Below are 288,358 nucleotides of genomic sequence, written 5' to 3' on the forward strand. Positions count from 1 at the left end.
TTGTTCAGAATGTTTTTTTCTTCCTGTGCTTTTGAGAGGTTTTCCTTAAAACGTATTCACCAATTTTGGCTGTGAACTGTTTACTTACAAGTGTAATGTGGACTGGACCATTATACTTAGTAGCATTCAGGTAGTAAAGGTTTGTTTTTTAAAGTGGTCCAGAATATCCGTACATTATGGGAAATTGCACAAAATAACAGATGAGAATAAGATTGAAATTCATGGAGAGAAATGTGGCTAACCTTGTATTTTTATTTTGAAGTTAAACCATTCACAAAAACATTTTGGCAAACCGATAAGATAATGTGGCGTGGTGATGAGTTACCAGGATTTTCTTTCATATCTGGATGTATGACTTCTAAAAGTTGACTTCTAAAAGTCAGGTTCAGTTGACTTTATGGCCCAATTTGTTTTTTTTTCCCCAAGCTGCTTGGATACATGTTAAGTAATACAAATTACAAGGAGTTGGCTTTTAAATTTTTATTTTATTCACTCAGAACTGAAGTTACTTAATGATCAGCTGTTTACCAAGTGAAGGTAATAGCGAGATTTGAGGTAGGCATATTATGGAGTGACCCAGAGCCAGAAGTTGTAAAACTGCACTGTAGCTTTCCTGCCCTTTGGCTCTGTAAGCAGGAGCTCCAAATACCCCTCCATAACAATTCTTCCCGACCCTGGACAAGGTTTGCCACTGAATGAAAGATAAAAATTAGGGGAAATAACTTTGGGGCAGGTAATCACAATTTAGAGTCCATAGAGAAAACTTGAACAAACCCTAAAGACCATAAAATGTAAGTTTTGGAAATGGCTGTTACTTGGTCTCAGTTTAACAATTTTAAAACAAAAAAACCCACTTTTTAGAATTTCTTGTGATTTGAAAAGTTGAACTTCAGGTTACCATGGTTACAGTACACTGCCTGTATTCTCAGTCTATTCCATAGACCAGTACCGTAACTGCTCAAATGAAAATAGCATTTTTTCATCTTCCATTTATTTGGTTTCAGTACAAATTACCATCTTTCCAGTTATTCCAGTGGTTTTCTCTTTCTTTTCCTATTTACTGCAACACTGATGAACTTGTAGAATAGCTTCCAAAAGTGACCAGTTTCCAATTTAACAGGAAGAGGTGACTCATTCGAAAGACGCTCAAGCAAAGTCAGCTAAAAAACTAGGGGAGCTGAGTAGGTGTGGTCAATTGATAATGAGCTGACAGCTGATTGTCACTATCTTCTAGAAACTGGAGCTTTCATTTATAAAAAGAAGTGGCCGGAAAATTTGTCCTCTCAATAATTTTACAGTTACATTGGCATGGAATTTGTAGAAACTGGTGTTTCAGGACTTCAGATGGACTATGTTTTTTCTTTTAGGATTAATTTTTTTTTTTACTTAGAATACATTTTTCCGTGGAAAGTCTCGATAAATGCTTCATGGTAGAGGTGGACATAATTCAGTCCTTCAAAGACCCTGAGATCATAGGGTAGATTTTGAAATATTCTAGCACTATCTAGGAATAATGGATTAAATGATTAATAAATCGGTGACTAAAGAAAGAATTGGTTTTATGTGTCAAAGTGTTAGTGAATTGTGAATATTGTAGACCTGGTATTCCAAAAATTCTGTATTCAGTATAGAGCTAAGTATGCCCAACATCGGATTAGTTTTTGAAAGATGGATTCAAATCTGGATCTGAATGGATGTAGCTTTTTTTTTTTTTTAATATGCCAATAGGAGGTTGGGCCATGATTTCCTGAAATCACACCTACCCCCCATCCAGGAATTTTTTTTTTTTTTGATGGACTAATTTTTATATAATATTGGCTGTGGTAAGCAACGAAAAGATTGATTTTGACAATAAGGGAAGGCATTGAAATGTTTGAAAATCTAAAAACTGTTGAGTCTGGATAATTTATAATTGCCTAATATCTTTTATATTGCTTATTAAGTAGATTGTATGCGGAGGTATCGTGGTTTTATATTGAGTAGGAACAAAAAGGTGATTTTAAATTATGGCAGTTAAAAATTGTTTCAGAAATACCTTATTAGTGATAGGTCATCTAGTAACATGGGAGATGGGAAATTTCTGATAATTCTTTTTTTTGCCTTATACAATTTAAATCTAGACCAGTGTGAGGTAAGGTCCAGCCATCTTGAAGTTTAAAGAAGTAGAGGCACTGCCCCCCCCCACAATGATTTATATAATTTTTAGTAGCCTGAAAATGTTTCGAAGTAATATTCACTCTGAACATGTCTTTCCTGCAGCGGAGCGTGCTTTGGACACCATGAATTTTGATGTTATAAAGGGCAAGCCAGTACGCATCATGTGGTCTCAGCGTGATCCATCACTTCGCAAAAGTGGAGTGGGCAACATATTCATTAAAAATTTGGACAAATCCATTGATAATAAAGCACTGTATGATACATTTTCTGCTTTTGGTAACATCCTTTCATGTAAGGTAAGCCAAACTGACAGGTAAACATTTACAGTGTTTTAGCTTCTCGTAGTTTATTCCTTAAAATTGCAACCATACTACATAGGTAGCTTTATTTCCCAAATAACCCGGGCTAGGAGGCTGACAAGTTCTCTCTGAACACTGGGGGAAAAAATGCTAAATCAATAGCAAGTAATGAAAAATTGGTATCCGTTTTTCCCTAGGTGGTTTGTGATGAAAATGGTTCCAAAGGTTATGGATTTGTACATTTTGAGACACAGGAAGCAGCTGAAAGAGCTATTGAAAAAATGAATGGGATGCTTCTAAATGATCGCAAAGTGTAAGTATAAATAGTTAATCATATTTCAAATCTGTTTTTAATAGTTCAGTTCATCTTACAAGTTAGTATGTTTGTGTTCTTAAAGAGCTAGAGCTGGAGTGAAAGTTAATAAACCACATCTTGGTAGGTTTTGTAATTCTCTTTTCTGATTTGTTGTAACATACAAATAACGGTGAATTAATGTGATTGGTCAGCATTCAAGCCAAAAAGAAAATGAAGATAGGTATACTGAGATAAGAAACTTTTTCAGAATAAGTGCATAGTGAAAAAACTAGGAATCCAAACAGAAAATCATAATTCCTGAGGTGATCATTGACCCATTTTACATTTGAGGAAACTGAGGCTGAAATAATTTGCCTGTGTTAACCTGCTGGTTTGACAGATGAGCTGGGATACAAACCCAGTGGTCTAAATTCAGAGCTTAAGTTGGCTCTTTACTTGGCCTTACTACTACAATTTATTGATGAAGTTTAAAGGTTTGGGTTTTGGGGGGCTTTTTGGTTTGTTTTTTTTAACCTTGTGACCCCCCCCACCCATCTAAAGTGGAATTAAACCAGAAATCTTCATAACTAATCATTCCTGAAAATAAACTTGTTTTTAAAAGTTGCTAACTTTTTATACAATGGCACTGATAAAACCTCTGAGACTATTTTTGCTGCAGGTTAAAATTGCAGATTTTGTGAGCCCAAAGAAATTACATCTTAAATTTTTTATCTTCAACGCCAGTCGATTTTGTTTAATTATCCAGGCAAATTCAACTGTAAGGCCATACTGTAAATGATCTGAGTTCACATTGCTGTGTAAACTGCAGTGATAGCATGCATATTGGGTCTGGTTGTTCTTAGAACACCTTAAACTGCATCACTCTTAAAATGTGGTCACCTCGTCAAGTGGTATGGTCAGTCTGTACATGAAGGGATCATGCACGTGATGCACATGGTGTTACCTATTTGAATTTTGTGTCCCTGCATGATTAAGGAAAGACTTTGTAAGGTGTAAAGAACCCGTATAAGTCTAAGAAACCAGCAGTTGCTCGATATGAACAATTTACAAAGGCTAACTCTTAGAAGTAGTGCATCATTATTTATTTTTGAAGTAGAACATCTTTAAATGAGAGAAATATTTAGCATCATTAGTATTGGAAGATAAAAATCTTACAGTTTGTCCACATGCTTGGGGGGGGTGGGAAGAAGAATGTCCAGCATCGGTGGGGGTCTAGATTCAATAATTTATTGCTCTTTTGAGTGTGAAGTAATCCTTTTGGAAAACCGTTTGTGTATGTAAACTTAAGGTCACTTATAGGCTTTTTGAACTACTGCAATTGCTGCAAATCTATCCTAAGAAATAACAGTGAGGCTCATTAAGTTCCAGCATTGTTTACAAAAGCAGAAAGTTGTGATGTCCTCAGTGGAGTATTATGCTCCTGTTGGGAGTGTTTGTAAAACTGATAGCAAGGAGAAGCACTGCCGAATGAGTGGGGTGGGGAAGGTTAAGGAACAAAGTCACAGGTATGTCCATTAAAACAAAAGGACTTAGGGACTAAGTCATGATTTGGGTGGTATTAATGGGAGATGGCTTTTTACTTCGGTGTCTATTACAATATTCTTTAAGGACATGCCCTACTTTTAGGGAAAACTAAAATTTTAAAACATTCAGTCGATAATGCTGCAAAGAAAATTTGCAAAGGTGTTAGGTGTTAAGAGTACAAAATTCAGAAGTATAAATTTTCCATTTTAGGAGATTACAAAAAATGCGCAGGAGCCACTTGGAAATAGCATTGACGAAAGGTTTTAGGTCTTTTCCTTGGTGTGGTGCATGTGTTACCCCCCACTCCTTTATATTGCTAGGCATGATCTCTTTAACCCTGGGTTAGCTAGAAGGAAGGGAGAGGAGTGTGTATGAAGAAAAATGCTTCTTTTTTTATTGTAGTTAAGAGGTTTGTTCTTTTATGCTTCCATTTTTTTTTCACTTAAGGCACTTCTTGTTTTATCGTGTGCTCTTTATTAGAGATTCTGAAATTATCAGTAACAATTACAAAATCAACCATCAGGCTTAATTAATCTGAACTTAATAAAATAGAACCTAATTTTATAGTCCTTACATATTTTATTAGATTTGTTGGACGATTTAAGTCTCGTAAAGAACGAGAAGCAGAACTCGGAGCTAGGGCAAAAGAGTTCACCAATGTTTACATCAAGAATTTTGGAGAAGATATGGATGATGAGCGCCTTAAGGATCTCTTTGGCAAGTTTGGTAATGTGTCTGAATTAAATTTTTACACTCAAAGTTCTGAGTAATTGCTCAACATTAGTTTTGGCTAATACTTTATACTAAAGTAAATGAAATGAAACTTAATATGGTACTTAAAAATAACTGTCATTATGTGGATCAAACTACTGATAGTCCATTATACTACAAGGTAGTATATATAAATAAAGGTTAATAGTGTTGTTATTAGCACAGTAAGGTGTGACTGCATAATTGGAACAGAGTTTAAAAGGTTATGCTACAGTAAGAAGTTGTGCTGGATTTATGCACGTACAGATCCCATCTCATCAGAGGCATGCACACGACACAGCCAACTTAGGTCAGAATGCAGTCCTTAGTTAGGGGACAGGAAAGCTGGCCAGCTTTAGGGTATTTGGCCAGTCTTAAAAGCCTCGTGTTTGAGCAATTTGAAACCATGACATTCAAAGACAAAGCCAGAGATCCTGATTTTCCCGTGATATCTCCTTGGGATGGCCTTCTGAATCCATGGGATCTTAAACTATTTGTTCCTTGCATTTCAAAATTAACTTCATTAAATTTTAAGTCAGCGAAGTGTAACCAGCCTCACTTTAGATAGTTGTGTGACTGATCAGAGGATGGACTTTAAATTGAATGCTTTTGCAGGTGATTTGCTTTTCCTTATCATTTGTTGAACTTATTAAATAGGTGGCTTTTTTTTTTTGAGCACCTCAAATGATACAGAATTAGGAAATGTAATTTTTTATTGCCGATCTAGCATACCACATTGAACCCACTGCTCCTTTGAGCAAAAAACTTGTCCTTTTGCACAAAGGTAAATTGTGTCTTGCATCTTTAAATTCTCTTTAGTGAATGGTTTTGTATGTTTCATCTGTCTTTTTTAATTAGAAGCTGTTTCTTAAGTTGGATATTATTAACCAGTTATGCCAAATTAATGTGAGGTGACCACCAATACGTAAATTTGTCAAATAATTTTCTTGGCTATTTCTCAAAGCAGAGATTGGAAGTACAGCATTAGGACCAGAGGTACCTTAAAGGAAACAATCTACCTGTGCCCGTAGCTGTTCCATATTCTCTGTAATCAGATGTGATTTTAAACCTTTTTTTGGCCCCATCTCCCAGGCTGAGATAACACCCACCTCAGTTAAGTGTCTTTCACTTGGGCGGACGGGGGCCATGTGTCATCAAAAATGTGCCACCTTCTCCCAAGTGATTTCTGTCTTTCCAAAGGTTCCTGTATTCCCTCCACTCCCAGTTGAAAGTCAAGTGGGCCAAGGGTTGAGAAAAACCAGTTGTTGGCTTAAAAAAAAAAAAAAGCAAATCTGTTTTGAACAAAATAAAATCTCTCTCATTTACAATTGCCTAAAACATAACCTCCTTAAATGGAAGGAGGAATGAGTGTTTCAGGGACTAGAGTACTTAGCTTCTTAGTACAAATAAAAGGTCTTTGAAGAGACTTTTTTTTTTTTAATTTTTATTTTTTTCATGGCTTTGTTTTTGTGTGTTGAAATTTGAAATGTATAAATGTGTGAAATACCTTTGAATCATCTAAAAACTTTTTTTAGGACCTGCCTTAAGTGTGAAAGTAATGACTGATGAAAGTGGAAAATCCAAAGGTTTTGGATTTGTAAGCTTCGAAAGGCATGAAGATGCACAGAAAGTAAGACTCAAATATACTAACTAAAGACAGTGTGGGTTTCCCGTATTTTGTAGTAAGAAGGGAGATGACACGTTTCCTTGCTCTGCTGCTGAAATTTACATGCGTTCTGGTGGCTATTTTACATGTATTGTTTTCAGTTACTTGTATTTGATTAGTTTTGAGGGTATAAATTGGGAACTGATATTTCCCCAAACAAAACTTAGTTTTTGTGACAGATCCATCCACCTTTAGCTTTCATAACCTGACATTTTCCGTATTGTTAAACAACTTCTTTCTCCGTCGCAAGTTAGTAATTAAAGTTTTTGTGATTTCTGTAAGGCTGTGGATGAGATGAACGGGAAGGAGCTCAATGGAAAACAAATTTACGTTGGTCGAGCTCAGAAAAAAGTGGAACGGCAGACGGAACTTAAGCGCAAATTTGAACAGATGAAGCAAGATAGGATCACCAGATACCAGGTTCATTTTTAATTGACAAGCAAAATAAGACAGGGATGAGCAAACCTAGTTTACGTTCATGTCAGTTACTGCCAGGTAACTGGAGGGTTTGAGAGGGGGGAAGGGAGAAGAAACGTGGGATAAAATAGTAGGAAGTGTGCTTCAGTACCACTGTGGTTTTCTTTTTTCTTTTCCTTCAGTTCTCTTTTCTTTTTTTTAGGGTGTTAACCTTTATGTGAAAAATCTTGATGATGGTATTGATGATGAACGTCTCCGGAAAGAGTTTTCTCCTTTTGGTACAATCACTAGTGCAAAGGTAAAGCATAGGGATACTTTTTTACCATTTAGGGAAAATCCATGCATGTGGATATGTATGTATAAATTTCACATTAATACACCTACTGGAATTTTTATCTTACTTTGTAAATGAATAGTCAAATAGGGGGTTTTTTTCTTCCAAAAAAAAACAGGCTTTCATTTTTCTGGAAATCAGGTTTCTGTCTCATTGCTTCAAAAATATATTCAAATTTGAAGTAGATGTAGCCTTGATGGTTTATTTTTTGCAGGTGGTGAGTTCTGAATGCTTCCTGGGGAAGGCTACATTTGTTGACCATAGTTCATGATTGATCCTCACATAATTAATGCATGTAGTTTATATACTCTGTTCAACTCGTTATTTTCCTGGTTAAAGAAGGCAGTTTAGGGGCACCGGGACCTTTGTGGCTCAGTCGGTTAAGCGCCTGACTCTTGATTTCTGCTCAGGTTGTGATTTCATGGTTCACGGGGTTGAGCCCCCTCACCACGCTCCACACTGACAGCACGGAGCCTGCCTAGGACTCTCTCTCCCTTCCTCTGCACACATGCCTTCTCAGTCTCTAAATATCTTTTTAAAAGCAATTTATCAGGAAACTATAATTGTTACAGGGGAAATATGTATTCATTAACACTTCATTCTGGGGAGTCCAGTTTCAAGCCCCCAAGCAGTAAAGATTGATGTACTTGAACTCAGAAATTAAGAATTACAGCAATATGTAATATGTGGTTTTAATCTAAATTCCGGGATTTTAAGAACCTCTGCTCCAGGTGTTTTTTTTCTGATGTCCAGTGATCCAAGAATTCCTCCGTGTGTAAAGTTCTGTGCATCTGTATTTTGGGATATAGGAGGAGTGTCAAAAACTTAGATTGGTTGTCTTTTGATTTAGAGAGAATTTTATGTCAGTTTTGGTTTATAGTGCAAATATTCTCTCCAGTCTTTCACTTAGGACTTTGGGTTTTTTGTCATCTTGTTTTCCCTATAGTTTACATTTTATGTTCAGAATCTGGCAATTTGATTTTTCAGTGTGACATGAATTAAGAGTTGTGACTTAACTCTTCTCATTTCTCTCAATGTACCACGTATTGAATAACGCAAGGTCCATTTTTTCATTATTTTAAAATGTTAATCTTAACACACTAAATTCCCATAATTGCATGGATAGGTTTCAGGATCTTGTTTTAGGTAGAATTGACATATATTAAGTATACAACATAATGACGATGTTTGTGTATGTTGTGAAACGGTCATAATAAATCTAGTTAATATTTGTCACTATACATAATTCTTTTTCCTCTCATGATGAGAACTTTTGAGATCTACTCTCAGGAACTTTCAAATGTGTAACATAGAACTATTGACTATAGTCCCCCATGCTGTACATTAATTGCATCCCCTGGACTTATTTTATAGCTGGGAATTTATACTTTTTAAAACCTCTTCGTTTCATTTCCTCTACCCCCACCTCTCTGCTTCCAGCAGCCATGAGCTCAGTTTTTTTGTTTGTTTCTTGGTGTTTTGCTTTTTATTCCCCTTACGTGTGAGATCCTTGGACTGTGTTCCTACGCTACCCCATACTGCTCAATGTAGTTGTAGAACGTGTTTATTGCTGGGCTAAGGAGGAGTTCTTTGCGTCTCCTCGTTGCTCCTTTAAATGATCTTTGCAGTGTTTGGAAGCTTTCTTCTAGCCAATATTTATGGCCCTTTTGGTCTTGAATGTGAAATTTTTATTTGAAATTGTGAATTGTGGCTATTTCTAAGATTCAGCTGCTTCTCCACCCCACCCAAAGAATAGTAAAGCATGTTGTCCCTTGAATTGCTGAGTCAAATGTTAATGATGCTAGAGTTAAATTTAGCAGGCCCTGAATGTATTACTCAGATATTTAAACCTTAATATTTAAGGTCTAATACTTAATTGACTATCTAAAATCCTACCGCATTTGCTGTCCTACCTCCACCTCTTTATTTCCTGTTTTGTTTGGCTGAGGTGTGCCACGCGTGTAGCTTGCCCTGAATATTTAGGTATTAAGGAAACATTGTAGAAAACAAAGCATTAACAGTGTTTACTTGAGTCAGTAGCTGTAATTGACAAGTTAGTAATAATGCTTTTTTCTTAGCGTCCTGTTCTATCCTTGAATTAACTTTTTCTTAAATCTTTTTGTCTTCTAATAGGTCATGATGGAGGGTGGTCGCAGCAAAGGGTTTGGTTTTGTATGTTTCTCCTCCCCAGAAGAAGCCACAAAAGCAGTTACAGAAATGAATGGTAGAATTGTGGCCACCAAGCCATTGTATGTAGCTTTAGCTCAGCGCAAAGAAGAGCGCCAGGCTCACCTCACTAACCAGTATATGCAGAGAATGGCAAGTGTCCGAGCTGTGCCCAATCCTGTAATCAACCCCTACCAGCCAGCACCTCCTTCAGGTTACTTCATGGCAGCTATCCCACAGGTAAGTTTCAGAAGAGAACAAAAACCTAATGCAGGTTTTCATATTTGGTCACGTTTAGTGTCTTTGCCCTAAATAAAGGCATGTGAATTACGATTACGTTTGAAAAAAAATGCTTAGAGCGTAAGGACTTGCTGACTGTTTATTATAGAGTGTCGAGCTCGCTGCGTCACTTGCTCGCTTCTTTACCGGACGCGTGTGTTTGCTTTCTGCAGACTCAGAACCGTGCTGCGTACTACCCTCCTAGCCAGATTGCTCAACTCAGACCAAGTCCTCGCTGGACTGCTCAGGGTGCCAGACCTCATCGTAAGCCTTTTGTTTTTAAGTATGGTGGTGAATTGTTTGGACTAAAAATGTGAGACAAATAAGCTGTTCTGTTTCAATGGTATATTGACTTTTTTTATAATTTAGGGTTATGGGTGTTCATTTTGGGGATCCTAGCGTTTTTTGTTTCTTGTTTTTTTAAGCAAAATCCTAAAATGCCTCCCCCTTCCTGTCTTACGGAGGCAGTAAATTCTGTGCTGATTTGATTTTCCTTTATGACAAGTTTGGGAATGGATCCAACTCTTAATTTCACATTTGGTTAGGCAGTAATTTTAAAAGACCTTGTTCCAATGTGCGAGGATCAGCGTCCTGGCATTTTGAGCCTTGCCCTGTGGACCAGGGCTGCATCGCAGGAGCACTTGGAACCAGGTTTGTGTATCGTGTTCAGGTAGTAATAAGTACTTATTCTTACACGAATGAATTTTTTTATGGACTCATTCTCCGGGCAAGTGGCAGGTGAGAGACTAAGTTTTAAAACATGGTAGCTCTGTTTAGTCATTTTTATCCTTTTGTTCAAACCTCAACTCTAAAAAAGTGTGAGTTTTTTAATGTTTTCGGTGAGTTTTTTCCCAGTTAACGTGTGTCTGTATCTTCAAATGCAGCATTCCAAAATATGCCCGGTGCTATCCGCCCAGCCGCTCCTAGACCACCATTTAGTACTATGAGACCAGCTTCTTCACAGGTTCCACGAGTCATGTCCACACAGCGTGTTGGTAAGTCGGAACACTTCCTGTAAAAATGGATTTCTGCTTTGAAAGCACGGTCAAAGTGCAGACCCGCATGTTCATTTTTTAGCTAACACGTCAACACAGACGATGGGTCCACGTCCTGCAGCTGCTGCCGCTGCAGCCACTCCTGCGGTCCGCACCGTTCCACAGTATAAGTACGCCGCCGGGGTCCGCAATCCGCAGCAGCATCTGAATGCACAGCCGCAAGTTACCATGCAGCAGGTGGGTCTTCGAGTTCTTCCCGAGAGGACGGGCCTTGGTTGCAGTTAAAGAAATATGACAGCTGGATCATGAGAGCTTGAGGTGTCCAGAATGTCTTGTTAATTGGTGTCCCGTTAATTGGCCGTGTGAAAAAACGCCTTATTTGCCCTATACTGTGGGAGTTAGACAAGCATTCAGCATCCCTTATCCTGACCCGCTTGTGTGGTTTGAGAGCTTTGTTAGGCATAGTCCTAAGGGAGAAAAGGCGAAATAAAGATTGGTCTGTGAGATTTGGCTCACCCCCTTTTTTCGACCCTGAGACAAAAATTGTCAACTGTCATTGAGTGTAACAGAAACAGAGCTCAAAAGAATATTCCAGGTAGAGAAGGAAGTATCCTGTGTGGTTATAATACTTGGGCTGTATTGCTGATTCACTCAGCCTCTCCTATTCATGTTTAGAATGCAGTCTTCATCATCTTGGGAGTTTCTGGTGATCAGTGTTTTTATGTGCCATCACTTCTGTACTTTAAAGTTCGGAATTTTCCTGTTTTTCTAGCCTGCTGTCCATGTACAAGGTCAGGAGCCTTTGACTGCTTCCATGTTGGCATCTGCCCCTCCTCAAGAGCAAAAGCAAATGTTGGGTAAGTGCCTTTGTCCCACTTAGTCAGTGACAGAAAGACTGGCCAGAAAAGAGGAGGGAGATACTCAGAGCCCTGCTTTGCACCTAAAAATGGCAGTGAAGGTGGTGGGATTGGTTTGACTTGGTGTGTCTACCAAACTTCTTGATAGCTTTCCAGGCTTTTAATTAAGTATTTTGCTTTTGATGAATAGGATAATAGGGTGCTACTTGCCATGGATCCCATGACATTTTGGGAACAGGGAATTTGAACTATATGGAAAAAAAACTGAGCACACATTTAACAACTTAATTGCCTTGGGGTAGAGCTTGATCTGTTTGATAACAGTATCAAAATGGTGGATTTGGGGTTAGCATTTATTTGCTGTATCCAAAAGTAAGGTTCTTCAACCCAGTTTTAATATTGGCAGATGGCTTTATTCTTCTGATGAAAGGAATTTATGTTTTTGTTCCTAGGTGAGCGGCTCTTTCCTCTAATTCAAGCCATGCACCCTACTCTTGCTGGTAAAATCACTGGCATGTTGTTGGAGATTGATAATTCAGAACTTCTTCATATGCTTGAGTCTCCAGAGTCTCTCCGTTCTAAAGTAATTTAAATTCATCATTTATCTAGCAGCTTCTTATACAGTGTATTCTAGGGCTTTTTATAGAAACTTGAACATTAATAATAAGTGCTTTATACAAGCCACGCATAGTTCTAAGTTTTATTACAAATGTAAATCCTGATAACCACCCGTGGTTCCGTCATCCCCATTTTTACTGTACATGGGGAAACAGTTTGGAAACTCTGCCCTTTGTTCACACAGCTAGTCCATGGCAGAGCTTGGTTTCACATCCAGCATCCATGCTCTCTTGGCTGTGCTGTTTTCTTAGTGAAGAAAGACATGTTTGCCAATGTTTCTCAACTTTGGGGGAGTTTTGGTGAGGAGAGCGTGAGAAGCGCAAGAGGGTTCATGATTCCAGGACGGTGGTGGATTGTAACCCCACAGGATACGGATACAGTTGAAATGTGTTCTGGAAAGCAGTTCCTTCCACTTTCCTCTGAGGAAGAGTTTGGTTTGCCTTTGGACATTTACATGTTGTGAATTGGAACTTCTTCCAGTGACTCCTTCACAGAGCCAATTTGTTCTTTAGGTTGATGAAGCTGTAGCCGTACTACAAGCCCACCAAGCGAAAGAGGCTGCCCAGAAAGCAGTTAACAGTGCCACTGGTGTTCCAACTGTTTAAAGTGAGCATTACTCCCTGGGGAGTTTCATACTGATTTCCTTATCTCTTACCAGTTTGAGTAGGTTTTGAAAAGTCGCAAAAATTTGTTTTTACCAGTATTCCAAACCTATTGCTGACTTTTTAAAGAGAAGTAGAAATAGAAACTAAAGGAGATTTTAGTTTACTTGTTAGCCTGGTATTGACTTGAATTTTTTCAAACACTCTCAGACATTGTGTATTTGAATTACTGATTGAATGGGCTGGGCTTTCTGTGTACTTCCTCGCAGAGGACTTTTCATAGCTTACATCTTTTCTTGAGTTGCAGCAAGGACAGTTGCCCCCGGCCTCTACTAGTGCCCTTCTTTACTTTAAGAAACAGGGTGATGTAGCTGTGTAGCCCAGACCGGAGATTGACAGGACGTTTTCCTGTAAAGGACCAGAAAGGAAGGAAATATTTTAGGCCTTGTGGGCCGTGTTGTCTGTTGCAGTTACTCTGTTACAGTGTTAATGTGAAAGAGCTCCTAGACCTGATGTAAACAGATAGTTGCAGCTGTGTTCCAATAAGACTTTACAGAAACAGGCTGCACACTGAAGTTGGCCATGGGCTTTCAATTTGCTGTTGACAGGTACCAGTATTGGTTATCTTCTTTTGTTGCTGGTATTTGCCATTCGCATGCTGTGTACTTGAAATTTGCACAGCGCTACATTTGGTACATTTGCATACTGGAATATAATCGCAATAACTAGCAGCTATTATCACTTTATAAGGATTGTTTACTTTTATTTTAGCAACTGGAATCATTAAATACTAGCTTGGCAAGTCTGATGATCATAATTTTTTTTTCCCTGCATTCACAGATTGATCAGGGACCACGAAAAGAAACTCGTGCTTCACCGAAGAAAAATATCTAAACATCGAAAAACTTAAACATTATGGAAAAAAAACATTGCAAAATAGAAAATAAATAAAAAAAGGAAAGGAAACTTTGAACCTTATGTACCGAGCAAATGCCAGGTCTAGCAAACATAATGCTAGTCCTAGATTACTTATTGATTTAAAAACAACAACAAAAAAAAAAACACAAAAAAATAGTAAAATATAAAAACAAATTAATGTTTTATAGACCCTGGGAAAAAGAATTTTCAGCAAAGTACAAAAATTTAAAGCATTCCTTTCTTTAATTTTGTAATTCTTTACTGTGGAATAGCTCAGAATGTCACTTCTGTTTTAAATAACAGAATTGATAACTGAGCAAGGAAACGTAATTTGGATTATAAAATTCTTGCTTTAATAAAAATTCCTTAAACAGTGCACAGTGGTGTTATGCTATTTTATTTCTTTGTAATTGGCTTGCGCAAATAGGTGATAAGCTGGGATTGACAGAAGAACCTCTTCCGTGAACCTCTTAACCCATGCTGTTAAGTTCAAGGGTATCCTAGTTTTACGAGAAAGAGCCAGAAGAATATCCCTAATGTGTTTTTACGTTTCCATGTGAATTCTTGAGCCAACGTATGTCTGTCATTAAATGAACATTTTTTGAGATGATGCCAGTTTATGACTAGTAAGGTGTCTAAGCTGGAAAGATAATTAGCTTAAACCCTCATTTATATGGTGTAAAACAGCAACAGCAGTGACAAAGTGAGGGTAACTTTGTTAAGTTGCTGATGGTGACTTCATGCCTTAGACTCTTGTCACCTAAAGTACTTGTGGAAAATCAGTATTTGGGGGTTCTACCTCTGGGGGATGGGTTTAGAAGATGGGGGCCAGGACCCCGGGTCAACCTGCATAAAAAAAAGACCCTGGCAGTTTAAATACACTTTTGAGAATGGTATAGTTTTAATCTCTGTTCCATTCTCTACACATACTTCTGCCAAAGTTCGCTTTCTAAGTTGCACATCTGACGATCTGAATCTCAACACCAGCTCTTTAGGAGCAAATAAATGAATCCAAATAAAAACCATGGTTACGACAGTGTCTTTTGCATGATGAAGCTTTGAAGGCTTTTCACCTCAGCTGCTTTTGAAACTCGATACACACATTAACCCCTGCCTACTCCCATGGCTTAAATACACCCAGTAGGCATTCTCCTTATTCTATTTTGCCTGACCATACACTTACCTCTAAGAGGCTGGATAGTTCATTTAGATTCCGAGTTGCCACGAAAGCTGTTCTCAAAGCTTTAGGAAGAGAGAAATACATACCTTTGTTAAATTTGAATACAGAATGGTCAAGTTTTGAGATTTAAAAGAGCAGACTTTAGAGACACCTTAGAAGTTGTATCTATAAAAATCTCACACTTCCCATTCCAAAATCTAAAGTAGCAGATATTTGCATAGACCGTAGCTTGCTTTCTATATTGCGTAGTTGGAATTTCTTGTGTGATAAGATATCCCCGTCTGTTTTTGAAAGGTCTCAGATGTCCTGACTGGAGACAGAAACCAACAAAAGTGTAGACATTTTTGATCTGCTTGTAGGAATTAGGAAAAAATAATAGTTGATTATTCTGTTAGGTATTTATTTGCAAATATGTACTAACGGTTACTTGTAGCCCAAAAAATCAACTCCTGTGCTTTCAGTCATTTGCCGACATGGCCATGAAAATTCTTTGAGTTATCTGAAACATATTCCCAGCTGAGGTTGAGTAAGCCTTCTAACTTTTTATCAACTTTCATACCATAGACAGGTCTGCTTTTTGAGGTCTATTTAGTGCCCGGTTACTGACACTTCTGTGCTCATTGGTGATTTTGCTATTTAAATGGCCCCTAAGCATAGTGGTGAGGTGCTGTCTGGTGTCCTTAAGTACAGGAAGGTAGGTAAGCTCTATGAGTTACAGAGCCATTCGCTGTGAGTTCAAGGTTAACTATATAGTGAATGAAGTGTCTTAAAGCAGGAACACATAACAAGGATCTATTGATTGTTGAAAATGCGGCCGGCTTACAGGTGCCTATCTCCCCTAGGAGCACTGATTCAGTATTTGCTAATACACTGTTAGTGACACTTTATAGAACCTCCTAACTGCCACAATTAACGAAGGTTAGTTGCATCTGACAAAGGTATAGCTTATAATTGACAATAGTCTATTTTAAAGGACCTACTTTCATGTAGGATTTGAAGTGAAGCAGAAGAAGATGGCTGACTGCTGTATGGCTTTCTAAGACGTGTGGCTGCTGCTTTGGAAATTTTAAGACCAATTGATACGTGACATTTTTCTGTGGATACTTCGATGTACAATTTAGGCTTCTTTGAAAACTTTTTAGCCTGCAATCCTTTCCTTTTCTCCATCTCCCCATGAATTATATGTTTATGATCTAGAATGAGGTAACGAATTGTATGCTAAGACTTGCATGGGTAAATAAGCTAGAGTGATGGATCTTGTTTTTACAGTTCATCATCTGTGATTGTAACTCCTTCCTTCCCACCAAACTGATGGAGCCCAAGGGAGTGACGTGGAGACTACTTTGAAATTTTCTTAGTCTTTTGATATAAAACCATGGTCCCAGATTATTTGTTTGCTGTGAGCCAATGACTTTGAAGAAGACCTGGTTACTTGGGTTTAATGAGTACATTCTCCCTATTGAACAGTTCTTGTCCAACGAGGTGAATCAGAAGTTTGGTTCAAGTTGAAGCAAAACGGGTGGAGCTAGATTAATACCCTGGCCAGTACAATCAAGCCAGAATAGTCGCGGGCCCACTGCTGTTCTAGGAGACCAAAGGGTCACGAGGACATCCTGGAGTTTCTTGTTCAGGATAGCCACACCTTTGGACAATGCCAAAGCCATACCGAATTTCTCTTTTCCTAGCCTTCATACAGACTCTTCTGTAAATATAACCTATCTTCAGTTAGACAATCTAATTGGTTAGATTTAAGGGTTCTTAGTTACCATTTTGATAAATTTCCGATGTCGCTGAGTCTTTACATCCGCCTAGTTGCAAGTGTTAAGTATATACATGGCAGAAATAGAGTAGCCCAATTTCACATTTTAGGTGTTAGCTTTTTATCCATCACAATCATGGCAAATTTGTGGGGTGGGGAGATTGTCTTATCCACAAAGGTAGAAAAACACAATTAACTTTGTTACGGGCATTATTCCCAGAAAACTTGAAACAACATGGTATATTTATTAGCCTAAACTAACATTCTTTCTAGAGACAAAAAGGTCTTTGCATTAGAAAGCCAGATTTTGTATTTTGGGGGACAATCCCACAAATTACGTAATGACTGTTGATAGGTATATATGAGCAGATGGGTTTATGGTTGATAATGGGTTGTTTTTTTTTTTTCGGTGTACCCCCCCCACCAAGTAAAAAGTAATTGGATAAGTATAGAATATAGAATGAGTTGAAGATAAATTGTATGCTAAAACACATGTCCTTTCAATTTTTAAACTTGAGAGTCATATTTTTTAGAATTAAAGTTGGTGACTTATTTACATTACCAACCGTGTTGCCCTGATAATTCGGTGATGCCATAATTATGCTTGACAATGAAAATGGTGAACTAATACTGAGGAATGGCATTCATGCACTAAGAGGTATAGTAGTGTGATTCTTAAAGGCAGGGGCATGAGAAATCAGAGAATCTTTTTTTTTTTTTTTAACAATGAAAGATGCCTGCCTTTGAATCAGTAATTATAACTGCTAATATTGAACATGTACAGCGTGTTTATCAAGTGAATTCTTTACGCGCACTATCGATTCTTATAACCACCCTGTGGGATTGGTTCAGTAATATGTTCCCATCTTACAGTAGAGGAAACTGAAGCTTCAACAAGTTTAATGACTTGCCCAGAAGTACATAGTAAGTGGTGGTGAAGCTGGAATTTGAATCCAGACCCACAGGCTCTACATAGTTCATGCTGCCTATAAACTACAAAAAAAGTGAAGTTCCAAAAAATCAGGTACTTGGGGTTACTACCTTCAGCCTAGGGGGTGAGAGGTGGGATGACACAGGTCTATCAAAGCACATGCTAAGAAGCCAAAGCATAGAAACTGCTTTTCTCTTACCATTTTAGGGCAGAAAAAAAAAACCCAAAAAAGCAAAACTAAGGAAAGAGTCATTATTTAGAAGAAAAAGGTCTTTAAAACAAGGCTGAGCTTAAAATTCTAAATCAGAATATTTTCCTTCTGAGCATCTTGAACTGCCTGGGAATATCAAACATTCCCTTTAGCAACCCTGTGATCGTTTTTCTGAGCTTGTTCATGTGTCCATTCTAGGTTCTCTTGGAATTGGTAAATGGATTTAATCAAAACCTTTTAATTATCATGAGTTTTTATAAAACGTGTGAAATTAACCTTCTGACTCCTGTATTGCATTTCTGTGCCAATTAGGAAGGTATCAACATTTTCTCAACAGTTACTAAGAAATGCATTTGATATAATGCCAAGTGCTGCTGCTAAAGAAGAAATTTCCAGCAAATTAGGTATGTTTTAAGTAACACATACCGCTAGTAAGTGGCAAAGCCAAATCTCGAACTCTAGGAGCTGAGTCTGTGCAATTAGCTTTTACTTTAATTTGGCTTTTATTTCTCTTGCTAATCCTATATCCGGAAAAAGTTCAACACATAGGAATTCTGTGTATTTTCCTTATCAATATATTAATAGATAATAACTTTTTAAAGACAGAATTTTTTTCCTCTTGTCATTTAAACTTAGCTTTTGTCTGGTCTCAGGGGTGAGCAAAGTGACATCAGAATCATGGCAATGTTAAGTCATTACTCTTTTCTCTCCCCTTTTAGGACAACTAGACATCCATAACTTAGCAAAAGTGTCTCCGCAGGTTTCCTTAAGGGACACGCAAGCCCACCTGTGCACCCAAAAATAAACAGGTCCTTAGTAAGGGCTACAGATGCAAGTGATTTGGTGAACCTCCTCCATCTTCCACGATGAGGCATAAAAAGCCTGGAGAATGCAAAACTGAGCAGATCCCAACTGACCCAACTCCTGGGAAGTCCAGTCTGCCGGAGGGGAAATGTCAGCATGCCACCTGAACCTGAACGGGACAAAGTTTGGATACAGAGAAGAGGGAGGAACTCACCAGGGCAGCCCCCGCCTCCACGGGGTGACACCGCAAGGGGCTGGGCTTTCAGCAACCTCTGCGGCAGAGGAGATGGAAAGTCAAAGTGGTGAGTGAATGCCTGGCTACCTCCGTTGTGCGAGAAAACCCAGTTTCTCTCCCAGCGGCACCCAGATTTCTGAGGAAGGACTTCCACAACTTGGGTGGGTGGCTGGGAGGAAGCGAAAAGGGAAGGAGGCAGATAAGAATATCAAAGGGCATTAACATTATCTGGTGTTTTGTCAGGACTTCGGCAGGAAGTCTGCCCACCGACCTCTGGGAATACCCTGCTCCCGGGTCCTCCTCCACCCGGCGTGGGCACCTTCAGTGCCCCAAGTACCAAACCCATACCTCCTCCAACTTTGCTGCCGGCTCCTTGTGTGCACTTTCAAGTGCATCCCAAGAGCCAGCTCCAGTGAACACAGAGGGTGCCCGGATAATAGGCCAAGCTCAGAGGGCGAGGGAAAAACCACAAACGTGAGCTAACAGAACCACAATCTGGAAGATGAAAGAAAGGTTGCTAATAGCCAGCCTGTTGAAACGTAAGAACCGAAGAGGAGATGATACTCTAGTTAAGAAAGCACTTGCTACTTCAAATGCGAAAGCAGAAATGCATACCTACAAATTCCATCGAGGGAATATGGTAGCCCAAAAAGAATTCTCCATCAGCTGAATGAATGCCAAGGCACAGAATAGTATGATCTAACTGATAAAGAATTCACGATAGCTTTTATGAGGAAATCAACAAGCTCCAAAAAAAAAAAAACTCAGACAATTCAATGAACTCAGGAATAAAATTAACGAACAGGAGTTCTTTTCCAAAGAGATTAAAATTTTAAGAACACTACATTCTAGAGCTAAAGAATTCAATGTGTGAATGGAAGAACGTACTGGTCAGCATCAGTAACAAGGCAGACCAGATGGAAAAGAGAATAAGTGACTTGAACGGGAGTATGGAAATAATTCAAGAGGAGAGCTAGGATCTAAAAGGAATGAAGAAACACTACTGGAGCTATTGGATTCAATCAAGAAGGCAAACATCAGAAAAACTGGTGTAGCAGAAGGAGAAGAGAGGGAAAAGAGGGCAAAGAGATTATTTAAAGAAATAACAGCTGAGGCGGTACCTGGGTGGCTCAGTTGATTAAGTGTCCAACTCTTGATTTTGGCTCAGGTCATGATCTCACAGTTTGTGGGATCAAGCCCCCCCATCGGGCTCTGCACTGACAGTGTGGATTCTCTCTCTCCCTCTCCTGCCCCGTCCCCTGCTTAAACACACACACACACACACACACACACACACACATTCTCTCTCTCTCTCAAAATAAATAAACATTAAATTAAAAAAAGAAAGAAAAAAAGAACAGCTGAGAACTTCCCAAACCCAGGGAAGGGCTTGGACATAAACATCTGCAAAGCTAACAACACCCTATTATTTCAATGCAAAAAACTTTCCCCAAGACACAGTATAATGAAACTCAAAAATCAATGATAAAGAATCTTAAATGCAGGCAGGGAGAAAAAGAACGTGATCTACAAAGCAACCACATTAGGCTATCAGATTTCCCCGCAGAAACGCTACAAGCCAGGGGAGAGTGGAAGGACATATTCCAAGGGTTAAAAGATAAAAAATGCAATCCAAGAATACCTTATATCTGAAGAATAAGTTTGCCTGATGAAGAAGAAATAACGGCTTTCCCACACAAAAGTTGAGAGAGTTCACCACCACTAGACCTGCCTGGTAAGAAATGCTGAAAGAAATTCCTAAAGCTGAGGGGCGCCTGGGTGGCTCAGTCGGTTAAGCGGCCGACTTCCGCTCAGGTCATGATTTCGCGGTCTGTGAGTTCGAGCCCCGCGTCGGGCTCTGTGCTGACAGCTCAGAGCCTGGAGCCTGTTTCAGATTCTGTGCCCCCCTCTTTCTGACCCTCCCCTGTTCATGCTCTGACTCTCTCTGTCTCGAAAATAAATAAATAAACGTTAAAAAAAATTAAAAAATAAAATTCCTAAAGCTGAGATGAAACTATGCTAATCAAAGACCTGAAAAACCTCTGAACGTACACAACAGTCTGGTAAAGGTGAAAAATAGAATTAGAAAACTTAACTCTATCTTAGAATAGTGAGTTAGCCACTTAACTATAGGATACAAATTAAAGGAAAAAGCATTAAAAATAAGTATAACTAGTATGATTTGTTAATGTATACACAGCATAAAAGTGTGACACCAAAAATATAAAAGAGGAGGAGTAAAGGTGTGGAGCCTTCTAGGCAAATGAAGGTAAGTTACTATCAGCATAAAATAAACCATTTTATCTATGACATGTTATATGTAAACCTCACAAGGTAACCACAAAGCACAAGTCGAGAGATTTATGAAACCAAAAAAAAAAAAAAAAAAAAAAAAACGGAAGCATTGGGGAAAAGAGCATACCACCATGGAGAAACCACCAATTTACAAAGAAACAGAAACAGAAGGAAAAAGAAACAGTGGAGATTCAAAACAACCAGAAGTCGTTAGTTGGCCTTCATGATCTTTACATATCAGAAGTCACTCAGTGTCAATGCACAATGGTTGGATAGATAAAACAAGAAGCCTCAAACATATGCTGGGTAAAGGAGAGTCCTCTCGGCCCTAAAGACACACGTAGGTTCAAACTGAAGGGAAAGAAACTATTCCAGGCAAGTGGAAACGAAAACAAGGTAGGACAGATCTATTCATATCAGACAAGTAGGCTTGAAGCCAAAAATGGTAACAAGACAAAGAAGGTCATATAATGATAAAGGGGTCAATACAATAAGATAGAACAATCACAAGTGTATATGAACTCAACATTGGGGCACCCAAATATATTAAGCAGATATTAACAGATCTGAAGGAAGAAAGAGACGTACGATAACAGGGGACTTTAATGTTGGGGACTTAGCAATTGATCATCCACACAAAAAATTAACAGGGAAATATTGGCATCTAACCATACTTTGGACCAATTGACTTAATGGACAGGTGGAACATTCCATCCAACAGCAGAATATACATTCTTCTCAAGTACACATGGTACATTCTCCAGGATAGATCATACGATAGGACACAAAACCAGTCTTAGCAAATTTAAGAAGATGGAAATCATATCAACTATCTTTTGGGACCACAATGGTATGGAACTAGAGATAAATAAGAACAAAGCTGGAAAATGAACAAACCTGGAAACTAAAGAACACATTTCTCAACAACCAGTGGGTCAAAGATAAAATACAAAGGGAAATAAACTTAAAAAAGTTATTTATTTTGAGAGAGAGCATGAGCAGGGGAGGGGCAGAGAGAGAGAATCCCAAGCAGGCTCCACACTGTCAGCACAGAGCCTGATGCAGGACTAGAACCCATGAACCGTGAGATCATGACCTGAGCCAAAACCAGGAGTCCAGACACTCAACCAACTGAGCCACCCAGGCACCCCAGGAAATAAATTCTTTTAAAACAAATGAAAATTGAAACACAATATAATCAAATTCCATGGAATGGTGCTTGGAGAAGTTTAAAGCAATGAGTATTTTAAGAAATTAGAAAGATCTTCAATAAACAATCCAACTTTATACCTCAAGGAAGTAGTAAAAGAACAAATTAAACTCATAGCAGAAGGAAAAAAAAAAAACAAGAAAGATTAGAATGGAAATAAGTAAAACAGAGACCAGAAAAACAATAGAATGGATCAACAAAATTAAGAGCTGGCTTTTCAAAATGGTAAACAAAATTAACAAACCTTAGGCTAGACCAAGAAAAAAAAAAAAAAGAGAGACAAGACTCAAAATTAAAAAGGAAAGAGGAAGCATTACAACTGATACTAGAGAAATACATAGGATCGCAAGAACCTACCATGAACAATTCTATGCCAACAAATTAAATTACCTAGAAGAAGTGTGTAAATTCCTAGAAACACACAACCTACCAAGACTGAATCAGGAAGACCTGGAAAATCTGAACATAATAACTAAAGAAATTGAATCAGTGATAAAAAACCTCCCAACACAGAAAACCCCAGAACCAGACAGCTTCACTGGCAAATTATACCAAACATTTAAAAAAGAATTAATGCCAATCCTTTTCAAATTCTTCCAAAATATTGAGGAGGAGGAAACACTTTCACACTCATTCTATGATGCCATCATTATCCTCATACCAAAGCCAGTTAAGGGCAGTATAAGAAAACAAAACAAAAATATCAGTCAATATCCCTGAGGAATATAGATGTAAAAATTCTCAAAAAATGTTAGCAAACCAAATTCAAAAGCACACTAAAAGGATAATTCAACATGGTCTTTATATATCCAAAATATATAAAGAATCTATAGTAACTCAAAGCCCAAAAAACCAAATAATCCAATTAAAAATGGGTAGAAGACATAAATAGACATTTATCCAAAGACGACATCCAGATGGCCAACAGGCACATGAAAAGATGGTTCAACATCATTAATCATCAGGGAAATGCAAATTAAAACCACAATGAGATATCACCTTATACCTGTCAGAATGGCTAAAATCAAAAACACAAGAAACAACAAGTGTTCGCATGGATGTGGGAGAAAAAGGAATCCTCGTGCACTGTTAGGAATGCAGATTGGTGCAGCCACTGTGGAAAAGAATCTAGAATTCTGTTCCGCAAATGAAAATTACCATATAATCTAGTAATTCCATTACTATGTGTTTACCCAAGAAAATGAAAATGCTAATTTGAAGAGCTATATGCACCTCTGTGTTTACTGTAGCATTATTTATAATAGCCAAGATATGGAAGCAACCCACGTGTCCACTATAGATGAATGGATAAAGAAGGTATCTATATCTATATCTATATCTATATCTATATCTATATCTATATCTATATCTATATCTATACCTATACCTATACCTATAGCCAGCCCGTTGAAATGTAAGAACCAAAGAGTAGATAATGCTTTAGTTACGAAAGTACTTGCTACTTCAAATGCGAAAGCAGAAATGCATACCTACCAATACTATCAAGGGAATATAGTAGCACAAAACGATTCTCCATCAGCTGACTGCCTATATCTATCTATCCATAGATATAGATTTATAGGTATAGATATTGCCATTTGCAACTAATGGAAGCACCTAGAGGCTATAATGTTAAGTGAAATAAGTCAGTCAGGGAAAGACAAATAGGATATGATCTTACTCATATATGGAATTTAAGAAGCAAAATGAATTAACAAAGAAAACCCAAAAAACCACCCCAGGCCCTTAGATATAGAGAACAAACTGGTGGTAACCAGAGGGGAGGTGGGTAGAGGCTTGGGTGAAATAGGTAAAGGGGATTAAGAGTATACTTATTTTCGGGGCGCCTGGGTGGCTCAGTCGGTTGAGCGTCCGACTTCGGCTCAGGTCACGATCTCACGGTCCGTGAGTTCGAGCCCGCGTCAGGCTCTGGGCTGATGGCTCAGAGCCTGGAGCCTGCTTCCGATTCTGTGTCTCCCTCTCTCTCTGACCCTCCCCCGTTCATGCTCTGTCTCTGTCTCAAAAATAAATAAACATTAAAAAAATTAAAAAAAAAAAAAGAGTATACTTATTTTCATGAGCACTGAGAGAGTGAATATAGAATTTTTTAAGCACTATGTTGTACATCTAAAACTAATAGAACACTGTATGTTACTTATACTTGAATTTAAACAAAAAAGAAAACAAGATGAACAAGTGGGATTAATCACGAAGATGAAAGGATGGTGCAATATATGCCAATAAATGGCACACATTACACTAATAGAATGAAAGATAAAAATCACATGGTTATCAAAGTAGATGCACACAAGCACTTAACAAAATACAACATCCCTTCATGATAAAAACCCTCAACAACAAAATACAACATCCCTTCATGACAAAAACCCTCAACAGATTGAGTATAGAAGGAGCATATCTCAACATAATGAAGGCCATGTATGAAAAGCTCACAGCTAACATCATATTCAACAGGGAAAGATTGAAAACATCCTCTAAGATTGGAAATAAGACGAATATGCCCACTCTCACCACTCTCATTTGATAAAATACTAGAAGTCCTAGCTGGATCAATTAGGCATGGGGTTAGAGCCCCATGTTGGATGTAGAGATTACTTTTAAATAAATAAAATTTAAAAAAAGAAAAAGAAAAGGAAGAGGTAAAATGATCATTGTTTTAGATGATACGATTTCATGTATAGAAAATCCAAAAGACTCAACTAAAAAATTGGTGGAACTAATCAATGAATTCAGTAAAGTTGCAGATATAAAATCAACCTACAGAAATCAGTTGCATTTCTATATACTAATCATGAAATATTTGAAAAAATAAAACTGTCCCATTCACAATAGAATCAAAAACAACAAAATACCTAGGAATAAATTTAACCAAGGGAGTGAAAGATCTGTACAGCAACTACTAGACTTTTTAAAAGAAACCAGAAAGACACATAGATATCCTGTGTTTATGGATCCGAAGAATTAATATCGTTAAAATGTCCATACTACCCAAAGCCATCTATAGAGTCATCATGATTCCTATCAAAATTCCAATGGCATATTTCACAGAAATAGAACAAACAACCCTAAGATTTGTATGGAACCACAAAAAACCTTAACCAGCCAAAGCAGTCTTGAGAAAGAAGAACAAAGCTATAAGCCAATACTTCCTGATTTTGAACTATACTACAAACCTATTATAATCAAATGGTATTGGTATAAAACTAGATATACAGGCCAATGGAACAAAATAGCAAGTGTAGGATTAACTCCTGCATAAACAGTCAACTAATGTTTGACAAGGGAGCCAAGAACACCCAATAGAGAAAGTATAGTGTCTTCAACAAATGGTGCTGGGAAAACTGGATAATATATGAAGAAAAGTGAAATCGGGCTTATCTTACACCACGCACAAAAATTAACTTGAAAAATGGGGCACCTGGGTGGCTCAGTCAGTTGAGCATCCGACTTCAGCTCAGGTCATGATCTCACAGTTCATGAGTTCAAGCCCCGCGTTGGGCTCTGTGCTGACAGCTCAGAGTCTGGAGCCTGCTTTGGATTCTGTGTCTCCCTCTCGCTCTCTGCCCCTCTCCCACTTGCACTCTGACTCTCAAAAATAAATAAACATTAAAAAAATAGAAAAAATAACTTGAAATAGATCAAATTAAACAGACATTTAAAAAACTTAAAAGAGACTTATGTATTTTCAGAGACAGAGACAGAGCACAACCAGGGGAGGGGCAGAGAGAGAGGGAGACACAGAATTTGAAGCAGGCTCCAGGCTCCAAGCTGTCAGCACAGAGTCCGATGATCCAATGTAGGGCTTGAACTCATGAACGGCAAGATCATGACCTGAGTTGAATTTGGAAACTTAACCGACTGAGCCACCCAGGTGCCCCAAACATAAGTCTTGATAATATAAAACCCCTAGAAGAAAACCTAAGGAAGAACTCTTCAACAATGATCTTGGCAATAACTTTTTGATAGGACCCCAAAAGCAAAAATCAACCAATGTGACTACATGAATCTTAAAATCTTCTTCACAGCAAAAGAAACAATCAAAAAATGAAAAGGCCACCTACAAAATATGAGAAAATATTTGCAAACTATATATCAGGAATTAATATCCAAACTATATAAGGAACTCATAAAAACAAAACAAACAATCCAATTAAAAATGGGCAGAGGAACTAAATAGACATTTTTCCAAAGAAGACATCCAGATGGCCAACAGGTACATGAAAAGATGCTCAACATCACTAGTTATCAGGGAAATGGAAATACAAACCACAATAAGATTATCACCTGACACTTTACAGAATGGCTATTATCAAGAAGACAAGAGATAACAAATGTTGGTGAGTATGTGGAGAAAAGGGAACCATTGTGCACTGTTGGTGGGAATGAGATTACTTTAGCCACTATGGAAAACAATATGGGCTTTCCTCAAAAGATTAAAAATAGATCTACCTGATTCAGCAACTACACTTCTGGGTATATACCCAAAGGAAATAAAAATTGGGTATCAACATACCTCGAGATCATAAAAGTCATACACGAAAGACCCAACGTTAATATTATCCTCAATGGGGAAAAACTGAGAGCTTTCTCCCTAAGGTCAGGAACAAGACAGGGATGTCCACTCTTGCCACTGTTATTCAACATAGTGTTGGAAGTCTTAGCCTCTGCAATCAGACAACACAAAGAAATAAAAGGCATCCAAATCAGCCAGGAGGAGGTCAAACTTTCACTCTCCGCAGATGACATGATACTCTACATGAAAAACCCAAAAGATTCCACCAAAAAACTGCTAGAACTTATTCATGAATTCAGCTAAGTTGCAGGATATAAAATTAACGCACAGAAATCGGTTGCGTTCCTATACACCAACGATGAAGCAACAAAAGCGAAATCAAGGAATGATCCCATTTACAATTGCACCAAAAACCGTAAAATACCTAGGAATAAATCTAACCAAAGAGGTGAAAAATCTATACACTGAAAACTATAGAAAGCTTATGAAAGAAATTGAAGAAGACACACACACACAAAAAAAAAAAAAAAATGGGAAAAGATTCCATGCTCCTGGATAGAAAGAACAAATATTGTTAAAATGTCAATGCTACCCAAAGCAATCTACCTATTCAATGCAATCCCTATCAAAATAACACCAGCATTCTTCACAGAGCTAGAACAAATAATCCTAAAATTTGTATGGAACCAGAAAAGACCCCGAATAGCCAAAGCAATCTTGAAAAAGAAAAACAAAGCAGAAGACATCACAATCCCAGACTTCAAGTTATAGTACAAAGCTGTAATAATCAAGACAGTATGGTACTGGCACACGAACAGACACTCAGATCAATGGAATAGAATAGAGAACCCAGAAATGGACCCACAAACGTATGGCCAACTAATCTTTGACAAAGCAGGAAAGAATCTCCAATGGAATAAAGACAGTCTCTTCAGCAAGTGGTGCTGGGAAAACTGGACAGCGACATGCAGAAGAATGAACCTGGACCACTTTCTTACACCATACACAAAAATAAACTCAAAATGGATGCAAGACCTAAATGTAAGACAGGAAGCCATCAAAATCCTCGAGGAGAAAGCAGGCAAAAAAACATCTTTGATCTTGGCCGCAGCAATTTCTTACTCAACACGTCTCTGGAGGCAAGGGAAACAAAAGCAAATATGAACTACTGGGACCTCATCAAAATAAAAAGCTTCTGCACAGCGAAGGAAACAATCAGCAAAACTAAAAGGCAACCAACAGAATGGGAGAAGATGTTTGCAAACGACCTATCAGATAAAGGGTTAGTATCCAAAATCTATAAAGAACTTACCAAACTCAACACCCAAAAAACAAATAATCCAGTGAAGAAATGGGCAAAAGACATGAATAGACCCTTCTCCAAAGAAGACATCCAGATGGCCAACTGACGTATGAAAAAATGCTCAACATCGCTCATCATCAGGGAAACACAAATCAAAACCACCATGAGATGGCTAACATTAACAACTCAGGCAACAACAGATGTTGGCGAGGATGCGGAGAAAGAGGATCTCTGTTGCACTGCTGGTGGGAATGCAAGCTGGTGCAGTCACTCTGGAAAACAGTATGGAGGTTCCTCAAAAAATTAAAAATAGAACTACCCTATGACCCAGCAATTGCACTACTAGGTATTTAGGTAATGGAATGGATAAAAAACAATATCCAGCTATATGCTGCCTACCAGAGACTGAAAGACACATGCAGACCCAAAGTGAAGGGATGGAGATACATTTATCATGCAAACTGAAGTGAAAAGAAAGAGTAGCAATATTTATAGTAGACAAAATAGATGTTAAAACAAAGGCTCTAATAAGATTCAAAGTACACTATGTAATAATAAAGGTGGCAATCCAACGAGAAGATAAAACAGTTGTAAATATTTATGCACTCAATATGGTAGTATCCAAATAAATAAAGCAGCCCATAACAAACATAAAGAAAATAACCTATAATAGTAGTAGGAGACTTTAATATCCCACTGGTATCAATGGATAAATCATCCAAGCAGAAAATCAACAAGGAAACAGTGGCTTTGAATGACACATCGGACCAGATGGATCTAACAGATATATTCAGAAGATTCCATCCTAAAACAGCAGAATATACTTTTTCAAGTGCACATGGAACATTCTCCACAATAGATCATATATTAGGCCACAAAACAAGTCTCAACAAATTCAAAAAGACTGAAACTATACTATGCATCTTTTCTGGCACAATGCTGTGAAACTAGAAATCAACCACAAGAAAAAAACCTGAAAAGCCCACAAATACACGGAGGTTAAAAATAACATGCTACTAAACAATGAATGGGTCAACCAAGAAATCAAAGACAAAATTAAAAAAAAATACACGGAGGGGTGCCTGGGTAGTTCAGTCAGTTGAGGGTCCAACTTTGGATCAGGTTATGATCTTGCAGTCTTTGAGTTCGAGCCCCGCATCGAGCTATATGCTGACAGCTCAGAGCCTGGAACCTGTTTCAGATTCTGTGTCTCCCTCTCTCTCTGCCCCTCCCCTGCTCATGCTCTGTCTTTCTCTGTCAAAAAATAAATAAACATAAAAAAAAATTTTTTTAAATACATGGAGACAAATGAAAATGAAAACACAATCGTCCAAAATATTTGGGATACAGCAAAGCTGTATTTGTGAGGGACATTTATAGCAATACAAGCCTACCTCAAGAAGAAAAAGAAAGAAAGAAAGAAAGAAAGAAAGAAAGAAAGAAAGAAAGAAAGAAAGGGAGAAAGAAAGAAAGAAAGAAAGAAGAAAAAAAAAAAGAAAGAAAGAAGAAAAAAATCTCAAGTAAACAACCTAACCTTTAATCTAAAGCAACTAGCAAAAGAACAACAAAACCCCAAACCAGCAGAAAGAAAGAAATAATAAAGATTAGGACAGAAATAAACAAAATAGAAACTAAAAAAACAATAGAATACATCAATGAAACCAGGAGCTGGTTTTCTAAAAAGATCAACAAAATCAATGACCCTTTAGCCAGAATCATCAAAACAGAGAGAGCAGGAGAGAGGACTCAAATAAAATCAGAAATGAAAGGAAAGAAATAACAGACAACAGAGATACAAAAGATTGTAAGAGAATATTATAAGATATTACATGCCAACAAATTAGATGACCTAGAAAAAATAGATAAATTTCTGGAAACCTAGAACCTCCCAAAACTGAACCAGGAAGAAATATATAATTTGAACAGACTGATTATCAGCCATGAAATTGAATCAGTAATCAAAAAAACTCCAGCAAACCAAAATCCAGTGCCATATGATTTCACAGGCAAATTCTACATAATGTTTAAAGGAGACTTGATACTTGTTTTCTCAAACTCTTCAAAAAAAAAAAAAATAGAAGAGGAAGGAAGACTTTCTAATTCATTCAGCAGTACCCTGATGCCAAAACCAGACAACATCACTGCAAAAAAGAACTACAGACCAATATCTCTGAGAAACATAGATGCAAAAATCCTCAACAAAAATAGTAGCAAACTGAATCCAACAATACATTAAAAATATCATTCACCATGATCAAGTGGGATTTATCCCTGAGATACAAGGATGGTTTGGTATTCACAAGTCAATCAATGTGATATATCACATCAAGAAGAGAAAGAATAAGAACCATATGATCATTTCAATAGATGCAGAAAAAGGATCTGACAAGGTACAACATCCATTCATGATAAAAACCCTCAAGAAAGTAGGATTAGAGGAAACATACCTCAACCTCACTGAAGACCTTGTATGAAAACCCCACAGCTAACATCATACTCAATGGTGAAAAATTGAGAATGTTTCTCAATTTTCTTGATCCTAAGGTCAGGAACAAGACAGGGATATCTATTCTCACCACTATTATTTAACCTAGTACTGGAAGTCCTAACCTCAACAATCAGACAAGAAGAAGGAATAAAAGCCATCCAAATTGGTAAGGAAGAAGGGAGACTTTCACTATTTGCAGATGACATGATACTATATATAGAAAACCCTAAAGACTCTGTCAAACTATTATTTAGAACTGATAAATGAATTCAGTAAGGTTGCAGGATACAAAATCAATGTTCAGAAATCTGTTGCAGTTTTATATACTAATAATGAATCAACAGGAGAGACATTAAGAAAGCAGTCCCATTTACAATTGCACCAAAAAATAATAAAATACCCAGGAATAAACTTAACTAAGGAGATGAAAGACCTGTGCTCTGAAAACTGTAAAACACTGATGAAAGACATTGAAGACCTCATAAACAAATACAAGGATATCCCATGCTCATGGATTGGAAGAAAATATATTGTTAAAATACCCATACTACCTGAAGCAATCTACAGATTTAGTGCAATCCCCATCAAAATGCCAATAATGTTTTTCATAGAACTAGAACAATCCCAAAATTTGTATGGAACCACAGAAGACCCTGAATAGCCAAAGCAATCTCGAAAAAGAGCAAAACTGGAGACATCACAATTCCAGATTTCAAGTTATACTACAAAGGTGTAGTGATGAAAACAGTATGACTTTGGCCCCAAAACAGGCACACGGATCAATGGGACAGAATAGAAAGCCCAGAAATAAAGCCATGTTTATATGGTCAATTAATCTTTGACACAGGAGGAAAGCATATGCAATGGGGTAAAGATAGTGTCTTCAACAAATGTTGGGAAAACAGGACAGCAGCATGCAAAAGAATGACACCATGTTACACTATACACAAAAATAATCTCAGAATGGATTAAAGACCTAAATGTGACATAAAAATCCTAGAAGAAAACACAGGTAGTAATTTCCCTGACATTGACTGTAGCAACTTTTTTTTTCTAGATATGTCTCCTAAGGGGAAAAAAAGCAAAAAACTATTGGTACTACATCAAAATAAAAAGCTTCTACCCAGTGAAGGAAACAATCAATAAAACTAAAAGGCAACCTACTCAAGGGGAAAAGATATTTACAAATGGCATATCCAATAAAGGGTTAGTACCCAAAATATATAAAGAATTGATACAACTCAACACCCAAAAAATAAATAATCCCATTAAAAAATGGGCAGAAGGCCTAAATGGGCCTCTCTCCAAAGAAGATAGTCAGATGGTCAATACACACATGAAAAGGTGCTCAATATCAGTGATCATCAGGGAAATGCAAATCAAAACTACAATGAGATATCACCTCACACCTGTGAGAATGGCTAAAATCAACAACACAAGAAACAACAAATGTTGGAGAGGATACAGAGGATTAGGAACCCCCTTGCACTGTTGGTGGGAGTGAAAACTAGTGTAGCCACTGTGAAAAACAGTGTGGAGGTTACTCAAAAAGTTAAAATGGAACTACTCTACGATCTAGTAATTGCACCATTGGGTGTTTACCCAAAAAGTACAAAAATATTAATTCAAGGGCATACATGCCCCTCTATGTTCATTGCAGCATTATTTATAATAGCCAAACTATGGAAACAGCCCAAGTGTCCATTGAGAGATGAACGGATAAAGGAGAAGCATACATACCATGGGATATTATTCAGCCATAAAAAAGAATGAAATCCTGCCATTTGCAACATGTCTGGAGCTAGAGAGTATAATGCTAAGCAAAATAAACCAGAGATTGACAAATGCTGTACGATTTTACTTATATGTGGAAATTAAGAAACAAAACAAACTAGCAAAGGAAAAGAGAGAGAGGGAGGGAGGGAGGGAAGGATGGGGGGAGAGAGAGTGAGAAAGAGAGAGAGAGAAAGAGAGAGAGAGAGAGAGAGAGAGAGAGAGAGAGAGAGAGAGAAACCAAGAAACAGGCTCTTAACTGTAACAAACTGATGGTTACCAGAGGGGAGGTCGGTGGGGGGATGGGTAAAATAGTGATTAAAGAGTGCACTTATCATGATGGGCACGGAGTAATGTATAGAATTGTTGAAACACTATATCATACACCTGAAACCGATATAACACTGTATGTAAACTATACTAGAATTGAAAAAAATTTAGTAAAAAGAAAAAATACCTAGGAGTAAATTTAACCAAGGAGGCAAAAGACCTGCACACTGAAAATTATAAGACATTGATGGAAGAAAGGGAAGACAATAAATGGAAAGATACTCTGAACTCCTGTATTGGGAGATTTTATATCATTAAAATATTCACACTACCCAAGCCATCTACAAATTCAAAGCAGTCACTGTATCACAATTCCAATGGCATTTTTCACAGCAACAGAACAAACAATTCTAAAATTTGTATGGAACCAGAAATGACCCCAAATAGCCAAGGCAAGCCTGAGAAAGAAGAACAAAGCCAGAGGCATCACACTCTGATTTCAAACCACAGTTGGCCCTGAATAGCATGGGAGTTAGGCTCTGAGCCACCCATGTAGAAAAAATTTACATATAACTTTGACCCCCCCCCCAATTTAATTATGAATAGTGTACTATCAACTGGAAGTCTTATTTCAATAACAGTTGATTCACACATATTTTGAATGTTATATGTATTATATACTGTATTCTTACAATAAAGTAAGCTAAAAAATGTTAAGAAAATTGTAAAAAAGAGCAAATATTTTTATACTCCTGTATTTATTTTTAAAAATCCACAATTGGGGCACCTGGGTGGCTCAGTCAGGTAAGTGTCCGACTTTGGCTCAGGTCATGATCTCATGGTTCGTGAGTTCAAGCCCAGCAGTGGGCTCTGTGCTTACAGCTCGGAGCTTGGAGACTGCTTTGGATTCTGTGTCTCCTCCTCTCTCTGCCCCTCCCGACTCATGTTTTCTCTCTCTCAAAAATAAATAAACATTAATAATAATAATAATAATAATAATAATAATAATGATAATCCCCAATTAAGTAGATGCATGCAGTTCAATCCTGTGTGGTTCCAAAGTCAGCTATATATATTACAAAGCTCTGTAATAAAAATAGTATGGTTTTGGGGCGCCTGGGTGGCGCAGTCGGTTAAGCGTCCGACTTCAACCAGGTCACGATCTCACGGTCTGTGAGTTCGAGCCCCGCGTCGGGCTCTGGGCTGATGGCTCAGAGCCTGGAGCCTGTTTCCGATTCTGTGTCTCCCTCTCTCTCTGCCCCTCGCCCGTTCATGCTCTGTCTCTCTCTGTCCCAAAAATAAATAAACGTTGAAAAAAAAAAATTTAAAATAAAAAAAAAATAGTATGGTTTTAGCATAAAAATGACTCATAGATCAGTGAAACAGAATAAATAGAAATAAACCCAGTCATACATGATCGATTCATTTATGACAAAGGAATTAAGAATATATAGTGGAGAAAGGATAGTCTCTTTAATAAAAGGTGTTATAACTGGACAGCCACATGCAAAAGAATGAAACTGGACCCCTATCTTACATCACAAACTAAAATTAACTCAAGATAGATTAAAGATTTGAATGCAAAACTTGAAACCATAAAACTCATAGAAGAAAACATAGGCAGTCAGTTCCTTGACATCAGTCTAGGCGATTACTTTTTGGATTTGACACCAACAGCAAAGCAAAAACAAAAAACTGGGACTACATCCAACTGAAAAGCTTCTTTCAGCCAATAAAATCATCAATGAAATGAAAAGGCAACCTATGAAATGGGAGAAAATGTTTACAAATCACATATCTGATAAGGGCTTAATATCCAAAATATGTAACTCAATGGCAAAAACAAAACAAAACCTAAAACCCCCACAAATAATCAAACCCAAAAATGGGCAGACTCCCTGAATAGACATTTTCCCAAAGGTGGCATATGATGGCTGACAGCTACATGACAAGATGTTCAACATCACCATCAGGGAAATGCAAATCAAAACCACGGTGAGATTTCGCCTCCCGCCTGTTAGAATGGCTATTATCAAAAAGATAAGAAATGACAAGCAAATGCTGGTGAGGATGTGGAGAAAATGGAACCCCTGCACACTGTTGGTGGGGGTAGAAGTTGGTGTAGCCACTATGGAAAACAGCATGGAATTTCCTCAGAAAACTGAAAATAGACCTACCGTCTAATCCAGCAGAACCGCTTCTGGGTATGAGAAAATGAAACATCTCAAAGAGATATTTGCATCTCCAAGTTTATTGCAGCATTATTTATAATAGCCAAGATGTGGAAACAAATTAAGTGTCCATTGGTGGATGAATGGAGAAAGGAAATGTGAGACACACACACACACACACACACACACACACACACACACACACACACACTGGAATATTATTCATCCATAAAAAAGTAGGAAATCCTTCCATTTGTGACAACATAGATGGACCTTGAGGGCATTATGCCAAGTGAAATTAGTTTAAGCTTAATTTAAGTAAGGCCCTAATTCTCTTCAATTCTTTAAAAAAATTTTTTTACATCTATTTATTTTTGAGAGACAGAGCACAAGTGGGGGAGAGGCAGAGAGAGAAGGAGACACAGAGTCCGAAGCAGGCTCCAGGCTCTGAGCTATCAGCACAGAGCCCGACGTGGGGCTCAAACCCACAAACCGTGAGATCATGACCTGAGCCAAACTCGGACGCTTAACCAACTGAGCCACCCAGGCACCTCCAACTCTCTTCAATTCTATGAAGGCTGACAGAGGTGAGGAAGCTGACGAAAAGTGTGAAGCTAGCAGAGGTTGATTCGGGAGATTTAAGGAAAGAAGCCATCTCCGCAGAATAAAAGTGCAAGGTGAAGCAGCAAGTGTTGATGTAGAAGCTGCAGCAAGTTCTCCAGAAGATCTAAGACACTTTATTATGGCAGCTACACGAAACAACCAATTTTCAATGTAGAAAACCTGGAAACAGCTACCAGCCCTGACAGCTTGCGCCCAAAGACCTGTCTCGTGAGAAGTACAGAAACCACCAACTTGGATGTTACTGGATAGTTTCAGCCCAATATTCCTACCAGTTTAGAGAGGACCGCCACCAGCTCTGTTTACTATTTAACATCCTTGTGACAAATACCCAGGACTTTCCCGTTTGTTGTCATTTTATGGGACAGCATCTTTTCTTTCTTTTTTTTTAATTTTTTTTTTCAACGTTTATTTATTTTGGGGACAGAGAGAGACAGAGCATGAACGGGGGAGGGGCAGAGAGAGAGGGAGACACAGAATCGGAAACAGGCTCCAGGCTCTGAGCCATCAGCCCAGAGCCTGACGCGGGGCTCGAACTCACGGACCGTGAGATCGTGACCTGGCTGAAGTCGGACGCTTAACCGACTGCGCTACCCAGGCGCCCCGCATCTTTTCTTTCCTTGAGTTTGGTTATCCTCTCTGGACGACTTGAACTTCTTCCAACACAGTTTTTAATAAGAGAGAGAGAGAGAAAGAGAGAAAGAAAAGGAAAGAAAAGAAAAAGAGAGGGAACCCCCCCCCCCCACAAAAACTGACAACCCAACATACTAGACACAACGTTTGACTTTGCGCACAGCCCTTCCACAATAAAGCCTGCGGCCACGACTGCACTTTTACAAGGACTGAGCAAACGCTGGCTGATCCACCTCCCTCACTGGATACACCAAAAGCAACACTATCATTTTCTTAGACAAACATCCTGGGCACTTTGGCTTCTTTTACTTTGTCATGAACACAACCGGTTTTGCGGAGTCCCTTAGGAGACCTTGAAAAGACCAGTGTTATTTTAACCTCCTCACTGGCTTATCCCTTCGGTTTATAAGGCTAACATATTTGCCCATGGCTTCCCGGTACCAATGAAAGAAATACCTAAGGAAAAAAAATGCTCTTTATCTTCTTAAAGAGATTCGTGTTTCCAGGACATGATGGGAAAAGACTGAAGGAACACGCGGGTGTGTGGGCGTTGTTTGTGTTTACGTAAAACCAGGACTAAGCCTTCCTGGGGGACATACTTCAGCTCCTGTTGCCACTTCCCAGTTTGGTCGAAGCTGCTGGAATGAATTCCTCTGCCCTTTTAACCTCTGATTTGAGCTGGAACCAGAAGGACACCTGGTTGGCCACCTCAGGGACCAGGAAAGTAAGTGAGAAGGGTAATAGTACCCCTACGGGTGTGTGCCTAGGACAGCGAACTTGATCATCGGAATTCTCACTCAGGGTCCTCCTGAAGACGCAGGATTGTGTTCCTTGGTATCTGGCCTGGTGACACTCTGGTGATTAATGGTGACTAAGTGTGGCACTTAACTGCCAGTAGTTCATGGAGGCCAGAGACTGGCCCCTCCCTGTGATCACAGGGGGCTGTGATAGCTATGGTTGGGGTCTGTAGGGCAGTTTTCCATTATTCTTTTCCTGGCAATAGTAGCCCCTCTCCTTCAGGAAATGTCTCCCCCCACCAGGCGAATCTAGCGGGTTTGACGAGCCACAGTGCCGAGCCTGTCTAGGGGTGAGATTATGATCGAACCGGGCCAGGCTTAGCCCTGCACCCCTCTGGACGTTGTTGAGCAAGCTAGGGAGCTGGAGGACATCCTCGACACCAATCTGTCCTCTACCTGCCCCGCTCAAGCTGTCAAGGCCTGCCAATTATACCTTCCGGATTTCTTTCCCGTCCATCTCTCCCATCACCCCCATCCCAGCTGTGAGCATCTCTCACCTGAACAGTTGCACAGCCTCCTGAGCGATGTTCTCGAGCCCGCCCCCGGCTGCCTCCGCCTCGCCTGCTGCAGCTGGAGTCATCCTTTCAGAGGACAGATAGGATCGTGTCACCCTACACCTTCCCCGTGTCTCTCCTGGCTTCGTGCAGGCTTAGGACAAAGGTGAAATTCCTTAACGTGGCCCACAAGGCGCTGCATGGAGGGTTCCCTCCCCGCTTCTCTAGTCTCACAGGCAGTGCTCTCTGCTGGGTATTTTCATTCTAACTGCGCCGGCCTTCTTGTAGCCCCAGGCTCTGATGTTACCAGGCTGCTCTCCCCACCCTGCCTGCCTGCCCTAACTCTTCCCCCTGCGTTACTCATCCTTTTGATCCTAGCTCAAACGTCTCTTACTTAGGAATGCTTTCCCTGACCTCCAAGGTCAAATCCTCATGCACACCCTCACAGCACCATCTACCTTTTCCTCCGTGCGCTTGCCACGGCGCCATTTTGTACTTGTTGGCTGGTGGATTGATGTTTCATTTCCTCCACTGATCATGAGCTCCATTAGCCTAAGTATGGTGTCATTTTGCTCACAATATCTGTTGAGTGACTGACAACGAATGAATTGATCCACGCGTGCGCGGCGGGCACCCAATAGGTGAGGCCCACTGTAGCCTTGCCTCAGAATTTCCCAAGTTAAGGGTGGAGGAGAATCGCCTTCTTTTCCCTTGGACTCATTAACTACCAGGGGTCAGGCTCTGGATTGCAGATGACCGTCTTCTCTGCCTTAAGGCGCTCACGTGTCTACCAAATGAGACTTGGCAAGTGGAAAGAAGAGAAGGTCCTGCCAGAGTGGCCTCCCTCTTCCATCCCCCATGCCCCGGAGCTCAGGAGCTCTTCTCTCAGTTCTTCTGTGCTCCCCAAGCTGTCCCCAGCTGCATAAGCCAGTAAACCCCCAGTTTATGTAAGCTGGTCTGAGCTGTGGTATTGTCACCTGCAACAGACAGATCCTTGGCGAAGGCAGGTTAAGTGGGTGGTGTGGGCCAAGAGATCTAGGACTAGAGAGACATCGGGTCGGGGCTTTCACAAAACAAAAGGCAACTTAGAATTGTATTTGATGCAGCAACACTTTGCCCCACTACCATGAGAGTACGCAGGTCCCCATCGCCATCTGCCATACGAATAGTGGCTCTAACCCACCGGCGAACATTTGGGGTAGAAGTCCAAGTATTTCAAGGCTGAGTTCGTCTCTGCAGCAGCAAGCAGCTACCATGCTAACTGCTATCCGTTCCTGCAACAAACATGTGTCGTGCACCTACGATGTGCATCGCAGGGAACACAGAGTGAATAAAGATCCAGTCCCTGCGGGAAGCTGACCCTCCAGTTTGTTGGGGGGGGGGGGTGGCATAGACACAAATAACAAGATAGAAAGTGCTCCGAATGGCTCTCAGGTAGCTCACTTCTGAAGGCTGCATGAGGGAGAGGGCAGCATGCCATTAAGAGCCAGAAAAACCTGGCTGTGAATGTTGGCTCTTCTGCCCACTGACACGGAGACTTAGGTAGTTTCCTCTGCTGTTCGTGGGGCTAATAACACCCTTGCGGGTTATGAAGGGAATGAAAACAGATGAAATATATGAAGTGCGACGCAGAAAGGCTTCCAGAAAATTGGCGTTAATGTTTTTATGTGCCCAGATGGTACGTTGAGAGCCACCTGCAAAGTGCCCCTGCCCCAAATTATCCCCTCGCCCATCAGCCGAGAGCACTCGAATTCCTGGCATTAGGGATTCGGGTTTGGGGTTTATGGGTTATGGGTTATGGGCTATGCTAGAAGATCCCCGTTAAAACGCAAACATGTTACTTAAAAATGCCAACACAGAGAGTCATTAGAAGATGTGAACACTTAGCAAGGAGGGATTAAATGACTGCAAGACAGAACAGGCCATGGAGAATAAGGCAAACGATAATATGATCTAGCTCCGCGTCAGGCACCGTGGCCACGTGCGCTGCGTGCCCAGCTGATCTCGGGCAACTGACCTAAGCCCTCGGTGCTCAGTTTCCTCATCCGAAGACCCTAATAATAACAGTATCACTCTCCTAGGATTGTTCTGATACTGATGATAATGCAGGAAAAGCGCAAGCCCCAGAGCATGGACAAGCTATAATTAGAGCACGGGCCTGAGTGATGAGGAAGTCGTTAGGAAGCACTTGGAGCCCCAGACCATCTAGTAAGAAGAGGGGGCAGCAAAAGGAGGAGGTATTCAGGTTCATCTATCACCCGCAGCAGTTAAGGATGCTGTAAACGTGACTACGCCGTATTGTCCCCGCGACTGATTTCATTTCCTTCAGATATATCAGCAGGAGTGAGATGATCGGTTCATATAGTGGCTCTATTTTTTTTTTTTTTAATTTTTTTTTTCAACGTTTTTTTAATTTATTTTTGGGACAGAGAGAGACAGAGCATGAACGGGGGAGGGGCAGAGAGAGAGGGAGATACAGAATCGGAAACAGGCTCCAGGCTCCGAGCCATCAGCCCAGAGCCTGACGCGGGGCTCGAACTCCCGGACCGCGAGATCGTGACCTGGCTGAAGCCGGACGCTTAACCGACTGCGCCACCCAGGCGCCCCTAGTGGCTCTATTTTTAATTTTTTGAGGAACATCCGTGTAGTTTTCCATAATGGCTGTACCAGTTTACAGTTCCATCAAGAGTGGATAAGGATTCCCTTTTCTCCCCCATCCTTCACCAAGATCGGTTATCACCACCTCAAAATAGCCGCTGCAAATGAACGAGTGGATGGAGCCAGATCCTTTCATGGTGGAAACCCAAAAGCGAAAGAGTGATCAGATCTCACTTTTCTTGAGGAAGTTTGTTCCTGAACTTCCCCCGATTCTGCAAATACCAACTTTTAAGGCGTTTTCTCCCTTCTTGTACTTTCCAAAGCCTAAGATGTACCCTGCATCTAATATTCTAAGACAGACGGAAGGACGAGAAAATGATGCAGACAGGCAAGAACGCAGCGGTATTTGGATAAAGATATAAAAGCACTGTAAACACGGAGACTTTTTGTTGCAATAGTCCTCCGGGGTCTCTACATGTCAATTCACAATTTGTGGGATTTCCCGTTTCATCACGAGACACTTGAACACAAACAACTCCTACACACAAATGACAATTTTGTTATTACCTTAATGGGGATCCTTTCTGGTCTTTATGAATTCATACTCCTCTTCTGATTGGAATGCAAGGGTTGATTTTTTTTTCTAAAGGGTCAAAGGCAACAAAAGCAAAAACAAGCAAGTGGGACTCCACCAAAGTAAAAAGTTTCTGCACAACAAAGGAAACCAACAAAATGAAAAAGGCAACCTACCAAATGGGAAAAAATATTTGAAATCATATCTGATAGGGGGTTAATAGCCCAAGATACATAAAGAACCAGAATAACTCAATAGCAAGAAAACCCCAACATTTTGAGTTAAAAAAAATGGGCAGAGGATCTGAATAGACCTTTTTCCAAAGAAGACAACAGCTACATGAAAAAGTGCTCAACCTCGCTAACCATCAAGGACATGCAAAGCAAAACTTCAATGAGGTCCCAGTCACAATCAGATTCACAGTAGGCAATCACAACTCAGATTTTGTGGAATCTGAAAAACAAAACAAAAAGCTGAGCCCATGCACACAGAGAACAGACTGGTGGTTGCCAAAGGTGGGGATTGGGGGGGGGGGGGGCGGGAAGGGGGTGATTGGGAAAAATGGGTGAAGGGGGTTAAAAAGGTGCAGACTTCCAGCTATAAAATACGTCCTGGGGATATAATGTACAGCATGGTGACTAGAGTTAATACTGTGTTGTGTATTTCAAAGTTGTCAAGAGGGTAGATCTTAAAAGTACTCTCACAGGAAAAAAAATATATAGCTACATAGGGTGATGGATATTAACTAGACTTACTGTGGTGATCGTTTCACGATATACACAAATATAGAATCATTATGTTGTACAACTGAAACTAATACAAGACATATGCCAACGGCCTCTCAATAAAAACTATATTATTAACTTAAAAAAAAGAAAAAAAGCCACTCAACCTGAGCTTTGTAAAGAACCACGAGTTTGCTGGAGATTCCCAAACACTGGGCAGCCGGCCAGTTGCACCAGATCACCTGGGGAGTTTTTTTTAATGTTTATTTTAAAAGAGCTAGCATGCTCACGCACACGGGTGGGGGAGGGGCAGAGAGAGACTCCCAAGCAGGCTCCAAGTTATCAGAGTAGAGCCCAACCCAGGGCTCAATCCTACAAACCATGAGATCATGACCTGAGCCAAAATCAAGAGTCAGAAGCTTAAGTGACTGAGCCACCGAGGCGCCCCCACTGGGGAGCTTTGACACACTCAGTTCTCTGCCCCTTGGAGAACCTGATTCAAGCAATAGGTCTGGGGTACGAGGGGAGAGAAAGGGGGTGGTAGAGACTTCCTTTCTTTTTGTTAACAGCTTTGTCAAGATATAATTCACATACTGTACAACTTACCCATTTAAAGTATACAATCCAATGGTTTTGAGTATATTCATAGTTATGCAACAATATCCACAATTTTAGAATATTTTCATCATTCCCCTCTCCCCCACCCCCCCCCAAAAAACAAACCTGTGCCCATCAGCCATCACTCCCTCATCTTCCTATCACCCCAGCCCTAGGCAACCACTAAGCTATTTTCTGTCTCTCTGGATTTACCTATTCTGGACATTTTATAAAAATGGAATCATATAATTTACATTCTTTATGTCTGGTTTCTTTCACCTAGTATACGGTCTTCAGGGTTCATCTATGTTGGATCAATTATTCTAATTGTTTTTACGGCCAAATAATATTCCATTGTATGGCTATACCATATTTTCTTTATCCTTTCATCATTTGATGGATGTTTGGTTTGTTTCCAGTGTTACACTGTTATGAATAATGCTGTGCACACTCGTGTGTTCGTGTAGACGAGACTTTTTTTTAAACTGAATCAGGTCGGTGGTTCTCAAACAGGGGTGATTTTGCCCCCTTCCTGCCACCCCGAGGAAATTTGGCAATGCGGGGAGACTGTTTTGGTGGTCACATCTGGAGGATACGTGCTGCTGGCATCAACTAGATAGAGGCCAGGGATGCTACTAAACATCCTACCATGTACAGGGCAGCCCCACAAGGAAGAATCATCCCACTGAAAGGGTCAACAGTGACCAGCTTGAGAACTCCCTGCCTGACGTAACAAGCACAGCCAAGAAGGTTGGGAAGCACTGAGGATTCTCCTCCTTTCTTCCAGTTGAACCACATCTGGGCCATTTCAAACTTCTAAAACCCCAGCTTTATTTTTAAAAACCCCTCAAAAGAAAGAGGACTCATGTTCCTTCAGAATGGCCTGAAATTTCTGGTCTATACCAGGGGAGCTTAACTTGGCATCTGGGGCTGTGGGGGTTCATACAGACTAGTTGGTCTACAAAATTGTGTGCACAGGTTAATTTATCTGGAGACAGGGTCACAATTCTAAGTGGGCCCATGAGCCAGATCTTAATGTCTTCTAAACCAATTTCCTCCTATTTAGTTTGGTGTTGCAATACCTCCTAGGCAGAAAATTCTGTTATCTAACAGTCAGTTAATCAAGGCTTAGAGATGAAAATGAGCTCCTGTGCAGATAAGATGGGAGGTAAGCTGTTTGTTCAAGGTCACTCTGTCAAGCCTAGACCTTTCCTCTCTCCGTGCCTCACAGGGAAAAGAAGCTTTTATAAAATAATCTAGCAAAGTGGTTAAGAGCCTGGGCCTTGGAGCCAGCTGGCCTGGCCTGGATTTCCTGCTCTCCACCTTGGGTCGTAAGATCTTAGGGAAGACCCTTAACCTTTTTGTGCGTCACCTTCTTACCCGAAAAATGAAGGTAGTAACAGTTACTAACTCACATGGTCAGAATTAAAGAGTTAAAGAGCTTAGCATAATGCCTAGTGGGTAGTAAGCACTTAGTGTTTGTTATTTACATAGTGCTGCTATTTTAAACATAAGAATAATCAATGTTAAAAATGTAAAATAATCAACAGCCAGAACCATTCTAAATGTAAATAATCTTCCTTTGACATCTGAGTTTTGTTTTTGTTTTGGTTTTTCTTGCTGCCCTTGAAGGTACTTTTTGTGCCCCAAATTAAAAATATATATATTTATTTAATGTAATATTCAATATCTAATCTGTTGGATGGTGGGAAGCACGATGAAGAAAAATGAAGCAGGGCAAGGAGGACAGTGAGTGAAAGGGTGGGAAGAGGGCATGGAGGGTTTTGCACAGGATGGTCAGGAAAGACATCTCTGAGAAGGTGACACCTTAGCAGAAGAAAGCAAGGGATGAGCCAGGTGGCCATCCTGGAAAAGAGCCCTTCCAGGAAAAGGAACAGCCAAGTGCGAAGGCCTAGAAAGGGGGTACTTGGCTCGGCCACAAACCCAGAGTAAGAAAAGGAGAGAGCAGTGGGTGGGAGTCAGGGTCCTGAGAAAGGAAGCTGCTGGATGAAGTTTGGAGGAGTGACAGGACATGGCTTACAGGAGAGGGGCAGGTAGAAGCAGGGGGACCAGTTTGGAGACTTCCTTCCTTCCTTCCTTCCTTCCTTCCTTCCTTCCTTCCTTCCTTCCTTCCTATATAATTTATTGTCAAATTGGTTTCCATACAACACCCAGTGCTCATCCCCACAGGGGCCCTCCTCAATGCCCATCACCGATTTGCCCCTCTCCCCCACCCGGAGACTACATATTTTAAATCCAGGTGAGAGGGGATGGTGGTTAGACTAGGGTAGAAGTAGTAGAGAAGGTGAGAAGGGGTAGGATTCTGGATAGATTTTAAAGGAAGAGCCAACAGGCTTTGTCAATGGATCAGAAATGGGATGTGAGAGAATTGAGACTACGTCCAAAGTAAACACCAGCCCCTTCTACAACTTAGTTCTAATTCCTGTAAGTGCCTTAAGCTTTGCATATACGTTTCATATAATCAATTTTAAGCATTTCAAAAGCTGGACTAATGAGCATAACCTTCCCTAACACGCAAACAACTATAGAAAATCTAATGAGTTAAATGAGTAATGGCAGTGATTTGCCACTTATCTTAAACATTGCAGTATTGTTTATAAACTTGGGTACATTCTACTATACTTTTCAACTTAAAATCTAAAGTCTACAACTGATTATTCATTTATGACATTTTATGTTAGAATTCAAAAGACTAATATGTTGGACGCCTTACAATACCAAATCCTTTCAAACCTTCCAAATATCGTAGGTACCAATTGATATATATTACATAAGCCATTTCTAAATTTAATACAGAAATATTAATGCAATATACTTAACACTTCATCATCTCCAAAATTAAGCCCCAGACTTTCCAAGAATCAAGTTGCACACCCAGTAAGGCAACAGTTATCACCCCAAGTGAACTGGGGAGGGGATATCTTTTTCACTGACTGGGCTGAGACTGCTAATCAATTAGATAGTGTTGGCCAGGACACAAGTTCTGATGATGCAGAGATCCAGGGAGAGTTGTGTGCGTAAGTGTTTAAAAATAAGAAAGAGCAAGTTTAGCTTACATCGAAGGACTCCTTGCCCTCCCGCTAGGTTGTGATAGGATGAGAGTCTAATGTCCCATATCCCCTCGACTCAAGTTACTCATTCCAAATTCCTTTGTAATCTCGTCTATTTTATCTCCAGATTGATGAGACAATCTTAGAACCTCCACCCTAGTTTCTTCACCACTTGATCAGATTCAACTATGGGTGCGGTTCTCAAACTTGGCTGCACAGCCGAATCAACTGTAGAGCTTTATCAGCACCGAGGCCAGTGTCCAAGGCAGAGACCCCGATTTAACTGCTCTGGCATGAAGCCCGGGCAACCAAGTTTTAATAGCTCCCAGGTGACAGCACTGTGCAGCCAGCATTGAGATCTGTTGTTGGAAGGTGTGGTACTTCTCAAAGGTGGGTGGTATTAGCCACAACTTCCCAAATCTTCTAATCTTGTAATGATTCAAAAACTCTTTAAAGTCGTGGAGTGCTCAGGGACCAGGGTGGGAATGCTCAGCAGCATCATTCATTCCTCCAGTGTTTGTTGGCCTGCTTACCTTATGCAAATCATTCCTCTAGGCCCTGGAGGTACAGTGGTGGTCAGTGGTCTTACATTCCAAAAAAGAGACAGTTGATAGTCAAAGAACAAAACAGATCAACAACAATGTGGAGAGCAGCCACATAACATAGTGGTTAATGCGGTCTTGAGCTGGCTAGAGTCTAAATCCTCGCTCTGTGGGACTCTGGGCAAGTTACTTGACCTCTCTCGCCTCAGTTTACTCCCACATAAAACAGGGGTGATAATAGCAAACTCAATACCAAATCATAGGTTGTTAGAATAAAGAGAGTTAATCCACGTAAAACGCTTAGACCAGTTTCAGATGAACAGCAACTATTCAATAAGAATTGGCAATTATTTAACATCAGATACTGATAATATTGTGAAGACAAATCCCACTGGGTTAGGGGATGGAAGAGGTGGGAGTGAGAGAACAAAGGGCTGGGAAGGAAGAGAGAGGATTGTCATTTCAGTTGAGGTAGTCAGGAAAGGCCTCTCCAAGAAGGGGACATTGGTATAGAGACCTGAATGAAGAGAGGGACAGATTTGCCAAATAGCTGGGTTTGAGACAACAGCAAAAAAAAAACAAGGTCCTGTGGCAGAAGACTGCTGGATAGGTCTGGGAAGAATAAAAGGGCTGACATGCATGCATGGATCAAGGGGGGAGAAACAGCACACTGGGTCTCTCATCTGTTTACGGACTGTGATCTCTCACTAGACTATGAGTTGCAAGTCTTTATGTTACTGTATGTCCCAGGCCGTGGAACATGTTCTATAAATGTTTATTGAATAAAGACCTTAATTATTAACCCTGTATTGCCCTCCATCAGCAAACTAGAATATCAGGATTCTAGGCTCAATTTTCACTCCCTAGTTCCATGCAAAACCCAACTGGGAGATGTGACATTTATGGCGATTTAAGGCTTTGTTTTATAAGACATTTAGTCAGCAGCCCATGAGAAGGAACACCAGATGGGCCACCAGTTGATAAGAACAATGTAAGTCCTTGGTTCTTATGAGTGGATACAATTCCCTAGAGTGCCATTATTACATACAGCTGCTTATATGCAGTCAAGGGTTACCAAAATTAGGGCTTTGCTAGTGTTTCCTAGGGACTCATTTGACATTCAACTGATGAGCCTGGCTGCCAAACCGTGTTCTTAAGTGTTGCCACTTCCCAGTGTGTATACACAGCATTGCTGGAATTCCTGCCAATTTTAGGTGGAAGCTTTGTTAGTATTGCATCATCAGTGTTGTTTACAGCGGATAGTGGTTCTTTCTTCCAGTTTTTCTCGCGTTGTAATGATAACTTTCAGTATCTCTCCATCCTCAGCAGTGCGGTTTGTTTCGTAAGCCTGGTAGTACAAAATGGTTCACCAACATTTTTCCATCACTTACATTTTAAGTTGTGTATTTATGTGTTTAAGTGATGTTCTTGTGGGTAGGTGTTGCTTTAGCCGGTCTAGCTTTCCTTCCACTTTCATTTAGTAACAGCACTCCACTTTTACTGTAGGGGACTACCCCTCCCCCAACTCCATTAGCCCTAGTAGTGCTGTGTAACTTGGAGTCTTGTCTCCCCTGCCTCCCTCCTTGTCCCTGCCCCCAAGGGCGCTCACCTAACGAGGCTAGCCCAGAAGAACACTTCCTTCCATTAGTCACAGTGAGCCCCGAGTTCAGGGATGGGTCCTGACCCATATTAGACCATTAGGGTCCTTACTATCAGTTGGCAAATCAGTGCTCATTAGGAAGGAGCAGGCTGCTCTCTTCCTCTTTCTCTGTGGTTGTTAAAATCAATACTTCTTTTTATAAGCAACTATTTTGTTATTATCCTTTTAATATACCAAAAGGAAATTCAGATAATGCCTATGTCATTTAGAAAAGTCAACGATGCCCTAACTCTGATACAAGAGTTATACAAAGAGAAATAAAAATGGCTCATAGAATAAAATAAAAATAGTTTATCACAAAATAATAATGCATAAATCTGCAAGCTCAAGTGTGTGCCTACACTAGAAGACAGGATAATCAGATGTTTGCCACAAACGTGTAGAATCACTTTGAGTGTGATAGTGACAGATGGAGATGTGTGCAGGTAAGCTGTATGGAACCTCCAATACCATTAGTGACATAACCATTGGTGATTTCTGAAACAGTGAGCAGTACTTGGCAACACTGCAAACAAAAGAAAGCACAACTTTCCCTCCCTGTACAATGGTAGTGGTCACGGACAAGTCAGCGTGTATTAAAACTACGCAACCCACGTAGGGACCTGCTGAGATGCTCTCTGGGGACAGAGGACAGTGGATGTCATCTTTGGGTTCCCTTCCTCTGCCTCCTTCCAGGTCACCAGTATCTCCAGTATACAAGGAACACCCCAGTTTTTGCAGCTGCAATCAAAGGGACACCTATACCACCTGGCTCTGGTGGTCAGTGGGACTTATGCTCGTAGGTCCCACAGGGCTGTAAAAAAATGAAGAACGTGCTCTTAACCTGCTACCACCGCAGGGAGACCAGAGCAGCCATGAGGCATCAGACTGAGGAGCCAGTTGTGAAAGAGGACTACTCACAGCTGTGACCTGAGGGACAGGCTTGTAATTAAAACACACATCTAAGGCCATGTGTGATCCTCACCAATGACCTCCGAGGATAGGTGCCATCTTCACATTCTCTGATATATATATATATATATCTGGTGCTCTGATTTTTGTAGCTGCCACCCAGGGGATATCCTTTGATTTCCTGTCTCTGGTGGCCAGTGGGGCTTATGTTCAGAATTTCAATGGGATGTTAGCAAAGAAAGAAAAAGTTCTTAACTGGCGATCACCACAGGGTTCAGCAGAGAGGGAATAGCCAGAAATGCCCAACTCCCAGCCTTCCCCTGGAAGATATATATTTGCATACTTTAAAAGCTACTGCCTGAAGGTCTGGCTTCCAATCAGCCTGAATCAAGGTGAACAAAATCCTCCCCTTTGGCACAATGACAGGTCTTGGCATTCCTTCGCCTATTGAGAGCCACTGAAAATAACTTAGGCTGCTGGGACAATTACAAAGGTTTAAGAGACAACCAGGAACCAGGGTAGTGTTGAACCATAAGGCTCATCTTCAACATGAGGCCACTCCTTCAAGACTGGGAAAGGTGGCTGTTTTATCTAATGCATAGAAACCAACACAGAGTCAAAGAAAGTGAAATAGAAATATGTTCCAACATAAAGAACACGATAAAACCTCAGAAAAAAAGACTTTAATGAAATGGAGAGAAGTGATTTACCGGATAAAGAAATCAAAATAATTATCATAAAGGTACTCACCAAACCCAGCAAAGAATGGATGAACAAAGTGAGAATTTCAACAAAAAGATAGAAAATGCAAGAAAGTACCAAATAGGACTTATAAAGCTGAAGAATACAGTAGATGAACTGAAAAATACACTAGAGGGATTTGACAGCAGAGTATGTAAAATAGAAGAAAGAATCAGTAAACTCAAGGACAGGGCGGTGGGATTCATCCAACAAGAGTAGCAAAAAGAAAAAAGAATGAGAAAATATCAAGGTAGCTCGGGGGACTTGTAGGACAATATCAGACTAATATTCAGATTATAGGGGGTTCCAAAGAAGAAGAAAGATAAAAGGACAGAAAAGTTATTTTAAGAAATAATGGCTGAAAACATGTCACACCTGGGGAACAAAACAGACATTCAGATTCAGAAAGCTCATAGTTCCAAAGAAGATGAACTCAAAGAGCCCAACATCAAGACACATTATAATTGAAGTGTCAAAAGATAAAGGCAAGAGAGAATCTTAAAAACAGAAAGAGAAAAACAACTTATTATATACAAAGGAACCCCCATAAGACTATAAGCAGGTCTTTTAGCAGAAACTTTATGGGCTAAAGGGAGTGGCACCATACTTTCAAAATGCTGAAAGAAAAAAAACCTGTCAACCAAGAATATTCTTCCTGGTAGAGTGGTCATTGAAAATTGAAGGAGATATAAAGAATTCTCCAGAAAAGCAGAAATTAAAAGAGTTTATCATCACTAAACCAGACTTAAAAGATATGTTAAAGAGACTTGTTTTTGTTTTTTTTTTTCAACGTATTTATTTATTTTTGGGACAGAGAGAGACAGAGCATGAGCGGGGGAGGGGCAGAGAGAGGGAGACACAGAATCGGAAACAGGCTCCAGGCTCTGAGCCATCAGCCCAGAGCCTGACGCGGGGCTCGAAGTCACGGACCGCGAGATCGTGACCTGGCTGAAGTCGGACGCTTAACCGACTGCGCCACCCAGGCGCCCCAAGAGACTTGTTTTTAATCATAGTTTATGTGTATTTATTTTGAGAGAGAGTGAGCAAGCAAGCAGGTGAGGGGCAGAGAGAGATGGAGAGAGAACCCCGAGCAGACCCTGCACTGTCAGCACTGAGCCTGACTTGGAGCTTGAACCCACGAACCATGAGATCATGACCTGAGCCGAAAACCAAAATTTGGATGCTCAGCTGGCTGAGTCACCCAGATGCCCTGTTAAAGAGACTTCTTTAAGCTAAAACCAAAGGATGCTGAAACATCCTTGTAAAAGAAAACGTATGAACCATAAATCTCACTGGTAAAGGTAAATGTATAATAAAATTCAGAATAATCTAATGTTGTAAATGTGGTGGGTTAACCACTTAAAAAGCTAGTATGAAGGGGCACCTGTGTGGCTCAGTCAACTAGTTAAGTGTCAGACTCTTAGTTTCAGCTCAGGTCATGACCTCATGGTTAGTGAGACTGAGGCCCGTCCGTATCAGGCTCAGCGCTGACAGTGTGGAGCCTGCTTGGGATTCTCTCTCCCTCTCTCTCTCTCTCTCTCTGTTCCCCTCCCCACACACACCCCGCCCCCCAACCCCCACATATGTGCACTCTTTAAAAGTAAATTTTGTTAAAAAAAGAAGTAGTGAAAATAACTATAAGTCCAATAATTTGCTAAGGGATATGCAAGATAAAAAGATTAAATTGTGACATCAAAACACAAAACACTGTTGGGAGTAAAAATGTGGAGCTTAGAAGGTGTTCATACTTACGTTGCTATCAACTTAAAGTAGACTGTTTATAAGTCGTTTTATGTAACCATCATGGTAACCACAAAGCAAAAACTATAGTAAATATACAAAAGGTAAGGAAAAAGCAATCTAAGCATACCACTACAGAAAAATCATGATATCACAAAGGCAGAAAGCAAGAGAAGAAAGGAACACAAGTCTTAAGAGACAGCAGGCAAACAATTCACAATAGGTGAGCAGTGAATACCTATCAATAAGTACCTTAAATGTAAATTGGCTAAATTCTCCACTTAGTCTCCAGAGTGTTGAATAGATTAAAAAAAAAAGACTTACTATATGCTGAATACAAGAGACTTCAGATGTGAGTACACAGACTGAAAATGAAGGCATTAAGATATTTCATATCAGACACAATAGACTTTAAGACAAAGAAAGTGTTTACATAATGATAAAAGGGTCCATCCTACAAGAGGATATAATATTTGTGAATATTTATGCACCTAACATAGCAGCATTGAAATATAGAACAAATCTTAAGTGACCTGAAGGAACAAATACAGTAACAGTAAGGGACTTTAATGCCCCACTTTCATCAATGGAAAGATCATCCAGACAGAATATCAAAATGGCCACAAAGGACATGTTAAACCAGATGGACTTAACAGACATATACATAACATTCCATCCCCAAACAACAACATACACATTCCTTTCAAGTGCACGTGGAACATCCTCCAGGATCCATCATATATAAGGCCACAAAACAAGTGTTAATAAATTTAAGAAGACTGAAATCATATCAACCATCTTTTGCAAGCACAATGGTATTCAAACTCAAAATCAATTATAAGAAGAAAATTGGAAAATCCACAAAATGTGAAAGTTAAGCAATATGTCCCTGAAGAATCAGCAGGTTAAAGAAGAAATAAAAAAAACCTGGAGACAAATGAAAATGGAAATACAACCTACCAAAACTTACGGGATGCAGCAAAAGCAGTTCTAAGAGGCAAGTTCATGATGATAAATACCTACGTCAAGAAACAAGGAAAATCTCAAACGACCTAAACTTACACCTCAAGGAACCAGAAAAAGAACAAAGTCCAAAGTTAGTAAAAAGAGGGAAACCACAAAAATCAGAGCAGAAATAGAGACAAAAAGGACAACAGAAAAATCAATGGAACTAAGAACTGGTTTTCTGAAAGAAAAACAAAACTAACAAAACCTTAGCTAGATTCATCAAAAAACAAAACAAACAAAGGAAAACAGCAACAAAAAAAAGAGGGGTGGCCTGGGTGGCTCGGTCGATTAAGCCTCCAACTTCAGCTCAGGTCATGATCTCCTCATTCACGAGTTTGAACCCTGCATTGGGCTCTGTGCGGACAGCTTACAGCCTGGATTCTGTGTCTCCCTCTCTCTGCCCCCCCCCCCCCCCGCTCGTGGTGGTCTGACTGTCTCTCTCTCAAAAATAATTATATGCCAACAAATTGGACAATGTAGGAAAAAAATGGATACATTCCTAGAAACATAAAACTTACCAAGACAAAATCATTCAATAGTAAATCTGAAAAGACAAATAGCAGTAAGAATACTAACTCAGTAATCAAAATCCACCCAACAAACAAAAGTCTAGAACCGGATGACTTCACTAGTGGATTCTACAAAACATTTAAAGAAGAACTAATACCAAGCCTTCTCAAGCCCTTCCAAAACCAAAAAAGGAGGGAACTCTTCCAAATTCATTTTGTAGAGGCCAGCCTTACTGTGATACCAAAACCAGACAAAGATGCCCTAAGACAAGAAAATTACAGGTCAATACCCTGATGAACATACCTGCAAAAACCCTCAACAAAATATTAGCAAACCGAATTCAGTAATGTATTAAAAGGGTCATATACCATGACCAAGTGGGATTTATTCCAGGGATCCAAGTATTCTTTACTATCCACACAATCAACATGATATCACATTAACAAAATAAGGGATAAAAATAGGATTTTTCTCAACAGACACAGAAAACACACTTGAAAAATATAGCACCCGTTTATGATTTAAAAAAAAAAAAAAATCTAAAAAAAGTGGGTTTAGGGGAAACACACCTCAACAAAATAAGGGCAATATATAGAAAGCTCACAGCTAACATCATACCGATAGTGAAAAGCTAAAAGCTTTCCTCTAAGATCAGGAATACATGAGGATGCCCATTCGCCCCACTTTTATTCAATGTAACATTGGAAATCCTCGTCAAAGCAATTAGGCAAGAAAAAGAAATTAAAGGCATCCAAATCAGAAAGGAAGAAGTAAAACTGTCATTATATGCGGATAACATATTATGTATAGAAAATCCTAAAGACACCAAACATTGTTAGAATAAAAAATTCAGTGAAGTTGCAGAATACAAAAATCAACATACAAAAATCTTGTGTTTCTATACCTAATAGCAAACTATTAGAGATTATGGAAACACTCCTGTTTACAATTGCATCATGAAGAATAAAATGCTTATGAATAAATTTAGCTAAGTAGGTGAAAGATGTGTATACCAAAAACTATCAGACATTGATGAAAGAAATTGAAAAAACACAAATAAGTGGAAAGATATCTCTTTCAAAATCCCGATGGCATTTTTCATAGAAATAGAAAAAAAAAAAACAATCCTAAAATTTGTATGGAACCACAAAGACCCTGAATAACCAAAACAATCCTGAGAATGAAGAAAAAAGCTGGAGGGATCACATGCTCAGATTTCAAACTATATTTGAACTAAACTACATATATTTGGTTTGTTTTTGTTTTTTTAATTTTTTTTTTTTCAGCGTTTATTCATTTTTGGGACAGAGAGAGACAGAGCATGAATGGGGGAGGGGCAGAGAGAGAGGGAGACACAGAATCGGAAACAGGGTCCAGGCTCTGAGTCATCAGCCCAGAGCCCGACGCGGGGCTCGAACTCACGGACCGCGAGATCGTGACCTGGCTGAAGTCGGACGCTTAACCAACTGCGCCACCCAGGCGCCCCTAAACTACATATATTTGAAGTGACAGCACTCAAAACATTATGGTATTGGTATAAAAACAGACAAAGAGATAAGTAGAACAGATAGAGAGCCCAGAAATATACCCACACATACATGGTCAATTAACCTATGACAAAAGGAGCCAAAAATATACTATGGGGAAATGACAGTTTCTTCAAAAAATGGTGTTGAGAAAACTGGACAGCCACGTGCAAAACAATCACGCTGGCCCCCTATCTTACACCATACACAAAAAATCAACTCAAAATGGGTTAAAGACTTGAATATAAAACCGGAAATCATGAAACTCTTAGAAGAAAACATAGGCAGTAAGGTCATTGGTCTCAGTGATAATTTTTTGGATTGGACACCACAAGAAAGGCAAAAAAAAGCAACAGTAAGTGGGACAACACCAAACTAAAAAGGACTGCACAACAAAGAAAATCATCAACAAAATGAAAAGGCAACCTTACTGAATGAGAGAAAAAACCCGTAAGTCACATATCTGATAAAATATATAAATGCTTCACATAACCCAACAGCCAGAAACAAACTAACTGATTAGAAAATGGGCAGAGGATTTTTTTTTTTCCAAAGAAGACATACAGAGGGCCGACTGATGGTACCTGAAACATTCTCAATGTCACTAGTCATCAGGGAAGTGGAAATCAAAACCACAATGAGATATCACCTTACACCTGTTAGAATGGTTATTATCAAAAAGACAAGAGGGGCGCCTGGGTGGCGCAGTCGGTTAAGCGTCCGACTTCAGCCAGGTCACGATCTCGCACTCCGTGAGTTCGAGCCCCGCGTCGGGCTCTGGGCTGATGGCTCAGAGCCTGGAGCCTGTTTCCGATTCTGTGTCTCCCTCTCTCTCTGCCCCTCCCCCGTTCATGCTCTGTCTCTCTCTGTCGCAAAAATAAATAAACGTTGAAAAAAAAAAAAAAAAAGACAAGAAATAACAAGTGCTGATGAGGATGTAGAGGAAAGGGAACGCTTGTCCACTGTTGATGGGAATATAAATTGGTGCAGCCACTATGGAGAATGAAATGGAGAGTCCTAAAAAGCTAAAAATAGAACTATGTTATGATCCAGCAATTTCATTTCTGAGGATCCAAAGGAAGAACACGAACTCAGAAAGATACACCCACTGCCATGTTGCAGCATTATTTACAAAAGCCATAGAAGCAACCTAAGTGTCCGTGATGGATAAATGGATAAAGAGGATGTGTGTGTGTGTGTGTGTGTGTGTGTGTGTGTGTATACACATACATACAATGGAATATAATTCAGCCATAAAAAAGAAATCTTGCCATTTATGGCAACAATGACGAACAGACCTTGGTACATTATGCCAAGTGAAATGAGTCAGACAGAGAAAGGCAAATACTGCAGGATCTCATTTGTACGTGATATCCAAAGCAACAAAAAAACGAAACTCCTAGATATAAGGAAGAGAATAGTGATTGCCAGAGGCAGGGGGTGAAAGGAGTGGGTGAAATTGTGAAGGTCTCGAAACATACAGTCTTCCAGTTATGAAACGAATAAGTCCTGGGATGTAACATACAGCATGGTGACTATAGTTAATAATACTATGTTGTGTATTTGAAAGATGCTAAGTGTGTACCTCTTAAAAGCACTCCTAAGACAAAAATGTGTAACTGTGTTGTCATGGATGTTAACTAGACTTATTGTGGTTGATAATTTCACAATATATACAAGCATTGATCATTATGTTGTACCCCTGAAACGAATGTTTTCTTTAAAAAATTTTTTTTTAATGTTTATTTTTGAGAGAGAGACAGAGAGACAGAGACAGAGTGCAAGCAGGGGAGGGGCAGAGAGAGCAGGAGGCACGGAATCCCAAGCAGGCTCCAGGCTCCGAGCTGACAGCAGAGAGCCTGACACAGGGCTCGAACTCACAAACTGTGAGGACGTGACCTGAGCTGAAGTCAGATGTTTAATCGACTGAGCCACCCAGGTGCCCCCAAACTAATAATGTTTTCTGTAAATTTTATCTTAGTGTAAAAAAAAAACCTGCAAGAAGGACTTTGTATATAAAAGAGGATTACATCTAGTCTTAATTGCAAATAGCCTCTACACCTCCATGAATGCCCATTGGGACATCAGAAATTTGTGTGACACGTGAGGTAATTCCTCCTTGTATAGGAGTGTCCCTCGCTTGGCAGGGTATCTAAGCATTAAATTCTAACATCATTGTGACCATCATTGTGACCATCTGAATGTTTCCACAGATTTCCAAGAAACCCTCTAGGGGGCGCTGCTGCCATCCCACGCCCTACATTGAGAGGCGCTGTGCTGGCTTAAGTTCCAAGCTAGTGCTGCCTGCAGTCACCTGTCTCTCCCAGCTTCCTGGAAACAGCCACGGGTAGAACACACGAATGAAGCTGACGTCAAGAGGAAGGGAGAACTGAGAGGGGGCAAGAGAGAAAGAGCCCTGAAGATATTGCTTGAGCTCCTGGATCCATGTGTGCCTGAAGTCAGAAAATGTGGATTTTCCAGTTTACATGAGCATTAGATTTCCTTTTTGTGTTACATTCAGTTTGGTTTACTGACACATGCAGCCCCCAGCCCCCCGCAAAAATTCAGTTTAAGACACAGTTCAAAATAAAAGACAGTTGTAGATATGATAATAATTATTATTATTTTGGCTTGTTCAATGATACTTTACCATTACTACTGACTTTTTTATTCTGCAAGTATAAGTAGAAAGGGCAAGTGAACTCCAGAGTATTATGTCCCGGTAGGTCAGACTTAGTAAGGTCTTGAGCAAATGACTACCTTTTCTTTTTATTGTGGAACTGATCTACACACACACACACACACACACACACACACACACACACACACAAGCCCTAGCAGGCATATTTGAATACCACGACCACATTCTCTGGGCGTGCTGATTGGTTCAGAGATGAACCAGTCCAATTCTGTTTCCCAGGAATTTCAACCCAGGTCCCAGGGGACTGAATCAATCTATCTATCTATCTATCTATCTATCTATCTATCTATCTATCTATCTATCTACCTACCTACCTACCTACCTACCTACCTATCTATCTCCCACCTCCCTCCCTCCCTCTCTGGTTGGAACAGTTACAGGTACCATGAACATTAAGGTGGGAGAAGGGGAGAGCTGTACCAGGTGACTTAGGGAAAGAGCAAAAATTAATTAGCACATGTAAAAAAAAAAAAGGTCCAAAAAAGTTTCATCCTTCCCAAGATCCAACTATATCCTGCCCTTGGGTATTCCAAGAACCCCTGTGTCTTTAAGTCAATTCCTTTTTGGTTATATCCCCAGGGTGCTTCTTTACCTGCCTTTGAAGAATTCTAACTGAATACTTTATTCCCTAGGTGTTCTAAATTCCCTCCTCACATCAAGTCAGATCGCCAGGAAATCATAGGGCTTGGTGAGGGTGGGCGTTGGGTCACGCCCTACAGAACCACCTCCAGGGGGCTGGGAGTGGGGACACGGGGAGGTAACAGGTTTCCTTTGGGTTTAATAAAACATCAACACGAGAAACAACCACTGGCTTTTGTATTCAAACCCAGGCTCTGACCCTCAGGCCAGGAGTCACTCTCTGAATCTCAGTCGATCTCTAAGATGGGCATGTTTTTTAAGGGCTTATAGGAATAAAGCAGGATGACATGGCCGAATGTGCATGAAGAGGAGTCTTGATGGTCAGTTTCAGCTACAAAACCCCCGACACATTAGCTCACTTCTCAGAGCCTCATCACCCCCGTTAGCAAAGGGGGCCCCATGGCCCAGTGCCCCCCACCCCAACCCCCATGGCTCCTGCTCTTCCATTCCAGCTCAATGGCCGTGTTTCTTTCTCTAAGAAAACCTGAGCTTTCTCACATTTGCTATTTTTCTGCTTTAAACACTCCTCTTTCTAACCCTCTCCACAGGCTCTTCATCTGACTAACCCAACTCACATTTCAGGTCTCACATAAGCCTTCTGTGTGCCCCTGATTCAGGGCTGCTCCCCTCAACCCCGCGCATGCTCCACGCTCTATGCTTGTAGACCCGATCACACCTGGAGCATATTCCAGTTGTGTTCTTCTTGCTGAACGTTTGGCTTTCCCATGAGACTGTAGGAGCACAGGGACAGCTGTCATGTCCACCGAGGTAGCCACAGACCGGGAACTGGGCCAGACGCACAGTAGATATCCACTCCACATTCTGTCCCCTTTTGACGGAACACCGGTCCACCTGGCTTGACCAGCTCACTGCTGGAACCAGCAGCTCAACCTTGTTCCTACAACTCCCTGACTAGAGATGCAGAAAAACCAGTTGTCTTCAAGTTCAGGTTTGTTGAACCGAAATCAAAGTCTGATAGCTGAATAGTAAGACAGCCTCGGCAGGTGGGACATACCCAGGCAAGGTGTCCTGGCGTGGCTGGTAATGACCTTCCTTTATTCCCAGCCATGGAGACATGCCTCTCATTTCTGTTGAAGGAACACCATCTTCTTCATATGAACCATTAGACAATAGGGTTTCAAATGGCAGAGAGAACCCTGTTCTGTTTCAGAGCTGTGGGGCATCGCTGTAATTCACCCGCCATCCTCGCAACAGAGGAAGAGGAGCCAGAAAGAATCAAAAGCAAAAACAAAACCACTTTTCTGAAAGGGCATTCCGCGGAAGCCCCATGCACGAAGAAAAGGGCTGGTTGGGTCATTTCCAGTTGTGCTGTCGAGAAAAGAGCTGTTTCTCTTTAACTCTCAACTATAAAGATATTACTCCATGACTATCATAGGTTTATGATTTTCACTCAGTTTTAAAGCAAATTATTCTTTAAAAATCTAGGCCAACTGTGTTATATTTGATTGTTGGAACAGAGAGGTCCAGTGTTGAAGAAATTCATACCTAGAAATGTTCTCCATTCAATGAACAGCTGAGACAGATGTTCTAAGGGGGTTTAACAGGTGGTAGGACAGTTTAGATGGGACATGATGGCACTTATTAAGAGCTTGGGTACCACAAATACCAGGTACAACCACCATAGGAGCACCTGGGTGGCTCAGTCAGTTAAGTGATCAACTCTTGATTTCAGCTCAGGTCATTCATTATCCCAGAGTCAGGAGATCGAGCCCCATGTCAGGCTCCACATTGCCAGTGCAGTGCCTGCTTGGGATTCTCTCTCCCCCTTTCTCTCTGCCCACACACACCCTGCTCATGCACAGGTGCTCTCTCAAAATAATTATACTTTTTTTTAAATTTTTTTTTCAACTTTGATTTATTTTTGGGACAGAGAGAGACAGAGCATGAACAGGGGAGGGGCAGAGAGAGAGAGGGAGACACAGAATCGGAAACAGGCTCCAGGCTCTGAGCCATCAGCCCAGGGCCCGACGCGGGGCTCGAACTCACGGACCGCGAGATCGTGACCTGGCTGAAGTCGGACGCTTAACCGACTGCGCCACCCAGGCGCCCCATCAAAATAATTATACTTTAAAACAAAAAAACAAGGTACAACCACCATCTCCCCACCCCGGCCAGTGACAAGCATCGCTAAGTGATGGTGGCAGTTTAGCAATGACAGTTAAGAATGTGGGCTCTGGAATCACACTGGCTTTGAATCCATTTAACAGCTGGATGACTCTGGGTAAGTTACTCAGTCGTCCAGTGCTTCACTTAGCTCACTGATAAAAGGGGAGAAGAATATCTATCTCATGTCATGGGGTTGACTGAAGGACTAAAATGATTTTATAAATATAAAGCACTTGGGAGAATGTCTGGCCCAAAGCCAGCACTCAAGAAATATTAAGTTCTTGAGCCAAAACCCGGACATAACCCAAGTGCCCATCAACAAGCAAATAGATAAATTAAGGTATATATACACAATGGAATACTACTCAGCAATGAAAAGTGTAAAAAAAAAAAAAAAACTATTAACATGCACAACAACCTGGTTGGATCTCAAAATAATTATGCTGAGCAAAAGTAGACCAAAAAGGTATACAGTATGATTCCATTTACACACAACTCTTGAAAATGCAAACCAACCTATAGCGACAGAAAGCGCATCAGTGGTTACTTGGGAACGGCAAGGCAGGGAAAGGTGGGTGGGACGGACCACAAAGGGTCAGGGGCAAACTGTTGTGGGTTATGGATACATTCACTGTGTTGTGATGATGGTTTCATAAATGTGCACATAGGTCAAAAGTCAAATTGTACAGGTTTTTTTTTTTTTAATTTCAAAGAGAGAACATGAGCAGGGGAGGGGCAGAGGGAAAGAGAGAGAATCTCAAGGAGGCTCCACTCTCAGCACAGAGCCCGATCCCACGACCCTGGGATAATGACCCGAGCAGAAATCACAAGTTGGATACTCAACCGACTGAGCCACCCGGGTGCCCCAAAATTGCACGCTTTAAATGTATGTGATTTGTCGTAGGTCAATTCTGTCTCAATAAAGCTGTTTAAGGAAAAATACTAGCTGTTTCTATTTCCCACTTACCCCGTCCCTGTTAACACCTCGCCCCGTGTGGTCACTGCTGGATGGATCAGTCAACACTCCGTTCGAGTCTTATTGGCCATCCCTGGTTTAGATGAACTTTTTTATTCTTTCCCATTTATGAGAGCATCGTAGAAGTTATAGAATCAGGACTTACTAATCTTTTGACCTAAGTCACTGAAGCTCAGTGTTTTCATCAGTGATACGGAAATTATAGTAACTACCTGCCTTTCTGGATGTCGCGAAGGCTGAATGTAGAAATGTTCATCAGACTACTCCAAAACACTGCACGGGGTTGGGCAAACGTAAGAGGAGGATACATGCTGTATTCATTTGAATATTTCATGTGTTTGCTAGGACTTAGTCTGCCAGTAGAACTTGGTGTATCTTTCAAAGCAGCCCTTTAGCAAATATGATTTGGATTTATGAACAGCATGTTTTTATGGTTAATCATCAGGATCTGTGGAGAAGAGGGATTCAGAGATGTCACAGTCTGAGGGACTCCGGCCAGGCCTCTTGGAGAGGCTTGGCCAGCATCAGCAGGAATTGTGTATAGAATGCCCCAGGCTGACAGTCTGCCACCTAAAGAAAATTCTAGAGTCTGCCACCTAAAGAAAACCCAGAGTAAAAAAGACAGGAGGGGCGCGTGGGTGGCTTGGTCAGTTGGGCGTCCGACTTCGGCTCAGGTCATGATCTCACAGTCCGTGAGTTCGAGCCCCGCGTCGGGCTCTGTGCTGACAGCTCGGAGCCTGGAGCCTGTTTCGGATTCTGTGTCTCCCTCTCTCTCTGCCCCTCCCCTGTTCATGCTCTGTCTCTGTCTCAAAAATTAAAAAAAAAAAAAAAAAAAAAAAGACAGGAAACAGCAAATGTTAAAAGACCTCATTTGGGGGGATGGGAAGGAATTATAAACCCAGAGTAAAAAAAGACTGGAACGATACAAACTAAATAAAATAGTACCAAATGCGTGCCAAAAGGTACAAATCAAAACATTAACAGTAGTTACTTTTTAGTCTTGGGGTCAGGGAAGTTTCTACTTTCTTATCTGTGTTTTGGGTGGTGATCACTTTTGCAAGAAGAAAACCAAATGAAAGAAAAAAAGTCACAAAGTATTTCTGGAATTGCTACCTTTGCTCAGAAAAGCAAGAAACATTCTGGCTACCTCGAATCAATAAAGATAGCCATCAGCCATAAACAAACAAAAATAATTTTTAAATGCCTCAAGCCTATGCATGTTCTGGCCAGCTCGGGCGCCTGACCCTGAGAACTGTACCACATGGGACTCTTTTCCGGGAAAGTCCTGCTGTGTCCCTTGATAACACCCAAATGAAAAGGACGGTGAGGTTCCCCCCAGCCTCCTTATGTCCTTTATTGTTACGTCTTACTCTGTAATCTACACAGAAATCTACGTTCTTGAGTCGAACATGTTTTCTGCCTGTAGAACTCAGCTTGAAATTAACTGTATTGGGGCGCCTGGGTGGCTCAGTCGGTTAAGCGTCCGACTTCAGCTCAGATCACGATCTCACGGTCCGTGAGTTCGAGCCCCGCGTCGGGCTCTGGGCTGATGGCTCAGAGCCTGGAGCCTGTTTCCGATTCTGTGTCTCCCTCTCTCTCTGCCCCTCCCCCGTTCATGCTCTGTCTCTCTCTGTCCCAAAAATAAATAAACGTTAAAAAAAAAAAAAAAAAGAAATTAACTGTATTGTATCCTAAATTCCCCCAGACCTACCAGCCAGTGGGGTTAGAGCAGGTCCCACCAAGAGTGATGGAACAGTGCTCACCGGTTCACAGCCTTCACGGTCAACCAAGACCTGGACAAAGAACCTTTTTAGGAGTGTAGGCTCCCAGAGGCAGCTCATGTGTGCTCACGCAAAGTTCACTCCGGCCACCCTTGTCCCGCTGTCTCCCTCGTGGAGTCTGCGGTGTCCTTCTGTCCTACATTTCCCTGTAGAGCCCAAACAATTGGGTTGCACATCCCGCTGTTGAGGACCATCAGCTATGTAACCTTGGGCGAGAGACTTCTCTGCATCTCAGTTTTTCAGTCAAACGGGCACAGAAGTTATCTCTTTCATAGGGTTTTTGTGAGGCTGAAATGCGTACTGCGGAGTGCCCTGAGTTGTGCCTGGCACACAGTAAGTACTCACTACGTGTTAACTAGTGTTGCTATATTGGCCAATGCCTCTAGAGCTTTCTGGCACCCACTCGCTCTTTCTGTAGGTTCCTGGCAGCACGTGAAAGAATCTTCATTCTACAAATGGTCACCATTTGAAAAAGACTTTGAATAAAAACCCCAGGCTTCAGTTTGGTCCCCGCGAGCTGCTTGGATGAAGTTCTTAACGCGGCTTCCCAGGGAGGCATTTTTCCGGGGGGGCTCGATCTCATCTACTCAGAGCGAGCTGGGGCCAAAGTCAACCTTCAGAATCCTAAGAGCTGGGAGGGGCTCTGACCAGGTTATGCACTCTCCAGTAGCTTTCACACCTGGGGCGTTGTCAAAGCCTCATGCCCCAGCCCAACCCTAAACCAGCTAAATCGGGATCTCTGGAGAGGAGGACCCAGGAATTAGTAGTGCTTATTTAAAAGCTCCCCAGGTGATACCAATAGGCAGTCAAGGCCGAGATGTGCTGCCACAGGAGTAACGGATCACAGGTGGCAGCATACGGCCACATCTAAAGATACAAGCAGATGGGGACCCTGGGGTGGCACAGTCGGGTAAGCGTCCAGCTCTTAATCTTGGCTCAGGCCGTGAGCTCAGTTTGTGAGTTCAAGCCCTGCATGGGGCTCGGTGTTGACATCAGCGTGGATTGGGCTTGGGATTCTGGCTCTCCTCTCTGCCCCTCCCCAGCTTGTGCTCTCTCTCTCTCTCTCTCTCTCCCCTCTCCAAGAAGAGCAACTTTAAAAAAGATTTAAAAATAAAGACACCAGCAGACGTTCATGAACCGACAAGATTGGGAGCCCACGAATGGGGTCGTTGTGATGTCAAACCCCGTGGTATTTTCTCACCTTTTTGAAAGGCTTAGTTTGAGGGACTTTCGTGTAAGTACTGCTTATGTCTTAGGTGGAGTTGGAGGAGGAGTTCCTTTTGTGAGCACCCCCCCCACCCTCAGTTAGAACTCCCTGTAGGGGTCCAGAGGTAGGGCTGGGCAAAGGGAAACCTGAGCCCCCAGCTTGAGAGTAGCCCTGCCCTGGAGGCCTGCGGTCTCTCCGTGGAGCCCATGTGGAGTGTGGGGCGAGAAGCTGTACCTCGAAGCACCGGGAAGGGGACTCTGGAGAGTTTCTGAAGAGGCTGGGGGAAGCCCAGCAAGGCCACTAGGGAGAGACCACAGGTATATCCTTGGGGAGGATCCTCAACTGCATTGTGCTTCTGATTCTTAAATGTCAAAAGGACAGTAGTACCTACGTCAGAGTCACTGTGAAGACGGAGCTAGCACAGAAGTAGGTAATGCCTGGCATGGAGAAAACCCTTAGCTGTCCTCGTCAGTATCATTGGTGCCCACGTCACTGGACAGCAATGGTATTCGACTCTTCTCTAACCCGGGAAGAATCTGCCTTGATAATATTCCCATCACCTTTGAGAGGCAGCAAACCCCTTCCCGTCGTCGCTTTTGGGTAATGCTTTGGGTGGTCCTTCGAGCTCCGCTGTTCAAGGTCTGTGTGTTATAACAGCGTGTTTCCACTTTATATTGCATTTCTCTAAGAAAGGCGTTTGTCCTTCTCGTTAAAACCAACTAGCTTCCCCCCTCCCCCCCCAAAAAAGTTGGGCCACCCTTAGGGATAGTTGCCCAAGTAGGACTTGTGACCTGCCCACTCTACACATCATGGCAAGTGGCTCCTGGGGCCACCACGGGCCTGCCAGGGTACCCAGAAGTGGTCAGGCTCAGCAAGGACGGAAGAACCAGGCTCACAGGACATCACTATCCTGGCCAGGCTCCGATTTATTGAAATACCAGGGGGAGGGTACTTCTTGGTGACAGGATACTGCCGTCCGGGCTCTCCGGAGCACCATCCCCATACTGGCATCCCCCCCCAAACCCAAATTACTAATCGGAGGGCTGTTGATGGATGAGCCTCAGGTCAACGCAGAGGAAATTCGATGGTCACGAGTGGGACCTCGTTCCAGCCGCACGAAAGCCCAGTGAACATTCCCTACCCTACAACTCTAGTGATTAGTATCTCCAAAGCGAGGAGGTATAGACTTCACTTCGTCCTCTGGACACAGCTTGGAGGAAGGGCAGGGGGAGAAGCCCCGGCCTCCTGACAGTGCTTTCCCAGGTATTCTACCAATAGGTGGCTGTGAGGGGTCCACATCCTTTTTCAGACCGTCAGTGGATGGTAAAATTGGCTAGGTTACAGCTCTGATTTCATTCATTCCAGAGAAAGTCTTCTAAGTCACTTTGACCACACCAGACAGGTTTTTTACTAAAATTCCAAAGTATGAGCCCACTTCTCTCCTTACCTTCCCGTGCCTTTGTCAGGGGACTACATCCCCTCCTATGACAGTGACCCCCACCTGTATCCCTGTGATTCCCAGTCACAGTTTCATCCTCCACCCCGGCCTGGATATGTGAACCCTCCCACTGGCTCTCCATCTACCACACCCAGCTTGTGACATCCAAACTCCATTTGGGCTCCCCCATCCCCTACTTGCTACTTCCCCGCATGGTGGCCCGATTGGCCATCAAGACGTTCCAACCCAAGCCCTGAGGCAGCCTTGGGTCTCTCTTACCTTCTTTTCTTCACCCCCAGGCCAGTCAGTCTGAGTCCCGCATAACTTTGCCTCCTAGAACTTTTGTGAACACTTTAACAGAATATTTGTCGCAAGGGAGGATCTACAGGGACATGCCGTCCTGTTGTCTGCACGAGCTTTGTTAGGGAGAAAAGCAACTGTTGATATGTTTGCCCTTGCTCCTTTATGTCTTCAAAATTTAATCCCTAGTTCATGTTTTCCATACAACCTAGCTGCCAGCCCAGGACAGAGCAGGGTCAGTCACATCAGTGAACCCCAACCTCCTTGGCCCCGTGACGGCGGCCTTCAGAATCTCGGCTGCCTCCCGCTGCAGCCCCATCATGTAGTTCTTCAGGCCTCGATTTTCCTTTAACAAACTCATTTTAGTTTTGTTTGAATGTTTTTTTTAACGTTTATTTTATTTTTGGGACAGAGAGAGACAGAGCATGAACGGGGGAGGGGCAGAGAGAGAGGGAGACACAGAATCGGAAACAGGCTCCAGGCTCTGAGCCATCAGCCCAGAGCCTGACGCGGGGCTCGAACTCACAGACCGCGAGATCGTGACCTGGCTGAAGTCGGACGCTTAACCGACTGCGCCACCCAGGCGCCCCTGTTTGAATGTTTTTTTAAGTCATCGTAGGCCTTCACTGGCCTAGCTTCCTGGAAGGCTCTTCCCAGTTTACCTCTACTCATCTAGAAAGATCCCTGTCGCAGCCCATCTTCTGCAGAAAGCTTCTGTGCCTTCCCCCCACTTTCCACGCTGGCTGGCTCACTCCCTCCTCTGTGCTAATTCCCTGCACGCTGTGGTTGCAATCCTGGCTGGCCCAGTGTCCAGCCGTTTTTGTGTCTGCCTGGCCCCAGCAGGCCGGAAGTCCAGCCATCTTTCAATTCCCACCCCTGAGGTGGTGCCTGCACAGAAGGGAGCCTCCCAGCAGCATACCAACCGCCCCCCTCTGAAGGGGTCGCTTCTGTAACACCCAGTTGCCAGCCGTATCACTTCCCTAGTGTCATTTCCTCCAGACATCAGTGCCCAGCTCTGGGGCCCTTGATTTTTGAGAGTTCCTCCCATTAACAGTTATGAACCGAAACGTTATTTGTGTTTGAAGAAGCGAGTAGGAGTCCAGAGTCAAAGTTTGAATGCTGACTCCCAGCATACAAGCTGTGTGACTCTGGACCAGTGTTAAGCTCTGTCTACCTCAGTTTGGTCTCCCATCAACGGGGATGACATTGCTTTGAGCTCCTACCGTTGTTACGAGGGCTCAAGGAGTTTGTATATGTGAGCACACACAGTGGGGCCTGTGGTGAGCACTGGGTCAGCCAGTCCTGTGACCATCTTCAGGACACTGTCATTCAGATCCCAGGTCCCCTTTCCTCTTGGCTGCCCTCACCCGGTTTCATCTCCTCGGAGGTATGTGTGTGCACGGGGACATGCACCCACATGGCCCCGGGGGGGCATAGCCCTTTGTGCTCTGGCACAGGGCTGATTGTGGCCACAGGGCCGGTGTAGGAGTTTCCTGGGGCCTCTGCCACAAAGTACCACAAACTTGGTCGCTTACAACCTCAGAAATGGCTTCTCAGTTCTGGAGGCCAGAAGTCTGGAAAATCAAGGTATCAGCAGAGCCCTGTTCCCTGTTCCCTCTGAAGCCTCTAGGGGAGAATCCTTCCTTGGCTTCTCTTCTGTGTCTGTATGTCTTTGCTGTGCCTTGTAAGGTACTCACTGGATTTAGAGCCATCCCAATCCAGAAGAAGCTCATCTCCATTTTTATCTTAATTGGAAATAGGGCCTTTGCAGATGTAATTAAGGCTATATTCTGAGGTTCCAGGTATACATGAGTATCTGGAGGAAACTATCCAACTGACCATAGTCAATCTCTGAGTATAGATGTTCTAGACTAGAAAGTTACCCAAGAGCCCCAGACATTCCAGAACTACCTATGACTAGTATAAGTTATTTTTATTTTTTACATTTTATTTATTTTTGATAGAGAGACAGAGCACAAGTGGGGGAGGGGCAGAGAGAGACGGACACACAGAATCCAAAGCACGTTCCAGGCTCCGAGCTGTCAGCACAGAGCCCGACGTGGGGCTCAAGCTCACAAACTGCAAGATTGTGACCTGAGCCAAAGTCGGACGCTTAACCGACTGAGCCACCCAGGCGCCTCTGACTAGTATAAGTTTGCAGCTCTCTCAGGTTTCCTATAATTGATGTTCTCTCCAGTTCCAAAGGGCTCTAAAGCATTCAACATAGCCTAACAGGTAGAATCAAGACCAAGAAAGACATACAGCTCAAGCTCTCTGGTCTTACCTTTCCAACTCAACCATCTGAAACTCAAGAGAATAAAGAGAATGCTGACAAATGAAGCAAGATACATAGGGTGGGAGGACTTAACTCCCCATCTCTCACCACTCTTACACCTTCAGCCTTTGCTCGAAAAAGCTACCTGTGGACAGGAAACTTGCACATGTTTGTTCCAGTCTTTTTGTTCGTATAGTCCATGGCTTTGACTATTGACTCCCGAAGACTGGGCTAGGAGAGGAGCCAAAGGCACCTATGTGCATACCAGATGAACCCCTGTAGTGTATACGTAAGGGCGCCAACCATTAGAAACCACCCTGCTGGCTCTCTAGTAGACCTACTATGCTGCCTGTCCCAGAGGCCCAAGTATATGAAGGACTCTGAAGAAGTGGAAAGCCCCACAGTCAAGACAGAGCCATACTTCACCATCCATAGCGCCAAAGACTGTGTGGGTCCCAGATATGAAAAGACCAAAGGTTACACAAAGTAGATGAGAGGCTACGTGCAAATAACATTTAAAAGGCTTAAGCAGTAAACAGTGTTCTCGTTTGGTCATAGCACAGATTCCATTATAAAAACAGCCTCTTATCTGTAATCTAGGCTGTGGATTCTGTGAGGTTAAGAGACTGTATCTGTCCCACTGCAGTACCCAACCCCTAAGAGGCACTCAATAAATACTCCTTGAATGAGGAAACGTTAAGCTTTTAATGAATGCCCACCATGTGTCAGGCACAGAGTAAATTAAAATAACCCTCGGAAACCATACAGAATTGATTCAGACATGGAACACCATAAAAATGGAGTTATTTAAAACTGCATTTAGAGTTAGGACTATAAATGGCAGGATTGTAAAGTAATGGTACAAATTTCATAAGCCATCCTTGGAAAGCAACCTAATTGAGCATGGTCCGCAGGTGCAGACCGCCTGCCTGCCTTATACCCCAGCTTCACCACCTATTAATTCTGTCATGTGGAACAAGTTTCTTAACTTCTGTGCCTCAGTTCCCCAACTGTGTATGATCGTAACATCAGTACCTACTTCAGGTGGCTGTTATGAGAATGAGTTTATTCATGTAAAGTGTCCAGACTACCACCGGACAAGAGAAGTTCTCTTGAAGTGTTAGCAATGATTAGGATACTCCTCTCTTGGGCATGTGTGAGCACTTCGCCTTGCACAGTGCAGAGTACATGGAAGTGGTCAGTAATATTCACTGATTCACTGTTAAACATCCGATTTCAGCCAAGGTCATGATCTGACAGTTCATTTGTTTGAGCCCTGCTGTCTTCGTCTCTCTCTGCCCCTCTCCTGCTCATGCTGTCTCTCAAAAACTAAATGTTAAAAAAAAATTAAAAAACAAACAAAAACAATGAGGGCACCCGGGTGGCTCAGTTGGTTAAGTGTCTGATTTTAGCTGAGGTCATGATCTCGCAGTTCATGGGTTCAAGCCCCATGTGGGGCTCTGTGCTGATAGCTCAGAACCTGCAGCCTGCGTCAGATGCTGTGTCTCCCTTTCTCTCTGCCCCTCCCCCACTCGTGCAAGGTCTCTCAAAAATGAACATTAAAAAATTTTTAAATAAGTAAAAAAAAAAAATAGCAACACTAAGTCCTTACCTATCAATAATTACTATAAATGTGAATTAAATTATCTGATTAAAAGAATGGTTGAATGAAAAAAAAATAAAAATAAGAAGCCCAAACACTAGATCTGGTAAGACTCATTTTTGCTCGAAGCTCACACAGGCTAAAAGTGAAGGTATGAAAAAAAGATATTCTAGTAACTACTAACCAAAAGAGCAGGGTAGTTTTACTTTTATCATAAAAAGGTAAAGTTTATGCTAAAAATGTTCACAAGTGGCAAGGAAGGTCATTGTATAATGACAAAGGGATCAATTCATCAGGGAGTTATAATAATTGTAAATTTTACGAATCCAACATTAGAGCACTGAAATATATAAGGCAAATACTGAGAGAACTAAAAAGACAAACAGCAATACAAATGGTAGGCAACTTTAATAACACACTTTCAACCATGATTAGATCACCCAGACAGAATCTAGAAGAACACAGTGGATTTCAACAACACTATAGACTAAAGGGACTTATTAGACCTACATAACATTCCATCCAACAACAACAAAATACACATTCTTTTCAAGTGGAGATACAAAAATCTTTAGGAGAGACATGTTAGGCTACAAAGCAAGTCTCAAATTATTTCAAGGATTTTTTCCCAACCACAATGGTATGAAACTAGGAATCGAGAACAGAAGGAAAATTCACAAACACATGGAAATTCAACAACACAGTATTGAATAACCAATGTATCAAAGCAATCAAATGGCATATCAAAAAATATCTTGAGACAAATGGAAACTGAAACACAACATACCAAAACTTAAAGGATGCAGCAAAAGCAGTTCTAGGAGGAAAATTTATAGCTACAAAGGCCTTCTTTAAGTGGGGGGGGGGGGGGCGTGAAGAGCCCAAATAAACAACATAACATTATACATCAAGGAACTAGAAAAAGAACTTAACCCAAAGTTAGCTGAAGTAAATAAGATTAGAGAAGAAATAAATGAAGTAGAGAACAGGAAAAAAATAGGCAAGATAAACAAAATAAGAACTGGTTCTTTAAGATAAAAAAAAAAACAAAACCTGACAAACATTTAGGTAGACTCACCAATAAAAAAAGATGACTCAATCAGAAGTGAAAAAGGAACTATTTCAACTGATACCATAGAAATAAATACAAAGGATCAGAGACCCCTATGAACAATCATACACCAAAAAACTGGACAACCTAGAAAAAGTGAATAAATTCATAACATACGATCATCTAACAGAATAAAGAAGAAATAGAAGACCTAAGCAAACCAATAACGAGTAAGGAGATGAAGCAGTAATAAAAAACCTCCCAACAAACAAAAGTCCAAGACCAGATGGTTTCATTGTTGAATTCTACCAAACATTCAGAGAAAAATTACCAATCCTTCTCAAACTTGCAAAACATTGAAAAGAAACATTCTGAAACTAATTGTAAAGGCCAGTATTACAGTGATAGCAAAGTCAGATAAAAATACAAGAAAAGGAAACTATAAATCAATATCCCTGATGAGTATAGATGTAAAAATTCTCAGCAAAATATTAGTTGAGTTCAACAATACATTACAATGATCACAATGACTAAGTGAGATACATCACAGAAATGTAAGGATGGTTCAACATACTGAAATCATTAAGTGTGATCAATTTATATTAATAGAACAAAAAATAAAATCATCTCAGTGGATGTAGAAAAAGCATTTCATAAAATTCAATATTTGTGCATGATAAAAAGTCTCAACAAATAGAGAAGGAACTTACCTCACACAAAAAAGGGCATATATGATGGGGTGTCTGGGTGGCTCAGTGGGTTAAGCATCCAACTCTTAATTTTGGCTCAGGTTATGATCTCACGGTTGTGGGATTGAGCCCCATGTTGGGCTCTATGCTGAGCACGCAGTTTGCTTAAGATTCTCTAGGGGCGCCTGGGTGGCTCAGTTGGTTAAGTGGCCGACTTCAGCTCAGGTCATGATCTCGCGGTCCATGAGTTCAAGCCCCGCGCCGGGCTCTGTGCTGACAGCTCGGAGCCTGGAGCCTGCTTCTGTTTCTGTGTCTCTCTCTCTCTCTGCCCCTCCCCCATTCGCGCTCTCTCTCTCTGCCTTTCAAAAATGAATAAATGTTAAAAAAAAAAAATTAAAAACAAAAGATTCTCCTCATCCCTCCTCCTCTCTCTGCCCCTCCCCAAGAAAGAGAGAGAGACAAAAGAGAGACACACAGAGACACACACACATACACACAGACACACACCGAGAGAGACACAGAGAGACACAGAGAGAGAGACACAGAGAGAGAGACACAGAGAGAGACAGAGAGAGACAGAGAGAGACAGAGAGAGACAGAGAGAGACAGAGAGAGACAGAGAGAGACAGAGAGACACAGAGACATACAGTAAAACTTTGGATTGTGAATAACTTGTTCTGCAAGTGTTCCGTAAGACAAGCAAACATTTCTAATCAATTTTAACTTGATAAATAAGCAATGTCTTACGATACAAGTAGTATATGATGCCGAATGTCACATGATCACAACTGAGCCAATGGTTCTTCTCCATCTCTCTGCTCTCTCTCTGCTCACTGCAGGATTGTGGGTGATCATCTCCTATGCTCCGATGCTTCGTCTCAGGCCTCCCGTGTTTGGCAGAAATCAATAATCTTTCAGAACGTTGGAACAATTGGCACTAGTGTGTTTTTGTCACTTCAGAGCACCTATGGACAGTCCTTTGCTTTTCCAGACAAGAGTAACCTTAGGAATGCTTTGCTTCATTCTACGTCATTGGATAGGTTCCTTGTTAAAGTTGCACGAAGAGAAAAAGATTCCATTGAGCCAACAGATGGCAGGGATTCTGTAAGGGATAGTCAAAGTCCTTTTACACGATAACCCTCCTCTCTCTGGTCTCCTTCACATCAGCCACGAAGGTTTTCAAAGGTACGTGCAGGTTAATTCATTCATTTTTCTTTATACTTTGTATTTTATTTATTTTTATTATATTGCAGTATTATAATCTTTTTTACATGAATATTTTTGGGTTGTAGAACAAATCATGTGAGTTTCCATTATTTCTTATGGGGAGATTCACTCTGATACACAAATGCTTTGGATTAGAAGCATGTTTGTGAAACGAATTATGCTTGCGAACCAAGGTTTTACTGTACAGGAAAGGCCCACAGCTAACATCATACCCAAGAGTGAAAGATTGAAAACTTTTCCTCAGAGATCAGCAACTGGACAAGGATATCCACTCTTACCACATCTATTTAACATAGTACTAGAAGTCCTAGCTTGAACAATTAGGAAAAAAAATAAAGGGCATCCAAATAAGAAAGGAAGAGGTCATCTGCAAATAGTGACAACTTTACAGGACATAATTTATAGAAAAATCCTAGAGACTTTATAAGAATACTGTTAGAATAAATGATTCTACTGTTAGAATAAATCAATGATTCTGCTTTGCTGAATTCAATGCACAAAAATCGGTTGCATTTCTGTATACTAGCAACGAACTGAATAAAGAAAACAATTCCATTTACAGTAGCAACAAAATATTTAAGAATAAATTTAACCAGGGAAGTGAAAGATCTGTACACTGAAAACCATAAAATGTGGATAAAAGGAACTGAAGACACAGATAAATGGAATATTATCCCATGCTCATGGATTGGAAGAATTAATCTTGTTGAAACATCCTTTCTTCCAAAGCCATCTATAGATTCAATGAAATCACTATCAAAATTCCAATGGCATTTTTCATAAAATAGAGAAAACAATCCTAAAATTCATATGGAACTACAAAAGGCTCTGAGAAAGAACAAACCTGGAGGCATAACACTTCCTTCCAAATATATTACAAAAGTATAGTGATCAAAATAGTATGGTACTGGCATAAACACAGACTTCTAGATTAATGGAACAGAATGGAGATCCCAGAAATAAAGTTCTGCATATATGGTTGCTAATACTGGATGAAGGAGCTAAGAATACTCAGTGAGAAAAAATAGGGTCTCCAACCAATTGAGGTGGGAAAACTGGATATCCACGTGCAAAAGAATGAAACTGGACCCTATTTTACACCACTCACAAAAATTCACTCAAAATGAATTAAAGGCTTAAATTAAAGACCTGAAATCATGAAACACATAGTGAACACATAAGGAAAAAGCTACTTGATGTTGGTCTTGGCAATCATTTTTTTCTAAGTTTATTTATTGTCAGAGAGAGAGAAAGAGAGAGACAACAAGCAGGGGAGGGGCAGAGAGAGGGAGGGGAAGAGAGAATCCCAAGCTCTGTGCAGACAGGACAGAGCCTGTCACAAGGCTTGATCCCACACACGAGGAGATCACAGCCTGAGCTGAAATCAAGAGTTGGACACTCAACTGACTGAGCCTCACAGGTACCCTGGCAATCAATTTTTGTATAGGGCATTAGAAACACAACAAAATAAATAAGTGGGCCTCCATCAAACTAAAAACCTGCTCAGGAAAAGAAATAACCAACAAAGTGAAAAGGCAACTTAGGAAACATGAGAAAATATTTGAAAGCCATGTATATGATAAAGGATTAATATGAAAAACACAGAAGATAATCATGTAATGTAATAGCAAAAAAGCAATTATCTGACTAAAAAAATGTGCAAAGACAAAACCAGCCTTACTTTAGAAGACCGAAATCCTAGTACCCATCATCTCTAATCGTAGTGGTATAAAACTAGAGATCAATTACAAGAGGACAACTGGAGAATTCACAAATATGTGGAGATTAAACAATATGCTACTGAATCAACAATAGATCAAAACAGATACTAAAAAAATATCTTAAGATGACTAAAAATGGAAATACAACATACCAAAACTTATGGGATGCAGCAAAAACAGTTCTAAGAGGCAAATTCATAATGATAAATACCTACATCAAGAGAAAAGGAAAATCTCAAACAACCTAACTTGACACCTCAAATTAGAAAAAGAACAAAGTCCAAAGTTAGTAAAAAGGAAATAACAAAGATCAAGAGGAAATAAACCAAACAGAGACTAAAAGGGCAATAGAAAAAAAAAAAAAAAAAGACAAATGACTAAGATCTGAGGGTTTTTTTTTAATAAAAATATCCAAAACTTTAGCTAGACACACACACACACACACACACACACACACACACACACAAAATCAAACAATATCAGAAATGAAGGAGACATTACAACCAATAATACAGAAATACAAAGGATCATAAGCATACTATACCAATTGTACACCAACAAATCAGACAATGTAGAAGTGATTAAATTGCTATAAACATACAACCTACCATGGACATACTGAAGAATAAAAAAATAGAACATCTGAAAAGACAGAGTATCAGTAAGGAGATGGAGTCAGCACTAAGGTCCAGGACTAGATGGCCTCACTGGTGAATTCTATGAAACATTTAAAAAAGAATACCACTTTGTAATACAGCTCGAAAACTAGAATTGTGATACACAGTATGGTTCTGGCACAAAAACAGACACATAGATCAATGGAACAGAGCAGAGAACCCAGAAATGGACCCACAAATGTATGGCCAACTAATCTTCAATAAAGCAGGAAAGAATATCCAGAGGAAAAAAAGACAGTCTCTTCAACAAATGGTGCTGGGAAAACTGGATGGTGACATGAAGAATGAACCTGGACCACTTTCTTACATACATAAATTCAAAATGGATGGGTTAATATCCAAAATCTGTAAAGAACTTATCAAACTTAATACCCCAAAACCAAAAACCTAGTTAAGAAATGGGCAAAAGAAAGAAATAGGCACTTTTCCAGAGAAGACATCCAGATGGCTAACAGACCAATGAAAAGATGCTCATCATTTATCAGAGAAATACAAATCCAAACCAAAATGAGACACCACCTCACACCTATCTGAATGGCTAAAATTAACAACTCAGGAACCAACAGATGTTGGTGAGGATGCAGAGAAAGATGAACACTTTTGCTCTGTTGGTGGGAATGTAAACTGATACAGCCACTCTGGTAAATAGTATGGAGGTTCCTCAAAAAATTAAAACTAGTTTTCTATGACCTAGCAATTACACTACTAGGTATGTATCCAAAGGATACAAAAATGCTGATTCAGAGGGGCACATGCACCCCAATGTTTATAGCGGTGCTACCAACAGTAGCCAAATTATGGAAAGAGCCCGAATGTCCATTGACTGATGAATGGATAAAGATGTGGTGTGTATACACACACACACACACACACACACACACACACACACACACACACACACAAAATGGAATTTACTTGGCAAGGAGAAAGAATGAAATCTTGCCATGTACAACCATGTAGATGGAACTGGAGAGTATTATGCTAAGTGGAGTAAGTCAGTCAGAGAAAGGTATCATAGGATTTCACTCATATATAAAATTTGAGAAACTTAACAGATGAACGTAGGGGAAGGGAAGGAAAAATAAGATAACAGCAGAGGAGGCGGCACACCATAAGAGACTTGTAAATACAGAACAAACTGAGGGTTGCTGGAGGGGTGGTGGGAGGGGGATGGGCTAAATGGGTGAAATGGCATTAAGGAGAGCACTTTTTGAGATGACCACTGGGTGTCATATGTAAATGATGAATCACTGGATTCTACTCCTGAAACCAGTAGTATGCTGTATGTTAACTAGCTTGAATTAAAATTAACAAAAAATATTAAGCCTTCTCAAACTTCCAAAGATAGAATAGGAGGCAACACCTCTAAATTCATTTTATGAGGCCAGCACTATCCTCATGCCAAAACCAGACAAGGATGCCCAAAAAAGATAATTACAGGCCAATATCCCCGATGAACACAGATGCAAAAATCCTCAACCAAATATCAGCAAACCAAATTTAACACATTCAAAGGATCACACCATGATCAAGGGAGATCTATTCCCGGGATGCAAGGATGGTTCAATACCTGCAAATCAATCAATGTGCCCATTAATAAAATAAAGGACAAAACTTGTATCTCAAGAGGCAGGAAAAGCATTTGACAAAATTCAGTATGTAGTTATGATAAAGAAAAAAGAATCTCAACATGTAGGGTATAAGGTGATGTACATAAACGTAATAAAGTCTATATAAGAGAAGCCCACAACTATTATCACATGCAATGGTGAAAGCTTTCAGCTTTTCTCCTAAGAACAGGAACAGGACAAGGATGCCTACTCTCTCCACTTTTATTCAACATATTATTGGAAGTCTAGCCAGAGCAATTAGGCAAGAAAAATAAAAAGTATCCAAGCTGGAAAGGAAGAAGTAAAACAGTCACTATTTGCAGATGACATTATATATACAGAAAACCCTAAAAAGACTCCAGAAAAAAAACTGGTAGAATAAACAAATCTAGTAAAGTTTCAGGATACAAAAATCAATATATAAAATCTGTTATACTTCTGTACACTAATGACAAGCTATCATAAAAATTAAGAAAACAATCATAAATTGTCTCCTAAAGAATAAAATATGTAGGAAGAAGTTTAACCAAGGAGGTGAAAGACTGGTCATTGGACAATATCAGACACTGATGAAAGAAACTGAAGAAGACACAAATAAATGGGAAGATATTCTGTGCTCATGGATTGGAAGAATTACTGTTGTTACAATGTCCACAGTACCTAAAGCAATCTACAGATTAAATGCAATCTCAATAAAAAAAATTCCAACGTAATCTTTCACAGAAATAGAACAATCCTAAAATGTGTGTGGAACCATAAAAGACCCTAAATAGCCAAAGCAATCTTGAGAAAGAAGAACAAAGCCAGTGACATCATGATCTGGGATTTCAAACTGTACTAAAAAGCAATAGTAATCAAAACGGTATGGTATTGGAATAGAACAGACACACAGATCGATGGAACAGAATAGACAATTCAGAAATAAGCCCATGAGGCAGGAATGTATAATAAGGAAAGGACATTCTCTTCAATAAATATCCAGTTGGAAAAACTGGATAGCCACATGCAAAAGAATGAAACTGGATCACTACCTTATGCCATAAAAAAAAAAGTTAACTGAAAATGTGTTAACGAGTTGAATGTAAGACCTGAAACCATAAAAGTCCTAGAAGAAAACAGGCAGTAAGCTGCTTGACATCAGTCTTGGAGGTGGTTTTTTGGATTTGAGGCCAATAGCAAAGGCAACAAAAGCAAAAACAACTGGGACTACATGAAACTAAAAAGCTCTCACAGCACAGTAAACCATCAACAAAATGAAAGGGCATCAATGAGATACTGGCAAACTGAATCCAACAATACATTAAAAAAAAAAAAAGTCAGTCATCACAATCAAAGGAGAGTTATTCCAGGGATGTAAGGGTGGTTCAATATTTACAAATCAACATCGTACCTGAAATCAACAAAAGAAATGATAAAGAAAAAAAACATGCAATCATCTTAACAGATGCAGAAAAAGCATTTTACAAAGTGTAACATCCATCTATGATAAATACTCTAAAAAAAAAAACTAGGCTTAGAGGGAATGTACCTCAACATAAAAAAAGGCCATGTATAAAGACACCCACATCTAGTATCATACTTAATGGTGTAAAATTGGCTTTTTAGATGAGGAACAAGACAAGGATGTCCACTCTCACCACTTCTATTCAACATGGGTCAGGAAATCCTAGCTGCAGCAATCAGGCAAGAAAAAGAAGGCATCTAAATTGAGAAGGAAGCAGTCAAACTTTCACTATTTGCAGACGACAGAATACTGTATATGGAAACCCTGAAGACTCCAGCAAAAAGCTATTAGAACTGATAAATGAGTTCAGTAAAGTTGCAGAATACAAAATTAATATACAGAAATCTGCTGCATTTCCAGACACTAATAATGAAGTAGCAGAAAGAGAAATGACAAAAACAATCCCATTTATAATTACACCAAAATATAAAAAATACCTAAGCATAAACTTAACCAAGTAGGAGAAAGTCCTGTACTGTGAAAACATTAATAAAGCATTGATGAAAGAAATTAAAAGTGACACGAGCAAATGGAAAGATATTCCATGCTTATGGATTAGACGAACCAATATTGTTAAAACAGCCATACTACCCCAAGTAGTCTACAGATTTCATGCAATCCCTATCAAAATACAACAACATTGGTCACAGAACTAGAACAAATAATACAAAAACTTGTGTGGAACCACACAAGACCCTAAATAGCCAAAGCAATCTGGAGAAAGAAAAACAAAGCTGGAGGTATCACAATCTGAGATTTCAAGATACTTATAAAGCTATAGTCATCAACACAGTATGGCACTGGCACAAAAATAGACCCACAGATCAACAGAGTGGCCAGAAAATAAACCCATGCCCATGTAGTTAATTAATCTGTGACAAAGGAGAAAAGAATACATGATCGGTTAAAGACAGTCTCTTCAACAAATGGTGCTGGGAAATCTAGACAGCTACATGCAAAAGAATGAAACTGGACAATTTTCTTATGTCATACACAAAATAAACTCAGAATGGATTAAAGACCTAAGTGTGAGACTTGAAACCACAAAAATAAGCCGTCATTTCTTTTATACCAGCCATAGAGGCATTTTCCTAGAGGCCTCCTGAGGGAAAGGAAACAAAAGCAAAATTAAACTATTGGGACTACACTATCCAATAAGGAAATAATATACAAAACCTATAAAGAACTTCTAACACTCAACACCCAAAGCACAAATAATCCAATTACAATGGGCAGAGGACCTGAATAGACATTTTTCCAAGGAAGACATCAAGATGGCCAACAGACACCTGAAAAGATGCTCAACATCATTCGTCGTCAGAGAAATGCAAATCAAAACCACGATGAGATACCACCTCACATCTGTTAGAAAGGGGAAAATTAAAAAGACAAGAAATAACAAGCATTGGTGAGGATGGGAAGAAAAAAAAAAAGCCCCTCATGCACTATTTGTGGAAATGCAAATTGGTATAGTTACTGTGGAAAAAAGTATGGAAGTTCCTTAAAGAATTGAAAATGGAATTACCATATGATCCACTAATTCCACTTCCGGGTATTTACCCAAAGAAAACAAAACATTAACTTGAAAAGATACACATATTCTCAGGTTTATTGCAGCCATTTACAATAGCAAGATGTGTTAGCAATCCAACTGTCTATATCCATAGATGGTTAAAAAAAATGTGGCAGGTACACACACACACACACACACACACACACACACACACACACACAATGGAGTAATATATAGCCATAAACAATGAGATCTTGACATTTCCAGCAACATGGATGGTCCTAGAGGATATAAAACTAAGTAAAATAAATCAGAGAAAGACAAATACCATGATTTCATTCATATGTGGAACTTAAGAAATTAAACACAGGCACAAAATAAAAAGAGATAAACCAAAACTTTACAGAACAAATCTTTTCGGGGGAAAGTGGATGGGGGGCGGGGTGGAGATAGGTGAAACAGACGAAAGGGATTCACAGTACACTTATCATGAGGAGCACTGAGTAACGTACGGAAATGCTGAATCGTAATATTATACACCTGAAACTACTGTAACACTGCAGGTTGATTATATTTCAATATTAAAAAGGTTAAATGGCCAAAAAAAAAAGGCAGCCTTCTGAATGGACAAAAAATATTTGCAAAATATGTATCTGATACAGGGTTAATATACAAGATATATAAAGAACTACCACTCAATAGCTAAAAGACAATTCAAAACTGTGCAGAGGATCTGAATAGACATTTTTCTAAAGACAACATAGAGATGGTCAACAAGTACATGAAAAGATTGTCAACATCACTGTCAAAAATGCAAATCAAAACCACAATGAGCTATCACCTTACACATGTCAGAATAACGACTATTATCGAAAAGACAGTAACGAATATTGTCAAGGATGTAGAGAAAAGGGACAGGACCTCGCATGCACTGTTTGTGAGAGTGTAAAATGGCACAGCCACTATAAAAAACAGTGTGAAGTTTCCTCAAAATGTTAAAAATAGAACTCCCGGGGCGCCTGGGTGGCGCAGTCGGTTAAGCGTCCGACTTCAGCCAGGTCACGATCTCCCGGTCTGTGAGTTCGAGCCCCGTCGGGCTCTGGGCTGATGGCTCGGAGCCTGGAGCCTGTTTCTGATTCTGTGTCTCCCTCTCTCTCTGCCCCTCCCCCGTTCATGCTCTGTCTCTCTCTCTGTCCCAAATAAATAAATAAACGTTGAAAAAAAAAATTTGAAAAAAAAATAAAAATAGAACTCCCTTAGGATCTAGCAGTTCCACTTCTGTGTATTTATCTGGAGGAAATGAAAATATTCACTCAGAAAGGTATACACTCCCCCCATGGTCGTTACAGCATTATTTACAACAGCCAAGATAATGGAAGCAACCTAAGTGTCCTTCAATGGGGGAATGAATAAAGAAAATGTGGTGTGTGTATATGTATTATAGAATGGAACATTTAGCCATAAAAAAGAAGGAAACCTTGTCACGTGAGACAACATGGATGGGCCTTGAGGCCATGAGGTTAAGTGACATAAGTCAGAGAAAGGCAAATACCATAGCATCTCACTTACTGTGTGGAATCTAAAAAACACAACCCGGGGCGCCTGGGTGGCGCAGTCGGTTAAGCGTCCGACTTCAGCCAGGTCACGATCTCGCGGTCCGTGAGTTCGAGCCCCGCATCAGGCTCTGGGCTGATGGCTCGGAGCCTGGAGCCTGTTTCCGATTCTGTGTCTCCCTCTCTCTCTGCCCCTCCCCCGTTCATGCTCTGTCTCTCTCTGTCCCAAAAATAAATAAAAAACGTTGAAAAAAAAATTAAAAAAAAAAATAAAAAACACAACACAACACAACAAGAAAAACAAAACCAGAAGAACTCTGAATTCATAGACACAGAACAGAACAGTGGTTAACAGAGCCGGGGTGGAGGAAAGTTAGAGGGGGCATGGAATGTGAGAAGGTAGTCAAAAAGTACAAACTTCCAGTTATAAAACAAATTCTGGGTATACAATGCACAGCATGGGGACTATAGTTAATAATACTGTATTGCATAATTATTAGGGGTGCCTGGGTGGCTCAGTAGGTTAAGCAGCCGACTTTGGCTCAGGTCATCGTCTCAAGGTTCATGGGTTCGAGCCCCACATCGGGCTCTGTGCTGACAGCTCAGAGCCTGGAGCCTGCTTCGGATTCTGCGTCTCCCACTCTCTCTGCCCCTCCTCTGTTCATGCACAGTCTCTTTCTCTCCAAGATAAATAAACATTAAAACATTTTTAAAAATTCAAGAATACTGTATTGCATATTTGAAATTTGTTAAGAAGGTCTTAAAATTTCTCATCACAAGGAAAAAAATTTTAAGTGTATGTGGTAATGGATGTTAACTGACCTTACTGTGATGATCATTTCATAATATTTACTAATATTGAATCATTATATACCTGAAACAAACATGTTTTATTTAGGTCATTTATCTTAATTTTTAAAAAATGGGCAAAGGACCTGAACAGGTATTTTTCTCAAGGTTTACTAATTTTCTAAAGGCCAACAGGTACATAAAAAGGTGCTCAACATCACTAACCATCAGGGAAGTACAAATCAAAACCACAAGGAGAGATCACCTCACACTGTTAGAATGGCTGTTATCAAAAACAAAAGAGAGAAGTGTTGGCCAAAGTGTGGAGAAAAGGGAGCCCTTGTTTACTGTTGGTGGGAATCGAAGTTGGTGCAGCCACTGTGGAAAACAGTATGGAGGTTCCTGAAAATATTAAAAATAGGACTACCATATGATCCAGCAGTCTCACTTCTAGGTATCAGGAAAAGAAATCATACCTCAAAGAGGTATTTGCACCTTCCTGTTCATTGCAGCATTGTCCATGAATGAAGTGTCCATGAATGCATGAATTGATAAAGAAAATATGACACAGAGACACAGGATTATTATTCACACACACAGCAATATTGTTTGGCCATAAAAAAGAAGGAAATCCAGATATTTGCAATAGTATAGGTGGACCCTGAGGGCATTATGCTAAATAAAATCAGATAGAGAAAGACAAATATACTATCTCACTTATATGTGGAATCTAAAATAACTGAATTCATACAAAATAGATTGGTGGTTGCTAGGGGCAGAGGAATAGAGGTCAAAGGATATCAACTTCCAGTTATGAGATGAATAAAGTCCAGGGATCTTATGTACAGCATGGTGAATATAGTTAATACTATAGTATATGTTTGAAAGTTGCTAAGAGTTTATTTTAAATGTTCTCACTACAAAAAAAAAAAAAAAAATCCCAAAACAAATGGTAACTATGTGAGGCGATAAATGTATTACCATAATTATTTCTCTGTATACACGTGTGTCAAATCATCACACCGTATGTACCTCTCAAGCTTAAACAAGGTTATATGTCAATTATATCTCGGGGCACTCGGGTGGCTCAGTCGATTTAAGCATCTGATTTCGGCTCAGGTCATGATCTCACGGTTTGGGGGTTCTAGCCCGAGTCGGGCTTTGTGCCGACAGCTCAGAGACTAGATCCTGCTTCCCGGATTCTGGGTCTCCCTCTCTCTCCGCCCCTCCCCTGCTTGAGCGCCCCTCCCCTGCTTGAGCGCCCCTCCCCTGCTTGAGCGCCCCTCCCCTGCTTGAGCGCCCCTCCCCTGCTTGAGCGCCCCTCCCCTGCTTGAGCGCCGTCGCTCTCTTGCTCTCAAAAATAAACAAACAAAAAAATTCAATTATATCTCAATAAAGTTGGAAAAAAGATATAATACTCTAGCAAAAAAATGTTAACTGAATGAGCGAATGAGAGCTGATGGTCAGGAGCAGAGGTTGGAGGTAGAAGACAGGGACTTGCACAGAGGTTAGTCCTGCCCAGTTCAGCTTCAGGGGTAGCCTTGGTGGGAGGAAGGAAATGGCCCTTCGGCTTATGCTGGACGTGGAGCCAGGCCCCAAACAGGTTGAAGCAAAGTCCCAGGAAGATAGGCTCCACTTCCCTGTCCTGAAGACTGGGCCAGATCCCAGAGCCAACCTCATGAGCCTGTACCCCAGGGGACACTCAGGGACACCTGTAGTCTTGGTGTAGTGTGGCCCTCCCGTTCAGAGATGGCCCACCGGCAGGGGAAAAACCCTAAGGCCCATCTACCCTGGACTGAAAGTCCTTGAATACGGTTATTAACACAATTTCCTAAAGAGAAAAAATTCGATGTAAGGGTCCATTAACTTGTCCAAGGCCCTTAAGTAGAAGCCACGGAGCTGGGATAGGAATTCCATTTGCAGTCTCTTCGTCTCTACATTATATTGCCTCCCTAACTTAATGGCAGCAAGTTTCCTTTTCCATAAGGCCTCCCACCAATGGTTCCTAGCTCACTGTGCCTGGGGAAGTTAAACGGTGCCATGTACGTGAGAGCCTGGCACACGTCAAGCATGCAGGAAAGAACGGGTGTTGGGCAAGTGTGGGGTCTCCCTCCCCGGTTTCAGATTCCCCCTTTGGGCACTCAGCTCTCCTCCAGTGAGGACTTGCCTCTTAAAGGGCTTTCAGTGGTATCCACGGAGTCCTAGAAAAAAACCAATCAGACCTATGGGGAAAACTAGTGGAAAAGTTACTGCACTCTCTGGGCCTTTTCTGTCATTGGAAAGGATGTTGCTCTTGATGTTAACCCCCTAGAGCTAGGAGAGCTACGAACAGGAGGAACCATGGAGGCAACCCAGCACCTACCCAGTGACAGGCACACAGGTGCCTGGAGCATCCCTCCGCCCCAGTGACCGTGGCAGGAAGGGGGAGGGGAGAAATTCTATCCTCATTTCATTAAAATAAGGGAATTAGGAGGATTGCTTTACACAGCAACTAAAGGTGAAAGATTGTTGAAAGAACTTGGGATGGTTAGTCCAGAGAACACAGCGTTTATAGAAACCCAGCTAACTGGGTGCTGGCACCTATTTAAAGCCGGGGCTTCCCGGGGACCAGGAGAGGCGCAAGCCACGCCCATGTGATAAGGTTTCCGGTAGATTAAGGAAACACAATGGTTGAGGTTTCTGGTACTTTAGTGGGAAAAGTATTTCTTTTCTTTTTCTTTCTTTTTTTTTTTTTTTAAGTTCTATGGGGTTTTTTTTGAGGGAGAGAAAGTCAGGAGGGGCAGCGACAGAGGAGACAGAATCTCAAGCAGGCTCCTGTGGTCAGTACAGAGCTGGATGCCTGGCTGGAACCCAGGAAACGTGAGATCAGGACCTGAGCCAAAGCCAAGACTCCCACGGACGCCTAACCCACTGAGCCACAGAGGCGCCCCGATTTAACAAATTGTTAACACAACAAATGAAGGTTAATGTAACTACGCTAGTCATAGATCTACTGCTAGATTTAAGGATTTCTTGAGAATCTTAATTCGCAGTGCACTGCATTCGGGCATTGTCAACAGGTAGTGAGACACGAGCTTTTTTTTTTTTTTTTTTTTTAATCCTGGTGGGGGGGCACCTACTTGGAGAAAATGTCAACATTTTGAGTTTGAGGGCGCGTCTGCACGGGATCGGTCGGTCGCTCCGTCACTCCCCCTCACAGGACAGGCCCAGGGAAGGGGGATGGGACCTCCGACCAGCCAAGGAAGTCAGAATGGGGTCCTGGAGTGGACACTTGGAGAGAGCGACTCCTCCTCGCTGTACATTCCCCTACCGCCCCTCCCCCCCCCCCCCCGGCCTCCTTCTCTCCCTCCCCCGGTGTTGGGGGCGGGGCAGGGGAGTCGTTACTTGCTTGGCACTGGACAGGACATCTATGTGGCTGGAGCAACGATTTTAAGCTTTTGTGGGTTCTGATGAAAGTCTGAAGACCACCTAGGACCTTCTCCCCAGAAGGCTTCTAGCGATCCACCCGCCCACGCACGATTTTCCCGCCAAGGAGCCGGGAGAGGTCCACACACCCGTGTCGAGCCACTGGCAGGTCCGGCTTCTGCGAGCGCGGCTCCTCACCTTCCCGGGACGGACCGCTGGGCCGGAGCTGGGCGGGGACCAGGGGGCGGTGCCAGTCCCGCCCCGGCCGCCCGCTGCGGGTCCAGACTCGCCCTTGCCGCTGCAGACCTGCAGCCCTCTGCTCCCCGGAGCCCGGACTCGCCGCCGCGGCTCGGCTTGCCGACGGCCCTTCCCCACCCCCGCCAGAGCCATGAAGATGCACTTCTGCATCCCGGTGTCCCAGCAGCGGCCGGACGCGCTGGGGGGCCGCTACGTGGTGCGCTGGGGACCAGGGGTTGATCGGGCGGGGAGACGGTCGGCGACGTGACGGGGCGAGGGCTCACCTGCTCGCTCAGCTAATCCGAGCCGCTCTGTCTCCGTGTTGCAGCTGTACTCCGTGTACCTGGACGGGTACCTCTTCTGCAGGGTGCGCTACAGCCAGCTGCACCGTTGGAACGAACAGGTGAGCAGGCTCGAGGCAGGTGAGGAAAAGCGCGCCCCAAGACTCCGGACCTTTTGAGCGCTGCAAGCCCCTAATCTGGGAAGCGGGGTTGGAGTAAGGATCGATTTGGTAACGCTCGGCCTACAGCTCCGTTTATATAGGTTACCGCTCCTAACCCTCTGCAGCTGGGAGGTGAGGGAATTGGCTCAGGTGATTCTCCCAACCGCTTTCCAGCCCAGTGATTGACCCCCAGCAGCCCCCGCTGGCAGGGTGCATTTCAGCTCTTCCCCAGCATTATGTCCCCGTTCAGAATGAGCACACTAAATCTAGACGGAGCTATAGTTTTAGGAATCTTGTACATAGATCGGTATTTAATTTTCTCTCTCCCAGAGTGTCTTAGGCTTCTTTGAAAAGGTGTGTGTATTTTTGTTTTCAAATGAGTGTATTTATAGGCTTCGAGTACCGGCAGGCTGGAAACCCAGGAAGCAAATGACTGATCAAGACCGGAGGCCGTTTCCCACTATAGTTTCTCCCTCTGATGTGGGGCATTTTCTTTGCGAGGCAGCCTGATTTATTAGCATGCTCTAAAGGGTTTTATTGTCCTAATAAGGAAGAGTTCCAAGTCTCCAAAATGGGTTAGAGGAGTAAATGAAAGTTTGGAAATAAAATTCACCCTCCCTCTGCCTCCATGCATGTTTTCTTTTTCTTTTTCTTTTTTTTTAATCTTTATTTATTTTGAGAGAGAGACAGAGTGTGAGCAGGGGAGGAGCAGAGAGAGAGGGAGACACAGAATCTGAAGAAGCCTCCAGGCTCTGAGCACAGAGCCTGATGCAGGGCTCAGACTCACCCACCGACAGTGAGATGGTGAACTGAGCCAAAGTCGGACGCCCAGCCGACTGAGCCACCCAGGTGCCCCGTGCATGTTTTCTTTTTAATTAAAAACATTTGGGGGCGGGGTTGTATCCTGATTTTAAAGAGCATATATAGGAAGGAAGGAAGGAAGGAAGGAAGGAAGGAAGGAAGGAAGGAAGGAAGGAAGGAAGGAAGGAAGGAAGGAAGCAAAAGAGGCCCCTGGCTGGCTCAGTCAGAAGAGTATGTGACTCTTGATCTCAGGGTCATGAGTTTGAGCCCCAGGTTCATTGTAGAGATTACTTAAACAAAACTTACAACAACAACAGCCAAGAAACAAACTTGCCCAAGCAACAGCTATTTGGGGGAGAATCCTTCCAGGCAATCTGGGTTTCTAGCGAGCATAGAACACATTTCCTTTAACTGCCTTCTGTTGAAGGACAGGTCTCAACTCCATGTTTTACTGTTGCAAACAGTGCAGGGATGCTTCTTGGCTCCCATCAGCGGGCGCTGGAAGAAAGTCCATTTTCCAAGGTAGGATGAAGTTTCTTTGGACTCCACATAAAAGAGCTTTAATGTGCTCGTTACCTAATTCGTGTGGTCATCTCTGAGTTGCTACCGCCTGCTGAGGTGCCTGTGCCCCCGCAGGTGCTCAGGAATGACGGTTGGCTGACTCCATGAGGAAGGGCATGGATTCAGACTTCTGCAAGATGAGCGGCTACTTGTGACCAAAATGTGTCTGGGGACTTGGGAGGACTGCTGAGGTAGGCAGATGGAGATCTGAAGGGAAGAGAAAGTACAGGTGTGTTTGGCACTTGGCGGAGGAAGTTGATGTGTGAGCCCGATAATCCGCCTTCTGTAACGAGGGGTGGCCTTGGGCAGGCTGCCGTCACAGTGTGAAAAGCAGGAGACGGCCGTGAGGAGCAGGAGGGTGTGGAATTGACTGACTGCTTCCTGACTGGTCACCTCACCTCTTCTCTGACCTTCCATTTTTTTCATCAAATAATAAGCAAATAGGTGGTTACGGGTGTCAACTTCCCAGAGTACTTGTGAAGAGTAGGGGCCATTTTCTCCCGGAGCCTGGCACATAGCATGTGTTCAGTTAAACACTTACTGATGGAGAGGCTTGAGGAATTCCTGAACCTGGCCCTCCTTAACCAACAGACTCGGGAAAATGCTCGTTTTCAGAAAAACTAAGACCTGTCAAGTCTTCGTAGGTTCATAAGCGGAGCCATAAAGTGAGTAGACTTTTATTCTGTTTCGGAAGCCAGGGAAAACAAACTGTTAGTACAGTGGACTCTTAAATATTGAAGAGCCACAACCTGGTGCCCAATTTGGGGGTACAGGGTAGATATTAATTAATACTTCATATTTGTCCCAGATTTTTCAAAATCTGAAAGTGGAGATTTCTTTATCCAGTTTCCAACTATCTTATACCTTGCAACTTATCCTTTTCCTTGTTTCTACAGGAACGACTTCATTAAAAAGAAAACTACTTAGAACTTAGGTGAATATTGGTATTATTAATTTAAAACAGCAAGCAGTTACTGTGTGTTAAGGTTGGCACCAAGAACTTTGTATGTAAAAGCACGTTTCATTTTAATAGCGCTATGAGCCAGGATTATAATTAGCCCCATTTAAACAGATGAGAAAACTGAGGCACAGCTTGCCCAAAGCCAAACTGCTAGTAAGTATCAGAGCCAAGATCTGATCTCCAGTACCTGCTCCGACCCATTAAATTTTGTGGTTTTCTTACTACAGTTAACAAAATAAATTGTATCAGTAAAACAATGGAGTCTTAAAGTAACAAGCTTTTACTCTATTTGGGGATAACATAATAAAATCTCCCAATTTTCGGTGTTCAGTGTGGTGAATTTTGGTAAATGTATATGTTACTACCACCACAATCAAGACAAAGAACAGTTTTTGCACTCTGCATGTAAGTTCCCTTGCCCCTTTGCCCTTGGTAACCTCTCCCTCCACCCCTGGCCCCAGGCAACCAAGATCTTTTTTCCGCCAGAGTTCCAGGCACGGGATTTTATTCAGGCTGCCTAGCAAGCCTCTGTGGGGTCAGCAGGGCACTCGTCATCATTAATCAATCCTGTTGTGTAGATCGTCTGAGTAAGGTTGCCAGATTTAGCAAATAAAAACACAGGCTCCCCAGCTAAATGTGAATTTCAGGTAAGCAACAAAGAAGTTTTGGGTCGAAGTAGTTCTGTGCAGTATTTGGGACATACTTACGTGGGCGTCCTGTGTTTTGTCTGGCAACCCGAAGTCGGAGACAGAACGTTTGAGGGACGTCTCTCAGGCACCACTCAGCTAGATTTTGTTCTTCTTATTCCACTGAAGATGTGAAATGGCTCGGAATTCTTAATCTGATTTAATACAAAAATACTATAAGTAGGAAACAAAACAAGGCCCCATCTGTGTGTGGGTTTGGTATTTTTCCCAGGAAGTTCTGCATCCTGGTAGAACAGAAATTTCACCTTATAGAATTAACTGATTCATTCGTTCATTTATTCTAAGTTCCCATTAGATGCCATGCACTCACTGTGGTACATTCAGGGCAGACGGCGCTTCAGCACGTGGGATTTTTGGCTTTAGGTATTGGATTTCTGTTTTGTATATTGGATAACTTTGGGATTGAGGAGAGGCACCCGCCCAGGTGAGGTGGCCCCTGCTCTTTCTCCGCCAAGTTGCGTGCAGGCTAACGCATAGAAGACTGAACTTGGCTGTGCTTTCGAGATGTCGGTTGTGAATGGTGCCCTCTGAAGTCATCGCCTGCAGGCTCGTCCCTCGGTGAGCTTCCTTCAAGGTCTGGCAGCTCGCCCCTCCGCTGTTGAGTGCTCCTCATCTCTCTGCCATGTGAACTGCTTGACTGACTTCTTTCTGTGCCTTTGAATACATAAAACCGGTTGGATTTATGCCCCGCTCTTGCCTACACCCCCTTCCTTAAAGGGATTTAAAGAGACCTGTGAAGGAAACGTTCAACTGGCTCATTTTGACCTACTGTTAAGGATGAGGCCATCCTGTGTAAGTGACACTGGACTCTACGAAAAGGATGCTTGCCTCTTTGCAAATGTTCTGTTAGTATCAGATACGGCAATAGGCACGAGCCACAGAATCTTGCAAAGGATCCTTCAGTGGAAGGCTTGGTGAGCCCGTATCTGCTGATTTAGTTTTCCTCCCTGCCAGCTGCTGACCCAGCCCAGCTCCTTTCTTCTCTCCCTACTCACATTCTCTGTCTCAGGTTGGCCCACTCATAACCTCTATCTACCTCACTTCCCCCTCCTGGGCAGACCCCCTGCTTTCTGGCCCACTGGTTAGCGACCAGCCCTTTCTCAAGACCCATCTCAAGCCTCACCTCCTCTGGAAAGTCCTCCTCGATTTCACAAGATGTCTTTCTCTGATTCCTGTTTTACTTCGTGTTCAGATCTTGTCATATTCCTCTTTTCGTGCAGATATTTTGTTTCCCCTGATTAGTTACAAAACCCAAATATTTAAATGAAGGAATGAATGAGGACCGTTGGCATAGTATACCCAGCACAGAATCCTTCTTTAGTAGATGCTCAAAAGAGATCTGGTGGAGGAGAAGGCAGGGGAGAAAGGAGGGAGAAGGGAGAAAAATGAGGGGGAGAAGGAAAAAGTAACGAAAATCCACCACTCAGTAGCTCGTAGGACTTTGGTTAAAGTCACTTCGTCTCCCTGAGCTTCAGGTTACTGTGATTGTCACATAACCTTGATATAAAGGTGGCAGGATGACAATGTTAATGGTGACGATGATCATCTACCTCACAGGGCTATTTTGATGAACAAATGAGATAATATACAAGCTCCAGGCTCATGGTCTTTGGTACCAGATGCCGCTGACCAGATTGCTTTGAACTGTGGCCCTAGATCCGGTAAATCTGGGGTTTTGTTTCCAAGGGGCCTTGGAGAGGCAGGATGGATGAGTCAACATTAGAAACTGACAGTAGAAAGGATGTCATTTGTACCTGTAATTCCGATTGTCCCGGGTGACCACTTCGGAATAAGTATGGGGGGGAGGGGACTGGAAGTGCATAAGCGGGGAAAGGGGTGATATTTTCCACTGACCGGTAAAGTCCTGTTCATGTTGAAAGACAGAGCTGTGTGATGGAGAAATGGTGCCGGAGTTTGTGCTGGGATTGAAAATGTATATTATCTGAAACATGGTCTTTCGAAAACAAACAAACACCCCAAGCAAACAAACACATCTCATGATAAAAGAATAAAAGAGGTGTGTTTTCCTTTCAGTATCTGAACAGGTTTTGGAAAGAGTGTTTGGGCTAAACTCTGATGTCAGGTAATCCTTAATATGCTACTGGTTTTAATAGCTAAACTGTGTGCTCTCTGAGACCAATAGAAAAGGTTATATTTTGACGGAGTTGAACTTGGGGAGTCAATGATTGACTTTTGGCAGACTTTACTCAGTCTGTTATATGTTTATCTTCCCTCTTAGACCAGTATCAGAAAGGGGAGGGGAAAGATTCCTTGAGAAGTCAGCTCAGGTTGTGAAACCTGCTGGGAGAGTTTTTGTGCTGTGATGGGTACTAGAACCTTAAGTCTCGGTGGCTTTTCCCCCAGTTCTTGACCTTGGCATAGGGGCTTCCCCAAGATGCTCTGCTGCTGGTGGAAAACCCAGGCGGCTCTGGTGGCTCAAGGCTGCTGTGATTCAAACCAATTTGGGAGCATCTTCGACATTTATGAACACATGCCTAGGGAGAAAATTGCCTTTTAAAGATCGCTTAATCTGTTAGCTAGGAAATAATTGCATGCAAAGAAGACGATTTTCTGCTCTTATTTAATGGAATTAGCAGAGATAGGGTACATAAATCCCAGGTTGTTTGAACAGCCTTGCTTGGGATGATGCTCCAACCAGGGTGTCTTTGGACAGTGTTTGGCATAACAGGAAAATGCCTTGAATTAAAAAAAAAAAAGGATTGTTGCTATGATATTTTATGCTAACAGATTTAAAGGAGGAATGGTTGCAAAAGTCGATGGCTACAGGGGTCAGGCAGGTAGTTTAAATGGGAGGTGTGAGTCAGGTGAGAGGCAATGGGAAATGGTGGGAACTGCTTAGGCTTCCTCGGCAGATGATTACCTGAGGAATGTGAACCCAGTGGTTCCAGAACCTCTGGTTTTTCAGGAAGCCAGAATATCAGGTGTTTTTCTTTTCTTAATTTTTTTAACGTTTTATTTATTTTTTTTTTCGAGAGAGAGAGAGCGAAAGAGAGCATGCGTGCGAGCAAGCAGGAGCGGGGCAGAGAGAGAGGAAGACACAGAATCCGAAGCAGGCTCCAGGCTCTGAGCTGTCAGCACAGGGTCCGACGAGGTGCTTGAACACACAAATGTGAGATCATGACCTGAGCCAAAATCGGACGCCGAACTGACTGAGCCACCCAGGCGCCCTTGTTTGTTTGTTTTTTAAATAAACTTTCTTTTTGTGGACCAGTTTTAGATTTACATAATAATTGCAAAGATAGTACAGAACATCCCCATATATCTTTGCACCCAGTTTCCCTTCTTATTTTCCATTAGCATGGAGCGTTTATTACAGTTAAGGAACCAATATTGATACATTATTATTAACTATAGCCCACAATTCAGTTATGCTTCTTTATTGTTAACCTAATGCCCCATTTCTGCCCTGGAATCCCATCTAGGACACCATATTACGTTTATTGTCGTGTCTGCTTACACTCCTCTTGACTGTGTCAGTTTCTCAGACTTTCCTTATTTGTTTTTTTTTTTTTTAATGTTTTTATTTATTTTTGAAGGAGAGAGAGACAGAGCATGAGCCAGGGAGGAGCAGAGAGAGAGGGAGACACAGAATTCGAAGCAGGCTTCAGGCTCTGAGCTGCCAGCACAAAGCCCGATGCGGGGCTCGAACTCACGAACCACAAGATCATGACCTGAGCCGAAGTCGGACGCTCAACCGACTGAGCCACCCAGGCGCCCCAGACTTTCCTTGTTTTTAATGACCATTCCGAGGAGCACTGGTCAGTGATTCTGTGGGATGTTCCTCTGTTAGGCTCTGATGTTTCTCATGCGACCAGGCTGGGGTTATGGGTTTTTGGGAGAAAGATCACAGAGGTCAGTGCTGTTCTCATCACATCACAGGAAGATTACCTGCCATCAACATGACCTATCACTCTTGATGACTACCTTGATCACTGGGGTAATTCCAGTGGGGTTATACTTCAATACTGCCTTAGTTTTTGTTATTTTAGTTGTCCCATATCTGGCCCATGGAGCTCTCTGAGTTTGCTTCTGTGCCTCTTTGACATGCACCCACTGTTGATTTGTGGTGGTGGTGTTGTTTTGAGCACTTTCTTGTTTTCTGGTGCTACAAGATGCTCCAGATCCCTCTTATATATCCCCCGCTTCAGTCCTAAAAATCAACTATTTTCTTCATGGAGTCCTGGTTGCTTTAGTTGGAGCAAGAGAAACCAAGGAAAATGTGTGTGTGTGTGTACATATCTATAAATATTTCTATATGTAACCTTCTGTATCTATGTGAAGCTATGAGTTCCTACCAGTATCTCCAACTCTAATCCATCACCACATCGATCGTTCTGGCCTACTTCCCTTATCTGAAAATCTTCACGCCAAGAGTAAAAACCCTGACCCCCACCACCTGCCACCCATTCACTTAATGTATCTTACCTATAGGCAGTTACTAACCTTTCTAGATACTAAACCAATACCGTCTGGTAGGACTTTCTGTGCTGATGGAAATGCTCTTCGTCCATTTCAGTAGCTACTGAATTGCAACTTGCTACTTTCAAATACTATTGCGTGTTTGAAAGGTGGCTGGTACAACCGAGGAACCGAATTTTAAATTTTATTTCCTTTTTGGGGTACCTGGGTGATCCAGTGGGTTAAGCGTCCACCATTGGCTCATGTCATGATCTCGCGTTGTGAGTTTGAGCCCCGCATCCGGCTCTGTGCTAACACCTTGAAGCCTGGAGCCTGCTTCCGATTCTGTGTCTCCCTCTTTCTCTGCCCCTGCCCCACTCGTGCTCTGTCTCTGTCTCTCTCTCTCTCTCTCTCAAAAATAAATCAACATTAAAACAATTTTTTTCTAAGGTTTATTTCATTTTAATGAATTTAAGTTTAAAAGTAAGTAGTTCCAGGTGGCTGGCGGTCATCCTGTTGATTGGCACAGCTCCAAGGCCATTTGAAAGATCCTGGCTTTTCCTTGAGTGAGATAGGAAACTATGGGGGATTTTGAGTGGGGCAACGGAGTGACCTAGCTTGCATTTGCAGAATATCACCTTAGATGCTGTATTAAGAATAAACTGAGGGGCACCTGGGTGGCGCAGTCGGTTAAGCGTCCGACTTCAGCCAGGTCACGATCTCGCGGTCCGGGAGTTCGAGCCCCGCGTCAGGCTCTGGGCTGATGGCTCAGAGCCTGGAGCCTGTTTCCGATTCTGTGTCTCCCTCTCTCTCTGCCCCTCCCCCGTTCATGCTCTGTCTCTCTCTGTCCCAAAAATAAATAAACGTTGAAAAAAAATTAAAAAAAAAAAAAAAGAATAAACTGAAGGGGATCAAGGGCAGAAGCAGAGAACTATACTCTTGTATAGTTTCTGCAATAATCAGGCAAAGAGGGGACAGTGGTTGGGACCAGGGTGATGGCAGTGGGGGTGGTGACACGTGGTTGTATCCTATTTTGAAGTTAGGGCCTGTGCAAGGTGGATATTCACCAGATACACACTGTGTTTGTGACAAAGGCCATGGAGTTAAAATTCCTACCCGTTTGTTTCTCTTCGATCTGCTTTCATTTTCTTTAAGCTACTGGCTACGGTAAGAGAGCTTTAGCCCGTCTTCTCCAGAGGCACGATGTTAAAACCTGATTTCTGACTAGTTTCCTTTCTCATAAAGAGAATGCTGGCCTCATCTTCAAGCTGCCTCTGTAAGTGCAGGGCTGGAATGAAGGAAAATGCACTTTGGTTATCTTAATTTAAAACATATTTTTGATGCATCTACTATTAGCTTGCATAAAAATAGCTGCCACCGTGATCTTGGATCCATAATTGGGTGGGTAGATGGGTAGGAGGATGGGAAGGACCTCACTCACTGGGTTCCTACTGGGGTCATATGTTAACTTTCTGGGAATTTTATAAACAGTCTTTTTTTTAAATTTTTATTTATTTATTTTTTTTTTTAATTTTTTTTTTCAACATTTATTTATTTTTGGGACAGAGAGAGACAGAGCATGAACGGGGGAGGGGCAGAGAGAGAGGGAGACACAGAATCGGAAACAGGCTCCAGGCTCTGAGCCATCAGCCCAGAGCCTGACGCGGGGCTCGAACTCACGGACCGCGAGATCGTGACCTGGCTGAAGTCGGACGCTTAACCGACTGCGCCACCCAGGCGCCCCAATTTTTATTTATTTTTGAGAGAGAGAGAGAGAGACAGAGATACGGTGAGAGTAGGGGAGGGGCAGAGAGAGAGGGAGATACAGAATCCGAAGCAGGCTCCAGGCTCTGAGTTGTCAGCACAGAGCCTGGCATGGGGCTTGAACTCACAAACTCGTGAGATCAGGACCTGAGCCGAAGTCAGACCCTTAACTGACTGAGCCACCCGGGTGCCCTGATTTATAGGAATTTTATAAACCAGTACTGCACAATAGAAATATAATGTGAGCCACATGTGTAATTTAAAATTTTCTGGTAGGCCGATTAAAAGATTTTTAATAATAGTTATTAATAAATTAATTTTATTTAATCTGGTATATCTAAAATATTACCATTTCAACATATAATCTGTATAAAAAGTTATTAGTGAAATATTTCCCTTTTCTTTTTCTTTGTACTAAGTTTTGAAGTCTGGAATGTATTTTATTTTATTTTTTTTAATTTTTTTTTTTCAACGTTTATTTATTTTTGGGACAGAGAGAGACAGAGCATGAACGGGGGAGGGGCAGAGAGAGAGGGAGACACAGAATCAGAAACAGGCTCCAGGCTCTGAGCCATCAGCCCAGAGCCCGACGCGGGGCTCGAACTCACGGACCGCGAGATCGTGACCTGGCTGAAGTCGGACGCTTAACCGACTGCGCCACCCAGGCGCCCCTGGAATGTATTTTATACGAACAGCGTGTCTCAGTTCGGAGTAGCCACATTCTGGGGGCTCATTAGCACTGGCTAGTGGATACTTTATCAGCTAGCGTGCTGTAAACCTCTGCTGTTATGTTCAGATTTGGTGGACGTGGGGTAGGGGAATTAAATTTCTAACTAGCATCATTGGTATCACAGATTCTACTGGGGACTGAATCTGAGAAATACTATATGGTGGAAGGGGTGGGCAGTCTTGCAAAAACAAATGAAAAATTACAACGTATCCCAATCTACCAAACTCAGACTGGAGATGTCAGTCTGTAGTATGCCTAACAGCATCGTTGGAAACATGTACTGAAATAAACTCCTTGAGAAAATCAAAGCATCCCCTTTTCTTCCTCTTGGCCACCAGGCAGGGGTGATTTTAAACGAAGTACTAGAGGTGCGCCTGGGTGGCGCAGTCTGTTAAGCGTCCGACTTCAGCCAGGTCACGATCTCGCGGTCCGTGAGTTCGAGTCCCGCATCAGGCTCTGGGCTGATGGCTCAGAGCCTGGAGCCTGTTTCCGATTCTGTGTCTCCCTCTCTCTCTGCCCCTCCCCCGTTCGTGCTCTGTCTTTCTCTGTCCCAAAAATAAATAAACGTTGAAAAAAAAAAATTAAAAAAAAAAAAAATAAAAAATAAACGAAGTACTCGAGTGAGACTTGCCGTAAGAGGAGGCTTTGGTGTCTCACCAACCTTGCATTGGAGGCTGTGGGCCTGAAGTGTGTATTTTCTGGATCTTTCAGCTGAGGCGGATCTTTGGAAATTCCCTACCACCCTTTCCGCCAAAGTACTATCTCGCAATGACCGCATCCATGGCTGATGAGAGAAGGGACCAGTTGGAACAGTATTTGCAGAAGGGTATGTATTTGGATTTTATTTTTACAGATTTGTTGAGATAAATTCACCCATTGAAAGTGTACAATTCAGTGGTTTTTAGCGTATTTGCAAAACTGTACAACCAGCCACCATGGTCGAATTTGAGAACATTTTTGTCACCCCCAAAATAAACCTCACACCTATTATCAGTCACTCCGTATTCCTCTCCCCCACCTGCCTCTATCACCCCCTATACTAATTTCTGTCTTATATATTTGCCTTTTCTGAACATTGTATATAAATGGAGTCATACAAAATACAGCCTTTGTATTTCGTTTTAAAAATAACTTTCAGATTTGCCCTCGGGTGTTATGTGTTGGCTTTGATTGTAGAAGTCACAGACATATTACCTGGATTCGACTGAAATAGAGGAGGGGTGCCTGGGTGGCTCAGTCTGTTAAGCTCAGGTCATGATCCCACAATTTCGTGAGTTCCAGCCTTGTGTCAGGCTCTGTGCTGACAGTGCAGAGCCTGTTTGGGATTCTCCCTCTCTCCCTCTCTGCCCTTGCCCCCCACCCTGAGCTCTCTCTGTCTCTCTCAACATAAATAAACTTAAAAAAAAAAAAGACTTTTAAAAGGGGAAATAGTATATATGCAAAATATTTTAAAAATAGAATCTGTCCAAAGAGTATACAATGAAAAGTGCGTTCCCTTCCAGCCTAGACCCCGAGGCTTCTAGAAGTAAACGTCATTACAAGCGCTTTATGTATTCCTCAGAAACAATTTTTGTATTTACTGGTGTGTATGCATATCTCTGTTAAACACAAATTGAAATTTATTCTATACATTTTTCAGTGATTGATTCTTATAAACTTTATTCTGAAAGAATTTCTGACTTCTAAAAAGGGTGCAGAAATAATGCAAAGAATTTCTGTATATTCTTCACCCAGATTTCCCAAATGTTAACGTTTCATATTTGCTTTATCATCCTCTCAATTTCCTGTGTGTGTGTGTGTGTGTGTGTGTGTGTGTGTGTGTGTGTGTGTATTTTTTTTTTTAATGCTTGTGTTACATACCCAAGCCACTTTACACTTAAATACTTCTGTGTGTATTTCCTAAGGTCAAGGACATTCTCTTGTACAATCACGGTATAGTTATCAAAATCAGGCAATTAATGTTATCTAATCTAGAGACCTTTTTCAAACTACACCAATTATCCCACTGATATCCTTCACAGCACAAGGAAAAATGTTTTTTTCTTCTGTAAGTTGTTTTTTCCCTCTTAAAATCTATATTTTACAGGTCATTCTAAGTCAGAAATGATAGATTTACTTCATTATTTCTCATGGCTGCACACAGTTTTTTAAAGATAGTAAATAAAAATTCTAGAGGTCATCTATTTCCCATATGTCTTTTGTAATGGAGAATATACCTCTTTTAGACCCAGTAAATAAGCTTTTTCAAACTCAAAATGTAATATCTACTGAATTTTTATTCTCTCTTGGCTTGATTTCTAATGTCTTAGTGAAATATCCTTTTTGAACCACTGGTCTTTTCACAAATGATCACAGTGCCTAAGGGGTTGCTTTTGTAGGCCTGGCCTTTGTCCATTTGTCATCAGGATAACTCCTGTATCCTCTAGCAAGGTAAAGCAAGGAGACAACGCAGCTCAGTGATGTGACTAAGATTTGGGCTCTGGAGTCAGAACTACAGTCAAATCCTAGGTTTGTACTTCATTAGCTGTATGACCTGAGCTTCTGTCTGATAAATGGAGATAATATTTACCCCAGAGTTTGTTGTAAAGATTAAAGGAACTAAAATACACAAAGTGCTTAGCAGTGTACCTGGTTCTTAATAAATACCAATTAGATGAACACTTTTTTCAACAGCTTTCCCCATCTCCAAGAGTCTATGCTAACAATTATGTTAATTTGCATTTACACCACATACATTCCAGAAAATAAGACAAAGGCTTTTTTTCCCCCACTCTAAAATTGCCTCCCTTAAAAAAGAGGGAATATGTTTTGTAAAAAGTCTCTCATGATTTTCTTTTAGTTACTTTATTCTGAAAAATGGAACATTGTTTGGGAAAGGTACAACTCAAAATGACTTCAGTCAGTGCTAGTTGTAAATGCCGGTAGAAGTTATGTGATGAAATCATTTGAAACGTCAATAAAAGAAGAAAAGAAAGAAAAGGAAAGAAAAGAGAAAGACATCTGACCCAGAGTTAGTAAATAGATAAGTGTAGCTAAAGCACAGGGCCCAGGAGAAGCATTACAGCAAGGAGGGTTAAGAAATGAGGAAGCAGTCTGGGAACGACCTCATGCAGGAATTTGAACTTCTCAGGGGGAAGTGTCTGTTCTGGCCACAGCACCTGAATATTGGTATCCGAGCTTTAAAACTAAGAGGGTAAATACTCTTATAGGTATAAAAGAATAGAAAACTTTATTACTTGTTTTCACCCTTATTTTTTTAAATCCAAGTTAGTTGGATTAATGATTGTAATAATGATTTCAGGACTAGATTGATCACTAGTATGTAGTGATTGATCACTTACATAGAACACCCAGTGCTCATCCCAACTGGTGCCCTCTTTAATGCCCCATCACCCATTTAGCCCATCCCCCCACCCAACACCCCATCAGCAACCCTCAGTCTGTTCTCTGTATTTAAGAGTCTCTTATGGTTTGCCTCGCTTTCTGTTTTTATCTTATTTTTTTCTTCCCTTCCCCTATGTTCATCTGTTGTGTTTCTTAAATTCCACATATGAGTGAAATCATAGGGTATTTGTCTTTCTCTGACTGACTTATTTTGCTTACCATAATACCCTCTAGTTCCATCCACGTTGTTGCAAGTGGTAAGATTTCATTCTTGAATAGAAAACTTTAAATCTCTCTGACAGCCTTATAATCACTTTTGGGGCGGCGGCGGGGGTAACCTCTTGAGAGCTCCTGTCATTATGAGACGTGCCCTCTCAACCAGGGTTTCTTGGTTGACTTCAGATTTTCAGATTAAGAAATGTCTTGCCAAAGCAGGAGTCCCAGTCCAGGTTTAAAGATCTTTTTGCTTTTTCATATGAACTTCACCATCATCCTGCTAGGGCAGCAAAATGGATATTGAACGATACAGGCATGTGTGAATCAAGTGAGGTGCCTGGGACTGATAGGAGGGTTTATGTTGCTATCAAGGCTGCTGGGAGAAGGCAAGTTTTGTGGATTTTCATGTATTTGAGAGGTCTTAGCTCCACTGCCCAAGGAGGCGGTGGTGTACTGGTAAGGCCTGTAGGACTCCCTAGAGGACAGAGCAATTTAATAGAGAGGTCAACCGAGCCCCAGGCTAACCTGGCTCACCATCCGTATTTTTCAGTAACCATGGACCCAAACATGTTGAGAAGTGACGTCTTCATTGACTTTTTAAAACTCATACAGCTGGTAAGCATGGTCTTCTTTACTAAGGTCATTATTTTGCTACAGAACATGTCTCTTGGTTACCATGTGTGTATTTCCAGCCTGCAGCTCCACATTGGGTAAAATACACTCATCTGGGGGACATTGGGGAATGGTTCTTGTTTTGTTCTTTTCGCGGTTTAGATTCTAGATGGAAAATGAGTGGGTTGCTTGACTTTTGAACTCATTTTAATTCAGCAGATACCTTTTTATCCTGTAGCCTAAGCATTGTACCTCTCAAAACGGGCCATGGAGAAGAGAACCTTTTATCATGAAGGGCCCCCGTGACAATTCTGGGACCCTGCCTCTGTGGCTGGGATCAAGTGTGCCACAGTGAAGACATCAACGCAGCATATCCTCTGCTCTTAACTTTGTTGTGAATGGATCACAGAGAAAATTCAGTCTGAACAGAATGACATATAGTAACTCCATTTCCTTTGTTGGCCTAAAGAACCACTGGCCACTTGCCCTGTAGAGGCTGGAAGTTTGCCAAGTAGGTTTGGTTAGCACACCCCTCGTTCTAGTCGTACATATGGGAACATTTTTGTGCCTGCAAGTATGTTCTTGACTGAATGGAGATCTTTGAGAAGAATGAAGTCATGACGATAATATGATATTACTGAACTAGATCCCTAGCTAGGGGAGGAGTGATACTTTGATTGGAATTGGGAGAAAAAAACCAAAAAAAAACCAAAAGGGAGCAAATTTCATTTACTCGGTAGGTCAACCATGTTGGTATAGTAACTGGTCCGTTCAACCCAAGAAATGATCTGGGCGTCTCCCATTGTGTCACCATGTAGATTTTCACATATTTTTGATGGCTTAAAACACATGCACTTTCTTTTTCTTTGAACAGTTTGTTGTCGAGGTGGTGATGGTGGTAAAATTCGAATGGCACAAAAGAGTTCATGATCCCACCACAGACCCTCAGTACCCCTCTTCAGAGACAACTGTTTACAGGTTGTTTTTTTTTTTTTTAATTTTTTTAATGTTTATTTATTTTTGAAGGAAAGAGAGACAGAGCATGAGCAGGGGAGAGGCAGAGAGAGAGAGGGAGACCCAGAATCTGAAGCAGGCTCCAGGCCCCGAGCTGTCAGCCCAGAGCCCGATGCGGGGCTTGAACTCATGAACTGTGAGATCATGACCTGAGCCCAAGTCAGTCTCTTAACCAACTGAGCCACCCAGGCGCCCCTGTTTACAGTTTAATATACGTTCTTTCTACGCATTTTTGTGCACATACAAGCAGTCATATGTATGCGTAACCTTTTTGTTTTATAAATAAGCACGTACTCTACACACTTACTGAATTTTTTTTTTTAATTCTACATCTTGCAAATCATTCCTTGTCAGTACACAGAGGTACATTTGGCCTCACTTCTGCCCTCTTTTTTGTGTACGTTATGGTTTTTGCTTCCAGTGCCTTTTAAAAACTGTCATGGACTGTCAGTGTTGTGGAGCTTTGTTTTGAGTGTCTTTTTTTCTGATGATGTGCAAGATTTTTACCCCATTTTAGTTCTGTTAGTATTTTACCATGCCTTGCTTCTTCTGATGAGATTTGCACTTGTCTAATGGCTTTATTTTTCTCTTCTGTTTCTTCCACCAACTTTGCCAGGTTGCTTTTATATCCTTTTGTTATCTTATCTCTTTTTCTGAGGCTTTCATCCATTCTCTGAGTTAGAGAAGGTGTATTTTTATTAATGCATCTATCCTTTTCATCTCCTCAGTGGCATTGTTTTGGGGATATATTTTTTACTCTTAGTTGGTTCCGATCCCTCCCTCCTTTGCCGCGGGAGTTTTGCCCAGGTCCCTCGCTATTTCTTCTCAGGCAATCAGTCAGCTTTAGAAGGGGCTGTGCTTTGTGAGTCAGCTGACATAGTGTTCAGGGAGGAGCTCCGGCTGAGTCTTTTGACTCTGTCTGTTGTACTTCTGGATCTTACCTCTTGTTTCTGAGCACTTTCTCTAATGTTCCGCCTGAGGGCTCGAGCAGTGTGTCTAGCCGTGAAGCCATAACCACACTTCCACATATTGTGATCTAGCATTTTAAACCCTCTTGTTGACCGGGTAGCCTCAGGACTGGCTTAGTGGTTAAGAGCACAGGCTCAGGAGTGAGATGGCTCAGGGTTGTTGTTGTTGTTGTTGTTGTTGTTGTTGTTGTTGTTTTTATGTATTTATTTATTTTTGAGAGAGAGCAGGGAAGGGGCAGACAGAGAGGGAAACACAGAATCCGAAGCAGGCTCCAGATTCTGAGCTGTCAGCACAGAACCCAACACGGGGTTCAAACTCATGAACTGTGAGATCATGACCTGAGCTGAAGTCGGACGCTCAACTGACTGAGCCACCCAGGCGCCCCTTAAATATCTCTTCAAGCACTTAAATATCATGTGGCAACCTTAACACTTATGAAGTATTTGCTGTCATTAACAATGTCTTTTTTTCTCTTCCCAACCATGCTGAGAGATTGCTTTCTGCAAAGATGATGTGTCTGAACATTTTTTTTTTTTTTTTTTTTGGTGTCCCTTTCCACTAGGTAGGGTCAAGTGGGGCCCGGAGTTGTATTCCCAGATGTGCTAGTCTCTGGTGATTAACTGCTTTAAGATAGCTTCTGTGTGATTCGAGTCCTCTGGCCCCTTCCTACCTCTGCTTGTCTCCTCCTGGACCAGGTCTGACTTTCACTGCACTTGGCGGCCCCTTTGAAAACCCAGTAAGCAGTTCAGGCTCGGGACAATTTTCAACGTCTTCGAGGATGATTTTCCTTCTGGTTGTTTTCTGTTTGTCTCCAAAAGGAGGGTAAAACAGAGGTCACTTTGCTTCTAAAGATGTTTACAAAGGAGGTTAAAGATTTGACAAAGATTTTAAGGTTTTTTTTTAAAAAAGAATTTGATATTTATGCATTTATTTTTGAGAGGTGGGGAGGGAGGGGCAGAGACAGAGGGAGAGAGAGAGAATCCCAAGCAGGCTCCGTGCTGTCAGCGCAGAGCCTCGTGTGGGGCTCGATCTCACCAACCGTGAGACCATGACCCGAGCTGAAATCAAGGGTCAGACACTTAGCCGACTGAGCCACCCAGGTGCCCCAAGAAACTAAATTTAAATCAGGCAGGTGGTTCTATGCTCCTGGTGCCCCTGTTCTGCTTTATGCTGTCCCTTTTATTGTTCAGACGTTGAACAAATATGAAGTGCGTGCCCGCTACGAGCCAACACCGCTCGAGAGGTGGGGGAGACACCAGCGAATGGCACCCAGTCCAGCTCACGGAGTTTACCGTCTTGTTGGGGAGACAGAAAGGTCACTGGGCATGTCGCTAAATGTAATGAGTACTGTGATATAGGACCACACACTGTGCTACATGGCCCATGATACAGGGCCAGGCTCCAGAAGAGAGTGGGGGCCGTGTTGAGATTTCTACCTTCTTAGCCCTGGTGCAGCATTTGCAGGCCCTGCCGGTGGCTTTGTGCTCACTTACCCCAGTGTGAAGGACAAATATCATTCTCTATGCATGACCGTGTGAGAAAAGGGCCGGAAGGCCCTGCCATAGGATGCGTGCGTGTCCGGGAGGTCTTCCAAAGAAAGTGATATGTAAGCTGGCATTGGAAGATTTCTGGGGTGGGCAGGGAGATGAGATTATACTTTAGCTTTTTCTTCCCATTAGTTACCAAAACAACAAACCACATAGTATCTGGCGGCCTGCAAGACTCAGGACAGATATTAGCAAAAGGGAAGCGGTAGCCAGTTAGTATTGGGGGTGAGTCTACTCCAACGTCCAGTAGACCCTTCCCTGACCGCGTTTCAGGGCCAGAGCGATTTATTGGTGGCGAACAGATGCCGTCAGCGCGGGAGAGAATCGGCCCACCAAGCTTGCAGCAAGATCGCCACTGGAGGGCGGATGGGAGCTGGGAGAACTGGAAATGAGCAGCGGTGATATGTGGATGTGCCAAACTGAAAGAGCCCAAGGAGCAGGGATTAGGCAGTTTGCCCGCCTCAATATTATACAGACCCCACCTGCATATTTTCACTGCTCCTGAAAGTGCTTGGCCCGCAGTTGCCAAGTGGTTATTGCTGGGCAATCGCATGCGCCTGGGCCTGGCTCTCCGGGATGCCGCAGGTACAAGAGCATCTTCCTGTCTCTGGGCAAGGACACACGACATTCGAAACATGAATGCATGCAACCCTCCTGGCGCCCTTCTCAGGAGAGCCTTTATCAAGGATGATCAGATGCAGGCTGGAAAAACAAGAGGGATTTCCCTCTACAGAGTGATTTAATCTGGGCAAGACCTGGTGCTTAATGTGCACTGTCTCATTTATCCTCTACAACTTGCTGAAGGAGGTGCTGTTAGTATCTCTTTTTCAGGTTAGCTAACTTGGCCAAGGGCACATATCTCAGAAGTGAAGGAGCTGGGATCTGAACCCAGGGAAGCTGGATCCAAAGCCCCTGCTCTATTGGTGTTATGAGAAATTTCTAGAGTGGCGGTAGCCTGCCCAGCCCTGCCCCTAACCATGTCCTTCTTGTTTTGTGTGTCTGGACTCCCCTGACTTTCTCCGTTTTCTGTTTTTGCCCTGTGGTCACCTTGGAGATCAAGGCAATTTTGAAAAGGCAAAATTGAAGTCTTTAGACTAAAGACATTTTTATGTTCCTGATTCTTTTTTTAAAATTTTTTTTTTCAACGTTTATTTATTTTTGGGACAGAGAGAGACAGAGCATGAACGGGGGAGGGGCAGAGAGAGAGGGAGACACAGAATCGGAAACAGGCTCCAGGTTCTGAGCCATCAGCCCAGAGCCCGACGCGGGGCTCGAACTCACGGACCGCGAGATCGTGACCTGGCTGAAGTCGGCCGCTTAACCGACTGCGCCACCCAGGCGCCCCTATGTTCCTGATTCTTAAACTGCAGTGTTCTATGGCCTTGTGTGAACAACATGTGTGAGAAAAAGAAGACAGAGAAGGTATCTGGAGTAGCGCTGTGTGCCTTGGAAGTTAGGGGCAACTTACTCAGGAAGTTTAGATCACTCTGGCTTTGTTCGGGGGGACCGGGGAAGTGACTCTTCCCCCATTTCCTCTTAAGAATGTTTCCCTTACAGTGCAACGATTATAGCCCATTATTAAGTGTGATGGAAAGTAAGAGCTTGGCAATCCCAATGTGGATTTTCTTGGGTAAGAAACCTCAGGAATAAGGACCATGGTTACCATTCTTCTGCCTCAGAGCAGAATACCAATAAAACACACTGATGGATCTTCTTGGAAAAATTCAAAACATTCACAAGTTGTTAAATTCAATTTGAAAAGAATTAGAGGGGCGCCTGGGTGGCGCAGTCAGTTAAGCGTCCGACTTCAGCCAGGTCACAATCTCGCGGTCCGTGAGTTCGAGCCCCGCGTCAGGCTCTGGGCTGATGGCTCAGAGCCTGGAGCCTGTTTCCGATTCTGTGTCTCCCTCTCTCTCTGCCCCTCCCCCGTTCATGCTCTGTCTCTCTCTGTCCCAAAAATAAATAAACATTGAAAAAAAAATTAAAAAAAAAAAAAAAGAAAAGAATTAGAATGGGTTTTGAAGGATGTTGAGGGAGCCCATGGTATTAGAGGATTGCGACGTTTCTTAAAGACAAGTGCATTTGATTTTGCAGCATGAACTGTGTATTTTGATTCCTGATCCACCCTAGATCAAGATGACAGCCTAGGTAAGGTTTTATTTTTTACATCCCAAATCCACGAAGTTGGCCTTTCCCCCTCTGATTGTGGTTTTGTATTGCTCTTACATTTTATTAATTATATATGTTCTGGCAAAATTCAAATACCACAAAGAGAGCCAAATTCCTCTTGGTCACCACTCCGAATCTAAAACGTGTCACCTGTTGTGCACTTGCTTGTATCTCATAATATGAAGGTTTCTTACTGCCATCATTTCTCCTCTTTGCCATATTGTCATAACATGTTCATTTTTCTTTAATCAAAGCAAAATGTGCTTGTGGTTTCCAAAGTAAAATGGCACTAAAACAGATTAGAAGAACATAAGCTTCTCCTGCTCTTCAGAAGCGGTGACTTTCAAATCTTTTAGTTTTTTCTTCAGGTATTTAAAAACCTGGGGGTTAATGAGATACATCTCTAACTTTCTCTTGTTCTTCAACTTGTAGACATAATCTGCTGACTGTGATGAAGGGTGAGGATTGCCGCTTTCTTATATCACCTTCTTCCATTCCCTTCACCCCAATTTTGTTATGAAACTCTTTAAAAAAATTAAATTCTTAGCATTTTGATCCCTATAACATGTACAGATTTCTTACTACTGAACAAGTAATGTTCATGATTACTTTTACTTTCTTGAAAACTCTTATTTTTCCTGGAGTTAAAATGGCATCATGTAAAAGAAAAAAAAATACTTAGTTTTCTTTAAACATATGACTCTTTCAAAGCCCATGGAAGTGCTGAAAAGAGATATTTCTCCCATGGGAAACCCTCCCCCCCCCTTTTTTTTTTCTTGGTGGTGATCCACCCAGAGTCTCTGTGTTTCTGTTTAAGATGACAGGGACATGGGGTGCCCGGGCGGTGGCCCAGTCAGTTGAATGTCCAACTCTTGATTTCGGTTCAGGTCATGATCCCACAGTTGTGGGATAGAGGCCAAGTTGGGCTCTGTGCTGAGTGTGGAGCCTGCTTAATATTCTTTCTCTCTTTCCTTCTGCTCCTCTCCCCCACTCACATTCTCTCTCTCTCTAAAATAATGATGAGAAAAAATAATGATGAGAAAAAAAAAAGATCAAAGAGGCAAACCACTAGGTTTGCCTGCTAGTGGGGAGTAACCACTAGAGAAGGAGTTTGAAAATGGGAGTGGGTGGGGTTGGCCTCAATAATGAATGGCACCAAGTACTAAAGGAAGGAGGACCCAACACAGACTGGGCTTGAGCGGAGGAAGGACACCTCTCACACTGAATGTGAGGCAAGGAGAGACACTGGGCATGACTACAGGCACAGTCCAAGGTGTGTGATTAGAAGTAGAGTGAGCCCCCTCTTGATGTTTCTTCTATGACTTGTAGAAGGTGAGGTCAACCGGTGGGAATGAGGAAGGAGGTAAATGTGGTTAGAGTCTTGGGGAAAGTGGAGAAGTTGAAGGAGAGTGTGAATCAGAACCCTGTTGGCTGAGGCAACTGGTAGAACATGTTGGAGAAAAGGAGGGAGATTGTGGGCCAGTGGCCACCAGTGTGTCTGATTCTAACATTTATTTATTTTTCAGAGACAGAGACAGAGAGCACAAGTGGGGTGGGGCAGAGAGAGAGGGAGACACAGAATCCTAAGCAGGCTCCAGGCTCTGAGGCAGGCTCCAGAGAATCTGAGGCAGGCTCCAGGCCGTCAGCACAGAGCCCGACGCGGGGCTCGAACTCACGAACCGTGAGATCATGACCTGAGCTGAAGTCGGACACTCAACTGACTGAGCCACCCAGGCACCCCTAGTGTGTCTGATTCTAACCAATGGCAAAGAGTCGGGTGGTCCTTGAACCAAAACGTAATAAAATACCTAGGAATAAACTTAACTAAGGAGGTGAAAGACCTGTGCTCTGAAAACTATAAAACACTGGTGAAAGATACTAAAGACATCATAAACAAATACAAGGATATTCCATGCTCATGTACTGGAAGAAAATAAATTGTTAAAATATCCATACTATCTGAAGCAATCTATAGATTCAATGTAATCCCTATCAAAATACCAATGACGTTTTTGTGTATTTTGTGTATATGTATATTTTTATGGTTTCAGGTCTCATATTTAGGTCCTTAATCCATTTTGAGTTTATTTTTGTGTGTGGTCCAACTTCATTCTTTTACATGTAGCTTTCCAGTTTTCCCAAAACCATTTGTTAAAGAGACTTTTTTCCATTGCATATTCTTGCCTCTTTTGTTAAAGATTATTGACCGTATAATTGTGGTTTTATTTTCTGGGCTCTTTAGTACATTCCTTTGATCTATGTGTCTGTTTTGAGGCCAATATTGTACTGTTTTGATTACTACAGCTTTATAGTATATCTTGAAATCTGGAATAGTGATATCTCCAGCTTTGTTCTTCTTTCTCCGGATAGCTTTGGCTATTTGGGGTCTTTTGTGGTTCCATAGAAATTTTAGGATTTTGGAGGCACCTGGGTGGCTCAGTCTGTTAAGCGTCCAACTTCGGCTCAGGTCATGATCTCACAGCTCATGAGTTTGAGCCCCGCGTTGGACTCAGTGCTGACAGCTCAGAGCCTGGATGGAGCCCTGCTTTGGATTCTGGGTCTCCCTCTCCCTCTGCCCCTCCCTTGCTCGTGCTCTGTCTCTCAAAAATAAATAAACATTTAAAAATTGTTGAAAAAAAAGAAATTTTAGGATTTTTGTTCTAGTTCTGTGAAAAATGCTGTCGGTATTTTGATAGGGGTTACATTAAATCAGTATATTGCTTTAGGTAGTATGGACATTTTAACAGTATTTGTTCTTTCAATACATGAGCATGGAATATCTTTCCATTTGTGTCATCTTCAACTTCTTTCATCAGTGTTTTATAGTTTTCAGAATATAGGTCTTTCACCTCCTTGGTTAAATTTATTCCTTGGTATTTTGTTATTTTTTTGGTGCAATTGTAAATGGAACTGCTTTCTTCATTTCTCTTTCAGCTACTTCATTATTAGCGTATAGAAATAGAGTGGATTTCTGTATATTGATCTCGTATCCTGTGACCTTGCTGAAAATTTGTCAGTTTTGGTAGTTTTTTCATGGAGTCTTTTGGGTTTCTTCTGTTTAGCAATGTGCCATCTACAAATAGTCAAAGTTTTACTTCTTCCTTACCAATTTGGATGCCTTTTATTCCTTCCGCTTGTGTGATTGCTGTAACTAGGACTTCCAGTACTATGTTAAACAATAGTGTACATCCTTGTTTTGTTTCTGATCTTAGAGGAAAAGCTCTCAGTTTTTCACCATTGAGTATGATGTTTGCTATGGGTTTTTCTTATGTGGTCTTTATTACGTTGAGGTGTGTTTCCTCTACCTACTTTGTTGAGAGTTTTTATCATGCATGGGTGTTGTACTTTGTCAAATGCCTTTTATGCACCTGTTGAAACGATCATTTTTTTTATCCTCTTATTGATGTAATGTATCACATTGGATGATTTGCTAATATTGAACCACCCTTGCATCCCAGGAATAAATTCCACTTGACTGTGATGAATGATTTTTTTTAATGTATTGTTGAATTTGGTTTGCTAATATTTTGTTGAGGATTTTTTGCCTCTGTGTTCATCAGGGATATTGTTTTCTTTTTTAGTGGAGTCTTTATCTGGTTTTAGTATCAGGGTAATGCTGGCCTCATTGAATGAAGTTGAAAGCTTTCCTTCCTCTTCTATTTTTTGGATTAGTTTGAGAAGAATAGGTATTAACTCTTCTTTAACTATTTGGCAGAATTTGTCTATGAAGTCATCTGGTCCTGGATTTTTGGTTTGGGGGAGGGCTTTTTTTTGTTTCTTGGTTTGTTTACTGATTCAGTTTCATTAATGGTAATCAGTCTGTTCAAATTTTCTTTCTTCCTGATTCAGTTTTGGGAAGTTATATGTTTCTAGCAATTTATCTATTTCTTCTAGGTTGTCAAATTTGTTGGCATATGATTTTTCCTACTATTCTCTTATAATTCTTTGTATTTCTGTGATGTTGGTTATTTTCCCTATTTCATTTCTGATTTTGAGTCTGTCTTCTCTCTCTGAGTCTGGCTAAAGATTTATCAATTTTATTGATCTTTGAAAGAACCAGCTTCTGGTTTCATTGATCTTTTCTATCAAATTTTTTTTTTGAGTTTCCATTTCATTTATTTCTGCTGTAAACTTTATTACTTCCTTTCTTCCACTGCTTTTGGGTTTTGGGTTTTGTTCTTTTTCTAGATCCGTTAGGTGTAATGGTTAGGTTGTTTATTGAGATTTTTCTTGTTTCTTGAGGGAGACCTGTATGGCTATAAACTTTCCTCTTAGAACAGCTTTTTCTGTATCCCAAAGATTTTGGACTATTGAATTTTCATTTTCATTTGTCTCCATGTATTTTTTTGTTTTCATCTTTGATTTCCTGGTTGAACCACTCATTGTTTAGTAGCATGTTATTTAGTCTCCATGTATTTGTATTCTTTTCAGATTTTTTCTTGTGGTTGGTTTCTAGTTTCACAGGATTGTGGTTGGAAAAGATGCATGGTATGACTTTGATCATTTTGAATTTGTTGGGACCTCTTTTGTGGCCTAACATGTCACCTATTCTAGAGAATGTTCCATGTGCACTTGAAAACAATGTGTATTCTGCTGTTTTAGGATGGAATATTCTGAATATATCTGCTAGATCCATTGGATCCAATGTGTCATTCAAAGGCACTGTTTCCTTATTGATTTTCTGTTTACATAATCCTATCGATTCATGTAAATAGGGTATGAAAGTCCTCTACTATTATTGTATTACTATCAATTACTTCCTTTATGTTTGTTATTAGCTACTTCATGTATTTGGGTGTTTTCATGTTGGGGGCATAAGTATTTACACTTGCTATATCTTCTTGTTGTTCTCTTTATGATTGTGTAGTGTCCTTCTTTGTCTCTTGTCACAGTCTTTGTTTTAATTTGTTTTGTCTCGTATAAGTATTGTTACCCCAGCTCTCTTTTCACTTCCATTTGCATGATAATGTATCTCTGTTCCTTCATTTTCTTTTTTTTTAATTTTTTTTAACGTTTATTTATTTTTGAGACAGAGAGAGACAGAGCATGAACGGGGGAGGGTCAGAGAGAAGGAGACACAGAATCCGAAACAGGCTCCAGGCTCTGAGCCGTCAGCACAGAGCCTGACGCGGGGCTCGAACTCACGGACCGCGAGATCATGACCTGAGCCGAAGTCGGCTGCCCAACCGACTGAGCCACCCAGGCGCCCCTGTCCCTTCATTTTCAATCTGTACGTGTCTTTAGGTCTGAAATGAGTCTCTTATAGGCAGCATAGATGGGTCTTGTTTTTTTTTATCCATTCTATCATTCTGAGTCTTTTGATTGGAGCATTTAATCCATTTACATTCAAAGTCATTATTGATAGCTATATACTGACTGCTATTTTGTTACTTGTGTTATGGTTGTTTTTGTAGTTCTTCTCTGTTCTTTCTTCTCTTAGTTTCTCCTAGTTTACTGACCTTCTTTAGTGATATAGTTGGCCTCCTTTTTTTTTATTTTTTGCCTATTACTAGATTTTAAATTGTGGTTACCATTATGTTCCTATATAACATCTTACACATGTACCAGTCTATGTTAAATTAATGGTTGTTTAAGTTTGAACCCATTCTAAAAGCACTAAATTGTTACTCCTCTGTCTCCCACATTTTAGGTATATGGTGTCATATTTCACATGCTTTTAGTTTGTGAATCCATTGACTTATTTTTATAAATATAGTTAATTTTACTGCTTTTGTGCTTCCTAGTTTTATCATTTCTGCTTGTGGTCTTCTGTTTCCACTCAAAGAGTCCCCTTTAACATTTCTTTTCAGGCTGGTTTAATGGTCATGAGTTCCTTTAACTTTTGCTTGTCTGAAAAACTCTCTCTTCTTCTATTCTAAATGATAGCCTTGCTAGATAGAGTATTCTTGGTTGCAGATGTTTCCATTTCAGCACTAATACATTATGCCACTCCCTTCTGGCCTGTAAAGTTTCTGCTGAAAAATCAGCTGAGAGCCTTATGGGGTTTCCCTTTTATGTAACTATCTTCTCTTCTCTGGCTGCCTTTAAAATTCTCTCTTTATCACTACTTTTTAATTTTAATTACTACGTGTCTTGGTGTGGACCTCCTTGGGTTGATTTTTGTTGGGGGCTCTCTGTGCCTCCGCATCTGGATGTCTGTTTCCTTCCCCATATTCGGGAAGTTTTCAGCTATTATTTCTTCAAATAATTTTTCTGCCCCTTTTTACTCTCTCCTCCTTCTGGGATCCCTATAATGCGAATGTTATTATGCTTGATGATATGCTGAGTTCCCTTAATCTTTTTTCATTTTTTATTATATTTTCTCTCTTTCCTGTTCAGCTTGATTGCTTTCCATTACTCTGTCCTCCAGGTCACTGATCCATTCTTTTGCTTCCTCTAGTCTACTGTTTATTTCCTCTAGAGTATTTTTAATTTCAGTTATTGAGTTGGTTCTTTTGTACATTTTCTCGCTCCTTGTCAAGGGTCTTACTGTGGTCCTCCATGCTTTTCTCAAGTCCATTGAGTATCTTTAGGACCATTACTTTAAATGGTCCTACCGTTTCACTTGTAATACATTTTACTTGTAATGCTTGTAATACTTTACCTGTCCTAGGGCATTTTACTTACCTCTATTTCTTTTAGCTCTCTGGATGTGATTTTGTCCTTGTCTGTTTCATTCGGGACATTTCCCTCTGTCTCTTCATTGTGTGAACTCTCGGGGCCTGTTTCCGTGTGTTCAGAAAGTCAACTACGTCTGCTCTCGAAAGTAGTGGCATTATGAAGAAGAGGGCCTGTAGTGCTCTGCAGTGCAATGTTCCCTGTTCACCTGAACCTCGTGCGTCAGGGATATCTCTTGTGTGTTATGTGCACCCTACTGTTGTGGCTGAGCCACGTTAGCCTTCAGTACGGTTGTCTGTAATGGCTCTCTTTGCCTGTTGTGGGCAGGGTTTGATCTCTGTGTTGTTACTGGGCCAGTCTGGGGTCGCCTTGGGCTTCAGTTGGCGCAGGCCAAGCACTTGCCAGAGCTGTGGTGGCACGAGACTGCAGAGCATTCTCCCTGCGATTGTCCCCTGAGAGCTTTCATTGGTGGGCAGGATCTGCAGTCAGGGCCCGTTGTCTGCCACCATCGCGCTGCTGGGACCGCAGTGCAACTTGGGGGGGGGAGGGGCTCAAATTGAGATGGTGCCGACCCTTGTCAGGGGTGGTTGCACACTGCCATGCTTGGTGTGCCGCTTGGAATGGACTACTGAGAGTGTGCTGGAAAGTGTGAGTCTACAGGAGAACACGGGGACGGGGTGCACAGTGTTAGAAAGGTTTGTGCTGGTCTGCTTCAGGAGGAGGTCAGGGTGGAGGGGGCAGGTCTGCAGGAGAATGTGGGGAGGCACGCTGCTAGTAAGCGAGGTGGAGAGTATTTGTGCTGTGCTTATTCCTGCCGGTGTCCGTGTATCTTGGCTGGGGGAGAGGGAAGGGAAATGGTGCCTGCCAGCCTCTTTGTTTCTTGGACAAGTCTCCCAAAGACCCCTGCCCCTCCAGCGCAGGCACGAAGATTAACAAACACATCTCTCTCCCGTACACCCAGGTGTTTTTCAAACGCTGCTTCTGTGCTGTATCTCAGCAGGGCAGTATATTATGCTGTTTCTTTAAGGGCCAGGATTTAGTTTCCATCATCCTCTGGCTCCCCCAGAGCCAAGCCCGCTGATTTGTAAAGTTTCAAGTGTTAAGCCCCACGGGTGACAAGAACTCATGAGGTTAGGCCCCTGTGGTTTTCAAAGCCAAATATTATGGGGATTCATCTTCCCAGTGTGCTGACAGCACAGAGCCTGACGTGGGGCTTGATCTCACAAACCGTGAGATCATGACCTGAGCCCAAATCAAGAGTCAGACGCTTAATCGACTGAGCCACCTAGGCGTCCCAAAACCTTTGTAATTTCTTGAGTGCTGGGGGTAATCGGAGTGCCTTACACAAAGCTTCCGATATTATAAGCCTCTCGAATCTCTGGAAAGATCACTGTGTCTTGTTGCGCGCTAATGAGAAGGCTGGTGGCTGGGGGCTCCTAGGTCGCTTCAAGATGGGGATTGGTGGACAGCAGAGTTACAGGGTTGGGATTTCCAGCCCCACCCCCTGGTCTACAGGGGAGAAGTGCAGGGAAATTGAGTTAATAATCACACGTGATAAAGCCTATGTGATAAAGTCTCCATAAAAGTCCCTAAACTGTGGGGTTTAAAGAGCTTTGGAGCTGGTGAACATGCTCGGTGTGCCTGGAAAGGGCATGGAAGCTCTGAACTCCTTTCCACATACCTTGCCCTAGGCACCTCCTCCATTTGGCTGGTTGTGGGTCGTCTCCTTTCTAATAAGTGGGCAATAGTAGGTGAAAGGAGCTTTCCTGCGTTCTGTGAGCCATTCTAGAAAACTACCAATCCTGAGGAGGGTGTTGTGGGCACTCCTGATTTCTAGCCAGTTGGTCAAAAGTGTGGGAGGCCTAGATTTGCGACTGCCACCTGAAATCGGGGAGAGGAAGTCTTGTGGCACGGAGCCCTTAACCTGTGGGGTCTGTCCTAACTCCAGATAGTGTCAGAAGCGGTGTGAGTAGAGAGAAATTGTGTTTTTCCCTGGAGTGTCCTGTGGGCGGTGTAAGGCCAGCGTGGGTCGTATAGTGGTGAGCATAGCCGCCCTCTGTGAACGACGCAAGGACGTTGGAGCGTTTTATGCGAGGGAAGGACATTTTTAGATTTGCACTTTAAAATATCTCTCTGGCTCCATGTGGCGAGTGCTTTGTGGTAGGGTAAGAATGGAAGCAAGGAGGCCATCACAGGAGCCGAGGGAGAAGAGGTGTGAGTTGGGTCTAAGGGGCTGGCAGCGGAGAAGAAAAGTAGATAGAGTCAAGAGATTGTGTAAGATGTAAAATTGACCCAACTCAGACCTTCCTTGCTTCGATGTGAATGTTAAAATATCTTCCTGGGTATTTTCTTGAATCCTTTATATCTTATCTATTGGCACTACTTTTAATCAAAGGTACGTAACTTCCTCCTCATTTCTTCTAACAATAATAGAACAACACAGCTGCCATTTGAGTGTTTGCAGCGAGTGCCATTCCAACTGCCACATGTTGCTTCCTTGAATCTTGACCGCAGCCCTGCGAGGTGGGCACTGTTACCATCCTTATTTTAGAGCAGAAGGAATGAGGAATACAGGGGGCAAATAGCCTCTCCAGGTTTGCATAAGGTCACATGGGGCAGGTGTAGCAGCTGGGCTTGGAAGCCATTTCTTCACATGCTCCAGCCAGGTCCCTTGGTACCTGTGAGCAGATTACTGCGGCCAACTCTGGGTGTCCCCTACCCTCCAGTCTCTCTCCCTGCCCATTTTCACCACACTACCAGACAAAATCTTTCCATCACTCCGTTTCCGTCCTTCTGCTTTCTTCTGCCTTTTTTTTTTTTAAAGGTTTATTTATTTTTGAGAGAGAGAGAACACAAGCAGGGGATGGGTGGGGGGTTGGGGGGGTACAGAGGATCTGAAGTAGGCTCTGTGCTGACAGCAGCGAGCCCGATGTGGGGCTCAAACTCACGAACTGTGAGATCACGACCTGAGCCGAAGTTGGACGCTCAACCGACTTAGCCACCCAGGTGCCCCCTTCCTTTTGCCTTTAAAAAAAAAATTTTTTTTAATGTTTATTTATTTTTGAGACAGAGAGAGACAGAGCGTGAATGGGGGAGGGTCAGAGAGAGAGGGAGACACAGAATCGGAAGCAGGCTCCAGGCTCTGAGCCATCAGCCCAGAGCCCGACGCGGGGCTCGAACTCACGGACGGCGAGATCGTGACCTGAGCTGAAGTCGGCCGCTTAACCGACTGAGCCACCCAGGCGACCCTGCCTTTTTAATAAAATCCTCAAGTGTCTGACTTCAGGGCCATCTATAATCTGTCCTGCTCTCCCAATCCAATCTTTCTCACTTTTGTGGAGGAATTTAATAAAGGTATGCATTTATTTCATTTTAGCTGTTTATGTAATTTAGCTATCTTACCAGTCTGCAGTTTACCTGAGTTGGGAGTTGCACTGTGGTAATAAAAATTAGGGGCGCCTGGGTGGCGCAGTCGGTTAAGCGTCCGACTTCAGCCAGGTCACGATCTCGCGGTCCGTGAGTTCGAGCCCCGCGTCAGGCTCTGGGCTGATGGCTCAGGGCCTGGAGCCTGTTTCCGATTCTGTGTCTCCCTCTCTCTCTGCCCCTCCCCCGTTCATGCTCTGTCTCTCTCTGTCCCAAAAATAAATAAACGTTGAAAAATTAATGCTAGGCTTTCCTTTAGAATCTTACCAAAAAGCAATAAAATTCTTTTCATTCATTTTGTGAGTGTTTTTCCCCTGAGGTAAGGGATGTTTGTGATTATAGGCCCCAGAACACAAGAACCAACATCTAAGCAAAGGTATTCCTAGAAAGGGACTGTTTGCAGCAATTATTCTGGGGGAGCCCCTTACCCCTGACTACCTGTATCTCAGCTAAATATGGAGTCTTGGGGACCCTGCTGTGTTTCATCATCAATCAGTTATCATGACTAGAAGGGAACTAGGGAAATCTTCCAAAGGTCCCCTGGAAAGCAGAGGTGACGGAAGTGTGGCCTGAGGTTGTGTGGGAGCTCAGGGCCTGTGCTATGGTGCAGGGAAACCAGGGGTTCTGACATTTTGTAGAAGAACTTGGAGTGATTCTCAAAGGATGCCGGGAAGCGGACGGTCCTGGCACCAGACTCTTGGAGGAAAAACCTGGTAAGAGGATCTGCGTTTGCTGATTCAGAGCCCAGTTCTGACAGGGAGGAGCCACAGGACTGTTTGAAAAGTGACAAATTCCTGTCACACAGACAGAAACCTATTGCATGCGGAGGGAGGCAGCATACCATGGTACCTCATGCTGGTGTAGAGGGTGGCGACATGGTAGTCATGAACTTCTCCAAATTTGGACACTTTGAGAGTCAAAAAAGTGCTAGAGTTATTCCATTTATATCGGACATTATAAAATGCAGGGCGGCTTCATAGAAATTCCTGGAACTATGAGAAATCTGTGTCCTCTTTGTGTACACATGGAAAGAGAACAGGCCCTCTGCTGTCCCTTCTCAAAAGGGCAGTAGTTCCATCACGAGGGACACAACCTCGTCCAGCTCTAATCACTTCCCAAAGGCCCCTTCTGCACATCCCATCACACTGGAGGTGAGGGTCTCAGCACAGGCATTCAGGGGACGCCATTGCAGTGCTGGATGGGAGGCCTATTGTTGGGAATTCTTGGGTCCCTTATTTAGATCCCAGGCCTAGAGTCACGTGGAGCTGGTCTGGAATCCTGCCTCTGCCATTCCCTAGCAATGTGTCCTCCGGCAAGTTATTTAACCTTCGTGAACTTTTACTCATCTGACGAAGGGGGATTAATACGCGTATCTGTCTCAAGGCATTGCTACGAGAGTTAGATGAGTTACCCTATGTGAAGCCGTTGGCACAGAGCACAATTATGAGTATCATGCGTTATCAATATATTTGTACATAATAAATATATGCATATTTATTCATAAATGATATACTATGTATACATGCTGCCTAAATGTGTAGATATTCATAAACATGGGGGGGGGGCAACCCTTTGAATTTGGAAAATAGCAGATTTCCTCTTCTAAAGTGTTTAGATTCAGAATCATAGAAACTTAGTAATTATAACACATGGCGGGTGGCGGCGGGCGGGGGAGGCAGGTGGGTCGTTAAAATTTAAAGACAAAGCTTGCCCTTTGATAACAAAATTAAGAAAAATGAGCCTGTCGCTAATGTAACTGGCCGGCTGAGGTACCTGGGCAATGCAGTTGTGCTGAGTCTCCCAGGAGCCTGTAAAACCTGAAATGTTATCTGTGGATGTAGGGAGGGTGAGGAAAAGGGAGGTGTTGCCTGTTGAGGGGAAAGGCCCCACTTGGTCAGCTTGCCTGAGCCCAATTCTGTGATCTGCAAACAATCTTACAATTGGTCCTTTGGTTCTTCTCTCCCCGCCTGGTACCAGGAAGGCGGTAACCTAGGCTGGGTGCACATTGTCTTGGCACTAAGAAGAGATTACCCTCCACCCCTCTGTATTACTAATATTCTGACTTGTGTAGTAGCCTTAGGACACAGAAAATGATTTGAGTGACTCTTGTCTCCGTTCTCCCCAGGAGAATATGTAACCACTGCCATTCTCAATGCCTAGGAGAGAAGTGAGCTCCTTGCCTACAGTGAATGTGTTGGTGCATTCGGGTTTAATCCTGTTGTAGAGTTGGGATGAGAGAGGCTCTGACCTGAATCAGCCTCCCAGAGACGAGGCAGTCCTGCGGACCAACAGCATCCCATTTGGGAGATGCTGAAAACAGCCTTCTGCCAGATGCAACTGCCCTGCGAGGCTCAGCTGAGCGGCCACTGGCCGTGCCTCCCCCTGGGGTCCCCCGCTCTGTGGTCACTGAACATCAACTCCAGCTTCACACTTTCCTCCACTCTGAAGCCTTTCCAGTGTCTCTAGCCTGTCCTTGACATTCCAGAACATTTCATCCAAGAGCTTCACAGGTCCCCTGATTTGCAGTAGTCTCTAGCACATAGGTATCCCCTTGCAGAATGCATAAATGTTAGCAAAGTAGGGCTGAGCTGTGAGTGCTGGCCCTCAGGTGGATGCTTACTCACCTGATAGTGACATCCTTCTTCATTCAGAAGACTTTTTTTTTTTACATTTTTTTTAAAGTTTATTTGTTTATTTTGAGACAGAGTGAGTGAGCAAGGGAGGGGCAGAGAGAGAGGGGAGAGAGAGAATTCCAAGCAGGTTCCACACTGTCAGTGAAGAGCCCAATGCGAGGCTCAAACCCACAAACCATGAGATCGTGACCTGAGCCGAAATCAAGAGTCAGATGCTTACCCAACTGAGCCCCCCAGGCGCCTCCATTCAGAAGACTTTTATGGGACTTTTAGGGATACCTGGAAATATTCAAAGTGAAAATTAAAATCTGAGATTCCCCAGGGTCAAGTGGATGATTTTATCAAAAGTTTTTTTTTTTTCCTAAAATGGATGCCTTGTTGTTTATTTGAAAATTATTCAAGCGGCATGTCATTGCTTTGTCTCGGCCCCTCCACACCCCTCCTCACCCCAACACATCCATCAAAACACCATCCCCCAAATCTCTGCAGTCAGCTCTGTGTGTTTCTGGGTAATGTATGCCCTGAGGTTCCAGGTAGAGGAAGCTACTGACTTTTCCTGCTCCGTGTACCCCATTGAAGGGACTTGGGGGGGCTCACTGTGCTTTCCCTTTGCTCGCAGGACACATTTAGCATCACGATCAAGACAGCGGCTCTGGATGTATTTCTGCCTGATGGAAGGAATATTCAAATCGAAATTCTAACATCAGATACTGCTGAAAGAGTTCTAGAGGTAAACTTTGTCTCAACTCCAGCTCCAGAACTGAATTCAGGAATCATTCTGTTTGAGGGCAGGGACTAGGATAAGGTTACCTTCCAGAAGCTTCCTGCCTATCATTTTACTCTGGATGATGTATCTGTAGAGAGGCTGGATTTTCTGGGAGACTGACCAAGGAATCTGAGCTACAACTTATCCTCCCGGGCATCTTTGGTTTTACTCTCCTGGTGGGCATCAACTTCCCAGACATCTTTTAGGCCCTTCCTAATATGGCTGTCAGTTTTCTGGGACTCAGCCAAAGATGTGCCCTGGAGATATGCCAAGTGCTTTATTACGGGATGCTCTCATGGTTGGGAGCAGGAAGGGGAGTGGAGTCCAGATGAGTCTGAAACAGGCTGTATCCAGGTAGGCTGGTGACAGTTTCTGGCAGAGTGACAGCAGATTTCTCGAAGGCTGGAGTAATTGTCCCTCCTGTCCCACAGGAAACCAAAACTCCAGCAGGTCTAATTCTGCATCCAGAGGGCCAGACCTGAGTTTAAGCTGGTTCTGTGAGGACTCTGAGGACAAGACAGAGACTGTCCGCCCCATCTTTAGATGTGGCTAATACCAGCTCTGTCCCTGGGGCCTTTCCTCCCTACCCTGGGTTTCAAGGGAACACCAGCTTCTCACACCCGCATACTGCTCCTAGGTCCTTTTTCTTTGGAGGGTGTTAGTTCTAATCCTCTAGAGAAGTATGTGCCGGAAAATATAAACTTATAAACAGGTGGAAGTGAGAAAGTTTCTAGGGGCCTTCCCAAGGACAGAATGTTCTTGCGCTGGGGACATGGTACCTGACACCTTCTAGGTAGGAAACGAGCCATCCCTGTGGGGCTCCCAGCCCTCAAGCCTACCTTTACCTGAGACCATGGGGTGGGGGAGCCTCCTCCCTGAAACACGGCTCCTCTTTCCAGCCTGGAGGTTCAAGAAGGCCCATGCCCTTCTGGCCTCCAAAGAGCAGTTTGGTCCCCAGGCTAGGAAACATCCCTTCTCTGGGGTCTTTGCTCTGCCCAAGAGTGATCATTTTTGACCTTCCTTCCTAGGAAAGTCACTGCACACAACCTTTTTTGGCTCCTGTATTGCTGGCCTCGTTGAATGAGATCTGCAGCCACCTCATTGCTGAGGCCATCCATTGAGAAGTTACCCTAGGGTCCCCCTCCGTCACCCCCTGACCCCCAAATCCTACTAATCTTGTGCCCCAAGACTTTCTCCTGATAATTCCTGTCTCCCCATTTCCTCCTCTCCATCCTTATCCTCGTTCGAGCCCTCATTTCTCAGCTAGATTTCGATAGCAGCCTCCAAACTAGTCCCTGCTTCCAGTCTTGCCAACCTTCTATCCTGGCTTCCAGAGTGATATCTCTAAAAAAGCATCAAAGGCCCTTGCTGCTTAATGCCTCAGGGGATTTATCCCCCAAAGCCCCCCAAACACAAAAACATGGTTCCGTAAATTGCCTTCCCAGGACCTGCACAGTGGGAGGCTGACATAGCGAAGGAGGAGGGCAGTAAGTCTATGGTTCCACAATACCAACTCTTTTCCCCAGTTTCTCTCGTAACAAGGAGCAGAAGTTTAACAATGTACGTTCGTGATCTCAGACAATTACACCTTCCCCGTTCTAATCACACTGACTTGTGAGACATTCAAACCCCAGACACTGACATCATTAGCATCAAATAAGTTTACCTGGAGGTGAGCAGGTACCAAAGTGAGCAGTTGGCCAGGCAGACGTGTGACTTCTCTTCCAGGGGCTGGGAGATTCTCCAGCTTGCATAAAAATATAATTTAAATTTTGTAATTGAGAATCATTTTTGTGGTGGGGGGGGGGGCCTGGGTGACTCGGTGAAGTGTCCGACTTCAGCCCTGGTCGTGGTCTCATGGTTCATGGGTTCAAGCCCTGCGTCAGGCTGTCTGCTGTCAGCCCAGAGCCTGCTTTGGATCCTCTGCCCGACCCCCCCCCCCCCGCCCCTCCTCCACTTGTTCTCTCTTTCCCCAACCCCCCAAAAACCTTAAAAAAATCATTGTTTACATCTCCTCAAGCATACTTTCCTCCACCCTCCACCTCCCTGCCATCCTGCTGGGTTTCTTAAGGACGAGCAACAAGATAAAATCTCTTTTGGGGGTTTTACACATTTGTGCTAACGTGGTTTTACTGATGGTGCTTATGTTTTGAAATCTCCTTAACGTTTGCTAAGAAGACAATATCATTGTGTCTCTTTTTTGTCCATGCTTACTCCTCTTGAAAGAAGCTATGTGTGTTTATATCCTTATAAATGAAAAAGCCTTCTCCATTCTTTTCCCTACTCCTTATGTGCCCTAGCATGTAAGCTTGCTGTTTTCCCTGAATGGATCCGAGAAGAGAGTTATCAGTCTGAAGGGACGTGGCTCATCCTCTAGGAAAAGATGTCTTTGCAATCTGTTACTTACCAGCACACACTCACCCTTGCACACACAGGGGCGCTGTGTTTGGTGTGGGGTGTCTGCAAGGGCATGGGGAAGGGTGAGATAGGAAGCAGGCGAACAGGGATGCGCCTTGAGTGAATGTCGTAAAACATTCCCAGGCCCTGCTTTATTTTCAAAGCCATGCCGAGCACACCCACTCATATCATGCACCTAGTAAGACTGCCTCATGAGGCAATTTACAGATCTCTGACAAGAAAAGTGCCCCTCGGAGCCTGGTGTTTGTACGACTGCCACCTTGAGAACCCGGAGCCATGGTTAAAGCATCAGCTCACACCCCTGGCTGTGGAGGTGAAATCCTCGAGTGTTGCAGAGGTGATCTAGTGAATTCAGAGCGTGCAAGCAGAGAAGTCACACTGCAGCCCAGGCTTAAGGTGGGGGGCAGGGGTGGGTGAGGAAGGGGAGAATCTGTGGTAGCATGGACAGTCCTGCTAAGGAAAGGTGAGTGAATATAAAACATTGTGACGTTACAGCCTCATGACCCGCTGGTAGAAATGAAACCGTGGGTGTTGAAATGAAAGCCGCTTGATGTAAAGGTCAGGAAGGAATAGGAAAGGAGAGCACCCTGTGCCTGGGATCCGAGGTTGCGCTGAGCAAATGGCATGTAAATTAGACTTGACCGTCACGGGAGGCGCCAGACAGAAGGGGGCCGGGGCGGGGGGCGGGCAAAGGTGGCCAGTAACTTGTACACTTTTCTATGGCAGCCAGTTGGCGGGAAACGTCCCTTCTCTGAGAATCCAGCCCGCAGGAAGGTAAATTGGGGTGAGGGCCCCAGGGGCAGGTATCACAGAAGGACAGATGTTCGTGGAGAATGGCTGCTGCCCTCCGGTGGATTATAACGACCAAACTATCTGGGAGATACATCCCTGTCCCGGGTGGGACAATCAGCCTCAGCGGAGGCCAGGTTCATGTCCATAGTGTTGGAGCTGATTTTTATTTTCTTCACTCTAATTTTTTTGATTTGTAAATTTTCTAAAATCAATGTTATCATTTTTAGATTCAGAAAAGATTCCCTTTCTTTTAAAGTTTTTATTTATTTATTTTCAAGAGCGAGCGTACATGGGGGAGGGGCAGAGAGAGAGAGAGGGAGACAGAATCCTAAGCAGGTTCTGAGCTGCCAGCACAGAGCCCGATGCGGGTCTTGAACCTGCAAAACCACGAGATCTTGATCTGAGCCGAAACCAAGAGTCAGCCACTCAACCGACTGAGCCACCCAGGCGCCCCTGGAGAAGATTCCTTTTAATGTCTGCAGCCCATTAAAGCACTTTCTATTGATGTTTACAGGCAATTTCTTTTTTTTTTTTTTTTTAACATTTATTTATTTTTGAGACAGAGAGAGACAGAGCATGAGCAGGGGAGGGTCAGAGAGAGAGGGAGACACAGAATCTGAGACAGGCTCCAGGCTCTGAGCTGTCAGCCCAGAGCCCGATGCGGGGCTCGAACTCACGGACCGCGAGATCACGACCTGAGCTGAAGTCGGACACTCAACCGACTGAGCCACCCAGGCGCCCCTACAGGCAATTTCAAATTCTGCATATCATGGTAAGCATGGCGGACACTCTCCCAATTCCCCCCCCCCAACCCCCCACCCTTTTCTTGTCTTTGTTTATTTCTCAAGGTGGTGTCACACAAAATTGGACTGTGTCAGGAGCTCTTGGGCTACTTTGGCCTCTTTCTCATTCGGTTTCGCAAAGAGGGCAAGCTCTCTGGTAAGGAAAGAAGGAACGCAGGGCAGCCGGGAGATGGGGTTGGGCAGGCGTGGGCACGTGCTCAGCCCAGGGGATGCAGGAGATACCGCCGAGCAGGGGCGATGCGTGGTCCCTACTACTGTCCTCAGTAGTCCCTGGATCAAAAGTTGGGGGATGGGCGGTCGTGTCTGTGTTCAGGGTGAGCTGGGGATGAGCCACTCCAGAAAGCTTGCATGGACCAGAGCAAGATGTCAGGCCCTTACCAGTAACTGCACTTGCTCTTGTGCCTGCCCTGGTCCCAGTCCTAATGTCTGTCTCACCTTTACCCTTATGGCCTGGCTGCTGGCCACCAGCCACGCCCTGGCCTCCCTCTGGAGTGCTGGACTTCGGATGTCAGGACATCCCATCACGCTATCGCTTCTCCTCATTAAGGAATGTTTGCTATAAAATGTGGATGCCATAAATAAGTTCTCAGATTCTTAAAAAACGTAAGGAGTTAGTGAAAGACGACAGTGTGGTCCACATGGCTTTTGCTTTCCTCTACAGTGCATTTCTAGGTATTACAAGCTATTTAGTTGTGAAATGGTATCAATTATCTGAATGCCACTTACACATGTTCTCAAGAAGCTGCAGGGAAGTGGTTTTGAGTGGGAAGTTAAGGGGTTTGTGTGTTGGCTTCACCACTAAGATCTGTGGTGTGCTGGCGAAGGCACTAGACCTCTCTGGACCTCGGTTTCTTCATCTGTATTGCAGTGGAAAGTACCCCCTACGAACGGTGCTGCTGTTTTATGAGGGTGAAATGCTATTTATCATTTGGATGAATTTCGGAAAGTTAAAAATTACATACAAATGCGAGAGAATGTGATCAGGGTGATTTTTCTTTCCAATGGCAACGCTTTATTTTCTCATTTCGAAGCCTCTGTATGTAAACTGTTTGTGCCGTTTCAACCAGGAAGACTCCCTTTCCCCTTTCTCTAGTCATGAAAAAACTGGCGGACTTTGAACTCCCTTATGTGAGTCTCAGAAGTGCTGGAATGGAAAACTGCAAGGTTGGACTCCGGAAGTGGTAAGCGTTTGCGGTGATGGTAGGTATTTGAGGATGTTTTCGGTTCCCGTTGAGATTTTGTCGGTCTCACCGGATCAGCTCACCACCTAACAGCTAGAGAGGGACCAGGAGCTTGCGGAAGGTTAAGAGGAAAGTAATAAAGAAGGGAGAGTGGGGAATGAACCAGAATATTTGTCCTAAAGAATGGGATGTTGAAGATAACTCCCACTGGTCTCCAGTAAGTACTTGAGGGATATTGTCATGAGGATGGTGGCCCTGAAGGTAAGTCTTGAAAAGCAAGTGCTGTTGGGGTGGGAATCAAAGCAGGGATTATGAGAAATGGCAGGTCATGGGCTTGCTTTGGAATGGATTTCAACTGTACTAATTGAAGGAATTTATTGATGATTACAAATAGGTGCAATTCATCTGTTGCACTGTGGTGTTCCCTAAAGGCAAAGGGTAGACTCAGACAACTTGCAGTGAATTTGAACTCTTAAGTATTTGGCTTACATTCTTTTTTTTTTTTTTTTTCAACGTTTATTTATTTTTTGGGGACAGAGAGAGACAGAGCATGAATGGGGGAGGGGCAGAGAGAGAGGGAGACACAGAATCGGAAACAGGCTCCAGGCTCTGAGCCATCAGCCCAGAGCCTGACACGGGGTTCGAACTCACGGACCGCGAGATCGTGACCTGGCTGAAGTCGGATGCTTAACTGACTGCGCCACCCAGGCGCCCCTGGCTTACATTCTTAAAGGATTCCAATAACAAATGCGTACAAACCAGAGTCAGCCATGTTCGTAGACTGACTGAACACCTTGCAGAAAATACTATCCTTTCCCCCAGAAACAAGAAGCCCTATGGAAAGCGAACGAACAGAAAATAACAAGAAGCAGGACGCTTCTCCCACCCCACCCACCCCACATATATCCTACAACCTGTAGTCTCCAGTGTTTATTACCATGGCTGTATTGGATTGCTTCTTTGGTTTACTCTCTCCCAGCCCAGCTATTCTGTAATCGGAGCACAGAGAGTATTAAAGAAAGGCATTTTGTAATCTAGGAATAGTAGTTATCTTGACCTCATGATGCCTTGTTTACAGCTCCAGTCTGTGGTTTTGAATTTTGGAAGGACATTCCTGGCAGGGCTAGAAGTTCATCTACTGCTATTCAAAAGTATTCTGAGAAACTGTCAAAATCTGTGGGATGGAACCCTAAAAAGGCGAAAAGGAAAAACCCTTAGCAGTTCCATCTAGGTGTTTCTAGAGTAGCTGTTCTTCTAGAAGCTGATTAGTGTAACAAGTGGCTGAGCATGGTCGTTCCTAGGGTCAGAGTATGTGAGTCTAAATCCCAACCAACTCACTGGGTAGCTGAATAACCTTAGCCAAGTTATTCAAGCTCACTAAGCCTCAGTAAAATGGGAATAATAACAGGAGTCTAGCTCATATGATTAGTGTGAGGGTTAAATAAAGTAATCCCACACTCTCAACAAATTTTGGTCTTGTTTCTTACTGTTATATTGAAGATAATAATAATTATAATAACAATAACAGCAGGAATCCCTGAGGCTTAGACTGCTTTGCTCATGGACTCTCCAGAGAACTTGAGATCAAAGGAGACCTGAGGACTCTGTCCCTTACCTTGAAGCCTTAATTGGTAATTGAGTTTTGCCCAGGTCTTCATTAAATAGGTATATTCTATGGGCACCTGGGTGGCTCAGTCGGTTAAACTTCTGACTCTTGGTTTCAGCTCAGGTCATGATCTGGTGGTTCTTGAGATCGAACCCGATGTTGGGCTCTGCACGGACAGTACAGAGCCTGCTTGGGATTCTCTCCCTCCCTCTCTCTCTGCCCATCCTGTGCTCACGCTTTCTCTTGCTCTCTCAAAATAAATAAATACAACTTAAAAAAAAATAGGTATATAGTAGATCATCAGTGTAAGATAAAATGTCACTCACACACCAGCATCTCGGATCCAGGCAGATGGCCTTTGCTCATGGGAACTGGGAAGGAAGGAGGCCCCCACTCCAGCTGTTAGAGCTGAGGGTCAGGTCACTCGAGGGGAAGAGCCTGGAGTAGGATCCTGAAGGGACCTGGTCATCTGTCTGGAAAAGTCTGAGTGGGAGCAGGGAGGCCAGCTTGGCTGCCGGGAGCTGTGGGATTCCCAGCAGGTAAGGCATTCCAGCAAACAGCCAGAGTTTTAGGGATTTTTCTGTCTGTGAATTCTCTGGTGCACCTCTCCAATTATGGTACAGTTCCTTCCAGACCAGAGGGAGGCTGCCCTGGCCTCTCAGAGCCCCAAGTGTGGGCTGGGTCCGGGGGCTCTCTAGCTCAGATGCAACAGTTGCTATTGTCAGTCACGGAGAACAGGGTGCCTACGCCGCGTGGGCAAATGAGCTAAATCGGACATAACTGCGCATGCTTCTCCCCGCCCCCCAGGAGGAAGGTGACCTTCAAGTACCATTTTCATCCTTTCCTAGTCCATGCCAATCCCATTGGTCTCTTAACCACACTCTCATAAGTGCAGTGATTCGGCTTACCTCTGCCCTCAGATTGGTTTAGACCAGCTGTGGTGCACCCTTTCCGGACCGTTTCTATCAATTCTTAGCAGCTCCTGTGCTCATACAGGAAGTATGATTTCAGTTTAGCCTGGCGATTCTGGGCCCATTAGACAGGCACGGAGCCCTGCTGTTTGCAAGTCACTTTGCAGAGTGGCAACTCCAAATAGGACACAGCCCCTATGTACCTGGCGCTAAGATCAACTTGATGAGAGCAGTGGTCAGGATGACTTTGGAGTGCTAAGGAAGCATAGAGGATGAAGTGGAAACCGTGGGGAGTGGGGACTGGAGGGGGGACACGAGGAGCCCAGGAGAGGCAGATGAGGCAGGGACGGAAGCTGGTAAGGGCACTGGTCTTCCAGGCAGAGGAGAGGAGAGAAAACACGGTTGGTTGTCGAGTGCGACAGAGGAAGGTGGGTAAGAGACGGAGCTGGAAATGAAAGCTAGGTGTCCCCTGACGGGCCGGGCCGTGGAAGGGAGCAAGATGAATGATCTAACTCCTGGGACCACGACAGTCCACAGGCTACTCAAGAAAGAGCCCTCAGGTTAGAACGCAGAGCCTGGGATTGAGGGGACGGGGCTGACGCAGAGGGCCTGAAAGGGAGCAGTTCGGGCGACAGATGAGAGCAGCCTGGGTACAGGGTGGTGATGCAGGTGTGGGTTTGGGGCAACGGCGACACCAGGTCCTATGGGGTGGGGAAAGGGCATGCGCACTTGGGGCCCGACAGCGGGGCGAGGGTGAACGGGGCGTGGGCCATTCTCCCACAGCTTTGTTGTTTGGCACCTTACTCTCAGAGCCCGCCAGACAAGAGCTTACAGTGTAAAGAAAGTAGGAGACAGAAAAAGCTAGGTGAGTAGAGGGCTGTTAGACAGGGGGGCTCGTTTAAATATTTTTTTAGGGGCGCCTGGGTGGCGCAGTCGGTTAAGCGTCCGACTTCAGCCAGGTCACGATCTTGCGGTCCGTGAGTTCGAGCCCCGCGTCAGGCTCTGGGCTGATGGCTCAGAGCCTGGAGCCTGTTTCCGATGCTGTGTCTCCCTCTCTCTCTGCCCCTCCCCCGTTCATGCTCTGTTTCTCTCTGTCCCAAAAATAAATAAAAAACGTTGAAAAAAAAAAAAAATTTAAATATTTTTTTAATGTTTATTATTTTTTTTTCAAACTTTTTTTTAACGTTTATTTATTTTTGAGACAGAGAGAGACAGAGCATGAACGGGGGAGGGGCAGAGAGAGAGGGAGACACAGAATCCGAAACAGGCTCCAGGCTCTGAGCAGTCAGCCCAGAGCCCAACGCGGGGCTCGAACTCACGGACCGCGAGATCGTGACCTGAGCCGAAGTCGGACGCTTAACCGACTGAGCCACCCAGGCGCCCCAATGTTTATTTATTTTTGAGAGAGGAGGGGGAAGGGGCAGAGAGAGAGGGGGACAGAGGATCCCAAAGCAGGCTCAGTGCTGACAGCAGAGAGTCCAACGCGGGGCTCAAACTCATGAACCGTGAGATCATGACCTGAGCTGAAGTCAGATGCTCACCCAACCGAGCCACCCAGGTGCCCCAGTGGGGGCTCGTTCAAAGCATAGGGGGCCACCACCTCAGAGAGCATGTGCTCCCAGGTGTGCCCATCGGCCGTGTCATATGAATGAACTTAATGCTCCTGAATTACGCAGGTACATGGACCCATCCCTCGACTCCATGCTGATGGACTGCACAGCAGCGGTAGATTTGATCCATATGCAGGTAAGGGTGACCAAGGACTCTCAAAACACCATGTGTTATTGACCATTTGGGACGGAAACCATAAAAAAAAAATTGTGATAGTTAAGAATTCTACCTCCATAACTAGAATAGGCAGATTCACAGAGACAGAAAGTACAATAGAAGTTATTAGGGGCTAGGCAGCAGGGAGTTACTGTTTAATGGGTACAGAATTTTTGCTAGGGATGTCAGGGATGCTAAAAAAGTAGGCATAAGAGTGTTCATGGTTACACAACTTTATGAATGTTTTTAGTGCCACTGAATTGTACACTTAAAAATGGTTAAAATGAGGGGCGCCTGGGTGGCTCAGTTAAGCGTCTGACTTTGGCTCAGGTCATGATCTCACGGTTCGTGGGTTCGAGCCCCACGTCGGGCTCTGTGCTGACGGCTCAGAGCCTGGAGCCTGTTTCGGATTCTGTGTCTCCCTCCCGCTCTCTGCCCCTCCCCCATTCACACTGTCTGTCTGTCTGTCTGTCTCTCTCTCTCTCTCAAAAAATAAATAAGCATTAAACATTTTTTTTAAATAAAAAAGTGAAAACGACAAATGCTATATACAGTTTACTACAGTAAAAAAAATTTTTTTAAGAAATAGAATTTAGAAAGAAAAAAAATTCTACCTCCATTTTAACCACCTCTCTGAGTTTTCTAGGTTGTCCCTGCTAATCTAGAAAGGTTGAGTCTAGAAAGGTTGAGTCTAGAAAGGTTGTCCCTGCTAATCTAAAGCCACATGTGTTCCCATCTCATTTTAGCATAATCTTCTTTTTACCTGAGCCAACAAGTAGCATACTTGCCTCCAGGGCCTGCTTCATGGGCACATAGCCTGCTCAGAAGAACCCCACAATTGTTTAGTATTTGGCTGTTGCCATCTTGATCCTTAATTTTGGAACAAGAGACCTCACATTTTCATTTTGCATTAGGCCCTGCAGATTACGTTGGTGGTCCTGCCTACCCCTACCCCCTAACCCCCAGAAAGTACATTGAGAGTTTGGCCTCCTTTTTTTATTTTATTTTTTTTAAGGTTTATTTATTTTTGAGAGAGAAACAGAGTATGAGCCGGGGAGGGGCAGACAGAGGGAGACGCAGAATCCGAAGCAGGCTCCAGGCTCTGAGCTGTCAGCACAGAGTCCGACGTGGGGCTCGAGCCCACGAACCTCAAGATCATGGCCTGAGCCAAAGTCGGACACTTAACTGACTGAGCCACCCAGGCACCCCTGGCTTCCTTTCCCTTCCCTGATTCAGTGGTGAAGGTTCTGCTACGTGGTGAGGCGGTCACAGATGCTGCCTCTGTGATACTTCTCCATTTGCCCCCCACCTCAGTTCTCCTGCCTCACCAGCCCCCTGCCCCTACATACACTATGATTCTTCATGGAATGGGACTTATCACTTTCACAGAGAGGCAAAGACAGAGTGGCAGTTTTCCCCTTTATATTCATAAAGCCAGAAATGACCACACTTCCAAATTGTCTTATAAAGCAACCACCAGGGGCTTTATGTGCCCAGGGAGAGGAAACTGCTCAGTTTTTCACTAAGCTCTATACAAAAGGACTGCCTGGCACAGGCCAAGAAGAACAGCTAAAGGCCAGAGGAATCACCAAATGCCTCAGAAGAAATAAAAGCAATGACCAGCCGGGGAAGGTCGGCATGGCCGGTTCACCCACCGTGCACAACTATCACAAGGCCCCGTGTCATAACTTAACTGGCAGTGTTTTTCCTTAGTGTCTCACAAAATCATGATATCGGAATCAAGGAGGTCTTCAATTGGACAAGCTAGAGCATCACTTGTGTCTGTATCTCCCCCACTAGACCACCAGCCCCATGCAGGGACCTTGGCTTTTTCAGCACAGGGCAAAGCACCTGGGTGGGTGACCGAGCAGTCACAGGGAGCCCAGCAGCCAGCATTGTCAGATAAGGAGTCACAGCCTATCTGCCCATTTCTCCTTATGTGACTTTTTAACAGGCCAAGGCAATCCAATAAATCATCTTCTCAAAGCTCTCCGAAATTCTAAGGAGCCAAACCAAAACATCACATATTGGATGTGCAATGGTCACCATTGTAGTTTCATGGCTAGTTTTTGAGTTCATTTCTCGTCATACTTGGACCCATGTATAATCATGCTGAGTGTAATTAAAATCATGTTGTGTGAATGGGACCATACTTTACCATTTTACACGTTTACCGAGGCTCATCGCCGTCGCACGCTTGCTATTATAGTGCATTATTGGTTGCATCTGGTCTGTTTGATATCCCGTCCTTGGTGGAGGATGCATCACCTAATTCTGATATTGTTCTGGTGGGAAATAGTCTTTCTGGCCTGGTGGTGAGAAGTAGGAACCCCCAGCATCACCGTAGGCATCGTATCTGTCTTCAACGAGGAGTTGTAAACCAGAGAGAAATGGACGGTGTTTCCTCTGCTGATAGCTGGGAAAAAAGATGGCTTCATGAAAAGTGCACGAATAGCAGTTTTGAAAATGCATTCTGTCCCTTGCTCTGTCACCGGCTGTCTCTCTCTGTGTCTCTCTGTTCACCCTTCCGAACTTTGAACTACAATGTCCCCCTGTTAAGTGATGGAAGGAACGGTTTCTAAGTTTTCTCTCAGCTTTACTAGACTGTTCTTCAAACCACAGCTCTTCACTTGCAAAGTCTTCAAAAAATTATAGTTGATGTTATGATTATCTGTGCCATTATCATCACCGTTGTTATTACTGAATCCAAGTGGGGGTACTGAGAAGTCAGCTCCGGGGAGTCAGGACCGTAACTGCTGCCTCTTTGGGGGAAACTTTTCTCAGCTCCCCTCGAAAGAAAATGCCTCCCTCCCTCTCTGCTCCTGAGTACTTGTTTGTACCCTCCATTAAGGGTGCTACTCACCCAGCCATGTAAATATCATTTACATATGTATTTGCCTAACTAGACTCTGAATGGCCCAGGGCAGAGACCATCCTGGGAGCTTAGGATATGTGAATATGTGAGAAGCAATCATCCTTTAAAAAAATTAATGCAGAAAGTTCTTATGAGTTCTTCTGATAAACAACAGCGCCATCATAATTATTAAGGGAAACGCTTTTGATTGTTCTAAAGCAGCTGTGCCCCACGGGTGGATGTCCCAGGAGCCAATTGGACTCCCACACTGTTTCCCTTCTTTTATTTTAAATTTGAGTAGTATGAACAAAATGGAAGGTGGTATATAAAAGCATAAATGTCTGGGTTTTCTAAAAAATACCGAGGCTTGGTCAGTTCCGGGCCTGCATGTCAACACCACTGGCCTATGTGGTAACTCTGTGCAAATTAGAACAAGGTGTCCCTTGCTGTAGGCAGGCTAACCCCGTAATGGGGCTCGTGGCTTGGTGAAGGGAACATGGGCTGACCGTTAGCTTCCCCAGACCGTCACAGCCTGGTGCCCTTGCACATGGCCCGGTCTACTCACACAGCCTCGGCCTAGCTGTGCCATGCCTCAGCCAGCTAGAGCCCGGTACATGCCTTGCTCCCCACTTCTCACTGCTATACCCTCTGCAGGGGGTGCTGGGGCATGTGTGATTGAAGCTCATGAAACCCATGGCTTAGGTGATTTCACTCGATTTTTAAAAATAGGTTCTACGTAACTTTCCAGCAGCCAGTCTTTGGGGAGCCATAGAACTGAGTAGAGCCATTCGTCTGAATTGGACTCTCTCATGGTTAGAGTGAGGTACTGTATGTGATGTATTCGATGACTCGCGAGCCCATAATCAGGGTCAAATCTTTTCAAAGGTAGTGAAACAAAAGCAGTTCTGTTCCTGCCGATGCAGGACATTTAAATCTCTGTATCTGAGAGTCCCAGGTCCCCTAATGGCAAATGACATATCTTCAACTAGTACTTACTGTCGTGATTGCTGTTTACCTTCTTTATTTAGCTATACTTTCTCTTTGATATCACTGCCGAGTGATAACACTGCCGAGTCCTTACAGGGCTCTAACATCAAGCAGAATTCAGGAAAGGAAAGGTTCTAGGTGTCTAGGCCCAGTTTTGAGAATAGTTGGTGACGAGGGGTAAGTCTTGGTGTGTGTAGCCACCTACATACTCAGAATTCAGTAGCTTGGGCATAGAGAGGAGGGTACAGTCGCCAAATCAGGGTTTTAACCCAACTCGTGCCACTTATTGCTGGGTTGTCTCGAAAGCCATAACCTCTCTAGACCTCAATTTACCCATCTATAGGATGGGGGGAATGTTCCTATCCCACAGACAATTTGCAAAGCTGAGAGAACCTATCTAAAACAGGTTCTCAACAAATATTTGTTATTTTTCTTCTCTTCTGTGAACCCATTTCCTTTTCCCCAACCTAAACAGCAAAATCAAAACTTTACTCATCTTTTCATTCTCCTGATGGAGATCAGGCATAACCAGTGGAGCACAGAGACTTACATTCAGATCAAGGTATAAATGAGTGCCTGACTATTGGCAAAAAATTATTAAATGTTTGCTGTATGTAAGACCTTGGACAAGATACACTGAGGGGAAGGACTCAAGGTTTTCTCTTGAGGGCTTAACAGGCTAACTGAAGACCAATGGAAAACTTTCTGAAAGCCTGATAAATAAAAGCAATACAGGCTAATGGTACCAATTTAAATCCCATTGGCTCTACATGGAATTTCCGGTTTCCCCAAATCTTTGCCAGCCCTGAATATTATATATATATTTTTAGTCTTTGCCAAGTTGAGAGGCAAAAAAATAAATAAATAAAATAAAAAAAATTACCGATTACTAGTGAGGTTGAATATAGATTTGGAATTTGGAATTCCTTTTTGTCAATTGCCGATTCATATTCTTTGTCCATTTTCTTGTTGGGGATATTTACATTTTTCCTATTGCTTTATATAAATATCAACTCTTTTCCACATATGATGTGGTCATATTCTCTGGTTTGCCATTTGCTTCTTAGTTTTGTTCTTGATGGTTTCTATGCATAGAAGTTTTATATTTTCATGTAATTATATTTTCCTTTGTTATGACACTTTGATTCTGCATCTTAAAAATATAATCCTTACCTCAGCATCAGATTTCTTTTCCTGAATCTTTTTTTTTTTAAACATTTAAATCTTTTTCTGGATTTGTTTGATTGGGTGGTGTGGGGAAAGAGGCTAACTTCATTTTCTCTCCCCAGTGTGGCCAGCTGTCCCCAAACCATTGAACAATCTTTTCCTCCACCCACTAATTTAACAGTCAGCTCTATAACATGCTAAATCCTTATATATGTCCACTTGGCTCTGTTTTTATAGCCTTTCATACATGAGTGTGTTTTTGTCAGATTAGCTCACTTCTGCTAAGGTTGCTAATCTTACAACTTCTGTCGCTTTAAGGCACTACAGGACATTGAACAAGAATGGGCCAAACCCACACAGGCGCAGAGGCAGAAATTAGAGGCTCTCCAGAAAGAAGACAACCAAACAAAGGTGATCAAATATTGCACCAAGAGAAATCCCTTGGAGGGGAGTTAAAGAAACATATTGGAATTGAGCTGTTTCTTAATTTGTAAACCCATCAACCGCTAAACATGGGGGTCTTTTAAAAAAACGAGAACACCATCATTAATTTTTCTGATTCTATTCTTTAAAGATTCTGAAAAGCACAGACGATATATTGTGGTGAACCCTCTGCCAAGTTAATATAGACTCTCAGCATTCTTTTTAATGACCACAGCATATTGAGTTTTATAGTTGTCATTTAGCTAACCAATTTCTTATTATTGGAAATCAGGTTATTTCCAGTGTTTGCTGCTATAAATCACTTTGGCAGTGAGCGCCATGAGGCCCAGGACTGTGTCTAATTTAAACAGACCCTGTGTGTTCCCAACACCTGGTACAGTTCCTGGCTGAAGGTCCCTGAGCACTGCGGCCGGCATCCTCTGTCTTTGAGTACATGCTCCATTATTTCTTAGGATATATTTCTAACAGTCTGTTTTTAAAGCTTCCATAAAGATGGTACCAACTCACACTCCCCCCGTCCCCAAGCAGTGAGACGAGTCTGACAAACGGCATATTTTAACAGAAGAAATGGACCCTGCTTCATTGTGTTGTCTTCTTTATTCTCTAGGCTTTGCCAACATTCACTCACTGAGTGCAAACAGTGCAACTAAAATTTAGAGGACTCATTTATACCCATATTGCTATAGAAAGTAATTCTTCAAAAGCTCAGATATTTTGAGAATTTTACTGACAGGCAGGAAAAGAAGAAAAAAAAGGAAAAAGCATATACTTCCACGATATAATATTTTCCTTCCTTGGCATTCCACCTCAGCTTTGTCACAAAAAGTTTGGAGTTCAATTTCTCTGTGTATTTGTAAATTTTGACAATTACAGTGTTTATTTTGAAGGATAGATTATTTGGATATAATTGGCTATATCAGCTACTTTGGATACAGTTAGAGATTCTAACTGAGATTCATTCCTGTTCCATCAACTTTTTGATTTAACGATTTAGTAGGAATATCGTGCTTACCGTGTGCTATACTCTACCAAAATCTGTATTCATATTTTTGACACAAAACACATTTCACGTCTATGATGAGTGTTTTACCTGATTTTACTAGATTATCTGTCATAGTCATCTTGAAAAAACTTTACTTTGAGCAGGGCACCTGGGTGGCTCAGTAGGTTGAGCATCTGACTTTGGCTCAGGCCATGATCTCACAATTCATGGGTTTGAGCCCTACATCAGGCTCTGTGCTGACAGCTCAGAGCCTGGAGCCTGCCTTGGGTTCTGTGTCTCCCTCTCTCTCTGCCCCTCCCCTGCTTGTGCTCTGTCTCTCTCTCTCAAAAATAAATAAAAACATTAACAATTTTTTTTAATAAAAAAATAAAAAGTTTACTTTGAGTGTATGAATTAGATGAAAAAATCTGAACCATGATTCAAATGAATTTAACCGATACTCTCTTGAAGCATCTAAGGATACTGACGTCAAACTGGCATTATTTAAGTGTTTGTGATGTTCTTCTCCTGCTAATAGAGCCATGATGGTGACAACTATTGCTTTACTTTATGTACATGTGCAAGAAAACCTGGAGTTGCAAATGAGTGGAATTAATTTAAAGGAGGAATTCGTTGATCTAAATCATAGATAGGCTAACTACAGCCCATGGACCACTGTTTTTGTAAATGAAGTTTTATTGGCACACGGCCATGCTCATTCATTTTTGTACTGTCTAAACCTGTTGTTTGTGCTAGAATTGTAGAGGCAAGTAGTTACAATGGACACTGTATACCCACAAAACTGAAAATGTTTACTACATGGCTGTTTACAGAAAAGTTTGCCAACCCTCGATCTAAATGAAAATATGTGGACATACCTTCTGCAGTTACGTATGTTAAATTATGTTTTTCAGGTGTAAGTTTCTTAAAAAAACTAATTTTCTTTAAAAAAACTAATCCTTGGGGCGCCTGGGTGGCTCAGTCGGTTGAGCATCCGACTTCGGCTCAGGTCACGATCTCGCGGTCCGTGAGTTCGAGCCCCGCGTCGGGCTCTGGGCTGATGGCTCAGAGCCTGGAGCCTGTTTCAGATTCTGTGTCTCCCTCTCTCTCTGCCCCTCCCCCACTCACGCTCTGTCTCACTCTCTCTCAAAAATGAATAAACATTAAAACATTAAAAAAAAAAAAAAACTAATCCTTGCAGATTTCTCTTAGTTTTCGTAAAGTCAGTAACATTACCTGCTTCTCGAATGACAAATCCCAACAAGCACTTGAATGGCTGACGTATTCATCACTGACTTTCTACAGAAATGGAGCTTAACTGTTATTATTTTTTTGAATGTTTATTTATTTTGAAAGAGGGAGGGAGGGAGAGAAGGAGAGAGAGGGAGAGAGAGAGAATCCTAAGCAGGCTCCACGCTGTCAGCGTAGAGCCTGACACGAGGCTCAGACTCAGTAACCAGGAGATCATGACCTGAGCCGAAATCGGATGCTTGACCAACTGAGCCACCCAGGCGCCCTGTGGAGCTTAACTTTTAAATACTTACGCTCTTTTAGAAGATCGCAGCCAAGAGCCGATTAGAAAAAAAAGTTTTTAAAGGTGTTACCAAGCAATAAGGGCTTGTATCATATAATAAAGAAGAAACTATTGTAGCAAGAGCTTGAAACTACTCTTTCTGCTCTGTGGCAAGATAACTCCGCCCCCGCCCCCACCCCCGCACGCAGTGCATCTACTCAGGACCTGTCATTTCTGATGTTTCCCACTGACCCAAGGGGAGGAGGCCTGGCAACTTCATGCAGCTTCTAAGTCAAATAAATGAAGCACAATGAGCTGGTATGAGGACGTGTGGCTGGAAGGGACAGGAGCCTCAAGTATGTCTCCTACCTCGTATGAACAGTCAGCTATCCCTCACTGCTCATGTCTCAGCACATTTCACCTTATCAGAGAGTGCTTCATGTGGTCCTTGAAGGGACTTGGCCCCCCTTCAAAAAAGGATCTGGAAAGTGCCAGGTTGTCACTGAGTGATCTTTCTTCTTTGACCACGTGTTAAAGTGAGAACTGCTTTTTCTGAGTGCGCCTCTCGCACAACATCAGGCAGGACCCTGGCGAAAGCTGGAAGAACAAGATCGAGAGAGGTCCCCAAGCTAATATCAGTTAAAAGCAGTGGTTAATAATAACACTTTGTTACAAAAATGAAAAGTCCTAGGAATAGATGTTGTCAGGACAGGGTGCCTGGACCACACTTGTGAACTGCAACTATCCTCTGTCCTTAAGCCAAGTCAGAAGCAGAGGGAAAGCTAAACCTTAAAAGTCACATAAAGGTGTTCCCTTGACACTTTGGGGCTGTCTGTAACCCTACTTAGTAAGCAGACTCACTCTCTCATTTCTTTGCCATTCGCAAAATCTCTTCCTCTGACAATTCATATATTCATCATATAGAGCAGACTGTAAAAACTATGTTCTTCCTACATAGACCTCAGCTTAGTTAAAAACAAAAAAAAATTTTTTTGAGGAGGCTCCACACCCAACATGGGGCTTGAACTCAAGACCCTGAGATCAGGAATCACATGCTGTATGCACTGAGCCAGCCAGGTGCCCCAACAGCATTTTAAATATACACTTTTTGTGCATTTTGCTGTTGTAACCTGCTGAGATAGAATCATATCTCCTCCTTCATTTGGTTCACTCTATTCGTCTCCATTCATCGTTCACTCCCTGAATATTTTCACTCCCACTATGTACCAAGCACTGCAACAGAAGAGACACAATGGTGAATGAGGCAGAAATGGTCCCAGCCCTGGCGGGACACACCGTGAACTTCCCCAGGCCTTAGTGTCAGGGAGCACAAGGGACACCGTCTTCATTTGTATCATCCAGAAAAAAAGGCGCTTTCACGGCGACTCCATCCCATGTGTGCTCCTAGAATGGCAGTAGCTTCCGGCATGAGGCCGTTCCCTTTTTCAAGTCGTCTTTTGCTTCTTCCGACCTTCCCCCGCCCACCCCGCGCAGTTTTTGGAGCTGTCCCAAGAGGTACGGCACTATGGATACCTGCAGCTGGATCCCTGTACCTGTGACTACCCGGAACCGGGCTGTGGGGCCATCCTTTCTGTCGGCAATGATGAGATCAGCTGCTGCATAACCCTGCCTGATAACCAGACCCAGGAAATCATCTTCCAGATGAGCAGAGTGAAGTGCTGGAAGGTCACTTTCCTCGTAAGTATCTTGGCACTTTGCCTTCCCCAGGATTTAAGGTCTCAACCCATGGTTTCAGGATCCTAGTGTTTGGGGGTGACACAGTTGGGACTAGGGACATAGGCCTGCCATTTGTATCACTCTCTTGAGTGGGCTGGCATCTACGCCATATTAAGCATCACCTAAGGTAAAACCTGTCAACGGGCTGGTACGAGGGTCCCAACCATAGCGGTAGAGACGCCCGTCTCTCCACTTTGCAGCAGCAGGCTCCTCTACTGCCGGAAGGGTGGCTCTTGTGATACAGCCCATAGAAACAATGGCTACTGCTTATTGAGTACTCACTACATCCTCAGTACTGACGAGATCTTTACCCTCGGAAACTGGACGCCGACCAGTAGAGCTCTTCTCAAGGATCCCTGGCATCATCCTGCCATTGCCGTCTCCAACCAGAAGAAACGCCGTGATCAGATTTATTGAGTGCCTGCTTTGTCCCGGGTGCTCTCCCGGATGCTGCCACATCTGGTATTCAATTCAATTCTCGCAATAACTCAGTGAGCTGAGTGGGATTATCCCCTTTATGAGGGAAGCCAGATTAACTGGTACAGGTGAAACACTATTAGAGCAACCGTGACCCCCAGTTGCTAAATCCATGGAATCCACGGGGAGTTTTTAGCCGGCACGATACTAGACCTCTCTGTGGCATTTGACTCTGTCAACCATTTCTTCCTTCTCAAAATTCCCTCTCCTCCCCACCCCCCGCCCCCCCCCACTAGTTTTGGGTCTGCTTCTTCCTCTGAGCACTTCTGAGGTGCTGGCTTCTCCTGGGGTTCCATTTCCATCTTTCCTCTATGTCTTCCCTGAAAGCAGTTATCCACGTCCCTGTCGAAACGCCCATTATTTCCTAACGCCTTCTGGACATCTTCACCAGCTGTCTCACAGGCATCTCAAACTCGGCCTTTCCCCAAACCGGACTCACCCTTCCCCTCTCATGCCCATCCTAGAGACCTTCCTCCTATGTTCCCCATCTTGGTAAACAGGACTTCAACCACCACCTGCTAAATGTCAAGCCAGCAACCTTGACATTATCAGCATATGATTTCAGTCTTTTACATTGATGGGAACTTGTGTTGTGGCTCCAAATCGGGTCTGTCTTGGTAAATGTTCCATGTGCTGTTGAAAAGTGTGTGTATGTGTATTCTGCCACTATTGGGTGGAATATTCTAGAAGTGTCAATTAGATCAACCAGTTGATAGTGTTTAAATCGCCTGCATCTTTATATATTTTCTACTTGTTCTGTCAGTTATTGAGAGAAGAAGAAGGTTAACACCTTCAAACGCAATTGTGGATTTATCTATTGATTTGAGTTTTATCCGTTTTTTCCCTCTTTTCCTACCTTTTGATGAAACTAAGTATTTTATGATTCCATTTATATATACCATTTTTAAGCTATGTCCTTTCATTTATTTATGGTTACTTTAGAGTTTATAAAGTACTTTTTTAACTTACTACATTCTACTTTTAATCATTATACCACTTCGCAAAGTATAAAAACCTTACAATAGTCTACTTCTATTTCCCGTTTTGTAATATTGTCATACTTTATTTTGACATGTATACATAACCTCATGCTACATTATAATTATTTTTGCTTTTATTTTTCAAAATTTTTTAATGTTTATTTTTGAGAGAGAGAGAGAGAGCGACAGAGCTTGAGCAGGGGAGGGGCAGAGAGAGAGGGAGACACAGAATCTGAAGCAGGCTCCAGGCTCTGAGCTGTCGGCACAGAGCCCTACACGGGGCTCGAACCCACAAACCGTGAGATCATGACCTGAGCTGAAGTCGGACGCTTAACCGATTGAGCCACTCAGGCGCCCCATAATTATTTTTGCTTTTAAACAGTTGAATCTTATCAGTTAAACTTTTAATTTTGACGTAATTGTAGGTTTGCATGCAGTTGTGAGAAATGGTACAGAGATCCTGTGTAGTTTCTCCCCACTTTTCTCCAGTTGTTACGTCTTGCAAAACTACAGTACAATATCACCACCACAATATTGGCATTGATACAGTCAAGAGTTGGAACATTTTCATCATCACAAGAACCCCTCACGTCGGCCTTTTATAGCTCTACCCACTTTCTCTCACCACACCTCTCCTTAGCCCCAACAAACCGCTGATCTGTTTGCCATTTCTATAATTGTGTGATTTTGGGAGTGTTAGGTAAAACTTTGGAGGTGACGGATATATTCATTACCTTGATTGTGGTGATGGTTTCATGACTGTACCCATATGTCCAAACTCATTAAATTGTGTATATTAAACATGTTCAGTGGTTTTTTTTTTTTTTTACATCAGGTATACCTCAATCAAGCTCTTTATTAAAAAACAGAAACACTCATAAAACAGTTATGTATTGATCAGTAGATGAAAATGTTGTAGCCACACGTTTGCAGGAACCTGGCCCCGTATTTCCCCTGGAACAATGATTCAGTGTTCAGTATTTCACTATGTACAGTGGCTTCATAGAACACGACTACTGTGAATAATAAGAATTGACTATATTTAGGATGTAAAAATATAAACAAAAACAAGGAATTGATTCCCTTAAAAATGTTCTGTAATGGAATCATATGGCATGTAGCCTTTAGGACTGGCTTTTCTTTACTTGGCGTAATTCTTTGGTAATCCATTCAGATTGTTGTTTATATCAGTAGTTTGTTTCTTTTTATTGCTGAGCAGTATTCCATGGTATGGAATGGACGAGATTTATTTAACCATTCACCCAATAAAACGTATCTGGTTGTTTCCAGTTTTTAGCTGTTATGAATAAAGCTCGTGTAAATGTCCGTATATATGTTTTGGAGCACAAATCTCCATTCCTCTGGCGTAAACTCAGGAGTGCAGCTGCTAGGTTATATGGGAGTTGCATGTTTGGTTTTTTTTTTAAGACTGAACAGTTTTCAAGGTGTCTGTGCTAATTTACATTCCCGCCAGTGATATACGAGCCATCTTGTTTCTCTGCGTCCTCATCAGCATTTGATGTCACTGGTTTTATTTTAGTGTGTAATGATATTTCATTGTGATTTTCACTTGCATTTCCCTCATGGCTGATAATGTTGACCGCCTTTTCGTGTGCTTATTTGCCATCTGTATATCTTCTCTGGTGAAATTTGTTTTTCATATCTTTTGCCTATTTTCTAATTGAGTTGTGGTTTTTTTTTTACTGCTATTTTGAGAGTATTTCATACGTTGTAGATACTAGTCTTTTGTTGGATATGTGGCCTGCAAATATTTTCTCTCACTCTGTAGTTTTTCATCCTCTTAACAGGGACTTTTGCAGAGCAAAAGTATTTAATTTAATGAAGTCTAATTCATCAGTTTTTCCTTTTATAGACCGTGCTTTTCAGTGTCAAGTCTAGGAACTCTTTGCCAAACCCTAGATCCTGAAGATTTTTTCTTAGAGTTTCTTTCCTAAAGGTTTTATAGTTATAGGTCATACATTTAAGCCCATGACTCACTCTGAGTTAGTTTTCATAGAGGGTGTGAAACTCAGAACCACGTTCCCTTTCCTGCCTGCGGAAGGGCACTTGCTCTGACGCCTTTTGCTGCAACGGCTGTCCTTTAACTGAATTGCTTTTGCACCTTTGTCGGATATCAGTTGGGCACATGTGTGTGGACTTATTTCAGGGTTCTCTATTGTATTCTATGATGTATGTGTCTGTCCCTCCACCGGTACCACACAGTCATTGTGTTCCTTTGTAACCGCTTTATCAAGATAGAACCTACATACCATGCAATTCACTTGTGTGAAGTGTACAATTCGGGCGAATTTCATACGTTCACAGAGTTTCACATCCATCACCATAATAAATTTTAGAGTATTTTCATCACCTCAGAAAGAAGCCCCCATACCCCTTAGCTCACATCTGTGTCCCCATTCTACCGGCCCTAAGAAGTGACTAATCTGCTTGTCCTGATAGATGGACCCATTCTGAATATTTCATTATTATTTTTAAGTTTATTTATTTATTTTGAGAGAAAGAACATACGCATGCACGCACCTGAGTAGGGCAGGGGCAGAGCGAGAGGGAGAGAGAGAATCCCAAGCAGGCTCCACGCTGTCAGCACAGAGCCTGACGCGAGGCTTGATCTCACAAGCCACAAGATTGTAACCTGAGTCAAAATGAAGAGTTGGCCACTTAGCCGACTGAGGCGCCTAGGTGCCCCTGAATATTTCATTATTCATGGAATCATATATGATCTTTATGACTGGCTTCCTTTACTTAGCATAATATTTCCACATATTACCTTATCATAGCATGTATCAACACTTTATCCTTTTCGTGGTCAAATAATATCTTGCTGTAAGGTTATACCGAATTTTGTTTATTCATTCATTCATTAACGGACATTTGGATTGTTTCTATCTTTTGGTTGTTATGAGTTATGTTGCTATGAACATTTGTGTACCAGTTTTTATGTGGACATAGGCTCTCATTTCTCTTGGGTATATGATTAGGAGTGGAATTGCCAGTACCATAGTGGTATTTTTATGTTGAACTTTGTGAGGAACTTCTAGGCTGTTTTCCAATAGTCTGCTCCATTTTAAATATCCACCTGCTGTGTACGAGGGTCCTCTCCACACAGGCACAGATCATTGTTCAACCAAAGATCTGAAAAGAGCTCTCGGAAGCTCTTTGTCTGTATCAGTCCTTGTCTTCGGTCCTTTTCTCCACAAATTCTAAACTCAACTTCAAACTCTTATCTCCTTCTCCTCAACTCAGCAAGACCTCTGGGCTCGGTTTGAGTCTCTTTCCCTGCACTGCATTCTGGAAACTCCTCCAGGCAGTGAGCTGGGTAACGATAGGGCTCACCTCATGTGTTTTCCTTCTCCTTGGGTTGACAGAACTGGATTATCTGTTGTTCGGTGTCTGAAAACAGCTATTTTTCAGTTCATATTTTACCCTGCTGCTCTCAGATCAATATTTCTAAAATATAAATCTGTGTGATTATCCAGCTTTTAAAATCTGTTCATGCATGTCTGCTGCCTTCAAGATGAAGGTTAGACTCCTTAACTTAGCTTATAAAACCTGTAACAGCTAGGGCTTTTTTTTAGTGGCCAGCAATAGAAACCAACACTTCTGGCTCCAGTGGAAAAAAAAAAAAGAGAGAGAGAGAATTTATTGGAGGGATACGTGAAAACCCACTGATTTAAAGGAAAGGCTGAAGCAGAGGCTTAGGAAAGTCAAGAACCAAAGGAGCTCAAGGTTTCTAGGAAACCGGAATTCTTTATCAGGACCTGCTCTTTGGATCGCTCCACTCTGGAATCAAATAAGGGGCATAGAGAGTATTTGTCCAATTGCCCTGAACTTGGGGAATGTGTGTCCCCCCTCCAGGAGGGCAATATTCCCTGACAGTCCTACCTAGATGGCCACAGCAGAGGAGAGGTTCTCCCATGGGCATGAGACTCCATTACGAGGAGAAAGGAGGATAGAAGCTATATAGCAAAACTCCAAGCTGCTTCCTACAGAGCTTTCAGGATCTGGCCCCAGGCTGCCTCTTCTCTCACGGCCCTACACGTCTTGCATTCTGGGCTTTGGCGCCACACTTGATCTCTTGCCACATTTCCAGTGTGCCAGGTCCCCCCTGCCTCGGTGCATTTGCACTTGTTATTTCTTCTACTAGAAACCACTTGTGCCCCCAGAACCCCGCCCCCACCCCCACCCCCACCCCCCCACCCCAAAAAACCCACAACAAACTTGGAAATTTCCTACTGCTGCTGCTCAGATACCAGCCCCCTTCAGGAAGCCTGCCTTTACACTCCTAGTCTGGATTACATGCCCATCCTACTTCCTTCCATAGACCTGTGTTTGCTTCCCTTGTAATACTTAACATAGCAAACTGTGGTGACTTACTTTCATAGCCCCTCCTAGACTGTTGGCTTCTTGGGAAGAGCCACAGTATCACTCGTTTTGATATTTTGCCCGGCACATAATAGCCACCTAATTTTCTACTGAATATTAAATAATCTCTCTTCCTCTGTAGGGAACTCTGCTGGATGTGGATGGACCTCAGCGAACTCTCAACCAGAACTTAGAGCTCAGATTTCAGTATAGTGAAGACAGTCGTTGGCAATGGTTTGTTATTTACACCAAACAGGTGAGTTCTCAGGACAGAGCATGAGTCCCTGTGCTGAAATGCTCTCTTGCCTGCTGGGGTGAACAAAGCACATTATCCTAACCCATCCAGAGCAGAGTTCTAGAATACACTGTACACTCCATTTTTGGCCTATAATACTGCTTAATTTGTTTATTTTTTGTTTTATTCTATTAGTCACTGCAGCCTTCATGTCAATTTGGGAAATGCATTAAGTTACTAAATAACAGAAGACTCAACTAATCGTGGCTCAGACCGAGGGCTGGTGAACTTTTTCTCAAAGGGCCAGATGATAAATATTTTAGTTTTGGGATCCATATGGCCTCTGTTGCAACTACTCAACTCTGTTGTTGGAGTGCAAAAGTAGCCCCAGACAATATGTGAACAAATAGGTACAGCTGTTTTCCAACAAAAATGTGTTTGTAAAAACAAGTGAGGGGCTGGATTTATTGATCTCTGACTCAGACAATATAGATTTTTATCATCTACACTTAATAAGAATACTAGAGGTAGATGATTGACATCCCTATCATAAAAGCTATCCCTTTTATCTAGATGGCAAAAACTTTGCCTCTGAAGCCCCCACAGACTTTCCATTAGGTCTCATTGGTCAGAGCTGGGTCACATGACCACTCCTAGCTGCAAGGGAGTCTGGGAATCAAGTCTTACCAAAAAGAACAGAATTTGTGATCAGCTTAGAGTAAGCATGAGCTGGGCACTTTGTCATCAGACAAAATCAAGGTTCTGCTGGGAGGGGAGAGAGCTGTTGGGGAGCAAACTCTCCAGGTCTTCCATGGGCTTATAATTAAAGTTGGAACAAACATTTTGTTTTTAAGATTTCATTTTCTAAACAACAAATTCAATTGAAAAATTCTATGAACTAACTTAAACTATTTCAAATTGGAATCAAAATTACAGATATTCTAAAACGAAACCAAAATATCAAAGCAATCTTTGTGTCAGCATTACATTCAACTTAAGTCACTGGTGATCTCACTACATTCCAGGGAGCATTCTGGTTTCAGGTAACCAAAGGTCCCTGAGAATCCCTACCTCTCGTATAGTTGCAAATCATGATATACCACACACCAAAGTCCTCTGAAAAACATGAAGTGCTAACCAAAGTCTAGATTAAAGAGATGGGCCCTCAGTTTCACCTTGAATATGAAACATCCTTAGGGAAATGGTAGGATGGTTTGCAGTCACTTGGAGAGATGCAAGGTAGATCTTGGCAGTGAAATCATTTCCCCTTGCCTAGAATGCTAACTGCAGTAGTTAAATTTTATTATCATCTTTTAATCTAGTCTGTACCAAATGAGTTGAAGCCACTATACAGAGTGTAATAAACATTCTTTTAAAGGATTCCTAGTAGGGTCTTATTTCCTTTGGAGTGTGGATTTATTGATATGTACCCAAGAGCTATGTATGCAAAAGGCAGAAATACAGCTCGTTTGCCTTGCAAACACAAATGAGGACTTGGACCCCAATATCTTCTAGATTCTTTAAAGAAAAACTCAGTGCCTTCATATTTAATAAATCCTACCTGATTTATAGCTAAGTCTTAACGTACATATCTGTGCACATTGTATAGGAATATGGAATCGGTTCACACCTTACGGGGCATTATTAAACACCTCTCCTACCTGTATCAACTCAGATTATATTGTTTAACTATTTCATACCCTGGTTTTGTGTAGGTTATATATGTACACAGATAAACAGGGTTAGTTCTTAGCTAAACCAGGAAATCAAAATTTGTTTTTGTGTATAAATCCCACATCTGTTACTCTTTTCCTTATTGGTAGCAGTACCTTTCTTTTCTACTTCCTTTCTCTCCCCTTAAATAAAATAAATTCCTGTCATGCTCTACAGTCCTGCAAGACTTTGAGATGCTATCTGTATGTAGCCATTCTCCCTCTAATTCTACTTTCTATGTCCTATCCTCCAAGGGTCTCTGCTTTGGCTACCATCCCGACTTGGGTTTTCTCTCTTCCCCTTCTTCTCCTCTCCATCATCCCTCCCCCCACCCTCCCCAGTGCAGTGACCATCCTTGAGCACAAACTTATGGTAAGTTCCTATGACCACAAGCTTTGAGCTTTGTTGTCTCAAACTTTCGTAGGGCCAAAGGAGAAAAGTACAAGCCAAGAATTGAGAGCAGAACAAAAGAGAAAGAGGATTCGTGGGAAAGAAGCAAGTGGGGAAATCGTAGGGAACCTTAAATTGCCACATGGGGTGAAGATCTTGGAAAAAGGAAACCCTAGCGTTTGTATGACAAGATGTCTAATGTCTGTGTCTTGGCACTAACAACGACGAGCCAACAAAAAGCCACAAGTGATATTGGGGGCAACCATCAGTCTTAAAAGTGAGTGATTAAAGATACCAGAAAAAGGGGTGCCTGGGTGGCTCAGTCGGTTGGGCGTCCGACTTCAGCTCAGGTCATGATCTCGCGGTCCGTGAGTTCGAACCCCGCATCAGGCTCTGGGCTGACAGCTCAGAGCCTGGAGCCTGTTTCGGATTCTGTGTCTCCCTCTCTCTCTGACCCTCCCCTGCTGATGCTCTGTCTCTCTCTGTCTCAAAAATAAATAAATGTTATGGGGCGCCTGGGTGGCTCGGTTGGTTAAGTGTCGACTTCAGCTCAGGTCATGATCTCCTGGTCCGTGGATTCGAGCCCCGCGTCGGGCTCTGTGCTGACAGCTCAGAGCCTGGAGCCTGTTTCAGATTCTTTGTCTCCCTCTTTCTCTGACCCTCCCCTGTTCATACTCTCTCTCTGTCTCAAAAATAAATAAATGTTAAAAAAAATTTAAAAATAAATAAATAAATAAATAAATGTTAAAAAAAAAAAAAGATACCAGAAAAATAAGAAAGTGATAAAAAAACAAAATTTTTTTTAGTTCATAAAAGCCATAAGGTGTTAATACATCCTTTCAAATAGACAGGTTACTATTTATACCTAGTAATAGGTCTCTCAATAATCATGCATACGATTAAATATAAGATTGACCATCATCGGTTGATTTGATTACAATAATAAGCAGTTTTTATTATTTGTTGCTTGTAAGACATGAGCAGCTTACAAAGAAAAAAATAGGGGGGAGTTTTAAGAGGGAAAAAGATTAGTAAATGTAATGAGTTTTCTGTCTTTTTAAAAATTTACTGTAAGTATATCTATGTAATTGAGAAAATGTATGGCTACTAGCTAATTGCATCGTATGCAAATTTATGGAAATTAAAAAAGAAATTTAAATTCTTAAAAGTGTACTCTTGGAGAGCAGAGCTCAAAATCTGCCTTGTGGTGTGAGGAGAGAAGAAAGACGATCTCTTCAGCTGAGACACTTCTTTATTTCTGGATTTTCAGGCTTTTTTGCTGAGTAGCTGCTTGAAAAAGATGATCTCAGAAAAGACGGTAAAGCTAGCTGCAGAGAATCCAGAAATGGTAAGTGCTCTTATCCGTGTATATTTTTCAGTTAAGTTCCCACCATCAGCCTGTACTAACCTACACTGGTGAATGCTGTTCCTCAAGGGAGGAACGTGACCTCCCAGAAGTGAGCTCCTCTGCCTTCTGGGAGCTCAGTCTTTAGAATTCAAGCCATTTTTCCAAGACAGGTGTCCTTACGTTGCTGAGAACTCTCCAACCCTCTACTCTGTATTCTTCTATTTCTGCTTTCCCCCAAATGAAAGATTCCAGATTTACCATAAAAACTACCTCATAAGGTCAGGATCCTGAGAGGTCTGCAACATAGCAGCGATGAACTTCAATAAGCTCTCCAGTTTTGTCTCTAGAAAGAACTCACAGCTTCTTGAAATTTCCACCGCGCCAAATTAAGATGCCGTTAGCAGTTGGAAGAAGCCATAGAGTGAAAGAAGCTCTCAAGGCTATAAATTTTTCTCAGTGTAAGATTAAACTTTGCTTTTCTAGTCTGCGTCTCTTCAATAAAGGCCTAGTAACTCCTTGCAAAGGTTGGTGACAAGCTGTAAAAAGAGACACTGAGATATTAAACTTGTCTATTTGCCTTGTCGCCATCATGATATGAGCATATCCCAATAAGACAGTACAGTTTATGTTTTAAAAATGATTACAGGGGCTCCTGGGTGGCTCAGCCGGTTGAGCGTCTGACTTCGGCTCAGGTCATGATCTCACGGTCTGTGAGTTCGAGCCCGCGTCGGGCTCTGTGTCGACAGCTCGGAGCCTGGAGCCTGTTTCGGATTCTGTGTCTCCCTCTTTCTCTGACCCTCCCCTGTTCATGCTCTGTCTCTCTCTGTCTCAAAAAAATAAAATAAAATAAACGTTAAAAAAAATTTTTTTTTTAAATGATTACAGGGGTGCGTGCGTGGCTCAGTCGGTTAAGGTTCCGGCTTTGGGTCAGGTCATGCGTGCACTGTTTGTGAGTTTGAGCCCTGCATCAGGCTGTCTGCTGTCGGCGCAGAGCCTGCTTTGAATCCTCTGCCTCCCTCTCTCTCTCTGGTTCTCTCCTGCTCACGCTTACTTGTGCTCTCTCTCTCTCTCTCAAAAAAAAAATAATAATAATTAATTAAAAATATTTTTAAAAAATGATTACAAATACTAAAGCCTAGTTGACATTTATAAACGTATTTTTTTTTTTTTTTTTTTTTTTTGCAAAATGTTATACGATCTTTAAAAATGCAACAGAAAACATTTGGAAATGTTCCCTAATATTTTCATTTAAATTGAGTCCTAAGAAGATGGGTGACGTCTTCAGTTTAACATTGCTCTTTCCTAGACTTTGCAGCTTTTTTCTAAGAAAATAGTTGCACTTTACCCTTACTTCTCATTCTTCTAGAACTGAAAATATTTTCCCAGGGAAAATAAAATTCACTCCCCCCTTGGTATTTGAAGAATTCAAAATGTATTATAGCATAGCGAATCAAAGCAATAAAAGAATTGTGGATGCTCTTTTTAATTTTTTTTTTTTTTACATTTACTTATTTTTGATAGAGACAGAGCACAAGTGGGGAAGGGGCAGAGAGAGGAGGAGACACAGAATCTGAAGCAGGCTCCAGTCTCTGAGCTGTCAGCGCAGAGCCCAATGCCGCGGGGCTCGAACTCCCAAACCGCGAGATCATGACCTGAGCCGAAGTCGGATGCTTAATGGACTGAGCCACCCAGGTGCCCCTGGATGCTCTTTTTAAAAGAGTAATAAAATCTAACCTCTTAGGATGGACCCCCTTAGGCTCCACTTATTATATATATATATAAAGAAGAAGAAAAAGAAAAGTAATTAACTGAAGTAGCCCCGTTAAAAGGGAGAAGTGCTCTCAAATGTGGCTGAATAAAATGTAAGCCATTTGATGCAGGAAATACTTGTACAATGAATAGCTAAAGAGTTTGCTAAATAATAAGAGAAGGTAGTGACCTATTTAAAGTTTTCAAGAAAAACAACCACACTAACTACATTCTTCAGATTTGCACACAAATTGAAATCTACACTTTCTCTGTGGCTGATGGTGAAATCAGCATGTCAGTCAGTACTTGTCCTGCTTTATCCTAATACTTAACAAGTTTTATTTCCACAAACTCTTTTTCTTCCCTTTCTTTCTTATTCTGGTTCTTGAAAAGTTAAACCCTTCTTCTGGAAAACTGGGCTTTCAAGGGGATGTTGTTGGGATAGTCCACCCTTAAACTTGAAATCTCATCTACAAATGCCTGGGTAGAATGAGACCCCGGAAGGTGAAAAGAGCAGACAGATTAGCTCTCGGAACGTATGCTGGGTTCTGGGCTTCCTCACAAAGTATAGAACAAGTCATTTTGTGGAACTTAAAGTAGCCATATAAATTTATGACTGTGACATCCACTCATTTTCTAGGTAAACACGTAAAGTCTGAATTGACCCATATCACTTATAAAAGGCTTGTATGGACTAGGATAGAGAGGTCTCTATTTTGCAAGGCAGAATAGATTCCAAGATTTTGATCATCATGAAGAATCAGGAGGGGGGAGAGAAATTAAGGAAGCTGTAACTTAATGAGCCCCACAAATAAAGCAGATAGTCCCTAGAAGCAGATTAAATAGTACTACTTTAGGGGCACCTGGGTGGCTCAGTCGGTTAAGCATCCGATTTCGGCTCAGGTCATGGTCTCACGGTTCGTGAGTTCGAGCCCCGCATCGGGCTCTGTGCTGACAGCTCAGAGCCTGGAGCCTGTTTCAGATTCTGTGTCTCCCTATCTTTGACCCTCCCCCGTTCATGCTCTGTCTCTCTCTGTCTCAAAAGTAAATAAACGTTAAAAAAAAAAATTTTTTTTTTAAATAAATAGTACTACTTTATCCTAGTAAGAAGAAAGATGTTGAAAGAAGAAATTTGTGCTAACTTAATTAACTTAGTTAGCTCTAGGCGATGCTTTCAAAGGTAAGACCTGAACCATTTCCGAAGAGATTGTTAAAATTTGAAGTCAAACGGGCACCTGGGTAGCTCAGTCAGTTGAGCGTCCGACTTTGGCTCAGGTCATGATCTCACGGTTTGTTGGTTCAGAGCCTGGAGCCTGCTTTGGATTCTATGTCTCCCTCTCTCTCTCTCTGCCCCTCCCCCTCTCACATTCTGTCTCTCTCTCTCTCTCAAAAATAAACATTAAAAAATTTTAAAAAATTTTGAAGTCAAACAAATGTACAAAAAAAATGTAAACACAACAACAAAATCATGTTACATTCTTAAAGGCAGTATTAACTACAAATCAGAAAGGGAAAAAATGTAACATTCTTTTTAGAGCTACACTCCTACACAAAAACCTTTAATAAATGAATTTTGTTAGTATTTGCTACTCATAACTAGAACAGAATTTTAAGAACTATTTTATTGGAAACTAAAATGTATTTGTCAGAAGTAGGTTAGGCTACATATAACAAAGAACAAAACAAGACAGAAGAAGGGTCCCACGCAAAATAAAAGTTTGTGTCTCTCTCAACTAAAAGAAGCCCAGAGGTAGGCAGTCTCTGGCTGGGATAGCTGCTCCATAATGTCACCAGAGACCTTTCTGCTCTTCCATTTTTAGTGTGTGGCTTTTACTTCATGTTGAAAATGGCTGCTGGAGCTCCAGTCATTACATCCACATTCTAGGCAGCAAGTATAAATGGAAAGTATGAATGGTTCATATCTTTTCTTTAAGGAGGAGTCTCTGAAGTCCCACCGAGTTTCTGCTTGGCTCATTGGCTAAGAGTTAGTCACACCACAGGCCAACACCTAGCTGCAGGGAATCTGGTAAATGTAGTCTTTTGACAGAGTATGCTGCCTCTCCAAATAAGTTTGGGTGGTATCACTAAGAAGGAAAGGCAGAATGGATAATACAGTAGGCTACAGCAATCTCTGCCATTGAAAGAAATCTAAAAGACATTAAGAAAAGAAGGCAGATGTATTTTATGCAATCCATGTGTTCCTAATGAATTTCTGAAAATGTATCATTATTATTATCTTGTATATTGAACCATAATCTGAATATATGAGAGGTATCAGGCATAAGATGGTGAATAATTTTCTGAGTTGAAAAACAATTTATATTTTTAATAATCCATACCTAATTTGTCTTATTAGCTTGTATATTTTCTTCCTTAGATTTACTAAAAAGTGGGTCTGAATCTCTAAGTTGGTTTTCTGGCAAATGGCAAAGCACCAAACGGCTTTATGATTCTGGCTTGCCTCATACCTCACACCCCCAGCGCCAACTACCATCACCATATGTATTTTTCTCTCCACTTCTCTTTCATTTGGAGCAAGATCAGACTATGTAAAAGGCCACTGGGCTCCGAGATCATGATGTAAAGTGTGTTTCTGTTACGTGGCGAAGAGGGGAAACACCAAGGGCAGTGTTATCTGAGGTCCCAAGAATGTCAGCCTCTGAATAGTTGGTGTTGTCTAGAAAACAGAAGAAGTACAGACATACTACGGCTCTCTTGAGAATGGCCTGAGCATGGCAGGTGGACAAAATTTTGGAGAGCCAGGGGGAAATTACCGTGTGGGAATAAGTAGTTAGATTATCAACAGAAACTACCTGGGCATGTAGGAATACCACATCATGACAAAAGGATTTGCTGTCTTTTCCCCTCCCCCAACTTTATTCCCCCTCGTAGATAAAATGTTTAAAGCCTTTCTTGAAGTAAGTAGGAAATAGATTATATCAGAAATTGCTCGATAGTTTGTAGTGGGTTCTATTTTATTCATTTCGACATAAGGCAGGGGGGAAGGTGAAAGAGAACAGGGGAGAGAAACATTCTGAGCTGTTTTCACCCATATCCTGTGTATTTCATTGCACGAGACTACTTCCAAGCTATAATGTAATATTGTAACCAATAACAATACCATAGCAAAACATGTAAGACAACAGGGCATTAATTTCTCATTTACCAAGACTTAATAACTGATTTCTTAAAGTTATTAAGGTAGGCTTCAAATATATGAACTTGTCTATTAAGAATACCAACCTAGGGGCGCCTGGGTGGCTCAGTCGGTTAAGTGGCTGACTTCGGCTCAGGTCACGATCTCACGGTCCGTGAGTTCGAGCCCCGCGTCGGGCTCTGTGCTGACAGCTCAGAGCCTGGAGCCTGTTTCCGATTCTGTGTCTCCCTCTCTCTCTGCCCCTCCCCCGTTCATGCTCTGTCTCTCTCTGTCTCAAAAATAAATAAACATTAAAAAAAATTAAAAAAAAAAAAAAAAAAGAATACCAACCTAGAGGAAGTCCTCCGCATCCCACAAGGCAATCTATTTTATAACGGTACTAAGTTAACTGTAGTTAAAAGACAGTGACCCTCGGGGCGCCTGGGTGGCGCGGGCGCAGTTGGTTAAGCGTCCGACTTCAGCCAGGTCACGATCTCGCGGTCCGTGAGTTCCAGCCCCGCGTCAGGCTCTGGGCTAATGGCTCAGAGCCTGGAGCCTGTTTCCGATTCTGTGTCTCCCTCTCTCTCTGCCCCTCCCCCGTTCATGCTCTGTCTCTCTCTGTCCCAAAAAAAATAAATAAACGTTGAAAAAAAAAAATTAAAAAAAAAAAAAAGACAGTGACCCTCTTTTGCAGGGTCACGTTCTTTATCTCACCTACTTTGAAATGTTCCACCCTGTACTCTCATGAATAGTAATCAATAATAAGCAATTAATTCACACCTCAATCGTTCACTTACAAATGCCTATATTTATGATTATGCCTATATTCATAACATAGGTTGGGAACTGAGGATCCAGAGTCAAGGAGTTTGTGGGAGGAGAAAGGCAATTAGTAAGGAGGCCTTATGGCTAGAGAGTGATACATTGAGACGGGCACATAATGCTAGTTGCTTAGAATCGTGTTCTTTTCCTCTAAGAAGAGTCAAAGAACTTTCTCCCCCACCCTGCTCTGTGCCCTGGAGACTGATCTCTGTGTGCTACAACCTTGCTCCCTGGCCTCCCACTGGGCTCACCCGCTGGGAAAACCCAGCGAGACTGGAGTGTGGAAGAAAAGTGAGATGGGGGGAGAGGGGGGGTGGGTATTTCTCCAGTTCTGTCCCTGCTGGGTCTCTGGCTGGCACAGCCTTCTGCTGAGGGCCACGCTCCTGCAGGTGGCCTCTCCTCTCTGCAGTGATAGCTGCTCTCCGTCCAGTAGCAGCTGCTACCCTTGCCCCTTCAGGCCTAGACGTGGTAAAAATGACCCTCCAGCCCCTCACTGCTAGCCCCTGGGGGCTGCCACATCCCTTCATTGATTCACTTTAATCCTGCCCACACCTCCATTAAATAGTTCCTTTTTAAAACGCCCCTCAGGAGTGCACCATCTGTTTTCCGCCGGGACCCTGACTGTTATATTAAGTTTACCTTATGTACACGAGGTATATTCAAGTGTCTTGAACTTCAGTTTGATCTTCACTTGATTAATGGTGCCTTTTGATTAATCAAAGCCCCATTTGGCTTTGATTCAGCATATGGATTGGAGCTCTGTGGATTATTTCAGGATTTAGGAGTTCATTTCGTGTGAAGTCCTTTTAGAAGCTGTGTTAAATCACAAAATCTATAGGCAGCCACCAGTGTTAAACATTAAGCTGTGCTTCACGTTTGGGGGGCTCAATTTCTGCAACATTTGTACATTTGCAAATAAAGAGGGAATGTGCCGATGGGAAGCAGGTGTGCCTGCTGACTGGCGGCCTTCGAGACCATTAAGAGGATTATTGTGGAAGGGGAAATGTGCTAGTTAAATAGATTATTTGTGTGCTTGCTTCTCCAGGCTGTGCTGACTGACATTTTACTAATCTATTTAGCAGATTGAAGTTCCAGAACAAGGCAAAAGTAAAAAATGCCACATTCAACAAAGCCAGGTCTGTGAGTAAAATTATGTAACCGATACATTATAATTTTTGATAAATCTGCCCTTTTCCCCCCTTTAAGTAACCAAAGTCATTCTACTTTTAAGAAGCAGCCAGAATTTTCTTTCTCAGAAGCTCCTCCATGTAGGATTGGGCCAATTGGAGGACCATCACAGAAGTATGGTATTTTTACTGTGGTGCCCGGTAGAGCCAGGAGAAATGCTTTCCTGGATTTTTACATAGAAAATTTCCAAGAAGAACACAAAATTCTCTAGCAATTTTCTTCTATACTCAATACATTTTTTTTTTTTTTAAATCCTCTTTCTGGCTTACATTTTAGTTTCGTGAGTTCTCTGCAGTGGACTCTTCATGCAACAACCTTTAAGTTTATTAAATATTGTTTGGAGCATTTAGGTCTGTTGGGCAGTTAACAATAACAGTAAATATCATAAAGAAAGCATTAGTAGGCACTTATAGCCAGGCACTGTTCTAAGCACTTTTATGTGGATTAACAACATTCATTCTCACCAAAGTCTTATAAATAAATCACTGGAGGTGACGTCCAAGTAGCATTTGAATGAACTCATTTGACTGGGAAGGTCCACTCTTTGTACATGCTCTGCTGTGTATATAAAGGTACTAAGTATATAAGTACAGTACTTATAAATATATAAGGCCCTTTCGTGAGTGAATAAGCTCAGGAAAAACATTGAAAAACAGACTAAATGCGGGGCGCCTGGGTGGCTCAGTCGGTTGAGCGTCCAAATTCGGCTCAGGTCATGATCTCACAGCTCCTGAGTTTGAGCCCCGCGACGGGCTCTGTGCCGACAGCTCAGAGCCTGGAGCCTGTTTCAGATTCTGTCTCTCCCTCTCTCTCTCTGACCCTCCCCCGTTCATGCTCTGTCTCTCTCTGTCTCAAAAATAAATAAACGTTAAAAAAAAATTTTTTTTTAAAACAGACTAAATGCAAATCTTACCCTCTTTCATAATAACAGCATTTCTGCCTGCTTAGGTCAGAAACAAGAGATAAGAACTCCACCATGCACTGGTGATGTGTCCTCAGGCAAATCAAAAAACTAAATGTTTAAGGGGCTCCTGAGATGCTTATTAAAATGCAAATTCCTGGGCGCCACTCCAAAAGATTGATTTAGTAGATCGGCATGGGTAGTAAGCACACCAAGGGGGAACACTGCACCAAGCTTCAGTTTCTTTACCCGTAAAGTGTAGGCGGTAGGTGTTTACTCCATCGCTCAAATTCATCAGCAGCAGAGTGAGAGCGCAGAGTTGTGGTTCTCGGTGAGCTGCACATTGGAGTTACCTGGGGAGCTCTAAAAACAAATGATGGCTGGGCCCCACCCTCAAAGACTCTGGTTTAGTAGGTCTACGGGCCTGGCAACACAATTTTTAAAAGCTCCTCAGCTGGTCTAATGTACAGCCAGGACTGAAGCTATTATCCTAGAACAGCGGTTCTCAAAGTGTGGTCTCTAGAGCAACAGCATCAGCATACCTTGGAAACTTAGACCTTTAAATTCTCAGGTCCCAAACCTACCTACTTCATCAGAAACCCTAGGGATGGGGGCCAGGAATCTGTGGTTTTAGCCCGCCCTCCAGATGCATCTGATGCATGTTCAGTTTTGAGAGCCACTCTTCCAAAACAACAGGCAGCACAATACACAGCACAACTATGATCGACATTGAAACTAATTCACGTGTCCTCTCTAATGAGCAGCAATGGTAAACGAGGCCAACCTCCCTCATGCTCCGAGCAGGGCCAGCATATCAGAAGGTGTCCAAGTATATTGAATCCCAACTTATTTAGCATACATGCATTCCATGTATGACTTATTCAGTCCCCATAACAAGCCAGCTATTATTATTGTCCTCGGTTTATAGCCAAGAGAACGGAACACAGAAAGGTTGAGGAGCTTGCTCAAGGTAACACAGGCAGTGAATGACAGAACCAGTAACAGAACTGAAGCACTCTTTGTTGTTTAACCCATCAGGTTTGTTTGTTCCTTTAGCCACTTTGCCATGGGTTCTATCAAGACAAATCCCTCATAGAAAAAAAATTAGCTTAGCTGCCCATTGAGGCACACTTATTTTACCAGGGACAAAACCATAGGCTTTGAGATTTCATAACTACTGAAAGCCAACTATTCACTCACTGAAGGTTTATAGCCACCATAACCTCTTAAAAAGTTTTAGAGTAACTATAAACCTTGCTAAAAATTTGTGTTTGTGTGGCGTATGCCCTAAAGATTTGGAGTGAAGTTAAAAATTGAAAGTTGCTTAGCTTTAAGAGAGGGGGGAGAAGGACAAGAGGCAGAGTTGAAATGTTACCTGGAGACATTCCGGTGCCTGGCAAGGCCTTCTGGACACGTCCACCTTGGCATACCAGCAGGAGGCACTCTCAGCCCGAAAACATATACACCTACCCCAAAGTAAAGCTTCTGCTGGAAAAAAACCACTTGGAATAACCATTGTTTAAATAAGTGTAACCTTTCCTGTTGCCTTTTTAGCAGTATTTTAACATTCTTGACTTTTTTATGGTTGTCATTATTGTTGTTATGGAAATTATTTCCTTTCGCATACATTCCTGACCTCTTTTTATTTCCTAACAGAAAGACTCTTCTCGTTTTCCACCAAGGAAAAGCAAGATTGAGATAGCCAAAGCTGACTGTGTTTTTGGGACCATAAAGGAAGAAGATCTTTGATGAGAAACTCTCATTTTTAAAAATGTCCTTTGGGGGCTGTCTCGACAGTGAAAGAGCTCAGGAATTGAAAGTGGGCTTCCTAGCATGAGTGGAAGAAGTTAAACTCCTTCCCATTTTCTTCTGACGTTAATTAAGATGGGCAGTGTTGACCAAGAGTACTTCAGAACTCTGTTAATCTCAAGATTAAAGAGAACTATGAACCACAGTTATATAGTTTGATTTAAGGACTCATAAATGACAAGCAACAAATCCAAAGCAATTAGTATGTCGTTTGTTCTTTTCTCCCCGCCCCAGAAGAGATGTGTGCCTGGCTTGACGAAGTCTTCAATCTGTTCTGATATTACATGAATGAAAGGCTCGGCATAAAACACTCTAAATGTATTGGGGGTTAGGTTCTGAAGGCGTGACTCAACACCTAAGGAAAATGTGGCTCTAAGAAATGGAATCATTGAAAAAGAAATCTGGATGGACTTCACTGATCTGTCCACAGCACCAGGGCAAGGAAGTGATGAAATACTTACTTGTTTCCTTACATAAGTCTGAGTCCACCAATAGCGATGTACTCAAAGGGATAGGCTGCCCAGTTCTCTGTTTCTCCACTGATGTAGCTGTATTCTGTCTTTAGAATATGGAATTCAGTTCAGTAAGCATCACACTACTTTGAATCTTTTTTATTTTGGAAAGCAATGGGGCCCTGCACTCACTATCGGATACTGTGTTATGTCTCTTAGCTTTAAGACTATGGATACTTTTTAGTTTTTTCCTTATCTGGTTTCAGTTTATCATGATAATAAATGTGATTACATATGGAATTAAGACTGCAATTAGGGAGAGAGACAGAAGAATTTATGTAATGTAATTAGATAAAGTGCAATATTCTAATGTTCTTTTCTAACTGGATTGTGTAACTAATTATGTAATAAATATGAAATATATTCTAGTGAATATAAAATTTACTGATGAAAATTCCGAGACTGATCTTTTTGAAGTGTAGAGTCGATTAAAGCCCTGTACTGTTTATACAGCAATGCCTCTAGCCATCGCCTCTCGTACCATAAAGTTTTATATTTTAGGCGATAGTAGAATGTTTTTGCAGGGGGGAACCGTTAGCATCCCAAGTCACCCACGCTGACTGTATTAATTAATTAGAATACATTGTCAGATTAAAATAGAAGCTTATCTACTGTTTTGCCAATTTCAGAATAGTCCATCTATTTCTTTTTAGTAGCAGACACCTACACTATGTCAGGGCCTATTGGAGACACCGAGAATGCAAAGAGAACTTGTACTTGGGGTGAGAAGATGCAGACACTAGATTGAACCGTACCCAGTTGGTGTTCTGCAGGTCAAACATCGTTGAATGTTGTCAATTTCACGTTTCCACTTGATACTTAAGAGTGAGTAATCCCAGACAGCATGTGGTAGGTGTCCAATGTGTAGCGTGGACCTGTGCGTCGGAGGAAGGTGGGGTGGTCAGGAAGAGGGACTTAGAAGAAGGTATAGAGCCAAGTGGAGGAGAGATGGGGGCACACATACGCAAAGAAAGGGCAGCTGATGGGAGAATGACTACAGTGTTCGTGAAACCAGGAGCAAACCCCCCCTGTGCTGGCAAAGTTTTAGGTTGGAGAGTAGTCAGGAGATAAAGCTAAGAGAGAATAGGGATCAGTATCTATGCATACACAAATGCAGCACTCCTAAAAAATAAGCAGAGCAGTTTATCCCTTATTTGAATATGGCAAAACCAGAAAGATTACAATTCAGTTTTTTTCCCAAGACACCGAGATCATCATCAGTGTCAGGAGATGACAAGAAACAAGGGATGGCGTGCGTCCCAAGCATATACTGGGACAGTAGAAGACAAAATTCAAAACTTACTTTGTGAAATGGTACATCCCCAAGCAGTTATGTGGGAGAAGAAAGATTAGCCCCTTTGGGGATTATTGTGCCTGTCTTCCTCTAGAAAGAGTTGGGGGCTTTGTTTACTTCTGGATCAAAACACTTCATCATTGGGTGAAAAGCCTAAACTCCAACTGCCAGAGTGGTCTTTCCTGCTGCAAGCTCTGAGAGAAGCCAGAAATGGGGCCCCATCACTCCTGGGGGTGACAACGTTACTCTTCTGCGGTGCTGCTGGGCCGGACCTTCCCAGCAGCATGGTCCCGCCACACGGGAGGAGACATCACCCAGCACATGAACTTTGTAAAGGTAGGTAGCTACTGAAATCCTTCCAGTAACTCCTAAGTGGTATAACATGGCTTGGGAAATTACCAGCATATGCTTTAGTCTACGGATTCACTCCATTTATACCCGCAAAACTGGTTCCCAGTCAACCAAATTTTCTTCTGATTCATCTGCTTTCACCAATATCCCTTCTCTCCACTTCTAGACATATGTGTTTGTTCCTACTGCTGTTCATTCTTCTAAAGCTATTGGCGTAAGCGCTGTGCTCACATGCAAACACTAGTTTGAAAAGTTCACAAAATGTAAGATAAAAGGGCAAAGCTGACTCCATTGTGATTGGAGCCCCTGTACCCCTGTGGGGTCCTCTGGAGGGGAGCACGCCTGGGCTTTGTCAGAAGGGCTGACGTGCTCCCCAAAGCCAGGTCTCAGTCTACATCAGTATGTGGTGAGCTCATGGCTTGCACACATCTCCTCGTGGACACTTGGGAAGCGAACTTTATGCTAAATGTGTAAGTTAGAAATTACTTTAAGTTCGACCTCAAAGTGAATTTGAGAAGGGCTAAGTGATCTTAATTTGTGGAAAACCAAACAGGTTCTAAGCCTCAGTGGGAAAATAGTGGCCAAAGTGATCCTACAATACAAAACAAAATAAAACTCAGCAACGGAGCCATCTACCTCTCTGGATGCTTTTTAGTCTTCCGTCTGCAGTGTATTGACCGAGGCCCATGAGGCAAACTGAGGCAGGAGCCCATGTGGACTCTGGACTGCCAGACATGGAGCACAAGGTACTTCTCTCCTTCACTATGGTGGCCTCAATCCTGTCATCAGGGACCCGAGAAAAATAGTCAAGAAAAACTTTGACGTGTTTTTCTCGCTCTTACCACCCCAAAATAAGGCATGCTGGGTTAACTTAGAAAATGTATGGCTGGGGCACTTGGGTGGCTCAGTCAGTTAAGCGTCTGACTTTTGGTTTTGGCTCAGGTCATGATCTCGTGGCTTCATGGGTTCGAGCCCCGCATCAGGCTCTGTGCTGGCACTGTGGAGCCCGCTTGGGATTCTCTCTCTCTCCCTCCCTCTCTGCCTCTCCCCTACTCACGCAGTCTCTGTCTCTCTCAAAATAAACTTTAAAAAAAAAAGGTATGGCTAACACAAATAATCCTTTAGAAGATGGCTTTTCAGCCTTGTAATTGTTCTTTCCCCCCACTTTATTGATGTATAATTGTACTTTGCTTAAAAGTTACTTTATAATAGCTATTTGTTGCATTCTTAAGTAATCAGTTGTTTGTAGAACAGGTTTCCAGATAAGATAACTTAGAGCTATGGAAAAAGTACATGGTGGGCGTGGCTCTTTGGTCTAGCCCTCTAGCCCACGTACTTTTCTGGAGGGCAAAGTCTTTTTAGCTAACCAAATGGGCTTTGGTTGTGTAACATCTTGGAAGAGGTTAGACATTCATTTGATTTAAAGGCACTGACCCTGGCGATTTTGCACTCCTCCTGCACTGAATGTGGTTTCTGTCCCGGAATTGTGGGAACACAAAGTTGGCTGTACTTCCTAATGGCTTTTCCATCTGTCCACATGAGCGCTTATGTGATGGGTTCTGCGGTGCAACAGTTGTCTGGGGTGGAGACGCCTGGAGCAGCAGGCTGAGACTGCAAGTGTGAGTTGGCTTTTCTGTGCACATGCGTGCTCTTATTCTTACTGAAAACTAGTCCCCACAGAATTTCCGGGGAGATCCCCCTCTTTGTAACTGGGTCTAGTGTGCAGAGGAAGAGGTGATGGAAATCTACTGCATCTGGGTCCCGATCAAGGGAAGTTGGAATAATGCGATTTTCTGCAGAACAAAAATGATGAGTAAAACAAATGAAATGGCAGTTATGAATCATATATGTTGTGAAGTCAGCCACTTGGAGACAGGTTCTGTCCAACAATCAGCTGTAGAGATTTTGCTTCACAATAGCTGGTGGAGCATCGGGCTTTCCAGAGGCACTACACCAACAAGTATACCCACTTAGGCGCAGAGGGAAGGCGGTTCCACTCCCCATAACTTGTACAGCATGAGATTGAGGAAGAAAATAGGAAGGCTGCACATCAGAGTTTATCTTCATGTATTGACTGAATTCATATTATAGTGGTTAAATCTATGGTTTCTTACGGGTAACTGGGTTTATATCAATTATATGTCAGCATTACTTTCTCTTTTGCAACTAGCGATGGGTTGTTTGTGTCAAGATGTCCTTTTTCCCTTTTTTCTTTTCATAGCCTCTTTTCCCTTTTCCTTCGTCAAGATTAAAACAAGTGACATGTGATCTTGGGGTGATAATGAAGAGAGGCTGAGATCTTAGTGAGTTCACTGCAGAAAAAAATCCTAAAGCCTTACTGCTCCAGTGCAAGCGCTCTTACCTGGGATTTTCTTCTTAATCCTGCTGGATGATAAAACAAAAACACAAAAGGCAACTGCATTTATTTTTTAATGTACCTCGTGAGCTTGGAAGATAGACACATAAAATGCATTTTTCAGGGCACCTGGGTGGCTCAATTGGTTGAGCATCTGACTTTGGCTCAGGTCATGATCTCGTGGTCTATGGGTTCGAGCCTTGCATCGGGCTCTCTGCTGTGCTCAGTGGGCCCTTTTCAGATCCCCTGTCCTCCTCACTCTCTTCCCCTCCCCGGCTTGCGCTCTCTTCTCAAAAACAAACATTAAGGGGCACCTGGGTGGCGCAGTCGGTCGAGCGTCCGACTTCAGCCAGGTCACGATCTCGCAGTCCGTGAGTTCGAGCCCCGCGTCAGGCTCTGGGCTGATGGCTCGGAGCCTGGAGCCTGTTTCCGATTCTGTGTCTCCCTCTCTCTGCCCCTCCCCCGTTCATGCTCTGTCTCTCTCTGTCCCAAAAATAAATAAACGTTGAAAAAAAAAATTTTTTTTTTAAAAATAAAAAAAAAAACAAACATTAAAAAAAATACATTTTTCAGGTTTATAAGAAGTAAAAATCATTTGTAAGTCTTTCCCATTCTGTTTGCCTTGAAACAAATATATAGGATAAGAGTAATTCGTATTACTTATCTACCCTTTTCTTTCCCCTATAAAAATGTCACAAGTTTCCTTTCTTGTTGGTTAGGAGTTTAAGTTAAAAAGATGTATTCGTCCAGTTGCATTGGCAGAAAATAGTTGTCAGAGGAGAAGAGCCTCAGGCTTTATCCTGACTTGGGCGCCAGAGTTTTGTAAAGGTGGAAATGAAACCACAGGATCAGTGTTTTTTGAGAGCTGAACCGTGGCAAGTTCTGAGAATGCTCATTCCCTGGAGTATGTTTCAGGACTGAGAAGGAGATGAGCTTTGCTTCTGTTTGAATGCTCGCCCAGAGTTTGTTTTGAGACTAATATGAGAGTTAAGATTCCCTCCAAGCCTAAAATGTGGGTTCAGCGTGAGCCCCTGGAGTGAGCTAAGCACCGTGCTGGGGCTAAAGCGAACCCTCTAACAGCACAGATTGCTGGAACCGGTGGCTCATTATCTGGACCAGCAGGAATCCTTCCTCAGCTTCTCCTTTGCCCACACTTAACAAACCCTGAACCAGCATGTCTCTCAGGAGTGGGAATATTAAAAGGTTAGGAAGGAAATTTGGGACCAGAAAAGGAAGGAGAAAAAGCCAGGCTAGCCTGGGTTGTGAGCTTTTCGATATCTTCCATTGCCTTTCTTTGCCCGCTTCTGAAAAAATGCCTAAACCTATTGACTTCTGAGTTTCTAGTGCTTGTTTTGAAGTGTAAAATAAGTGATCATAGATGTGGTTGGACGCCGTCATTTCTTGTGCACTCTGCAGAGTTTTTATTGACTTTTCCAATGACACCCAGCGGTGCTCTCTGGGAGATCATTTCTTAGGTTTGCACATAATCCCTACATCCCAAGTAAGAGACGACTTTCCCATGCCTAAGAGCTCATAGCTCATTACTCAATGACTGAGATCTGGTGGTCACAGGCCTGACTCCTCACCATAAGGCCCTTGTAACCCAGGTGCCCAGAGATTAATGGAATCGAGACAGTCTGATTTATGTGTAGTGATGACGTGCAGGCTACTTACTCACAGACTCTTGACCTACGAAGGGAACTCAGAAGTGATGCTTGAAATTTTTCTAGGATTTTCTTGAAATACTTAAGAGCATTTAAGTACCACAAAGGAAGAGAGGCATGACAGTGGAGTGGAAGACGACTCCTGACTTGAATTCTGAGCTTGCTTCTGCTTTTAGTTGGCAATGTGAGCGTAGCCAAATTATCTAACTCAACAGCCCTTAGTTTTCTTATCTGCAAAATTAGTTATAAGAGCCTATGTGTGTACTGATTTTTTTTTATCGACTTGGTTAAATTGGAACTATGTTTCCCAGAGTTCCCTCTCCTGTATGGTTACAGTTTAGAATTAACCCAAAGGGGGCTTTTTTTTTTTTTTTTTTTTAAATTTTTTTTTTCAACATTTATTTATTTTTGCGACAGAGAGAGACAGAGCATGAACGGGGGAGGGGCAGAGAGAGAGGGAGACACAGAATCGGAAACAGGCTCCAGGCTCTGAGCCATCAGCCCAGAGCCTGACGCGGGGCTCGAACTCCCGGACCGCGAGATCGTGACCTGGCTGAAGTCGGACGCTTAACCGACTGCGCCACCCAGGCGCCCCCCAAAGGGGGCTTTTTATGAGGACTGGGAGACAAAGCAAGGGAGCAGCCATTACCTTCTGAGGGTCTCTTCACCATCAGGTACAATGACATGCAGATGGGAAGTTACCCACAGTTTCTAATTCGTCCTTGCCCCCCCTCCACTCCGTATCTAGCTCCTCTTCTCGCCTACTGGCCCTGCCTAACCCTGGGCCCACCACCAGATGCTTGGTAGGGGACTCACAGAAGCAGTAGTTATTTAGGCATCAACCTGCATAGACCTCTCCATGAGCTTTCCCTTGGGGAGCCCACCTCAGAGAGACCCAAGCCATGCTTGGCATCCAGAATCCTCAGGCAGACAAGTTTGTGACATTTTATCTGATGCTTCAATACCCCCTTCTACACCTTCACTTCCTGGACTCCTCCCACAGGGAGGGAGGGAGAGGCAGAATCTCAAGCCGACTTCACGCCTGGTGTGGAGCCTGATGCAGGGCTCAATCCGACAACCCTGGGATCGGGACCTGAGCCCAAATCAAGAGTTGGATGCTCAACTGAGTCACCCAGGTGCTCCACATCATTTTTAAAGGCTTTGCAAAGCAATTCACTTGCTTAAACCCTTGCAAAAGGTATTCCCTTACTAATGATCAGCTCCTTAACTTTTGGAAGGGAAGCTTAATCAGGACTAAGCACTATATACGTTCCCATCACATACATTATTTCGTCTAATATATGTGTGAAAATCCGTGTGGTTCCGGCATGTGTGGATAAGTGCAAAGAAAAACAGCAAATCGCTGTTGTAGCAAGAAGCCAAGTTCTTTTCTTCTTTCCAGGGGTGCAACTCTTAGTAACTCCAGAAATTCAAGATCTAAGATGTTTCCTTTGCAAATGAATAAAGGGAGAGAGATTCCTTTCAGAAAGTTTTGCTTACACACTTAATTTCTAGTTGTGCTGGTTGCTGGAGGAACAGATTATTCTACTAGGCTTCAAACTTTTTCCTCAGTGGTGCAAACACAATGCCTGGCATATGTGTACACTTCATTTTTTGTTTTTTTTTTTTGTTTTGTTTTTTTCTGGTGGTTTCAATGTTTAAACTGTTGGGAAACCGAAATGAATCTTACTCTGGTGTAGACAAATATATGCTACATGCCTCATATCCTGTGTGTGACTTAGTCATTCAATGGTTAATCCTTGAGAATCCGCAGTGTTGTTAAAAATACCAGATTCTCGGGGCGCTTGGGTGGCTCAGTCGGTTAAGCGGCCGACTTCGGCTCAGGTCACAATCTCACACTCCGTGAGTTCGAGCCCCGCGTCGGGCTCTGTGCTGACCGCTCAGAGCCTGGAGCCTGTTTCAGATTCCGTGTCTCCCTCTCTCTGACCCTCCCCCGCTCACGCTCTGTCTCTCTCTGTCTCAAAAATAAATAAACGTTAAAAAAAAATTAAAAAAAAAAAAAAATACCAGATTCTCTCCCTAGCCTGGTGTCAGAGATGGGCAACCCGGAGAAGCAACACTTACAGGAGCACGTCTCCCTCTGATGGCCATTCATTAGTACTACAAAAAACCAACCTGGAACATTAAAGTTCAACAAGTAGAAGTTCCTCTTCCTTTGTAGGTAGGGTGTGTTTTTGAAACACCTTCCCATTCCAACACATCTCTTTTCTACGGAGACAATTGGTTGCATGGGGATGGTTGCTAGATCACTTTGAGTCTCTTCTGATAGGTGTTCAATTATGTTTTTGAAAGCCCTTTCTGCATTTTCTAAGACTGGATCCTAATATACCACCAATATAGCCCAAACTCCTTTTTGCCCTAACCAGAAGCAAACCACCTAAAAGAAAATCCTATGCCAAGCAAATGTTCTCTGTCATTCATTCATTCATTCATTCACTCAGTTGTACGTGACAGAGTGGTTCTCAAGTCTGCACGCTGGCTGCACAGAATTCCCTGAGCAGCTTTTAAAAATACAGATGCCAGGTCTATGCTTCAAAACGCTTCTTATTTGGTCTCGGCTAGGACCTGGGTGTAGGTGTTTTTAAGCTCCTGCAATGACCGTAATGTGCTGCCAGGGCTGGGAACTACTAAGCTAATGTTATTGAGCACCTACTATGTGCCACTGTGTTAGTGCTAAGGATTCAATGGTAGGTATACAATTTGGCCACACCGAACTTTTTTTTTTTTTTTAAAGTAGGTTCCATGTCCAACGTGGGGCTTGAACTCACAACCCTGAGATCAAGAGTTGCATGCTCTGCTGACTGAGCCAGCCAGGCACCCCCATGCTGACCTTCTGACGTCACCACTCCTGGGCCACACGTACTACTCCCTTGTCTGGAACACTCCCTTTGTTCATTGCATAATTAACTCCTCCTCATTCTTTGTGTCTCAGATGAAACATTACTTCTTCAGAGGTATCGCTGCCCTTCCACCTAAATTAGGTCCCATGCTATTTGTCTTTTTTACAGCATTTCTTCTCTCTGCCCCCGTAACGCTTATCCCCGTTGTAATTACAGGTATTTCTCCCCAACGAAGTCTCACAATCAGAACTCAGGACCAAACAGATTTTGATAATGAGGAAGAAGAGGCAGATTCACCTGAAGGGAATAGAGTTTGAGCTTCAGAGCCCTTGTAGTGGGATGAATAACATTCCCTCAAAGATGGCCATGTCCTAATCCCCAGAACCTGTGATGTTGTTACCTAGTGTGGTACAAAGGAGTTTGCAGATGCGATTAAGTTAAAGACCTTGAGATGGAGAGATTCTGGATTATCAAGGTGGGCCCAATGTAAGCCAAGGGCCCTTATAATAAGGCAAGAGGGTCAAAGTTAGAGAAGACGCAAGAATGGAAGCAGAGGACAGAAGGAGAAACAATGCTACATTGCTAGTTTTGACGATGGAGGTAGGGGCCACGAGCCACAGAATGTGGGCAGCCTCTAGAAGCTGGAGAGGATAAGGAAACAGATTCTCTCTAGAGCCTCCAGAAGGAATGCAGCCCTGCCTACACTTTGATTGTAGCCCAATAAAACTGATTTTGGATTTCTGGCCTCCTGAACTGTAACATGAGGAATTAGTGTTGTTGTAGGTCATTGAGTTTGTGATGATTTGTTACAGTGACAATATGGAATACAGCCTCCCCTCTCCCTTATACAGGTCCCTTCCAAGACCCTGGTAGGAACTCTGGAAGTATGTACACATGGTCAAACATTTCTGTAAAGCTTGCAAAATTAAAACATTTTAACTACAATAAAGACTGCTGTCTTTTTCCACTCAGACTTCCCAAGGCTCTCTTCTCTGGGTGAGTAACATTGGAGTGAATACAGACATTTTTGGGCTCTTGCTAAGCAGAAATGCAGCTGGGGATACTTTGGTTTGCATTTAATAGGACATGTTCATGGGTTCATGGTCATGTGCAGCATTAACTTATTGGAAGTGCAGGAATGGATTCTCTGAGCACTCCTAATGACCAATCTGCTGATGTCCCCTGGTGTAGTGACAGGGAAGATTCACAGAATATGTGTAGCACACATTTCATTCCCTTAATCTCAGCAGAGAAAAAAGACTGTCTGCACAGTCCCTGCATTTTTTCAGGTCAAACAAAGGCAGTAATTCATAAAGGGGAGGGAATATGTTTGAAAAGAAGTAATAAATGGGCTTTCCGATTGTTTGGTAAACCAATTAATAAAGAGAAGTGCATTCTGTGAACACACTGGGAAAAGATTTAAATTCTTTCCTGATTTGGCACAATTTACAGGCATCGATGAAGATATTTTAAACTCAACCCAAACCACAAGGAAGACATCCATGACGAAGTGGTTAATAAATGTCATCAATTCAAAGAGTAGTTAATGCATTGGTAGTTAATGCACAAGAAAATGTGAAATGCCTTGAAATCATAATTCTTTTTTAAATTTTTATTCTTTTTGTTTTTTAAGTAGGCTCCAAGTCCCAGATGCGGGACCCACCCTGGGCTTGAACTCACCATCCTGATCAAAACCTGAGCTGAGATCTAGAGTCAGTCGTTTAACCAGCTGAGTGTGTGAGTGTGTGTGTGTGTGTGTGTGTGTGTGTATTTTTTTAAGTTCCCAGTAAATGAATTTCTAACCATCCCACCACCCACCACATTTTCAATGAGTTTTGGCTGTATACAAGTTGCATTTAGTCCAGGAATCTTAGAAAAGTGGGATGTAAACACTCAAACCGTTTTTGAGAAAAAAACAAACAAACAAACAACAACTTCGCATCATATTTTAGAATTAGAGCAGTCACGACTATGTCCATTTGGGTTATTACATTAGACTTACCCAGAAGCCAGTGAGTATTAGTTGATGCCTACAGCTTTTAATAAAACTGTCCTTGCTTTGAAGCCTTCATTTAGCTGGAGGTGGGATGTATATTTAGAAAAAGACGTGAAAAGTGCGAAATGCTCCTGGACTCGGGTCTGAAAAGCCTCTTCTGAGGTTGTCATTCTCCTCTCCAGGCGCAGTTAATGGAGAGAGGGTTCTTTCCGAGTTTCTAGCTCAGGGCAGGCCGAGCCGCTGAGGGGGCCTCCCGCCTCCAGAGGGCGCGCCGACCGACGCGGCGTGAGGCCGCTCTGGCACAACTGGGGCTCCGCCTGTCTCGGTGGCCCGCCCCTCTCCTTCCCTCAGCCTGGAGCTGCCGCCGCCGCCGCCGGTGCTCGGCCTGTTCGAAGGTACTTGGACCGGGGCCCGTAGGCGGCCCCAGGACGGAACAGCTGACACCTCCCCTGCCGGCCCCGACGTACCGGAGAGCCCCGGCCGGGGGCCTGGGAGACGGGCTTTGGGGGAGTGAGTGGGGGAGGCGGCCCGGGGCCCCCGCCCCTATTCGGCGACCGGAGGGAGCCAGACCGGGGCGTCGCGGGTCCGTGTTGGCTTCCTTCTGGGCCGTGCCGCCCGTGGGGGCTGGGAAAAGGCCTGCGAGGCGAGGGTTCTTGTTTGCTCTTGCGGGTAAAGGCCGTGACAGTCCGCAGGAGGAGGCAGCCCGGGTGTGCGGCCCGCGGCGGGCGGGCCTGGGGCGGGGCCCGCTCGCGATGAATCGGGCTGCCTGAAGCCGCAGCCCTCCGCCGGCTCTTCGCCTTTGCGCCGGGACCCAGCGCGTGCTGTCGCGACTTGCGCACCGCGCGACGTGGCTGGTCGTAAGGACCCTGCAGTCTAGGCGTAAACAGCTGTTGCGGTGTGAGTGAGCGGTCCAGAATGGCACATGGCCCCGTGTTTAAAGACAGCATTTGCCTTTTAATGTGCAATGCTAGGAAGCAGGTGCTTTACCCGCCAGGTTATCCAATACAGTGCTCTGCCTCGAGGAAAAGATACATTTATTCTTTAAAACTGGCTACTGAACATCACGAGGTAAAAAAAAAAAAACAAAAAACAGAACACCATTGAATAGTAACACTTCTCACTAAAGAATAACAATGGTACCAAGGAGCTCCTAGCTATAGTATCAGTGGTATAGGAATTCTAGTAATAACTGTCTTCCGAGCTTACTATGTGTCAGATGTTGTGCTGAGTGTTCGAAATACCTAATACCTCTTGCAGCAACCCTGTGAAGTTCCATTTCCAGTTTACAGACAAGGAACCGAGCACGGAGAGTCTGAGTTAACTTGTCGCCGGTCAGACAGCTAGACAAGAGTGAGCTGGGATTTGAGCCTCATCTGCCTTACTCCAGTGTTCTGCTTCTGTACCTGTCACCTGTCCAGGCATGTTCTAGACATGTTTGATTTGATTTGTAGCCTGAACTGGTTTCTCTCAGGCTTAATTTTCATGGCTAGGAGCAAGGGCCCCATACCAGCTTCTTTTTAGTTTTAAAGGAGTTTCATGAGAAAACTGTTTGCTCATTAAAGGTTACAGTGGATAATAAGTTAAGCTCATCGCTCCCAGTGCAGTTTGATTTGGAATAGAGTTGGGTTTATTTGGTTGTTTATGCACTTAATTACTTCTCTTCGTTATTTGTATTTCGATACCACTTTGAATGCGTTCGCTTTACCTTTGCAATATTATGACATAGTGCTGAAGGGAAATGAGAGATTTTTCAGTTACAGTAAGTTCATCTCTTACTGGATGTAGGAAAGGCATTGGAGAGAGACTGAAGTAAAGAGAATGAAGAGATTTTTGCCATGTTTAGAACACATTGAGTTACTCTAAAGGATAAAGACTTTGCACAGTTCTTATGAACGTCAGAAGGGATGTCCTATTTCCCATGTGGAAAGAGGTTGGATATTATCGTCTCCCAAATCCCTTCGCCTTATCAGGATCCAAGAGTTTGCGTGTTCAGCATTCTTGTAGCAACTGTATATTGAGTGCCTTCCATGGCCAGGCACTGTTCTACACACTGGGGATGGAAGAGTGAACAAAGGAAAATCTTTGTCCTCATGGAGCTAACTTTCCATTGGAGGAATGTGCGGGTGGGTACAATAAACAAAATAATTAAAAAAAAAATTTTTTTAATGTTTATTTATTTTTGAGAGAGAGACAGAGTGTGAGTGGGGAGGAGCAGAGAGACAGGGAGACCCAGAATCGGAGCAGAGAGACAGGGGAGACCCAGAATCGGACCCAGAGCTGTCTGCACAGAGCCCGACACGGGGCTCGAACTCACGAACCGCGAGATCATGACCTGAGCTGAAGTCGGACGCTTAACTGACTGAGCCACCCAGGTGCCCCTAAACAAAATAATTTTTAAGAATTAAAATAAAATATATCCAGTCAGATGGTAACAGTTGCTAAGAAGAAAAATAAAGCAGGGAAGGGGGATAGGAAGAACCAGAGAAGAAACAGATGTAGTTTTAAAATAAGGAACGGCGTCATGGAGAAGATTTTTGAACAAAACCTGAGGGAGTGAGGGACAGCTTTGGAGCTATCTAGGGAAGAGTATACCAGGCAGGTGCTGAAGCCCAGAAACTGTCAGTCTTACTGGAGGACCAGCAAAAGGAGGCCAGCAGGTTTGAGCAGAGTGAGGGAGGGTGGGGTGGGATCTGAGAGCTAAACTGGCCTTGGTAAAGACCTTGGCTTTTTCTCTGAGTGAGGAGGGGAGTGGGTGGAAGGTTTTGAGCAGAGGAGTTGGGGGATCTGACTCAACATTGTTTTGTTGTTTTTTGTTTTAATTTAACATTTATTTATATTAGAGAGCAAGATAGAGCGCGAGCAGGGGAGAGGCGCAGAGAGAGACAGAGACGGAATCCGAAGCAGGCTCCAGGCTCTGAGCGGTCAGCACCGAGCCTGATGTGGGGCTCGAACCCACGAGCCCTGAGATCATGCCCTGAGCCAAAGTCAGATGCTCAACCAACTGAGCCACCCAGGTGCCTCTCTGACCCAATGTTTTTAAAGGATCGCTCTGGCTGCTGTGTTCAGAATCAATTGTTGGGGCAAGGATGGAGCAGGAAGACTGGTTAGGAGGTTGGTTCAGAAATCCAAGTGAAAAGGTGATGGGCGCTCAGACCAGGTGGTATCTGCCAGAATTTACGGATGGACTGGATGTGGAGTGCGGGACTAAAAGAAGGAAGCATGACTCGAAGGCCTTTGGCCTGCTGTTGGAAGGATGGAGTTGCTGTTTACTGAGATGGGGAAGATTTGAGGGTGGAGAGATAAGGGGAGGTGAGTGGGATGGCAATCAAGAGTTTCGTTTTAGATGTGTCAGATTTAAGATGCCTGTTCAAATGAGGCTATAGGAGGCTGGAGTTCAAGGGAAAGATCCTGACAAGAAATAGAAATTTGGGAGTCATTAGCAAATAGTGTTTAGAACCATGAGATTGTATGAGATCTGGTCTAAAGAAAAGAGGATTGAGCTCTGGGCTTTGTGGAAAGATGATTGGTGAGATTAAGATCTTCCTGAGGAGGAGAAGCCTTTGGAGATAGGAGTGTGGAGTGTTAGAAGCCAAGTGAAGAGAGTGTTTCAGGAAGGAGAAAGTGATCATCTGTGTCCTGCTCGTTGGAGAAGTCATGTAGATGAGGATGGTGAAATGGCCAGTGGATTTAGCAACGCGAAGGTCATTGGTGATCATGCAGAAGCACTTTCAGGAGAACAGTGAGGGAGAAAACCTAGTCTAAAACCCGGTTTACAGAGAAAATAGGAGAGGGATTGGAGTCTACAAGTATAGACAACTCTGCAGAGGAGGTTAGCTGTACATTTTCCATATATAATTTGAAAGCACTGTAGTCATCTCCATAGTAAATAATTTTATTTCCAGCTTCTCTTACTTAGCAACTAGACTTGGATTATTTTATCAGTGACTGGTGGAAAGAAATACTCCTACTACTGGTAATAATTTTCAGTGGTATGCCTTTCTTCATGTGGAGCTGATGAACCTCTTTTGGTGCAGAATTTTTCATTAACTCCACGTTGACTTTTCTTTTGTTATTCACCCTTTAAAAATGAAAGAACTTTGGAGATTGTCACTATGCTATTGAAATTGTCATACCAAATTTGCTTAGTACCATTCTACTAAAGACTTTTCCTAGATGTCTTACAAGGAAAATAGAGAATTAGATCGTGTGTAGGCATTCCATAAAGAACTCTTTTGTGTTGTGTGTAAAAGATTTACCTATTTAATATAATTTTTGCTATTAAAACTTAACTTTATGGTTATATCTTTGTAATAAAATCCTTTTTTTAAAACAATACATAAATATTAGAATGATCAACTTAAACTTTATGTATGAAAACTAAAATCATTGACAAAGGAGCTTCTAATTTACAGATTAAAAAGATGCTTGTTCCTTTTTCTTCCAGCTTTATTGAGGTATTGGTGACAAATAAAATTGTATATATTTAGGTAGCACAGCATGATTCTTTAAGGGGTACAATGTGATGATTTAGTATTCTTTATCTGTGTTTTTTAAAATTTTTTAATATTTATTTTTGAGAGAGAGAAAGAGAGAGAGAGTGCAAGCAAGTGAGGGAGAGGCAGAGAGAGAGGGAGACACAGAATCCAAAGCAGGCTCCAGGGTCTGAGTTGTCATCACAGAGCCTGATGTGGGGCTCAAACTCAGGAGCCTTGAGATCATGACCTGAGCTGAAGTCGGACACTTAACCAACTGAGCCATCCAGGCACCCCTTGGTATTCTTATATACTTATGTGAAATGATTACCACAATCAAGTTAATTAATACATCTATCACCTCACGCAGTTACGTGTGTGTATTAAGGCACTTAATATCTACTCAGCAAATTTCAAGTACACAATACAGTATTACCAACTATAATCAGCATACTATGCATTAGAACCTCAGAACTTAGGGTGCCTGGGTGGCTCAGTTGGTTAAGCATCCAACTTCAGCTTCAGGGCATGGTCTCTCAATTCATGGGATCGGGCCCCATGTCGGGTTCTTTGCTGACAGCAACGGAACATTCTTGGGATTCTCTGTCTTCTCAAATAAAGTCTTAAAAATAAGTAAAATAAATAAATAAAAAGAACCTTGGAATTTAGTCATCTTGAAACTGAAAGTTTGTACGCTTTAACCGATATCTTTTCCTCTACCCTTCAGTCCCGGACAACCACCATTCTATTTTCCGGTTCTTTGAGTTAGGCTTTTTAAAATTCCACATATGGGGCGTCTGGGTGGCTCAGTCAGTTAAGCATCCAACTTTGGCTCAGGTCATGATCTCATGGTTCATGGGTTCGAGCCCCACAACAGGCTCTGTGCTGACAGCACAGAGCCTGGAGCCTGCTTTGAATTCTGTCTCTGTCTGTCTCTGCCTCTCCCCTGCTTGCACTCTGTCTGTCTCTCTCTCAAAAATAAATAATTGAAAAATTTAATTCCACATATAAATAGGATCATACAGTATTTGTCTGTGTCTGGCTTATTTCACTTAGTATAATGTCCTCTGTGTTTAATCATGGTATTGTAAATGATAGATTTTCCATATTTTTTTTATGTCTGAATAGTATTCCATTGTGTGTGTGTGTGTGTGTGTGTGTGTGTGTGTGTGTGTATTATTTGTCAACTAATACTTGGGTTATTTACACATTTTGGTTATTATGAATAATGGAGAGAGAATCCCCAGCAGGCTCCATGCTGTCAGTGCAGAGCCCAAGGTGGGGCTTGATCTCATGCCCCATGAGGTCATGATCTGGGCCAAAATCAAGAGTCCAACACTTAACTGACTGAGCCGTCCAGGTGCCCCAGTGCTGTTTAGGTTTTCTGAAGCTTGTCTTTGTTCACTAGGATTGTTAGCACTTCCTCCAAGGAAGAGTTTAGAAACCTTAAATACTTATTTATTATTATTGTTATTGCCAGTAATTATTAGAGAAACAAAACAATTCTAAGACCAAACCATGTTCAACAAACAGACATATACCCATTTGATTAAAAAAGGGACAGTTTGTTGTTTTCCAGCTCTCTGTCCTTTAACCATAAACACATATATACCAAAGAAATACTGATATTTGTATGTATTCAACAAGCTAGCCAATAAGTGGCACTTGTTTTTTTCCTGGAAGTTTGTGCCTCTTAATCCCCTTCACCTCTTGCCCATTTCCCCCACTCCCCTCACCTCTGGCAACCACCAGTTCTCTCTATTTATGAGTCTGTTTCTGTTTGTTTGTTTTAAATTCCACATATAAGTGATCATATGGTTTTTGTCCGTCTGATTTATTTCACTTAGCATAATACCCTGTTGGTCTTTCCATGTTGTTACAAATGGCAAGATCTCATTCTTTTTTATATAGCTGAGTAATATTCCATTGTATGTGTATGTAAACACACACACACACAACCCATATCTTCTTTATCCATTCATCTATAGATGGACACGTGGGTTGCTTCCATATCTTGGCTATTGTAAATAATGCTTCAATAAACATAGGGGTGCATATATCTTTTCAACTTAGTGTTTTTATTTTCTTTGGGTAAATAGCCAGCACTGGAGTTACTAGATCATATGGTATTTTTATTTTTAATTTTTGGAGGAATCTCCACACTGTTTTCTATAGTGGCTGCAGGAATTTGCATTCCCACCAACAGTGCAGGAGGGGTCCCTTTTCTCTATATCCTTGGCAACATTTGTTATTTCTTGTCTTTCTGTTCCTAGCCATTCTGACTGGTGTGAGGTGATACCTCGTTTTGATTTACATTTCCCTGATGATTAGTGATGTTGAGCAGCTTTATATTATTTGTCTCTGGCCATCTGTATGTCTTTGGAAAAATGTCTATTCAGGTTCTTTGCCCATTTTTAAGTTGGATTATTTGTCTTTTTTGGTGTTGAGTTCTATAAGTTCTATATATATATATATATATTAGATATTAGCCCCTTATTAGGTAATATCATTTGCAAATATCTTCTCCCATTCAGTAGATTGCCTTTTGTTTTGTTGATGGTTTCTTGTGCAAAAGCTTTTTACTATGGTGCAATCCCAATAGTTGATTTTTGCTTTTGTTTCCCTTCCCTTAGAAGACATATCTATGAAAATGTTGCTAAGTACTAATAGGTAGTACATTTCATAAATTTCTGAATACGGTCAATTAAAAGATACGTGCACAATGCTATTTAGGGATGGTAGCAAGTGAGTCAGAAAGAAATGCAAGAACACAAATTCGTAGTTTATTTAGCTAATTTTTCCACGTTGGGTCTTTATGAGACTAGATACTCTTCTATATTTTACTTTTTAAATTCAGTATATCTATATTTTACTTTTTAAATTCAGTATATCAGGGGCGCCTGGGTGGCTCAGCCGGGTGAGCATCCGACTTCGGCTCAGGTCACAATCTCACGGTTCATGAGTTCGGGCCCCACATCAGGCTCTGTGCTCACAGCTTGGAGCCTGGAGCCTGCTTTGGAGTCTGTGACTCCCTGTGTCTCTCTACCCCTCCCTCACTCATGCTCTCTCTGTCTCTCTCAAAAATAAATAAACATTAAAAAAAAATTAAACTCAATATATTAAAGCTAGCCAAATATCCTATATATTTTATCTTATTAATTACGATGTCTTTTTTTCCCCCTTTAACCAAAGTTTAATTTTAAAGTAATGTCCTGAGGGGTGCCTAGGTGGCTCAGGTGATAAGCATCTGACTTTGGCTTAGGTCATGATCTCATGGTTTGTGAGTTCGAGCCCCACTTCAGATAAAAAATATGAGCCCGGTTTTGGGTGAGCCCTGCTTCTCCCTCTCTATCTCTCTCTCTCCCCCTCTCTCTCTCCCTCTCTCCCTCTCTCCCCTTCTCCCTTTCCCTCCCTCCTTTCTCTCCCTCCCTCACTCCCTTTATCTTTCTCTCTCTCTCTGTGCCCCTCTTGGGATTCTCTCTCTCTCTCTCTGCCCTCACTTGCACCCTCTCTCACTCAAAATAATAATAATAATAATAATAATAATAATAATAATAATAATAAATATCCTGAGTGTAACATTGTTGGAAGAATTTAGGCATTTGTAACTTTGGTGGCACTTTCAGTCCTAACATCAGTCATTTTTTTTCCAGTTGCCAACTGACACTGCTTCTTTAAGTCTCTCTGCCGTTCCCCATCTTTTGGCTGTGTTTTGCCTGTTAACTGTTACATTGATTGTTTTCTTAAAAACAAAAACTGGTATTCCCTATAAAGAGTTTTCCCACAGTGAGCGTATTTTTATCTCACTTGTTTATTCAGAGTATCTTTTTAGCTTGTTCTGCTGGTTATCTCCATGGTCAGTTCCTAGAATTTACCTAGTGCTCTGTCAGCATCCGATCCCTTGTGCTATTTGTTCCATTTAGATGTGGGTTTTCTTAGACCATAATTCAGTTCATCTCATTCTTGAAGAGAGTTTGGTATTATTACACCCCACCCTTCCTTTGACCTTCGTCTTTTGCTGAAACATGGAACACAAACAATATGTTTTCCTTCTTGGAAAGCAGTGACAGGTGCATGTAGCAGTAAGTTAGGTATCAAGTAGTAATGACCACTTTAGATTCTGTGTCATTTAAATATTTGGCTCTAAGTAACAGAAAACCCAATTTAAATTGTCTTAATATACAAGGTACTTTATTAATGCCTGTATTTAAAAAGTCCAGAGTTAATGTGCTTTAATGAGGTTTAATCAAGGCTTGATTCCATTTCTCTATCTACTCTTTGTGCAGGCTGTGTGTGTGTGTGTGTGTGTGTGTGTGTGTGTGTACACATGTGTGTGTATGTGTGCACATGTATATAAAATATATGTCAAAATGACTAAAGCAGTTTTAGGTGTTTACATACCATATTTTCAGGAAAAAAAGATAATGTATCACTCTAATATTCCAAGCAGAGTCTTACTGGACTTGTCACATGTCCACCTCTAAATAAACACTACAGCTGGGGGAATGTAATTATTACATGGCTTAAAATAATCAGGGGTGACCCTTTCAAGGCATATGGGCAGTGAAAAGTTATACTGTTGGGTACTATAGGCAGCAGAAGGTAAGAATGGATACTAGATAGGCAGCCGATGTGTCCACTACAATGACACTGGGCATCTGAGGATAGAAAAACACATATAGGGACGCCTGGATGGCTCAGTCGGTTAAACGTCTGACTTCAGCTAAGGTCGTGATCTCATGCTTGGTGAGTTTGTCTCACATCAGGCTCTGCGCTGACAGCTGGGAGCCCACTTCAGATTCTCTTGCTCCCCCCCCCTCTGTGCCTCCCCAGCTTGCGTGCATGTGCGTGCTCTCTCTCTAGAAAATAAACATAAAAGAAAAACACATAATTAGTTTTATTTTATTTTTATTTTTTTTTTAAATTTTTTTTTTTCTTAATGTTTTTATTTATTTTTGAGACAGAGAGAGACAGAGCATGAGCAGGGAAGGGGCAGAGAGAGAGGGAGACACAGAATCGGAAGCAGGCTCCAGGCTCTGAGCCATTAGCACAGAGCCCGATGTGGGGCTCGAACTCACAGACCGTGAGATCATGACCTGAGCCGAAGTCGGACGCTCAACCGACTGAGCCACCCAGGCGCCCCGTTTTGTTTGTTTTTTTTTTTTTTAAATTGCAACTTTATTTTATTTTTTTAATTTTTTTTTTCAATGTTTATTTATTTTTGGGACAGAGAGAGACAGAGCATGAACGGGGGAGGGGCAGAGAGAGAGGGAGACACAGAATCGGAAACAGGCTCCAGGCTCTGAGCCATCAGCCCAGAGCCTGACGCGGGGCTCGAACTCCCGGACCGTGAGATCGTGACCTGGCTGAAGTCGGACGCTTAACCGACTGCGCCACCCAGGCGCCCCCATAATTAGTTTTAGATCAAAATGGTATGTTAAGTTCATATTTCAGCACATGGCCATAATTGATCAAACATAAAAAGAGGAAGCCAGAAAGATGTAGTCAGAGCAGTAAATAAATTAAACATGGGGTGAGCCCTGCTTCTCTCTCTCTCTCTCCCCCTCTCCCCCCTCCCCCCCTCTCCCTTTCCCTCCCTCTCTCACTTCTCACTCCCTTTATAAAAGTAAAAGCAAAAAGTAAAGTAAAAACACCGGGTGACAAGTGGAGCTGCAGTTGTTCTGGAGGTGGGCAGTGGTGGGCAAGAATTTGGCTCCTGCTGGGTGCTGAGGGTTGAAAATGCTCCGCACAAGGCAGAGGTGGAGTAGGGTTAAGTAGGGTTACAGCTTCAAGTCAAGGCCTTGGGTAGAGATTCCCGGAGCACAGGAGGAGTCCCAGTAAAACTGTTGGCTGCTGCCCAAACCAGATGGCTTCAGGAAGCTGGACCTGGCAAGGCATAACATGGCAGTCTCCCGGCCAGGAACTGAACTGGACTTTGGCTCTGGAACTAAGTCTGTAATAGCCCCACTATCACTGAGAGACAAGAGCTCAAACTTACCTTTTATAAGACCTGTTTCTGAACTACATTCAAGGCAGAGGCAGCTCTCAGAGGGAGTAAGCACAGGGGGAGAAGGAATGGGGAACAGAAACAACTAAACCTTTGTCTCAAAATAAGCTTGCAGCACCAATTCCAAAAGGAATGAAGATCTAATGCTAAGAAAAACTCACCCAGTGATATTAGCATTGGAACACAAATTCAATTCTGATGTAAAGAATTTTAGGAAACCATCCAACAGACTTGTAAGTGTCTATATGCTGAAAGAGAAAAAGGATTCATTTATTAAAAATGAACAGTAAATTATGAAACAAAAAGTAACAAGAACAGGTGGATATGAAGAATTAATTACAACTCTTAGAAATGAAAAGTTACAGTAGTTGAAATCCTTTTTTATCGTTTTACTTATTTTTTATTTTATTTATTCTCAAGTTGGCTAACATAAAGTGTAGTCTGGCTTCAGGAATAGCTTCCGGTGATTTGTCACTTAAATCCACCCAGTGCTCATCCCAACAAGTGCCCTCCCATTTTCCCCACTCCCATCAACCCTCAATATATTCTCTGTGTTTAAGTGGCTCTTATGGTTTGCCTCCCTCTGTTTTTATCTTCTTTTTCCTACCCTTCCTCTATGTTCATCTGTTAAGTTTCTCAAATGCCACATGAATGAAATCATATGATCTTTCTCTGACTTATTTTGCTTATTTCTATCCACATTGTTGCAGATGACAAGATTTCATTCTTTTTCATTGCCAAATAGTATTCCATTGTATGTATATACCACATCTTTATCCATTCGTCAGTTGATGGACATTTGGGCTCTTTCCATAATTTGGCTATTGTTGATAGTGCTGCTATAAACATTGGGGTGCATGTGCCCCTTTGAATCCACACTCCTGTAGCCTTTGGATAAATTCCTAGTAGTGCAGTTGTTGGGTTGTAGGGTAATTCTATTTTTAATGTTTTGAGGAACCTCCACATTGTATTCCAGAGTGGCTGTACCAGCTTGCATTCCCACAACAGCACAAGAGGGATCCCCTTTCTCCACATGCTCACAAACATCTGTTGTATCCTGAGTTGTTAATTTTAGCCACTCTGACCAATATGAGGTGTTGTCTCAGTGTGGTTTTGATTTGTATTTCCCTGATGATGAGCGATGTTGAACATCTTGTCACGTGTCTGTTTGCCATCTGGGTGTCTTCTTTGGAAAAGTGTCTATTTCATGTCTTCTGCCCATTTCGTCACTGGATTATTTGTTTTTCAGGTGCTGAGTTTGTTAAATTCTTTATAGATTTTGGATACTAATCCTTTTAATCTGTCATTTGCAAATATCTACTCCCATTTCGTCAGTTGCCTTTTTTGCTGATTGTTTCCTTCCCTTGCAGAGGTTTTTTATCTTGATGAGGTCCCAGTTGTTCATTTTTGCTTTTATTTCCCTTGCCTTCAGAGACCTGTCAAGTAAGAAGTTGCTGTGGCCAAGGCCAAAGAGGTTGCTGCCTGTTTTCTCCTGTAGGATTTTGATAGTTTCCTGTCTCACATTTAGGTCATTCATCCATTTTGAATTTAATTTTTGTGTATGGTGTAAAAAAGTGGTCCAGTTTCATTCTTCTGCATGTCACTGTCCAGTTCTCCCAGCACCATTTGCTAAAGAGACTGTCTTTTTTCCATTGGGTACTCCCTCCTGCTTTGTCAAAGATTAGTTGGCCATATATTTGTGGGTCCATTTTTGGGTTCTCTATTCTATTCTATTGTGTCTGTTTTTGTGCCAGTACCATACTGTCTTGATGATTACAGCTTTGTAATACAGGCTAAAGCCTGGGATTGTGATACCTCCAGCTTTGGTTTTCTTTTCTAACATTACTTTGGCTATTTGGGGTCTTTTGTAGTTTTTTACAAGTTTTAGGATTGTTTTTTCAAGCTCTGTGAAGAATGCTGGTGCAATTTTGATTGGGATTGCATTGAATGTGTAGATTGCTTTAGGTAGTATCGACATTTTAACAATATTTGTTCTTCTAATCCATGAGCATGGAATGTTTTTTCATTTCTTTGTGTCTTCTTCAGTTTCTTTCATAAGCTTTCTGTAGTTTTCAGTGTACAGATCTTTTACCTCTTTAGTTAGGTTTCTCCCTAGTTATTTTACGTTTTTTTATGCAATTGTAAATGGGATTGATTCCCTGATATCTCTTTCTGTTGCTTCATTATTGGTGTGTAGAAATGCAGCTGATTTCTGTACATTGATTTTATATTCTGTGACTTTGCTAAATTCTTGTGTCAGCTCTAGCAGTTTTTTTGGTGGAGTCTTTTGGGTTTTCCATGTCGAGTATCATGTCATCTGCAAAGGGTGAAAGTTTGGCTTCTGTTTTGCCAGTTTGGATGCCTTTTATTTCATGTGGTTGTCTGATTACTGAAGCTAGCACTTTCAACACTATGTTAAACAACAGTGTTGAGAGTGAACATCCCTGTCGTGTTCCTGATCTCAGTGGGAAAGCTCTCAGTTTTTCCCCATTGAGAATGATATTAGCTGTGGACCTCTCATATATGGCTTTTATGATGTTAAGGTATGTTCCTTCTATCCTGACTTTCTTGAGGGTTTTTATTAAGAAGGGATGGTGTATTTTGTCAAATGCTTTTTCTGCATCTGTTGACAGGATCATATGGTTCTTATCCTTTCTCCTTTTAATGTGAAGTATCGTGTTGATTGATTTGCAAGTGTTGAACCAGCCCTTCAGCCCAGGAATGAGTCCCACTTGATCATGGTGAATAATTCTTTTAATCTACTGTTGAATTCAATTTGCTAGTATCTTATTGAGAACTTTTGCATCCAGGTTCATCAGGGATATCGCCTATAATTCTCCTTATTAGTGGGCTCTTTGTCTGGTTTTGGAATCATCGTAATGCTGGCTTCATAGAATCATTCTGGAAGCTTTCCTTATGTTTCTGTTTTTTGGAACAGTTTGAAAAGAATAATTATTAACTCTTCTTTAAATGTCTGGTAGAGGGGCGCCTGGGTGGCGCAGTCAGTTGAGCGTCAGACTTCAACCAGGTCACGATCTCGCGGTCCGGGAGTTCAAGCCCCGCGTCAGGCTCTGGGCTAATGGCTCAGAGCCTGGAGCCTGTTTCCGATTCTGTGTCTCCCTCTCTCTCTGCCCCTCCCCCGTTCATGCTCTGTCTCTCTCTGTCCCAAAAATAAATAAAAAAAACGTTGAGAAAAAAAAAATTAAAAAAAATAAAAATAAAAAAATAAATGTCTGGTAGAATTCCCCTGGGAAACCATCTGGCCCAGGACTCTTATTTGTTGGGAGATTTTTGATACCCAGTTCAATTTCTTCACTGTTCAAATTTTTCTTCACTGGGACTGTTCAAATTTTCTGTTTCTTCCTGTTTGAGTGTTGGTAGTGTGTGGGTGTCTAGAAATTTGTCCATTTCTTCCAGATTGTCCAATTTGTTGACATATAATTTTTCAGAGTGTTCTCTAATAATTGCTTATATTCTGTGGTGTTGGTTGTCATCTCTCCTGTTTCATTCCTGATTTTATCTATTTGGGTTTTCTCTCTTTTGAGAAGTCTAGCCATGGGTTTATCAATTTTGTTCATTCTTTCAAAAAACCAGTTCTTAGATGCATTGATGTGTTCTACTGGTTTTTTGTTTGTTTGTTTTTTGGTTGTTGTTGTGTTTTTGTTTTTGTTTGCTTCTATATTATTTCTGCTCTCATATTTATTATTTCTGTTCTTCTGCCGGCTTTGGACTTTCCTTGCTGCTGCCTTTGTAGCTCCTTTAGGTGGAAAGTTAGGTTGTGTATTTGGGACCTTTCTTGCTTCTTGAGATAGGCCTGAATTGCAATGTATTTTCCTCTTACAACTGCCTTTGCTGCATCCCAAAGGGTTTGGACTGTCATGTTTTCATTTTCACTTGCTTCCATATATTTTTTAATTTCTTCTTTAATTGCCTGGTTGACCATTCATTCCTTAGTAGGATGTTCTTTAACCTCCCTGTATTTGGAGGCTTTCCACATTTTTTTCTTGTAGTTAATTTCAAGTTTCATGGCAGTGTGAGCTGAAAATATGCATGATATGATCTCAGTCTTTTTATACTTGTTGAGGGCTACCTTGTAACCCAGTGTGTGATCTGTTTTGGAGAATGTTCATGTGCACTCGAGTAGAATGTGTATTCTACTTTAGGATGAAAAGTTCTGAATATATCTGTTAAATCCATCTGGTCCAATGTGTCATTCAGATCTGTTGTTTCCTTATTGATTTTCTGCGTGTATGATCTGTTTGTTGTTGTAAGTGGAGTATTAAAGTCCCGTACAATCATGGTATTTTTATGTATACATTTGTTTATGGTTGTGATTGATTTATGTATTTGGGTGCTTTCACATTGGGGGCATGAACATTTACAATTGTTAGCTCTTGATGGATAGACTCCTAAATAATGATATAATGCCCTTTTTCATCTCTTGTTACAGTCTTTGTTTTAAAATCTAGTTTGTCTGACATAAGTATGGCTACTCTGGCTTTCTTTTGCCATCCAGTAGCATGATAGATGGTTCTCCATCCCCTCACTTTCAATCTGCAGATGTCCTTAGGACTAAAATAAGTCTCTTGTAGGCAGCATATAGATGGATCTTGTTTGTTTTGGGTTTTGGGTTTTGTTTTTGTTTTTCTTTTTGTTTTTATCCATTCTGATACCCTGTGTCTTTTGATTGGGATATTTAGTCCATTTACATTCAGAGCGATAATTGAAAGATATGTATTTAGTGTCGTTGTGTTAACTATAGGTTTCATGCTTGTGGTGATGTCTCTTGTCCTCTGTAGTCTTTGCTGCTTTTCACTCACAGAGTCCCCATTAGGATCTCCTGCAGGGCAGGTTTAGTGGTCATGAACTCCCTTAGTTTTTGTTTGTCTAGGAAAGCCTTTATCTCTCCTTCTATTCTGAACAACAGCCTTACTGGATAAAGGATTCTTGGCTGTATATTTTTCCTATTCACCACATTGAATATTTCCTTTCACTCCCTTCTGGCCTACCAAGTTTCAGTGGGCAGGTCTGCTACTACCCTTACGTGTCTGCCCTTGTAGGTTAAGTCTCTTTTGTCCCTAGCTGCTTTCAGAATTCTCTCTTTATCTTTGTATTTTGCCAGTTTCACTATGATGTGTTGTGGTATTGACCTGTTTTGTTGATTTTGAAAGGAGTTCTCTGTGTCTCTTGGACTTGGATGCCTGTTTCCTTCCCTAGATTAGAGAAGTTCTCAGCTATAATTTGTTCAAATAAACCTTCTGCCCCTTTCTCTCTCTCTTCTTCTGGAACTCCTATGATACCGATATTATTTTGTTTCATTGAATCACTTAGGTCTCTAATTCTTCCCTCGTGGTCTAGTAATTTCCGTTCCCTCTTTTTTTCAGCTTCATAATTTTCCATAATATCATCATCTATTTCACCTGTTCTCTCCTCTGTTTCTTTTATCTTTGCCGTTACTGTCTCTAGTTTATTTTGTGTCTCATTTATCGCATTTCTTATTCATCATGACTATTTCTTAGCTCTTTAGTCTCTGTAGCAATAGATTCTCTGCTGTTTTCTATGCTTTTTTCAAGCCCAGCTATTAGTCTTATAACTGCTATTCTAAATTCTTGTTCAGATATATTGTTTATACCTGTTTTGAGAAATTCTCTGGCTGTCATTTCTTGATGGATTTTCTTATGAGAATTCTTCTGTTTCATCATTTTGGCTAGGTTTTTGTCTTTTGTGTGTTTTAATAGCTTGTTGTGTGTCCTGCACATACTACTGCAAGTACTCCTGCAAGTACTACTATATTAAAAATGGGTCATACTCTGTCCAAGGCCTGGCACTTCAGGAAGTGTTTTTCACAGTGCATTGTGTTTCGACTGCTCTATCCAATTGGTCAGTGAGGATCTGTGAGCAGTAACCTGTCCGAGCACTCCTAGGTGCTCGGCTGGGATTCAAAACCCGATGTCTTAAAGGGCCCTACACCAACTGGATCCTGTTTTGGTACATAGCGCCACTCAACCCTGCCGATAAAAGGCCTTTGGCTGGTGCCTGTGGGGTCTTTTGTCCTTGGGGAGGCAATACACCCTCTTCCCACCATACTCAAGGGAGGGGTCTGTTCTCTCCCAGTGCACCTGGGAGCCCCTGAGATCACTGCTGCACCCTGGGGGTGGCTCCCCTCCCCCACAGGAGCACACACATGGCAGTGTCAAAGAAAAGTCATGCAGTCTGCTGTCCACAGAAGTGTTTCTCATGTCCTAACACAATACCGCAATTCCAGTCTCCCGGTCCCTTTTGTCTCTCCACAGAAGGGGTTTGCTCTCCTCTGTGCCTACTCTGATAAAACAGGGATCTCCCCCAGTTCACATACACACACCTCAATCTGGCCAAGCTGTCTCCCTCCACCTATGGAGATCCTTCTGCCACTCTGCAGATTGATTCCCTGGATGTTCCACATGATTTGACCTCAGTACAGCTGTGTTGGAGGGAGGAGGAAAATCCCAGTCCCGCTACTTCTCCACCACCTTAACGCCTCCCTCAAGATCCTTTTCTAAAGTGTAATAACCATTTAGACTCCAACCAGCCTGAGCATAAGTGAATTAGAAGAAGGTGCTAGAAACTGCACCTAGAATGTAGCATAGAAGAACTTTTTTTTTTTTTTTTTTAAGTAAAGGATAAATTGAACATTGAATTTCCAGCACATATCTAATAGGAAGATAGGGTTGAAAAGCTCTATTTGAAGAGAATTCGCCAGAATTCTAGAAAGGCATGAGTGCTTTACATTACAAATACATTATGAATCCCTAACATGATAGATAAATAAATCCTCCCACGTAGACCTTAGTGAAACTGTAGAACATTAAGCAGAAAGTGAAAATTTTTAAACCAAACAAAGAAAAAAAGACATTCCTACACAAGAACAACAATTAGACTGAGGCAGACATCTCCTGGCCATAATAGATGCCTGGAAGCATTAGAGCAAGAGCTTCAAAGTGCTAATGCAAAGTAACTAGCAACTACAGCCTCATGATCACCTCAAAAGAATAAAGTCAAAATCGAGCCATTTGCAAATTTGCAAAGACTGGGACAGGTTACTGCTCACAGATCCTCACTGAAAGAAGTGGAGAAGTGAACTTCAGCTAGAAAGAAGAATGAATCCAGAGGGGAGGCATGGGATTTTTTTGAAAAAGAATATGATTGATAGGGGCGCCTGGGTGGCTCAGTCAGTTAAGCATCCGACTTCGGCTCAGGTCATGATCTCACAGTTCCTGAGTTCGAGCCCCACATCGGGCTCTGTGCTGACAGCTCAGAGCTGGAGCCTGCTTCAGATTCTGGGTCTCCCTGTCTCTCTGCCCCTCCCCCACTCATGCTCACTCTCTGTCTCTCTCAAAAATAAATAAACTTAAAAAAAAAAGGAAACAAAGGTAATAATGAACGAGATGGTAGGAAAAAAGCCAAAAAAAAAAAAAAAAAAAAAAGAGAAAGAAAAAGGTAATAAATACACAACACAAAATAAATGGTGGACATAAGTCCAAATACGTTAGAAATCATATAAAATGTAACTTGATTAAGTTCACCTATGGGAAAAAATTCTTCAAAACAGTTAAAAAGCAATCTAGTTTCCTGCTGTTTACCAGACATGCATGTAAAACAAAAGCTTTACATAAAGGTTGATATAGAAAAATATTCCCCCAAAGTTATAAACATAGAAAGCTAAATAATGTCAAATGTTGAGGCAAGAAACATTAATAGGAAGAAGCACATTAATAAAAGTCTTCCAGGAAGATAGAGCAGTAGTGCATGTACCTAAATATAGTCTCAAAATGTAATCCAAAATTAGATGGGATTACAGAAATAACTGATAAAGCCACAATTCCTGGGGGAAAATTGTAACATTGCTTTCAGAAACTAGTATATCAGATGGCAAAATATTGGAAGAATGTAGAACATTTGCACAACAAAAGTAACAAGATTGATCAAATTTATATCGAGAGTAGAATCCTGTCTTCAACTAATATTCATACATTCTTTTCAGATATATATGGCACATTAACCAAAAGGTAGTCAATAAATTTTAATAAATTCTTGCCCAAAGGCCCATTTTCTTTTACCACAATGCAAATGAATTAGAAATTAACAAAAAGTTTTTCAAATCCCATGTTTGGGTATTTCAAATGCATTTCTATGTAATTAATAGGTTAAAGAAGACATCGCAGAAAATATATATTTAAACAACAATGTGAAATACTACATGTGAAAGTCAGTAGGGTCCAGTTGACACTTCAGTGTAAATTTATAGATTTAAATAAATTTGTTGGAAGAGTAAAAGTGAGTTAAGGGTACAAATCAAGGTAGAAAAAGAAACCACAAAACTTAAAGTAGAAAAAATAAATACATAACAAATTACCAAAAGAGAAACCAGAACCAGAAGCAATAAAACAGCAGACCTGGTTCTTTAAAAATTAAATATACAAGGGTGCCTGCGTGGCTCAGTTAAGCGGCCGACTTCGGCTCAGGTTATGATCTCACGGTTTGTGGGTTCGAGCCCCGCATCAGGCTCTGTGCTGACAGCTCATAGCCTGGAGCCTGCTTCAGATTCTGTTTCTCCCTCTCTCTCTGCTCTTCCCCCACTCATGCTCTGTGTCTCTCTCTCAAAAATAAACAATTAAAAACTTTTTTAAAAAAACTAAATATACAAACTTCTATCAATAACAATCTAGGAAAGAAAAAACAAGGAAAAGCACGCACACACATACACACACACACACACACCCACCAAGAAAACCACCGGAAACAAGAAAGGAAACAATACAGATATAATAGGGATTTTTTAGTCATGAGAGTATATAATGAATAACTTTATGCCAATAAATTTGAAAACTACAAAGGTTAGCAGTGGCTGTGGGTCATGAATTTGAAAGTGACTTAGTTGAATGGTTTAAACTCAGAGTGTTTCAGTCAAGATTTCAGCCTGGGCTAGTCATCTGAAGGCTTGGCTGGGTCTGGAGGATCTTTTCCAAGGTAGCTCACTCACGTGACTGTTGGCAAAGAGCTTCAGTTCCTTGCTGTCTAGTGACAATGCTTCATCACACAAACCTCTGTAGGACTGCTTGGGTGTCCTCATGACATGGCAGCTGGCTTTTTTCAGAATGATCCATGAGAGAGTAAAGAGGAGGCTTCATTGTCTAATTTATGACCTATCTTGGAAGCCACTTCTACCATATCCTATTTGCTAATAGTGAATTAATAAGCCCATACTCAGGGGGAGGGGATTTTGACTCCTCCTCTTGAAGAAAGGTGTAGTAAAGAATTTGCGGGCATGTTTTTAAACTAACACACTGTACTTATGTAAGTGATATGGTAATTCAACAAAGAAAATTCAAGAGAACCTATAAATGTATTAATAGAGTTAGTAAGAATTCAGCAAGGTTGCTGATGTGAGTCAACACACATGTATCAGTTTTATTCTTAGTACTAGTAATAACAAAACTGTAATAAAGACCTCAATCATAAGCAGAAATAAAGACAATAAGTTATTTAAAAATAAAATTTGTAAAAGATGTATAAGACCTTAATGGAGAAAATTAGAAAAATGTATTAAAAGGTACCAAAGAATACCAAAGATACCAAAGAATATCCAGATATTCCATGTTATCTGGGTATGACTTGCAGTAAATATAATTTCCAGTAAGGTTTCTGTCATGTTATCTGGGTATGACTTGCAGTAAATATAATTTCCAGTAAGGTTTCTGTCATACATGACAAAATAATCCTGACATTCAGATGGGATAGAAAATGGCAAATAATTGTTATAATGTTTTTGAAGAACAAGGTTGGGAGACTTGCCACATAAGATACCAAGAACTATGATGAAGCCAAAGTGATTAAAACAGTGTGATATTGGCACATATGTATCCCGTAGACTATTAGAACAGAATAGAGACCTGGCAACAGACATACACGGACAGAAATTTGTTGTATATTAAACTACATTGTCCACTATTGTGTCTATTTAAATTTTAAATGTAAAGTGCCTAGCATTAATAACTACAGCACTGGTTCTCAGCATCCTGGTGTGCTAGTATTTAGTGCTGTTTTTAAGTATTTTTCATGATACATTTTTGTCGAGCTTAGCGTTATTTTTTAAAACCTTTAAGTATTTATGTCTTGGGACATACCAAGGGAATTATATGAAGAGTCATGTTGCTATTAAAACTTGAGATCCTTAGTCACTAACCACCCTTTCTCACGTTGGTCACAGCGACCTGGTAGGTCTGGGCAGTCTGTAAAAATAGTTTCTTAGGAAACTGATAATAGGGATTTGCCAGCCCTATTCCCATTTCTGAAAGATTCTCTAGAACTCTGAATACGTAGACTTAAACTGAGCCAACTCATGGATCTGCTATTTTAACAGGAGATGCTTTCTGTTAAGCCAGGTCTCAGTCGGAAAGAAGATTGCTATAATTCATTGTCCCTTTCACTTGGGATTACTATGCTGTTGAACAAGCTATCAGGACTGCTGATTCAGCTGTGCCTTAGAATATTGGCATTTCCCACATCTTAGGTTCCTAAGTGGCATCACGAGAAAAGCCCCAGCCAAAACAACTTCTTCCCGTAATCCTTATTTTTATCCTCACAAACTGGCCTAGAAAATTTAGGGGAAAAAAGTCCCTATCTCTCTTTCTTGAACCTAGAGTCATTTCTAAGTATGTCACTCTCTACTTTCTTTTCTCTGGGTATCAGAAGATGCCTTCCCAAAATAGGTTGCCTCCAGTCCAAAGAAGGGGTGGCAGGAAAGGAAACAAAGGTTTCCTTTAAAGTCTCAGACACTCCTCAACCCTTTACTCGCTTCCTACCAAAGTTCTTCACTTCAATTCTTATTTCCAGTAGGGAGAAATAGGAAATGCTTCACACCCCAAATGGTGGTCCTTTTTTGCCTATAAATAAACGTGCCATTTTTAGAGGCTATTTGGTAAGTTGGTTCCTTAGTCTCTCTTCAGTTGGTTTTTCATTGTGTCTCCTTATTTACCAGGGCCCCTGGAAGTTGAAATGAGTCGGGTAGGATGTGGGTCCAATAATGTGTAAGGAGCTCTTGCATTTTAAGGGTTGTCTTAGGCCGTAAATGTAAGCAGTATGGAGCTCTAGACTACGGTGATTCATATAGTTTCACACGCAACCAGAGGACACCTCAGAGATGTCTACTGGATCCTCTGTGGGGTTGCAGGGCACAGGGAGGGCCTTGTCCGCCCTGTGTCACTAGAATGGGTATTTTGCACGAAGGGTGCAGGACATGCTAGCACCCATCTGGTGCACAATTTAAAGCATTAGGTGCAGACAGATGACAATAGAATTGTGATAAACATTATGTTGTGTAGATGATGTATGTTTTATTTTCACTGTGGATCCTGAATGGAGCTAGAACCTTGAGAATAAGGGCTGGTTTGTAAAGTAGCCTATGAAGTTACAGCCTCTCTGGTTCTCAGTATCCTTATCTGTAAAATAAGGAGATTGCGTTGAGTAATCCTGAATGGGCCTCCTGGCTGTAGAAACTTCATGGAAGAATTTAAGTTTCTCCTGAGAACACTTGTGCCTTCAAACTATTTGATGTGAATCGGATATAAATTTTGTGAACTATTTAGAAAATAAGGAATAACTTACAAAAAGTTGTAGTTCCCGTATTTTTTAAGTAACACCAAATAAATGAATAAGTAGGAACATCACTTTTTTAGCACTTCAGTTTTGTGTAAACAAAATCTGCTATGGTGGGTTTGAGATTTAGATTTTTGAATAATCCTAGAGTCGCCATTTATACTATTAATTTACTTTAATTTTACTTTAAAAATTAATTTTTTAAATTGAGGTATAATTGATGTACAGCATTATGTTAGGTAAACTTTTTTTTTAAGAGAGAGAGGGCATGAGCGGGGAAGGGGCAGAGAGAGAGGGAGACACAGAATCCGAAGTAGGCTCCAGGCTCTGAGCTGTCAGCACAGAGCTCTAGGTGAGGCTCGAACTTGTGAACCACAAGGTCATGATCTGAGCTGAAGTCAGACGCTTAGATGACTGAGCCACCCAGGCGCCCCTAAACTTTTTTTTAAAAGGAACATTGAGCTTCATCCCAACTCTGAATTTTCACTAATTAAGGATTATTGAGAATTATAATGGTAAGTAACGGTGAAATGAAACAAAGAGAGGGGTGCACCTGGCTGGCTCAGTCAGCAGAGCATGGGATTCTTGATCTCAGGGTTGTGAATTTGAGCCCCACGTCGGGTGTAGAGATTACTAAAAATAAATCAAGAAACTTCATTTAAAAAACAACTTAAAAAAAATGAAATGAAACAAAGAGAAACTTACAAGCACTCCCTCTTGCTTTATTCCCATCCTAGATGCTAAAGTTGCAGTTGAAGCCCAGGTGGGCCACAAGGTGGCACCATTAGGTCATATAAATAAAGTGCTGCTGTTGTAGATAAAACTGGTATTTTTAAAAATCACTTTATTACAAAAATAATACATGTGCATGAAAGACTTCAGATTGACTTCCCAGTGTTTATTTAATTACTTATTATATAATTACAAAATATAAGCTGAAGACTTCCTATGGGGGAAGGTCCCTTGCTAAGAATTTTAAACGGCGTAAAATTGGCACAGTAAAGATTTTGGAAAATACTGAAAAGTATTAGAATAGAATAAAATATCCAGGATACCAGTACACCCTTTGGAAACAATTAATTTTATTTATTTTAAGCCAATATCTTTTCAAAAGTTGAATTGTAACTAAATTTTAATAATGCAAAACTATAAGTAATACAAACATCAGAGGAAATATATATCGGAAATCCTTATTTGGTGTTTTTTTTATTTTCTGATGGAGAAAGAGAAGTTTAGACAAGCATTTTCTCATTATCCCAATGAGTAAGAGATATTTGAGAATAATGAGTCCAGGAATTTAGTCACTTCCTATAAAGTAGAAAATATTTCCAAATATTTTGTGGTTGTTTTCTCACACTTAGAAAGGATTATTTTGAGATGATTGCAAAGAGTTAATTCATAATGTATGGCTGAATGTTTCCTGTAAGCATGTGATCAATACTTCCTGTAAAGAAACATTTCCAGGTATTTACTGGGTTTTTTCGCAGTTTGAAAACTTTACTTTGCATGAGATGTTTGAAAGGAGTTAATTCAGAGTGTGTGGGCTAGACTAATGTTTCCCTTCATGTAATCTTTGAGGAAAAAGTTTCCAAACTATTTCATTATATGGAAAAGAATTTTATGAAACCAAACTTAATGCCATAGGTTTTTTTGCCCATAAAATGAGGATAATGATAATACTTACCTTAAGGGTTTATATGAGGATTAAATCAGGTATTCCAGGAAAAACACTTAAATAGTGCCTGGAATGTAATAACTTGGTAAATGTTAAATATTTTCTATCTCATTTTGCTAAGCAGATGCTGCATAGTAATAGCAGACATATAAATAAATCCTTGTGTTTTTTATCAGTAAGTAAGTTTTCTTTCCTAAGAACCTCTACTAAGTAATACCTGATTAGCCTACTTCCAATTATTATATGGACTTAAAAATAAAGAACTGGCCTCTAGTAGCATTCTGTAGTTCACACATTTCAAATCAACCTCACCTTTATTGCATTAATAAGGCTTTAATTATGAAGTAATTGAAGAAATCACAGAATTAAGAATTTTATTTTAGAGAGAGAGTGTGTGCATAAGTGGAGAGCGACAGAGGGAGAAGGAGAGAGAGAATCTCACTCAGTCTCACGACCATGAGATCTTGACCTGAGCTGAAATCAAGAGTTGGAAGCTTAAGTGACTGAGCTACCCAGGCGGCCCAAGGATTTTAAATAAATCAAATTAGTCTTGGAAATACCACAAAATTACATATAAAGTAAAAATGTATCTGTAGCAGATCCAGATCTATCTTAAAATTACTCTTTGAACTTCTGTCAATTATTTTTGAGACTCAGAAGTAAAATTCAGAAGGTTCTACTTATAAACTTCCTCCTTCCCATGTTCTTCGTGGTGCTGCAGTATCCTGAAAGGGTAATATTCTCAGTTCTTTTTAAAAAATTTATTTCCATGCTTTCAGAAGAGGGCTACCCTTTTCCTTTTTTGAAGCTCAAAATAAATATCCATATATTTTGCCTTTATTTTGGACAGATACCTCAAAGGTTAAGAATTGAGATCCTCATCATATGATCTATGAGAATTTATTTCCCAGGGTCTTCTAAGACAGCTTCCAAAAAAATGGATATACAAGGATTCTATAAAAGGGATCCTAACTAAAGTGAACTGTAGTTTAAGATTAACGGAACAGCAGAATCTTTGAAGTTTTATAGTGAGTAAAGCAAGTGTTGCATCAGGATTGCTGTCAAAGTAAAACTGTTTGTTCATAAATTAGACTAGTTCCACAGCCAGATGTTACAGCCAGATCCATCTGTGTCCCATCTTTTAAGTACATTGCCTGTGAACCCATTATGATAGTCAAATTTTGACCAGAAATGTTATTTTAAAACTCTCTTAGACTGTTTTGATTGGCTTAAAATGTCAGCTTAAATGTGTGTGATGGAAAAATATGGAACAAAAATTTTTTTAATGTGCTAAGGAATTTAATAAAATTATGGAAAATTATAGAATGTAACTATTAAAAATTAAAAATTAAGAATTGTTTTGGAAGACTGGTAACATGGACGTATGTTCACAATACAGTAAGTAAAAAAGTTTAACATTTGTATTTAAAGTATGAATTAAATATATATTCATACAGAGAAAAAAGGCTGGAGGATCATAGCACCCAAAATAGTAATAATAGTTATTTTTAGTTGGTAGGTAGCATTATGGGTAACTTTTATTTTCTTCTCTTTGCTCATATTCATATTTTGTAAAAATTTATAACAAAATGTAGAATTAGTCATAAGAAAAAATGTTACCTTAAAATCTTGTTAAGATGAACTTAATTGAGTGTATAACCCACAAAGAATTCTTGGATTCTCCCAAGTCTAGATTTCAAAAAAAATGTGCCAGGCACTATGTCATCTACAAGGATACACAGATCAGATCCATTTTTTGCATTCTAGAGACGAGTTCTGGCAGGAAGTTTTGCAAACAGTTGTGAACAAACAACTAAGCTTTGTATGAACCATTTTCTACTGATTTTCTTAATTGTGTAGAGGTGGCACGGCCTATTCGAGATATTGCAGACTCAATTTGAAGCCACTTCCAGCAGTGCGGCCGTAGACTCATTAACCTCTCTGAGCCTTGGAAATTATTAAGAGCACTCTATTAGAGAAACATAGCTATTGAAGATAAGCAGACAAGAAACACATTATTAATGTTTTGGGAAGGAATTAAATTTTTGTTACAATTTTTACTTGGACAGAGCTAGATTTCTTTTAGATACGGCTTTTTTCCCTTGCCCACTATCTGTGGATCTGTGCAGCGCTTGGGTTTTAGAACAGTCATTCTAAAGTGCTAGCAGTTCGGATTTAATGACTCCATTGGAAGTTCTTATTTTATGGTTCTTTGAGGTTATTTTTATATTTTAAAACAACTGTATCCTTTTAAAAGGTTAAGAATAACCACATGAGGTATAGAGAATCCAGATTTGGGTTTCCATTTGCTGTATACCGCTCAGTTTTAGTACTTCCCTCTGACATTAGAAAATGTAGGCAGTCAGATCTGAAAATGCGTCTCTCTCCAGGTATGCCATTTTTCCCTTGCATTTTGCTGAAGTGTCTGCTGCTTTGATCTCTGATCAAAGTTGCTATGTAAGCATAATGTCAGTCCATTTGAACCAGGAATGTAGCACTTAGTCTTGCCTTTTCCCAGTGGCCTTTCAAAATGAAAAATAAATCAATACATTATGTATGTATGTATTGGATATAGAAAAACAATTTAAAGTTAGGTTTAGTAAGTATATATTAAAATACAACAGATTTTCTCCATTAGTTCTTAACCATCAAGAATACTATCTTAAATTTCTATAGATGTGATCCAATATTAACAAAAGAAAAATAGAGAAAGATTATTAACTAGAACTTTCCATCAAGTCAGTGACTCACATGCATCCACTATAACCTCCTTATTGTTTTGTTACTTGGATTGAGACAAGCACTGTGTGGTGCTGGGAGCCCTTGTTACTGACACCTAGGTGACTACCTCATCCCAAAGGATGAGTGGCTCCAGCCTCATGAAGTCTCTTAGGTGGTGCCACAGAGCATGGAGTTAGGAGTTTTAAATGTTAGGCTGTGCCAGCCCTTCAAGACTTACCCCCAGAGTCCTGCTTTTCACAGTCCCAGGGTATTAGTCTCTGAACCAGTCACTCTCTCTCATGGACACTAGGAGCTAGGAACTAGACTATGGTGAACAACTAGAGGATTTGAGGGGGCTTGAGTGTTCCCACTGTTGACCATTCCTGTGGATTTTTCCTCTGCCAGGAATCCGTTCTCTTTTCCTTTCTTGGAGGCCTTTACTTCCCACTAGAGGTCACCCCATTGCTGGACGGTGCTCTGTTATCAGGCGATCAATGTTCAAGGCTCCACGCAGGCTCTCTTCAGTACAGTAGAGAACTGTCTCCCCAGAGCTGTGCCTGTCCTTGGGAAGGGAGTAACTATTATCTTTTGAGTGCTTAAGTCATACAATGACCCGGAGTCCAAACCTAGGCAGTCTGGGTCCAGATAGCATTCTGGGTGAAGTAGCCAAGTTCTTTTAACAGCCTCTGACAGTAAAAAACTGCCTCTAGAATATTATACACTCCTAACAGTAGTCCTTCAGGAAAGTCAGACTGTATCTTGTCTTTCTCCCTCCTGCTTTTCCTACCTTGAAAAGAAATCTTCACTATGCTCAGCTTTTACGTTCATTCACAGGGGAATAGACTCAGCCCTCTGTGAATCTCAAAAGATACTAGTTCCCTGTTCATACTCACACATTAGTGTTTCTAACTCTACTTGTGGAATGGTTCTTACTACACACTATCTTTGGTAAATACCAGGACCCCTGTGAATGCTTGGTCCAACAAACTCTTCGATAAATAACCTCTTAACTGTCCTGGTTGCCTGAGTCACCCAGACAGATGATCCCAAAGAAGACCTTACATTCTTTTTGTTTGTTTTGATTTTGGTTTTGTTTTGTTTTTTGTTTTTTGCATGGGGACAATAGGTACCTTCAGACTCAACTGTCTTTTGTCCAAAATCTTTAAGCCTCCATACCAGCAATTTGCACTGCTGGCCATTTAGCCTAGAGAAACGAAGACTTAGGTTTACATAAAAATATGTACCCGAATGTTTTGGAAGCTTTAACACCCCAAACTGGAGACAACCAGATGTCCTTTGAAAGGTGAGTGGCTAAACAAGCTGTGACACCCTTGTCCTTTGAAAGGTGAATGGCTAAACAAGCATACTCTGGAATGCTCCTCAGATACAGAAAAGAATCACACTATTGCTATACATAACAACCTGAATGAATCCTCAGAGAATTATGTTGAGTGAAAAAACCAACCCCAAAAGGTTACATACTGTATGGTTCCATTTATATAACATTCTTGAAATGACAGAATTGTAGAAGTAGAAGACAGGATAGTGGTTTCCAGGGGATGAAGAGGGTGGGGGTGGGAGGGAAGTAGGTGTGGCTGTAAAAGGGCAATATGAGAGAGCTTTGTGGTGATGGAAATGTTCTGTATCTTGACTATCAGCGTCTGTATCCCAGTTGTGATATTATACTATAGTTTTGTGAGATACTAACACCAGGGGAAACTGGGTAAAAGTACACAGGATCTCCTTGTATTATTTCCTACAACTTCATCTACAATTATCTCAAAAAGTTTAATTAAAAAAATCTTTAGTCCTCCTCACCCCTTGAATAATAGTTAATAGATGTTCTCAACTTTATTCACTTTTATAACTTATGGAGAAGCAATTAATAGATTCCTAGTGATTAAGGTGTAATTGGGGTCCAGACATTTTCTTTCAGGTTTCAAGTGTAATTAGGTCTAATGCATTTGTATGATATTAACTTTGAAATCACATAAATAAATCTGTAATTTGATCAAATGTACTGTCTTACGGGGCTTGTCTTCAAAAGAAAATGGCAGAAGCATTGTCTTTCCTGTGAATTTAAAGGAACTTTCTTGTGAATTTATTTTTAAGTTTTTATTTAAAGTCCAGTTAGTGAATATACAGTGTAATATTAGTTTCAGGTGTACAATATAGTGATTCAACACTTCCATTCAACACTTTGTGCTCCTCACAAGTGCATTCCTTAATCCCTATCACCTATTTCACCCATCCTCCCCATCCACTTCCCTTCTACTGACCAAGAAAGTTTAGGAACTTTCTTGTGAATTTAATGGGTCATTTGAGGGGGTAACTATATAATCTATAATTCTATCTCCAAATGAGAAGCAAACTTTGTCCTTTTCATAGTGTGAACCCTACTATCTTCAGACTAACACCTGCACCATTTTAACTTTAAAAATCATATATTAGAGATAAGCTCTAGTCATGAAGATTCAACCCCCAGTTGTTACAATAAGAAAGTAAAGATACACACTGTGGGTGAACTCAGAATTTTGTTAAAGCAAATTGATTAAGTGGCTCAGTAATACGAAGTTTGTCTAAAATGGTACATATAATTTGTCAGTCCTCATCTTCCAGCCTAGCGCTGATAACCCTTATGATGCAACCTGACTTATGTATTTAAATGGAGCTTCAAAAAATACCATTAATTATTCCCATATAAGTTTACTTAAAGGAATTTGATAACAGCATGAATGACCTCTAAAAGCTTAACCTGAATTTCAGCCTGAGCTACAAATTTGAGATTTTGTACTTCTATCCTACCACTTAGTGTAGTATCTGCCATATTTGGGGCATATAGTAAATGTTTAATGAATTAACACTGATATGCTGTGGACCATACTGTCTGTGCATGACCCTACTTCCATCATCCCTCAAGAGTAGAGTCCAGTGGGGCAGACCAGGCACTCGAGATGTCCCTGAGTGCAGAGGGGAAACCTGAGTGGGTCCCAGCAAGAGCATAAAGGACAGGCAGCAGCATGTTTCAGGAGGAGCAGAATCTGGTGTATGGCAAAGATCGCAGGCAGATTTGAGCCAATTTTTCTTTCACATTGAACAGCAAAAGGGGCAGGGGACAATATCGTGGGCAGATTTAAGTACCAGCATTCAGGATGGATTAGAAATATTTTTCCTTAAATATATCCTGTTTGGTTTAAATGTAAGTATTGATTATTTTTACTCCCTCCCCCCCCCTTGCAAATAGCATTTTATTTCTAAAAATGCTTTTGTGTGCTACTCTGAGATCTAGCCACCATTTATAATGTGAAAAAATGCATTCTGAATTCCAGTTACTTGGGGTGAATTTTCTGAGCCCAGTTTGTCCTCTACTGATGGCACATAATTTGATTCTTTTTCTTTTATCTTTCTGACCATGCTTTCTTGTTTGTGGGCGACAAAGCCTCTCCTTAATAAGTCCTTCAGTTCTCCCTTTTCATTACTTTATTACTTGTTATTTTACCAGCCTCACAAATTGATGCCTTACCCATAGATTTTCATAGCCCCACTAGTTTCTCTGTTTGATAAAACAGCTAGACTTTCTTCATGTCACACCCTTGTTATAACTAAATTTTCTATTTACTGTAGATCCTTGCCAGCACATTTCTGGATATTCTGTTGAACCTTCTTAAGATTTCAGAGAAACTCCTGGGTGACCACTGAAAAAAAAGATCTAATCTTAAGTTTTACGTGAGTATTTTTCTACTGTCGACTTCCTCATAATATGTGAAAGCTTTGATGCCTTGCTTTATGGCAGATTCAGTTATGTGATCAAGATGAAAAATGTTATCTCTCATTGACCTTATTAAATCTGGGGGCAAAGTTAGTTTCTCAAGGACACGGAAACACTCACAAAATGCACCACACTTCTTCTCACTTAAAAAATAAACAAGAAAGGCTTTTTTTTTTTTTTTTTTAACTGAGCCAACATTCGAAAGAATCCCAAGTCTTTAAACCACAAGAATTCGTACTGTGTTTGAACCAAAAATACCAAGTAGCTTGTTTTTCATTGTCTATTCTTACAGAATTTAACCAAAACACATTATCTCTTGAAAAGCTCTTGATACGTGATATTTTACTTTTTAAAAAGTTTCAGATAGCTTTTCCTTTTTTATGATAATAATCCAGTGAATACTATAGGGGAAAATAAGGAGGTTACTGTTCAAAGAGAATTCTTTTTTTTTTTTTTTTTATGTTTTTATTTATTTTTGAGACAGAGACAGAACATGAGCAGGGGAGGGGCAGAGAAAGGGGGAGACACAGAATCTGAAGCGGGCTCCAGGCTCTGAGCTGTCAGCACAGAGCCCGACGTGGGACTCGAACTCACAGAGTGTGAGACGATGACCTGAGCTGAAGTCGGACACCCAGCTGACTGAGCCACCCAGGCGCCCCCAAAGAGAATTCCTGACTATTTTAATGAGTAATTTCTTCTCGACAGGATACTTTCTTTAAAAAGTGTTATATAGTGGCATAATCTTAAGTTTATTTTATCTTGATCTCTGTAATTCTTAATCAGAAGCAGATTTCCCACTTATTTAGAGTTATCCTTAACAACTGCTTCTTACCCTTTATATGTAGTGGGTCATTAAGTTGAGCTAATGCTATTTTTCTGTCCCTCTCCAGTGTGCTCCCTTCTCTCTGCCACTGCCTTAGATCAGGCTGTCATCATTTATTCCCTAGATTTCAACAGTGACCAGCTGATTGATCTCCCTGTCTCCAACCTCGAATCTAGCCTCCAATCTAGCCTCTCCCTGTTGCCAACAGAGTAATCTTTCCGAAAGACTGATATCATGAGACTATGCCATTTCCTGGGGTTGAAATCCTTCAGTGACTCCTTATTAAAATTCAATATAATAACCCTTATTATAGAGTTGTGAGGAAGATTAAACAAAATTTACTGGGAACCCTGGGTGCGATGCCTGGCTTGGAGCAAGCCCTTAGCGTGTATTAATGTTTCCCCTTGTTACAGGGAACCCATGGAGGCAGCGGAGCTCTAGTGGAAAGTAACCTGTGTCTAGAGGGACAGAGGCTCTGCTGGGAAACCAGGCTAAAAGGAGAAGGGGCCAAGAATCTCACCAAACTCCGTAGCCATGCTTTCCTGAATCCCCTTGAGGTTAGACAGAAGCATAGATTGGTCTAACATCCAATTCCATCAGTGTTCCAGAAAGAAAGACTTTGTCTGATAAATTACAAGGCAACCCTGTCTGTGACTCAGCTTTTGTAACTCTAGAGGGAGGAAGTCACCTCTATAAAGACATTGGTCTCTGCCTTTGTGTTTTCTTCTTTGGGTTTGTTTTCTCTTCAATTTCTTAGTAAGGTTTCTTTTGTCAAGCTTTAACTTTTTCTTAAAACAACCAAGAGGGGGCCAGTTAGACACACACACACACACACACACACACACACACACACACACACACACCCCCACCCACCCACCAAGAGATTGCTGGGGCAGGGAAGTATCAGTGAAAGAGGTGTGGACACACTGGTGAAGCTGGGAAAGCTGAGTTGCTCAGATGGATGAAATTTAAAGTGGAGACAGTTGGGATTGCTGCCTTTGCCCTGCCTCTCTATTCCCAGACAGACCTGTTTTTTTTTTCATCTCTCAGTTTTCAGGAAATGGGAGTTTGGCAAAATCAGGTATTTAGATAACCACAGAACAGAGCCGAATAGGATGGATACTGTAAGAAAGACACTCTGAGTTGATTCCATGATATTTCCAATTTTTAAATTCAGTTTATTGCCCTTCCTAGCTTTTTTCTTTCTATGAAAATAGAGGTTTGTGCTATAGACACAACACTTAGCAGGTCCTTATTGAATGTGAATTAAGTTATTTCATTGTTTTTTTTCATGCTGATTTAGTTAACTTTTGAGCAGATAGTTTTGTTTATTTAGAGTTGTTTATTTAGAGTTGTTATGGAATATCTCAATTATGATAAGAGGCAAATATGTGAAAGAGGATTTTTTTTTTTTGTTTTAGATAAGAAATCTCTATCAGCAGTAGCATGTGTTTAAAGTTTAAGGATAATGTTATATGTCTTCTGACAATGCAATGAATCTAAATCTAAGCCATTATATCTTTTTTAACTTTGAAAATCTTTCTTAATCTTTTTATATAATGAACAACGAAATAGAGCTTTAGAATAATTCAATTGCGGTTTTGATTGAATGGATATGAATAAAAGGCATTTTAATGGAAAATAAAATATAATTGATAACTTTGTTGTTGTTTCTGTTTGGTGAGGTAAGTTATTAGAGGCAGGAGGCCAAGAAGGATAAGAAATAGTGCTTTTCTAAATGACTTCATTGTCTTGATTTAGTTTGGCTTTACTGAATCTCACTTACCTCATATTTCGTTACAGGCATATTCCATCCACCACATCAGAATAATGTCCTACGTTTTTGTAAACGATTCGTCTCAAACTAATGTGCCCTTGCTACAAGCCTGTATTGATGGAGACTTTAACTATTCCAAGCGGCTTTTGGAAAGTGGCTTTGACCCAAATATTCGTGACAGCAGGGGCAGAACAGGCCTTCACCTCGCAGCAGCCAGAGGGAACGTAGACATCTGCCAGCTGTTGCATAAATTTGGTGCTGATCTTCTGGCCACAGATTATCAAGGAAACACAGCTCTTCATCTCTGTGGCCATGTGGACACTATTCAATTCTTAGTTTCCAATGGGCTCAAAATTGATATTTGGTAAGTTCTCTGTGGTTTTTGAAGTCTAGTCATTTCTTTCCGTTAGGTTGTCAACCAGTGGTCCAATCTCAGAGTCTGTTGATTCTGCTTTCTCATTGATCAGCTGCAGTGACAAGTTCAAAAAGGCATTGAGGACAAGGTAATCTTGTTAGGGGAGTGAGGAAACAAGAGGCTGACTTCTGGATTTATGCGGAAGTAGTGCAAGCTTGTTTATGAAAATAGTGGTGAGGTTCTGCTAACAATTAATTGTGGTGTGAGACAAGGGAAAAAGAAGAAAAGAACTGACATTTGTTGAAAATCTGTTATGGACCGGGCACTGTGTTTACGTAACGTTAGCTCATTTAATCCTTAGAATGAATAGCTCTTGAGGTAGGTATTATCCTCATTTTACAGATGAATTAGTTGAGACAAGAAGAGTTTAAACAAAGACAGAGGTCACACAGCTGGAATTTGAACCTTATTTGGTTGCTTTAGACTTTTGTTTTTAATTCTTAGACTTTTTGTAATGTATTTTTTTGCTATAAAATATAAATGTCAGATAAGAGTGAATCTAGAATCTGGAACTTTCCAATTAATTTCTAAGAAGCAGCTCTCTTTTTCATTTATTTATTCTCATTTATTCACTTTTACCTGTATATTCTTCCTTTTTCCCTATAAGAAAAAAAAATAGGTGAATTCAAAATTCAAGTTCTAGTTCAACTATTGGTTCTGCACTGTGCTTTAATTTTGAGTTAATTTGGCCTTTGCCTTATCACTGAGATATACACAAATGGGTACTAACAATACAGTCCAGCTGTTACGATGATCTCTTTATATGTATGAACTTTTTTAGCAATCATCAAGGTGCTACACCCTTAGTTCTGGCAAAGCGCAGAGGAGTGAATAAAGATGTCATCCGATTGCTGGAATCTTTGGAAGAACAAGAGGTAAAAGGATTTAACAGAGGAACTCACTCAAAACTGGAGACCATGCAGACAGCTGAGAGTGAAAGGTACTTACGATATAATTTTTTAAGGGGCAAGCCACTTTAAGTCCTTAGATCTTTTATGACAACTTTGTGAGCTTTCTATTTATTTGCTTTCAAGTACAGAGCTTTGGTACTTTCTTTGAACTTTATATAGGTCCGTATGGCTCCAGATTACAATTGAGAAGCTGTTAACAGAAAGGACTACGTGCCCACATGCATGTAATGTTCTGTTAGACCCGTGCCAAGGAATCCTGCAATATTGTCAGCATAAGAGAGAAGAGGTAGTTAAGAGCTGCGTATTAGGGAGGGAAGCAAAGAGTTTGAGAATTTTAAGTGCAGGTCACAAACAGAATGGAATTCAGAAAATGGGGAGAAAGATAAGGCTCAAAACTTGGACAGTATTAGAACTAAGACCAAAAAGGCCCTTTCAAAGGCAGGAAAGTGGAGTGCTGAGGACAAGCAAAAACCGGAGGAGGGAAATTAAGATTTAACACACAATTCTGTAATGGGAAAATGAAAGTGATTCTCCCATGAGTTGGAACAAATGAAATTTGGGCTTTTGTAAGAAACTGAGGCTAAGATGTGGTGACTGACAGGGTCTTTAGTGTCTCATCGTTTCTCATCTAGAAGCAGTTTACAGTAGAGTTCAGGGAGCTCTGAAACTCCTGGCCCCACTGGCTCATCAGGTAAAGTTAGTAGGCCAGACTGAGTTGTACTAGCATGGGTTTTGGTTGACTGCCATGGAGTTGCAGCCATCCAGATACTACAGGGTAGGAAGGATGATGCACCTACTATCGTCCCCTCCCAAAATTTTCAAAAGAATATATTTCAAGGGCCCTCATCAGCTGTTGACCCAGTAGCTTGACTGATCTGGACTGGGAAATAGGATAGTATGGTCCACGTAGACTGCTGGGGTCATGGTTTCTGTGAGTGCTAATGGAATCATCTCTATTTTTTATAGCTGACCCTTAATTTGATTCCTTTGTACCCATGATTGCTTTCCCTCCTCTTCATGTGCTGGCTGGTGTACTCTGTGGGAACCATTAATTCCACTCTCAAGCTTAGGACTATTTGTTTAGATACTTTCAAGAACTTACTGCTGCCCAGAGTAAGTTTTACTTCTAGAACAGCACATGCTGCTCATGAGTTATCACTGGAAGCTGACAAGTAGATAAAATAAGCAGGAAGTCCAAGATACATTGAGATACCTTGGCAAGCCCTTTTCTCACACCTCCGTATCCCGGATTGACAGAATGCTATAAGCAACATAATAACATTGAGTTATCTATTATTTGTTAAATATGCTCTTCCAAGATAACTTGAAGTTTATTTTCACAAATACTTTAAGCTTCTTTGCCGTGAAAAATGTCCAAGAATGTGTTTCTGCTTGGTATATTTTGGGGACCTTCCTTGCTATATTTTGTTAGTAGCCAGTTTCTTGGCATCTTCTTGTCAGAAGTATACTTTTAGCTTTATTTTGCCTCAGTTGTGATTACTTATTAGCTAAGTAGTACGTATAATTAGTCATTTGAGTGGCTCAGTATGAAATATTTACTCCTGCTTTTTTCGCATACCTGTCATTTCCTTTAGTATAAGGATTTGTATTATTTATAGCATTGTGTAAAGCCAGTTCTTAAAAAATTGAATTTTTTTTTTTTTGATGTTTATTTTTGAGAGAGAGCGAGCATGCACATGCAAGCAGGGTAGGGGTAGAGAGAGAGGGAGAGAGAAAGTCCCAAGCAGGCTCCATGCTGTCAGCGCAGAGCCCTTCTTGGGGCTCAATTTCACGAACTGTGAGATCATGACCAGCCGAAATCAAGAGTCGGACACTTAACTCAATGAGCCACCCAGTGCCCCCAAAGATTGAATTGTTTTTATTTTTTGTTTTTTTAATGTTTATTTGAGAGAGAGACAGAGAGAGAGAGAGAGAGAGAGAGAGACGGAGCAGGAGCAGGCGAGGGGCTGAGAGAGAGGGAGACACAGAATCTGAAACAGGCTCCAGGCTCTGAGCTGTCAGCACAGAGCTTGACATGGGGCTCGAACCCATGAACTGTGAGATCATGACCTGAGCCGAAGTCAGACGCTCAACCGACTGAGTCACCCAGGTGCCCCCAGAGATTGAATTACTAATACTTGTACTACCTCGTTGCCCTATCTTATTCCTGCCCCTCAGTATCATGGTAGACACGTGGTGGTTGACGCTTAAAAAGCTTAAAGGCAACATCGTTGGTCATTAGAAAAATGGAGAGCAAAGCCACAGTGCGTTACTACTTCATACCCAGGAGGATGGCTGTAATCAAAAAGATGGAATGACAGCAAGTATTGGCAAGATGTGGGGAAACTGGAACCCTCATACACTGCTGGTGGGAATGTAAAGTAGAGTAGCTGCTTTGGAGAGCAGTCTGGCAGTTCTGAGAAAGTCACACTGAGTTACCATATGAACCAACAGTTCCACTTTAGGTGTATACCCAAGAAAATTGAAAACATACATTCACACAAAAACTTGTACATGAATGTTTATAACTGTATTAGTTATAAAAGCCCAAAGGTGGAAACCACCTAAAAGTCCATCAGCTGATAAGTGGATAAACAAAATGTCATTCATGCATCTAGTGGAATATTCCACCATAAAAAGGCATGACATACCATATATCAATATGCTACAACATGGATGAGCTTTAAAACCATGCTACATGAAAGAAGCCGGTTAAATAAGACATCGATAATTCCATTTATATGAAATGTCCAGAATCAGCACGTAGAAAGTAGATTGGTGGTTGCCAGGATCTGGTGGAAGAGGCAATGGACGGTGACTGCTAAGCGGTACAGAGCTTATTATAGAGGCGATGAATATGTTCTGAAATCAGTGGAGATGGTTGTACAACTTTGTGAATATACTAAAAACCACTCAATTGTGCAACTTAAAAAGATGAATTTTATGATATGTGAATTTTATCAATAGAAAAGGTTAAGGAATAAAGCTTAATGGGATTGGCTAGCACATGGCATTGTGGCAAAGCTGTGTGATGATTAGCAGAACATGAAGCAAGTTTTGAATGTACCTAGCATTTTCCATTACCCTTAGGGTTCTCTGAGACAAAGCATAACTAAAGGGCCCATAAATCAAGATGGTGAAAAATATTTTCCCCACTCCCCCATATGTCCTAAGCTTAATGTAGTCATTTTTTAATTTGTGAGCATAGGATGACAAAGACAGTGTTGATGACACACGTACAAAAAAAATATTATGTGCACACATACAGTAGAAAGCATTTCACTGGATAAAGTCACCCTAGGAAATTCTGATTGGCAGAGCTTCATGAGCTCCTAGAGAATGCCCAACTAAATTCTCATTTTATACCCAACATCTTTGAGTATGAGATTATGTCAACTTGGACATAGTCAATAAATTTTGAATAAGTCAAAATTAACCTGTCCTGAACTTCTTTATCTATTTATGGTATTATGTATTTAAACCTCCTCAAAGTTCCAATCTTATTTTTGAACTTGGTTTTTTTAAATTTTTGTGTTCTGGTAGACTCCCACTGAAAATGTCCTTTCTTATTTAGAAAATAAACATCTTTTCATATATAAAGAAGAAAAGCTTGGATGTCAGGCAGACTGGTCAATTAGGAAGTCAGCTTCCTATGATTCTAGAGAAGACCTCTAATACTAGTAAATGCTGAAGGACCTCTGATTAAGTATCAAGAAGTAAAGTAAAATTGTAGGTTAGATAAGAATGCCGGTTTTTGCATGATGAACCAGACTGTTTCCATTGTTCTATACCCAGATAGTTGGAAGAATATGAAGAGAAGGGGTTGAGGACGGGTAGTAAATGACCTTTTATAAGCAAGAGATAGTTGGCACGTATGATTATGGTCATTGTGGTTTTAATCTAAATGCTACCCTGTTATTGGGCCTGTATGTTGTGACATAGTTGTGGGTGCTAATCCCTTTGAGCTTTGAATTCATCACAGTGTGGCCTTCCAAATACCAAAGTCAGATATCCTGTTTTCTACTTATAGGGGTCATATTTCTCACTGATAGAGTTCTGAAAACCAGAATCAAGAATCTGTGTTTCTTTGTTTAGTGTTTTCAGAGTTTATTTATTTTGAGAGAGAGAGCACGTGTGCACACCCGGGGGGAGGGCCAGAGAGAGAGGGAGAGAATCCCAAGCAGGCTCCACACGGTCAGCGCAGAGCCACACATGGGGCTCTATTTCCCAAACCGTGAGATCACGACCTGAGCTGAAAGCAGGAGTCAGATGCTCAACCAACTGAGCCACCCAGGCGTCATAAGAATCCGTTTTTATGGCACTTGTGCTACTGTATTTTCAATTAGATTCAGCCTTTATGCAGAAGTGAAATAAACTTATTTTGTATTACTGTACCAGGTAGAGCTACAACCAGTAGGAGGAAGCTATTAAGAATTCCATAATGACTAGGCCTGTTCAGATGTACAACAGACTGAGCTAAATGTCCGTTTTTAGAGGATTACAGTTAAAAGAAGAAATTCCTTCATTGGTCAGATAATTGAACTAAATAAATGATAATTTCCCTTTAACTCTAAGATTCACACACTGTATATAAAATGCTTTTTTAGATTTACCCATCTTGACTTATTTTCATTAACATGAATTCTCAAGGTATGAATCTTTGTTTTGAATTCTAAATTTAAAGTAACCAAAATTTGGTTACTTAGATACTGTGAGTTTGAAACAACTCATTTTACAAACTTCACAACTTCTGCTTGGGGGAGCGGTCGGGTAAGCATCCCTTGATTTTGGCTCAGGTCATGATCTCACGGTTTCCTGAGTTCAAGCCCCACGTCGGGCTTCCTGCTGACAGTGTGCAGCCTGCTTGAGATTCTCTGTCTCCCTCTCTCTCTTTGCCCCTCCCCCTTTCTCTCTCAAAAATAAACTTTAAAAAAATAGACTTCTGCTTAGGAGCTTTTCATTAGAAAATGATTTTTAACTCTGGCTCTGCTGGATACTAAACCAAGAAACATAGTCATTGTGGCTTAATTTACAGTCAAAGGTAGACTGTGCAGATATATGCAGATACGTACATGAGTATCTGAATGTGTGCGAGTAGGAATAGGTCAGTTTTCTTCTTATAAGTGTTGTGTCCTGTCTTTTCTAAGTTCCGTGGCTACTGTTGTATGTCTCCAAAATGGGTGGAATGCGTTGTTGATGTTTCTTTCCTTTTTCTTTGCTCCTTTCACAGTGCCATGGAAAGCCATTCTCTCCTCAACCCCAACCTGCAGCAAGGGGAAGGAGTCCTGTCCAGCTTCCGAACCACATGGCAGGAGTTTGTCGAGGATCTGGGCTTCTGGAGGGTGTTGCTCTTGATCTTTGTCATTGCTTTGCTGTCTCTTGGCATTGCCTACTATGTGAGCGGGGTGCTCCCTTTTGTGGAGAACCAACCTGAACTGGTGCATTAAAGGGGCTAATGGGGATGAGGCCAGTGCCTCAACGTTCTGAGTTTCTCAAAAGTTTTCTCTTAGGCAAGGCAGTGAGGGCTGTACATTTTCTTCGTTGTGCATTTTTAGGTGTTGTAATCCTTTTTGAACAACGTAACGTTTTCATTTGAACTAACCACATACCGTAGTCAAGTATACTTCATCCTAAAGCTACCTCTGACTCAGCCTGACTTGTTAGGAAAGCCTTCACATAGCCTTGTTTGATAAAAACGTGGAGGTGATTGAAGAATGAAAGACAAAGGAAGAGACTAGGGAGTCCTTGCTATGGAAACCTTACCCTGATTATGGGACCAACTAAAGTGAGGTGTTCAAAAAAAAGAGTTTTCTTATATGATTACTTTTTGTTAGCTGGTTGGTTTTGGTTTTATGTTTGCAAGAGTCCCCCGCTTTTTTTTTTCTTTTCATTTTCTGGGAATAGGGGAGAGAATGAAAGATTCAGCTTAAAACTTGTGCTTTTTTCACATAGCAAATCAGTATTGCAGGAATCTGTTTGGTTTATTTTAATATTTTCGAGTCTAGTTACAAACCAAACAGAACTTTTGAAAATGAGCTATATTTTCTTCAAAAATGATTGATTTGATCATATATTTATTTGTTTATAGGGCAACTTTGGTTTTCTTTTTTGTAAACTGCTTTGCTTGTTGTTAATGTCTGTGAAAAAGAGAACTTGAGTTCGTTTTGTCCACTTTCCAGTTTCCCCTAATGTTTACTTCAAAGATCTCCTGTTCATCAAAAACATAGTCAGAAAACTCTTTTTCTACTTAACAGTCAGCAGTAAAGAGGACTCTGACACATGTCGCTGCCACTGTAATTCTGTAGTGTTATTATTGTGAAAAATTCAGCTCTACAAGCTAGCTGTGTTGTCACAGCAGTCTCATAGTTTACAATCATTTCACTTTACACGCAGTCCTGTTTAGAGGCCCTGTGAGAATTGTTGTAACAGTCCCATCCATGTCAGTAATTCTCTGATGCAGGAACGGATGGAGCGTTTCTAAGTTGACAGTGCTGAGCACTATGTGCTGGGTGCCATAAACTCTTTATGAATGGCAATACTGGAGAAATTGAAATCTGGTCCCCAAACTATGTTGCAGCTTTCAGCAGTATGTCTGAAGGTCTCTTTTGTTTGTTAACGATCCTGTTCCATATAAATCATATTCTTGAGTTTTTAAAAAGTATATGAAGAGTTCCTAATTATTCATTGAGTATAGTCAGAAAACTGTAGTGAAAGAACTAATGGTTTTATTTTTTAGAACAAAGGCATCTAAGCTACTGCTAATTGAATTGTCGCTAGAAGTAGAAATTATAGTTTAGAGTAGGATTGGTATTTCTGTGATTCTTGTTGCTTCTTGATATTTTCTCTTGTATTTATATATGTAGGATTAGGCATTTTCTTTCATGTGGCTTTATCCTCTCTTAAAGAGCTGTTTAAAAATTCCTGATTTAACGGACTGCTTCAGGATCAGCTCACAGAGTCTTGTTTTTAGGGTAGAAACAAAATAAATCATACTTGGTAAAAACAGCAAAAAAACAAAAAAACAACTGACTTTAGAATGGAGAACACTAGAACTCAAAATCAAAGTATACTCAGAGTGAAAGCTTTGGAATTTGCTCTGTGTTTGTAAATCTAAATAGATATGCAGAATTGGTTAATGTGTATGTAAAGATACTGCATTTTTAAAAGATTTTAAGTGCTGATTTCTTTGTATTTTAATCTCTGCATTCAGCATTCAGTAATACTACCAATAAATGCATTTGTAGTCTCTTAATCACAACCCATTTTCTTAGTGTGTCATTGTCTTTTAATTTAGGGCACTTTGGAATAGGTTGCAATTGCAACCTTTGAAAAGTTTTTTTCAAACCTGATGTAATAGGTATATTCAGCTTCACATAAGTTTGTCTTGTAAAGGCTCTGAAACTAATTTGGGTGAATTGCTTGTGGATTTAAAAGTGGTAATAACTGGGGTGCCTGGGTGGCTCAGTAGGTTGAGCGTCCGACTCATCGTTTTGGCTCAGGTCATGATCTCAGTTTGAGCCCCACATTGGGCTCTGTGCTGGCAGCGCGAAGCCTGCTTGGGATTCCCTCTCTCTCCCTCTCTCTGCCTCTCCCCTGCTTGTACTCTCTCTCTATGGAAATGAATGAATGAACATTTAAAAAAAAATTTTAAGTGATAACTACCATGATCAAGTACGTTTCTATCACATGTGACTTAACACGCCTTGTCTCGTGTCATCTCTAAGCCCCCGACCCAAGCTACATTTTCCCATTTTGTAAAGTGAGGAGACTGACACAGGGAGGGTTGTTACTTGTCCAGAGTCAGACAGATGGACATAGTGGAACAGGCATTCCAAGTTGAAGCTCTGTCTCCGATTATAAGTTTTTTTTCCTTCTGCCCTAGTGTGTCATGAACCTGACGGTGGAGTCGTTTAGAACCTTACCTGCTGCCATCACAGCAGTATGTTACTGAATTTCCACCCATGTTCCTAAATCCTTAACTTTTCCTCATCCTGTAATGCACCATTTCCCACACCCTCTCAGTATTACCAACCTTTAAAATTGAAGTTCAGACTCTGGCATGTTCAGAAAACCTTTCCTCATTAACCTTCTTTGCTGTTATTTCTCATCAGTTACCATACTCAATAAACATGGTTTTTTGTTTGTTTGTTTCATTTGTCTGCAATTACAAGCTTCATGAGACCAGGGGCTTAGTCCATTGTACTACCCTGTCTGCCCACAGCGCATCTTGTGCTGTGGAGAACTCTGTACACAAATATACTATTACTCTTTCACCTGTAGCTATATATTTTTTCAGATTAAATAGCTGTTTACATTTCACATGTTTTCTTTAACAGGCTGCATGTGTGACCTGTGTTGGTCATTCTTCTACAGTATGCTTGCCACTTGATGGAAGAATTGCAGTCTCGATCAGTGTAGCTCCTTTACGTGTGAGCGTGCAGGCTCGTTTACTACAGGTAAAAAACAAACGAACAAAAAAGCATAATTGGTATATACATGGTATAGAAGTCCAGGAACAATATTCACCTGCTATTGTTTGTTATTTTGGGTTGTTTTTTTTTTTTCAATTAGGCTTCTGTGGTATGAAATTGTTCATGTATGTATCAAAGTGCTTTCAGCTGCAGGAAACCAAAATCCAAATTGAAAGTGGTTTAGGGGCACCTGGGTAGCTCAGTCAGTTGAGTGTCCCAACTCTTGATTTCAGCTTGGGTCATGATCTCCCGGTTCGCTGGCAGGGTGGAGACTGCTTGGGATTCATTCTCTCTCTCTCTCTCTCTCTCTCTCTCTCTCTCTCTCTCTCTCTCTCACCCCCCCCCACTTTCTGTCCCTCCCCCCTCTCAAAATAAGTAAATAAACTATAAACTTTAAAAAAAGAAAGTGGTTTAAACCATAGGAAATTACAGAACTGGAAGTCTAGAGGTAGAGTAGACGCCAAGGGGGACAATTCACATTTACCTCAAGTTCTCCTATGCCTCTGGCTCTGCCCTCCTGCTTGTTGACTTCATCCTCCAGCTAGTTTTGAGAAGAGTTTAGAATTTTCAGGCCTCAGCATCCATCTGTAACCATGTAGAAAATAAGAAAGAGACTGTCTTCCTGTGGTGTTCTCCTGCCTGCCAGCCCCCAGCAAACTTTCTCTGGGTTTCATTGACTGACATTACATCATGTTCCCTATTCTCAAACCATCCAAGGCCACGCATTGGACGATTAACCCCGGATTGATGAACCAGTGATTGGTGAGGGTGGAAGTGATAGAGTTTATATGATTGGCTTGGAGCAGAGGTTTTAGAAATGATTGGAGGTATGGCTGGCAATTAGAGGGCGGGGGCCGTAGGTGTTTTATGTCCCACAGCACATGGGATGGTTTAGCTCAACAAAGAATGATTCCTTATGTTACATGATTCTTGAATGTTCTGTTGAACGTTCAAAAAATAAACAAAAAAACAACTTAGGTATTTGAGCCCTAAACCCAACTCTTTTTTTAATACAGTTTTAATATACACTGAATTCTCCAAGAATACACCTATGAGATCATACTTTTATTTTGTTAAAACTTGACCAAGAATTCTAGTACCTGTTTTAAAAAATCTTATTACTGACAGCAGTGCCACTGATGATAATTAAGTCACCGACATACGTAGCGTGTAGGTACTAATGATTTTATTGCTTCTTCTTGTGTGTCTTTGCCTGAGCACTTATGTATTGAAATACACATTTTATTATCATTTTTTTCCACTTATTTTGCCTTTATATTACATGACTTACATGAAATCGTTCTACTGATTTTAGCAAATATTACTTTTATCCGGGACTCACATTCATACTACGGCTTCTCTTACTTAGTCATTTTGGCACGCCTTTTCCACATAGTTTATCTTAGAGGGTACACCAAGAAGTAGCATTTCTCAAAGTTAATAGAACACTGTGTGGGGGATGCGGGGAAGAGACCAGCATCCAGTGAAACTACTCTCTAAAATTGCTCAGGTCCAAACCATTCCAACTGTGCTAGACGAAGTAGAACTTTGGGATCAAGACATTTCTTTGTGCTCTGAAGTAGCTTCAACGCGGTGTTCTAGGGACGATTTTAGCCTTGCCATGGATACCTCCTTGACTTTCCTCACAGCACAGATAGTCTCGTGTTCTGTTCAGCCACCTTGGACTTTGCACATCAAAAAGGGACAGTTCCAAAGCCCAAGGCGTAGCGTCTACGTTAACCAGCAGTAGAGGTGGCCACACTCCAGTTAGATATCAAGGAAAGCAATATGGAGTCCTTGTTGCCTAATATTCGCCAAAAACTTATAATGATATTTATAGGTTATTGCTTGGAAGATGTTTACAGATTAGTACTGTTCAAACTTTCTGAAATTTCTGTATCCCTGCTGTCCAGTGTAATAGCCACTTGTTACTAGTGGGTTATTTAAATTAGAAATTCAGTACTTCATTAGCACAGTTATCTGAGCCTAAAACCCAATTCCACTGTACATTTTAAAATAAAACTAGCCACATTTCTAGTGCTCAGTAGCCACCAGAGGCTATTATATTGATCACAAGAAAGTTGTTTTGGACAGCACTGTTCTAAAATCTATGAGGTCAAATCAGATCAGTGTAAAGCTAGATATTGAATTGTATTATGGCAGTGCCCACCCCAATTACTTTCCCTAGCTCTTCATTAATAGGTGGTAATATTATGCAATGCTTTTTGACTTGCAAAATCTTTGCAAATTGCTGTTATTATTCCTACCTCACAGTTAGAGAACTGAGGCACCTGAGGCAGGTTGGAATAGCATGCCCAGAGTCACACAGCAGAGCTGGGATGTGTGTTCAGGCAGTGTAGGACTGAAATCTCTCCTAACCCTCGTGCTCTGATGCTTCCAGAATTGTCCTGAGGACTAGTCCTGTGTACCCAACCACTGCATTTATTTAAGGAAAGTTACTGAGGATGCTGTTGGCACAATTCTTTATGAAGACACCTGAAGAGGAACTTTTGCTTCTTCCAACTGCAAACAACTACATTTCTTCTGAGCTTTTGCTTTCATCTTATTTTCTCTATGACTTATGTAATCGATTAGGTAGAATCCTTCATTCACGCTAGATGCTGGAAAGCTTAATGCCAAATTTGGGTTCCCCTAGAAGGAATTGCAATGTAGGTCAGTATGGTGTTTTACTAGAACCTCATTCCTGGTTTAGTTTATATGCTCATCTTTAGTTTTATTTTCCTATTCTAAATGTTCACTTTTTATTTATGTAATTCTGTATTATTTAAGTCCCTTTATTTATTTTTGAATCGTGATAGGGGATGGATAGTTAATTAGACAGTTGTTTTTATTAGTGTGGATTGGTAGGACTACAACAAAACTCAATTTCTGGAAACTAACGGCAGAAAATGCACTGACCTTTTGCAATTGGAAACAATAGTTTGTTGCCTCCTATTCAAAATACACTTATGGTTTCTGGTGTGCAATTGTCCGTTTCCCTTATTCATATGTCTCTCTGTTCCAAAAAGGATTTAAGTTCTGCTGAATAAGCAGGTATTATTCTAAACTATGGAAATCGAATGTCCTGGTTCTGTTCTAGCATTCTGATGAATCATTTGAGTGAAGCCTGAAAATTGAACATTAACAAGTTACTATAGTCACAGAATTTTAAAGATGAAGGGACATTAGGAGTCATCTAGGGAGGGGAAGAGAACCAAGAGGGACTGAATGACTGGTCCCACAAGTAAGAAAGGGGCAGAACTGTTCATGTGAATCCAGATATAATGTGTTACTCTTATCACACTTTCCCTTATCCACATCTTCCAGCCTCCCCATAGGCTATTGTAAATATGATCTAAAAATACAAGTATCTAGTGTTAAACACATAAATATAAACTTTCTTGCCATTGTGTTCTGTGTACTTCAAATAGATAACCAAAATACTGATCTGATCAGTATACCGATAATGTCACAAGCCAAGAATGTATTTTCCTGTAACCCCATTCTATTTGTTTATGGGAGAATCACCATAAACCTATCATCTTCTCTTGATAAACACTTTGAGAAATCTTTCACTTCTCAAAAAGAAAAAAAAAATCCACTTTGAATAATGCATTTTCTCTGTAAAGCACCTCATACCGTGGAGACGCTGCAAGCAAGCTAGGCAGAAGGCCCCCGAGTTTCTGCAGCACTTTTTCACTGGTCAGTCGCAGTACTTTTTCTTATGAGACCAATGATTTCTTCAGTCCTGTTGTCTGCTGTATACTTTTAATTAAAGTGAGGGGGTTGATGGTGGCAGGACTGTTTGTAAATGTCAGCCCTGGAGTTCTAAAATGCCCTGCTTGCCGGTGCTTCATAGGGCACACAAGTGCTTAGTTCTCTAGTGTGGGAGAGCTGTCTGTGGGTGTTAAGTGCGCGCCTCGGTAGGTGTTCCCAGGTGTCCTTTCCCACGTCTTTGAAGTAGTTCTAAAAAGGCAGTGAGAAATGAGTGAAGATAGAATAACCCACACTCAGAATAAAACTGTCATTGTATCTGCTTAGGAATCAATCCCTCATTTAGGGGTGCTCAGTAGATCCTTCTTGCTCCCTTTTTTCCCTAAAGGTTCTGTCTTCGTTTTAATCTGGGTTATTGTTTCATGTCCAAATTCGTCTAAGGGTCAATTTCATAATAAGCTCTGATTTAGGGTAGTTCCAACTTGAGATGTACAATAGTTAGTCTACTCTTGAGATAAAAAAAATAATAGATGGCTAAATTTTTGTTGGTGTTGTAGGAATCATTACCAGTTAACGTGTGCATATATTATTTTATGAGTAAACGTAGTTAAGCAAGTTTCTGTTGTTTCTCTTTTTTACAGTATTCTTTAATGTGCCTTTAAAATTGCATGGTGTGTAGTGTTATCTCCACAGAGTCCTTGTGCATTTTTGTATGCGTCCATACGCCAGAAAACCTTTTTGGAGGTTACAGAATAATTGCCAGCCTAATTCTCTTGCAACTTCATGCTATAAATTGCAGGTATTTAGAAGTGTGGCCTTACAGAGTTAGTTATTTCTTCATATAATTGGGCTACGAGAAGGTTATTCTCTGTCACAATAAAAATTAATATTCCCTTTCTTTGGGGGATTAATTTCTAAATTTGAAGACTCTGGGTCAGAGTTGGCTGGGCTATTTCACTGAAATTTCAGCCCCTAAGAAACAAAAATAGGTTTTGGAATAGTTTCTAGGTCACTGGCACAGAAAGCTGGCAAAAAGCTGTAACTTACTTTGGATAGTCCTAGTTAGCACCATTCCATCAGTACAGGCTGTTCTTTTAAGCCTGTGACTCAAGTTTAGGAGAAAATAAAATGTAGGGATCCCCAAATTCTTACTCTTATAAAGTTCAGGCTTTGATTCTCCTGTAGTTTAGTAGGACCCCTGACTTGGGGGAAGGGAGACATATTTAATCAGGTGTCAGTTCTGTATTTCACCTTATTAAACTGTCCACATTCATCTTTTATTTTAGCTTTTATTCCAGTTCTGGATCAGACAGTGGAGGCTGTGGTTATACTGAAAAACATGCAGACTTGGGAGGTGATAGATCCCAGCTATCATTAGTGTAGACTGACCTTGGTCAAATAACATAAGCTTTCTAAACCTCTATCTTCATCTGTAAAACAATTAATACCTACCTCACAGACTTAACAATGAATAAAACTTATTTATTTGTGTGCTGTGTGCCTGCGTGTGTGTGTGCCTGACCCTATAAATTTTGATAGTGTTGTTATTCCCATAAAGAATACAAGGCTTAAAAAATTTGGTCCGTTTCCTAAGGTCATGGAGTAGACCATATCAAGAGTCTGATTCTTCCAGTTTAGTGCGTAGCCATTAGAACATGGTGCTTCTCATAGTCACCACATCTGAAAGTACTCAGTACTTTATAGGGATTCACTGTAAGTTCTCCTCTTCTCTTGACAGAGTAAATTACGTGGTTTATTAACTGAACTCTAGCATTTTATGTGCAAATGATCTACGCATTATCACACAATTTCTGATTTACTGAGGAAGCTTTAATAACTGCTTTATTAATTAAGACCCCTGTCCATGATCTTTCATAGCTGCAGCTCTAGAAGAACCCATAGAACCTTCCAGGCATCATCTCATTAGCTCTTGCTGCCCCTTCTTAATAATGGAGCTTCTTGGCCATGAATAGAGAGCCCAGAGACCTCTCTAGTGACAGGGAGAAGGAAAATGTTCCAGCTCATGACAGCTGGACTGCCCAATCTCAGGTTTACATTGAGAAGGGAAGTGTACCTTTTAAACCAATTGTGAAGTTTTAAAGTGTGAAACGCATACTGTGTAAGACTGAAGAGGGTGATTTCCATTGAGTTCCATGAAAAAAGATCTGGATGTGGGTAGCCACATTGACTATATTCTTTCAAAAGGGTTCTTCTAATGGAGCTACTCTTGAATATCACAGAGTAAATGAAAGTTATGGAAGCCTGTATTTTCTTTCTGGTTGAGTTTTTTTTTCTGTTGGAGAAGCATGATATTTTTCTCATGATTTTTGTATCTTAGATTATGTTGACAGTGTCAGATCCCCAGAGATGTAGTGACATCATCTTGCCTGATTACAAAAATATTTGAATGGCTGGGCTTAGAAACCCACCATTACTTCTTATGATCTTCAGTAAGTACGTGTTGGTCACATGAAATGGGAATGCACTAGATCCTTAATTAAACCTTCAGCCATACTAGAATTCCCATTCTGGAAAGTGGCAGCCCCAGGCCCCAACACAGAGGAGCTCTGCACTATCTCATTTCCCCTTTGGCAAACCCTTCACCTTTGCAAGGCCTGCCCTGCCCTTGTCTTGAGCTACAATTGGAAGAGAGAGAGAGACTTGAAAAGCAAGGAGTTCTTGTTCTTTTGGTCCTGACTCAAAGAATGCTATAAATAGAAGGGGCCTGGAGCTCCCATCCTACACTATGATTCTCTTTGGACGGACTAAACATTTGACCCTACTCAGAATACAACTTCTATTTAATCAAAAGGCAGTACGGCTGCTATTAAATCAAAAGGCTTATTCTTATTAGAAATTATTTCAATTCCAGAGATAAATGGCTAAGGCCCTTTTCTCCTGCTGATTGAGATTCTTTGTCGTCGTTAATAGAGCCCTAATTACTAAGACCGTGGCCTAACTTTGGTTCGCTGGCTTACAACTGCTCAAATAACATTTCCAGTTGTGGAATAAATATAGATGACCACCTTATGTCAAATGTCAGCCTTTTAAAATGTGTTTGGATGTATGTTTCTTACTAATTTAATTTTGATAAAATAAGATGTAACAGTCTTGCTTCTGGTGCTTCTGAGTTGCAAGAATGGGTATAAAGGGATGAGACAAGATGCCCTACATTCAGCGCTCCACAGGAAACACACACAAACCCACAACTTGGTCTCTCTACCTCGCTATTTACCAGGTTTACGTGAAAACAAGCAAGGCACGCCTTTTCACAGACACCCTCTATTTGTGATTGGGAGGCAGAGTGGCTTAGTGGTTAAGCACATGGGCCTTGGAGTCAGACCTGGCTTTGGATCCCCAGCCTCCAGTTACAGTGGAGGGGCCTTGGGCAGGTTAACCTACCCTTCTTCCTTAGCCTCAGCTTCGCCGTCTGTTACATGAAAATAGTAACACGAACCAGAGGCTCAAATGAGATAAAGTATGTAAAATACTGGATGCAGGCTCTGATAGCTCTCAATTATTACCATATTTACATGATTTCTTTCCCTTTAGGCCAACCACTACCTAGAACTGTGCCAGCCCCCCACCCTGCACTTTAGGAAGCATTTATTTGCAGAAAGGTAAACTTCTGGTTTCTTGTAATTGGTCAGACCCTCAGGCGCTGGTTGATTGGGTTCCCAGATGACTGGATGGCTTGCACTCTTTTTTGAGCTTTCTTTAAATAATACCTTAATTGTTAGCTCAAGAGGATGTTGACCAGTCTCTACCAGTCTCCCCTAAATCTTCCCTGCCGGCAGCCCAGGACATTTGAGGAGCTACAGAGCACTTTCCTCTGGGTGTTGAGAGATGTAAGGGCAAGAACTGGAGAAGCAGGGCCTGTGCTTGCCAGGTCCAGACATTTGGTCTCTTATTTGCTCCCAGTGCATCTCTGTAGGATAGCAAAATTGGGAATTTTTACCCTCCCCACTTCTACAGCCGAGGAAACAGGCCTGGGAGCTTTGCAAGGCGAGACAGAAGTTGAGCCCAAACCATCTAACCTCCCCCGGTCAGTGCTCTCTGCACCTGGCTGCTGTCGCCTCAGCATCAGAGGCCAAGAAAGGAGAGACACAGACATCGGTGTCACTGACACCTGGGGCTGTCCCCATCATGACTGGTGTCATGGAGCGGCATCCTGAAGCTCTGCAGTTGGAGAAGAAGCAGAAAGACCTCACCACTGGGCCCTTCCTGTCCAGTCCCACCCTGCAGTCTGCCCAGCGTACCCGCTGCCCTCGCAGTTCCTCAAGCTGAAACCAGAGGACCATCCCCTCTGCCGGAGCAGGATGTGACCTCCACTAGGCAAAGCACATCTATTTGATCTTGAACAAAAGGCTGCGATGGTGTCTAAAATGACAGCTCCCCGGTGGTGATGTCATGGTGTTTTGTTTGTCTCCATGGAATGCGGGGATCTGATTTCAGTTGTGAAGAAAAATGGTCTGGGGAAAAAAAATTACTTCATTCGGAAAATTCCGAGAAGCCATAAATACGGTTTGCAGCTGATGAAAGCACATTCACAGGCAGACAATGGCTTTGGGATGGAAGCAGAGCCCTCTGGAGAGGCCAAGCCCTTCACCCCCACCCACTGCCACCAGCAGTCCTGCTTCTCCGGGGCTTCTGGCAAGACTGAGAGCAATTCCTCTGTCCGCTGAGGAGATGCTCCGTTCCCCAGTGGCAAGTTGGCTGGGGACAGATTTTCCCTGGTTCTCATCTGAAATTACCTCCTGCCCAGTTCATCCCTGGAGCATCTGGCACAGTTGCGTCCACCTCCTGTCCTAAATGATTGACCTGCATTTCTGAGTTCTGAAAGCAAATTAAAAATAACATTTTGTTTTGTTGTTTTCATTTCTTATTCACTTTCTAGCCTTGCAATCTCTTGTGAATCCTTTTCACTTTGCATATTCTTTTCTTTTTTTCCTACAGTTGGCACAGTGAGAAAGGGGAGAAAACAGAAGATGAAATTCTATTTTGCCTTTCATGAGAAATTTAAGAGTATAATTCCTAGTCCAGATCCTCAGCCCTGAGTCAGGAAGGAGTCACCACTGCCAGGAAAGACCAGAGGCAGAGAGCTTAGAACCAGGGGCAAGTTTTCAAGTGCTCTGCCTCCCTCTCCCCCTCCCTGCCTCAAGAATATAAAAACAATATGGCGAGATTATAGAATTTCGGGAGATCAGAGAAAGTTTCCCTAACCTAGCCCTTCCTTCCATCATTGTGTCTTCCTGGTGCCAGGTCCCTATGTCACTGAGCCTCTCATTCTATATTGTCTGTTCCCCTGCCCCCCAGCTTTGCAGCGCCCTTCTCTTGGGGCCTGGCCTCCGAGAAGTCCATGGTGTTTCCAGGCCATGGGAGTTGGTTTTTCTTGCAACTCACTACAGCCTTTGATTTCCATCCACAGATTGGTTGCTAGAGACAAGCCCCTTGCATTTAGTCCTGAGAAGAGGAAGCCCTTCCCTTTGGCCTATGGCTTGGTTGCCAGCCCACACAGGTCTGCCCCAAGTATCTCAGCCCACCAGCTGCCCCATCTGCAGGTCTGAGCTGGGCCATCGTGGCATGGACACTGTCCCATGCCTGGCAGGCACCTCCTGGCTCCCACCTCCACCCTGTTAGCCTCAGTGACCCACCAGGCCTCAGGTTCATGCTCTTGAAAGGAGAGCTTGAAAGGAGAACCTTAGTTCGTGCTCTTGAAAGGAGAGCAGGTGCAAGTTCAATGTCAGAGGAATCTCAGGAGGAGACTGCATATGTCCTTTGTGGGGTTTTCAGCCCCCCGGCCACAGCATCACCAAATGATAGAGGAATAAAAACAAAGCCAAAGCTTCTTCAAATGTCCCCATTAACCCAATTAGTCAAATCCTGAAGGGGAATTTGTCTTAATGGAATTTGACTATATCTCAGTAGAACTTGAAATTAAAAAACCATCAGTTCACATTTAGGAAATGTGGATTTTCAAGCTCCTGGGATTTGATTTCTAGATACGTGTAGTTTTTCCTCATAGATCAGTGTTGCCCAATAAAATAGAATACAAACCAACTGAGTAATTTTAAATTATCTAGTTGCCACATTTTTAAAAAGCAGTAAGAAGTAGTTGAACTTAATTTTAATAGTATATTTTATTTAACCCAATATATCCAAAATAGTAACGTGGAGTCGATATTAAAAATTATTGAGATATTGTATATTCTTTTTGGTACTACCTTATTTTGGACTGGCCACATTTCAAGCCACAGTAGCAGCTTCTGTGCTGGATGATGCAGTTAGACAAGTGTCATCTGTCCTGGGAAGTGGGCAGTGGCTCCGAGAACACAGCTGTAGCCCAGCAAACCAGAGGCCCGCATCTGTTTGAGATCATAGGGTATGACCGAATCAGTGCAGGAGCCCATTAGAAAGTAAGTGCTATGGAAACAAAGGAAAAATAGAGCAAGGTAAGGGAATAAGTGCTGATGGTGGGTCAAGCTGCAGTATTAAAGAGAGTAGGTCAGTAGCACATCTGTATGCTAAGAGTTGAAGGAGGTGAGAAAGTTGGCCAGGAGAGCATCCTGATAGGACAGCTAGAGCAAAGACCCTCAGATGTGCAGGCATACGCCTGGTGTGTTTGAGAAATAGCAAAGATACCAATGTGTCTGGAGAGGAACGAGCAAGGGGGAGAATATTAAGAGATGAAATCACAGAGGTAAGGTGATGGGGGGCTAGATCATGTAGGGCCTTCAAGGCCATTGCAAGGACATTGCTTTTATTCTGAGAGGGAATCACTGCAGAACTTTGATGTGATCTGACTTGAATTTTAACAAGGTCACTCTAGTTGCTGTGTTGAGAACAGAGTGTAGGAAGGCAAGAGTGGAAGTAGGAGGACCAGTTAGTTTATTTCCAACAAGATGATGATGGTTGGACCAAGGCTGTAGTGGTGAAAATGACAAAGAATACACGCCTTATGGATGTATTTTCAAGGCAAAGCCAATGGAGTAGGAGAAAAAGAATAGTCCAGTATGACTCCTAGGTTTTTGGTTTGCATAAACGGTGAGATGTCAGGACCATCTGCGGAGTTAGAAGAGGCTGCAGGTGGGCAGGTTTATGGGAGATCAAGGGTTCAGTTTTTTTTTTTTATGTTTATTCATTTTTGAGAGACAGAGACAGAGTGCCAACAGGAGTGGGGCAGGGAAAGAGAGGGAGACACAGAATCCAAAGCAGGCTCTAGGCTCTGAGCCATCAGCACAGAGCCCAATGCGGGGCTCGAACTCACGAACCATGAGATCATGACCTGAGCTGAAGTCAGACACTTAACCGACTGAGCCACTCAGGCACCCCAGGGGGTTCAATTTTAAACATGTTTACTGTAAGAGGTCTGTTTGACATCCAAATAGAAAGGTCAAGTAGGCAGTCGGAATTATGAGGCTAGAATTTGGGAGTGAGGCCTGGGCTTGAGGTACAGATTTGGGAATTCTCAGCATATGGATAGAATTTAAAGCCCTAAGATGCAATGAAATCAAATCATCTGAGCGCATACAGGAAGAGCATCCCAAGGCCCTCCAACAGTAGATGGTTGGGAAGATGGGGAGAACCAAAGAAAGACACTGGGGAAGAGTAATCAGAGATGGAAGGAAAACCAGGAGACTACTGTGCCCCGGAAACCAGAGGAAGAGAGAGATTCAAGGAAAAAAATGTGAACTGTATGGGATGTTCTGGCAGGTCAGGTCAGATGTGAGAGATGAGAACTGACCATTGGGTCTAACAACAACAACAAGGAGGTCACTTTAGTCCTGAGGAGAGCAGTTCCATGCGCCAGGGGAACGAAAGCCTGACTGATGTGGATGTAAGAGAATCTGGGGCAGAACTGCAGACAGTAAGTATAGACAACTCCTTCAGGAGCCTTGCAAAACAGTTGCTGGCAGGGTGAGTGGGAGCAAGAGGAAGCTTTTTTAAAAAATCAACTTTATTGAGGAATAATTTAAATTTGAAGCATGCAGTTAAATGAGTTTTGACAAATGTATACACCCATGTAATCACAACAATCAAGATATATAACACTTCCGTCACCCCAGAAATTCCCTTGTGCCCCTTTATGGTCAATCTCTCCCACCCCCTCCTCCCAAACCCAGCCCCAGGCAACCACTGTTCTGCTTTTTATCACTGAGCTTTGTTTCGCCTTTTCTAGAATTTTGTACAAATTGAATCATACAGGATGTACTCCTATGCCTGGCTGCTTTTGCCCTGCATGTATCATAGTTCCTTCCTTTATATCACTGAGTAGTATCCTGTCGTACAGCTATACCACAATTTGACTACTCATCCACTTGTTGTCAGACATTTAAGTTGTTTCTAGTTTGGGGCTATTATGATTAAAGATGCCATGAACATTTGTATACAAGTCTTTGTGTGGACATAAATTTCACTTCTCGAGTAAATTTCTAGGAGAATTACTGGGTCATATAGTAATGTATGTTCAATTTTATAAGAAACTACCAAAATGTTTTCTAAAATGTAATTTTACACCCTCACCAGCGATGTATGAGTTCCAGTTGCTTCACAGATTTACCAACACTTGATATTGTCAGTCTTTAAATTGTAGATGAAGATTTTTTTTTTTTTTTTTTTTTTTTTTTTACGGGGGTTGAGTGGATAGACTTGATTTCAGAATAGCTTTAGATTCTCAGACAAGTCTCAAAGACAGAACAGAGAACTCTGGTGCATCCTTTGCCCAGCTTTACCCAATGTTACCTTCTTATAGCACCATAGTATATTTGTCACAACGAAGAGACTGACGTTGACATTATACAAGTAGCCCCTCTACAGTCTCTAACCGTATTTTACCAGTTTTCTCACTCATGGCCTTTCTCTGGCCCAGGAGGCCACGTTGGGTCAGGCCTCAGTCTCTCCAGTCTGTGGCCCTCTCTCCATCTTTCCTTGTTTTTAATGCCTTTTCAGTTTTGAAGAGTACTGGTCAGATATTTCATGGAATGTCCATCAATATGAGTTTATCTGAGCTTTTGTTATGATACAGCTGGGGTGATAGGATTTGGAGGAAGAACACCCCAGAGGTGAAGTGCCCTTCACATTAGATCACATCAGGGGCACATGACAGCAACATGGCTTATCACTGGTAATGTTACCCTCATCACTTGGTTAACATGGTGTCTGTCAGGTGTCTTCCCTATAAAGTTACTCTTTTTCCCTTTCCATGCTCTACTTTCTGGAAGCCAGTCACTGAGTCCAGCCCACCCTCAGGGAAAGGGGATTTAAGTTCCAGCTCCTGGAGGGGGTGGCATCACATGTATTACTTGGAAGTCTTCTCTAGGGCAGATTTCCCCTTCTTTATTTACTTGGTTGAATCATTTTTACAGAGAAAGCTTTCTTTATATTTTAATTTTTTGTTTATTTTAGAAAGAGAGAGAGAGAGCACAAGAGGGGGAGAAAGGCAGAGGGAGGAGAGAATCTCAATCAGGCTCCATGTTCAGCCCAGAGCCCAACACGGGGCTTGATCCCACGGTCCTGGGATCATGACCTGAGCCAAAATCATGAGTCAGATGCTCAACCAACTGAGCCACCCAGGCGCTCCAAAAACCTTCTTTTTAAACGATGGGGAAATAACAGCACATTTGTATGTTGGTGGAGCCAAATATTGTGAGAGTTTCTTTCATTTTTTTCAGCAAGTGTTAACAAATTTTTCATCATTAGAGTCCCCACCAGGCCTTTTCTCGTGTCATTTTAAACGTCACTTTTACCCATTATTCAGTTTCTTTAGGCCCCATTGGAAGTCAGAGGACCTGTAGAGGTCTGGGCAGAGTTTTCATAGATGGCCCGGCATTAGATCCGGTCATCCAGCAAACCCCTCAGTGCTTACGGAAGGATGGCCCCTCTCCCCAGCCCTCACCTTCCCGCCTTCTCCTACCTCAGCCCACAGGATCCCAGACAGGACGGGGATTCCAGAGCTGGGGAAGAGCCCGTGTTTTCCTTGGGTAGGAAGGAGCCAGACATCTGTCATGAGGAACTGTGTAGCCGGGGCCGTCTGGCGGGGACTGTGGGAGCTGACAGTGGCTGAGGGGAGGGTTCTAGGGGAAGGAAGAAGCAGATGGAGCTGCTTGGCTCCAACTCAGAATCCAGAACAGTGGGCTCTGTTTCTTCTGTCCCCTCATTGGGAGGACAGAGCTCTGAGGACAACAACCAAGGCTCTGAGCCCTGGCAAGGAGCTCCAAGGAGAGCCAAGTCTGAGCACCCCAGGGCAGCAGGGATGAGATATGAAGGACTTTGGAGGTTCAGGTCAGAAACTCAGTGGTGGAAGAGACAGCCCAGGACAGAGAGGCCCGCGACAGGCCCTGGAAGGGACTTGGGCCACTGCCAGCCAGCTTATCAGCCCCACTTCCCCACCCCCACCCCAATCCCTACACAGGGAGACTCTCATCTGGCCTCCAACTGGGGAACCCCAGGCCCACATGCCTGGGCCCGCAGGGTGTGGGGGTGGTGGACAGAGGAGTGGTGACAGAGGTGACCTATTCTGGGTGGCAGAAATGATCTCCAGGCATGTATTTTGCAGAGGCTAGCAGTATGGTGTCTATATAGATGTATATATTTGTAGATGAATCAATCCATACCCTGCTGTGACACCAGAAGAACGGCCACCATAAAAGAAGGTGGTAAATTCCCTCTCATTCAGAGAATACCGCTGTCTTCTCAACCAGCTGCCCACGGGTTTCTCATCAAGATAGTAATTCATTGTACAAGGAAGGGAACTTACCGTGTGGAAATTCCCGCTTCCTCCGGATAACAGTATGCGCAGTGTTAACCTTGGTGAGTAAGAATCTCCCTGTCCCCCACCACCCCAAAGGCAGCTCTTCTCTGTGGAAGCCTGCAGCCACTCGAGGCCTTATCCAAACCCTCTGCACAAGTCTGAAAACTGCCCAGGACAGACCTCAGGGTGAGCTCAAAAGAACCGATAACCCCATTGGTTGAAGCAGATGTGATAATGTTCTTCCTGCCCAGCATCTCCTTCTTGTGAGGGCAGCACAAGGCTTTTCCTTTGGGGCAGCAGCTCTTCCCCATCTGTTCATGTGCTTCCACGGGCCCAGGCCTGGCTCAGCACAGCAGCACATTTCTCTGCCTGCAGGAATGGACACAGGCTGAGCCCGTCGGAGTCGACTTTGGCAACACTGCTAGACTGGGGGCCAGGGCGGAGCCTGCCCGACGACGGAGCTGATGCCGAGGGCAGGAAAGCTAAGGGGCAGACAGAGTCCTGACTGAATCCTCGGAGCGCTTGGCTCCAGCTGGTCTTGTCAGTTACAGACCAAGCAAATTTCTTTTTTCCTTCTCTCCCTCTCCTCCTCCTCGTCTTCCTCCTCCTGCCTTTTTCTCTCTCTTCCATTTATTTTGGCTCGGTCCAGTTTGTGGTTTTTATCTCTTGCACTAAAATTGTTTCAACAAATATCCTCATGGCATCTCTCCCTCACATGCCTGCCGGGGACACAACCACCGACCCCGACACAAGCCCGGCCTCTCACCCAACACTGTTTGAGAAAGGCTTAAGCTCTGGTTTTTCACGGGTGCCACAGGGCTACTGTGGGAACCATCCCATGGTTCCCCAAAGGGGGACAGCCCCTTTTGTCCCCTACAGCATAAATGAGAATGTATTTTTAAAACAGAATCCATGTATCTTCCTGTTAAACAAGAACTTCTTGTTTTTTAATTAGAGAAAAGGGGGATATTATTCCTAATGCACCTACCATGAGGATTTTAGCATATTTCCTTACAAATGTTTCCCCAGTACACATTTCCTTGGGTCTAGCCCTGGTGCCTCACTGTCAGCAGCAGCAGCAGCAGCAGTCAGGTAATGTCATTAGCATTTCTCTCTCACTGTGGTTTTTCATGGTCTCTGTTTTCAACTGCTTCCCTACTCAAAGGTCCAGTCATGAGACTGGAAAGCAAGTAACTCACCTAGAACCAGGTGAGCCCTCTTGTCTAGGAGGGAGCTGTTACTGTAATTAACCATGCTTCTACCATTTCCGGGAATCTGGCCTTCATCACCCGGAGTTTTATACTGATGCCTGGGTCGGACCCCTAGGGAGTCTGCATCAGTAGATCTGGGGTGGGCTCCAGGAAATCTGTATTTCTGAGCAGTTGCGAGATGATAACCAATGCTGCAGACCTCAATACGCAGGACTCACCTGGGAGCTAAAATGCATTTGCTATTCGGGTGATTCGTAGACCCATTCAAGTTTGAGAGCCCTAACTTTCAATTTAATAGTCACTTACTAAACACTAATTCATGCCTCTGTGGTTTTTCAGAAGCCTACCTTTCTCTTCTTGGGGGCCAAGTTTCCGAGTGGGTATGACCTACAGCTTCACACCTAAAGCCCCTGGGAACCCCCAATGTCACATCACCTAAAATGGGAAACGTTAGCACAAGGTTTCTTTCACTCTTGTGTTATAACCTTCCTCCAGCTGGTTACAGTTAAGGGGCAGGCTGCGGAGGATTGGAGGCTCAGTTCAGTTTCATATTTACTGAGTGTTGGGGACTGTGTCAGGGGCTACAAAAATAAATACAACATGGTTCCCATCCCCTAGGAGCTAATGGATAATGGGGAGGTGAACATAAAATAAATAAATGCTTGTAAGCTGAGAAGCAGCAGGGTAGAGGAAGGCGGTGTTCCCTGGGAGTCCAGAGTAGGGGCACTCAGCCAGTCTTAGGGACGGGGAGGCTGAGCCGAGTAGGATTTAGCAGTTAGCCAGGTGAAGGAGCGTGGGAAAGGCATCCTCAGCATGAGGAACAGTGAAGGCAAGGAAGCATGAGACATCCAGGTGCTGGCAGGTGTGGGATGGTGAGAAATGGAGCTGGGGGAGGGGGGGGTGGTGGTGAGGTGGGCCAGGTGCAGACCACTTGAGCTGAAAAGACGGTTTAGAACCTCCCAGATCTCTGGTCCTCCAGCCCGAGAGCCGGACCTGGAACCAGCATAGGACTATTGGAGGATTTTCAACCAGTCCACTAAGTGGAATGACTTGGTTTCTGTTGTTGCTTATAATCTCACCTCAAAGGCAGCAAGTTTGGTCAATAATCGCCCAAGCCTCATTGAGGCCTGCACATACCTGGCCACTGCAAGACTTCCTCAATGGCTCCTGCAGCCAGAACCACATATCTGTCTAAGGAGGAGGATAATGTGTTTAGGTCAGGTTGCTGGTAATAGGGAACCATATAGCAGTGAGTTAATTCAAATCCTGCCATATTTTCTCCAGAAAACAGTCCAGGGTTCATATGGGGGCCCTGTGGTCAAACTCAGGCACTTCTGGCATTTGAATCCATCATCCTTGACTGCCTTGCTACTCAGAGTGTGGCCTGGTGCCCAACAGTGTCAGCATCGCTGGGAACTTGTTCGAAATACAGAAAGGGGTCTGTTCCAGACCCGCTGAACCACAGCCTGCCTTATAATCAATCCCCAAGTGACTTATTCAAATACCTGTAATTGAACAAGTTGGCCTATACTCACTGCAGCGAGGGAGACTGCACACCTTGGGTAACTGTGGACCATCTCAGTTAAAAAGGGGTTTGAGGGGTGCCGGGGTGGTTCAGTCAGTTAAGCGTCCGACTTCAGCTCAGGTCACGATCTCGCGGTCCGTGAGTTCGAGCCCCGCGTCGGGCTCTGGGCTGACGGCTCAGAGCCTGGAGCCTGCTTCCGATTCTGTGTCTCCCTCTTTCTCTGACCCTCCCCCGTTCATGCTGTCTCTCTCTGTCTCAAAAATAAATAAACATTAAAAAAAATTTTTTTTAAATAAGTAAATAAAAAGGGGTTTGATAGGACTGGCAGGACTTGGGCTTTGGTTAGGTGAATTTAGGGAGAGCCCAAGAAATCAGGCGTTTGTTCTGGAGTGGATGCTCTCAGGAAATGGGACAATTCTATGGCTGAATATCTTCATAACTCTTACCTATAAAGAAAGTAGACCAGATACAAGTTACACGTGTAATTGGTAAAGAAGCAGCCATCACTCATATTAGCAAGGAGTAGAAGGTGTTTAGTATTTTGTGGTGGTTTTGTCTGTGCTTAAATAAAATTACGAGGCAGTCTGTTTTGACTCACCTCGTCGCAATTGCAGAGTGACCTTGACTGATGGCATTCTATGAGATTGTTTATGTTCAATGAGAAAACTTCTAGGTCAGCTTCAAACAAGACTAATGCCTAGCTGAAAGTGTCAGGCCAGTTTCCAGATGTCGGGATCTGCTTTCTCCTTTCTCACTATTAAGGACGGAGAGTGAGTGTTTTAGAGTGTGGCTTCCTTATTCAAGGTTGTCTCGTGGCCCAATATGGTTGCTGGAGCACCAGCAATCCTATTAGTGTTCCAGGGACAGGAAGCAGGGGAAGGGAGAATCAAGAGCACATTTCCCAGCTCCCTATAAAGAACTTTTAGGAAATCCCATCCAACTCCTTCCATTTATACCTCATCGGCCATCCCTAGTTTCAAGAGCACAGGGAAATGTAGACTTTTATCTGGCTATGTTGCTGCCCCTCTCCAAATTAGGTCGTTTGGTAGGGCAGAGGGGGAAATTGGGTTTAGAATAGGCTACTGGCAGTCTCTCTCTCTCTCAGACAAGGAAGACTGGGCTTAAGAATGGGGAAATTCCGGGCCCTGGGGGGCAGCAAGATTTTATCTTCCCCTCTTTATCAGTATTTAACATTCCAACAACCAGAGCAAGCCAGTCATAGTAAAACGGAATCAGGGTCTCTCCAGTGTCTGCAAGAAATTCTCGTTAAAGGTAGAATTTGCTTCTCAAGTCTTCCACACCACCTGCTGGGAGAGCAGGAGCGATGTGAATGTACCAGCCAGAAGAAGGGCCCCCACGGCCACAGATAGGAGAGCCGTCGGCATGAGAACCGCACCTGTGAGCAGAGTCCGTCTCATCTCCTCTGTTAGAAGGCTGTATCCCAGCCCTGGGGAGATGAACAGCAGGAAGAGGCGGGAGAGAACCACTTAAAATGAGGTATGGGAGCTAATAAGACGGAGGCATCCCTTCTCTTTCCTTCCATGAACTAGCATAGCAGCTGGGAATCCCAAAGGTCACTGGCCTGTATGCACAGTAGGGTCGCACTGACGCCCAGGTCACATGACTCACCCCCACCCCCGTCACACACACAACCTCCACCTTACATAGACCTTCACTCCCTTCGGGGTGGCCCCAGTCATTTCCCAGAAGCTCCACAGGGACCCCCTCACACGTGCCCTTGGCTGTATGCCAGCTGTCTGCTACATTGCCTCCTTTGACACACATCGGCTGAGCACCTTCAAGCACCCAAGCCCTGTGGTAGACACCAGCGATTCAGGCGTCAGTGAGATACATCATTATCCTGGAGAGCTGACAGCTTGTTGCAGAGGACACACAATGATCCCGAACACATAAATTACAAATTGCGGAGAAGCTGTGTTAGAGAAGAAACCCAGCGGACCAGCAGGTGATAAGGTGTTCCTTGAAAATACCCCCAAACAGCCAGGCGTGTTCCCACTTCAGGGCACAGCTGCTGTGCTTTCTGCCAGGAACAAGTTTTCCCCTACAATCCCCATGACTCACTCCCTCGCTTCCTTCAGGTCCTTGTTCAAATATCACCTTCTCAAATGCTGCCTTCCCCGATACCCACCCCCCTCCTCTGCTCTCCCCAGTTCCTGGCCTCACTCTGTTTTCTCCACTAACACTTTAACACTTTGTTCCACAAGATCCGGGGGTTTTGTCTGTTTGGCCTCTGTCACCAGTGTCTCCAAATATATGCGATCGGCCTTCAGTGAATGTGTGTTGAGTGAATGAATGAGTGAAAAGCTAGCACAAGAACCGGGCAGTCGGGGAGGGCCCCTCGTGCCCTGCTGACCAGGAAGCTGATGAAGGACGAGAGAAGGTGATTTATGTTTTATCACTAGTCCTCTGGCTATTTGAGGCAGAATGGCTTGGAAAGAACTGAGTGTGGAAGAGGGGAGGGGGACAAGGTAGAAGGCCACTGCAGTGGCCGAGGCAGGGAGATCAGGGGGACGGGGCGCTGGAGGAGAGGGGGCGGTGGGGAGCTGCTTGGGAGGTGGAGCAGAGAAGACTTGGACTTGCACACCTGGGCTCTGGAGCCATGGTGTCTGCGGCTTGAGTTGGGGCAGATGGGAGGACGAAGGAGTACGGGGCAAGTCAAGCGGCCCCCTCTCCAACTCTGCCCCATCGTGGACCTCTGGAGCCCCGAAGCAGCTTGCAGAGAGTCTCAGCGTGGCTGCAAGGCTGTGCCACCCAGGAAGGGATGTGGCCCCGCTCGGTTGGGCCTTGACCCCTGCCGAGTCCTTGGGGAGCCTGGAGCTTGCCGGCTACACGAAGAGCAAGGGGTGTGCCCACCCCCGCCTCTGGGAAACTTGTGCTCAAGCCCTGCTGGGGTGCGTCGGGATGGGAGGGGAACAGACCTGCCCTTTCCCACCCCCTGTCTCCTCTGCAGCACCCACTGCTCCAACCTGACCTACCTGGCTCAGCTGACTAAAGTGTCCACAGGGGTGAGATGCAAGTAATTAACTAGCAGAAGCTCTGAAGCTCCCCAGATAATGATCGGCCCCGCAGACACCCGCGTCAAACCCTATCCATAGAGTTGGAAGGAGGAGGAGGGTCAGGCTCCCCAGAATCCTGAACCCAGCAGGTGACAGACACCCAAAGTCCAGTCCAGCACCCTTCTCCAAGGGCTCTGTCCCCACTTCCAAGGCTACCAAGAGTGGCCCCTGATGAGCCCATGGGCCACCAAACCATGTCCGGTCTCTTCGAGGTTTGCACCTTCTCAGTGTCCCCCACTTGCCCTCCTGTCCCCACCTGCCCATTCACCAGACATACTCTGATCCCATCCCCACTCTGCCTCCTCCATGAAGTCACCCCTGGCTGCCTCGCCTTCTTTGTGTTTCTTTTCTGGGTTCTTTATCATCTGCATCCTTATTTTGGCATTTGGGGCTGTTGTGTGTCATCCGCTGGCTTTTTAATTCCTATAGGCTGAAGGGTACGTTTTACATGCCCACAGAGTGGTGGTGGTGAGAGCAGACCGAAGGTGCGTTCCGGTCCCACCCGCTACTGTGTGACCTTGGGCAAGGAACTTCTCTGTGCCTCGTTGATAAAGAGGCTACTCATGCCCACTTGAGAGGTTCCTGGAAGAATTAAATGGAACGCTCTTTGCAAAGAACCCAGCCTGGTGTCTTGTGCTCAGTAGGGACTCCACACATGCCAGCTATTATTCCAGTATGACAAATCTCCATATCTGACATTACACCAGGCATTCAGTAGGAGCCCAGTAAGTGCTCAGTGGCTACATGTGCTCGATCTCTGTCTTCAGTTGCTTCACATGGGTTATACATCAGAACATTTGTTTCCATTTCTCTACAGACTCAGATCATCACTGCAGGATTGCAAAAGCACAAGGCTGATCTCTCATTTCCTTAGAGCCTGAGCCAGCAAAGAGACAACAGGTCAAGTTCACAGATAAGTGTAGAAATTGACCTTGGACCCCTCTCAAGGGGCAGAGAGAAACTTTCTCGCAAAAATGTTTGCTATTCCTCCCATCCTTTTCCTCACAGACATCCCCAAAGCAAGAGCAGTCTCTGGGGAACCCTCTCCTTCAAAGACAGATCCCATGTGACCTGTTGCAGTGACTGAGGCTCTATCGAAGACTGGTGTGGTCACCATGACCCCTCCCTTATTGACCTTCAGGCCTCCAGGTCCTGGGCTCAACCATTTTATATACATATGTCTCCTGTCATCATCACAAAAACCTCATTCTACAGGTGAGGAGACTGAGGATTGGCAAGGTTAAGAAACTGGCTCAAGGTCACACAGCTGGTGAGTAGCAGAACCAAGATATCCACTCAGTTTGACCTCTACCAGTCCATGCTCCTGCCTCTGGGCCACTCCCTTTTGAAGTGAGGCAGTCACTGGCCTAGAATCTGGGCCAAGTGATAGACCCTCCTATTGGAACCTCAGTCTCATCCCTTCCTAGACAGAGGGAGGAACGGCCACCCTCCCACTGCCCAGGTGAGGGCTTTTGGATGGGGGCAGGAAGAGAGTAAAGGGTAAAAAAAACCAAAAAACTCATTTATGGCTAACCCGATTTCTGTCTTGCAGCAATTTATATCCATTTCCCCTAATTTAGGCAACTCTGAATATGAGAAAAGCATTCAGCCGTTTGAAGAATGCTATTCAACTCATGACAAAGAACAATTCTTTTGAATCTGTGAGAATTTTCTGGAAGTCACATGTCATTTTCACTTTCACCTATTAAAATTGAAGCTTACATTCAGCTTTTTAAAAAACTCCTCAGTTTGCAGAGGCAGCCAGCAGCCAGTGGCGCAGGCCGGGTCTCGGGCCCTTGCCAGAGGTCATCACTCTCTGGAAGCACCGACCAGCTCAGCAGACCACAGCCTTGGGCTCAGACATGAACTGACCTTGAAAGAAAGAAAGACCTGCACAAAGATCATAATGAACCAACAGAAAATATTCAACATCCGTCATTATCTCCACTTACGTGGGGCTTGGGAGCCGGATGTGGCACATTCCAAGAGCTGCTTTAGGGAAAACCAAGCCACGAGGAGATGGCGTTCCTGGGCTGGACGGGAGCCTGAGGCCTGGATGGGGCCTGCTTTCCGCACATCTGCTTCCCTCATAAGGGATCCCTGACTCCCAGGCTCTGCCAGGCGGAAAGCAAACCAGCCCTGGGCTAGGGGCCAGAGCGAGGACTTACCTGGAAGAGACATCTGCTAAGCAATTCGACCAAATGCAAACGCTGCTAGTTTAATGATCATAATTTCCTACAGCAGGTTCCCCCAGCACCTCCGCTATCGTGTTAGTGGAATCATTTTTCAATTTACTAGGTACAGAGGAGACCCAGTGCACAGGGCCAGGCCAAGGGTGTGTGTGCATGTGCATGTGCGTGTGTGCATGTGTGCGTGTGTGTGTGTGTGTGTGTGTGTGTGTGTGAAAAATGCCTGCATTTTTCAGGAGTGAGGATATTTGCATAACAGATATCTTTGCAGATACCAGACAAACAGGAAGTTTCAGAACTGATGCCATTTCCTTTCACTGTGAATCAGCAGCCTCTCTCTTCTCACACACAAATGGTGAAAATCACAGGGTCCAGCCCTGGAACATGAAGTGCGAGAGAAGAGCACGAAAGCATCAGAAGTCACCTTCTCTGGTGGGGTGCTTCCCTGGGCGCCCACCTGCACTCCTCAGGCCATCCCCTTCCAGCTACCCAGCTTGCTGGAGCGCTTCAAGATATGTTTGGGTGCCCACCCTAAACACATTAGCAAAACAGTCTCCATCCACACAACCTATGTTATACCAGTGCTTGGGATAGGGCCCAACCGGCTCTAGGGGGACCTCCCTCGTCCTTGTTCCCGGCCCCAGGACTGTATCCCAGAGGAGCTCTGTGAAGTAACACGCCTTGGATGTGGCACCAGAAAACCTGGGCTCAGATCCCTGCTCCAACCAGAGAGGCCCTGGGCAAGCCACTTTCCCCTATGAGCCTCAGTTTCCCTATCAGTTACGTGGGACTGATAGTGGCTCCCTGCACGTTTGGGGCTAATAATACAAGCGCAAGGCAAGAAGTATAAGGCGGCAAATAAAAGCACAGGATTTGGAGTTGGATATCTGAGTTCAAAGCCCAGCTCCAGTGTGTACTTGGCCGTGATGCTTGGGGCAAATTGCCTAACTTTGCCAAATGTTAATTTGCCCAGTTATAAAATGGAGGTAACGACAGTCTGTTGAGAGGATTCAGAGATATGACCACCTTGCACAGAGCAGAGTCTGGCTCACAGGAAATTCTCAACAACACGAACCGGTTTTCCTGCTGCCCGGCCCCCCCCCTTCCCCCCCCCCCCCCCCCCCCCCCCCCCCCCCGCAGCACTCCTCCTTCCTCCAGCGCCTCCAGGTGCTGTAAGATCCCGGAGGTGGAGACCACTGCATGCCTCGCTGGTGAGGGTCCAGCACCTGGCTTAGCCCGTAATAAATCAGCTGAATGAATGAATGGATGCTCCTGGTGCGTAGCAGGTGCTGAGGAAATCTATCTGTATAAAATAAATTTATACGAAAGCCACAGACCAACTCCCGCCCTCTCCGTTTTTGAAATTCCTAAAAGGGGGGCAGTAGAGAACAGTGATGACAAACATCCGGGGCTTAGTCAGCAGTCAGGTCTGGGGTGTCCTTTAATTTTCCGCTCTGAACCTAATAAGCAGGTAGAGGAATGTGTCAGGTACGTCCCAGCTTCACGACCCGGGAAGATGATTCTAAAACTTGACTTTCTTTTCAAGATTACAGGCCTTGCGTCTGGTATCCCTCTTGCCCCATTTCTCTTGGTTTCCTCCTTAGGTCTAATGGCCTTTTCTTGTCGAAGAGCTGGTGCCTCTGAAGTCCAGCCAGCTCCCCATCCCCAGCCTCTTGGAGGACAGCAAGCCACACCTCACTGACTTACCAGCCTGCAGGGGTGCAGGCGTGCGACAGGCTGGTGTCTGCAGGAGGACAGCACGCTCACCCCAACATTTGCTCCGGGGCACGGCCGTTCAGCTCTCGCCTCATGCCCTCTGTGCCAGGATAGTGCTCACTGGCCACTCCTCCGAGAGTGAGTCCAGGATGCGGCGGACGCACAGCCTGAGTGCCCAGGTCTGGAGTCAGACAACCTGGCTTTGCACGCAGACTCTGCATGGACAAGCCGTCTGATCTGCTACCTCTCTCAACCTCAGTTTCCTAATCTGTACAACGGAGACCAGTGCTAGAGCACTGGGTGATGCAACACTTAATAGCTAGCTTTGGCGCCAACCTATGAAGTGAACCCCAGCCAGTACCAGGTTATACCTGCTAAATATTAGCTCTGCTCATTTCTACTGCAGAGGTGGGTATGGCTCCAGGCACACTGTAAACACTCTAAGCACTGGTCACTACTTTGACTACTTTTAAGTTTTGCTCGTGTCACGTAGTTCCCAGTGGAGGGACGTTCGGAGGACGGATGGCCCTGGAGAGGCCCGGTCTTTGCCATCTCCCAGGTTGACTAAGGCCCTCCTGCCTTCCATTGCTCGCCAGAACCTTACGGGACTGCTGGGGATGGGACAGGACCTTGGGATGTTGTCTGCCTAATGTGAGTCATGGTGCCTCCCCGTGGTGCCCATGGCAGGGGTTCTTTTCCCCATGAACACTCTTTGCGAATCTTTATTACAGCAACAAAAGAGCCAGATAGCTGGTGGTCCAGTCCCGGGATGAGCACTGCATGTCGTATGTAAGCCAATCTGACAATAAGTTATATTCATAAAAAAATATTTATGGTATAAGCCAAGCCAGCGTGTGGCTAACCTATCACGCGCTGGGGTCCCTCGCACTATCTTGGAAGGAAAAAATCCAGAGACGTGCCACTACATAGGATCTGTGTCAGAGGCCAGAGTCCCGTTTCCTCATGTTTTGGACCAGTTTTTAAAAAGGAGTTCCCAGGACATTAGGAGCATGGAGGCAGCCCTCCCCCGCAGCAGGAGTTGAAGCTCAGGCATCCCCAGGTCTGCTTCCTGTGCCCCAATAATACAAAGGGAGAAACATCAAGGACACTGGGCCCAGCTGGCCAGAGTCTAGAGGTCATGTCTGTCCCCAGGGAGAGCCCGCTGGAGTCCATGTCTGCTAAGGGCCAGGATAGCCGCTCACTCAACGCTGGAGGCCTGTGACCCCCTGCCTGGGCTCTCATGGCCTGCTGGGCCCCCGTTGTGAGGAGTAAAAGTGGCCATCGATGTCCTGCAGACCCGGCAGTCCCACCATGGAATGGGCTGCTTGTCTATGAGGTCCTCTCCTGTCAGCTCATAAAAAATGGTCCTGCTGGAGGAGCGTGGAAGCTGGCCAGGGAGGGAGCTGACCGCACCTCAGAGCAGCGACTCTAGAAATGTCGCCTAGGTGATGGTTGCCCATCAAAGCCAGATAACAATGCAAACCCAAATGGGATTTTCTGGTAACTGTTTTATCAGCAGACTTTTTTTTTTTTTTTTTTTTAGAACTGCAACCTTTGTGAATAGGACTCCCAGGGAGAGTTTACCATGGGTTTTTCGAGCAACTGTATCTATCCTTTGCTATGTCATGACTATGAACAATATAACATAACATTGTAATCATAGAGCTACCATTTCCTGTCTGTAAACTATGCTTCTATCCTGAGCAGGTATTTATACATGTTCTCTCCTTGTAGCTATTCCTTGCCAAACACCCATGAGAAAGGAGTTATAGTAACAATTCTTCTTCTTCTTATACTTTTCATTCTAGTTTTGTGTCATTATTAATAAAAAATTTCATTAATAGATGTAATAAATCAAGAAAATAATTAAATAAATATTTATTAAATAAATAAAATTTATTTAATCAGTAAATTAATACAATAAATTGTATTAATAAATGTTGTAATAAATACAACATTCATTAAGCTTTTTCAACATGCCAGGCATTGTGGTCATTGTCTTATAACTGACATCTCACTAGTTCCCTCCAGAGCCACATAAAGTATGTACAATTATTACCCGTTTCATGGATGAGTAAGAGGAGACCTGGGACTCCAGCCCAGACCTGCTGCCCCTGGAGCCTGTGAGCTTCCAGCTGCCCGGCCCACCTCCCTTCTCAGCCCTGCTTGTCCTTCCTCCTCTCTGGCCAGCAGAGGCAAGGGCCACAGGGCTGCATAACCCACGCCCAGAGTGCGGGCAGCTGAATCAGCCAGACTCCAGAATGCAGCAGACCTGGCTTTCCCAGCAGTCGGCGAAGACCAGTGGTAACTCTCCCGTTAGCACAAACAAGCTAGTCCAAATGACTTCTGAAGCTGCCAGGGCAATTCTGGATTGGCCACTCAGACTAACTGGATTTAGACTGTGGGGTTTGACATTCGAGCACAGAGGATGGAATCACATCAGCTGAAAGTACAGAGTTCCCATATACTCCCCCTGTCCCCAGCACCTTGCGTTAGCACAATACATTTGTCACACACAATGAACCGATCATTATTAACTACAGTCCCCAGTGCGCACTAAGGTTCACTCTTGGTGTACATTCTGTGAGTTCTGACCAATGTATAAAGACATGTGTCCACCTATACAGTATCCCACAGACTAGTTCCACTGCCCTAAAATTCCTCCGTGCTCTGTCTACTTGTCCCTCCCTCCTCTCTAACCCCTCACTGCCCAGCTCCTGCCCCAACCCCTGGCAGCCACTGAATTTTTTACTGCCTCCATAGTTTTTACCTTTGCTAGAATGTCACATAGTTGGAATTATGCGTGTATGTAGCCTTTCCAGACTGGCTTCTTTCACTTAGTAATATGCATGTAAGTTTCCTCACATCTTTTTATGGCTACATAGCTCATTTCTTTTCATTGCCAAATACTATTCCACCGGCTGGATATACCACAGTTTATCCGTTCACCTGTTGAAGGACATCCTGGCTGCCTCCCGGTTTGGGCAATTATGAATAAAGTCGCCATAAACATCCACAGCCAGGTTTTTGTACGAAGTTTTCAAGGAGTGCAATTGCTGGGTTGCATGGTAAGAGTATGTTGAGCTTTACAAATAATATTTTAAGCTTAATTTTTCTTTGGATGTTTTGTGTTTTAATGTGAGCGCTTAAGTTGTCCTGGGGATTTGCAGCTCTCCCAACAAGAGCAAGAGACCTCCCGAGTGCAAAGATCTAACAGTCTAGCCTCACCTCCTGTCCCCATCCCTCCCTTAGCCTCTCCATCACCGCCCCCCCCCCCCAACTTGGGGAAGAGAGGGTGCACAGGACATATCTGCTCTCAAACCCACCAGGCTGAAATTCCATGCAAAAGGCCTGGTTCACACCTTCTCTGGGGTAGGGAAGTAATTGTATGGCTTTTTACAAGCATGCAAGTTAAAATTCAGTTCCTGTTGAGCGTGCACAAAGATGCCCTTTATGTCAAGCTAAATCGTTTAGAATGTCGACAGAATTTAAAAGTAAAATTGTGGACTCATTCTGGAATATAATCGAACTCACTGTATACACATTACAAGATTCTTGAATTTTAATATATTTCATTTCTTTCTCTATCTCAATGCTCCTTTTCTTATTGAATTGCTCCTTCCTCTTCTTGACATCCCTACCTCTGCTTTGGAAAATCACATTCATACTTTCTTAGCTCCACAGGGCAAGGGGCTGGCCTCATTTCTCTTTGTAACACCTAAGTAAATATTTATTGAATGAATATTTCAGAGAAAAGTATCGTGGTTTTTTTCCCTCCAGTTTGGAAGTGTCTTTCCACTGAGTCAATCTTCACAAATGTGTACCCGTGAGCATGGTTGGAATGCCATTAACAGAGTGATTTAACGTGTATTGAAATGTACTGTTTACTTCCTAGGGTTATAGAGGCTTGGAGGAGATAATCAAGGGCTTGAGTTCAACCTCAAGAGCGTGTCAAGGGTGTGTCACTGGAGTCGTGAGTACCCGCATCTCAGGCCTTTTTCACAAGTTCCTAGATAAGCCCCTTGCTGCTGCTCTCAGGGGCCTTTACACACAGTCCCTTGAGGCCTCATTGAGGCCAGCTGCTCCTGATCCCACTAAGGATCTCTGCATTGGTGCCTTTCAGGGACCAATTCATAGAGGAGCCCCTGGTGCCTTGGGCCACTACAGCTGCACTTCTCTGTAACCCATCAGCTCCTCCCTGGGTTTGCATTCAGACCAAGCTCCTCAGAGGAAGCCTGCAGTGTTGGATTTCTTTGGCTTGTTTATTTGACTAACCTCTGATTCCTTCCACTGAAGGAATGGGCCCTAATTTCCAGAGAGCATTTTGAAATGACCATCACACTTAAAGTCTCTCCTCCAATTGTCTCAGGCATGGCCCAGGAAGAGCCCTGAGACTCTCCCACCTCTGGAAAGGGTCAGCCCCCACCACACTCCATGCCTTGTTCGAGGGTCTTATTTCTTTTTAAATTACATTTTTTATTGTTTATTTTTGAGAGAGAAAGAGACAGAATGCGAGTGGGGGAGGGGCAGAGAGAGGGAACCACAGAATCCGAAGCAGGCTCCAGGCTCTGAGCTGTCAACACAGAGCCCGATGCAGGGTTTGAACTCACAAACCGTGAGATCATGACCTGAGCCCAAGTCAGACGTTTAACCAACTGAGCCACCCAGACACCCCAACGGTCTTATTTCTCATGTCCGGGGTCTTGACCATCAGCTCCAGAGTCCTCTACATGTATTCTCCAGAAATCCTAGGAGTGAGCTCTCATGGAAAGCAAAGTTTCTGTGGCCTCCTTCCCATTCCAGAATTCCTGTGGTGGGTATGCTGAATTGGCCCTGTTTTAGTGAGGGCAGGCTAAACCACCATAACAACCAGACCCCAAAATGCATCGACTCAAATACATTAGAAGTGTATCTCTAGATCATGTAACATTCCAGGGTGGATATTCCAGGTCAGCATGTAGCTCCATGCTGCAGGGTGATTCAGGGACCCAAGCTCCTTCTAGTTGTGGCCTCATCATCCCCCAAGGACTTTGAGCAAGTGGAAGGGGAACAAGAACATAAAGGAAGCGTGCTGCTGTCTCAAACGTTCCTCACACTCCATTGGCTGGAAGTCAGTTGGCCAGTCTTCAGCCACTCTTACCTTCAAGAGTGGGGCAACATTGCCTAGCTCTCACCCAGCAAGAAGGGGAGACTGGTTTTAGTGGGAAGCCCAAAGCCTCTGCTGCAGACCCCGTCTTCTTCCCAAGTCTGCCCTCCCTTGCCTTCCTGTTCTCACCCCGTTTGTCACATTTGTAATGTGATATGTTGAGAATTTATAACTCAGGAACTAATACAATCAAGAGGCAGCCACCTACTGCTTCTAAGGGCCAGATAATAGAATCTGCTCACTAAGGTTTCATCATCACAGTCTTAGCAACACGTGCCATATCCCAGCACTGGTCTCCATTAGCGTTCTTTGAGTTTTTATTTTGTTTATTTTAAAATTTATTGTCCATGCTGTTATTCATTATCCCCAGGCCTCACTGATGTGTACCAGCTCCAAGGGAAATAAAAACCAAACATTAGCAAACATCATCTCTGAGCACAAATACATTGCAGAGCTTTGTGCTCAGTATCAGTCTTGTGATATTAATCTTCAGATAATTTCTTAGGATCCCATTCAGATGCATTGGCTTTAATATTGTTAATGGAAAACAGGACCGGGCTTGGGGTTACAGACCTTGACACGAGGGTCCTGTAACCTCCACCCTCACCCCAGATGAGGCTGGTTCATCCCACCTATCAAGGAACAAAAGAAGTCAAGTTGATTTAGGAAAGCATCAGACATTTATTGGAGGCCCTGTGGAATAATGTGAACTTTTGGCTTGGAGATGGGGGAGGGGCCAAGGGGGAAGGGAAGTTCAAATGTGGCGTCTTCAGAAACTGTATAGTGGTCCATGGGGATTTGTCTAGCTTATGGTGAGAAGCGTTCCAATTTTTTTATCACCTCAGTTTCCCATTTCTCTTCCTAATTGTTCACTGTGAGTGCCTCCTAGCCAGGATTCTGCTTTCCACTGATAATCTACGGACTGACCTCAGCTTGTCCTGACACCCTCCCTCACTGTCTCATGGTTTAAGATCTGACTGGTACTCTTTGGCGGTGACTTTGGTAAGCCCCCCCCCCCCCCCCCCACATTTCTCACTTCAGCCCTCTCCACCTTGACAGTCTCCTGCCTGAATCTCTGCCCACAATTCCAGGTGAGAACCTCGCACTACTGCCCCTCCCCAGGTTGGCCCTCACGGGAGCCCGGGCCTCACCGCATCCGAGACCCCAGCACGTGGGCACTTTTAGGTGCCATCCTCCTCCTCCTTGGCTCCTACTTCCGTCTGCAGTCTGCTGTGGGATTAGCTCGTCTAGCTCAGGACCCCCATTATTGTCCTCCCCACTCCACACAGCCAGGAGGCTCCCCTGTGCTGCCTGAGGCTGGAGTCTTCACACAGGGAAGCAGGGGCATTCCTGCCTGAAAACCTTCCTTCCTGCTGCTTTCCCAGCCTGGAGTTCCTGATCTGCCCCTTTTCATCAGGGCTCATCTTAACCCACCAATGGCCTGATTCCACCATGGAGCCTCCTCTGATGAGGCTGAAGTGGATTTCTTGAGTTCTATGTCCTTCAGGACTCTTGAGTTGCGGTAGCTATTATCAGGCCCAGGTGAGAGGGCCTTAAATGGAGTCATCTACTCCAAAGGCAAAAACTCTAGATTTTCTGCAGGATGAAACTACTGGAATTATGCCAGACGCAATAAACTGCTCTCCCTGTTAGTTAATAGAAGCTTTTAGCCACAAAGTGGTGGGAGACGCACTTTGTCCTTGCAGTTGGGGAGCATGTAGAAATACCAGGTGTATCCACTCTTTAGTGGCTGTAGTTAAAACGAGTGATCACTTCCTCTGTCTTATGGATATAGTGTGGCCTTAGGAGTTTGGGTAAAATTTTTACCCCAGGTGCCTCCAAGATGAAAGTGTCTCCAAGTGTGGTCCTTGGAACGCCTGCGTGAGAGCCACCAGTGGCACTAATCAGAATGCAGATTCCTGGTCTCCTCCCCCAAGACTGGAGCCTCTGAAGGTGGGGCCCAGGAATCTGCATCTTTATCAGCACTGTCAGTGGCTTGACCATGGTGAGCTGTTTGGCACAGGATGCTGGCACCCTGGCCCTTCCACCCTGGGGGCCTTGTGGCATACCCTGGGGCCTCCTGCATTAGTAGCAGAGATTTGGCAGACCCACCACATAGCTCTAAGCCCAGACGCACCCCTGGTTTTGGCACACGATCCTATACCCTTTTGCCTAAGTTGGCAGTCTATAAATATTTGTTGAACTGAACTGGCACCCTTAAGGGTAGGGCTTTGACTTCTTTATTTCTTTGGGCCACATCCTGGCACATAGTCAGTACTCCTTCTATCCCTGATGGTAGGTTGATCGATGAGGTCACAGATCCAGGCCATATTTGCAAAAAAAATTGGGGAAGAGACAGCAGCTTTAGTTAACACCAACCTCCCTGCTCCTCGGGATATTTCTAGAGGAAGAAGTTGTTTTGTTGATGTTTAAAATCCACAGATTCTCAGGTTCTCAGCTGGGCAGAGACCCCCTGGTGTGACTCAGGAAAGAAGACATGAGTGCAGGTACCTTTTCCAAGGAAGAGCCGATACTGGTAAGTTCATGATGTTGACCTTGAGTGCCTTGACAGTGGCTTAGCCAAAAAGAACGTCTGTGTGCAGTTTTTGGTTTTTGTTTTCCGGGGTAAAGGCCATGTCAACAATTCTTGGTGTGCTTCCTGGGTTTTCTCAGGTTAAAGGAAGGTGACAGAGCCCTTGAGGTATGCAGGGAAGGAGCCTACCACTCATTGTGGTAGAGATCTGAATATGGCTAAGAGAAAATCTAAACTTTTTATGAGGGAACAATTTTAAGCCAAACACTAGAAGGAAATTGGAAAAGGCTTAAGTGAGCTCTCAGGCAATGAGCTAAGAGATAACCAAATATGAAGGGATTCTCACAGGGATTTATTAGTGTCTCAATCAATCAGCAAGTATTTACAGAGTAAAACTACAGGCCAGCCTCTTACTGGGCTACAAGAGGATTCATAACAAGCCCTTCCTCAAGGGTTTGCAATCTGGATGGAGAGCTAAGACAAGGCCTCTGGAAAGAGAGAACCACACAAAAGATCTCAAAAGTAAGCATGCCTGCCTAAACAGCTAGGAAAATTCTTGAAGTGAGGTATAGATTCTGAGTCTTACCTTGAATCTGAAATTCTTAAGTTTTCAGTATCTTGAATGCTTATATAGATCAAATCTACTTGTCTAATTGCAAGCAACAGAAACAAACTCTGGCCTGGTTCAAGAAGAAAAGAAACTTAGGAAAAAAAAAAAAAATCAGAGCTGGGAGGCTGCGCTGGGACCCTGGCTCAGAAAATGGGTAGAAACAATGAGAAGCTGGGGAACAGGAAGCACCACCAGGTAACCCCACAGGAACAAGCTGGTGAGGACACCACTGTCACCATGGCAAGGCCTAGGATTCTAAGAGTTTCAATTCAAAGCCAGGGGCAGGAGTCCTGTGCCACATGCCCACATCCTAGCTGCAAGGGAGGCTGTAAAATAGAGTGGCTGGAAGGTTCTGATTTTTAGCAGGAGACAAACACTCATTCATGAGGTGGGGGATTCCCCAAACATGGCTTCAGGGAAGCCAGAACAAATAGCAAATGTTCGCCACACCTTCCATATCTAGTACAGAAACAGAAAGTATGGATGTTAAAGAATAATCAGTTTTATTAACAACAACAACAAAAAGGAATACTGCAGAATAAGAATTGTGCTGATTATCGATACAGTAAGACTCTGCTCAGTGGCAGGTGGGGAAGTCTTAGTAGGAAGGGGGACCTTGATGGCTTTGGAGCATTGTGATAAATGGAGACGAGGTGGGGAGGATCCCCAGGTTGGGAAACTACCTAGAAGTCAAAGTTAGCTTGCCATAGGTGTGGGGGCAGGGAGAAGACGCCCTGGTGTCCCTACCACGTCATCCCTCTCCAGGCTCAAGATCCCACAAGAGGAGACTCACATCATCCACCTGTTGCGGTGTCTTCAGAATTGCCCAGAAGTCCAGTTTATCATTACTGAGAGTAGCATGCCCACCACTCCTTTCAGCAGATGAATGAGGAGGGCCCACATTTGACATCTGACTACATTATACCTGGACTAATGATGAGCTGGAAATCAGTCGTTGCTAATTGCTCAGTGTTAAGCTGTTGTCAAAGTGCAAGGTGAACAGGTGAACAGAGATTACCAAAAATGGAAATAGTAATTGATTTTGCTTGTACGTAGTATCCTTCATAGTACTCCTTGCAGATAAAAGCAACTATGGCCTCTTAGACCAATGGTTCCTAACATGGATAGTTACCAGGGCATCACCCAGTGAGTTTTTAAAAAATATTTCCCAGTCTATCCCAGATTAGTCCTAAATCAGGAATTCTACGAGGGGAGCTGGGAAATTCCGATTTTTTTTCAATATATGAAATTTATTGTCAAATTGGTTTCCATACAACACCCAATGCTCATCCCAAAAGGTGCCCTCCTCAATACCCATCACCCACCCTCCCCTCCCTCCCACCCCCCATCAACTCTCAGTTTGTTCTCAGTTTTTAAGAGTCTCTTATGCTTTGGCTCTCTCCCACTCTAACCTCTTTTTTTTTTTTTCTTCCCCTCCCCCATGGGTTTCTGTTAAGTTTCTCAGAATCCACATAAGAGTGAAAACATATGGTATCTGTCTTTCTCTGTATGGCTTATTTCACTTAGCATCACACTCTCCAGCTCCATCCACGTTGCTACAAAGGGCCATATTTCATTCTTTCTCATTGCCACGTAGTACTCCATTGTGTATATAAACCACAATTTCTTTATCCATTCATCAGTTGATGGACATTTAGGCTCTTTCCATAATTTGGCTGTTGTTGAGAGTGCTGCTATAAACATTGGGGTACAAGTGCCCCTATGCATCAGTACGATTTTTAAAGGCTCTCCATGATATTTTCATGATTATCCATGTTTGGAAACAGTGCCCGAAATATTTCAATATATCTCAAAGTTCCCATGTATATTCCTTTGGTTGTCTATGAATCTAAGACCCCTCTTCACTTTTTTCCCCCCACTTAACTCTATCCTCTACCTTCTTTTCCCCCAACCTGTAAAAAAATTAAAAATCCAGAAAAGTTGAAAGAACTATACAGTGGTCACTCATATAGCCTTTATCTAGATTCTACACTTATTACCACTTTGCTATATTTGCTTTATCACGTATCTATCCAAACATCCCTCCATCTTATCTTTGATACATTTTTTTAATATGAAATTTATTGTCAAACTGGTTTCCATACAACACTCAGTGCTCATCCCAACAGGTGCCCTCCTCAATGCCCATCACCCACTTTCCCCTCCCTCCCACCCCCATCAACCCTCAGTTTATTCTCAGTTTTTAAGAGTCTCTTATGGTTTGCCTCCCTCCCTCTCTAACTTTTTTTCCCCTTCCCCTCCCCCATGGTCTTCTGTTAAATTTCTCAGGATCCACATAAGAGTGAAAACATATGGTATCTGTCTTTCTCTGTATGACTTATTTCACTTAGCAAAACATTCTCCAGTTCCATCCACATTGCTACAAAAGGCCAGATTTCATTCTTTCTCATTGCCAAGTAGTATTCCATTATATATATAAGCTATAACTTCTTTATCCATTCATCAGTTGATGGACATTTAGGATCTTTGTTACATTTCTAAGAGAGTTGCAGATCTCAGCATTACTCGCCTAGAAGCATTTTAGCCTGCAAATCATCAGCTAAAGTTCACTATTTGTAGATCTTTTTTTTTTTCCAGGTAGAATTTACAAAAACTAAAATGCACAAATCTTAAATGTACCAACCAATGTGTTTTGACAAATGCATGTCCATGTGGAACCCAAACCCTCGTCAAGATATGCGATATTTACATTACCATGAAGAGTTCCAGATACCTCTTCCCACTAAATCTCTATCCCCACTCCCAGAACAGCAGCTATTCTGGAACTTCACATACATAAAATTGTACAGCACATATTCTTTTTTGTGTAAGGCTTTTGTCACTCAGCTAAAGATTCATCATTTTTTGCATTTATTATTAGTTTCTTATTGATTTTATTCCATTTGTATGCATATATCATAGTTTATTCACTCATTCTCTTGATGATGGACATTTAGGTTGTTTCCCATTTTTAGCAATTATAAATAAAGCTGCTATGGATATTCTTGTATGAGGCTTTTGTGGAGATATGTTTTCATTTCTTTTAGGTAAACAATTAGGAGTAGAATCACTGAGGCATAGGAGAGACATATGTTTAATTTTGTAAGAAACTGGCCAGATCTTTTTTTTAAAGTGTTTGAACTATTTTATACCTGCTAATAATGTATGAGAGTTCTGGTTGCTTGGCATCCTTACAACATTTAGCATTTTTAGTCATCTTACTTTAAGCCATTTTGGTGGGTATGTAGTGGTATCTCATCGTGGTTTTAGTTTACATTTCCTTGGTGACTAATGACGTTGAACACTTTCTCACATGCTGGTTGGTTGGTGGTATATCTTCTTTTGTCAAGTATCTGTTCACGTCTTTTGCCTGTGTTTAATGGAGTTGTTTCTTTTACTTTTGAGATTCAACTTGCCAATATTTAGTTGAGGATTTTTGCACCATGTTCATGGAGAATATTGGTTTGTGTTTTACTTTTATTGTAATAGCTTTCCTTGGCTTTAGTATCAGGGTTATGATGATCTCTTAGAATGAGTTCATTTTATAAATAGTGTTAATATACCTTTTTTGACCTTTATTACAATCTGCCTCTGAATTTACGTTTATATTGTGCTTGTAGACAGCATAAAGGGGGTTCTTCCTTTTCTCTTTCCAGCTGATGATTTTTTAATTTAAGTGGAGCATTTTGGTCGATTCATGTTTAATGTAATTAATGTTTGGTGTGGGTATTTGGTTTTTGTTTTTAGTTTGTCCGATCTATTTTTATTCCTTTGTTTCTCTTTCCTGCTCTCTTTGGAGCTAGCTGTGCTTATTGGGGTGGGTGGCGGGGTGGGGTGTTTTGCTTTTTGTGGTTTTTTTTTAGAATTACATTTTAATTTATCTACTGGCTTTTTACCTATCCCTATTTGTATTTTTTTAATAAATGCTCCACAGATTATAATAAATATCTTTAACTTAAAATAATCTACCTAGAGTCAACATTGTACCACTTCACAAAAATGTAAGAATTTGCAACCGTATAGTTTCATTCATTGCCTTCATCTGTATGCTCTAGTTGTCATGTATATTACATCTACATGTTATACACTTTACAATACAATGTTATAAATTTTGCTGTAAATACTCATTTGTATTTTTAAAGATATTAAGAGAAAAATAGACTCTTACATGTGTCCACATACTTAGCATTTATAGTACCCATCATTCCTTTCTGATGATATGAGTTTCTAGCTGATATCATTTCCCTTTAGCATGAAAGAACTTTCTTTATTCATTTCTTATAGTTCAGCTCTGCTGATGACTAATTCTCTTAGTTTTCATTTATATGAAACTATCTATTTCACCTTCATTTCAGGAAGTGTATTTTTCTGAATTTGGAATTCTGGGTTGACAGGGGTTTTTTTGTCTTCCAACACTTTAGAGAGGATCTACTGACTTCTGATCTCCACTTTTTCTGTCCTTCCCAAATGCATCAGCTGTCATATTATTAGTCTCCTGTTTGTAATGTGCCATTTTTCTCTAGCTGATTTTCTCTTTATGTTTGATTTTGAGCTAAGATGGAGTTCATATCTACATGTGGCTTTCCTCATATTTATCCTGCTTGGGGTTTGCTTTATATTTTTGTATCTATAACATTATGTCTTTCATCAAATTTGAATTAATTTTGGCCATTATTTCTTCAAACATTTTTCCATGACTCATTTTCCCCTTTCCTTCTAGAAGATAGACGTCTTGATACTGTCCCATGGGTCTCTGACCACCTGTTCACTTTTTTAACCTCATTTCACTCTGTTCTTCAGATTGTTTAATTCCTGTTGATACATCATTGTGTTCACTGATACTTTCTTCTGTCATCTCCAATCTTCTATTGAGCCTATTCAGTGAATTTTTATTTAATATTGTATTTTTCAGTTCCACAATTTCAAATTGTTTATTTTTTAAATAGTTTCTATTTATCTGCTAGGATTTCATATCTTTCATTGGTTGTGAACTTATTTTTCCTTACATTCTTTTTTTTTTAACATGTATTTATTTATTTTGAGAGAGAGAAAGAAAGAGGTGGGGAGAGAGTGAGCAGGGGAGGGGCAGAGAGAGAGGAGAGGGAGAATCCCAAGCAGGCTCCACACTGTCAGAAGAGCTGACTCAGGGCTTGATCTCACGAACCCTGAGGTCATGACCTGAGCCAAAATCAAGAGTTGGACACTTAATTGACTGAGCGACCCAGGAGCCCCCTTTACATTTCTGAGCATAATTATAATAGCTGCTTTAAAGACCTTGTCTGCCAGTTCCAATATCTGGACCATCTCAACGTCTGTCTCCATTCACTGCTTTTTCTCTTGAGTATGGGTTATAGTCTCTCTTCTTGAAACATCTAATGATTTTGAATTTGGTCATTGTGAATGATACATTGTACAAACTCCAGTTTCTGGCATGTTTTTCAGTAAAGTGTTGATTTTTATTATTGTTGTTTTAAGAAGCTAACTAACTTGGTTGAACTCCAACTTCAAACTCCCCCTCCATTAGGCAGCAGCTGCATTTTTTGTTTTGTTCTTTTATTTATTTTTGAGAGAGAGAGCATGCACAAACAGGGGAGGGGCAGAGAGAGAGAAGGAGACACAGAATCTGAAGCAGGCTCCAGGCTCTGAGCTGTCATTCCAGAGCCTGACTCAGGGCTCGACCCACAAACTGTGCGATCATGACCTAAGCCAAAGTCAAATGCTCAACCGAGCCCTTGTTTGATTTTTCAGCCTTAGCTTAACTGCTTGGAGTTTGCCCTATACATATGTAGCTCAGGAGTCAGCCAGAGATTTGAGCAGAGTTTATATACAGAACTTGGGGTTCTCTCTCTTTGGCTCTATCCTTTCTAGGTTTCCCCCTCACTTTGTAGCTGTGCTGGCAGCCCCAAATTCAGTTATCTGATTTCTCAAGCCAGTAAGATTTCCAGTTTGGGTCCAAATTACAGTTATTTTGCACACCTGACTGAGGTCTACCACTAGGTAAAACCCCATAAAAGTTTAAAATATTTTAAAAGGAAGCTCCCCCATAGTCAATCTCTTCTTCCATGTGTCAACTCTCCTCTGGTTTCTGCTTGATTATGATCATGCTCTAGTGCCTTCACACAGGTTTTTTTTTTGGTTTTTTTTTTTTTTTTTTTTTATGCTTTGTCCAGAGTTTATCACTGTCATCTGTGTAGAGCTGGCCTAATACAACTATTACACTTTTCTTGGAATGGAGAACTCTTTCTGCTGCTTTGAGTATTTTTAGAGACAGTTGCTGGGAAGTCATTTGGGGTTTTTTTTCTAGCAAGGCTGTAAAATGCGTAGTAGTTAAGATCCTGGACTCTGCAGCTCAACTTCTTGGGTTCAAATCCCTGCTCTGACTACTGTAACTTTGTGCAAAATACTTGCCTTGACTGTGCCTCAGTTTCCTCACCTTTAAAAATAGGGGTTATCCCAAAGTATCTCCTAGGTTTGCTGTAAGGTTTAAATACATTAATATGTAAAGATCTTGGAGGAATACCTCTTTCATGGCAGATAATAGTTATGCCCACTTTGCTGGGTTTTATTGATATTATTTCACTTCTCATGTCAGTAAACTTTTTGGTGCACAGAGTTTTGGGCAAAGTTAATTATCATCATTTTACAGGTATGCAGGTTGAAGATCTCAAAATTATAAATAGAAGTCAGAAATTATAGCTCCAGGCCTCTTGTTCTTTGCTAATTTACTCAGTTGCCATCTTCTCTCACCATTCACTACCCTGAATCCTTTAGTGAAATGAGCTTGCCCAGAAAAGTTACCACAGGTTTCATTCACTAGGCTGAGAGAACTCCCAGACCTCTTCTTAAATAAGGCATTCTGTTACGAAGCATTGTTGGCTTTTATTTATGTTTGAAGGGCTACAACATTCCCACTGCCTAAGAGAAAAAGCTTTTCTCTCAAAAGCTTTTCTCCTTGGCCACATACCCCAGCCTTGAGTTCATATTCTGAACCTACGACTTCTCCTAAGTGGTTGAGTTTATTATTAACAATGTCCTTTAAACCTTATCTAAACCTTGGCTGGTGCAGCTGGGGTGGCAAGGAGTGAGCGCTGGTATTTTCAATTGCTCAAGCCTGTACATCAGGAAGATTCTGGCACCTGCTCCACTCAGAGAGTTCCTCTCTAGTGCGCCCCATCCTAAAACTCAAATTTTTAAAAAGCCATGAGGTGGGTTCCCCTTTTGAAAGGGGTCCTGGTAAAGCTGTGAGAGAAGGCTGATTTTGAAAAGGGCTTGGTTTCATCAGGGTTACAAAGTCAGCCTGAGGCTGCCAGCAATGCATTTTTTAATCATTTGAATTCAAACACGTTTAGGCAGGCATCACCAATCTCTGTTCTGTTTTGACTGGTGCCTACAGGGAGTTGGGTTTGTAACCCTTGAATCAACTTTGACCTAGGAGCATCTAGAAGAGTACAAGAAAACCTAGATTTTGGTGCAGACACTGGCACCTGAGGAAGGGTCCAGAGACCGGAGAGCATCAGCACTAGTGGATGTAATCCACTAAAGACACAGAAGCACAGGCCCCAAATTCCAGCCTACCAGTTCCAGGCCCAGCTGCTGTCACAAGCTATTTAGGCTCCTCGTTATGGTTATATAAGATCTAGTTGGAAAAATCCACCTGCACAGCCTAATTTTACATCTCAAAAACTCAAGTCTAGCACAGTGTTATTCGTAGGCAATTACCATAAAGAACTAACTTGGGTACTCTTGTGCAAGTCAGGAATGATTCAGTATTTAATGGAATGAAGTGAAGTTGATCTGGGCTCTTAGAACTTTGGAGGAGATTTTGGAAATCCACTGGGAGCCGCTAAAGCCACAGACCCAGGGTTGACCATTGCCTGCAGCCTCTCGGCCTCTGGTGGCCATGGTCCCCCTCCTCTCGGCCTCTTAGGCCATGGTCCCCCTCCTCAACTGAGACTCCACGTTGCTAGCCAGAGATATCGTCCTCAGGCACCATTTGATAGTGTCTCTTTCCTGCTCAAAATTCTCTTAGTGGCTCCAAGAGCCCTTAGAAGAAACCCAAGCCTATAGGGTCAGAGTCTTGGCCTCAAGTACCTCTGCAGTCAGAGCTGTTACTGCACCATTCTCTCCACTCCCTGACATCAACCCTGCCCTCTGGCTACAGTCACAGATGTGTTGTACCTAGCTTTTGCCATGCTGGGTCCTGTGCTTGGGCCACTCGCTGTCTCCAAACCCCACACCCACTGTATGAGTTTCCTATCGCTGCTCTAACAAATTACCACACAGTGGCTCAAAACGAGTTTATTCTCGTAGACATCTACAGGCCAGAAGTCTGAGATCTGTTTCACTGGGCTCAAGACAAGGTATTGGTTGGGCTGGTTCCTTGTGGTGGCTCCAAGGAGAGACTCCATTTCTTTGCTTTTTTCAGCTTCTAGGGGCCCCACGGCTCCATCTTCAAAGCACATCACTCCAATCTCTGCCCTGTGGTCAGCTTGCTTTCTCCTTGGCCAAAGTCAGCTCTCCCTTTGTATGCCTCTTATAAAGATACTTGTGATTACATTTGGGGCCTCTCAGATGACCCAGGATAACCTCTCATCTCAAGATACTTAACTTAATCACCCCTGCAAAGTACCCTTTGGCGTCTATAGAAGATAACATTCACAGGTTTTGGTGGTGAGGATGTGGACATGTTTGAGGTCCCACCAAACTGGCAAACCCCATCTGCCCTCCAGGTTCTGCTCAACCTTTACTCTGTTCCTCTAAGAGGTGTCCCTGATCCCCAAGGCCGTGTTCAGGAGTCAGGCTCCCTCATGAATCACCTCACACCTCAGACTGTAATTGCCTTGTTGTCTCCCTTCTCTCTCCTGTCAGTGGCTCTAGGGGATCTCATTCACCATTTTCCCCTCAGTATCCTCAAAATATGCTCAATATATATTTGCTCAATATATGTTCGCAGGGATGGAGTGCCCCTCTGGCTGATGACTCAAAGATGAACAGCCCTAATGAAGTGGGCACAAAGGTTCCCTGGTCAAGGTGTGAAGGGGCCCGAGGAAAGCAGGGCTGTAGCTAGATGTGCTGGTTGGACAGGTCACATAAAGCCCAGGAGGTGCACCCCTTGTGTTTGGATTCTAGAGCTTTGCATAAGGTGTCCAAGAGCCCAGCAGCAAGAAGCCCAGGATCCTCACTGCAGCTTTCCTGTTGCTTTGACCCCAGGGACGTGGCTCTTGGGAACAAGTACTCAGAGTCCAACTTCACTGCACCTCTGTGATGGTCTGTGACTGGCTCGTTTAGACATTGATTAACTTTTCAGGGAAACACAATCATTAGGCAAATTCCATCCACCTATCAGGGAAGATATAAACATGAGCAAATATTAACCTAGACACATGGGTTTACAGCCCACAGCTGCACACGGGTGGTGCCAGCTTGCGCCTGGGTCCGGGTAGCTGTTTGGTTGAAGGGAGTGAAGCTGACAGTTATGTGCTTTCAATTTATGCCAACAGATATGGGAACATGACCGCCGGAATGTGGACTTATACACGGGCAAGGTTTACATATCAGCAAGAAACACAAACACACATGCCCCCCACCAAGGCTATATTCTATCACAGCTGCACATGTTTATTTCTGACAAGGCTAATCTAGTTTTAATTATTTATGCCAAAACTGGTAAGCCACTAAAAATGTCCTGCAGAATGGGGGTGCAAGAGGAAAGAAGTCTTAGTAACCTGAGACCTTGCTAGGGCAGGCATCCTGCCCTTAACTCCTACAGGCAGCAAGCTCAGTCTGTTTACTAGTGCACTCCTTTGACATGTGGTTGAGGTAGTGTGGGTGGGAGAGACTTCCATGAGTTTCTTTTGGATGGAGACAGGGCTGGGGTGTCTTGTCAGCTCTCAAAAAGCATACGTCTCTTTGACACTGGAAAGGCCGAGATGGTGCAGGACTGACCACCCCTTCCATGGAGGCCACCAGGCCTCTTCTGCCATCCCCACCCCCTTAGGTGTCTGAGGCTGGTGGTTGGACATTCTGGAACTCACTGTCAAAACACTGGTCCTATTGGAACATGAATATCTTTATTCCCTCAGCTGGCAGGCCCTACCTGCAGAATCTTTGACACTTTCAAGACAGTTCAGGGGACTTTATCTCTCCTTACGTCCCCGACAGGATCCTTTCCACCCTCAACTGTCCTCTCTCCCTTGCCCCTGCTCTGCATGTTTACTCTGCTACCTTTATTCTGTTTGCTCTGTTACCTCATCCATCTGGAGTCCTGCGCTTATCAGCATCCTGAGCACAGGAGAAGATGAGCACGAGAGGGAACCTACAATGAAAAAGATCTGTGCATTTGATTCTGACATGTCACATTCCTGGTGCCAGTTGGAAAACTGGGATTCTTTTTCCCTGTCATCAACCCCGACTTGACAGATAGCTTAGGGTCATGACTAAAAGCATGGATTTTGGAGTCAGACAGACCTGCGTTAGTGGTGGTATTGCCCTTTATAAGGTGTATGCCCTTGAGCCAGCTAGTCTGCCCAACTGCTCCTTGGTCTCCCTGTCTGCAAAATGGAATAATAGTGATACCTACCCCACAGGGTTGTTATGGGAACTAATTGAGACTATGCATGTAAAAGGCTTATGCAGTGAGTGATTGATAAACATCGGCTATTGCTACTATTGGCAATAATAGGATTGTGGGTAAAGTAAGGGCAACATATAGAACCTTTGGCTAGAGAATGCTGGTGAATCAACCACTGCATCACCTCTATCTTATATCAGGGTATTTGGAAGTATTACGGAGGGTGGAAAACTTTTCCAAGAGGTCATGGAAGGCATGGTCATGTAGGATGGAATTCTGAGAGCCCACTCCCAAATATCTCCAGGATCTCTAAGTCAATGAGGAGAATCACATCTTGATCCTATATTGTTTTGTGGAGAATCTGTAACCCTCCCCCTCCAACCAAAAGAACTCCAACAGAAACTGTCATAAGTAGGTCTAGTGCCAGAGGGAAAACGTTGAGCCACCCACTGGGGAGGAGCTGGGCCATCCAGCTTCATATTATAGGTCTGAGAAAAACAGAAAACAACTCCAGGACAGCTTTAATTCACTGAACCAGCAGCCTTCTGGGGTCAAAAGCTACTTCCCACAGCTATCAGGCCAGAACCTTTAAAGAAGGAACTACCCAGGGCTGAAGTAACCACAGATGGATCCCACTGGTTTTTGCGGTGGGTAATATTTGTTTAACATTACGTCCAAATGTCTAGATTGCAAGACATATATGTTGGCACCAGAAAGTATTTATAAAATTCTTATTTGAACTCCATACTGGGTTGGGTACTGGGAGAAATCAAGCTGAAACCAAACTGCTAGCCCCACCCTTGTAAAGAAGGGCTGGAACTGGTCCCAGGTTTCAAAAAAGTGGACAAGAAACCAAAAGAAGGGAATCATATGAGCAAGGAGGACTTGCCCGACTTTCTCAGCTGTTTTCCAGTTCCAGGAAAAAGGCTAAGTCGTGGACATGGCAAAGTAATCAGGGGCTTTATTAAGATCTGGTTTCCTAGGTAAGCCCAAGATAGTGAGAAAGCCCCCTCCCTGGGAACATTTGGCTCCTTTCCATTGCTAGGCATTTAATGACATACTCCACTTAGCAACCTCCCTGTGAGTGTGGGAAGTGAATGCTCCACACCCCCCTCCTCCACCGCCCCCCCCCCCAAAAAAAAACTGGCTCTGCTGTGCTGGGTTACTTTTTCTTGGCTTTTCTACCAAACTTAAGCATTAATATCCTCTATTTGGCAATGACTTCCTGTTCTGGCAAAGAAGTAGAAATTGTTTTAATGGGGTTTTTGTCTGTTTGCTTTCTGGGTTGTATTTTTTTGGTTTTATTTTTCACCCCAGTGTTAGCTATAAATTTAGGTTTGTATTTTCAGGTTTGACCTTAGGTAGCAGGATAGAACACAGTTAGACCAGGCCAAGAGCTCCAGTAGCGAAACAGCTTAGGCCAACATTCACTTCACTTCTGGGTTCTCTGTGCATTGTCCAAAGAAGGGAAATGTCCATAAATGTCATCTTTGTGAAAAAAGGAGGTATAGATAAGAGAATTTCAGATAGGGGCCTCTGTCAGCTAACTTCATTTCAACAAAGTCCAGCCTACATCTGGGCCTTTGGACAGCCACAAAACGTTTCTCCACATATTTACAAATACTATAAAATATATACATCTGTGCTTACATAGTAATGGAAAATCAGATAATTAAAACATTCTTGAGCGCCTGAGCGGTTCAGTCGGTTGAGTATCCAACTTCAGCTTAGGTTATGATTTCACAGTTCATGGGTTCAAGTCCCGTGTCAGGCTCTGTGCTGACAGCTCAGAGCCTGGAGCCTGCTTCCAATTCTGTGTCTCCCTCTCTCTCTGCCTCTCTCGCACTCATGCTCTGTCTCTCTGTATCTGAAAAATAAAATAAAACATTAAAAAAATTTTTTTTAATCTTAATATTGATTATTTCTAGAGGAATGGATTCATGAAATGGAGACAGTAGTTCAGATTTTACTTGATGTCTTTTACCTTTTTCTTTTTCCTGAGGACTTTTTAAACTGCCTTTTCCCACAGCATATAATTACTATTATTATTTTAAAAAATCAGAGCACCTGGGTGGCTCAGTTGGTTAAGCATCCAACTTTGGCTCAGGTCATGATCTCACAGTTTGTGGGTTTAAGCCCCGCATTGGGCTCTGTACTGACAACTCAGAGACTGAAACCTGCTTCAGATCCTGTCTCCCTCTCTCTCTCTGCTCCTCCCCTGCTTGTTCTCTCTCTCTCTCTCTCTCTCTCTCTCTGTCTCTGTCTCTCTCTCTCTCTCTCTGTCTCTCTCTCTCTCTCTCTTTCAAAAATAAATAAACATTTTTTGAAGTCATTTAAAAATGTTTTTAAGAAAAAAAGTGTTTCTCCACAAACATTAGTATGTTTGAAGCATCTGAAAAATCATTTATTCACAACTTACTATAACAGAGCTCTATGACTGAGAGGCTGTTATCTTTCAAATAGTCTATGAATTGCTTTCTTCCTTTGATGGATAAGAGGTAAAGAATCGGAAACTAGGCAGGATTCCATCTCACTGCCCACCCCCTCCACTTCTCTCCAGTGATTAAACTATTCAGGCAAACTTTCTTAAGCAAACCAAAGATAAGTCTGAAATAGCTGATGTAATGGTGACCAGGTTTTTCCTTCCGGCAAATTAAGACAAGTTATTATGCTGTCAAATCTTCACCACTGAAGTAACTTCTCAATCTAGAACTTTTCTGTCAAAGAAATTGCAAAATTGGATCCACTTGGAGTGACATAAGAGAACAGAATATTTGACCAAAAAGATGGGATAGAAGAGTGAGTCTTTGCAGTCTGCTGAATGCGTACACAGAAAAATTTTTTTAGAGATACTTGGTTTTAAAAGGATTCATTTGTGTGGATGGGGCATGTCAGGATATAAGGCTAGAGAATAGTATTCTAGAAATAGTGACTATCACTGGATGGTGTAAGTTCTCATGGGGACTCCCATTGAGCCTTGAGTAGGTGCTGTGAGACTCAGAGTGGGGGACTGGAGATTTGGGGATGACAATAATCTTTGAATATTTGCTTCCATGTGCAGACATTGGAAGAGTCCCAGAAACCCTCTGGTGGGTCAGATGCAAAATACTCAATGGTTAGGGCTGTAGGCTCTGGTGTCAGCTGGGCTGGATTGGAGTCTTGGTTCCACCATCCCTAGCAAATAATTTAATGTCTCACTTTCTTCATTTGTCAACTGGAAATTATTATATGACTTACATGCTTCAAGGGCCTTGAAAGGTCAAGGTGGTGGTGTATGCAAACATATTAGCATGGTGTCAGCCACAGATTACAAATGTACCTGACCTGGGTCTATACAATCTCCTGAAGACCATGTGCAGGAGGGTGGCGTCATTGGGAGGCTTATGTTCAAGTTCATACAGGTGTTAAAGACCAGGCTGAAGACTAAAGTCAGTATGCACGATTGCCCCTTCATTGTCTTTAAAGATGAGGTGCTTTTCAGATAGTAGTGATTTGGGGAGTTGGCAGGCTGCCTAGAGTAAAAATATTAAAAAAAAAAGTGCCAACAAATTTCAGTTAGTGGGTGGTACCAAAAATATCACAGAGGTAAACCATTCTGCTTCACTATGGTTTCACACTGGGCATCCCCTACCATGGCTATAGGCTTCTAGAATAGGCAGATGGAAATATTTTATGTGTGTAAAACTCTCAAGTCATACCCAATTTCCAAAGTCATATTGTTTACTCCTACCATAGTATGTTTTAGGCCATCATCTGGTAAAAAGTTTGCAGTATAAATAAATCAATTCACTAATTCACAATTTATTCAACAGTGGTTTATTAAGAACCCTACTATGTATAGTTCTAGGCAATAGGATTATTCCATCAATGAACAAATCCCTGTGCTTATTGAGTTTACTCCTAGTTGGAGACCAGCAGAGATTACCTAACTGGGCCGTTCTTTGGATTCTGTCATGGGCTAGTGGTGAATCATCTAAGCAAGAAGACCTCAAAGGCTCTGTGAACGGAATGATGGCCAGGCATTTGGAACCTGAATGGAAACCCCCAAAGTGGCTTCCTTGTGGGCAGCCATCCTCGAGGAACACTCGGCCTCTCTCTCTAGAAGTGAGAACGTGTGCCTCTCTCATAATAGGCTGCCTTTTTGAAATCAGGCTGAGGGCAACTCATGTGGTCACATGGGGTTTACAAACCACCTCTTCACCGATCCATTTCCTGCAAAGTGGCTATTAGCTTAGCAATGTGAGAGGATAGGTCTAAGAGGAAAGTATGGGAGGCCTGGATCTTATAAGCAGGAAAGAAATTTGTGAAGTGCCAAGGTTTGAGACAAGAGATTCCTGTTGTTGCTGTGGCTGGTGATCTCAGGGCTCAGAGCATCTGTGGGAAGGGGTGATGGAGTTAGCAGTTGGCTGCTGAATCCTTCAGGACCTTCCACTAAGAACCACAGAGGCTGATTCTGGTCATTGAGCAGAAAGGAGTTTATGCAAAGGAAATTGGCTAGCTCACAGAAACAACCTAAAGAACCAATCTCATAGAACAGCATTCAAATCTTTGCTATAGAACCGCCCTGGTGAAGAGCTGCTGCTCTGCGGCTGCCCCACCAAGGAAAGAGGATACCAGGGCTAACACTCCTCTGGCACTACCTCTTCCCCGATTCTGCTAGAAGAAATCTCGGTTGCCATCCTTGACAGCAAGATGGGTTCCACCCAGAGCCTTTTTCTTTTCCTTCTTTCTTTCTTTCTTTCTTTTCTTTTTCTTTTTTTTTTTTTTTCCCAGAGCCTTTTTCTTTAAAGTTCTCCCTTTTAAGCCAAATGTAACTCTAATGGCTGGAATCCAGTTCAGATGCCTGTGCTCTAATTGCAAAGGACTTTGGGAACTGGTTTTCTGGATTCTTCCTGATGAAAGTAGGACTCAAGAAGCTGGAATATCCCAAATAGAGCAAAGATGGGTTAAAATGTTGCTGGACAGCCAGGAAACACTGCAATCGTCTATGTCATTCAACCCCCTTATCTAACCCAAGGCCAATGAACACCACCCACCAATGTGAAGCACAGCGTCAACTACAATAATTCTCTGCCTAACACAATTCAGCTCTCCTTCAGGCAAGCTAAAACGAAATAGGTATAGCTCAAACTCAGACAGGGGTGGGCCCTCAGAAGCAAAGCAAAACAAAACAGAAAAAACAAAAACATAATTGTAGCCATTTCATCTTTTACTGGAGAAAACTGGCAAGCAGTGTTTGTAGTATAAAATCTTCAGGGGGCATTAGTTTGGTAACTAAGGGATTACCAAGTACTCAATGGGTACCTCTCCTTTCTGGCCACCTTTCTCTTAGTCTCATGCAAGAGAGAGGAGCTACCCCAGAATCTTCTCTCCAGCTTCCTCTCCGGAGATAAAGGCTTTGGATTCCGGGTATCAGATCTCTGGCAACAGGGCTGCCCCCTTCATAAGGGCTCAGGATGCAGTTGTCCAGAGTGTCACATTGTAGACTATAAGATGTGAGCGCCGACTTCTCTGTGTTGGTCAGTCCCTAGCCAGATAGGAAAGTTCCCCATCAGGGCTCAGAGTCTCCCAATTTCTCTCCACATCCATTTTCCCCTAAGCTGCCCTCTGGAAAGGGACTATAGTCAAGTGTGAAGGTCACGAATTCTTACCTGTTTACCTCGGAATCATGGCAGCCCTTGAAGGTCCCTCAGAGAGGGTGTCCTGTGACCCGCTTTGAGGATGCTGCCCACAGTCCTTCAGGAACGGGCAGGGAAACTGGTACTAGAGCCCAGTTCTCTACTCTTCCATAATGGCACCTCTTGTTCAAGGAAATTGATCTAACAGAGGACAGAGACTTAAGCCAAAGGGTTGAAACTCCTCTTGTGCAGTGTCACTCACCTTTGAGCCTTCGTGCTAAGGATTGCTGAGTAAAGTACAGCGTTCCAGGAAGCCACATGGCAGTAATGATGCAGTGAGTAGAGCAGGCAGTCCTGTGGCATCTGTACCTGGAAGAATGTTGGATGCCCTCCACTCGAAGGGAATCAAGACCCCAGGGCTGGAGGAAGAAGGGAGTCGGGTTGAGGTTCTTCAGCAACCTCAGTTTCCAGGTCTTCCCATCCTATGACTATGAAGCGTGCTTCTTTTTCATTCCACACCTCCAGGGAAATGCCAGCCCTCTGTCCCACTGGCCAAGTTCAGTTTCTGTGACCATCACAGCTTAGCAAAGCATGTGCTAGAGGAGAAGAGTCTACGGGATTTCAAGTTTCCTCCTGTCTAAATTAAGGAATTGCACTACATGATCTTTAAAGCTCTGCTGGACCAGGCTCTGCCACCTGGGAGAATACTGGCGGGGGCAGGGGGATTACTTTGGAGGAGACACTTTCGAACAGGCCTTGAGGAAACGTTCGGTCACAGCTTAGAAGCCTGGAAGCTGTGAGTGAATCTGAATTCTAACCAGAATCTAAAACAAGGCCAACAATCAAGGCTCCAATGAGTTCAGATGACCTCTATGGTTGTTCATCACAATAGGAGGCGACTGTCCTGAAAGTCTGGGCTTAGGGAAGTCTGCCTTCATGCTGTCTGCACTAATCTTTGTTCAGCATCTACAGAGTGAAGAACAAAACACAGGGCTGCCACCTCACCTTGGGAATCTGCCAGACTTTCTTGTGGCTTTTCTACACCTGTTGCCCCAGATGTACCCCTTGATCCCATCACTCAACTGAACAAACACCGCAAGTGTTAACTTAAATTTTCAAATAAGTTCCTTGATCTGGTTGCAAGACTAATGTCAACCCATGCAAAACTGTATTCTAATTACACCGAGGCTCTTACAGTCCAGTCACAGAGTAAGACCATGATGCATGAAAAACAGTCCAGCCATCACAAGGCAACTCTATTTACCTTAAGTTCTTTATTTGTGCTTCTTGACCATCATGAAGGAGATAGATGTCTGGGCAACACTGCTCACAGCCCTCCTCTTCTCTTCCATCCATTTCCTTCTTACTCCAAACATGCTCCAGCTTCTCGTTCCTCTAAAATATTGGATGAAACCTCTCCAAAATAAATTGGGGTACCTGTTGTCCTTCTCCCCTTTTTGCTTTCTGCATTACAACAGCTCCTAAAAGCTTCTGGCAGCATAGAACCCTGGGGAGAGGCCAGGGAGGGCAGTGCTTACACACGAGGATAGTAGTTCTAGAACAGGATCCACTGTCTACCGAAGCAGATAAATGGTCATTCAACACACATTTGGGCCACTTCCTTGGGATCCACTTCCTTCTCATTTTGCAAAATGCTTAGAAGTTTCTAAATTTGTTGTAGCGCCTCGGGTAAAGACTGGAAGGTGGGATGACATCTGGGGACAGAGGTAGAAGAAATACAAATACCTGTGAAAGAAAACGGTGAGTCTTGGTGGGAATTATCAGTGTGAAGAGAAAACAGGAGCCAAGAGTAGCAGCGGTATTGATTGGTTGGTCAGTCTGCACATCTGTTATGCTGAAGCAGGCTCAGTAAATAGTAACAATGGTGCTAGTATTTACTGTGTTGATTATGTGCCAGGTACTTTACACAGAATGTTCCATTTGTTCCTCATGACGACTCTGTGAAGTACTCTCCCTCTGTTGAAGAGAGAGAATTTAAAGTCAGGGAGGTTAAACTATTTGCCCAAGGCCTCACATGTTAGTAAGTGGCGGAGTTTGGAACTGAATCTGAGCGGTCTGATTCAGAGACCGTGCTTTTAACTTCCATGCGCGCTTTAGTGTTTCCCCCACAGAGAGGCTCCATTTGGGAGCATGGAGAGAGGCAGATGCACAGAGACTCCGACAAGGTCACAGGCACATGGGCAGGACTGCTGTTTCCTGCACAGAGCAAGTTAGGAGGGGAAATCCCGCTTCTCCTAAGACACATTGCTATTGCTTTAGGAAATGCCGCACAGGCACTATTGTGGCGTGGGCTAATGGCGCAATAAACAACTCCAGGATACTAACAGCTTTGGTTTGTTCCCTGCCCACATGAACTCTAATGAGATGGTCCTGGTCAGGCAGCTCTCCTGGGCTTCTCCTCCACACAGCGACTCAGGGACCCGGGCCTCTGAGCCTTCGCGCTACGAGGTGGGAAGAAAGCGAGGGAAGACATGCCGGCTACTTAACCACTCAGCCAGAAAGTCCCACATCACTCCACCTCATGTTTCACTGGCCAGAATGAATCCCCCAGGGCGGGTTGGGGCTCAGAAATGTAGTCCCTGGATGGTTAGCTGTTTTTCAGCAGCAACTATTCACTCTGGAAGGAGACCGTGACTCTCTAGGGGTCACTAGTCATTTCTGTCCCACACTTGACAGAAAGAGTGGAGAGTCATATGATAGCCTGGTACACGATTTTGGCATCGTATGGGCTGCTTGGGGACCAAGATGCTCTAGGGCCTTAGACAGGGTGCTTCTCTTAAGGAGTAGGCCCAGGAGGTCAAGCCCATTCCCTAGGCCCATTCCCTAGGCCCCAGTAGCCTGCTGAATCTTGGCCTAAGCACGTAAACTGGGGTCTGCCCTAGCATGTGGTCCGACGTCACTGACCAAAAGCAAAGGCAGCCTTGCTGGAGAACTGGTTTCTGAAAGCAAGACCATCCTTCCTGTGGGTTTAACTAGAATCAGTTATGTGAGGTCACATGACATACAGAGCTTTTTAATAAGCTCCTACTGACAGGCCCCTCTAGGAGTCCGGGCAAGAAATATTGAATCCCAAGATCTAAATCCTCAGACTAAAGACATTTACAGAAAGAATTTGAATAAATGTGGCTGTCAGAAGGGAAAGGGGCCAAAAAAAAGGGTGGACAGATTCTGAGCAAAAAAAAAAAATGAAACCACCAGGCTGTTCTCAGACTCATATTTCAAATTCAAGTTTTTATGTCTCCCCCACCACCACCACCAAATTGTCATTAATTGTGGATTGTGTGTCCCTTGGAAGTTTGTTCATATTATTAGTTCTGGAAAGGCGTTTCCTGCTTCTTTTCCATAGGCAACTGTTTATTTAGTCAGCTGGTTCTCATTTCTGAGCACAGGTTCAGTGGTCCAGCTAGAGGATAATGGGCTGAAACGTCTCGAATGAAACTTGGATAAATAAATAACTCTGATATTTGTTTTTCAGGAGTAGATGAATACAGTATTGAATCCACTGGGGTTAACCTGGCCCCTCTTTAGGAAAATGCCCCTGGATGGAAATATTGGCGGATTTGAAAACTTGAATTGTAGATTTTCTGAAACGCCAGCACTCTTTCTGTACATCTGACACTCTGTACTTGGAAAACAATCCATAACTATTCTTCAAAATACCCCTCAGAGGAAAACTGCAAAATTTCCCTTAGTTTCCAGATGAGGAAACAGGCTCTAGAAAGACAGGCATCTCTCCCAGGGTCACAGAAAGGGCATGAACTCGGAGATCGCAGGCCCCGATTTCTCACCCAATTTCCCACTCTGGTCAATCTCACCTTCATGAGGCCACTTTCCTACCAAACAGCCAAAAGGATGGGCTCACATAGACCTACTGAGTTGCTCTGAGACCTTTTAGAACAACTGTAGGAATTTCCACCTGAAATTAGTGCCCAGTTCCTTAGTCAGTGTTGTGTACGTAAGCAGTCACATTAAAAAGCTTCCACAGGGGCGCCTGGCTGGCTCAGTCAGTTAAGCCTCTCACTCTTGATTTCGGCTCAGGCCATGATCCCACAGTTTGTGGAATCAAGCCCCACATCGGGCCCTGTGCTGACAGTGCAGAGCCTGCTTGGGATTCCCTATCTCTCTCTTTCTCTCTCTCTCTCTCTGCCCCAGCCCCACTCATGTTTTCTCTCTCTCTCTCTCTCTCTCTTTCTCTCTCCCTCTCTCTCACAAAAGAAATAAATGAACATTAAAAATCCTCCACAAAGCAAAGTTTTTCCTTGACTTGCAACCCTTCCTTACCCGCCAGTCTCACTCCATCCGCTTTACTCTCCTGTGGTCCCGTTGTCCGTCCGCTCTCATTCTCCCTCCCTCCGTCTCCTGGCTCTCAGCATCCTCTGCTGTCCTCCTGCTGCCTCTCCCTTCCACACAGCCTTTCCTGGATAACCCACTCACAACTCTGCACAAGCACAGGCAGCTTGAGTGGATGGGCTCAGGCAGAGAGTGGCCCGGGGATCCAAACTCCTGTGGGTGCCAGTGTCCAGGTGTGGGGCGTGCTGGCCAGAACAGGCTCAGCTGCTCCAGCAGTCTAGCAGGGCAGGAGGTCACAACCTCGGACATGGGAACAGATGGGACTCTGAAATACAGAGTTGATGTCAGAGACAGCCAAAGAGCAGACATAGCTGTGGTGTCATGGAAAAGGGCACTCTGGACACACAATCAGAGAGCCTGCCTGTGCCTCCAACTTGCCCAAGATCCCCTGGCTTGCGGAGGCTGATCTGGGATTTGAACCCATGAAGACTGACTCCATTATCTCGTAGGGTGACTGTGAGGTAACCTGTAAAGCTCCTAGCTCAGTGCCTGGCATAGAGTAAGCACTCAGTAAAGATTTGGAGATAAAGGAGGCTTGATGTGGGGGGCAGATATGGATGGGAGTCAGGACAAGACCAGCAAAGGCTGAGTGGCACCTGTGGAAGGACAGGCTGGACTGAAGGACAAGTAGGCTTCGCAGACAGACCAAGTGGGAGCTTGGGTTTGAACTGGGCCTGACGTCTTAGCTTAGCTGTCACTTCTTCCAGGGAGCCTTCCCTGACCTTGCATGACTGAACCAGGGGCTCTTCCTCTCTAGCGTCTCCTTCGGCCTGGGGACCAGGCTCCCGTGTGGCTGTACTTTACTGCACTCTGATCACCCGAGCTGGCTTCTTCTCCGCACTGTGGGCTCACCGGGGACTTTGGCCTGCTCACCTGTGCACACCCAGGGCCTGGCGTCCAACCTGATACAGAGCCAGTCTCCAGAGCTCTGCTTAGATAAATGAAAGAACGAGCGGATTGGCACGAAGGCTCTCTGGGCAAGCAGACTGACAGTATTCCGGCCTCTTGCCCAAGCATCCCGATTCGCACAGCAAGGCAGGCAAAACCATAGAAGCCCCCCAGCCTTCATGCCCACTCCGGGCCTTGGTAGGTCAGGGTGACATGTCCGTGGAGCATCTGCAGGGTGTGTGGCCGGCCCTGCAGCAAGCGAGCAGATAGCCACGAACAGCCAGGCTTCCTCGGGGCCTGAGGGAGGGGCCTGTGAGCAGACCCCCCTCGGCCTCCAGACTCCTCTACCACTCTGGCCCAGGCAACACTGTCCCGGCCGGAGAGTGACCACAGCAGCTGGGAATGGTCCTGGGAAGCCACCCTTCTAAGTCCTTCACCTTTGAGGTTCCCCGAGGCCTCCGGAGTTTACCTTATGTCTGGAGAGAGAGTGCCATGAAATGCTCCTCTCAGCGGACTTCTGAAGTAGTGGCTTTTCTTATCCCCAGGTCCATCCCCAACAAGGCAGGCACTGGGGTCACCCACCCCAGTTCCAACCCGGCTGCTCTGGACCCTCCTCTCTCATTAACACAAGCTCTTCCTGCTTCTTCCAGGCCTAGGGGCTGGGCAAGCGTCTCTCTCAGGGGGATCTCCACGGAACCTCTAGGGGAATTCCAAGCCCCACGGCTTGCCTGCCATCTGAACTTGGCCTCTCTCACAGCTGCTCAAGAGCACTGGCACGCTGATTGGGAGGCAGCACAAAACCCTTTGGTTTTCTTTCCCCGGCACTGTTGCCCGGGCCAACCCCCTGTACTCAGAAATGCCTTATTGTATAAGGTGCAAGAGGGCAGGCCAAGATGTGATAGATTTGGGCACCAAGTGTAAAATCAAAGTATAATCACCTAACAGGCCCAAGGTCAATTTTTATGGTCTCACTATGCAGTTTCCATCAAGCCCTGCTATTTCTACGAAGCAAGGCAGGCAAAACCATAGTTGCTACGGCACTGGCCATAATTTCCGGACTTGGCCCTTCCCATTTGGGAAAAATCTGGACTTGGGACTTATACCTCCATCCTGTATTCTCTGTACCTCTTTTTCTGGATGCACAAGATAGCAGGAAACACAGGTCAAAACAGTCTCTCTTGGTGGCAGACATAAGGGCTTCCTGATAATCTGTTCTCTGGAAAACGCAGGGCAGGGAACATTCCAGGCAGCCCTCAGATATCTCACAGTAATGAAAGTTCTCAGTAAATGAAATTGTTGCAAGATGCAAGGAGCGATGTGGCCAGGGGCTGGCTGAGGCTGACGGTGCAGGCTGGGTGGGTGAAAGTATGACACATCTCCATAGTGCTCTTGACCGAGTGGGGGGTCAGGCCAGTCCTGGATCAAGTGAGCGGGCTGCTCCCCCCCAGGTGTGACCCGAGGCCAGGTTGAACATCATGATACTATGAAGTCTTAGAGCCCAGCCCCAGTTCTATTCCCAAGACCTCAGTAAGTCACGGACCTGAGGATGTGGAGGTGACAGTATCCGCTGTGCCTCTCAGGGTGGTCATGAGGTTGAAGCTAAGTGACGGTGACGGCTCTTAAGCTATTGTTTCTTCGCTCTAAATGCCCCTCAGCTCTGTGACGCTGGGGATGCTACAACCCAAGGTTCTCCTTTGCCAGCTGCTCCCTGCTAGATGCTGCCAGTGGCGAGGAGTAGCAGCAGGACCAGTGTGGGACGAGCCAAGCCCCTAGGCTGCAAACTGTAGGGAGGCACTTACTCTGCCGTGGGCCCTGCACCTGCCCGACCCTCCAGAAACACCTGCAGAGACTCAGACCAAATGCTGGTTCCTACCACCTGCGATTTACAAACAATGTATGTCCGTCTCCCTTACAGAGAGCCAACCTCCTAAACATTCCCAGGTATTCGTTTTAATGACTTACTTTTGTTTTGTTTTTTCCCACGACAATAGACAAGTTGCTTGTAGTCAGTGAGGAGCACTCGGGGCTTCAGTGTGGCTGCAGAAATTCCCGAGGGCAATGGGGATGGGGAAGTCCTTGCTTCCTGTCTCCGGAGGAGGCGAGCATTGGCTTGATTAAAGGAGGTTGAGACGATACAAGTGGCCTGGATTCTCCTGTCAGTGGTACCCACGCACCCACACCTGGCCTACACTGTTTTGCAAGAGGAAAATGAGTAGACCGAAGGACAGACGAGCGGTCAGCAAGGATGGGCTTGGAGGAAGGAGTGAAAAGAAGCCCAAATTGCTATGAAGGAAAAAGAGTCCCTGGAGTTCAGAGTTGTCTGCCAAGAGCAATCAGCCGTTCATGTGGGCATTATTACCCCCAGTTCCGACGAAATCATGATTCCGTCTGGTTTAAGGAAAACAAAATCTATAGTGTTTGATGATTCTGTTCCCATAATAACAGTAAATGAGCAGACAACATCTTTAAGTCTGCTTGCAGAAAAATACAAGCCATTCTCGTGGAGTGATGTTTCAATATGAAACTCACTCTCGGATTCACCGCTGCCTCCCTTCCCCCAGCTCTACTGCTCTAACCAGTATTGACATAACAGGTGCCAACTCATGAAGCTGTTGATATTATGCTCTGGGGCATCTCGGTTACAACCGTCATGTGATCTTTGTGTCTGTGTCCCCTCTGAGGCCTAACTCTGGCTCGCCAAACCCCACAGACGGCAGCGCGGGTCAGAGAGGAGGACGCGCAGTGGATTGTTTTCCATGCAAGAAAATGATAGAAACAGACCAACTCTAGCAGCTTCCAGAAATTATAGCAGATAATTCCAGAAATGAGTTATGCTTGTAATTTAGGGATATACTCCTCTTGTCAGTCGTCCTGTACTGATTTGCTGGAGCTGCTATAACAAAGTACCACAGGCGAGGTGGCTTGAACAACAGAAATTCAATGTGCACAATTCTAGAGGCTAAAGGGCCAAGATCGAGGAGTCAGCAGGGTTGGTTTCTTGGGATGATAATTGCAGTGATAGCTAACAACTCCTGTAGTGTTTGGAAGTATACTAAACATTCAACTTAAATCTAATCCTTGAAAACAGTTTTATATGGGACGTGCCGTCATTGCTCTCCTTTTACAGATGAGTGACCAAGGCTTTAAGAGGTTATGTGACTTGCCCAAGTTTACACTATTAAGAAATACAGAATCAGAAGTCTGAAGTACACCATAATGTGAACTCAGGTTTGCCAACTCCAAAGAAACCCAGGCTTCAGAGGATCCTTTCCAGAAATTAATGAAAACAATTTACTAACCCTTAGCACATATATAGACTAAAGAGAATAAGGTGAAATATCTTTGGAAGAAAAATAATGCCTTGGATATTTTAAATTGTAAATAAAGAAAAGAATATATGCCATTTCTGGATGATAACTGGTTCCACAATTGAGAAGTATTTTAAAGACAAAGCTAAATGGGGGGGGGGGAATCGATGAATAATTAAACATTATTTGTTGATGTTCTTGGCATTGCATTCAAAAACAAATGATCATTATCCATCTTGGAGAAAACCCCAGCTCTCAAAAACATATTTTGTACTATGAAATTTGAACCTTAACACTAAGACAAGAGCAAGAGCTAAATTAAGTAGGTAAGAAACATCTATGTTTATTTGCCTCTACCTTAAATATTAAATCACATATTTTTATTGACAGGCTACACCTATCTCAATATTATCTGGTCTAACTCCTTTATTATCCTTGGCAATCTCAAGATTCCTATTTATCGTAATTTATTTTAAAAAGTTTATCAATCAGGGGTGCCTGGGTGGCTCGGTTGGTTAAGTGACTGACTTGATTTCAGCTCAGGTCACAATCCCAGGGTCATGGGGTCAAGCCCCGCATCAGAGTCCATGCTGAGCATACACCTGCTTAAGCTTTTCTCTCACCCTCTCCCTCTGCCTCTCTCCCCTCACTTACATGCTTGCTCTCTCTCTCTCTCTCTCTCTCTCTCAAAAAAAAAAAAAAAAAAAAAAGCTTATCAGTGATCCAACTGTCTGGTTTTTAACATAATATCTCTTTTACCTATTCTTTCCTCTCTGTCCTGCTACCTGACCCATTCAAGCTGGATATTAGCTAGCTAATCTTAACAGAAAATGAATGCCTATGATCTGAAATCATTGTTGAATTAAACATTCCAAACATTCTAGATCAGCCTAAATTAGGCTTCCTCCAAAACGTTAGAACTACTCAAATATGGCTGGTATTTGACTTAACTGGTTAATATTAACCATAGTTCTGTAATTAGCGGTAGCAATGAATATGCCATTATCATTGCAGAAAAATATGCATCCAACATCTCCTGTACATGGTTTTGTCAAAGTTACTATAAAAAGATGGCAGTATTTAGTTTTATGCCCTTAAAGAGACAACAGAGGCAATAATTTAAGATCAATAGTCTACCTTGTATATATTCTACTTAAAGACTCAATTTGCCATAAATTGGTAGTACCCTGCTAACCTCGAATTTATCCACAAAGAGTGTCTAAGGACTGAAATAGAGAAAAAACACTAATTCCTAACCCAAGTCTTCAGCCTGATCTAACATAAATCCATTTAATGTTGAGTTCCTGAATGTGTAATGCACCCTAGCTAATAAAAACATTTGACAGAAGGATTAAGTGACCAAAGTCCATAGTGGCCACATGGAGACTTTAACTGCAACAGACATTAATCAACAAACCCTCCGAGGGAAATAGTCCCTTTGTAATAAAATCAATATTGCTTTTTAAAAACATAAATAATGCGGGGCGCCTGGGTGGCGCAGTCGGTTAAGCGTCCGACTTCAGCCAGGTCACGATCTCGCGGTCCGTGAGTTCGAGCCCCGCGTCGGGCTCTGGGCTGATGGCTCAGAGCCTGGAGCCTGTTTCCGATTCTGTGTCTCCCTCTCTCTCTGCCCCTCGCCCGTTCATGCTCTGCCTCTCTCTGTCCCAAAAATAAATAAACGTTGGGAAAAAAAAAATTTAAAAAAAAAAACCATAAATAATGCAAAGCAGGGTCAAGGTCAACAGTAATTTGCTGCAAAGATACACAGGTTCACGATCTCACACAACAAAAATACCATCTTATGTCCAGTTTCTATTGGTGGGGAAAAGGGTATGTTGCTGTTGGCTCTATTTTCAGGAGTACCTGGGAGGTGTACTATATATCCCATCACTCTCCAGCATGGAGACCCCCCCTTCTCAAGTACATTCTCATCTCCAAACCCTTCTCCCTTACTTTAACTTCTCGCTCTACACACTATAATTCTCAGACACTCATTAACTCTCCCTCAACACTTGAGATTACCTTATTATCTCCTTCTTGCCATACTGGAGCTCTGGGAAGGATGGTGACAAATGTTTTAACTTTCCTAGCTACTTAACATAGCATAGCACTCATTCCAGAAATGCTTGTTTAATAAATGAATACGCTATAAATTAGTCACTTTTTAAACCATGCCCAATCCCTGCAATCTGTTGTACGATATACCTTTATGCCCACATGTGATTTCTTTCTCTGGTAATAACATTTCTAATGACAAAGTCTATTTTTAAAATGCATTATTTTTGTTCATAGTATGAGCACAGTACACATTCAGCTACTTTGCTAGGTATTAAACAGGTTTGTCAGAATAAGAATCAAACTAAAGTTAAATATTTTCAGTAATCTAGAGTGACTAACTTTCTGTAGTATCTAAAGAAATGTACTCAAAGAACAAATACTTTTTTTAACTTTTCCAAGAAGAGAATTGGGGGGGGGGGCACTGAATAAATTACTCTTGCATCTTACAATGTGAATCAGATTTTAGGAGCTATATGACAAAGTGAGGGCAAGACTGTCGTGTGGAAATCCCCCCAAATGGGTACTTGTGCTCCAGCCCGGTCTGAAATTTTGCAGCATGGCATAGACCTATTGCTAAGCAACCCTGATGTTGGGACCACGACTCCCTGCCTCGACAAAGCTGTACTCCAGCCCAAGTAAACAACCCTGCTGCCTTAAGCAGGCAAAGGGCTGTCAACACAATATTTTCACTCAGCTCTGAAAACCTACCATTTCCAACCTATGAGAGCACAGAGTGCTCGCTTGCTAAGAGGAATCTGCTGCTTAAAGTCAGAGAAGACATACTTAAAAGCTAAGAAGTCACAAACCATACAATACTCAGAGCCAGATGTCCAGAAAACAACATCACCATTTTGTGCTTGAGTATTAGTTTTTCTGCTGAGCCCAAGTGAGGAATGCTGAATACATATTTGTATACATATTTGTATACATATTTGTATACATACCTCTCACATTGCACTTCTGTCTGCCAGTGACAGAGGCCTTGACCTGTCAGGTAGTTTCTGTTAAGCAAGGGAACTGTTTGCACTGACCGGACTTAAGTGGTCCAGTCTGCTCAAAAGGACTGCTTTTAACTTAGAGTCTTCCCTATGACTTGAAACCTAATCTTGTAGCAGAACCTTCTGTGGAAAAGATAATGAGAGGGGCAAAATCAGACCCCTTTCATGCCCCCGGTCTCTGCCAATATCCTAAGAGATAGATTTTAGATGTAGCACTCCTTGTGACAGTGAGTTGTTATATTGTTGGAGTTCCCTTAAGCTGTTTTTGACTAATTCCCCAAGAAACCAGGAAGCTCTCATTTTTCCTCTTCTATCACGCACACACACACACACACACACACACAGACACACACACAATATGTGTGTATTCTTTACCTTTGACTCTACATTATTTAATTAGTATTTTTTCATAAAAATAAGTCAGCATTTTATGTTGCTCAGACTGTGTGAGGGTTCAGTGAGTATTCTCAGGTAGGTCAGTGAAGCATGGCATAGCACCATGTGATGGTTTTTAAATATGCCCACAAATTCTTTGACATGCCTTGCTTCAAAAGATAAAACCTGGGGCGCCTGGGTGGCGCAGTCGGTTAAGCGTCCGACTTCAGCCAGGTCACGATCTCGCGGTCCGTGAGTTCGAGCCCCGCGTCAGGCTCTGGGCTGATGGCTCAGAGCCTGGAGCCTGTTTCCGATTCTGTGTCTCCCTCTCTCTCTGCCCCTCCCCCGTTCATGCTCTGTCTCTCTCTGTCCCAAAAATAAATAAACATTGAAAAAAAAAAAAAAAAAAAAAAAAAAAAAAAAGATAAAACCTAACTCCTTTCCTCTTGAGTATGGGCCAGATCTAGTGACTTGCTTCAAAGGAATACAGTGTGGCAGAAATGATGCTATGTGACTTCGAGTTTAGGTCATAAAAACAATGGCTTCTGCCTGGCTCTCTCTGGGATTGCTTTCTTTGGTGGAGGTCAACCACCATGTTCTAAGGATGCTTACATGGCCATTTAGAGAGGCCCAGGAAAAGAGGAGATGAGCCTGGTGCCAATAGCTTGCATCTACTTGTCAGTTGTGTGAGTAAGCTTTCTTAGAAATGGATCCTTCAGCCTGACAAGCATCAGATGATTGTAATCCCAGCTGACATCTTGACTGCAACCTCATAAGAGATCTTGAACCCAAACCATCCAATCAAACTACTCCCAAATTTCTGATCCATAGAAATTATGAAAGATAGTAAATATTTGTTGTTGTTTGTTTGTTTATTATAATCCTAGTATAGTTCACTTACAGTGTTATATTTGTTTCAGGTGTACAATATAGTGATTCAACAATTCTATACATTACTCAGTGTTCATGGTAAGTGTGGTCTTTAATCCCCAACACCTGTTTCACCCATCCCCCCACCCACCTCCCCTCTGGTAAAACCATCAATTTGTTCTTATAGTTAAGAGTCTGTTTTTTGTTTTTGTTTTTGTTTTTGTCTCTTTTTTTCTTTGTTCATTTGTTTTGTCACTTGGATTCCTTTCTCTTTATTTTTTGCATTTTTTTACTGTTTTTTTTAACCTGTGGTTACATTAATATATACATATATACATATGAAGTATATACATATAAAATGTATATGATATATATATTATATATACATATACATAACATACATATAAAATGAATATAACATTTTATGCATACAGCAGTCTATTTTAAGTTAATGGTCACTTAAGTTTGAACCCATTCCTTACTCCTCTTCCCTTCATGTTTTAGGTATATGGTGTCATAATTTACATCCTTTTATTTTGTGAATACCATGACTGATTATTATAGATCTACCTATTTTTACTGCTTTTGTATTTCCTGTTTTTCTTACTCCTACTTGTGGACTTTTCTTTCCACTCAGAGTCCCCTTTAACATTTCTTGTAAGTCTGGTTTAGTGGTCATGAATTACTTTAACTTTTGTTTGTCTGGGAAACTCTTTATCTCTCATTACATTCTGAATGATAGCCTTGCTGGATAGAGTATTCTTGGGTACAGATTTTTCCCTTTCAGCACTTTGAATATATCATGACACTCCCTTCTAGCTGGCAAAGTTTCTGCTGAAAAATCAGCTGATATCTCTATGGGTTTTCCCTTGTATGTAACTGTTTTCTTTTCTCTGGCTGATTTTAAAATTCTCTCTTCATCACAAGTTTTTGCCATTTTAATTACCAGGTGTCATGGTGTGGACTTACTTGGGGGGGAGGGGGCTCTTTGTGCCTCCTGGGTCTGGATTTCTGATTTCCTTCCCTAGATTCAGAAATTTTTCAGCCATTATTTATTCAAATACATTTTCTGCTCCCCTTTTCCTCCCCCTTCTGTGATGCCTGTAATGTGAATGTTATTACGCTTGATGGTGTTGCTTAATCTATTTGCATTTATTATTATTTTTTCTCTCTCTCATTCAGCTTGATTGCTTTCTATTACTCTGTCCTCCAGGTCACTGATCCATTCTTCTGCTTCCTCTAGTCTACTTAATTTATTCCTTCTAGTGTATTTTTAATTTCAATTATTGAGTTATTCATCTCTGATTGGTTCTTTTTTATGTTTTCTATTTCTTTGTTAAGGGTCTCACTGAGGTCCCCCACTATTTTCTTTTTTTTTTTTAATTTTTTTCATGTTTATTTATTTTTGAGAGAGAAAGAGAGGGAGAGGGAGAGACAGAGCATGAGCAGGGGAAGGGGCAGAGAGAGAGAGGGAGACACAGAATCTGAAGCAGTCTCCAGGATCTAAGCTGCCAGCACAGAGGCTGATGTGGGGCTTGAACTCACAAACCATGACTTCATGACTTGAGCCAAAGTCAGATGCTTAACTGACTGAGCCACCCAGGTGCCCCAACCTCCACTCTTTTCTAAAGTCCATTGAGTATCTTTATGACCATTACTTTAAATTCTTCATCAGACGTATTTTTTTTTTATCTCTGTTGCATTTAGGTCTCTTGTTGCAATTTTGTCCTGTTCTTTCATTTGGGACATATTCCTCTGTCTCCTCATTTTGTCTAACTCTCTGTGTCTCTTTCTATGTATTAGGAAAATCAGCTACCTCTCCTGCTCTTAAGAGGAGGGGCTTTATGAAGAAGAGGTTCCTGTAGTGCCCTGCAGTACAATGTTCCCTGTTCACCAGAACCTGGCACTTCAGGGTTTCTCCTATGCATGTTGCATACACCCAGATGTTGTGGCTGTGCCACTTCTGCCTAGTCATTTATAATAGCTGTCTTTGCCTATTGTGGGCAGGGTTTTGTCCCTGTGCTGTTAGGGCCAGTCTGGGGCCACCTTGGACTTAAGTTGAGACAGACCAGATCTTTGTTAGAGATGCAGTAGTGCTGAACTGCAAGAAGGGCTCACGGTGCCAGCAAGGTCATTGTTGGTGGGAAGGGACCTGTAGCTGTTAGGGACTCAGGCAGGCTAGGTTGGAGGGGGAAGATTTGCAAAAGGGCATGGCAGCAGGGCACGTGGTGTTAGCAAGGTTTGGGTGGGTCTGCTGTGGGAGGGGACCTGGAGCTGAGTCCTGGCTGGCAGAGGCATATGTGTCTGCAGGAATATGTGGGGGTGGGCACACTGTAGGCACAATGTTGGTTTCCATAGATGTCTGTGTGTTTATGCTAGGGGAAGGGGAGGAAAATGGTGCCCTCCTGTTCCTTTGTTCCGGGAGAAGTTTCCCAGTGATCCCTGCCCTTCTAGCACATGCTCTGAGATTGGTAAACAAATCTCCCTCCTAATCTGCCATTTCACTGGAAGTTAAATATTTGTTGCTATTTTAAGCCACTAAGTTTTGATGTAATTTGTTACACAGAAATATATACATGCTCTTCCCTCCTGTGTTCCTGACAAGCAACACCAATTGATTATGGAACTCTTGTCCCCTGAGCCTGGACATAGCTTTGCAACCCTTCACACATTGATTGCATTAGGCTGTCACCACTATAAAAGATTAAACCCATTTGCCAGCACTTATCATGGGGATAAACTAGAACTGTTAAACATCGAAGCCAACAGTTTAGAAAATGTCCTTTTACTATTAATAGTAAGTGAAAACTAATTTTAGCAACCCTTTGATTATGATATAGATGCTATTTACACAGTATTTACAATACTGCACAGATAAAAGAGAATGACTTGTGTGTGTGTGATTCTGGCCTGTTTCCCATGGTATTTTCAACTTACTCTACAAAAAACAGGCATCATACACCAGCTCAACAATTTGGTCAAAGTGAATTTTGTGTATGTAACCCAGTTGCCCAGGCCACGGTAGTGTAGAGGTAAAAATAAGGTCACTATCAAAAGTAAAGCTTGGGAGTGATGCCAGCAAAATGATGGAGTGGGTAGCTGTAATTTCTTATTTCCCCAAAGAACACACACACACACACACACACACACACACACACACACACCACACACACAAGCTGAAACTTTCAGAACTAAATTGTCAGAACTCTAGAAAACAGCCAAAGGTTTACAGCATCCAACAAAATGCTGAATCAAGAAATGGCAACTTGACAATGATAGGAAACTTCTGTGGCATTTTTATTTGCCCTGGCCCCATTCCCTTCCCAATGTGAAGGTGGTCTTGAAGAGGTGGCAGCCTGTGTTCCCAGTGTTAACACATTACTGTTTATATCTGTTCTAACACACATCTTGTTCACACATTATTGTGTATGTCCATTCTAACCTGTCTGAAGGTTACCAAAAGATGCTTGTCTTAGTTTTTCCTAACTCAGAACTCAGGCCAGAAAAGCAGTGGGCATAGTTTGAGAATGTTACTAGGTGAATGAACAACCCACAGAAGCCTAAGGCAAAAGATTACAGTCCAAATATGCAAAAGATGGCCTAAAATCCCAGAGGGAAAGCTGGGGAAAGTTCTTTGGGAAATTAGAACATTCAAAGGCACCTGTATGTGCAGAGGAGTTTAGAAAGCCATGTACATGCTCAAGGCAAGATGCATGCTCAGAAAATGCTTGAGAAGACCCTAAGCTTTTACCTTGTGCCAATCCCTAGCCTCAATGCAAGTCTACGTGTTAAAGTGCTCCAGCAGGAGTCCATGAAAATTAGGATAAGTGTTTGCTTTTTGTATTTTTCTTTCTTTCTTTCTTTCTTTCTTTCTTTCTTTCTTTCTTGTGGTAGTTTTTGTTTGTTTGGTTTCATGTTAGCTTTTAGCATTTAACAAAATCTCTATCAAACATTAGCTAAACATAAGCAATTGGAACGGGAACTTCAGTGACCATACACACAACCAGGAATAAGCTTTGCAAAAAATAGTTTGGAAAGTCATTGAACAAGCAGACAATTATAGACTTCAATGATTCGTAAAAACAAAACAAAACAAAACAAAACACAAAAACACAACAACAACAAAACAAACCAAACAAAACAATAACAAAAAAACCCAGAAAATCTTGAGGAGGGGAAGATTCTGATTTTCAGAGTTATGACATAATGGTCAAACATCCACTTTTCAACAACAACAACAAAATCACAAGGTATATGTGAAAAAAGACCAAGAAAGTTTGGCTAATTCAAAGGAACAAAACAAGTGGATAGAAACCATCCCTGGGAAAGTCCAGGCATCAGACTCACTAGGCAAAGATTTTAAAACAACTATCTTAATATGCTGAAAGAACTGAAGGAAAAAAATGGACATAGAAATAAAGGAAATCAGGAAAGCAATGTATTTAAAAATGAGACTATTGTAAAAAGCAACCAAAAGCTATTCTAGACCTAAAAAATACAATAACTAAAATGAAAAATTCACCAAAGAATTTCAACAGTAGATTTGAGGATGCAGAAGAAAGAATCAGCAAACTTGAAGATAAGAGAATTGAAAGTATCCAGTCTGAGGGGCATAAAGAAAAAAATGAAAAGTGAATAGAACCTAAGAGATCTGTGGGACACCATTAAGTGGACCAACACGTTTTATGGAAGTCCCAAACAGAAAAGAGTGAGAGAAAGTAGTAGAAAGTATTTTTGTACATTCCCAAATGGTGCCTGGATGGCTCAATCAGTTAAGTGTCCGACTCTTGATTTCAGCTCAAATCATGATCTCACAGTTCATGAGTTCAAGCCCCACATCAAGCTCCATGCTGACAGTGTTGAGCCTGCCTGCGGTTCTCTCTCTCCCTCTCTCTCTCTGCCACCCCCCCCAAAATAAATAAATAAACTTTAGAAAAAAAAAAAAAAAAGACATGAATCTACATACCTAAGAGAAAAAGAATCCCAAAAGCAGCAGAAGTGACTTATACACAAGGGACTATTAATAAGATAAATAGTTGGTTTCTCCTCAGAAAACATAGAGAACAGAAGGCAGTGGGATGATATATTTAAAGTGCTGAAAGGAAAAAAAAACTGTCAAGTAAGAATTCTATATCCAGCAAAACTGCCTTTCAAAAAAATGAGGTAAAATTAAGATATTCTCAGATGAAAAGTAAAGTTATCAACATGATAAAGGGCATTTATGAAAATCCCACAGCTAACAACATAGCCAATAATAACTGAAAGAGTTCTCCCTAAGATCAGGAACAAGACAAGGAGGTCTGCTTTAACTGCTTGCTATTCAACATTGTACTAGGAGTTCTAGCCAGAACTAGGCAAAAAAAGAAATTAGGAAACCAAGAGGTAAAACTGTCTCTATTTGCAGATGACATGATCCTATATAGAGAAAATTCCAAAGAATCCACAAGAAAGAAAGCTATTAGAGCTAATAGACAAATTTGGCAAAGTTTGGCAGGGTACAAACTCAACACACAAAAAAGTTGGACCCTCACCTTATACCATATACAAAAATTAACTCAAAATGGATGGGAGACCTACACTTAGGAACTAAAACTATAAAACTCTCAGGGGAAATCGTTATGATTTAATGTCACTGAATTTGGACACTAATATATATACATATGTTATGTTATTTGCATATATGCATACACAAATATATACACACACATATATATATGCATAGACATTTTACCAAGATTTTAAAAAATAAATTATAAAAAGTATAGCTGAGGTAGAAGAAGTAGATCTTTTTCTCTCCTTGGGCGCATTCTCCTAAAGCATTGCCTTGTCAGCATTTTATAAAGATAGTGTTGATGGAGCAAGGCCACAAGGAAAACCCAATAGAGGAAAACAAAACAGGTCCACTTACTTACCCACCAACCAACAGGGCAGGTTTCACCCCCTCAGGAGACCCAGCCCCCAACGTCATGACTCAGGTGACCATTCAGTAACACTCTGAGGTCTTCATTTTTTCTAAATAGATCTGATATCTCTAGAAAAATGTCCCACGTGTGCCTAGGTAATCCCCTCAGGTACCACATGGCCGATGTTTTCCTCTTCTTCTCTCCCTAAAGTCCGCCTCATAGGCTACTGCACCAAGGCTTTGACTCAGTTCCTAGTACTCAGCAACCCAGTCTCCAGCAGACACCCAGGGATGCATGGGGGCTGAGGGAAGGAGGAGTCCCCCTTGTTTCCCTGTGTGTGGTAGGTCAAAAGTTTACAAATATAACTGCCTAATATGTTCTCAAAGTCTAGCAGAGATTTTAGAAAATTTTGTTTAGTTTTGTCACTCCCTCCCCTGGAACTCAGGAGACCATGGGCACTGCAATAGGGGTCCCTGGTGGAAAGGAGGGAGTCAGTCTATGTAATAAACACAGGGCTGTGCTTGAAAATACCTGTGCTTTGATCTACTGGCCTTGATCTAACTTGGGAACTTCAATTATCTAACTTTAGCACGAATTCTCTCCCAGGAGTAGTCTCTAACCCTTGTGAATATGCAGCCAGAGTGGATTGCCCTGCCAGTCCCCCAGACTTGTTCAGGCATGACTACAGCCTAGGGGGGCCTTTTGTGGACAATTAATTTTCAATGTTCGTGGTGGCTTCCTGTGTGCCAGACGTAGGAGTAAAAGCTGTAGATATGCTAATCTCCTTACTTTTTTTTTTAATTAAAAAAAATCTGTGTGTTGGGGGAAATTTGCAATGTACCAAAAATTCTATCTAAGATAATTAACACTTGCCCTCAATCTCATTGCTTATCGTTTCATTTAATCCTCACAGCAATGCATGGAGGAAGATTGAATTGTTTCTAAGGCAAGGAAACCTAGGCTCAAGGAGAGGTTATGGACTTTGCCTGCGGTCAGACCTGGGAAGTGGATTTGCACTAGGGGAAACCAGACTACCTCTCATACCACAATGCCTCCTCCAGCTGAGATTCCAGCTGCATAACTTACTGGAGAGCTTCCTGGAAGCTCAGAGGTTTCTTTTACAATATTCTATACTCAGACTTTGCGGAACTGATGATCCCAAAAAGAAAAAAGGGGACCCTAACGGTTGCCAGCCACAGAAATAGCTGCTAACAACTGTGGGTGGACCTTGGGCAAGATGACTTCTTTTTTTATATTGTAAAAACTTTTTTAATATTGTAAAAATTATTACCCCCATCATGTTAGTTAACACCTCTGTAATTTCAGGTAATTACTGTTTCTTTTTTGTGGTTAGAACATTTAGGATCTACTCTCTTAGCAACTTTCAAGTATATCATACAGTTAGTAATGAGGACTTCCTAATCTTAACTATAAGGACAGGACTAGTCTAAGGACCATTAGAGATGACATGTAATATGCCTGAAGAAATGCCAGGTGCGAATACATTCTTGGAAATTTTGGTTGCAGGAATAAATGGATGTCCCTCACAGGTCCAACATTCCATGACCGTTACCTTTTGCTGTTGGAATAGCTATTATACCTGGATCACTAATATTAAGGTCAAACCGAAGTGGGAAGCATCTCATCCATATTGTCAGGCACTTGAAAATTATAGGGAAACATACTAGCAGGGCCATAGTTAGGATAGGAGTGTTAGCCCCAAGAGGAGTAGTTATTTTGCTTCTCTTAAATTCTACCATGGTTCTTGTTTTTGCCATTTTGATGTCTATCTCACCAAAGTCAGGGTTTGTTTGTTTTTTTTTAAGTTTATTTCTTTTGAGAGAAAGAGAGTGGGGGAGAGACACAGAGAGGGAGAGAGAGAGAGAGAGGGAGAGAGGGAGAGAGAGAGAGAGAGAGAGAGAGAGAGAGAGAGAGAATTCCAAGCAGGCTCCACGCCATCAGCACAGAGCCCAATGGGGGGCTCAAACTCATGAACCGTGAGATCATGACCCAAGTTGAAATCAAGAGTCAGTCGCTTAACCAACTGAGCCACCCAGGCGACCTCACCAAAACCAGTTTTAAGTTTTTTCCAACTCCCCTGCGCTCAGGGACCTTGAGAGTTCTCACTGAATCACAGGCATAAAGACCTGCCAGGAAGTCCCTGAGTTGTTTTTGTGATAAATTCCTTACCCAACTAATTTTAAATTGTCTCCAGGTGCTGCTCAGTGATTGCATGAGCAGCCTGCAAAATGGAGTGCAGGGCTCCTTCAGCTGGTGAGACAGCCTGGCTTTGGGTGTATCTGGTCAAGGACATCCTAAGTTCTCTAAGGTGTACCTTTCTTCCAACAATCCTCTAAGTTCACCTGCCAGCCTTGGATAAGATGCTTTTGCACTTAAAAGTCACCCCCAAAAGTTGACTCACCTTCCCAGGTTCACAATGTCACCATTAAGAAAAACTCCAGCCCTCACGGCCTCATGTTGACTACACACCCTGCCCACAACTTCCGCAACAACACAGCCAGTCTCTGACTAATCCTCCCCTTACAAATGATTCATAGATAGGTCCTACCACCTCCACCAGTGGAGTTCTCCCCAGCAATTCTCTACCACAGACAGAGCCACCAGCAGCCCCCTCTCCCCTTCTCAGGGCTCAGGAGCTACAGCGCTGGAGATAGCTTCCCTGGCCCCTCCTCAGCAAGAGTCGCTGATGTCAAAAGGCAGTGGGGGGAAAGTTTTCAGAACAAGAGTTCTGGAATCAGGTAGGCCGTCGATCAAGTTTGAGTTCCTGCACTTGTTGGCTGCATGGCCTTAGATACATTGATTTATTTCTCTATTCCTTGTTTTCCTTATTTGTAAAATGGAAAGATAACTATACAAAACCTTAGGGGGATTGTGAGTATTGAATAACATGAGGCATAGAAAGCATGTAGCACATAGAAAGTGCTTTCTAAGAGCTAGCTGTTATTATAATTATTATCACCATTAAAAATACCCAAAGACTCAGCTCCACTCAGAGGCATTAGTCACCTAGCCCACTGTGAGCACCCCGGACTTGTGCCCAGTGATCTGCTCCCGCTGTCTCACCCTCCATCCCTCTTGCTCACTCTCTCCAGCAAGTTCCCAGAACATTCCATTCTCCTTCCTGCCTTAGTGACATAGCACTGGTGCTTCTCTCTGTCTAGAATACTCTTCCTATTCCTATTCTTATTCTTATCTTCTCTTTTGCCTGGCTGACTTCTCGTCTGTCAGGTCTCAGCTTGGATGCCACGGAAGGCTTCCCAGGGAAGCCTTGCTAAGCACTCAGTATACCCCACCAGACCTGGTTAGGTTCCCTCTTAATGCCATTAAATGCTGTACCTCTTTGGAACATTATCCATAATTATAATTATATCAGTATGAATTTAACCATAATTATGTGTCTATTCCCCCCTCCACCATAAAATATAATTTCCATAGGGTAGGAATTGTATCCATCACAGTGTCCTTGTCACCTAAGAAATGGCTTGGCACTAGTATGAATGAATGAGAGAATGAAGAAAAGAAAGGTGGTAGGGGGTAGGGGGTATGGTTGGGGAAGAAAGGAAGATTCTTGGCTACATTATGAACCATTCAAATTATACCATTCTCGATTCCGGCCACACTGTCTCAGCTCACAAGACTGGGCTTCTTGTGGATCTCAATCATCCCTGTGGAGCCTAACACCAAACCAAGCTTTTCTAGACCCTTCTCTGGAGGATTAGATGCTGCTTCTAAACTTAGCAGGCAGTGCCTGGTGTCCTGCAGGGCATTAGCTAAACTCTTTGAAATGTATCCAAGCCACCTGCCAGCCTTTGCATATTCTCTCCCACTTGGGTCAGAGGTGGTGCCAGATGCCCTGATTGGCCACCTCTCCTTGAAGGCTACCTGGAGCTCAGCAAAGTTCCGATGCCCTAAAGACATTTAGGTGTCATTTAGGTGCCTCGTGCTTCTGGTTGGACCCTGGGGCAGGCAGGGCTTGGGGTCACCATTAGAACCTCTAGGGTAGTCAAGCGGCCAAACTCTCAGGGTGACATCCTGAGGTTATTTCTCACCGACTTTCCATGGAATATTGTAAAAACATGACATTTCTGTAAATTTTAAAAATAACTCATTGGAAAAGTACGAATTTTTCACAAAATTTCTCACTTGCTTACAGTGTATTTACTGTAATAACCATGTTAAAGTAATACATGTGCCAACACACACATCTTCTTTTTTTTTTGTAATGTTTTTGAGAGAGAGAGAGAGAGAGAGACAGGACACGAGTGGGGGAGGGGGAGAGAGAGAGAGGGAGACAAAGAATCTGAAGCAGGCTCCAGGCTCTGAGCTGTCAGCACAGAGCCTGACGTGGGGCTCAAACACACAAACCATGAGATCATGACCTGAGCTGAAGTCAGACGCTTAACTGACTGAGCCACCCAGGCGCCCCAACACACACATATTTTAGTCTTACTACACCTATGCTAATTCCCATGTATACCTTGGTTTTTGTGGAAAAATGCATATGTCCAGATCCAATCAACAAACCTAAATAACAGTCCTTGGAACCTCAGTCCTTGGTAAGTGGAGGATTGCCTGCCTGTGCACCAGACCGCAGGCCTCCTTACAGTTAAGAATGGGAGAGGGGCACCTGGGTGGCTCAGTCGGTCAAGTGTCCAACTTTGGCTCAGGTCATGATCTCCAGGTTCGTGAGTTCAAGCCCCACATCGGGCTCTGTGCTGACAACTCAGAGCCTGGAGCCTGCTTCTGATTCTGTGTCTCCCTCTCTCTCTGACCCCCCGTCTCAAAAATAAATATTACAAAAAAAATTTTTTTTAATGAGAGAAATTCCAGGAGGGATATAGTTCAGGTTCAATTTTAAAGTAATAAGACTGGTTTAAGAATGCGCTTGGGGAAATCCATCACTCGCTAGGGTGGCCCTCCTTTCTGTCTTCCAGCATGTTTCATATCCACCCCCAAGTCTTTGTTCACACTAATTCTCCTGAATGGTATAGCTTCTCCCTCCCCCCACCCCTCACCTGGTTGGACTCAGCCCATCTTCTAGGTCCAGGCTTAGAAATTCCTGAAGACTTCTCAGGGCACCTGGGTGGCTCAGTTGGTTAAGCGTCCGACTTCAGCTCAGGTCATGATCTCACAGTCCGTGAGTTTCAGCCCCGTGTCAGGGTCTGTGCTGACAGCTCGGAGCCTGGAGCCTGCTTTGGATTCTGTGTCTCCCTCTCTCTTGCCCCTCCCATGCTCATGCTCTGTCTCTCTCTGTCTCTCAATAATAAATAAACGTTAAAAAAAATTTTTTTTTTAAAGAAAATTCCTGAAGACTTCTCCAGTATGTACCCACCTGCCCTTCTGAACTCTCAGGGCACTTAGTACATGTCACTGTCAGCTTGCTCTACAATTGTCTCATATACAATTCTCCAAGTCACATGATGAACTCCTCGAGGGCAGTGATTATGCCCGGTGCGTCTCCACAGGGGTGAGCTCATACTGGTTCTCACAAATCCTCGGTCCTTTTATGGAATTGGAACTGCAGTCCTACCCATCTCCTACCCCTCTCTACTGCAAATGCTCTAGCCCTCTAACCTCACAGAAAATGGGGAGAATGAAATGGCACCAGCCCAGAACACCCAGGGATTATAGATGTCAACAGAAAGTATGGATGTTTATATCCACCAAAGATTTCGGCTGGCGTGGGGAAACCACGTGCTTTCTAGGAAAGGGGACATCTTATTAGAGCAGTGAGCTCAGCTATGGGGGTTGTGTGGGGTGACAGGATGAGAGGACAATCAGAGAGGCTAAGAGAAGGCCAAGTTACTTGGCATAAGAGAAATTAAGGGAGGAACCCAGCTGAAGGACCCTGATACATCAGAAGAGGCTGGAAAGAGGAGATCGCTGGCAGGACAGCCTGTGTAGCTGCACGTACAAAAAGAGGGAGAGGACCAGGAAGATAAAGACAGAGAGGGAGCGATGGGGCAGCATCATGAGGAATGAAACTTTGTGGTCAAGAAAGACATGTTTAAAGACAATTTTGAAGAGTTGTGCCATGTGACATATAACCTTCTCCTTCCCTCCCTCAGAAACCTACAGTAAATATCAACATTGCCCCCTGATGTTTTCAGAATCAGATGTGCAGAGTGTTTAGTTCATTTGTTCAATAGGCAATGGGTATGGCAGTTCTCACCGTGGGCACAGATGCCCAAGGAAGGCCGGCTTGGGGACAAATGGGTAACATGTTCCTTTTTTCTTTTCTTTTCTTTTCTTTTCTTTTCTTTTCTTTTCTTTTCTTTTCTTGTCTTTTCTTGTCTTTTCTTGTCTTTTCTTGTCTTTTCTTGTCTTTTCTTGTCTTGTCTTGTCTTGTCTTTTCTCTTCTTTTCTTTCTTTCTTTCTTTCTTTCTTTCTTTCTTTCTTTCTTTCTTTCTGTGAGGGTGTCGGGGTCATTCTTTATTGATGTAAAGACTAAATAAGAAAAACACAATTTGAGAAAACGAAAAACAAAAAAGTACCCTGGGTCTCACTAGGTTACTAGTATTTTCCTTCTTTTTTTTTTTTTTTTTTTTTTTCCTAACTCTGGTTGAACCTTTAAGAAATGTGTTCTTAACCTAAATCCCAGGTAAACCTCTGAGGTAAAGGAGAATCCCCATCTTTGGCAAATTATGTTGTACCCATGGACGGCTGATTGCTGCTTACTTATGGCTCGATTAACAGGGAAAAAAAAAAAAATCCAGCAGTTTCGAAGTGTCTTCGTGTCTTTTCTCAGGGAAGACCAAAGGTGGAGAGGGAGCTTCCCACCTCTGTGGGAGAGCATTTGGCTCCACCAGCCGCACCCCCCGTGGGCTACATAGCAGGCTCACACTTACCATTTAATTTGAGAAACTGGAGAGAGCCAAGAGCAACAGATTGTGATTTGTGGGTGTCAAACTCGCCAGAAAGCGGTCAGCGTGTAGGCGACAGATGGGAGAGGGTGCTATTCCTTAGCTGGTGGAGAGGAAGGTTCAGGGCCTCCTTCATTTTGAAACCTGTGGCTTTTCTCTGCCCGGGAGACCTGGCCACGCTGGGGTGGCCCTCAGGAAAGTCTGAGTCTACAGGCCTCTGAGCCAGAAGGTCAGGCGTGGTTACTTTAAAAATAAACTCTTGTGACTGTAACCCTGGCTCGGCACACGCATCTGCGGCCTTGGACTGAAGACACTGGCCACAGCTATGATTCGCGTTCACCAAAAATAGTCATTTCAGCATCCGAGAATGAGATTGGGAAGGAAGGGCCAAGCTCCATTTCTCGCTCTCTGGCTGCTCTTTTTCTCCGTGGGACCAAGCGAATCACCGCGGTCCTTGTTCTTCCCCAAGAGTGTATGTAGGACCATTTATGCACCAGACATGGTGCTAGACGCTAGGGAGTCAACAGTGAACAAATTCGATGTGGCCCCTGCCCGCTAGGGCCTCAGAGTCTTGTTGGGTGTGTGTTAGTTTCCTGTGGCTGCTCTAACAACATCCCGCAGACTGGGTGGCTTCAAACAACAGAACTTTATTGTCTCTTAGTTCTGGAGGCCAGGAGTCCAAAATCAAGCTGTTGGCAGGGCTGTGCTCCTCCCAAAGGTTCCAGGGAAGAATCCTTCCTTGTCTCTTTCAGCTTCTGGTGGCTGTGGGTGGTCCGTGGCATTCTTTGGCACGTGGCTGCCTCACGCCGGTCTCTGCCTCTGTCTTCACGTGGCCTTCTCCCCTGCGTGTCTGTGTGTCTGTGTCCGAACTTTGTCCTTCCATTAAAGACAACGGTCACGCTGGATTTAGAGCCCATTCTAAACCAGTGCGGTTTCATCTTGACTAATTACTTCTTTAAAGACACTATTTCCCCCCCAAAAAAGGCTACATTCTGAGGTTCCAGGTGGACATGAACTGGGGGGCTGGAGGGCACCGTTCAACCCAGAACCAGATGTCAAATGATAAACCAATAAACTCAAATAAAAAGACACGGGTTGTATGGCAAGCGCTCACCTGGGTGTTTTCTGTGTATTTCTATTCCATCCCCTTCTCACAGGTACTCCCGGTCAGCATGCACTAAAGCGGAAACAACAGCAAAAGGAGATAGCACCCCGGGTGCCGGCAGGAAGATTCTTGAACGCGTGCAGCCTGCAGGGTCTGTGTTTCCTCTTCCAGGGAAGGGCCCAGTAAAAGGAGAGTAAGAAGCCAGCATAATGACGAGAACAGGGGAGGTGGGCAGCAGAGGGCGAGGTAGGGGAGGCTTCAGACTAGGAGAAGAAGGGGCGCCTTCTGTGGCGAGGATCAGGGAAGGGGCATGGCCGAACTGGTCTTGAGTGTGCCCCCTTCCCCCAACACACACACAACTCTCCACCTTGTCAAGAGTCCCAGGCACTCGCAAGTCCCTCCAAACCAAAGGAAGAGACTTGAACACCTCTGTGGAGATGGGGAAGTAGGAGGAATTGAATAGAACTAACCGGAATTTCTGTCTGAGCCGAGGCCGTGGTGGACACACCATGGCTCTCTCTGTCCACGTAGATGGCACTAGGAATGGAACGGGTGCACTGGCACAGAATAACAAAGGGGCTGCTTTCAGCTGAGGGCCTGAGAGGAGCTCTCTGAAGAAGTGACATGAGGATGGGAGGAAGTTCACAGGCAGAGGGGCAGGGCTGGGGACTTTTCTGGCAGAGGGAACAGCTTGTGTATAGGTCCCGAGGGGGGGGGAAAGAGGTAGGTATTTTTAGTCTTCTGAATGGAGACCCTGCACAGTCCAAGTGAGGAATCTGGAGGTACAATCAACAGGACTGAGTGAAGGGATGATGGCAGGTGGGGAGAGGGTGTCCGGGGCCTCCATAAGAAAGAGTAGCTTCACGAATGGCTCAGAGGGGCAAGTTGGGGCCGGAGGGTATGCAGCCTTGATTTGGGGGCATGTGGAGTTTGGGAGCACTTCTAAATGGTCTTGTGGAAATCCCAAGAAGGCCAATGAATGGCTGGGTCCGAGCTCAGAGAGAAATCTGGCTGAGGACACAAAGACAAACGTGGGAGTTAACTCAGGGGAGCCAATGAGGGTGAATCCATCCAGGCCAGCCGTGTGGCAGAAGGAGAGAATCATAGGTTTTATTCTGAATGGAATGAATCTATATCCTACAAGAGAGTGATGCTCAGCTGATGGCAGTTCATGACTGCACGAACACGGAAGGTGTTCCTGATAGTCTCCTGTTGTAAACGACACCGAGATGAGCAACCTTGTAGCTTTTGTGGATATTCAACCTTGTAGCTTTTGTGGATATTCTTCCGTTATTTCTACAGGATAAACGCCCTAGAAAATCAGAAGAGGTTTATGTTTTCAGTGGTTTTTGATCATTGTCTCTGCATCACCCTCCAAAGCAGTTGGGCCTATTTATGAAGCTATGGGTGTGGTTTGACCACAGGGAACACTCAGACGGGCGGGCTCCCTCCCCGTCTCCCACCACTGTCCACAGGGATGGGCAAGTCCAGGGTGGGTGGAGATTGTAGTCCCAGGGAAACGCTCCCGTGCACAGGTCTGCATGAGAAGCTTCCAGGCACTGAGTGTTCCTGAAAGGAGTGATTCTCTTGAGTGTCAAGAGTGTCCTCAAGATGGGAGGCAGGCCCCTCGGGGAGTTCAGAGCTATCAGATGAATGGAATTTACATGACTGCAGGTGGGCCAGCGTTACTTGTGGTGACAGGTGACGTCAGGTGTGCAGGGTCAGAGAGAGTTCTGGGTTTAATATGCAGCCCTCATGCCTTTCTTCAGGCTCTCAGCCTCACACAGGTGCAGCCTGACAGCACCTCAACCGGGGCTTCTGAGACCACAACGAGGGAGAGCACAGGGGCCCGCTTGTTGCTCCGCACACACACCCTGGCACATTTCCCCTTCTAACCCCCCCCCCCCCCCGGTCTGTCCTCAGGCAATGGCCAACGGGATAGCACATCTCTGCAACTCTCCCTCCTTCTCCGCTTTGCTCTGCGTGTCTCTTGCTCACTGGATCTCACCCCTCAGTAAAGGATTTTCCTTTAGGTTTTTGTGTTAGGCTTTGCTTTGGGGGCAAAGCCCGGCTAACACAGCGGTTTCCAGTTGTGTGACCTCGAGAGGATGCCTTAAGCTCACCAATCTAAACGTTCTCATCTCCAAAATGGGGGGAAATAGGAGTGCTTCCTGTGGCAGGCAGATTAATGGCCCCCCAAAGATGCTGGCATCCTGGTCCCTGGGACCTGGAAATACGTTAGATTATGGCAAAGGGAAGTTCAAGCTGCAGATGGGATTAAGGTTGTTAATCAGCGGACCTGGAAGTGGGAAGAGTGTCCCGAATAATCCAGGTGGACCCAGTGTAATCAAAGCGTCTTTAAAAGTGGGAGAGGGAAGCAGAAGAGAG

At 42.6% G+C, this 288,358-nt stretch overlaps 3 protein-coding genes and 3 long non-coding RNA genes across 12 annotated transcripts in view; 3 read left to right on the plus strand and 3 right to left on the minus strand.

Annotated features, from left to right (window-relative positions):
* The window catches only part of PABPC1 (poly(A) binding protein cytoplasmic 1), a 15,778-nt gene extending 1,504 nt beyond the window's left edge, over positions 1-14,274 (plus strand). For both annotated transcript variants that reach the window (XM_025922735.2, XM_086695734.1), the window contains 14 exons: positions 2,260-2,453; positions 2,654-2,769; positions 4,883-5,022; positions 6,582-6,676; positions 6,995-7,132; positions 7,332-7,427; positions 9,597-9,869; positions 10,082-10,172; positions 10,793-10,903; positions 10,986-11,140; positions 11,676-11,760; positions 12,213-12,343; positions 12,891-12,984; positions 13,821-14,274. In XM_025922735.2, coding sequence (XP_025778520.1) covers positions 2,260-2,453; positions 2,654-2,769; positions 4,883-5,022; positions 6,582-6,676; positions 6,995-7,132; positions 7,332-7,427; positions 9,597-9,869; positions 10,082-10,172; positions 10,793-10,903; positions 10,986-11,140; positions 11,676-11,760; positions 12,213-12,343; positions 12,891-12,983 — 1,718 coding nt within the window. In that variant the 3' untranslated portion in view covers position 12,984; positions 13,821-14,274. The remainder of the gene's footprint in view (positions 1-2,259; positions 2,454-2,653; positions 2,770-4,882; positions 5,023-6,581; positions 6,677-6,994; positions 7,133-7,331; positions 7,428-9,596; positions 9,870-10,081; positions 10,173-10,792; positions 10,904-10,985; positions 11,141-11,675; positions 11,761-12,212; positions 12,344-12,890; positions 12,985-13,820) is intronic.
* Positions 14,275-84,867: 70,593 nt separating this feature from the next.
* On the plus strand, positions 84,868-157,804 carry SNX31 (sorting nexin 31). Of its 3 annotated transcripts, XM_025922887.2 has the most exons (14): positions 84,868-85,030; positions 85,142-85,216; positions 95,910-96,024; positions 99,349-99,413; positions 118,403-118,513; positions 122,608-122,698; positions 123,656-123,743; positions 127,937-128,006; positions 133,354-133,446; positions 137,469-137,672; positions 143,694-143,807; positions 147,160-147,237; positions 154,024-154,080; positions 156,690-157,804. In XM_025922887.2, the coding sequence occupies exons 1-14, from the start codon at positions 84,965-84,967 to the stop codon at positions 156,780-156,782; spliced, it is 1,320 nt and encodes a 439-aa protein (XP_025778672.2). In that variant the 5' UTR covers positions 84,868-84,964; the 3' UTR covers positions 156,783-157,804. The 3 variants fall into 3 exon arrangements, with proteins under 3 accessions (XP_025778672.2, XP_086551423.1, XP_086551424.1); XM_086695297.1 differs by lacking the exon at positions 133,354-133,446; XM_086695298.1 differs by lacking the exons at positions 84,868-85,030; positions 99,349-99,413.
* A 10,376-nt stretch (positions 157,805-168,180) lies between these two features.
* ANKRD46 (ankyrin repeat domain 46) lies at positions 168,181-215,759 on the plus strand. Of its 4 annotated transcripts, XM_086695300.1 has the most exons (6): positions 168,190-168,271; positions 169,159-169,294; positions 198,010-198,111; positions 200,781-201,118; positions 201,951-202,109; positions 202,240-207,353. In XM_086695300.1, exons 4-6 carry the CDS (start codon positions 200,808-200,810, stop codon positions 202,574-202,576), a joined length of 807 nt encoding a protein of 268 aa, XP_086551426.1. In that variant the 5' UTR covers positions 168,190-168,271; positions 169,159-169,294; positions 198,010-198,111; positions 200,781-200,807; the 3' UTR covers positions 202,577-207,353. The 4 variants fall into 4 exon arrangements, with proteins under 4 accessions (XP_086551427.1, XP_025778523.1, XP_086551425.1 ...); XM_086695301.1 differs by lacking the exons at positions 169,159-169,294; positions 202,240-207,353 and adding an exon at positions 215,552-215,759 and having other exon boundaries at positions 168,181-168,271; XM_025922738.2 differs by lacking the exon at positions 169,159-169,294 and having other exon boundaries at positions 168,181-168,271; positions 207,311-209,338.
* LOC147571948 (uncharacterized) lies at positions 210,360-221,593 on the minus strand. Its single transcript, XR_015246692.1, has 3 exons — positions 220,490-221,593; positions 211,036-211,136; positions 210,360-210,530 (listed from the first exon to the last, which is right to left on the minus strand). It is a non-coding gene; the product is annotated as an uncharacterized LOC147571948 (long non-coding RNA).
* Positions 221,594-234,319: 12,726 nt separating this feature from the next.
* On the minus strand, positions 234,320-235,153 carry LOC147571949 (uncharacterized). The gene is made up of 2 exons (XR_015246694.1): positions 234,725-235,153; positions 234,320-234,477 (listed from the first exon to the last, which is right to left on the minus strand). It is a non-coding gene; the product is annotated as an uncharacterized LOC147571949 (long non-coding RNA).
* A 19,758-nt stretch (positions 235,154-254,911) lies between these two features.
* Positions 254,912-265,257, minus strand: LOC147571950 (uncharacterized). Its single transcript, XR_015246608.1, has 3 exons — positions 264,939-265,257; positions 259,244-261,187; positions 254,912-255,459 (listed from the first exon to the last, which is right to left on the minus strand). It is a non-coding gene; the product is annotated as an uncharacterized LOC147571950 (long non-coding RNA).
* Between the last annotated feature and the right edge of the window lie 23,101 nt (positions 265,258-288,358).

Source organism: Puma concolor, chromosome F2 (genome assembly GCF_028749965.1).
Source record: "Puma concolor isolate L17-30 chromosome F2, mPumCon1.1.hap2, whole genome shotgun sequence".
NCBI lineage: Eukaryota > Metazoa > Chordata > Mammalia > Carnivora > Felidae > Puma > Puma concolor.

Coding starts and splice junctions, on each gene's coding strand:
- SNX31 (XM_025922887.2), top strand. CDS start 84,965: ATGAAGATGCACTTCTGCATCCCGGTGTCCCAGCAGCGGCCGGACGCG. Junction 85,217..95,909: donor TGCACCGTTGGAACGAACAG/GTGAGCAGGCTC, acceptor TGGATCTTTCAG/CTGAGGCGGATCTTTGGAAA. Junction 123,744..127,936: donor AAGGTTGGACTCCGGAAGTG/GTAAGCGTTTGC, acceptor TGAATTACGCAG/GTACATGGACCCATCCCTCG.
- ANKRD46 (XM_086695299.1), top strand. CDS start 200,808: ATGTCCTACGTTTTTGTAAACGATTCGTCTCAAACTAATGTGCCCTTG. Junction 201,119..201,950: donor GGGCTCAAAATTGATATTTG/GTAAGTTCTCTG, acceptor GAACTTTTTTAG/CAATCATCAAGGTGCTACAC. Junction 202,110..202,239: donor CAGACAGCTGAGAGTGAAAG/GTACTTACGATA, acceptor AACTTTATATAG/GTCCGTATGGCTCCAGATTA.